General features: G+C 48.1%; 1 protein-coding gene across 1 annotated transcript; it reads right to left on the bottom strand.

Annotated features, from left to right (window-relative positions):
• Positions 1-7,704: 7,704 nt before the first annotated feature.
• Positions 7,705-224,810, bottom strand: Adam12 (ADAM metallopeptidase domain 12). The gene is made up of 22 exons (XM_077799132.1): positions 224,796-224,810; positions 224,367-224,440; positions 124,480-124,558; positions 109,870-109,946; positions 97,526-97,709; positions 91,028-91,093; positions 89,862-89,933; positions 85,238-85,407; positions 83,038-83,122; positions 79,388-79,536; positions 61,177-61,354; positions 56,721-56,810; positions 54,927-55,122; positions 44,515-44,623; positions 44,209-44,407; positions 42,221-42,298; positions 39,765-39,873; positions 36,784-36,919; positions 36,102-36,210; positions 34,094-34,267; positions 9,518-9,645; positions 7,705-7,765 (listed from the first exon to the last, which is right to left on the bottom strand). Exons 1-22 carry the CDS (start codon positions 224,808-224,810, stop codon positions 7,705-7,707), a joined length of 2,538 nt encoding a protein of 845 aa, XP_077655258.1.
• Between the last annotated feature and the right edge of the window lie 63,548 nt (positions 224,811-288,358).

A 288,358-nucleotide genomic window follows, 5' to 3' on the forward strand; every position in this document is an offset into this window, starting at 1 on the left:
TCTCTGTGCGTGTGTGTGTGTGCACACGCTGAAGCTCTGATAAGGAAAGCCCCAGCTGCCGGATCTGATGACTTTGCTGAAATGTAGAGCAGTGTACTGAATTTTGTCTTGAAAGCAGAAAGCTTTTGAAGCTGAGGGCGCAGTTTGTAGACAGTTGGGGTGACTGCAAAAGGACAAACTGGAGCTTAAGACAAACTCGGTGGAGCTTTCACTCGGCAAAGATGTTAGATGGCCTACCATATGCATTTCTCCTCCTCAGAGACAAACTAGTTAACTTGGCCTCTGAGTAGACCAGCTGCAAAGGTCTGCACAGGACTGAGATTTTTCTGGATGATGGAGAGACCAGTTAAAAGGTCATTAGAGCTCCAAAACTTTTTTAAAATTTATTTTTTATTAGCTACACAGGACAGTACAGTGATCTTGACAATTCATACACTTGAATCAAATTGGGGTATAATTTCTCATTTTTCTGATTGTGCAGGTTGCAGAATCACATTGGTCATACAGTCACCTATACACATACAGCAATAATAAGTGTATTTGATTCTGCCCTTCCAAAACTTTTGAGAAGGGGCATAGAGAAAACACATGATTAATTTTATTGATGCTAGCAATTTTCAGCTCTGTTCCATATAGTTTATGGAACATTCACCTTAAGTTGATTCATTGGCATTTTACCTTTTGTACAAATGCATCTCTCTCTATATTTGCTAGATTTGATTTTAAAACCTAAAAATTAGAGCATCTTCACACTTTATAAAGCCTTCCTCTCCCTTTTCCAGGGTCAGTGTCAACGTCCCCCTTGATTCCATGCTTTGGTCTGTTGTAGGTTGCGTTTGCTAACCAGGCATGCTCGGCACATTCCTTCTGGCTGACACCAAGCTTGGCAATGTCTTGTACCCTCTGGGCTAGATTTCGAACCATCCTCACACCAATGAGACTGTCTCGTTGGTTATGGAGAGCTGTTGGGTTCTATGAGCTTATGTGCTATGTCTATTTGCTCTTTTCTTTTTGCTTAATGATATTTGAAGGTGGTTAATAGCCTGTTTTAATTTTCCTTAGGAGCAACTCATGGTTTTATTCTTTTTCTATTTTATAAATTCATTTCTTCTGTTTTTTGTTTTGTTGTTATCAGGGATTAAATCCAGGGGCTCTTAACCACCGAGTCACATCCCTAGCCCTTTTTATATTTTATTTAGAGACAGGGCCTCATTGAGTTACTTAGGACCTCACTAAGTTGCTGAAGCTGGCTTTGAACTAGCGATCCTCCTGCCTCTGCTTTCCGAGTTGCTGGAATAACAGGTGTGTGCCATTGTGTCTGTTCATAACAAGCATTCTGCAGTTCTGGCATTTGTGATTTGTTACTGTGTTGGTGCTGGGGATGGGACCCAGGGCCTTGTGTGTGGTGGGCCAGCACTCTACCCCTGAGCTATATTTCCACCTTCTTCTGTTCCCTTCACCCCTAGGAGGCTTATTTTGTTGTCCCTTTTATAACTTTTTTGTTAGACATTAAGTTCATTCATTTTCATCTTTTTTTGCTTAGTAATACATATTTAAGGTCTATGAATTTTCCCCTAAGCACTGTTTGTTTTATTACTGTGAGAATTTTTTTTTTCTAAGCCTTCTTGATCCAAAGATTCAATTGTGAGTGTTTTAGTCGGCTTTTGTGAAGCTGTGACCAAAAGAAATCTGGAAAGAACCACTTTGAGGAGAAAAAGTTTATTTTGGCTCATGGCTTTAGAGGTTCAGCCTATGGCTGGCCAATTCTATAGCTCTGGGGCCTGAGGGGAGCAGAAAATGGTGGCAGAAGGGTGTGGCAGACAAAGCGGCTCAGGGAATGACAACCAGGAAGCAGGGAGAGCTCTGCTCTCCAGAGACAAAACAAACCCCAAAGTCACGCCCCCAGGGACCCTCCTCCTCCAGCCACACCCCACCTGCCTACAGTTGCCACCCAGTTAATCCCTATCAGTGGATTAATCCACCATTAGGTTATGGCTTTCATAATCTAATTATTTCACCTTAACATTCTTGCATTGTCTCACACATGTGCTTTTGGAAGACTCCGCATATCTAAACCATTAGAGAGTACTTACTAAATACAAGTTTCCTGGGTCCATCTTGGGCTCACTGGATTGGAATGTCCCAGGAAAGGGACAGTGAACAGGCACCATTCTCCTATGGGTAAGGGACCTTAACACGTATCACAGATGAGTTCTTATAGTGCAAGGATTTTTGAGAAACATACCCAGACCGTGTGCTATTTCAAATGTTCTAATTCGTTTTCTTCTAGATAATCTGTAATACACTTTTGACTAAACAATCATTACATTTCTAGAACACAGCATTATTTTTTTTTGAGGATTTCTTTCTCCCTTTCTCCCCCCGAGGCACTTGGAATAAAGTTCTATTCTGTGTGTTTGGAGTATCCCATCCCATAAACTTATTCCCTAGATTTAGGGTCATCCTTGTACTTATATTGTGTCTAGTTTGTCGTGAGTGGAGAGTGGTAAGAATAAAGACCTTTTGTTCTTGTTACCATTTTGAATGTGTTTTCTGCAGTTTTTCTTTATGAAGTTGGGTGCTATTTTTATAATTTGTAAGTATTTATCCATCACATTTAGATTTTCATTGCCTGTTTGGTATGTCTCTACTGCTACTTTTTGAATTTATCTCTTACCCGAATAAGGCAAGTTTTAAAATGTTCTTCGATGGGTTATGAATTAATGTTATTCAAATAATCAGTTCCCCCCCCCCCACTTATGAATGGTGTGGGTGAACAGGCACCATTCTCCTCATCTGCCCAGTCCCTGATGATTGGCAGATGCACCCCTTGCTTATCACCCATCCCACCTACTAGCTGTTCTTAATTTCTTGTGCATTGCTCCAAAATGTCTTTATGCACTTATAAACAAATGAGAATATAGATACATTTTTTTCTACTTGAGTTCTTCCCTCCATTTTCATAATATCCTCAATAACAAACAAGACACTCTTTATATTTACCTGTTTATCATTTATTGAATATAATATTCTTAACAATGACTTTTTATTGAAATAGCAAGTTGTGTTTACCTGTAGATCCCCAATATGAGAAACGTTTACAAAAACAACAGAATGTAACATAAAAAGGTATGTGAACAAATTAGCAAACCAAAGCATTATAAATGGTTGAAGCACTACAGAATGACTGTGCTGGTTGATGTAGCTGTAACTCTAATCTGTACTGTGCTAAACAGCCTGTGGTCAAGTTAAAGAATGGCCTTTCAGCTGCCACACGCCTTCAGACACAGGCTTCCTGACCTCCTGCCAATTTGACCCTATAGAAGGAGCTAAGGAGCCGCTAGTTCTGCTCCCACCTGTCCTGCCTTGGAACCTTAGGGGTCCTTGTCTTTCTAACTTGTTTTTCCTGTGGCTGCCCTATGAAGGGACCTGCTTATGACTGTGAACACACACAAGGGATTCTGCTTTTTTGAAAACTAAAATGATCACATGATATTTATTCTTTTGTTTGAATTTAAATATGCTAAATTGACTAAAAATTTTTCTTTGAGAGTTACAGAGAACATACAACATACTTCTTGAAGATGATGTGGAAAATCCGGGTGAGTTACAGGGCCTTCAGCCTGGGGAAACGGAAGCAGTGTGAGAAGTCCTTTGTTCAATCTTTTGGCTGTCACTCTCCATTACCAAGGATTTTAACAGGCTCTATGCAGTATTTCTTTTAGTTTTTCTCCTATGAAACAGGTTTATAATGACTGGATTTGAAGCTTCCAGTACCGTCCCAGAAGTAAAAGGGGGGTTTCCTCTACAAGAGGCAGGGAAGAGGCACATGCTCATGTGGGTAAATGGCTTGTGGAAATGATCTTCACTGTACAGAAATGGTTCTGAGCATGCGGCTCACAAATCTTAGTGTTATGTATTTCACTATTGGAATTTTCAGACAAGTTTAAAAGTAATACCTGTTGATGGGAACTTTGGAGTGACTCAGAGAATTTTGCATGCATAGCTAAATTGATTTTCTATGGCCAACTGCCCCTTCTCATTAGAACAAGGCATGGGGCGGGAGGTCACTGTGATTGATGTGCTTGCAGGAGGGACTCTGCAGGGGTCTTGGGTGCTGGCGGGGGTTGCTCTGAGCTGTGATTCTGGAGAATGTTGGGCTTTGGATGTCCAGTAGGTGGACCCCATGGGGCTGCCATACACTGCAACAGATGCCACTCAGGCTGATCTGAAGTAGTGACTTCACTGCTGGGATTGCAGGGCCCTTGACACTGAGTTTGGCCCAAGTTAGGCACTTGTCTGGTGACAAGGAAAGGCAAACCGATTTGAGCTTCTGGCTTACTGTGTCCAGGTGAGAGGATGCTGATGACACATGGGGAGTAACTGGCAGCATGGGTATGGAGGAGAGAAGATGATACCTGCAGTGTCCCCCAGAGTCAGTCACTGTGTGTGTGAGACTCCAGCCTAAGTGACTTCTGGGAGGGATGGTGGAACATTCATCTGGGTCACTTGCATGTGGCTAGAGCCATTGTGAGAGCAGTGAGGAGGGTTCTGCAGAGTAAGTCTGCTCTGGACTCTAGCAAAGCTTAAGAATGAAATGGGTCTCACTAGGAGAGTCTGCAAGAGATCAGGGTGTATTAGGACAGTCTGGCCCAGCTTCCCAAGCATCACGCCTTCCCCATCATTGGGGTCCCCTTGGCTGGAGGAGGCGCAGGCATGACAGTGGGGCTCAGTACCATGGGGGATCTCTAATCTCTGGTGCAGATCAGAGTCTTAGCAATTTTAGGGAATGTGCTGATTTGATAGAGAACAAAGCCTGTAGTTTTAGCCTGAGAATTCTGGATGAAGTTAAAAAGGCATAATAATGTCCCCTTGGAGACTAGTCAGGAATATTTATTCCCATATAGTTTAATTTGTTGCTTTGCGGTCTCTCTGGTGTCGTCTATATGTGTACACTGGGGAAGTCCCACCGGGACAAGGGACCTGCGTGTGAACATGGTGACAATGGACAGCACTAGGCGTTGTTTCTCTGGTTCAATGTGTTGGGAAAACGAGAACATTCTAGCAGATAAATGGAATGCCTGGAAGGTTGGCCATGCACCTCTCCGTGGAGTGGGGCCCTGTAACCTGCAGCTGTGGCTGGATCCAGGAAGAAAGGCGAGTGGCCTTGCAGCCTGCTCTTGAGTTTAGGCACTGAACTTTCTCAGTAATGGTTTATAAAACCCAAAACAACTGTGCCATTTGTCCCTATGAAGTAGTTTAAAGAATAGTCATATTGCCACTAAAATAGAAGTACTAATTTTTGTCCCCATTGTTTATAAAAAGTGAGAGAGAACCCCTTCCCACCAAGAAAAAACAACCCTAGTTATTGGTTCCTAAGTTACATTAAAATGGAAGTTATTGCTAAATATGCTTTATTTGATAAATATTGAATTTTGAAAGTATTCCTTTAATATTATCTGTGTATTATAAGGCATGATTAGGCTTAAATATATTCAGAAATAATTTGCATGGCTCTATAAAAGCAATTAGTATTTAGAGATAAAATTGTGTCATCAGCCATAACCACAAAGTGGCCATTGATGACATGGCAGATGATCACAGTTTTAACCTCCTTGAATACCAAACTCTTCCTGGTTCTCTGGAACAAAAGCACAGGAATTACAGTTCAGAAAGAACAAAAACGGAAAAGGCAGTTCCTACCCTCCCTGTTCCGTGCAGGAGGAGGAGGGTGAAAGTGCCGGACCTGAGGCGTGGGCGAGAAGGCGGCAACGTCCACACCAGGAAATTCTGTAAACGAAATTTTCAAGAGTGTGTGTTTTGGCCTTGACACAATTACTAAATGTAACATCAGTTAGTTACAATAATTCTGTATGTATCTCATCCACAGCAATATCATCTAACATGGCTTTACTTTTAAAAGAAAATAATTGCATCTGTTTATAAAAACATATGCATGCTGCAAGAGTTGGAATGTCTTTGAGTTGGGTTACCTTTTGTGTGTTTGTGACATAGATTTATTTATTCATAGTCATGAATAATACCACGTTGCCTAGATATATGGGGGGAACATTGGCAAAGTTAAATGTAGTTTCTTTTTCTGGAAGGCAAACCAAGATTCCTGGTATGTATTTTTCTTTCTGCTTCAAGGCATAGGAAAACCATTGAAATGACCCTAAAAGAAGTCTCATCATGAAACACTCAGTGAATTACGGAACTGCTGTCAATTGCCTTCTAATGTGAAAACTAGTCATTCATGATCTCACAGAAGACAGTGAGGGCCAGAATGGCATTTTGCCTTATCTGAGTATTTTTGTATTTTTCATGCTATTAGATCCAGGCATCTTAAACATCCTAGGAAATGAGACACTGGGAGAGTGAAATGTTTGGAGGGGCTGCTTGCCCCAGCTGGCCTTTGGTGAAAATACGGGGTTAGGAAATTGGTTTCCTGATCATACCTTGTGATGCTCAACAGGTAGGTGCCAATGTTTAAGATTCCAGCTGCCTAGCTGAGAAAATAGGGTGCCTCAGAGCGAACTGCATGGTCACTGGTGGTTCTTTGTCTGCTGTCCTTATTAATATGTAGTGGACAATCTGTGCCAATGAGCAAGGCATTCCATTTAGTAGTTGTTTCTGCTTAATTTTTAATAAGTTGAACCTTGCAGTAAAAGGAGATTTTTATCTAAAGAATTGATTGACTAGATCTGGTTACTAGTTCACATCTGAAAAGAATTATCGTCCCATGGAAAGCCTCATCTATCTGTCTGAACACAGGGTCATCATATTACAGTCGAGAAGACAAGGTGGTAATTTGCTTAGCTCCAAACAGCACAGGGAGATGGTGGTTTGCAGTGCTGGGGCGGTGGCTTTCTTGTAGAAACACCACCGATCCCAATCTAAATAATGTGCTGATGCCAGAACTGCATAAAGAGCAGCCAGAGAAAGAAGTTCTTGATGTTTCTATAAAGAAAACCTTGAGCAATCCTGCAGACTTCTTTCTTGTTTGTTTTCCAAAGGGGCCCATGGCAGCTCAGCTCAAGGTCAAGTTCCTGCCTGGCCTAGTGTTCCAGGCTCTGTCCTGGTGTGGCCACATCTCAAAATTCCTGTCTGCAACCCAGGTTCTCTCCAAAGCTTTCTGGCCCCAAACCAGGTCATTCACTGCTCCAAAGTCCAGCTGCTAGGGGCTTGTCAGCGTGTAGGCACCGAGGGCCTCACTGAAGGCCAAGTGCAGCCCTGGCCTGCGGGTTTCAGAACATCACTCGAGGTTCTACCAGGGGTCCCGAGTTGTGTCTGGTACCATTAACACAGTCGTGGGGAATTAGCAACTGCTTTCTAATAAAGCCTGATCAGAAAGTAAACATCTGGTCCAGAATCCCATCAAGCAGGATATTTCAAGTTCACTAAAATATTAAGAGCACAACAAGCCTTCCTTCCATGGAAAACTCAGTGATGGTAAAAATGCCTAGTACAGTGCACTGCACTGCAATAAACATTCTGCATAAATTAATAATTTACAAGTACCTGAGCGAATACACAGAGCACCATAGCACAGCACCGACGGCAGTAGCTCAAAGTTCTTGAAATAATGTTTTAAACATATTAAAAAAAAATTCTAAAAGTTGGTACAAAAAGTCTCTCCACATGGAGTTGAAAGATAGTGCAAACTTCTGTCTTCACTGTTGAACGAAGGTGTCAGCTTGCTCCTCACTGAGGATAGGCGCTGTGGGTGGGTCTGGGCACGTGGTGTGGATACTTAGGAGCAGGTCTGAATTAAAAGCAGTGAAGAGGAGAGAGCAAAGTTGTAGTTAGAGGTCTTGAACAGTTTCTGCAGACATGGAAATGTGGGGTGGGAGAAGTCTTTTCCTACACTCCTAGGCCAGATCCCATCTGGAGGTCTGGAGACACTCTTGCTTTGGGCAGGAGTGTCAGATCCCATCAGGGACTTTTCTAGAGCTTCAGAATTCCCAGTGGTTTACAACAGAAGCCACCAGAGGAGCCCTCTCCAATGATACCCCTCTCATGCTCCAGTTGATTCTGGAACAGCACCGTCCAACAGAAAAAAAAAAAAAGGGTGTGAGGTACTTAGGTAATGTTTTCTAGTAGCCACATGAAAAAAGCAAAGAAATAGATTAAACTAATTTTAATAATAAATTTCATTTAACTCATATGTAGAGTATCATTTCAAAACAGGTCATAAAGTTGAGAGAATTGGCATTTTAGAGGAACTAAGACTTCAACATTCAGCATGTGTTTACACTGACAGCAGAGTTTGACTTTTGACCAGTCACAAATGCCCAGTGGCTACTGGGTTGAACAGAGCAGCAGATAACCAGAGCAAAAGGAGGGCACATGGGATCCCTCCAAAATTAATGTGCAGGGTTGGGGTTGTGGCTCAGTGGAAGAGCGGTTGCCTGCATGTGAGAGGCACTGGGTTCAATTCTCAGCACCACATATAAATAAAAGAAAGGTCCATTGACAACTAAAAATTTTTTAAAAACGATGTGCAGGACAAGATTAAATAGGCTTGCCTTGCTCTCAGTGACAATAGAGGCAAGACAGTCCATTGCTTGAGGGCATTTAAATGAGGAGCCTTTCCTTCATCAAGTCCACGTAAAGTAGTATATTTTACTTTAAACAGAATAAGGAAAGTAACTTTAAGATCAACATATAAACCACAATGAAATAACTAGGATGCTATGCAATCTTCCCCTGTTTCTGCAGTTGGGAATTGTACTGACCCTTTGACCGGCTTTATCTCTGAGATTTATTAGGCAGCTATTTCTTCCACAGGCCAAAAATTCTTCCCAAGAGCTGTAATGAAATCACTAGTGTGTCCTCCCCTCTGGAGAGAGGAATTAACTGAGCACAGGGCCCGGCCAACAGTACCATTGGTTCTTTTGAGCTTGAAAAGCAAGCGTCCTGCCAAGGGGCACACAGAGGAGCCCTGGGCCTCTTTGTGCTGGTCAGCGTTGGACAACTTGCCAGGGGCTGGGGGAGCCACACTGCAGTGTTTGACCATTTCCTTGGTGTAAATGCGCCCACTGTGGCTGATTCCAAGCTACCATCATCTTGTCACCAAACATGGAAGAGCTACGAGGGACCACCATGTCGTCAGATGTCTGCAACCCCAGTGGCGCAATTAGAGCAAAGGCAGTAAAAAAAGAAGTGGAAGGGATGTTCTCAGAGTTCACTGCCTGTGCTTTCCCTTGAGTTTATGCAAACATTCAACAGTAAGTATATGTAATGCTGAACAGTGACCTGGTTTAACACCTACCTTGCAAAATTTCAGCACATTTAATAGCCGTCACCAACCAGCTTGAGCCAGCTCCAAGTGTTGAGGTCCCTGGCCCTCGCTGAAAGTGCCCAGGCGATGCCCGCTTTGGTGACTCATGCTGACTGCTGCCTACCATTCCCAGTTGGTTGGACGACAGGAAGCATGGCCTTGCCCACCACACTTGTCCTGCCTGAGTTGCTTTAGCTGCCTTCCCCCGTTTGAGGGAGGGAGAGAGACCCCCACCTGGTAGGTGCAGGGCGGAGCCCTGGCTCCTGCTGTCCTGGGTTTCTGGAGGCACTGGTGAGCCGAGTTGTCCTGCTCAGAGGATCAGCAGGCAGAGGCTTCTGAGGAGGGTTGGGCTTCCGAATGCCCTGCAATAAACGCAAAATGACATGGGGTCCCTCAGCTCCATGACCAGACATGGGCTTCAGGAAAGTGGGTTTTGAGAATGGCAAGTTGCTGTGTGGGGGTTTCATTTGTGGACTACAATCCTCTCACCTTTGCTGGTCTTCTCACCAGAATTTTCTCTAACATTTAAAAGATGACTCGTGTAGTTACAAACATTCAAACATGGGTCCTCTGCTCCCGTGGTACTCACAAGCCATGGGCATTAGTTGACGTTGGGGTTCTCTGCCAGTGCTCCCCAGGGGATGCACACTTGCCTGTGCCTTCAGGTGGCTCTTTGATTTATAAAAGCCCCAAAGGAGAAGCTGGTGGAAGTCTTTGAGGCATCTCACTGATCCCTTCATGGCTTCAGAATGGCATCATAGGACTGGCTCTGCTCTGGCTGGGCTGAGTGAGGATGACCCTCTTTGCCCCTCCACACAAGCTCAGTACTCCACGTCCCAGTCGGGACTGCGTGGTGCCATGGCCTGGAGTTCTTCCACCCACATACTTTTGGTGGTGGTCAGAAAACTGATGTAGTTTGAGGGACAAGTAAAGCTCTCTGAGGAAGCTGAGGGGAGGTAAGCCTTGACCAGGGGCTGGTGCCTTCAGCTAGAGGTGGCAGGCAGAGCATGAACGTGGGGGCTGTCTTACAGGGGGTTTTAGCTGAAGACCAGTGCATCTGGGATTTGTGCAAATCCCTCAACCTCTGAATCGGAATTTCTTCCTCTGGAAAATGGGAGGAAACAAGACCTATTGCAGAGCATAGTTGTGAGGACTGAATCATAATGCATAGGAAGTTCTCAACACAAGGACAGTACTGTCAGCATTCCCTCATGCCACAACTTTTAAACAGCTTAATGGAAATATGAGAAGAGCAATGGAAAAAGTATAACAGCAAAACCTCAAGTCGTGTCTTTTCATGGGGCTCCACCCTTGGCCACCCCCGGGAGGGGGTGGGTCAGTAAGTGCCATATGCAACTCCCCCCTGGGGTCCAGGGAACTGAGAGATATCAAGGTAGAGTCTGCTTTGGGCCACTCATGAATGCATAGAAGTTCTATAGGAAATGGTGCTGGGGCCTTCAGAGAGAGAGAGAGAACAGTCTAACAAAAAGATCTAGTGCTCTGGGAAGTTGGGGCTGGAGGATGGGTTGATCCCAGTCTGGGCAACGTGGAAGACACTGTCTCGAAAAACAAAATCCAAAATTATGGCATTTGCAGGTAAATGGATGGAGTTGAAGAATATCATGTTAAGTGAATTAAGTCAATCCCCTCAAACCAAAGGCTAAATGTTTTCTCTGATAAGTGGATGCTGATCCATAATGAAAGGGGGCATGGGAGGAATGGAGGAACTTTGAATTGAACAGAGGTCAGTGAGAGGAGGGGAAGGGACATGGGGGTAGGAAAGATGGTGGAATGAGATGGACATCATTACCCTAGGTATGTGTGCATGAATGGCATGTGCAACCAGAGAAAATGAAAGTTGTGGTCCATTTTTGCACAATGAATCGAAATGCATCTGCTGGCATATATAACTAGTTAGAACAATTTAAAAAACTAACCAAACAAAAAACCCACCCCAATCCAAATAACTATCACAGGACTCAGTATTTCATCATCTAGGAACTCTAAAATGACTTGGAAAGATGGCAAGATGATGACGGTTCAGAGGTACTCAGCTCTAACCTGCTGTCCCATGAGATCAAACCAAATCAACAGGTGTGCAGATGCGTATTGAGGTAGTGGTGGGGGGTTCATAGGAACCCTCTTTGCCCCTCCACACAAGCTCAGAACTCCACGTGCCAGTCTGGACTGCTCGGTGCCATGGCCTGGAGTTCTTCCACCCCCATACTTTTGGTAGAATATCTGTAGGTGATTCCCCAAATACTGGATTTTAGAAGAGAGTACACTGACACCGGGATGGGCCCTGTGCTGGGAGGAAGACACCCTTCAGCAGGATGAAGACAGGCCAGGACAACAGAGTTTGCCACCTGAGAGCTGCACCGTGGGCTGTTGCAGGAGAAGAGGTCCCCAGCGTTTCCACCAAGTTCATCTGGTGCTGTAACGGGGAGCCATCTTCAGAAGGTCTCATGGAATGGACTTAACTGCTTGGGAGGTAAGAAGTGCCTGTATTTTTTTTTTTACATATCTTGGACCTAACAGCCTCCTCTTTTCACTGGCTCTGTGGTTGCCAACACTGAGAGTCAGTTTAGGTCCAGGGAAGTGACTGTGATAAAAATCTTTGGAGAATTCTAGACAGTGGGAATTGTGGCCCATGAGGTACAGGGGAGCAGAAGGCATTTCCATTTAAAATTGGTGAGTTGGCCTCCGTGAAACCAGGTGTGTTAAGATTCACAAAGGGGTTGGGTCTGGGAGCACTGTGGCTAGGATTGACAGTCTTGGTTCCCACGACATCCCACCCTGGTGCAGATCCCACTGATTTGGTCACTTCTTCCATGCTCAGAAGCATTCGGAGGACACACTGCAATGGCTTGGACATTAGTTACGCCCTGAGCACACTGAGTCTTTGAGTCAAGGGTGTGCAAATCCCATCAGTCTACAGGCTTGGTGTGTGAGAGGGGCTAGCAGGAGGCTCCTACTGTCACCAAGCCCCCCATCCCTGGGTACGAAGACAAAAAAAGCCTTGAGAGTGGATTTAGCCCTTTTATGGATAACCTTACTTTAGCCCCGGGAAGGGCAAGAAGGGGGAGCTCACCTACAGACCCCCGACTGGTTTGGACAGTGTAGGCTGGAACTGAGAAGGAGCGTTCCCCACTGCGACAGCCTGACCCGCCTCCATACCTGGCGGATTCCAAATTGAGGTCCCAATTTGGAATCTACATTCCAAAGGGTCTACATTTTAAATACCTCAGCAAGGAAAAATATTTGACTTTCTTTTGTTTTCCTTTACTATTCTTTTCTTTCATACTTTAATTCTATATACTTTTAAAATTCTTTCTCTTCTGTCCTTCCCCCTTTTCAAAAAAAATATTTTCATTAATGCCTAACAGTTTAGTCTGTTCTACATTATTGCTGCCCTTCCCTCACTATGTTAGTGGTGGTATAGATGTTGTTTTTAAGAGGTTTTTATTGTTCATTTTAAGTTGTTGCTGCTGGTGGTTTTATCCTCTCAAAGTGGGGCTGAGGATTGAACCAAGTACTTTAAAAATGTTGGTAAGTGCTTGATGCTGAGCTATACCCCAGCCTAGTTGAAAGCAATTGAAACTCACTCTATCCAAGACCTTGTCGAATATCTCAACTTAAAAAAGGGGTGTGAGACTTCAGTTGCTGTCCCAACCCCAAAGTAGGGCAATCCTGAAGATCCACTACAGGACCATTCACCCCCTTAGAAATAACACAACTGTCATGCCACCTCACTCAGGACAGGCCCTCACCTAGGCTGCTCCCAGACCCTAGCAGACAGCACAGTGCTGACAAATCTGGAGGTGTAACTAAGAGTGTACCCACTAGACACCACTGTCTGTGTCATACCTGCGTGAACCAGCAGCGGGACCCCACTCACTGGAGTCCAGCAGAGAAAGGTGGTCCCTCAGGTTCTGACACAGTACCACAGTCAAAATTCACCTAAGCTTGCCTAAAAAGCCACAGGCAACCTACAAAAACCTACAATGCAAAGTCCCTTTGGAATTAAGCTCAACACTGCACAATAAGCCAACAGCCCAGGGCACATCAAGAAAAAGCTGCTGAGAGCCTCCCATAATAGTGACACTTCCATCCTACCAGACTTGCAAAACTCAGCAACGAAACACAAAAACCAGGAAAAAACAAGGCAACACGGCTCCTTTCAAATCCATAACTCCTTAGTAACTGAACATGGATATTGAGGTGGATGTAATGCCAAAGAATTAAAAAATTGTTAAAATGATCAATGAATTTAAAGAAGCTATGAATAAACAGCTGGAGGGAACTAAGGAAGACAATGGATATGAAGAGCAATTCAATAGATTCTGACAAAGAGCCAGACAGACATCTTGGAAATGAAAAGTCCAATAAGTAGAACAAAAAATTCAGTTGAAAGCTCACTGATAGTCTTTCTTCTGTTGACTAGTCTATCAGGACTTGAAGACAAGGTGGATGAGCAAGCACTTTGAGACAGTAATAAAGTATGAACAGAACACTCAAGATCTCTAGGACAGCATTAAAAGACTGAACTCAACCCATGAGTTTAGAGGAGAAAGTGGAACTACAGGGGAATGTCATCAAAACCTCAGTGAAATAATGACGAAACATTTCCCAGATCTTGGGAATGATATGGACATCCAGGTGCTGTGGTCATTCAGAACCACCAATAGACATGACCAGAAAAGCACCTCTCCGTGACATATAATAAGCTGCCAAAAATATAGAATGACAAAACAGAATATCAAAGACTACAAGAGTGAAGCTTCAATTCATGTATAAAAGCAGAACTATCAGAATAACACTTATCTCAGCAGAAACTCTAAAGGCCAGGAGGGCATGGAATGGTGTATTTCAAGATCTGGAATAAAACAACTGTCAACCTAGACTCCTATCTCTAGTAAAGTTACACTTCAAAAGGGAAGAAGAAATAGAGACCTTTCAACATGAGCATTTGACTGAGAGAACTGTGACCACTAAACCAGAATTGCAGAAGATACTCAAAAGAAGATAGACACACATAAGGGCGTGGAAAATTATAAATCTCACTAGAAGAATAATTAAGCAAGTGAGGAATAGGGAAGACAGGGCTGAGGTTGTGGCTTAGTGGTAGAGTGCTTACCTAGCACATGTGAGGCCCTGGGTTCAATGCTCAGCATCACATAATAAACAACACCCCCCCACTAAGACAAATAAGAGAAACAATTCTCAAAACAACAAAAATAAAAACAATGAAATGGCAGGATTTTGTAATTTCTTTAAGAACCCTGAATGTAATGGTCTCAATTCTCCAATTAAAAGATGCAGAACAGTTGGTTGGATGAAAAAAAAACCGATTAAGAAATTCATCTCACAGGCAAAAAGATGCATATTAAAAGTAAAAGGATAGAGAATCATATTCCAATCAAATGGAATCCAAGAGCAGGCAGGAGGAGCTATACTTGTATCCAACAAAATATACTTCAAGCCAAAATTGGTCAGAAGAGACAAAAATTGTCACTACATATTGATAAAGAGAATGATCCATCCAATAAGAGATACTTATTTTAAATATATATGCACTGAATGTGAGAGGATGCAATTTTTTTTCTTTTGGTACTGGGGATTGAACCCAGGAGTACTTAACCACTGAGCCACATACCCAGCCCATTTAAAATACATTCTTTTTGACACAGGGTCTTGCTGAGTTTCTAAGTGCCTCACTAATCTGCTGAGGTGGGCTTTGAACTTGCAATCCTCCTGCCTCAGCCTTCTGAGTTTCTTGGATCACAGGCATGTGCCACTGAGCCTGGTAGGAAGACCCAGTTTTATAAAACAGACCCCAATGAAATAAAAGTTGGGTGACTTTAATACTTGACTTTCACCAAAAGATTGATGTATTTTGTTGTTTGGAAAATCTGAGTTAGAGTTGGTCTCCTGGTAAAGAAAGTGAGTCACATACACCCGAGTCTCTCTCACTTTGTCGGCAGAGCAGAGCCGCCGCTCGCGCCCGGAAAAGGCCCAGCGGCCCACCGGCGTGGTAGACATATCACCCCAATTGGAGTAAGGGCAGAGCAGAGCCGCTGCCCGCGCCTGCAAGGTAGGCAGACCTGCAACCGACCGCCAGAACAGGCCCAGGGGTCTGTGGGCGTGGTAGACACGTCACACCAATTGGAGGAGGAGCAGAGCCACCGCCCGCGCCTGCAAGGTAGGCAGACCTGCGACTGACCAGCAGAACAGACCCAGCGGCCCGTCAGCGTGGTAGACAGATCACCCCAATTGGAGGAGGAGCACAGCCGCCGCCCGCCCCTGCAAGGGAGACTTTTCAACTATACAAGAGCAATATAAATATAGAGGGGGAAAATTTCAAAAACACAACAGTTTCACCAAACAGAAAGAAACTCGAGCAGTATGAAAGGACCACAAGCAATGCAGGTCAGCTCAACTTTAGAAGAGGTAATAGCTGCAGCAGATGGAATGTCAGATAAAGAATTCAGGATATACATGCTTCAGATGATCTGGAGTCTCAAGGAACACATGAGACAGCAAAATCAGACAATGAAAGATCACTTCGACAATGAATTACATAAACAAATCCAAGAAGCAAAAGATCAACTATACAAGGAGATACAGGTTATAAAAAAAAAAAAAAGAAATCCTAGAAATGCAGGAAGCAATAAACCAACTTAAAAACTCAATTGAGAATACTACCAGCAGAGTAGAACACTTAGAAGATAGAACATCAGACAATGAAGACAAAGTATTTCAACTTAAAAAGAACATAGACAGCTCAGCAAGACTGTTAAGAAACCATGAGCAGAACATCCAAGAAATATGGGATAACATAAAGAGACCAAACTTAAGAGTCATTGGGATATAGGAAGGTATAGAGGTCCAAACCAAAGGAATGAGCAATCTATTCAATGAAACAATACGAGAAAATTTCCCAGACTTGAAGAATGAGACAGAATCCCAAATCCTAGAAGCCTACAGGATGCCGAATGTGCAAAATCATAAGAGATCCACACCTAGACACATTATAATGAAGATGCCCAACATACAGAATAAGGAGAGAATTTTAAAAGCTACAAGAGAAAGGAAGCAGATTACATTTAGGGGTAAACCAATCAGGATAACAGCTGATCTTTCAACACAGACTTTGAAAGCTAGAAGATCCTGGAATAACATATTTCAAACACTGAAAGAAAATGGGTTCCAACCAAGAATTGTGTATCCAGCGAAATTAAGCTTCAGGATGGAAGATGAAATTAAAACCTTCCACGATAAACAAAAGTTAAAAGAATCTGCAGCTAGAAAACCATCTCTTCAAAACATCCTCGGCAAAACATTACAGGAAGAGGAAATGGAAAATAACAATGAAAACCAACAGTGGGAGGTAGGACAGTAAAGGGGGGGAAATAATCAAAGAGGAAAACAAACCATGTTTAGTAACATAAATAAACAACTATGGCTGGAAGAACAACCCATATCTCAATAATAACTCTAAATGTTAATGGCTTAAAATCACCAATTAAGAGACACAGGCTAGTAGAATGGATCACAAAACAAGACCCAACAATATGCTGCCTACAGGAGACACATCTGATAGGAAAAGACATACATAGACTGAAGGTGAAAGGTTGGGAAAAATCATATCACTCATATGGACTTCGGAAACAAGCAGGAGTGTCCATACTCATACCAAATAAAATAGATTTCAAGCCAAAGTTAATCAAAAGGGATAAAGAGGGACACTACATACTGCTCAAGGGAACCATACACCAACAAGACATAACAATCATAAATATATATGCCCCAAACAATGGTGCAGCTATGTTCATCAAGCAAACTCTTCTCAAGTTCAAGAGTCTAATAGACCACCATACAATAATCATGGGAGACTTCAACACACCTCTCTCATCCCTGGACAGATCTTCCAAACAAAAGTTGAATAAGGAAACTATAGAACTCAATAACACAATTAATAACCTAGACTTAATTGACATATATAGAATATACCACCCAGCATCAAGCAGTTACACTTTTTTCTCAGCAGCACATGGATCCTTCTCAAAAATAGATCATATATTATGTCACAGGGCAACTCTTAGAAAATATAAAGGAGTAGAGATAATACCATGCATCTTATCTGATCATAATGGAATGAAACTGAAAATCAATGATAAAAGGAGGAAGGAAAAATCATGCATCACTTGGAGAATGAACAATAGGTTACTGAATGATCAATGGGTTATAGAAGACATCAAGGAGGAAATTAAAAAATTCTTAGAGATAAATGGAAACACGGACACATTGAAAGCAGTTCTAAGAGGAAAATTCATTGCTTGGAGTTCATTCCTTAAAAAAAGAAAAAAACCAACAAATAAATGATCTCATACTTCATCTCAAAATCCTAGAAAAAGAAGAGCAAAACAACAGCAAAAGAAGCAGAAGGCAAGAAATAATTAAAATCAGAGCTGAAATTAATGAAATAGAAACAAAAGAAACAATTGACAAAACTAAAAGTTGGTTCTTTGAAAAAATAAATAAAATTGACAGACCCTTAGCCATGCTAACGAAGAGAAGGAGAGAGAGAACTCAAATTACTAGCATACGGGATGAAAAAGGCACTATCACAACAAACACTTCAGAAATACAGAAGATAATCAGAAATTATTTTGAATCCTTATACTCCAATAAAATAGAAGATAGTGAAGGCATTGATAAATTTCTTAAGTCATATAATCTGCCCAGATTGAGTCAAGAGGATATAGACAACCTAAACAGACCAATATCAATTGAGGAAATAGAAGAAACCATCAAAAGATTACCATCTAAGAAAAGCCCAGGACCGGACGGGTATACAGCAGAGTTTTACAAAACCTTTAAAGAGGAACTAATACTTTTCAAGCTATTTCAGGAAATAGAAAAAGAGGGAGAACTTCCAAATTCATTCTACGAGGCCAACATCACCCTGATTCCTAAACCAGACAAAGACACTTCAAAGAAAGAAAACTACAGACCAATATCTCTAATGAACCTAGATGCAAAAATCCTCAATAAAACTCTGGTGAATCGGATACAAAAACATATCAAAAAAATTGTGCACCATGATCAAGTAGGATTCATCCCTGGGATGCAAGGCTGGTTCAACATACAGAAATCAATAAATGTTATTCACCACATCAATAGACTTAAACAAGAACCATATGATCATCTTGATAGATGCGGACAAAGTATAGCATCCCTTTATGTTCAAAACTCTAGAAAAACTAGGGATAACAGGAACATACCTCAACATTGTAAAAGCTATCTATGCTAAGCCTCAAGGCTAGCATCATTCTGAATGGAGAAAAATTGAAGGCATTCCTTCTAAAATCTGGAACAAGACAGGGATGCCCTCTCTCACCACTTCTGTTCAATATAGTTCTCGAAACACTGGCCAGAGCAATTAGATGAAAGAAATTAAAGGCATAAAAATAGGAAAAGAAGAACTTAAATTATCACTATTTGCAGATGACATGATTCTATACCTAGCAGACCCAAAAGGGTCTACAAAGAAACTATTAGAGCTAATAAATGAATTCAGCAAAGTGGCAGGATATAAAATCAACATGCATAAATCAAAGGCATTCCTGTATATCAGCGACAAATCCTCTGAAATGGAAATGAGGACAACCACTCCATTCACAATATCCTCAAAAAAAATAAAATACTTGGGAATAAACCTAACAAAAGAGGTGAAAGACTTATACAATGAAAACTACAGAACCCTAAAGAGAGAAATAGAAGAAGACCTTAGAAGATGGAAAATTATACCCTGTTCATGGATAGGTAGAACTAACATCATCAAAATGGCGATATTACCAAAAGTTCTCTATAGGTTTAATGCAATGCCAATCAAAATCCCAACGGCATTTCTTGTAGAAATAGAGAAAGCAATCATGAAATTCATATAGAAAAATAAAAGACCCAGAATAGCAAAAACAATGCTAAGCAGGAAGTGTGAATCAGGCGGTATAGCGATACTAGACTTCAAACTATATTACAGACCAATAATAACAAAAACAGCATGGTACTGGTACCAAAACAGGCGGGTGGACCAATGGTACAGAATAGAGGACACAGAAACCAATCCACAAAACTACAACTATCTTATTTTTGATAAAGGGGCTAAAAGCATGCAATGGAGGAAGGATAGCATCTTCAACAAATGGTGCTGGGAAAACTGGAAATCCATATGCAACAAAATGAAACTGAATCCCTTTCTCTCGCCATGCACAAAAGTTAACTCAAAATGGATCAAGGAGCTTGATATCAAATCAGAGACACAGTGTCTGATAGAAGAAAAAGTTGGCTATGATCTACATACTGTGGGGTTGGGCTCCAAATTCCTCAATAGGACACCCATAGCACAAGAGTTAATAACTAGAACCAACAAATGGGACTTACTCAAACTAAAAAGTTTTTTCTCAGCAAAAGAAACAATAAGAGATGTAAATAGGGAGCCTACATCCTGGGAACAAATCTTTACTCCTCACACTTCAGATAGAGCCCTAATATCCAGAGTATACAAAGAACTCAAAAAATTAGACAATAAGATAACAAATAACCCAATCAACAAATGGGCCAAGGACCTGAACAGACACTTGTCAGAGGAAGACATACAATCAATCAACAAGTACATGAAAAAAATGCTCACCATGTCTAGCAGTCAGAGAAATGCAAATCAAAACCACCCTAAGATACCATCTCACTCCAGTAAGATTGGCAGCCATTCTGAAGTCAAACAACAACAAGTGCTGGCGAGGATGTGGGGAAAAGGGTACACTTGTACATTGCTGGTGGGACTGCAAATTGGTGCAGCCAATTTGGAAAGCAGTATGGAGATTTCTTGGAAAGCTGGGAATGGAACCACCATTTGACCCAGCTATTCCCCTTCTCGGTCTATTCCCTAAAGACCTAATAAGAGCATGCTACAGGGACACTGCTACATCGATGTTCATAGCAGCACAATTCACAATAGCAAGACTGTGGAACCAACCTAGATGCCCTTCAATAGATGAATAGATAAAAAAATGTGGCATTTATACACAATAGAGTATTACTCTGCATTAAAAAATGACAAAATCATAGAATTTGGAGGGAAATGGATGGCATTAGAGCAGATTATGCTAAGTGAAGCTAGCCAATCCCTAAAAAAACAAATGCCAAATGTCTCCTTTGATATAAGGAGAGTAACTAAGAACAGAGTAGGGACGAAGAGCATGAGAAGAAGATTAACATTAAACAGGGATGAGAGGTGGGAGGGAAAGGGAGAGAGAAGGGAAATTGCATGGAAATGGAAGGAGACCCTCAGGGTTATACAAAATTACATACAAGAGGAAGTGAGGGGAAAGGGAAAAATAATACAAGGGGGAGAAATGAATTACAGTAGAGGGGGTAGAGAAAGGGGAGGGGAGGGGAGGGGAGGGGGGATAGTAGAGGATAGGAAAGGCAGCAGAATACAACAGACACGAGTATGGCAATATGTAAATCAATGGAAGTGTAACTGATGTGATTCTGCCCTCTGTATACGGGGTAAAAATGGGAGTTCATAACCCACTTGAATCAAAGTGTGAAATATGATATATCAAGAACTATGTAATGTTTTGAACAACCCACAATAAAAAAATAGATTTTCTTTTTTTCATGATGAAATATTTTGAGTTAAATGACACTATAGATCAAAATGAACTTAACAGAGATCTACAGAATATTCCACATAACAACCCTGCTACATTCTCTCCATTAGCACATAGAACCTTATCCCAAATCGATTACATTTCAGGCCATAAGGGCAATATTAACAAATACAAATACATTGAAATAATTCCTTGCATCTCATCAGATTATAATGGAATGAAACTAGAAACCAGCCTCAAGAGAAACTGCAGGAAATGTGCAAACATACGGAGATTGAACACTCCTGTATGAGCAGTGGGTCACTGAAGAAATCGGGGGAAATTAAGAAATTCCTAGAATCAAATGAAAATGAAAACACAACCTACCAGAATCTATGGGACACAGCAAAGGCAGTTATAGGGGGAATACTTACAGCTGTAAGTGCCTACAGTAGAAAACAGACCTCAAAGAGCTAACTTAGTGGCCTAAAAAATAAGAACAAAGAAAATTCAAAAATCAACAGAAGGAAAAATACATACCAGAGTAGTAGTAAATGAAATAGAATAATAAAAGAATCAGTGGAAACAGAGTGGGTTTGCTTAAGAAATAGACAAAATTGATGACCCTTTCGCCAAACTAATCAAAAGAAAGACCCAAATTAATGAAGTTAGGGGTGAAAAGGGACACCATGGAAATCTAGAGGATCGTTAGGGGCTATGTTGAATAATTACGTGGCATTAAGTTGGAAGGAATGGGCACAATTTTAGCTACATATATCCTACCACTGATGAACCAGGAGCATGTAAAGGGTCTAATGGGACACAGCCCGGGGAGTGTGTAGCAGTAACAAAGAGCTCCCAGCAAAGCAAGGCTGGGATGGGCTGGAGTCACAGCTGAGCTTACCAGACTCTTAAAGAACTAACACCAATGCTCCTCAAACCACCGTACAAAGTAGAAGGGGAGGGAACTCCTCTAAAGTCTTTGTGGAGCTGATATTACTATGCTATCGATACATGCCAAGGACACATCAACTGTAGACCAATATTTTTATGTACAAAAACACAAAGAACACTTGTAAATTGAATTCAGTATCACATTCAAAAGTCTCATTCTAGGGAAGGAAGGTGGGTTCAATGTGTGCAAATACATCACATTTAGAACCAATAAAAATCACAAGATTATCTATATAGATGCAGAATGATTCTTCAATAAGATTCAACATCATGCTAAAAACCCTGAATAAGCTAGGTATAGAAGGATCACACCTCAACATAATAAAGGTTATGTATGTCAAAAGCATTTCCAGCATCATACTGAATAGGAAAACCTGAAAGCATTTCCTCTAAAATCAGGAATGAGATAAGGGTCTTTTCACTCTCACCACTTCTACTCAGTGTAGTATCAGAAACTTTATCCAGAGCTGTCAGGTAAGTAAAAGAACAGGTAAACAAAAAGGAAAGGGGAGAGTCCAAATGCCCCTGTGTGCAGATGGTAGGATTCTATATGAGAAAACCTTGGAGTCCACCAAAATTCAGCAAAGTAGCAGGATACAAAGTCAATATGCAAAATCATCAGCTTTCTTATACATCAACAATAACCTCAGAGAAAGGAAGCATCAAAACAATCCCCTGCACAATAGCCTCATATATATATATAACCTACAAAGACACCTAACCAAGGAGGTGAGACCTCTACAGTGAACATTATAAAACACTGAAGAAAGAATTGAAGACACCAGAAGATGGCAAGGCATCCCATGGAATGGAATGGGAGAATTAATATTGTAGCTCAATTGCGTTGATCTACAGATTCAATGCAATCCTATCAAAATACCAAAGTCATTCTGTATATAAAAACAGCAAAAACAATCTAAAAGAAATTCCTAAATCTCTATGGAAGCACGAGAGACCCTGAGTCTCCAAAGTCATCCTAAGCAAATGCTGGTGGCAACATAGTGCCCAATTTCAAATTATAGTGAGCCACTGTAGCAAAATCAGCATGGTATTAGCATAGAAATAGACATGTAGACCCATGGAATGGAATAAAGAACCCAGGAACACACCCACACATCTACAACTCCGGGATCCCCACAAAGAAGTCAAAAAGAGAAGAGAAGAGACAGCCCCTTCCGTGTCCACCTTAGAAGACTGAAACCAGATTCCTTTCACCCTGTAAGAAAACCAACTGGAAACAGTGATCAAAGACCTAAATTATTAGAGGAAAACATAGGAGAAACACTTCATGATACAGGCACAGGCAACAATGTCCTGAACAGGCTCTAATAGCTTAGGAAATAATAGCAGGAACGGACAAAGGAATTGAGTAAATTAAAAAGTGAACGGCAGTCAATAGAATGAGGGGACAACCCACAGAATGGGAGAAAATCTATGCCAGCTATTCATCTGACAGGATTAATATGCAGAATATATAACTGAACTCAAAAAATTCAACAACAAAACAGCAATCCAATTAACAAACAGGCAAAAGAGTTTAAAGAGACATTTTTCAAAACAGGTATAAACAACAATAAATATGTGAATAAAATGCTCCACATTTTCAGCCACAGGGAAATGCACATCTAGTTACGTTGAGATTCTATCTTACCCTAGTCAGAATAGCTATTATCAAGAACACAAAAAGATTAAAAATGCAGAAATAGGAATCCTATACACCATTGCGGGGAATACTAATCAGCACCGCCACTGTGGAAAATAGTATGGAGGTTCTTCACAAAACAAAAAGGAAACTGCCTTGCCACACAGCTACCCCGCTCCTGGTTACGTATCTGAAGGAACCAAACGCAGCACCACCACAAGGACACCTGCACTTCCGTGCTCACTGCAGCACTGTTCATGCCAGCCAGGTTCCGCAACTGGCCTAGATGCCCATTAGCAGATGAATGGAGAGAGAAAATACGGTGTATCCACACCACGGAGTATTGTTCAGCCGTAAGGAGAAGGACACCATGTCATTTGCAGGAAAATGTTAAACAAAATCAGTCAGACTCAGACAAGTAGCACATACTTTCTCTTATATGTGAAACGAAGGAAGGAAGGAATAAAAGGACCCCATGGAAGAAGAAGAGGGCTTATTAGGTGAGGACCAGGGGAGGAGGGAAGAGGAGAGGAGGGGAGATGGATCATACACATGTGTGAAACTGTCACAGGGAAACCCATCGTCTTGTGTAATTGATAAGCACTAATAATTATAATAAAATGACTTTAAAACAGTTGAGTTGAATATCCCATAATACTTATCACCACTAAAACGATCTTTCTCCAGCCCTAGAGCTCAATTGGAAAATACAACAATAGGGCACATCAGGCTAAGAAAGAGCCACTGCACAAGGGATAGATTTACAAGTAACATTTCTACATTAGACTTCATTAAAGGAAATACTAACAGGCTCGAGCATACAGAGCCAATGCCTTAGCTAGGGATGAAGCCCTGTATGGACTCCGAGCATGGGCTGCATATCTGTTCAACCAGGCTGCATTCACTAGTTCCAGAGGATGTGCAGTTCCCTTGTCAGCAGGGAGTAGTTGATGACTGTCCATTCTTCAGGTTGACCCAAGGACCGAGTTAGGAAGCTATCTGCCCATTTACTCTAAGGAGTAAGTGCCAGTTGCTTGGCTGCTCTGAAGCTGATGGATGGGTGGACTTACCTTCCAGAAGCACCATAAACTACTAACAAACCTTGGGTAATGAACTAAGGCTACAAATCCAGCTCCTTTCCTGTAGCAGAAAACTAGGAGCAGGATATCAGTGTTTATTACAAAAATGAATGTGCACACTCATAAAGTTAAAGGGCTTTAGGGATTAAATAACTCATTACTAGATGATACGAGTTTTGCTGCTAAGTATGACAAAGTATCTAGTCTTGGCAGTAAAGATAATGTCAGCTTTTCATTGCAGCTGGAGGAAAAGTGAGGTAATATTACATAATGTATCATAATATATTTGGATTTATCATAAAATGGAAGATAATTAGGTTGGCTATTCATTCAGGTTTGTTGGGACATCCTCAATTTATGCTGATGGGCCTTTTTAATTATTAATCATCGTCTTAGATGTATTCCTTGCTTTAGAGGAAAAAGGACACGGTCACCATAGCTACAAAAGCCCAAGCAGCTGGATGCTGATAGAAAGCTCTGACTCTGGATCTGGGGATGGCACAGGCTGCCATTTGCTCCTTCTCACCACGGCCAGGACATGGTCTAAAGAAGCAGAAAACAGGCTGTGTGCAAAGGTGGTGCCTGGGCAAGATGCTGGCTTCCTGCCAGTCCTCAAGGGACATGATGCCATGGAAGAGTAAGCAGTTGTGGTGGGAAAGGTGGCCCTTATTTTTCAGACGTCAGGCGTGGAGAAGAACCTGGGACAGGAAGCCCTGCTGCACATGCTGTGACCTGGTAGAAGGTCATGTCCCCTCTGGTGTCACTTTTCATGCTGCTTTCACAAAGCCTGAACCTGGGCTTTCCTGGGGGCAGCCCAGTCCAGCCCCCGGGCTTGTGGCAGGGAGCTGAGAAAGGGCTCCAGGCCACTCATGCTGATCAATATTTCTTTAGATGTGTTTTCATTTTAAACAAGGAAACCTCACTCCTCTGCCCTCTCAACTCGCAGACACCGAGAAAAGTCCAGGGACACTGTTAGATAGTTTGGTCCAACACTTTCTGTTCATGTTCAGGCAACAGCGACATTTCAGATGTTTTAGACATTTGCAAATGGACATTTTAAAATCCTTGACCATCATTCTAAGGAATTCTCAACTCCTGTCAGCCTCCATCTGGTAAGAACTAACACCACCTGTCACCAGAGATCTCTACAGGAAGACTGGATGTCATCACCAGAAAACACCACATAGGGCCTGCATGGTGTCAGCACATCTCACCGTATGTGTTCAGCTGTCTTTGGCTGAGAGAAAGAGAGAGATACAGACAGACAGACTGGAGGGGGTAAAGAAGAAAAAAACTGGGATTATGGGTAAAGAACAGAAGAATAGAAATGTTGTAAGCCATACCAGTGTAGGCATTATAGAACTAACCCAAGTTGAGTGGGGAGAGGGTCTTCCATATCCAGTAATATGGCAGGCTGGTTATTGTGACCCATCCTTTCTCTGAAAACCATGCAATTGTTGGATAAGATATACATTTTAATTTTTTAAAAGCATCAATAGCTACACGATGTCCAGAGCACACAGTGTTATCAGGTCAAAACCTAAGCAGAAGTGGCAGCCAGTGGAGGTAAGTGAACATGGAAGCTGGCGGCATCTGTCAAATTGGGAAACTGAGTTTTGGTTTTGATACCTTTTCACAATGAGGAATGTGGGAATCAAGGTCAGGACCTTTGAGCAGATACCAAGGGCCTGGTTTATGGACATCATTGTCTCCTGACCCTTCTCCAATAAAGCTAGGCTCTGCCAGGGGACCTCAGCTTAGGAGTTTCCTAGAAGTAAATGAATCCTACTGTGTATCCCAGGGACTGCAAGGAGAAGTCCCTTGGTGCCGGGCAGACTATGCGAGGAAAATGAACCTGTAATCCCATATCATCCTTGAGGTCTAGAAGCTGAAATTGCATCACGTGGACAGTTCAACAAGCACAGAGTCATTTAAGGTGCTGGCCTGGACAGCTGGCAGGGGCAAACCAACCCTCTATGTAGGGACACCTCACAGGTTATATCCTCCTCTCCCACCCCCACCCCAGGGAGCTCATGGTAAATACTGAGCAGCAGCAGATACCCCAGCAGCACCGTACCCCAAGACTTCAGATTCTGGAATTACTGGAACAAATTTCCTTACTGTGCTTAAAAAAAGACATGCCGGCATATTTCAATTGGGGACAAAGAGAATGAGAAAAAATAAAACTAGAACAAAGATGAGTATGAGCACAACCTGTATGAAGGTAAGGATAAGTTGACCACAAACACAAAATACTATATGTTGCTCACAAATACTTTATATAAAAATATACAAAGGCTCTATAAAACATCAAATTGGGGACACTGATTTTATCTGGAGAGGGGCTGACTATCTGTAATTTTTTTTTTAGGGAACATACACCAGATATAAATTTTATATATATTTTATACACACACAGGCCAATGGTTATTTTTGTAAATAAATTTACAAAAATTTTAGATCATTTTTCTTTTAAATATTATAAAAGCTAGCAAAAAAGAAAATAATTTCGATTTTTGGACTAAAGCAGAAAACAAAAGAGAAACTAAAAACTATTTTAAAAATATAAAATTCAGTACAAATTAGAACAAATAAGTACAGGTAAAACTGCGTAGAGGGAAATTATTAAATTCAAATGCTCAAATGTATTGAGATATAGCAAAGTATAAATAAAAATAGGATCTAATATAAATTAGAGAAACAAAATAAGGAAATAGCAAAGATAAAAGCATAAAATACTTAGAAAAATGGTTTCTTATCCAAAGTTTAGTATGCATGTTTTCTAACAACGTTGGATATTTTAAGGATCATGAAGTCACACGAGGCAGCTGCCCTCATCATCTGGACTCTGTAGAGGGGAGATCATGAATGTGTTGAGGATTTCCAGCTCATCTAGCAAAAATCGTTGGGTTCGTATTTTATTTGACACACTAATATCAACAGCAAATGGATCAAATATTTAAATGTGAAGATGATAATGAAACTAAGAAATTAATAATATATTTGTAATCTTGGAATGGTCAGGCTTTTCTAAACATGACAATAAACAAGGGCAAAGATAAAAAGGCAATTAATGAAAAAAGGAAAAAAATGGATCTTAAGTCTGTATAAAGATGCTCTACTTCACATATAGGAAGGAAAAAAATAGATGCCATCTTTTGAAATCTATTGGATTGTCAAAGACAAATCTCTGAACATACTGTTATTGGGTGAAGAGCTGGGGAAGGAAAATTGGTTTAAGAAGGGTTCTGCCCAATACATCAACGTTGTAAATGCACGTGGCCTTTGTACAGCAATCGAACCTTCAGGAATTTATCCTACAGTCATCTTGGGCAGAAATATGTCTGTTTGAAGTGGTAAATGCTGGGGGCAAATCTATATGGCCATCAGTCGGGGACAGGTTAAATAAGTCATGTTGCATCTCTGCAATGAAACACCTGGCAGCCAGCGGAAAGAATGAGCAACTGGAATAAGTATGTGATATGCTGTCCTGATTCAAACAAGGACATAAGGTGAAGCAAGAACAACGGGAAGGTGACGGTTGCTAAAGTTGGGCAGACAAAATTTCACTGTACTCTTCCCCATTTTAGGTGTTTGAAAATTTCCATAATTGAGAGTGAGAGCGAGAGAGAACGAACTTCCACTGTAGTGCAGACCTTTAAAGATAGTTGATGGGTTTGTCATGTGACATGAAACCAAGGAAAGTTCAGTTAAAGTTTCTCAAGTGCAGGACAGGCAATGGTAGAGGTTAGCAGAAGTCTAGGACCTTGGGAGACACATTTTAGATTTATAGAAGGATTAGACTCAAATTTTCATTAATCCATGACTCATTGAATCTGATGGGCCTATGGAGAATAGCCGATACTGCAAGAAGACCGAGTTTATTTTCACCAGGTAAAACTTACATCGGCATGTTTCCTACAGGTCTAATGTGTACCAGGGGCTGGACTTTGGTGAACCAGCCCTGCCAGGTCTCTGGACGGGGCAGAGCAGGGGGCCAGGTAGCTCAGCGTCAGAGGCAGGGGGCCTCCTGGGCTCTGGGAAACCTCCCTCCTTATACCAAAACAACACTCTAAACAGCAGACACGATGGAGGAGTAGAAATGAATCCTGCCATTGCTATTTTGCTGAAATTTCTGATGTAGACACATAGTACCAAAAATTGGGTCGGTAAATATTATCATGGGCCTATCAGACTTTTCAGGAAAAGATTTCAGTTCAATGAAATTCAGTCTGCAAAAGATGGATTCAGTTGACCTTTTAAATTTTTTTCTATTGTTCTATCAAGAAGCAGTGGCTATTCTGAGTGGAAAAAAAATCTTGGCGCTTAGTTCAGCTATGTATTCCACTGAGGAAAACCACTTCCTAACATTTTCCAGGGAACTGAGGGTTAAGAAAAAAAAAATTCCCAGAATGAGCATGACAGGCATCCACAGGGAGAGTTCAAGTGCATTCTTGTGGGGCCAGCATTCAGGACAGCGAGTGGGTAGTGCTTGGGAGTGCCTGGGTGTGGGCATGCTCCCCTCTAAGCTCCCTCCATCCCAGTGACTGCAGGAAGTTGTCTTGATCTGCTGTTTAGTTCAGCTTCTCTAGACACAATTTTCTTTGAGCTGAGAAATTTATTTCTTGGATGTGACATTGAGCATGTTTCATGTTTTTTTTCTTTTTGAGCATGTTTTTGATGAAATGGTAAATGAATCAATTAATCCAATGAACTGGAGTAAACTGTATAAGGGTCTTGGTTGGGCATGCCCCGGGAACCCCAACACGCCCTGCAGGTCTTTCCCCTGCCCCTTCCCTCTTCTGCACACTTGTGTCTGGCCGTTCGGAATATGTCCTGAGTGCCCTCATATTTTTAGCCTTTTGTGGGTCACATTTATTTTTCATTTGAAATTTAGCAATTTGAGTCCATCTCTTGTGGGATAGTGGGACACTTGGTCTGTGGCCAAGCTGTCCTGAGTGGCCTGTGTCCCTCTGCTGCCTGCCACCTCCCATCCTCCAGCCGCTCCCTCCTCTCCTAGCAGCTTCATGCTGACTCAGCAGGATGCTGTCCTCTCCCAGCACAGGGAACCTTCCCTTCCTCCCCCTGGCCGGCTCTGGCCTCACACTAGCAGTGTTTCCAGGGCTGCTTCCTTTTTGGCGTTCAGAGAATTCCCAGGTCCAAAAGCCTAGTCGGTGGAGTTCACACGGGTGTCTGAAATCACAGGGCTGATGCTCTCTCCCTGTCGTGCCTCAGTGAGTGCCCTGGTCCCCACCCTCCCAGGACAACCTTTTAGGATTCTGCTTAAGACATGTTCTTGGTACGCTCTTGTGTATTCTCCACTTCATAGAATTCTTTTTAAGAATTCTATAGTAAAATTGGCTTTTTCAGTCTTACGATGTAAGTCTCTCGTAAGCCCTCTCAGATCTGTCCTCAACTTCTCAGCCCCTCCTGCAACTTCTTATTTTAACGTCCTCTTCTTTCCTTTCTAGAGCCCAACATGAACTCTGCCCGGCCTCAGAAGGTGCAGGGAACCTCCCCCTTGCTTCCAAAGGGGCTTGACACATGCAAATGTGCACTGACTTGTCTTAGCCCCCACTCCAGGGCATGTTCCTGGGGAGCAGCAAACCTAACACACAAGTCAAGGCCAACTCAACAGGAGGCACAGAGATGTTCTGTCGTGCTCTCTGCCCCCTGCTTAGGGGGTCAGATGCCCCCCCCCACCTCTTATTCTTTTCCTTGTGGACCATTCTTTTCTGCAGCCTGCACTTGACCATTCATGCTTGGCTGGGGTTCTGGAGAAATTGTTAGCAGCCAGCCAAGCAGTGATAGGAATACACTGAATTTATTTTCCTCTAGAATAGCTGATGGGGATAAAAAATAAATTAAAGTCTGCCTCCTTTATCAAGACTGGGGAGGGTGGTGGTGGCTGGGATGAGAAGTTTTAATTCCAAGCACCGTTTTACCATGCAATAAATGGTACTTTGGAAAGGTACCTTCACAGACAAGAGAACGACTTGATTCAACTGTCCTTGAATTTTAAAGCCAAACAACATTTTAGAGAAGATGAAATGTTTTCTACTAAGAACTAGCTTACCTTTTAGATGTGAGCTTGATCAATATAGTGTTAGTAATGGTGTTCTCTTTCCTCTGGGAATGATTATGTGATGAGTTTGGACAAACCAAGCAGAATTAGTTGTGTGGCTGTAGGTCAGAGCACAGGGAATTCTAAAATGCAAAGCACCAGTGGATTCGGTCTGTGCTGCCAAACAAGACCACCTCCGCACACTCCCCACACCCACGTGGAGTTACTCCAGGTCTACGTGTGATGGGGAAGAGCCACGTCCTCTCTCTGTGTCACATGTCTTGGAAGTTTCCAGACAGACACCAACCTGGAGTGAACAGGTGGATTTTTCAGTGAGTAATGGCTGAAGGATCACCAAGGCAGGGCTTTTCCAAAGCCTGCTGGAAAGGGAGTCTTGAAGACTTCACTTCTGTGGGCATGCACAGCTGGTGGGAGAAAGACTTCCCTGGGGACTGCCACCCACAGGGAGTGTGATCAGGGACAAGTGGCTTCCCTGATCACACGACGTGGGTGGCGGTCCCTGTTTGGTACATGCACAGGTGGGCTACTTAAAGGCAGGAATAAAAAGCCCCAAATAAGGGAGTCCATGGGGCTCCGTGGACACCGGGAGAGCATGTTCGGAATGCTGATTGCTGCTATTGACTGCTTCATCGGGTCCTCAAATAAGTCCATGGGCCAGGAAGTGGAGGAGGGGCCACTGCCTTGCACCCACTTAACCCTGGCAGGTTAGCAAGACACATGGAAAAACAGAACCCTGGACAGCCAAGCAAGTCAGCAGGAGAGACTGCATGTGGGCCCTCCCCGCTCTGCAAGCATGGAAGGAATGGGAGGGTTCACAAGGAGCCATTAATACGTGGAATATTCAAAACTGGAGCTCTTCTGTGCCAAATGCAAAATAGAATTACAACAAATTACATGATCTATTAAGAAAGAAACTCATACATCAGGGAGCCAACTCGACCTCTCAATAGAAGCAAAAAAAAAAAAAAGTCACAGGATAGTAACAGATAATGCGTAGAGCAGATCCCTGAGAGTGGGTGTGGGAGATGGTCTAGCTTGTGACAGCGGATTCCCTGCTCCTGTGCAGTGATGTCACCTTAATAGCTTGTAATTGACTCTGCGGGGATGGGGGGGTGGTTATATGAAAGAGAAACCTGCTATATATCAGGATTTTTTTTTTTTTTTTTGGTACTGGGGATTGAACTCAGGGGTGCTTTACCATTGAGCTACATCCCCAGCCTTTTTATTTAATTTTTAATTTTGAGACAGGGTATTGCTAGGTTTTTGATGGTCTCACTAATTTGCTGAGGCTGGCCTTGAACTTGAGATCTTCCTGCCTCATCCTCCTGAGTCACTGGATTACAGATGTACACCACTGTGCCCAGCACTGCATTTTATTATTATTTTTTATTTTCTTAAGTGCCAGTTTACCAGCACACCATTGGCTACTAGACATACATGAAGTGGTTTGAATACCAGTAACCAAAGAAACACAAAAAGAATTGAGGTCTAGACAAGATGGAATAAGAAGAGTCCACCCTATTCTTCCTGTTAATTACAACAGAAAAGTCTGGACAGAATTCATAAGGCAGCTGACGGAAGACTCTGAAAGCTGAGAAAGAAAGTCGACTGGCCCGCGGCCCCAGGACTAAAGGAACCACCCCGTGGTGAGTCCCTGCGCGTGTGCCGGTGTCCTCCTCAGGATACGTAACAGGAAAAGACACATTAGCACACACGACCTGGAAATAACTAAGAAACACCAAGGAACAAAAATGAACCCCATAAACCTGCCCTCTGAAGTGAAAAGTGTGATGGATGGGAAAGACCTTCTCTGAGAACACTGAGGGTACATTAGTACCAGATAAAGGAGGTTCTAGAACAAACAACCAAAGAGGGACAATTCATAATGACAAAAGGGACCTTACAGTTCCCCAAGAAGACACAACAATCCTAATTATGTGTACGCATACCAGGAGAACGTCCACACACTTGAAGCAGACACTGATGGCCTGAAAGGAGACCCAATTATAGCCAGACCCGTCAACAATCGTTTCAGTCCCCGACTGGACGACTACACGGGAAGGAAACGGAGTGGTGTGTGTATCTATCAAACTGGAAAGGCTTTGAGAGGCTGATATTTGGTACTAGCATCCTGTTAGGAAGACAAAAATCAATGTGGGAACACAAACACAGTTCCGAAAAACATTGAACTATGAGGTTTTAAATGACCAGCCCTTTTCCCCAATATTTCACTTTTAAGACTCTCCTAAGGGAATAAAGAAGTCCAAAATTTTATCTACCTAGACTTTCATAACAGAGCTGCTCATAAGAGCAAAAACTAGAGATATCCAAATATGCCCACTAATGGCAAGTCCTTAAAAAACCTTATTTTGGGTTCTGGGGATGAACCCTGGGGTGCTCTAACAGTGAGCTATATCCTTTTTATTATTATTATTATTGTTTTTTTTTTTTTTTAAATTTGAGACAGGGTCTCACTAAGTTGCTGAGACTGGCCTTGAACTTATGATTCTCCTGCCTCAGCCTCCTGATTCACTGGGTTTACAGGTGTGTCCTACCACACCAGGCTTCAGAAACTATTCTATAGTCCAAAAGAATGCTACTGCTAAAATAACATTTTGTAGGATTAATAATGCCATGATAAATGGGAATGATTTAAAGGCAAAAATGCAGGAGATAAAGCTGGTATAGAGCATAGAACTTATTTTAAAAACAGTATATAAAAATTACTAGAAGAAAAATAACAAAAGCAATAAAAAATTACCAACGATCTCTGTTTTTCATTTGCTGTGTTTTCCCCTTCTCAAGTGTCCTATCATGAAGTGCCACATTCACACTCAAAACAAACCATTACTTTCAAAACCAGCAAAAAAATGAGAAGATAAGCACAAAATAGACAACCTACTTCTAGAAAAGAGAGACTCAATAGGTGATGAAATTCTTGTATTTAATTTTGAAGATTAAATACAAGAATTGTAAGAAAGTGTGACCTTTATTATTCTAAGAGTGACCATCTGCCTTGGATTGCTGTCTCTGTTTTATCGTCCAGGCTACTTAGTAGTAGTGCCCTCTGCCATTCTCAAATGTGTCATGGGTTAAAGGACAAGTTGCAGGAACACTTTTCCTATTCTGAATATTTTAAAACATTACTCCTAGTAAATTAAAATACATCGTACCCTGACTATCTTCTAGGCACTGTGTCAAACGCTTCATGCCCATCATCTCATTTAACCGCCTGAATCGCTGAATCATCTCCGTTTTATAGAGGTGACAAGAGGTCGAGCAGTTTGCCCAGGTTCCCACAGCGGCAAGCAGCAAAGTCTGGATTTGCACTGCGTCCCCACAGGAGCAGGGCTACCCACCGGAGCGGTGCTTACCCACAGGAGCGGGGCTTACCTGGGTCTGCCTGAGCACTGGGTCAGCCGGCAGGGGCCTGGCCGGGCCGCTGGGAGCCCGCGGGGCCTGCTGGAGGGGCGGAAGCACTCGCCGCGGTGACTGTGGCTGAGGGACAGCCAGGGCGTTGAGGGGCCTGCTGATGTCCACATTCTGCCCCTGTGGCCATCTCCTGTCCTGCCCGGTCAGAGCAAAGAGCCATGAGGCAGAGGGTTCAAGGATGTCAGTGATTCCCCAGGGGACGCAGCCGGCTCCTCTGCTGCAGCTGCAGGTGGGGGTCCAGGGCACCCCGAGAAGGACGGCCCACACCCGCCTGCCCATCTGCAGTGGAGGAATCCATGTTTTATTCAGATTCTTAAAACCTGTTTTGATGAGTCAGTGAGGGCAGGCCCCGGGGCAAGTGGGAGGGAGACCCTGGACCCTGCCTCAGCGGGAGAAGAGAAGGAGGCGGGAAGGGGGACAGCCTGACCAGGCTCAAGGCACCCCAGAAACAGAAAACTCACCCGGAGGGGGGCCGGCCCCGGGAAGCCGCGCTAGGGGCTGCTCTGGACCTTGGCCCAGGTTCCCCGACCAGGCCCAGCGCCTGGTACTGCAGGCCCCACCCTTCCCTGCCAATTCCTCGCCCCCTTCCTCTCTTTTAAAACCCAGCTTTCTTGAGGGCAGTGCTATGCGCTTGCTGCACACAGTTCACGTGCAGACTTGGTAGTTGCTGACCTACCTACACCCATGAAGCCGTCAGGACAGGCACAGTCGTGGACCAGTCACCCCAGGGGCATCCTTGTCATTCTCGCCTCCCCCACCTCCACCTCCTGCTCCCTGGCCACTGCTGATCTGTGCTCTGTCCCCCTGAGTCAGCCTGCATTTCCTAGAGTTACATATGCATATAAACGGGGTCTTTTGTTTGGTTCTTCACTCAGAATTATTGAGACTCATCCACAGTATTGTGGACGTCAGTGGTTGAGTCCTTCTAAATACCAAGCAGTGTTCTGCTCTGTAAATATATCACAGCTTGCTCATCATTTTCCCTGTTGATGGACATTTCCAAGTTTGGGGCTCTTTGAAGCAAAGCTGTGTTTTTGGCTGTCCTAGAGCAAGCCATGCTTGCTCACCACCCCAGGTTGGAAATGAACGAAGAATGAGGAACCCCAATGAAACCTCACTCTACTTTCTGGATCAAAGGAGAGGGAACTAAAACAGTTTATTTCCTGCTAAGGACAAGATGATGATTTTTTTAAAAATCATTTCTCATTTCTTGACCTCGGTCTTGTCCCTGTTATAATTTGAATTCTTTCATTGGATGAGTTCAACATTCAAGAATTCTTACAGATACATCAGAACCACTTGGTGGGAGGGCTGGGGCTGTGGCTCAGCGGTATAGCACTTGCCTCACATGTGTGAGGCACTGGGATCCATCCTCAGTGACATAAAAATAAATAAAGATACTGTGTTTGTCTACAACTAAAAAAGATTAAAAAAAAAAAACACTTGGTAGAAAAAAAAAAAACCAAGTATGAGAATGAACTCGAGTAATGATTCACGGGGGAGCAGGAGACGAAGCGACAGGAGGGACCAGGAGGGGCTCTGGCCTCAGGATCTCTCTTTGAAAGAATGGGGCAGACTGGCTTCCCCAGCTCTGGGCTTGAGCAGAAGGGGCACAGCTGGGGCTGAGTGAAGCTCACAGAATATTCCAGGAGTCACAGCAGCCACAGAAGCTCCCCCAAACCCAGCTGGTGGCCTCTGGAAACAGCAGGAAGGTCCCGGTGACAGGAGCCAGCTTGGGCCAGCCTGGGACTAGAGGGGTCAGGGCTTACGTCACATCTCCGCAGGGCCAGGGGGGCTTCCACGGAGGCACTGTGGGCCTCCTTCCAGGCCCCCCAGCCGGCCAGCCCTCATTGACCTGAGTGAGCCGGCCGTTTCCCGGAAGCAGCTAGGATCCCCTCCCGAATCCATCTTGTGTTGCAAGCTGCATGTCTATGAGCCCAGTGAGTCCCCGTGTTTGTCCAACCCTCACCTTCGGTATGTTGGAGTGCGGTGGCCTGCTTGATGGGCCTTTCCCAAGGTGGGCGCGATGAGCCTGCGCGGGCTGGGAGCGGCTGGGTGGCCGGGAGGGTCGCACACACCTGCAAGGCAATCCGACTTGCTAGCCACAGCCGTTTCTTTTCTCCTTGGTGTTTATAGTGACACTCAGAATATCACTCACTCATTTCAACTTACTGTGGCAAACTTGCAAAGGAAGAATTATCTAATGCTTTTATCAGATTAAAAAAAAATATTGACCTTCTTTCCCCCAGAGCCACCCTTCTGTCAAATTAGTTCTTGCTCCCCATAGACACAGCTGTGGGGTAGCCGGGGGCGGGGGTGTTTGGAAAGAAGCTGGAGCCAGAGCAATGATGGCTTTGAATGTGCTGGGACCCCAAGCCACCCCCCTCTGGGGAGAACACGCAGGGTCCCCAGGTGGGGCACAGCTTGCGAACACCAGGGTGGAGAAAACACCGCACCCTGCACGGGCACCCTGCACAGCCCCACAGCCAGCAGCCAGGTCAGAAGCTGCCCCCGGTCTTCCTGTGCAGAGAGCCTGGCCCTCTCTTTTCCAAGGACCCCCCGGGAGAAGCGGCTGGCCCTGTGTCCCTTCAACCATCACCTCGCCCCCAAGGACCCTGCTAGCCACAGCCACAGTGCGAGGCCCAGCCTACCTCAGCTTCTCGAAGGTGTTTTTTTTGTTGGTAAACAGCAGCCGTATCAAGGTCCTCCTTTTGAGATAAACCCCAAACCCAGCAGCGAGAAGACACAGCACGGTCACCAGGGTCCCTATGGTCACGCCTCGGTTATCTGAAACACAACACGTTGGGCTCCAGAGGGCGGCAGTCAGAGTGAAATGTGGGAGGTATCAAACGGTGACATTTACGGCAGAACGGACTTTGAAGGGACAAACGGAATGGAGGTGAGCAATCCCCGAGTGATGGACCAATAAATTAGCTTTACTCCAAAGGTCACAGTTGAGGTTCAACCCACGCAGCCGTCGTCCGTTTGTGATGCTTGCTGAATAGGGACATGGGGGATCCGTGGGACAGGGCAGTGGCACAGAGAAGGGTAGAACCACAGAAGGTAACGGGACCTGCCCCTCGAGTCCCAGCAGTCGGAAGTCCCAGGCTGCGATGGCTGTGGCCTGGTCACACAGCCGCCCTCCTGGGCTCCTCCTCCCGGGGCTCAGTGTTGCCGGCTGCTTTATCTTTTCTTATATTATTTTTAGAATGAGACTTATTTCTGAACATCTCAAATTAGTGAAAAGAGAAACAGAGAAATCATAGCTTAAATGAAACGCCCTGGGTTTTGTTTGGCCACGTTAGGGACTTAGAAATGCAGCTTTTTGTTGGAGACCCCCTTTCTCTGAGAAGGGGCTGTTTATTTTCTCTGTGGAGACATCACCTTGTGTAGGTAGGTCAAGGGCGGGAAGGGAGGGAGCGCTGAACCCAGGTTGGTCTTTGACGGCAGCTGGAGTCGGAAGCCTTCTGGGGACACCGAAAATGTGCAGATTTAGAGATTTACTCCCAGTTTTCCCTGGTCCGTGAATGGCTCGAGGGCAGGCATCACGATTCATTTGTGTGTGTTTACTACCAGCAAAGATCTGGGTGTGCTTCACATAGTAGGTGCACAACAAGCTGCTGGTGGTGACCAGGAAGGTGACTTCAGTCACCAGCCTTGCTGCCTTCCACACTCAGCTGACTGCGGGTCTGAGCACAGCAGCCCCCTCTGCCTGACATCCTGGCAGTGCTGCGACTCCATGCCCCCGTCTGTGCCCTGCCGTGCTGGCCTCCCCTCTCCCTCACTGCTGCCATTCTCACCCCTGCCCGCCCCAGCCAGACTCTAGGCCTCTGCACAGCCCCTTCTTCCTGCCCCCTGCAGATTTCTAAAGACACATGGCTCCCCCCTGTTCCTGAGCTCTGGGATTGCTTCCCTCTGATAATGCCCTTACCTTCCCGTTAGGCTGGCCTTGTGGCACCTGCCTGACCCTCCCTAGGACCTGCACAGTGGCTGGCAGGGGGCAGGACTTACTGAACAGTGACTGAGCCCAGGCCACTGAGCAGTGGGGACACAGTTGCTCAGACCTGCTCCCTTGGGAATGTGTTTGAGGTGAGGTGCTAAAAGTGCACCTTCTTTTACCAGATGACAGCAGAGGGGTGGATGGGGTGGGGTGAGCTCTGCAGGGATCTCACTTTTACACTCTAAACAGGGGCAAGGGAGAGTGGGAGTCTCGTGGGTTGGACTTTTTGGAAACCCTAAGACCTGAGTACACGGGTCACGCACGTTCACGCCCAGAGACAGAGTGTGCAGAGATGCACTGCCTTCTCCAGCTCCTCTGACCACCGCCAGTTTTACTCGATCAAAGACAGTATGGGTGGCAGCGTCCCTGATGGACTGCAAAATAAACCTTGCTATTTTTTTTTTAAATAAAAAATGCTTGCTGTCCTGCTAAGGTACTAAGTTGCAACAAGAGGCCAGTTGTCATCGAGGCCCAGAGGTCACCGAGGAAAGGGGATGCCAGGCTTGGCCCTGCTCACCCCCACTGCAATGGAGGCTCCATCGGGACCAGACCCTCTGGTCCTTTCTCTACTCGCTCAGGGCCTGAGGTGGACTGGAGCTCTCACAGGAGCAGTGCCGAGTCTTTAGGGGAAGGGGACCAGGCACTCTTCGCCCTTCCTCTGCTGCTTCTGCAGATGTGCCTGGGACACTGGCCTCCCCTCTGGGCCTGTGTGCTCTGCCTGGCCCTGCAGAGTCCTGTTGTGTCTGTTGCCAAGGAAACGATGGCAAAGCCACGGTTTCAATGCTGCCATTCACAGCAGGGTTTGGGGACACGTGACCTCCCCTCTGGCAGCATTGGTCACGGTCTAAGCATCATGGGGGGCTCAGGGTTGTGTCCAGAGGGCCAGGCAGCCTGTTCCGTCCATTCCACCTTTGGCTGCCCAGCTGCATGCTTTCTGACCTCTTTTTTCCCAGCTTCTTTCATTTTAAAAGGGACATCCTTCCGATTTGTCCCTAACTCGCTCCCAAAAACCCAGAGAAAACAGCACCGTACGAGGAGGAGACCATTTTGAAATTGCCCGAGGAGCCTCTATGGGGACGGACAGACTTGGATCTCAATCTTAGCTGGTTGATGTTGGGCAAGTTACTTCAACTCTCTGAGCCTCAGGTCCTGTATCTAATGGTAAGCTCTGCTTCAGAGTTGTGCGAGGAGCAGGTGACATCCAGCGTGTGAAGGGCTTGGCCCGGCACCTGGACGCCCCTACTCCCTGTGTGCAGCTGCTGCTGTTCCTGCTGGTGCCTCCATTAGGAGAGGGCTTCTGTCTGGTCAGGAGTTGAAAAGGCATAAACTTCACACCTTGTGCCCCAGGGCACAGAGGCTGGCCCTCTCGGGGCCTTCAGACCTGCAGATGAAGCTCACACCACTTGGCAGTTCACTGTGGACACTGCCTGAGCTGGGCAGAGTGTCACAGACCAGGGAACCTGCAAACCCAGCCACTCGTCAGAGCAGGGAGCTAGGAGCCTTGGACGGTCAGGTGAGAACACAGGTGCGCTGGGAACCGGGAGAGGCCTCAGGCTGTGCAGAGCCACTCCTGTACCCACACTGACTGCCCGTGGGCTGTCACTTCCCCCGGGACACAGGGACCTCACTGACCTGCTTGCCGGATGGGGCCGCTGTCAGTGCTTCCTCCAAAGCCAAACTTGTCGCAGAACGGAGGCGCCCAGTGGGCCTCGCAGTGGCAGTTCTTCCTGTTGTTGCACACCTTTGGAGGCAGGGGACAGCGTTAGGGTGCCCTCTCTAGCAGGGGGCCATGCTATATGCTTGAGCCCTAGTTGAGCACCACACAAAAACAAGGGGACCGTGGCCGGCCCCCACTGGCACCTGCCCAGCCAGACGCTAGCTGTCACTGTGAGATCCAGCCCCAAACAGCACAGGTGAGGCCAGCCCTGAGGCTGGGGGTGCTGCACCATCCGCCCATCATCTGCCACCCAGGGGGTGGTGGCGTGAGGAAGCCTTCCCCGCTCTCTCCCCCCTGCCTCTTCTTGCTCTCCCCGTCTTTCTTCAATTTGGGACACTGTCACTATGAGGCTGTGATGAGAAACCCTCCAGTAGTAAGGAGGGGCCTGGAACCAGACTGCTGGGGCCTCCGAGACCCAACAACCTCCTGGCATGGTCCTCCTCCTCCAGGCAGGAGGCGCGGGAGGCCAGGCGCTCTCTGGTCCCCTGAGGCTGGAGCGCTGAGGCAGCCCTGCAGCTGGGCCGCCTTTTCCTGATGAAGGCTCTTCTCACTCTGGTAGGACTCACCACTGCTGGTTATATAACTTAGTGAACTGGTGCATGAACCCATGGAATGTGACCCTGCAGGCCAGAGGACCTTGTTTCTAGGGTGATTTGGGAACACTGGAGAAAGGCCAGTCACTAAAAAGCACCCGACAACTTCGGAGTGCAAGGGACAATACAGTGTGGCCGGGGAAGCCGGGACAAGCAGCACTGAGCACTCAGGTGCCTGTGGAGTGTCCAAGTTTCCCTCCACTTAAGGAAACAGACTGTAATTGCAGGTGCTGAACTGCTGCGTGGTTTAGTCACAGAGGTGAAAGAGCAACCATCAGTAAACCATGAAGTCCCTGCATCAAAATATGGGATCCAAACACATACCAACTGATTTTAAGGCAAAATAAAACGTTTGGAGCGTGTGTCTCACGGGAGGGTCCCCTGCTTTAACTGACTTTGATGAATTCAACAGAGGTAGTCACTCTTTTGATGAAATCACCCCCAACTGCTTCAAATATGAAGCCTGACGGTCGAGATCGCCTGTGATGGTTTGGGAGACAGCTGTGAAGCTAGAAGCAGTTTTAACTCGCCAGTGGCGTGGCTCGTGCTGTCTTGACTATTCCTGGAAGGTGCAGCTGCTAAGGAACCACCAGAGATTCACGTGCTGCCCTGAAGTCCCCTGCTGCAGCATGCGGACCCCTCCCATCTTGCAGCTGGTGTCAGAGAAATCACAGCCCTGACACCCTGCTTGGTGGGGCTAGCAGTGAGCCTGGTCTCATCAGGGAGGGACTGTAGCCATGCCCTTGGCACTAAGTCATGGCCAACTGGTCCAGAAAATGTGGGCCTTTCCTCTCCAGAGTGTGGATGAGGTGCCAGGGACATCAGAAAGGGAGGCTTCAGTCCTCCCTGCTCGCTGCTGACCAGTCAGGTTACTGTGCACACGTCATTCCCCCCACGTACGTCTAGATCTGTCAGTAAAACGACGGGGCTGGACTAGCTCGCCTATTATGGCCAATCAAGAGAGATCTATTATCCAGGGAAGACACAGCCATCCTGAGTTAGGCTGTGCGTCAGCTAAATGCTGCAGCCACCAACCCAAGAGGTGCGGCAGGCGTGATCCATCATGGCTGTGACTCGGCCTGAGCTTAGGGAGACCCCCACGTGCCACATCGGAATCACTGGCAAGTGTCTGGAGATTTTAAAAACAGACGTCAGAACATGATCTCTGTAGAAAAGGTTTCAGGAAACCAAATGAACCACTGGCATGGCCAATCAAGATTAATATGATTCCACTGGAAATAGTTGAGCCCATCAGGAAAAATAAATCTCATTTTGGACTGTTCTCTTCTCCCTTAAAGCTTCTGTGAAGTAGAACACAGCCTGTTGAGTCAGGGACCTGTCGTGAGGGGCTTCTGAGCACATGGTCACGATGGTGGACCGTCTTGGCTTTAATCCCTTCCTGAAAAAGTTTGGTTCAGACACATATTTGGAATGATGGGGGCAAGACGGACAGCTCTGTTTGAAATGCTAATGTGAGGCACTTCACAAGCAAGGTGAGCTTTAAAATGACTTTGAAGATGACAAAATTCTCAAAATCACAGAATGCTGATTCAAAAGATAATGACCACTCAATCTGATTTTTCTCTGTGAAATGAAGATGACATTTCTTGTGCGATGTAAAGGTCAAAGAAAATTAACGTTGTTAGAAGAAAATATGGAGAAGACGCTGGCTGCTCTATTTTTTAAAAAAAAGCTGTGGGTTGCAAGAGCCTCGGCGAAGAGTGACTTCCTGCTTAGCTGGGTGGCTGGTCTCAGATAGGGCAGGGCAGCCTACTTACCCCCCGGCCATGGCATCGCATTGCACAGTCCTGAACACCGAAGACGCTGGTGTTCTGACACCGCCGGTTGAGGCAGATCTGCAGGAAGAAAACACAGCAAGCACCTCAGAACTTCTGCTGAGGAAGCTTGGAGAAGACTCCCCTTTTAGGTACCTGGGGGCAGTAATTGGTGCATTTGCCGCATGGACAGGCTCCTGCTGTCTAACTCCAACCTCAGCTCTTGGCAAGACCAAGTTCAATGACTTGAATTCAATACTCATGAATGTTCTTAGGCTTTATGGGGTTTAAAATGGCTTTGGTGCATCCTGAAACTGTATCTGATTTTCTCATGACTTTTGTGTAGAGATGACAATGAAACCTACATATTAGAGCACTTTTTCTCCATTGAACACCACAGGAGAGGGTGAGACGGGTCAGTCCTGACCCTGGGGTCTGTGAAGACTCCAAGAATCCAGGGTCCAAGCGTCTTCAAAGAGAGATGTCTAAACGGGGGAACATTTTCAGAATTCCAACTGACAAGGAGCATCATTGTGACACAAACCATCGACAGAAACGTCTGGCAGAGGGAACCAGGCTCCGCTGTGTTTATCAAGCATGGCAGAGGCAGGAATTTGCCAAATGACCCTGGATGGGTTGAGAGACACAGTGTCATCTAAGGTATGTGACCGGCTCCCGACTCCAGGGATCAGGTCCTTTCACCTCACAAGATGAACGGTGGTGTCAAAAGTGAAGGATCTAGTGTTTGGGATGCAGAAGCTTTTTAATTACATAGAACCTTCCTATGGGAAGAGTCCTATTTGACCCAACAGCTCAAGTAAGAGCAAGGGCCGAGCCATGCAGGACTGAGGGATGGGTGGACCCTGGCCAAGCAGACTGTCACATTCCAGCGATAAGAATATCATCCCAGGTGGCAGAGGACACAGGTGCTCCTGGTCAGAATCGCAGTGGTAGGTGCTGCTGGCCTCCTGACCCCAGGGGCAGGGCCAACGATGCCCCCAAGGTCAGCAGAGTCCTTGGACTTTTAGTGTCCTGGCACTCCTGCCTCTGGCTGCTAGACAGGTTTAAACTCTGGTGTTACTGTAACATCAAGGCCAACGTGGCTAAGGAGGCAGGCAGGACACACAGCTCGCCTCCTGTACCATCCGATCTCAAGGAAACAGCCTGTGGCCACGGGAGGGCGGGCTGCGGGGCCAGGCTGCAGGCCATTCCTGCCTTCCAGCTTCTCAAGGGAAGCAGTCCACATCTGTCCTTTCCTTCTGGCGACCTCCACACTAGTGAGAGATTCCAGATCGTGCTGAAAATGTGCCTAAAAAAAGCATTTGGGAGTTGATTCATCTTTTCCCTAAAACATCTGATTAACTTCCTATCATTTAGTCTGATGAGAAAAATTTGGTTAAAAAAAAAAATCAGTGGGCCAGAACATGAAAATCTCAATTTCTTTTTTCCACTAAAAAATTGATTTTATTTCTATACCTTAAAATACTTCTGGTTACCTCTCCCTGTGGTTTGCCAGGACCCCCTCTGGTTCTCAGCTGCCTCCCTCCTCCCCTCCTAGTCTTCTATGAGGACTCTGAACATACATCCGACTTCCCATCCTGTCCAGGTGAGAAAAGTCCCCCAGAATCCTGTGCCAAACACCAAACCACATTGCCCAGAACAATATGCTACCCCACCGCATTTCTTTCCAGAGTTATTTCTTGCCTCTAAACTCTCATGACATCCAGGGTGTAGAAATGACTTATTGACACTAACGGGTCAAAGAGATGAGCTGGATTTCCCCAAATCTGTACCTCAGTGGTCAGGTAGGGATCTTGGACTGACTGACTTTTTGTTGTAGGTGCAAAGAACGGGATTCCAGAGACCACATTCTGAGAAGTGGATTTAGGGAAACAGGCCAACTTCACACCCTGTTCTTAAATGGGCCGCCTTTCAATGGGCCCAGTCCCAGACGTCCATTCATGGGATGCAAGTGAGAATTTGGGTCTTACTTTTCCATCTGCACACTTTGTCCCTGCAAGCACAAGCCCTGGGTCTGGCATGTCGTCACCCAAGTACACGTGGGTCCCCCGGCACAGAATCCGGCCTCCTTCCTGCAGTGGGATATTTGTTTCTATGGAAACAGCATTGGTACCAATGACTGGTCGGCTGGCACCTCCTTGACACTGGATTTTTCCACATTTAGCATCTCTGGAAGAGTAAGAAGAGAAAGCCCCGAAGAGGAGCAGTTAGGGACCACCCCTAAGCCACGTGGGAAGGCCCAGCGATGACCTCATCAGGATGCATGGATTCCTTACCTCACGTCACATTTGGCGAAGGAGCTCTTGGAGTCCTTGCCACAGTTGCCGTAGGGATCACCTGCAGAGTTGACCCTCTCAAAGCAGATCCCGGGGGCGGGTTTAGCACCTGGAATAGAAGCACAATAGCACCTTCGTCTCCAGCAAGTGTTTGTGGGTTTCTTGGAACAGCCCTGGGCTTGGGGTGAAGGGGAGACAGGTTCTGTGTTCACAGGAATGGTGCCCAGCACCTTGGCTGACTCCTTGGGAGCTGGCTGGTGGCAGGCCAGAGGTCAACAGCGGGCACCCACTCGGCTCAGCTCCCCACAAAGCCCTGCTGTCCAGGGCCCAGGGCACGTGCAGCCTCTCAGGGGATGCGGCCTGGCTGTGCAGCCAGATTGGATCCAGAGCAGGAGGGAGTTGGGGGCTGGCTGCAGAGACGGGGAAGATTGCACTCTTTAGCAACATCCCACACAATTCCGGTGAGAAAATGCAATCTGGGGCAGGCTCCAAAGAGTCACAATGACTAACGCGGGGAGTGATGAGAGAAGGAGAACAAATGAGCAAAGCAGCAATTTTGTACAATACTTTCAGTCCCAGAAAGCTTCCTATAGGAGCAAGCACTGGCTCAATTAGTGCCTATTCTTTGCAAGGCAGAGAATGTTCTGGGAGGCCACAGAGTCATAAACCCTGGTAGTCATTGTGCACAGCATGACAGGGCCCCGCAGAGAGGGTCATGGCAGCCGGAGAGCTCAGGAAGTGGCCATTTTTAGCTCATCTTCCAGCCAGGGAAGGAGACAGCATGTAATTGGAGACTGCAGTGCCGACACTTTGGAGAGCTCTCGACTCCTGTGCACAGTGGCATGTGTTGAGGACTTCAAGGGATGCAGGAAAAGACAGCACATCTTCTCTCCCACACTGGCCTCCTCTTTGGGCACCTCCCCTCGCATCACTTCCAACTGCCAGGAAGCCAACTTCCCAGAGCCCACCTCTGGCCCTTGCCCTTCTCTGCTCCCAACTCCGGGATGTTCCACTGGCCTTCCAAGGTGACAGCAGAGTTTAGATTCTGGCTGGACGATGGGCAAGGCCTCCTCCCTAATCACACCCGTGGTTCTTTAATGTCTGCCTGTTTCCTCCTCCTTGGCTGCTGCCACACACAACTGTCCCACAAAACAAAATAGCTCAACACAACCGGCCCTTGCCCCAGAAGGGGTAGGCAGCATGCCCAGTCAGTCCTGGACCTTGGCTCTGAGCTCTCCAGTCCTCACCTCTTACTTTCCCATTCTTTAAATTTTAAAAGCCATTTTAGAGAGGCCTCCCCAAACTCTCTTTTTGTGGGGTGGGAGGCACTGGGGATTGAAGCCAGGGATACCCTACCACTGACCCCGTCCCCAGCCCCTTTTTATTTGAATATTTATCAGCACTTTCTGCCTTCCAGACACCAGGGCCACCGAGTGACCCAATTGCACAATACTGCCTGCTTAAAAATTGCAACAAGAAAGAGAAAACAGGGTAATGAATATGTTCCTCTGAAGTCGAGTGGCAGGTGCTATGAGGGGGAGTAAAGTGGGTGAGAGGGTCTGGTTTTTAAAGAAATATTGGTCAGGAAAAACCTCCTGAAGAGGAGGCTCTGAGCTGAATTCTAGTACATTCTAGAATTCTAGTCTCATTCTAGTACATGGACAAAAAGCCTGGGGCATGGGGGTAGAAAGTGCAGCCTGACTTCATGGGGCCGTCAGGGCAGGAGGCTGGGCCCTTCCCTCCAGGGACTGGTCATGGAGGCCTCCTCCTGTGGGCCCCACCCTGGGTCTCAGGGCTAGAGAGCAGAATAAACCCAGCCCCGTAGCCCAAGTGAAGCCAGATTCCATGATATGGGACACATGGTGCCATTGCCACCTGCCAAAGGGCCGATAAAATGGGATAGGGAATAGCCATTCGTCCTTTCCCACTTCATAAGACCCTGACCAGGAAGGCCAGGAGCTCCTGGTGGACACAGGGCTCCTGGGACCAGGGGCGAGTTGGTCCCACTCTGCCATCAACTCCACGCTGTCCTGATGTTCTTGTGGATCCTGTCCCTCTTACGATTTCTCGCCTGGGAATTATAAAAATATGGGGGCTCTCTTAAGATTGTGAGCAGACGCCTTGAGAAACAAGGGGGAAAGACTTCGGGGGAGTCCTGGAGTTGGGGCACATGCTCTGCACAGTGGCATCTGCTTGAAAACCCCGAGTCAGAGCTCAGGGACTTGCCTGCACCCATCTCTTCCTGGCTCCTAACTGTGAATGAGGCTCCTTGTGGCTCCCAAGGCCTGGTTCATGCCGGGAGCCCTCACAGCTTGGGCCTGCAGAACCTTGTCTTACCGAGTAGGCACCAGGAGACCCTCAGTAGACACCCGAGTAGATTGCTTTGTATTCCACTGGGAACAAAGGTCATCTTTCCCATGGTTATTCTCCTCATCTTAGCAAACATTTTAAGTGAATGCCACATCTCTGGTCATCAACCTGCCACTGGTGGGCACCCACTGGTAGTCATTGTGCTGGGAATGATATGTAGTATCCTTAGTCCTTGAAACCACTCTGTAAAGGTCCCCTTACCCTCATTTCACAGATTTTAACACCAACGCTCAGAGTTTAACTTGCTGAAGATCACTATAGATATGGCAAAGGTGGGCTTGACTCATGGATATACAGCCCAAAGCATGGTATTTCCGCCCAGCCACCGTCCTGTGCTCCTCTCTTAGAACCACTTGGTTATCAACAGACCCCTCTTGTTCCTTCCTCTACAGGATGCAAACATGCTCTGATATGCCACCGGATGCAAGACCAGGCTCCAGCTCCACCAAATCTTTTTCCAAAGAATGACTTGACAAGCTATGGTGCCAGCTGCTGTGTTTGCATATTGGGCGCAGAACTGAATTGGATAATGAATCCCTTGATTCTGAGCATGCTCAGTGGTGTTTCCTCCAAGAGAGGGGAATTAGAGATAGTTTATGCCTACTGATTTGAGAAAAGAAATAAATCCTGAATAGGATGACCAGGAAGCTTCTGGGAGAGAATCAGTTCCTAAAGTCACAAAGCTTGTTGGAGTTTGGCCAATAAAACTCATTCCATTCTGGGGCTGGTTTGTCCAGTGTCTGGAACGATGCAGGATTCAAAAGTTAACTTTCTGACACTCCCAGGAAAGCACTAATGGCCTCCTTCCAAGAGTTTTATTCCCTTGATCTGTCACCCAGAGCATGAGGGAGTAGAGATGCCATGTCATAGTTTACTGTGGATGTACGGCCAGGACATGTCATTGCCAGTGGGGCACTGCAGTGACACGGCTCTCCGACATGAGGATGCCTGTTCTCGTCCACTTAGCTTGTGGTTTCTGCCATGGGGTCTCTAGGTTGTGAAGAGAAATCCCCAGTTTGAAACAAAGATGTTTAAAGAGCAAGGGTTTAAAACAAATCAAACTTATAAGAACACAAGCACTTACGACTTGGTCCGGTTCACAGCCTGCCCTCGCTACCCCACCTCTGGTGTTAACTTATAGGATGGTGCCCTGAGAGGACAGTAGGTCCCAGCTAGAGCTCTCCAGCACGGCCTGCTTACAGGAGAGCCGTGCAGTGGGCTCCACTGCACCAGTGCACCAGAAAGACCTGAGCTGCAAAAGACATGGGATTGTTTGAGGGCTGTGAAAATGCCTCTTCCATGCCCCTTCTTCTAGGAGCAAGGACAGGGAATCCATTTTGCATGGTTCAGGCGGAGTTTGCTTTCCCACCCCATGTCAGGGGGTGAACTAAGATTCAAATTTGCCTAATCAGAGAGGTTCATCTCACAGGCTCTATGACTGGTCAATGCTGGGCACGTGGCCAAAGTAGGCAAGTCAGTGTCTTCCCTGGGTCATGGCTGCTGACAAGGGTCCAGGCTGCCTGCCGTGTCCTTCAAGGTCTTCCTCCCTGTGGAAGCTGGGCTCCACCTCCCCCTTCCTCCCTCCTGCAGACGTGACCTCTCCTGTGTTTACTGTGCTGGCTTTTGCCCCTTGGGGAGCTCTAAGCCTCACCGTGCATGGTTGTAAGTATCTTGGAGCAGGGACACTCGGGCCAGCATGGAGTACCTGAGTGAGGAAAGAGTGAGGGCAAGGCCCCTGGGGCCAGCCCGCCCTGCCCCAGCCCTCCCTCAGGGGGCCATGTGTGCCCACAGTGAAGAGCCTGAGCAGATGCCCAGGAGATGACCGTCCTGGGTGACCTTTTCCGAGACTCTGGATTTTCAGGTATTGAGAAATTGAATGAAGTGAGTTCATGAGAAGAGAGACAACACTTCACTTCCTTGGAAGAGAAATCATTTCCTCCAAGTTGAGGTACAGTAAGATTACTTATAAGCAGGGAACTCAAAGTGGGCTCTTGCTGTGGCTGGGAGCAGCTGCTGCTGGAGCTTCAGAAGAAAACGTTACAGGAAATGGATGCCAAGGTGCCACCCCCCAGCCAGCCCTCCTCGGGCGGAGCTCTCCTGACCCCAACCAGGTTACAGAGTAGAGGAGGGTCCCAAGAGTGACGCTGGTGGCTGCTGTGTGAGAGCTGTCGGCTGGCATCTGTCTTAGAGGCAGAATGATGGATAATTTGGGAGCGTGAATGGCTTCTGTCCACTTGTAAGACGTTACAAAGGCACGCACTTGGGTTCCCAGTTACTGCACTTAAAATGCCTGTCTTCAAGCCTCGACGGAGACTTCAGGAGATTTCAGGTCTATCTCTTGGAAAGAGTTTCCTCTCTCTCCTACATTACATCAATTTCATGTCTTTGAGTTCTTAATAATGGAACACTTAGATGTTTTGCCATTATCAAGAGATAAAATTTAGCCTTTCAGAGGGAATTTCGACAGCATGCCGTATTTTGTAATTATGTCAGAAGTGATAGATTTTAATTACCAGTTTTATCTTCAGAGTGATATGACTTATATTTGTAATTGTAATTTGGAAGTTCCCAATGTCATTATGTCTTTTGAAGGAGACATGATGGCAGCTCAAATGAAGCCCACAATTTACTCATTCTAATCTTTTACTTAAAATGATTCTATTATGCAAATATAGCTCTCCAGCTCAGTCAATCAGCTCTTCTTGCCTGCTGCTCGTAACCCCCGTCCCTAACATCCACAGACAAGGAGCTTCCACAGACAACTGGAGACTCTTCTTCCCGTCTCTCTTCTGCAGAGTGGCCTTGGTCTTCATCAGAAAATGAAGTCCAAGGGGACGCCTTTGATCATTTCCTTCTTATGCACTGGGATAAAAGGGAGATTTTCTCAATTCCTCTTGGCAAAAAATGTCTTTTCTTCCCATCTGTAGTCACCAGCATTGTAAATGATTAGTAGATACGTGGCCCCAGGTGGGTTTCCGCAATCCAAACTCATTTAAACCAGCCTTGCAGATAAACACTGAAAAGTTTACCAGCCCATAAAAATCGTCTGGCCGGCTCACACTGCATAAATCAAATGACACTAGGTTCTGGTGAGTGACAAAACAGATAACACTAACATATTTCAGGACTTCCCCAAGGCAAACTGTTTGTGGCTTTAGGCATGTAGTTATCACAGAATTATCTGTGAGATTAATCGTTGAGTCCCGTTTTCAGTCACCCTGCTGGGGCTTCTGTCAAACAAAGCACGAAAGTAAATTTGCTGCTTAAAGAAAAATATCCAGCCATATTTCAGCAGAGAGAAAGGTCATGTCACAACGACAGACGATCTTTGTGGATATTAAGACTAAGCTGGACAAAGAGAGCTAAACCAAGGGAGGCTGTTTGAACTGCAGATAACATTTATGTTTTGGACATCAACCTATGAAGTCTTGAGATGCAAGACTTGTGGGAGAGAAATTGATGAGAAAAAAAATTAAGCCCCCAGCCAACAGGAAAATTATCAACAGTATCAAAGAGAGCAATTGACAAATAAATTAGTAAATAAAAAATCCAAAAGGTATTCTAAAAGCATATCACTTTGCCAGTTAGGAATCGAGGCCTATGTTTTGAATTTTCTATCATTTCGTTTGCAGAATGATTTGGAAGCGGGATTATTGTACTGAAATATAATGCTGGATTGAGAAAAGCCCATTTCAAAAGGGAATGGTTAATTGGAAGGAAGGGCTGGTCCTGTCGGCCTTTAGGTAGCCAGCTCTGGAGTGTGAGTAACAGACCTCCTGGATGTGGCTGGAGAATTCTCGGTGACTCAACAAGTTGGCCAGGTCTCCAGGGTCCAAGTGACATGGCCATCAGGCAAGGACTCAATGGGCTCAGTTATTGTGCTTCCTAGGGGCCTCCAGTGGCCCCAGGGCAAATGTGTCCGGGTCTTGGGGCATTCTCCAACAGTGGGGAAACAGACTCTGAAAAATGCATCCTCCACAATAAGTCCCCTTTCTCAATCAGGGAAAGTGAACTCACACCCACCCCGGCAGCAGCGTATCTCAATGCTCTCAACCCGGGACATCTGGCTGGCCAGGGGCCCAGCTGAGGAAGTCACCTCTGCCCTCAGGACTGCATCTGCCCAGGATCAGAGCTTCCTGAGAGGACACTGGGATGGAGTCACATCCTGACTCCACTCCAGGGCTGAGCAGGAGCACACAGGGACTGTGGGAAGCCTGTCCCTCTGGCAGAATCGGGGCTGTTGAGTCAGCATCTTACACAGAGCAGGACGTCAGTGAATATTTCACAAGTGAGAGAACCTGGTGGCAGACGAGGATCTCTGCTCTCCAAGTCCCAGCTGGAGCTTCACACCAATGGAGCTACATGCACTTCCCTGGGTTGGTCCCACGGACCCCGTGCACTTCCAGCTGCCCCACTCTGGATGACGGAAACACCCTTCCTCTTCCACTCTGGCACGTGGCTACTTGCAGGCCACCTCACCAGCGATGTCTCCTAGGTGGCTGCTCTACCCAACGTATCCTGCCCAGGATCCTCTTACAACCCGTTTTACGAGCCCCAGGGACTTGAGCATCTTGCTCACCAGTCTGTGAGCAAAGTTCCAGAGCTCAGAGGCACTAGGTGCTGTGCATCAGGAATGATCCTACAACGTGTTACACAGAACTGACTCCGGGCCGTGTTAGAGGATAACAGTGTGCTCTCAGGGTAAGTAGGGCACTATCCCCATTTTACAGATGAGGCGCCACAAGGTTGAGCAATTAGCTGAAGGCGTCCTTGCTAGTAAGTCATGTGTTCAGTGCCAGTCCCTCCTCTAAATCAGGTCATCCCAGATGAGCGAAGGAGGGAGGGAAAAAGGAAGCATGTGGGAATGAAATGGAGTAAACCATGTTATGCGCACGTATGAACGTCACAATGAACTATCATGTGTTATTATCAATCACTAATAGCACAGAAAGGTCATCCTAATATGGAACTGGTGAACCTATCACCTTGCATGCCACAGAAGACCTGGAAAACAAGTTAAAAATCTTGAGAAGGGGAGAGAATCCTGGATGACCTGGGGGACCCAGTGTGATCCCAAGAGTCCTCATACAAGTGAGGTAGGAGGATCAGAGTCAGACAAAGAAATGAGACTACAGACGCAGAGGTCAGCGGACAGACAGTTACAGATGCTGCGTCAGGGCCCTGAAGATGGAAGGAGGGGCCATGGGCCAAGGAATGCAGGTGGCCTCTGCAGGCCGGAGGAGGCGGGAAACAGCTGTCCCTGGAGTTTCCAGGAGCAGCGCTGCGCTGCCCTCACCTTGATTTTAGGATTCCTAATCTCCAGAAATGTAAGGTGGTAGATCTGTGCTGTCCTAAGCCACTGGGGTTGTGGACATTCATTTACAGCAGTTACATTAGTTTACATGGTGCCCTTCACCTGGAGAACTGGGCAGCCCCGCCAACGTGTCAGGAGAGGGTCACACTGCACTTGCAAGGGAGTGTTAAAGGCCCATTCCAAGAAGCCCCTGGCACCGAAGGCCACAGCTGGTGGTGGTCCTCCATTTTCTTGGCTCTCCTGGGGAGGTTACTTGGTGATTTGTACAGAGGAGGGGCTGGAAGAGGGACCTTAAAACCAGGGAGTTCTGTGCCTGGGGCAGGTCTCCAAACCTGGTCCATGTGATGTGTTTGGTGCTTTGTGCACTGAACCACTCTTGGCAAACCCCACCGTGGCCAGGCAAAGGTCTGCCCAGCTACCAGCAGGAGGGTGGGCCGGAGCGAGCAGAGCTAAGCTGGAGGGGGCCGGAGGAAGCCCCCTGCCCAGGGAGCTGGTACAACTTCCAGGGCAGCCTCTGTCCTCAGCCTTGGCTGCCAGGATGATGACTTTAAGCAGTAACTTCTCATGGCTCTCACTTCAGCGAAGCCCATCTGTGGGTAAGGCTGTCTGTCGGCCTGTCTGACTGGCTCTTTCTCTCCATGGCCAGGCAGCTGGGGAAGGATTAGCCTGATGAGATAATAAATACCAGCCTTGGTCACCACGACCCAAGGGCACACGGCCAGCTGAGTCACACGATGCAGCGGTTCAGAGAGAGCCGCGGAGTCCCATCTGACCTCACTGTGGAAACAGGGCCAGGTGTTACGTCACGCAGGGCATGGAAGAGCATGCTCCACTCCAGAGCTCCGAGGGCTGCGTGTGCTCTGGCCACGGAATGCTCCTGGGAAGGGAGCACAGAACGGCCCTTGTAACTCAAGAAGGGAGATTACTGACTGCAGAGGGCTGGGGCAGATGGCCGTGGGTGATGCTGGAGGCCAGGAGGCTTGGGCCTGCAGTAGCCGCCACTGTCTCAAAGTGACCTTCCTCGCCAACAAGGTGTCTGGAGTCACTGAACCATTCAGAGCCCTATGGCCACGTGGCACGGTGTGGCGAGTGCCTCTCAGTGCTTGCCATGACAACGAGGGTGCCCACCCTTGTGTGGAGAACCTCAGGGCTGCCCATGAAGGGGCCAGCCGAAGGCAGCTCAGGGTCCCAGGATGAAGCACTGAGGCCAGAAACTGCAGGCCTCATTCCGCCTGCACGAGCAGGTCCATGAGTGAGGGTCGCCGTGTCCAGCCTGCTCTTTCTTCAGCCTCAGAAGTGCCAAGTGCAGAGGGGCGTATCGGCTGGCCGGGGCATCGGGCTCCATGGGGACCCAGCTCCGGCAGACCTCCGTGGCTGGTCACTGCTTCCACACATCACATTGAAAATCTTCTGTGCTTCGTCACCAGTTTCGGCTCCAGGTTACTTCCCTCATCACCCCTGAAACCAGAACCTCACAGAGGCGCCTGACAGAGATCTGGGTCAGTGTCCCTCCTGCTAGAGCTGCTGTCTGAGCATGCTTGGCTTGTGGCGTGAGCCTGGCTGACCACAGTAGCCTTGCCATCACTGGGGCCTCTGGCCAGGACTGAGGTCATCTCTGGCCAATGGGAAGAGGGAGCTGGCAAGGCGAGGGAGAATTACAAGATGCTGAGAAAACCTCCGCTTAGGATTCTCAGCTGGAATTCTGAGCTGGAGACAGGCAGTAAAACCGAAATGGCAGACCAGGGCCGAGGTGCCTGGGCCCTGCGGGGCCCTGGATCTGCACCCTGGGGTGGAGCAGTGTAGGGGACACAGGCAGGGTGCTGGCTCCACCGTGTCCATCCAGGCTCTGCTTCCTCTGAAGGCCTCAGTAGGACTGTGGACCAAGACCTCACCTGCTCCTTGGGGCAACTGTGCACCGTGGGAGTCACACCTGCACACCGGGTCACCACGGTGGGGCTCCAGTTCCAGTCACGTGTCCCTAGGAAGCCGGCTTCCCACCCCAGAGCTTGAGCCCTTTCTGAGGGCTTATTGGAGGGTCAGAAGGGACAGATAGGCTAGTGCCCAGCTGAGGATGCCACTCTAGGATCTGCTGGACAGGGCACTGTGGCAGCCGTGTCCTGGCCACATGGGTGCCTTTTCTAGAACACACATCAAGCCCATCAGGCTCCTTCACATCCAATGGCATCCCAGGCCCTCGCACTCCAGCCTCATGTCCCCCATTAGGGCCTGGTGCCCAGCCTCCCCACTGCTGGCACTTCCACATCACAGGCTCCCATCTGAGTGCTCCTGTACTTCCTGGTCATAGACCCTCTGGAGCACCAGGTCCCCCTGGGGGCCCTCCAGATGCAGTGGCTCTCCCCTTGGCACCCTCAGACCTGGGCTGGCAGCTTGTTAGGGCATGAAGCATCCCCACCATCTGAGTGGTGGTGAAAAGTTCTGTCTGTCCGTCTGTCCTACTCAGTACCTGTGGTGTCCTGGCTGACCCATCTCTGTCACCCCATGGAGCACACAGTAGGTGTTCATGCCTCTCTTGTTAGACTGCACTGAGCTTCTTGGGCGGTGGCCAGTTCGCCCACTTCATCTCAGCATGTTCCCAGCCCCTTCCCAGGGGGCAGCTGCTCCCAACAGGATGGAATGGTTGTTTTGAGGGCGGTTCCTCCAGGAACAAGGACTTAGGAGCAGACCACAATCCCCAACACCCAGTGTCAAGCTGGTGGCAGCCACCTACCTGGTCCCCAGAGTGTGACACACTGCTGCTCGTGGGTCTGGCAGATGCCATTGTAGCAGTAGCCATCCACCCCCTGACACGGGTGTCCATCGTGCAGGTACACGTTGGCCGGGCAGTGAGGACTGGCTCCTGTGCAGAACTCCGGGAGGTCACAGGAGTTGCCGGAGCCCCGGCACGCAGTCCCCGCAGGCTTCAGCTGAAAGGAGAGGGTGGCTCAGTGCATGTACACAGAGGGCAGAGGAGAGCAAGGCCGTCTGAATATAGCCTACATGAAGGGGCAAGGACCTAGAAAGAAGATGCTTTTATAGCAGAGAGCACTCAAAGCCCAGCCCTGGGCTCTGGGATTGACCTCTCTGCCATAAGGGGGTGGGGCAACCAAGAGCAATGCATTTTTAATTGCAGGCAAGTAATGAGCACACAAGCTGCTGGGTGGCACCTGTCACCTCAGGTCACTGGGCAGGTAGATTCTCCTCTGGTTGCCAGCACCTTCCCCAGGTTGAAGTTGACATTGGCATCCAAAGTGTTGGCATTTGTGGGCAAGTTGACATAAATGGTTCCAAGAGCATAATCTAAATGGCAATGTCACCTTGTCATGAAGTCATGGGGCTAGCAACCTCCCTTTAGCACTTACTGGGGAGGGCTGGAGAGGTAAAAAGAGGGCGTGGTAAAAGGCATCAGAATGCCTCTGACCAATACCTCATCTTTTTGCAGTTGGGAAAATTAAGGCTCCGAGTGCCTTTTCTGAGGCTGCGCAGCCAAGGAATCCCACGACCTGGGTGTGGTTTTCTGCCCACTCCTCAAAGGCAATGAGGCAAGACACCAGCCAACTTCTGGAAGGTCTAGGAATCTGAATGAACTTGTTCAAAGTTGTCAATGTGGACCACACTGGTAGTGCCACAAGACCCTCCCACCTCTTCCTCCCTGTGACCATCTTGATCCTCATCTGGTCGAGGCTCAGTCCCCTTCCCACCTTAGCAAGCCCCTTCTAGGCACCTCTCACCACCTGAAGCTGGGCCAGGGAGTGCCAGCTTCTCATAACATTCCCCACAGGCCAACGACCACCAGGAAGGGTATCTTAATGCTGAATGTAAAAGGTGTAATACTTCTAAATGCCCAGGCCCCAGCAGGGCAGCTCGGAGGGAGTTTCTGGTAAGTGGCCTGCCACGATCAACTGCTTCATTAACAAGACGTACAACTCTGCCCTTAGAATCAGCCTTCTATTCTGGGAGACATCAGCTGTGGGTAATGAGACAAGGGTCTGCCAAAGCAAATGCACTCAAGGGTCAAAGATGGCCAAGGCCCAAGGCTGCCACCCTGACTGTGCTGGACAGGGATGACATTAAGGTTGAGATATTGATGCAAAACCTCTGAAACAGCCCACATGGGTTCTGGCCCCACCTGCCAGATGTTCTTGGCATCAAACAGATGGACTTAGCATGAGTCTGGCGGGGGTATGAGTCTGATTCTCTGTGCACTGTTCTGTCATGGGGACAGGACCCCATGTGCCACCAACGACACAAATGTCGAGTGCAAGTGCTTTGGTCCTACTAGTTTTCAGCTGGTATGTGAATAATCTATCCCAGATGATTAACAATTAAAGTGTAACTTTCACCGGAAGCTTAGAAGATATTGAAAAATAAGAGGTGGCTAATATGCATTTACTTGAAAAGGAGTGAGTTCATACTGCACGAGTACTGAAATCGTCCTGCCCTATTGCTTGCCCTGCATTGGATCGGATTTGAACCACCATGCTCATCTGTGACCTTGGCGCCAACTGTCATTCTGCGGACTCACCTGACAGTCCTCGCAGCAGAGCCCATGTGCGCACACAGCGTCTGGCTTCAGGGTGCAGGTGGTGGCGTTGCAGCAGCGATTTGTACATTCCTGGGGGTGGGGAATGGGATCTGTTTGACAGGGCCACACAGAGCAAAATCTCACACCAATGTCACACCCTAAAGGACTGCGAAAGAACCTGCGGGTCTAGCTTCCAACCTGCAAACCTGCCCGAGGGTCAGTGTCATCTGAAGAAAGCAAAGTTTCTGTTCTGTGTGGAACGGACTGGGTCTGCGAGCCCCTGGCAAAGTCAGGAGCACTCGGGGCCTTCAGAAGAGGTAAAGCAGCTGGGATAGGAAGGCAGGGTGGCCAGGCAGACCAAGGCTGGGCAGCAGGGCCTTGGGCCTTCAGAGCGGTCTCCACGCAGGGCTCAGTGAAATGAGCAGCAACAGGACCCTGGAGGACGGGGAAATCACTTATTCAAACACAGACAGACAGCCTTGGCTCCTCCAAAGTGAACACTTTCGTGGGACTGGGGCTGTAGTTCAGTGGTAGAGAGCTTGCCTGGCATGTGTGAGGTCCAGCCACTGGCACCACAAAAACAAAACAGAGCAGAAACAGAACGCTTTCCTCTTGGGTGAAGTCAGATCTCGAGTTTGAGCCCCAGTTCCCTGCAGTCAAGACAGGTGGATGTGGATGAGCCCCTTCCGGCACAGGTAGGCTGTTGGCTGAAGGTGCTCTGGGAGCCAGAGCTGGACATCAGAATGGCTAAGAAGCCGGAAGGAGGGCTGGGGCCAAGCACACTGACTGTTGAGGGGTTTAAGCAGGTGGAATGCCAGGTGCCCTGCCCCCTCTGAAACAGAAACGAGAGAAGGGGCTCCTTTACTGCCCTGTGCTTCCCAAGTACCCATTTCCTTTCCAACAAAAGAAATATGAAGTTAACACCTTTAACGTAGTTCTCAAAAAGCCTGCATGCATTTAGCCAATTTATGAAGTCTGTGTACAGCCGAGCATTCCAATGACTGAAAGACTGTACGTTTTAGAAGAAATTATCCTAAGATGGATCGATTCATAGAATCCTCAATACTGTTTAATTTATCAATGTTCTTTTTGTCAATGTACAATATGCTCTGATGAATTTATGGACTATTGGCTAGGGTGAAGCTAACTGTATACAAGTTTAACAGTGTAATCGTTTACTCCTGAACACTGTCTTTTATGAAAAAATTATCATTGGTATCATCAATGCAATTAAAAAATTTTGTCAGTAATCAAGATTTATGGTGAGCCTGGGTACCTGAGCTATGTCCTGTGTGAAATTCTATCAATTATGCTCTCATTTGGTGTTTACCATTTGCCCCTATCATACATACTTCCCAAGTTGTTAAATTTTAAATGTTTGAGAACTTTATAAACATCCGGAATGTGTAATATATACAATAAGATAGAACTGCCAACCAGAAGTCATAGCTATAACTTTCATGCCAGCAAGGGTTTCCAGCTCGTGGACTTACAATTCTAAAAAAAAAGTTTAGCAACTTGCTTGATTTTTTCCAAAGAAGCTCATTAATTGCAATACCGATAGATGCCATCAAAGGGACAGCCACACTGTATTGCTTGTTACGGTCTAAGTGGCTCAACTGGTGATAGATCAACCAAATGAGAGAGGTCCTTAAAATTCTAAATGAAGCCAGCCATCCTAGATCTGGGTTCCGAAGTCCTTTAAGAACCCTGCCCCCTCCCCAAATCACCAAAAATATAAGCAGCCGCTCAAATGGAAATAATGGAAATGCAGCCAAGTAGAATGTCTGACTTCAAAGGGGATTGATAATGTGAGAAAGATAACTAAGTTTAAGAGAGATTCGCAAGCTCCCGGCATGCTAGCGACTCTAAACAAGGAGATAAGGTTGCCTTCCTGTCCTGCCGGCTGGAGGAGTGAGCAAGCCGTCAGGATTTCCTTCTGCGGATATGAATCCGACTCCCTGTACTGCAGGGCTGCGACAATCACTTGCCTTTTAACTACCCTGAATCCACTTCCTCTGCAGTACCATATTTCTCAGAAGAGACAGACTCTTCATGGGGTAATGCATTTTTATTTTAGTACTGCATAGAGATGCAGCAGAACCAATGAACACCAAGTCTCCAAAGAAGAAAGAATAATGGAGCCATTAGGAGGCCTCCCTCCGCACGGCCTAATTGTCATTCCACACAGAGGTGGCAGATGTGGATTCAGTCACAATGAACTGGGATACAACCGGAATGCATCTTCCTGAAATGAAACTGGGGGGGGGGTGCTGTTTCTGGGAGTGGGGGCTCAGAGGCAAGGTCCAGCCTATGCTGTGTTGCCTACCTACGTGGCAACACACTGAGCCTTTCTGTGGGCCAGAGGATCCAGGAATACCTGCAGGGCCCGAGCACTGGGGAGCAGGAGAGAGCTCAGGTAACAGGTCTGAAAGTCCAACAGACCGAGAGCTCTAATGAGACTCAAAGTCTCCGGGTGGGGCAGTTTGGAAACTGGAAATGGGCTGCCACACTGCTGGTTGCAGCTGGAGCTACAACCTGGAAAAGCAAATCATGCAAAATTTTAAAGAACAAACCAGCAAGTGAGGCAGAAGGCTCACTGTGACTTGGACAAATTTCTTGGAGGGGAGAACATTACAGGAAGGGAAGGAGAGATCTCTTTAAAACATCAAGAGCTCACTTTACAAAATAAGGATCCCTAACCACAGAAACCCAAAGGTGGAAGTTACAGGCCAGTAGAATGTGGCTTGCCATAGGAGGAGTTTACAACCAGCTGTGATCTGGAGGGAGGGTAGGCACCCTGCCAAAGCTGCGCCGCCCTTCATGGAGACAAAGCGGATAGGAAGAGAGCGGCCAGCAGGTGTCAGGTGACATGATGGTGGTGGTGACGGCAGCTACGGAGGTGGCAGTGGCTATAGGAGTTATTGGCGGGGTGCTGGTTAGTGGGGATGTTGGTCTGGTGATGGGGATGACTGTGGAGGTGGTGATGTTGGCCGTGGTGGTGGTAGATGGAACAAAGGACTGCTAATGGGGTCATTCCAAACCTGGGAGTTTATGGCTCCATGAAGAGCCGTCATTAATAAACAATTACAAGGAGTTCAAATCAAAAACAAACCACTGTAAGTCAACATGGCCTCTCCTGAGAAATATGGGTAACTTAAGCTAATTATGTTTCCTATTTAAGTCATTTTCAAGGCTCTTTCCCTGCGCCTGCCCCATCCCAAGCTGGTTGTACGTTTTCCTTTGCTCATCTGAAGGAGTGTCTGTAACATGGTAATTAGGACTTGTTCTGACACAACAATCACTCCCGGTGCATCCCGAGCACAATTAACCACCACTGTGAACAAGCCGTTATCCTTAAGTTCCGAGTTTGACAAGGGCATGAAGGATGGCGCAAAGCCACCTCCACATGGTTGTAGAAACTGTCAGACCAAGACCGGTCCTCCTGGTATGGAAAACCCCAGAGACGGGTCATGGTAAGCCTTCTTCTACCCACTGGTTGGGTGAGGGACACAGGGACATGCTGGATGCTTTGGAGTCTAAGCTCGGTTTTCCTTCCCTCCTGGTCCCCTTTCAGAGCAAACTTCTGAGGCACTCTAAACCCCTCTTAGCCCATCTGCAAATTTAGCTGAGCTGGCCTTGCACCTGATGAACACTTTGGCTTGTCTACGCTCTCACGGAGGGAGGGGACCCCACAGGCAGCTGCCTGCTACACAAACTCCTTGCTTTGATTGATTCTAAACATGACCTCCTCCATGCTTTATAGGGAGGTGCTACTGTGTCCCCCCTTTCCTTCTCAGGACTCTTCAGACATTAAAAAGTGGCTGCTGGACATTTTTTTTTTTAATGTTGATTATCTTGGGACCTAGAGAAACAAGAAAATGTCCCGAGATTGACTGGCGTTAAATGATCCCTGGGCTGGATGGAAACACTCCCGCCTTCACTCATTGCTTCTGAGAGCTAACAAGGGCCAGCGCCAGGGGCCCTGGGAGCCTCAGGCCCTGCACGCAGAGGCGGCTGCGGCAGGATTTCAACTCGAGAGCAAACTCTTGGCTAAAGAGCTCTGCTTATTCAAATTCCCCTCTAGCAGCCTGCCCTACAAAGAGGGAGAAATGGTGCTTAGTGGCTCTTTGAAGCTACAATTCCAAGGCTTTCTTCTGGGTCAAACTCAAAGCTAAAAGCTTTTTTATTGTTCTTATCCTCACCTCACTGAGGGATATGGCTCCCTTCAACAGGGAAGATTCTCTCTCTATTTAAGTCAAGTGATACAACTTATTTTGTGCAATAGTTTAAATTCAAGAAAGCCACCCTAGCGTGTGGGGCTCATTGAAGGTGGCTCTCCAGGACGTTTCCACCCCGAGCTTCCAGCACGTTCGCTCTGTTGCCCAGTCTCTCCAAGTTCTCACTTCTTTGCCCAGCGAGAACGAGGGGGAAGGTTCTGGAGACGCCCCCTTACCTCGGGCTCCCCGCAGTCACACTCCTCGCCTTCCTCCACGTATCCGTTCCCACACTTCTGTCCCCCAAAAGCCTGCTTGACCTCCGGCAGGTTGAAGAGGCACATCCCCATGCCCTTCTCCAGGCTGGCCTCCAGGTCCTTCCGGCTGCAGCTGCTGAACACCATGGGGAAGGGGAACCTGCGCGGGGGAGACCACAGTGAGCAGGGGCGCCACGCCCTTCCCGCCTTCTCCTGGGCTGCTCAGGGCGACACCACTCAGGTGTCTCGGTGAACAAAGGCTGAAGCATACAGGGTGAGAAGAGGACCTTCAGAGCATGCGACATCCGCCCCACCCCGTGCCCACGCCACCAACCAAGAAGTGCCCTGTCAAAACAGAAACGGTCCTTTGAAAGTTTTCAGTTTAGGCTGGAACCACGCAATGCAGAGCGAGTTCTCAGGATCTGGAGCTGAGAACTCCTTTGCATTTGGCAAATGCAAAGGACCGAAAGATACAAATGACTGTGCTTCTCAGGCCCATGGATCCAGGGACACATGGTCCCTCTGTAAATCATGGCCGGCTGAGATTGGCACTCAGGTCTCCAAAGGTCGAATGGTTGGCTCCCCTGGCACCTATGTAGGAGGGTGAATGCCGCCCATAGATGCAGGTCCTGCCTGTGCCTCAAGTTTTCAGGGCCATGAGTGAGTGTGGCAGAGTCAGCCGACTTCCCAGGAAAGCTATGCACCCTTGGTCTAGAGAGGCCGCCCAGGCCCCTGGCACTTGGGTGGGCGGCATGACCGATTCTTGGCAAGGGACATGAGAAGTGGTGTGGGTCACTTTGGGTCTGTGGTATTGAGGCAAGTGTGCCTTCCCTGCAGCCTCCTCTCTCCCTGCAGTTGAGATCAGGAGAGGCAGAGCCAGATCTGGCCCCAGGTCCTGGCTTACTGCAGGGAGGGCAGTGGCAGCCTGAGCCCCAGTGTCATTTGGAAAGGCACCTCTCACCTGCAAGCCACTCAGCATTAGGGCTTGTTCCTGCGGCAGCTGGTGTTGTGGATGGGGTTCATGGTGGCCCCTGGGGGTTTCTGTGCTCAAGCTTGGTCCCAGTGTGCCGATGTTGTGAGGTGGCCTCTAATGGCAATGGCCTGGTGGTAGGCAGTTAGGTCACCTGGAGGTGCTGCCCTCAGAAGGGATTCATATGGTTTCTGAGGGACCCTGGTTAGTTCCTCCAAAAGTGAGATGTTGGGAAGAGAGCAAGCTGGGCCCTGAATCCCACTTGCTTCCTCTTTTGCCATGTCATCTCTCCCTCTTGCACATATTTCTGTCATGGTGATGCCATCTACTGTGAGGCCCTCACCAGAGTGGAACACAAGATGGCACCATGCCCTTGAACCTCCAGAGCTGCCATCTAAATAAACCTCTTTTCTTTATAAAGTAACCAGCTTCACATGTTTTGTTTTGGCAACAGAACAGGCTAATTCAGTTACATGACACACAGCACCGTCAATGCTGCTCTTTTACAAATGCATTTGTCCTTGTCTTGAGGCAGTCAGGATGGAAAGGGGCAGGCATGCCAGAAACGCAGGTTTTACTACTTAGTGAGGGAGCAAGACCTGCTCTCCAGGAAGCCCAGCCTTCTCTCCCCATGGAGACATTTACAGGATGATGCTGTAATTGGATCTCAATCAATTGGCCAAACCAACACAAGTGCTCTGCTTCCCCGAGGATGGCAGACTAGCCACCAAGTGATGACGGGGCATGGCAACTTCTCGAGATCCCGATGATGCCCACAGCCGAACTGAGGACACTGCTCCAGCCCCATGTGCTTTCTATTTATCCCAGGCTTCAACCTGCAGAGTGTGATTCTAATCCACAGATAAATTAACGGGTGGAAGTCCTGCTCTGTCCAATGCAAAGGCAGTAAACCAGAATGGGCTCGTGCTGTAACGGAGTTAGCTCCCTTCGAAGGCTTTGCAACTTTCCTTGGCAGATAGATTGATGATTCCTGGTATCAAAATGATGATGAGCAGCTTCAACCAACTACAGAGTGCAGTATTTTCAATTTATAAAGTTTTGTGTTGAAGAGACCAATTACCCAGGGAACTGAGAGCAGTTCTTCCCTCTGCAAGGAAACAGGCCCAGATCAGACCTTTTCCCATATTGGAGTTTCCCCAGGACACACACACATCTCCAGGCCTGATCCGGGAGGGAGATGGAGCCTCACGCTCACTCAGTGTCATGGTGACCTGCTGTTCTGGAAGGGAAGTGATTTCCAGACAGGGTTAAAAGTCAGTTAGCAAAGACCCTGGGATAAGCCGTAAGGCCCAGGAAGAGTCTCAGTGAGGATGACAAAGGGAGGCAGGAAGCACCCCATTCCTCAGGGGGCCTAGGCAGTCCGAGCCCGGCTCAGGTGAGGCTCCGTCTCAGTGTCTTTCATGGGACACACACACGTCGATTTTGAGGGAAAGGGGTGGATATTAAAGAAATAGAAACAAATCGGATGCATGAGCTCAGTTTCAGTGCAGGGATTAAACTGCAGAGGTCCTGGGAGGACCTGAGCCACCAGCGGGAGCACCCTTGTCTGTGATGCTAAATTCCCGTTTCCTTGGCTTTTTCTGATTCTGTTGAAGGACAAACCCCAAGTGCTTACACAGTTCTCTGTCGTTTAGAATCACCGGTGAACACTACCTGCCCCGTGCACAGGGTTCTGGTTGTGCTCCGAGGAAGGACTTTCAGGTACCAGTTCCCTGAGGTGTTTTAACAAGGTGGCAGCACCCTCCTCTGATGCCGAGGAAGTTGAGAGGGCCCTGCCCTTGGGATCCTCGATCAGGGTTGCTCACCTGCAGCACAGAGCAGGCCCACACCAGAGGGTCCCTGGGCGTTCACAGACGCACAGTGGGCCCAAGATCAAGGCGATTCCTCCTCCCTCCAACCAGGAGCCTGGCTGACTCTCTCAAGGAGTCCTGCCCTCCCTGGCCTGGGCCCAGCAGGGCTCCATCACTGCACCTCCCCGAGGCAGGCAGAAGCCACGGCCAGCGTCTGAAGACCAGTGCTTTTCTTTCTCCTTTGGTGGTGCTGGGGACGGAACCTGGGGCTTTGTGCGTCCCACGCAAACCCCTCACTGAGCCTAACTGCAGCCCCCGAGTGCTCTTTGGAAGACAGATGGTGATCAGACCAAGGAGCACTTTCTGCCACAGATAACCTGCTGGCTCTGTCCTGTTGCGGTTCCTCCCCAGGGAGGGAGGCAGGCAGCCTTCTCTCATAGAACATCCCTCAACCTTCCTTGGACTTGGGGAAGTCAGGGTTTGGAGGAGGAAAAGCAGAGCACCTCCCGCTCATCCTCCCACGGTGGTGCGAGTGTGAATTCAACACACAGCCTACCAACCCCAGGTGTGGAGCGTGCACGTGCCCCGGGGGTGGGCGGGATGAGCAGGGTAAGGAAGAGGAGTCAGTGGGTCAGAGAGGGAAGGACTGAGGGGAAGAATACGACAGCAAGGAGGAGAGGATGTGCGCAGGAGGGTGGGTCCCACCACAGAACCCCCCTGGGAAACCTCCCTGGGGAGCACACACATCTGAGCCTCTCATGCCAAGGACAAGAGGAGGAAGCTGCTGACACACTGGGGAAGAGCCAGCACCAAGGGCCGTGCCGGGACGTGCCTGTCCTGGAGAGTTATCCAACAGCGGGAAGGAGGCTCTTCTTGCAAAACCACACTCAGAGAGGAGCCCGAGTGAGGTGGTGTCGTTGGAGGTTAGGAGCAAGGCCCAGCGGTGGCAGGACGGCACCTGGGTGTCATTAAACAGGGAGTCTTGCCTGGCCTGGGTAGGAGCAGACACTGCCACAAGTGAAGGTCGCTCTGAAGGGCTCCGAGCCCTTATTCCTGCTTCTTAGCCAGTATTTTTGAACTATGAGCCAAAGGCCTCGCCCTTCTGCTCCTCACCCTTCTGTGCCCTGAAGCATCCTTACTGGATTGACGCTCAGCACTGAGAAAGTCTCAAAAACTTACTGCTAGCCGGATGACCCCCCATGCATGGAATTTAATAATCTAAAGTAATTTCAGGTCTCAAGAGAAGAACTTAATAGCACCAAATATTAGCTTGTCCTCATTACAATCCTGTCCTGAGCTACACTGACCACAATATCCCTCACATCCCAAAAAGCCATTGGACCTACTGTGTGGGGCCCATAGGAGCCAAGGACTCAGGCTCAGGTGACCTTTGTCAGTGGGTTTGTGTGAATGACGGGCCAGCTGAACACGAGTCCCGTGGTCCCAAACACCCTATTGCTGTGACTGCCAATGATCACTGTCACTCCAGCTCGGCCACACCAGGGGGATCTCGGAGAAGACACTTGGCAAGCCAAGGGTAGTATCCTGCTTCCTAGTCGGCTGCCTTTGGCCTCTCTAGGACGGCAGGGTCAGCCGACTTGGGTGGTATGGTGGCATCTCTCTCCTTCCTCCCCTCACTCACTCATTCACTCACCAAGAAAGTGTTGTTCAGGGGTCCATAGTCCAAGCTCTGAGGAGCCGATATGGCCTGAGTGTGGCCCACTGTCCCTGCAGCAGGTCCGGGCCCAGCCCCTTCCCTGTCCATCCCACGCTCCAAGACCCTTAAGATCTCTCTCCTCCAGAATGGTCCTTGAGATGCCGAGTGCTCAGGCTCACTAGTCTTCAGGCCACATAAGTGGAGTCCGCTGGCTTCCCATGGCTTCTCGTTCTTTTCCCCGTCATAGTTTTCCTATCACAGTTGAGAGATTCCCAAGATCAGCAATTGAGCAAAAAATTACATTTTAGTGTAACTGTTGAGCCCTGCTCTGAAGCAGGCAGTAGGGTGGTGCTTTTCCATAGTCATACTTTTCTTCTTTATATTTTTTAAACTTTCAAAATAATCCAGTGAGACAGGCCTCCTTATCCCCACGTGTGTGTAAAGGGCTTTAAGAGTTCATGGTCAGGGGATGGTGGACACTAGATTGAATCAAGGATTTTGGCTCCAAATTCACTGATGAAAAACCATTCTCTTTATTCCGGATGTCAGGTCAGCACTGGATGGCCTTTCAGGAACTGCAGAACCGTGGAAGGAGATCAGCACCCTCTGGACTTAGGTGCGGATACAGGGAACACTCTGTCATGACCTAGCACATGCCCCGGCCAGGTTCCCACTGTGTCCCAGACCAGCAGCACCAGCGACTTCTACAGATAGAAATCCCCAGCCCAGAAGGACCGAGTTGGGAATCCTCAGGGAAGGGCCCTGAAACCTATTTTAACTAGTCCTCCAGCTGAGTTGCTTGACTTAAAAATGCAGAGAACGCAAGAGTCACCACTTAAGCCATTTAAAAATGTCCAATTCCCTGGTTCCTAGAACATTCACTGCCATGCAGCCTGGCCACTTTGATTTCAGAACCTCCTCCCTACCTACCAAACACAGCCCTGCCCATCAAACAGCGGCTCCACAGGCTCCCTCCTCCCGCCCCGACTATAAGGACTCCACAATTCTGTTTGCTCCACGGAAGTGGAATCGTATGGCATGTAGCCTCTGCGTCTGGTCCCTTTGCCTTAGCATAGGTTTTCCAAGGTAGCACGAGGGGGTACACGTTCCTGTGGCCGAGTAGCCTCCCACTGTAAGGCCACAGCAGCTCACCTGCTCAGCAGATGGCCCAAGAGAATTTGCTGTCCATTCAAGTTGGTGAACAACTTGCCTAGATTTAAAATACAAATGTTTTCAGGGTGCTCTGTGGACTAATGCCCTCCAGGCTCATCATAGATCACGCTCACATAGTTTGCTTAGACATAGTTCTGTGGGACGCCCTGGTTCCCATTTTTTTTCCAGATCTTTTTTAAAATTAATTTTTAAAAATTTATATAGGACAGAGGAATGCATTACAAATCTTATTACACATATGAAACATAATTTTTCATATCTTTGGTTGTATACAAAGTATATTCACACCAATTGGTGTCTTCATACATGTACTTTGGGTAATGATGTCTATCACATTCCTCCATCATTTCTAACCCCCTGCCCCCTCCCTTTCCCTCCCACCCCTCTGCCCTATCCAGAGTTCATCTATTCCTCCCATGCTCCCCCTCCCTACCTCACTATGAATCAGCCTCCTTATATCAGAGAAAACATTTGGCATTTGGTTTTTTGGGATTGGCTAACTTCACTTAGCATTATCTCCTCCAACTCCATCCATTTACCTGCAAATGCCATGATTTTATTCTCTTGTATTGTGAGTAACATTCCATTGTGTATAAATGTCACTTTTTAAAAATCCATTCATCTACTGAAGGGCATCTAGGTTGGTTCCACAGTCTGGCTATTGTGAATTGAGCTGCTATAACATTGATGTGGCTGTGTCCCTGTAGTGTGCTGTTTTTAAGTCCTTTGGGTATAGAACTAGGAGAGGGATAGCTGGGTCAAATGGTGGCCTGGTTCCCATTTCTAAGAGTCCAAAGTACAACATTTGGAAACCTTACCTGATTTTAGAAATCAGTAGAATTCCATGAGTATCTGTCTCTTCAAACCAGGAATGACTTGTCAAATGTCTTTAAGAATTATACTCAATGGGCTAATTCTCATCCTGCACACTAATGAAGGTGCCAGAAACTGTCTGGTTGTGCACAGATGGATATTTCCCTTCCATTTGCTTCAAAAAATCCAGTGTGGCAATTCTGCCTTCCCCTCACTCGTATTTTTCCTTTCTTATTTAGTAGCATATTTCCTGGAGCCTCCATGAAGGGAACCCTGACCTGGGCTATGGAGCTGTTGATAGCATCCAGGACTGGGCACAGGTCATGGTCTGTATTCAAGAGACAAGCCCCTGTCTCTTCCACGCTGTGGAAAGCTCATCACAGGGTACTTTTTAATATATCTAACGAATCATCCCAAATATGCCAGGACAGCAGCTAACTGAACTGACGTGCAGCAATGATAGACTGGGGCAGAGCCATAAAATTGGAGAATTACTCAGAAAAGGAGCCATCTCCAGTGCTTTCTCTTGGCACAAAAACGCTTTAAAATAATTACACCTGAGACACAGAAAAAAGTGCTGCTTTCCGCTCGCTCAGGGAAGAGAATTGCTCTCAGGTGCCATGGCAGGGTGTTGGCGGGCCCTGCTGGGGGGCACCTCTTTTGCTGGACACACACTCCTCTTTATGACTTAACTACTAGGGACACTCGGGACAAGTTTGCCAGGCCGAATGCAAGGTTAGGAATAAAAAGATGATGAAGTGGAAAGCTGGTGATTTTGGGGGCAAAAAACCCACCATTTTTAGAAAGAGGATTGCCACTTAGAGCTTCCCACCATGAATGCAGTCAGGGCTTAATATTCCAGCTGTCACAAAACTGCCAAGCGAAACATTGTTAGGGGTTACTTTTACTTTGACAAATCTGCAGTCAGAAAATTCTTTTCTTGTAGGAGCCTATTGTGCGTTTTACCGCTGCATTCTTTGGGGTGAGTCATACTAAGCCCATCCATCAACCCTGACAGTAGAAGTCGGGAGTTATCTCCTTGCAAAAGCTCTCTGGGGAGAGCTGGAGACAACTGCTTTTCTGTTGGAAGTTAGGCAGCCAAGGAAAGCATCTTGATTCAGGGTGGATTTGGAGGTCCTGCTCTTTCTGGTTAATAAACAGGCAGCAGTGTTGGTTCCCCGGCACTGAGCTCCGGGTCGCTGTCAGTCCAAAGGCTGACCACGGGGTCCTCCTGGGAGAGATGGTGGGAGAAGACCTGGAGAGCCAGGCAGCTGCGAGGACAACTCCGAGCTGTGGCAAAGCCAGCTTGCAGGACCCCGGGGACGGGAGACCGTCCAGGTAGCTCTCTTTAAATCAGCTGGGGGTGAAAAAGTCCAAAAGTCTCAGTGTCTGCAGCTGATAAATGACCAGCGGGTGAAGGCTAACTAGTTTGGGGAAATCGGTCCCTGAATTTCTGAGGCCACTTCTTTCTTTTTGCAGACCAAGATGGAGCTTCATTTTCTCACAGTGGAAGCCACAGATTGGCAGGCCCGAGGCCCTCCTCTACCGGGGCGTATGGCCCGGAAGGACAACCAGAAGACTGTGCACCCCATCTCAAGGGGGATCACCACCCCCACCCACACCAAGGAGGAGCGGAGATGAGCCTCAGCCAGAATGTGGAGGCCTCTGGTCAACCTTGCAGCACTGTGAAACGAAGCTGCCACAGCCCCTCAGAATGCCCAGTTCCTTCTCTCTTAAGAGTTGCCACTCTGCCTACTTCAAGTTACAGACTCGGGCTCAGAAACACTTCCGACGTGGTGCAGAGCACAGTGTAGCACAACCGCAGCCAGCGTGGAGCAGCCTCTAATCTGTTAAACCACAAGAACAAGGAAACTCGAGACCCAAAGACTCAGGAGGCGAAGGAAGCAGTGATCAGTGGTCACTCCACCCCTCAACCTGATACATCTCCGGTGTTCAAGAAGCCAAGAGACCCTGCTCCTGGCTGAAACGGCCGGGTTTTCTCTAATCAACAAGAACCAACCCGGGACCAAAACAGAACCATGCACTCAACACGCAAGCCCGTGGCTCGATGGCGGTTACCTGCCTGGGCTTTCATTTGTTTTCAGCTCCTGGAAGCTTCTTCCAAATGTTTTCCCAGTGCTCACCTCCCAGGAGCACACTCCTCCTGTTCTCTTGTCCTTCTGTCCACAGCCAAGGCCAGCCACAGAGCTCAGACTGCGCTGTGGCCACAAGTCCTGGGCCCCACGCTCCCAAGCACACGGGCTCCCACCACATCCAGGGCTATTTCAGGCCACTCGGCCACCCCCAGTGCAGAACTCTCTCGTCCTTCCTGGTTCCTACGCCCCACCTTAAAGCTGCCTCTCCCAGGTGAGAGCGAGGTCCTCCTAGAGCACGAGAGGTCACAGGTGGATGGACTTGGCTCTGATAGTTTTCAAATCAGAGATTCTTGGGCCATCTTCAGAAAAATCCTTAGGCCTTTCATGATTGTGACAGTGAATAAACATTTTAAATCCCGTACACAGAATTTATGTGCAGCCAAGTAGGCTGTGCTGTGGGCCTGGTGTGGGGTCTGCAGTCTGGGGCACAGTGGGAGAATGGTGCAGCTCAAGGAGGGCACCCCATTTGGGGGGCTTTTAATTTCTTCTCACCTTCATAAGAATAAATGCTGACAACAGGTTGTTTAGTGAACCCCTGTCATGGGACACTCTATTGTGCTGGCCCCTCCCCGTGAGTCAAATTATATTCTTCCCATTTCACAGATGAAGAGACTGGTGCTCAGAGAGGTCAGGTGTTTGAAGTTATGCATGTCAGCTAAGGGCTATGAGGATCCCAGGCAGGGGGACAGATGGCTGTACCAGGGGCTTTGGCAGGGGAAGAGGAGGCAGGAGGCTGCCTGTCCTGAGGTTCCTTCCTTCTCAGCCCACGTTGAGGTGCTTCCCTAAAGATCTGTGTGGTGGAAACAGGTCAGGTTTGGGGATTTATCCAGTATACCTACGGCCAAGCACCGGTCACCACGCACACATCTGAGGGCAGCTTGAGTCCATTCAGGCCCTAATGAGCTGCAGGCTGAGTCCTCATGGGGTGATGGGAGAGGGGCAGGGACCAAGTCCACCCACTCTGCCATGGGAGGGTGCCCACGCATGACACTGGGGACACTGGGCACAAGTGATGGAATGAAAGCCCTGCAGTTTATGGGCCAGACACCCTCACGTCCTCTCCAGAAACGGAAAGAATCAGAACTGGCTGCTGACCCAGCGGGCCTGCCAGATGGGCCCCAGAAGGCTAGGGAAACCACGGGACCAGGAGTGAGTGATCAGAACTGTCCTTGGTAGGACAGTTCGACTGTTAACAGCAAACACCTGGGACCCAGAACGGAGCCATCTGCAGCACATTATCATTCATGGTCTTAACTCGTGAACTTCGACCTCTTCTCCTCCTCCCTGGAAGCCAATTAAAGTGCAAATAAAATCTCCCAGAAATTTTAATAGAGAGAGACACCCACTGAGCTCTGCTTAGCTGAGAGTGGCAGGAGGCCTCTGGATGCTACCACCGTTGGTTTCTCACTCTGTGCCTTGAGGCTGTCTCCCCTGAACCAAGTCCTGCAAGGCATAGAACGTGAGGGCAGGGGACAGAGCCCAGAGTGAGGGCCTCTGGCCTCTCTCACCTGTTTTCTCATCTCTAAGAAGAGGTGGAGGCAGCTGCCCTCCCCCAGGACTGCGCTGACAACATGAGGAGGGAAATGTCGGAGTTCTCTGTGCAGTGGGGAGGGGTCCCTGGGCCCCGGGATTTTGTTCTTAACTGTGATGGCTAGCTTTAGATGCTATACTCTTGATCTGCCTCCTCCTGCATTGGCTAAGTCAAGCAATGGCCCTAAGAGAAGCCCTGGCTGGAAGGACAGTGGCTTCTGTCACCTTGCTCTCCATGGAGGCTGTACAGAAACCAACAGACTCAGCCTCCTGGTTACCTGGGTTCTCTTGGGTCTCATTTCCTGTTTTTTATTTCACTTGATTTCCTATTGACTGAATTGTGTCTTTTCTTGTAAGCTACTGAAAATCTATTGTAGAATGACGTCGGGTGTACACAAAAATGGAGTTGAGGATGCTCAAGTTCTCGACTTTATAAAAGACAGTGGCCTCGGACCTTCTCCCCAAGGTTCAGCCATTACCCAAGCTGTGAGGAGAGAGCCTCACTCTACCTACGTCTGAGAGTGCTGCAGTTACCACCCATCGAGTCACCTACCAACCCATCCCTCACGCCACCCATCTATCCATCCTTCCTTCCACCCATCCATCTTTCAGTTTATCTATCTATCCATCCACCCACCCACCCTTCATTCCACCCACCCATTAAACACTCTTCCACTGACCTATTTACTCATCATCCCTCCCACCCCCCACTCCTTCTTCTATTCATTCTCCATCCACCCACCAATCCATGTAACCTTCACCCCAAAGTATTTACTGAACTCTGCCTCATGCCAGGTACTTTTCTGGGTGCCGGGAATCCAGCAATGAACAGAACATGAATTCCTGACCTTGTGGAGCTTAACATAGATTCTTCTGGATACTGTGGTTGCAGAGAGGCCCAGAAACTACCTTTAACCTCACACTGCAGCCTCCATTCTGTACCCTGGGGAGAAGAGGAGGCCAGGGGGTGTGTGTGCAGGGAGGGGTGGGGGGATTGGCAGGGGTTCAGCTGTAAATCTTCACTCATGCTCCACCATAGATAAAATGCTGGGTTAGCGAGCCAGTGACAGGAAATGACTCTCTGCTGTTGTGATATAATTTGAAGGAGGTTTGCAGAACTAAATGATTTAAAAACAGGGCTGACTTCCGCCTTCTACAAGTTGTTCAGGGACACTGCTTTGTCCTGCGAAGGCCTTCGTTGTCTCAGGAAGCCCAGACAGACCTGTGGTCACTTCCCTGTGGCTAATGCACTAGGAGGCACGTCAGCTCGGGCCCTGGGGCTTCACGGGATAGTTTTGACAGTGCAGGCAGCTTGCGGAGCTTTCTGAGTTCTGTTCCTTTATCTGTAAGATGGGTACAGTCACACCTACCTCACTATCTCACTGATACACGGAACACAAGTGCACTCCTTCAGGGTTAACGTCAAGTGGGCCGTGTTCATTTTCCCTGAACTGGGAGTTCGGAGAGCAGTGCCCATGCAGAGCCAGCCCCCTTGATGGACTTCTGTTTTGTGTCCAGCTGGAGAGAGAAGGACAATTCTGCCATGCCCTGGGGCAGTGGTGGTTAGCATTCCAACTGCATTGACTGTGGACAAATTCCTTAATTTTCCAGTGAGCATGCTCTGTATTGATGTGTCCTTCCTCAAGGTTTTCCAGAATCCCTCCTGCTGGCCCTGATAACTCAGGACGCAGCTGGGCAGGCCCCTCTGGAGGACAGTGCATCGATGCTGAGCCCTGGAGCTCTCCCGCCCCCCCTGGAGTCCTCCCTTGGCAGCTCCTCTGTTCTCCTTCTTCTTAGATAGAAATTTCCCGTTTTTCTTCCCCTTGAATGACATTGTGATCCCAAACAGATCCTCAAAGTTCAAAGAGGAGTGGATTTCAGTGATTTTCAAGACAGTGAACCCTGCTGGTGTGGACTCTCCGGTTACCCTGCATTGTTATCAATCACGGCAACCTCCCAGGTCCTGGGACCTCTCGCAGGAAACCGCTGCTCACCTCACCCCTGGACTTGCATTCTCAGGCAGAGGTCTTCCCAAAGAGGAACCTGGTCTTAGCACAGGGTTTTCAGGGAGGGGCCTGCTTAACCCCCATTCAATTCTACAGAGATCCTTTCCAACTGGACTTCAGTCCTGCCCACAGCCCTTCCCACCTTGGCATCTTGTTCACCAGGAGTTATTGGTCATTTTTAAAAAAGATGTCAAATAGTATTATGGTCATGTTAAAATTTTTCTCATTACCTTTTAGAGGTGTAAATTGAAATCCTTACAGTTGAGATGCTATGGTGTCCAGAACCCTGCAAACAGATCAGGTAAGGTACCTTGAGGTCACACCCCTGGCACCCAATGTACCTTCTATCAGAATCCTGTGCCTCCCAGTGTGTCCTCCCCAGCTCTCCTGCCTGTCTGCCTACTACCGTGCTGGTCCTTTGGAGTGAAGGTGCTCCCTAGGATCTGGCTCGCAGAAGGTATCCAGTAAATGCTGGCTGAACAGATAAATGGTTTCACTCTGGTTTGTGGCCGTCGCTCTTGTGTCAACCCTGTTTCCTGCAGTGGGCTTGTCCTGAGTCTGAGGCATGGCTGAGGTCTTTTCAGCTGTCAGGAGGGAAGATTGAACTTGGATGGAGGTCACGCAGGTCCAGTGGCTCATCCAGATGCACTCCATGTCCAGAAGCTGTGGAGCAAATAGGTGCAGCATGCATGTGACCAGGATTGAGGTCAATGGAATCCAGTGAGCCAGGCACACAGGCTTCTGGGGAAGGAGAACGGCATTGCTTGTCCTTAAACAGGGGTATTTGATCTCTGTTATTGCTGAAGATGCAGCCTCGGTTTAGTGTGAGCTACTGTCATCCCTGGGGAATGTGGAGTAACCCTCATTGGCTTACCTTCTCTATCTACACTGGATGCTCAACACACTGTTCACCATGCCTGGACTGTAGCTGGGGACACATTCTTTGCTTAGGAGACATTTTCATGCCTGGACTAAACAGAACAGGATCAGGTCCAAACCCCTACCAGAGCCAGTGTGGAAATGTGGCAGCCATTCCTTTCAGATGCACACACAGGGATGTGGGATGTGAAGGTGCTCTTTTGTGGCTCTTTGGTGGGAACCTCAAAGGATGCCTAATGTAGGAGAGGGGAGGGGACTGGAGTCTTACAAGAGAATCCTGCCCCCAGGGCACGAGGGTGTGTATAAGCCACCCAAGGTACCAGGAGGAGGATGCAGGGTCTCTCCTCTTTCGTAGTTCCTGAATGCCTGTTAGTTGCACCAAAATAAAACTGGGATTTATGCACTAATACTTTTACAGAAAGTCCCTTAATTTGGCAGGCTACAGTAGCTCAGAAGCTATAACATCCTCTTAAAAATGAAACAATCTTAAGAGAGAACTCAGATCATGTTACTGTTTTACCTCCTGAAAACCCTCAATGATTTCCCACTACTCTGGAGAGAAAAACCTGAGCTCCTGCCTGGGGACCTGGCTCCTCCTCCTTCCCACCCAGCAGCAGCAGCAGCAGCAGCAGCAGCAGCAGCAGCAGCAGCAGCATTTCCTCCTGCCCCAGGCCCTGGCCTCTGACTGCAAGGCTCAAGCGGCGCATCCAGCCCCCTCTGCTGAGTTCACTTCATGCTCTCTAGCTGGTGTGGCACTCTCTGCAGTACTGGGGGGTTGGACCCGGGTAGAGCACTTAGCTTTACCACTGAGCTACACCACCAGGCATTTTTCTTCCTTTATTTATGTTCATTGAGACAGGGTCTTACTAAATTGCCAAAGCTGGCCTCAAACTCATGATCCTCCTGTCTCAGCCTCTTGAGTGGCTGGGATTGGGCATGCACTGCCACACCCAGCCTCTTCAATGGTGCATTCTCTCTCTCTCTCTCTCTCTCTCTCTCTCTCTCTCTCTCTCTCTCTCTCTCTCTCTCTCTCTCCTCTCTCCTCTCTCCCAACCCCTTTCACCCCTTCTATTCTTTTTGTTTGCTCCCTTCACAGCCTTCCTTCCAATCTGCAATGTTTTCTTAGGATGTTTTCCCCACTGTAAGTTCCACAGTGTGTCTTCCCTGTTCAAGGTGCGTCCCCAACACCATTAAGGAGCCCACTGGTGGTAGGAGCCCAGTTTACAGGTGCTGCAGCTTCCACCGCTTTCCCCCTCACAAGATGGCCCTAGCACCCTGACTCTCATTTTAACAGAAAGATCTATGCAAAATAGAGGAATCTGCGGGGTCGATTTCGGAATATAATGTTGCCTTCTCTCCCCTCCAGGAAACGGCCTTCACTATGATGCCAAATGTTCTTCACTAAAAGTGCTCACATCATTTCCATTTTCTTATTGCTACTCACGCAGCATCCTCAGCCTCAGCCCTGTACCAGCAAGTGCTGCAGGAAGGTCATTAATGGACAGACTCCAGTGAGTCAACTCCCACAGGAACCCCCAGATCCTGCATTTGCCAAGAAGTGATTTCCAAGACAGGTCTTAAATGTTAACTACCCAAGACACAAAACACACGCTCACACACACGCAGAGGCGCTCGGTAATTAATGATACGACCCATCAGGAAACTCCCTCTGACCACTGCTGCAATATGTAAAGGAAGTTACAACACCCGAGTCCACACAGGACCCCACTCTAAGCTACATGTACGTGCAGGCCCTGGGGTCCATTCATCTGAGGTGACAGTTGGCCGATGTTTTCAGAGCTAGGATTCTGCAATGCTCTGATAAAGGATAAACCTAGTATATCAGCAGACATATTTTCCCCTTTAAACCACTTATAATACTTGGTTCTTTTTGATTCAGGGACTTTAATATTAAGACAGTTGTGGGTTCATCTCTTTCTGAGTCCCTTTGAGGCTAAGACTTCAATCAGCACACTTTCTTAACCCTTGCCACCATGGTTGGATCAACGTGGGCAGGAAGAAGTCAGAGAGAAGGCTGGTATGTGGACGTGGTCAGTTTAACATGAGCCCTTCACACAGAAACTAGATGCATTGCTGAGGGACAGTACATGGCCTGGAATTCTGAAAAACCCCTCTAAGGCTTTGTTAGTTCCGACATCTCTGTGAACTATACAATAGGAATACTGCCTTGCATCTGTGGAGTGATTTACAATTTACAAAGACACATGAGCTCATTTAATCCACTCTCCCACTCTCCCGGGGACACTATGAGGTAAGGGAACCACCGCTTGGAGATAAGGCTGGAGCAGCCTGGGAAATTCCACTGCGGGTGATGGATGACTGGGGGCTGCCTGGCCTCCCCCTCACCGTGGGCTTTGTGATTAATTCACCCACTTGCTTAGGAAGTTGCTTTCCATCTGAGAAAATTAAAAACACCACTCTCTGGACAGGAATGTGGGATCATAAATGAGAACCAAATAGAAAAGATTTACGCAAAAGCACAAGCTCAGCAGAAGAGGAAACTTAGAAATTGCTAATAAGGTATAAATCAAATAAAGGCTATTAACAAACCCCTGGTAACAGAGGGGAAAAAAGCCTTTTAAATGTTTTGCTGAGCTCTTAACAATACCATTTCTACCTGAGGTGTTCAAATGCCCCTGGGGTGCCTTGGCTGGCTGTGGTCAGCTGAGAGTGAGCCTTCGGGACGGCACTTGGGGCTGCGGGGTCTTCTGCCTCTGTGCTCTCCTCCTCACAGTGCACAGGGGCAACACTGTTTAACATGAGAACCAACCAGGGGGTGGGTGGGCAGGAGGGAGGAGGGGAGGGTCGATGCGTGAACCAAGACTGCCATTCTTTTCCCTGACTGGGCATGTGAGGGCCAGAGGGGTGGCTTGTCAGCCTGGTAATAGCAAAGGAACTGGGCTGGACTGGGGACAGTCAGGTTTCTTCCAACGGTGTTCCCAAACTGGCTTCCCTCTCTTCCTCTTGTTTCTTTTATGGAGAATTTAAAAGCATTAGCAACATTGATGGACAACGAGATCTTGGCCACTGGGGACCAAATTCAGGAAGGCAGGAGGCCGATATATTTGTGCCCACTTGATAATTAGGGAAATTACGCACACAGAGCATTTGCTGTGGCCACTTGATGAGTTCATTAGGACAAGAAAGCAAAAAGACCACTTGGTTCCACATCAGCTTCCTGTCCACTGCCCTCACCGAGAGCCACACACCGCGAGCCGCCCAGGGAGACTGGCTCCATCTGGGCTCATGGCCTGTTGGAGTCAGAAGGCACCAACAGGCCCCTGGGGTAACCTCACACCCAAAGAAGGAACTCCGTGCCCTAAGTGTCCAGCCGTGATGCTGCCTCCGCTGGGACACCCTAAATGACAAGGGCACAGTTACGCTTCAGAGTGGCCGGCTGAAAGCTCCATTTTTTAGTATCTAGAGCTTTGGAATATTTCACTCCCTGTTGATGCTAGTCTAAAATATTTTGGGCGCAGTCCCTGTTTCTGTTGTCACAACGCAGAGAGCAACTTCCTCCACAAATTCTCCATGACTCCCTTGAACGATGCTTAACACCCAACTTGAGTGAAAAAGATGCCCCCAGGCTGGGATGGACATTTGGTGGTGGCCATGGACACGAGGGACACGAGGAAGCAGCACCTGCTGGAGAAGACACCTCACTGATGGCTCACGTGAAGTGACGGTGCCTGGCAGGCGCCGTGGTCTGCCTGGTCTTTGTTGCGGGGCAGTTTGGTGCCCTTCGAGCCATTTGGCAGGAGGCCCTTTGGCTGTGGCTTGCAAAGCACAACCACATGCTCAAAGTCCCTCTTCTGGGACTTTGAGACTCTTTTGCAGGTCTTTCCCCGGGGCCCCAAGGCCTCACAGAGCTCAAGTCTTCAGTCCACTCAGTCAACACTCACTCCTTGTCCCCAGTGTCTCCTTTCAGCAAACCCAGAGAGCAGGCTTGGAAAGTTCCACCACGGGAGGTGCGAAGCCTCAGAGTTGCTGAAGAAGATGGCATGGCCCTGGGGCGTGTTTTCCCTTGCTAAAGATAATCCTCCTGTGCTAGCAGGATGTGCCAGTCTGGGGTGGATGCTTAGAGGTTTGTTATAGTGGAGATATGCAGTGTCCCCCAAAAGCGCATGTGTGATGTGATGCAAGAATTTTCAGAGATGAAATAGATACATTTTGAGCAGCACGAATTAATCCACTGATAAGGATTAAGTGGATGGTAACTGTAAGCTGGAGGAAGTAGGTCCCTGGGGGTGTGTCCTTGGAGTTCACCTTGTCCTTGGTGCGAGGAGCTCTCTCTCTGCTTCCTGGGTGCCACCTACAGAGCTGCTTTCCCCTGCCATGCCCTTCGGCCATGATAGTCTCCCTCATCTCTGCCCCACACTATGGAGTTGGCTGACCATAGATTGGACCTTTGAAATCATGAGCCCGCCCACAACTTTTCCTCCTTTAAGTTATTGTTGTCGGGTCTTTTACATAGCAATGAAAAAGCTGAGGAAAACAAGGTACAGCAGATCTGAATCTCTAGTCACTCCAAGTTGCATTTGTTTCCATCTCTTTGGAGAGCTCCAATCATGGTGCTCTCTCCCTCTGCTTGAACCAAGACTAGAGATTCAGAAAGGCAGTAAATAAGGAGAAACAACCTAATTTACGGAAACAGAAAATGATTTGATTTAAACCTCTGCGATCTGGTAAGGTAATATGTCGTGCAAGGACACTACAACCCCCAAGCTACCAACACATGGGACATGCCCCGGGCCAACCCAGAGGGAGCAAATGCCTCATCTGCACACCCTAGGGCCAAGGGACCCACCCCACCTCGGCCCACTGAGTCTGCAAGGCCCTCTCATGGCTGGCTGTTCAGATTGCTAGGGAGCCTCTGTAGGCTCAAATCAAAACCACCCGCTGGCATTATAACATCATTTGCAATTTCTAAACAAACACAGCATCCAGCCCCACCCCTTCCAGGGAATGGGCCATGCCATGTGGCCCTGCACACTGGTTGCGTGTGACTCTGTGGAGCAGCACAGTTCACTCTTGCTACTTGGGCAAGGATTTCTTTTGGGAAGTTCCGGGGAAGACTGACCAGAAAACCAGGGGAGCATTTTGCTGAGCTCAGCTGTTACCCACACACACTCCAAGCTCTGCACCACTCTCGGAGCCCTGGGAGCCTTAGTACTTGCCCGGTGGAAGGGTTCATGATGCAGCCTCCTTTGTCGGCAGCCATTTTGCAGCTACAGCCTCTCTCCAGTGTGTCGTGGTTCATCCCGAAATTGTGGCCCAGCTCGTGTGCCAGGGTCACGGCCGCACCCAGGGGGCTGTCTGAATGGTCCTCAAAGAAAACACAAGAGCACAGACATATAGTTCACATCTCCTTGGGTTCCTTGGTCTGGTCCTCCCTCCCTGCTGGACAATTTCCTATCATGTGGTCATCAACTTCCCTCTAAAGGACCAACATAGACACCTGTTATTGACTTTGAACCTAGAAAAATTGACATACTTTATTAATCCAGTTTGGGGCCTCTTCTCCTGGGGACTGGATACCTCATGTACACACAGGATTTTCATATATATAGATATATATTTTGGTGCTTGGAGATTCGAACCCAGGGCCTCATGCATGCCAGGCAAGCACTTTTACCTCTGAGCCACGTCCCCAGCCCTTCATATCTTCATATGAAAGCATGACCACAGTGGTCTCCAGCCTGCACCCTTCAACCTCTCACCAAACATCCCACTGAATGAAGCAGAAGTTGCTCCATGGCGTGGAAGAGAAAGCCCACTCCTTCCTGGGAAGTGGAAGCAGGTCTCATGCCTGATTGAGAGGCTACCTGAAGGAAGGAGCACGTCGGGAAGGTGCTCTCTGACACGCAACCTACGGCCTGAGCAGCTGTGACGGCCCCGCCTCGCCTGTCGATTCGGTCAGTTGGATACTGGCAAAGTTCACGCTAACTCACAGGGAAGGCTGACCCCATGGAGTCGTCTGCTTGGAGACTGACCGAACCCCGGTTACAATCAGCTCCCACTCCCGCTGGCCCTTTGTGGGGTCAGGTTGCCTGTGGACGTCAACAGAGGCGCCTGATGCTCCGGGTGCTGCTGCTGGGGGTTCACTTTCGGCTTTGCCAAAAAGGAAAAGAGGAAGGTGGTTCCCCATTCGGCAAGCCCTGCCTGGCCACCCAGCTAGTGGTGTGCTTGGCGGGCTTGGCTAAGCAGACACTAGAAACCCACTAAAAAGCAAAGTTTCTTAAATGTTCGTTAATGAGTGTATGTGATTCACAGAAATCGTGCTCCTGGATGGTGGTTTTGAAAGGGCCTACTGGCCACAGAGTAAGAAGAGCATCTTTCTGGAATCTCCATTTGTGCTCCCCAGGGAAGAGAGACGAGGTTTTCCCAAAGGCATCCAGGAAGCAGTGTGGTTCTGCATGTGAGAGAAAACACTCTTCCTGATTCGCAGTCTTTGTGAGGACCTGGATAAAAGCAGTTCTCGTAAGATCTTGGCCAGTGGTGTTTACGGTGGTAGCTCTCACCCTGCTAGCCCTCAACTTCAGGAAAGAATGGCATGTCAAGGAAGAAAGTTATTAGAAAAGATGGAATTCCTAATAAATTATTTTTTTAAAAAAAATATTTTACAGTTTCCTGCTTTAGGAAGCTTTACAAATACGTGTTCAGGAAATCAATTCTTAGGATCCTACGCATTGGTGAAGAGAGTGTAGCCAGCCTAAGAACGCAAGGATTGACCTGAGCACGTGTTGGCACAAAGTTCTTTGACATCAAGGATTCTCTTGCATCACTGGAAATCACAGTTGGGGTTTTAATTGCAGTTACTTTATATTTTTTATGCATAAATGATTATAAACAGAATATCTCGAGGCCTTGGTAACAGTTTGAATTTGTAATAAGGAGAAAAACAACCTCTCTATTTCTGGTACAGTCCCGGAATCAAAACCTATTTGGGGCCAGTTAGATATAAGGTGACTATTTTAAGTTGCTGAAGTTAGTGATTGAAAATTGGAGAAATAATACCAGAAACCATATTCTACATTTTTTTTTTTGAAGATTTCTGCTTCCTGGCCACGTTATTTCATTCCTCTTAGATCTGAGAATCCTCAAGCAAGACATAGTCACATGTAATGCCCATGAATTTAGGGAAAGAAGAAGAGAAAATCAGCATAGAAGTTTTAGACCTGGTCAAAATGTTGCACTTGCTGGTTTCATGAATTTATAGAAATTAAAGGGCATTTCCACTCTGTCTGATGTTTCTCTTATGCGTTGTATAAAACAAGGAATTTGTTTAATTCGATGTGAATTGCTCTCAAATTGGTAAGACCTGTTTCTTGATAATTAACTTTGGTTTTGACTAGATTCTCTTGGCATCACACATAATTTGCTTCTATTTCTCACACCATACTTATACATCTTTTAAAAAATGAATTTCCCAGCATGCTTTTCAGGAAGAAATCTCGATAAAATGCTTCTGCAGAAACAGAACCAGGATGAGAGCTAAGGAAAGCCTTGCGCCTCTCTGAGGGGTCGTAGGATGGTTTCAGCCCCTACACAGTGACACTGCTTTGCTCATGGGGAATTTGGTTTCAGCTCTCAGAACTTATCTCTGCCAATTTTAAGTGACAAAGTCAGTAGCAACTAACCATGGAACCATGAAACAGAAAATGATTCCCTCTTTAAACTTTACAGGCTGCTCTGTAAAAATACAGTTGTGATCTGACTTGAAATTAACCTTGCATCAACCCCCCCCCCCCAAACTTTCTAATGACTTCCAGGTTCAAAGGAAACCAGAGAGTAGCTCCCTGGAGCCACCATCCAGTGAGCAGGCACAGTCCCTCCAAATAGGAGCACAGGAGCTACCAGGCCCTGCACCTGGAGAGGAGGACATGCTGAGCATACTCCCTGTGAAGACTAGAGTGGGCGAGACGCGGGGAGAAAGTCACAGTCAGCAGAACACAATTCCTTCTGCCCTTCTCACAACCCAGCACTCACAACGTTCTGCTTGGAAAACGTGGAGGAACTGTGGTTTCTTGGGAGGGCGAGGCTGTGCTTGGTAAGTGGAGATGGAGGAAGTGTCTGAGGGTACTCCCCGTCCAAGGGCTGCTGCCGTCCCAGCGCCCTTCAGTTCAGAGCCGGACGGCAGAGGGGGAAAACCTCTTCTGGAGCAGGCCCCCCTGTTGGGCAGCCATCAAAGCCCCCTCCCTCCTAAATCCGTAAGGAGGCCCAAATAGTCTTCCTGTTTTATTTCCTTCTACAAACATGCACAGCCTGTATGTGACAAAGTTCCCCTTGTAAAGCAATAAACTTAGGTCGCTGCCTTCCAAGAATAAGGTTATTATAGAGACAAATTGTGCACTGGCCAGAAGGTATGTAAAGCATTTGCAGTGGTACGCGGTTGAAAACCTCAGACTTCTGGCTGTTGGGCTTGGAGGCAGAACCATCAGGAAACCTTGAACGGTAACATTTGGAGGGACCACAGTCGATCCAAAGAGCTGAGTAGAGAGGGCAACCCCGATGCCCTGGCTCACCCCGGCACTAGAGGCATTTCTGGATTGGAAGGCGCTGACGGGAAGTCCCAGTTGGAAATGTTTCCCCTGACAGGGGGAGGCTGGCCTCCACTGAGATGATTGATTGTTTCTTTATTACATGCCCATCTTTACTGGGTGCAATTTCTGTTTTCTAAACAGTCCCTAAAATATTATGGGGATATAGAAGATCATAAACATGGCTAGAGTAAGAGCAGATTAAGTCTGAACAGCATGAAAGGAAGTCTGAAGAGAGCAGTGGTTTCCTGGGGACCATCACCCAGGGAAGCCAGCCCTCGGCTTACCATGACCACGCCTCCAGACTGCTCCGCAGTGCACATGCTCATGATGGGTGCCATGCCAATGGTGGTGCCTTGGAAATAGACCCCACTAGGAAACAAAAGGAAGGGATTTCTTTAATATTGTGTAGAGGGGACGCGTGTTCTAGTGTTTCGACCTTTGTTCCGCATGCCTGCAGGAGACCCAAACCCCTTCAAAGTGTCCTGCCAATACAGCCTGCAAAATTGGAATCCACAGAGAAATGGTGGTTCCCTGGGAGCTGGTGTAGCATCCATAAGCACCCATGAAATCAGCACCTTTGGTGGAAGATTCTAGAAGGGGACTCTGTGGCCTTCGTGTAGCTGCCTTTTATCTGGACTCTTAACCTGATCACGGATCCAATGGCCTGTTCACGTGAACCCTGTTAATTCCAACCTTATAAACTAAGTATTTAACGTTGTATGTGTTGAACCCTTTAAAGGGATTAAACCACTGACTTGTGCTGTGTTGGGCAAGTACACAAACAGACAATCCTATGTTGTTGGAAAAGCCAGCTATTTTAGTTGTGGTCTATTGGACAGAGGTGGTGAGTGAATGTCAACCTCATCTATCCATCCACCCTGCTACAGTCATCCCTGCATATCAACAAGGGATTGGTTAAGGCACCCCCAGGATGTCAAAATCCATGGATACTCACATCCCCCGTGTAAAACGGCATAGTATTGGCAGAGAACCTAAGCACATCCTCCGGTAGAATTCGAATCACCTCTAGATTATCTATAATGCCAAATGCAATGTAAAATCTATGTAGATAGTTCAGGGAATAATGACTAGGAAAGAAAGTCTGCTTATGTTCAGTGCAGAAGGAGTCCCCCCATCAGGTATTTTCAGCCCCAGTTTGGCCGAATCCACAGAGGTGGGATCCACAGAGGTGGAGAGTCGACCCGATGCTCATATTTGTAGAAGGAGGGGATTTAGCCCTTATATTAACACCCAGGTACACCACCTTCACAGATAAACAGACATGCATATAAATAATACGGCTTATTTCCAGATGTTCAAGTTGGATAGACTCCATTGGGGGAGGTGGGGGTGCACGGGGAATCGAAACAAAATACTCTGACTCAAAACCCATGAAGTGGCCTTTCAGTAGTTCAGGGCTAATCAATGCATAAAATGTGAGGCAACCACAAAGATCCAAGGGAGGGAACCCCTGTGAGAATGGCCAAAGTAAATGATGGGGAGTGCCAGCAGCCTTGGGCAGACCAGGCGCCTCCTGGAGCAGGGGTGGTGCGGGCTGGTTCTAAACTCCCCATGAGTTTTCAGCCAACTAGATCCGAGTGCCAAGGAGCGCTCTCTCCGTCCCTGCAGCCTCAGCGCAGGTGACGTAAGCTGCCTGAGAACAGGATAGCAGCACAAACTGCTTAACCACCCAGATGAACACGTACCACCTCTGGAAACACCTACGTGGTACCCATCGGACTGCTGTGAGGGTGCTCCTTGCTCGGGAGCCTGAAGGTGCTGTCATATCTCACGGTGTAGCACGCCAGGCCACAGCTAGCTGTCCCTCATCTTGCTAACTTCATGACCCTTGTCACCCTCGGGAGTTTTATATCTTGCTGTCTTCTCTCCAACGCCTCAGAGCAGGGAGATTTAGTGTGGGTCGCCACCGTGATCAGAGCCCCACAGCACCGCCTGGCTCTGACAGGTGCCACTGTATGCTGAGTAAAGAAGGAACACAAGGCCAGCAGGTGACCCTGCCAGCATGCTCTGACCTGGGAAGTCTGGGAGCAACAGCTCACAGGAGGAATGGAGTGGAGGTTTTCCCTCCCAAACCTGACAGTAATCACCCCAAAGTCCTGCCCTGAGGTCTTGTATAAACATGTTTTTCATCAATCAAGAAAACAAGTCAGCCTTTGGAAAAGGTAACCTACGCAGGTGGATTTTATATCAAGACCAGAAAAACTGGCAGAGAGGAACGTACTCCGATTGTGGAAGAAGGGACTGAGACCAGACTTCGGTAGAGGGACAGATTTCCCTGGTGTCCCAAGGGGCTTTCCTAACAGACCTGTGACTCCAGGTAGAGACGACACCTGCCCCACTGGTGTGGCTGAGAACCCCATGCAGGAGCCGGTGCGCTCTGCAGAGAGGGCCGGGATGCAGGTGCAGCCGAGGGGAGTGTGCGGAGGGCCGTGTTTCCCTAAGCCAGGGCGGCGGGCTACCCACCTGATGAGCTGCGCATTGTCATGGGATTTTCGAGGTAGAAGCTTCATTTTCCTCCAGTCCAAAAACTCGTGGAGGCTGGTAAACGGGTCCTGACTGATGGTGCACTTGTCGATGTCATTCCATACTTCCACGCCCACCAACACTATGCGAATGTTCAGTGGTCTATAAAACTGAGAGAAACAGGCACCTTGGAGGATCACATTTAAGAGAACTTAAGATGAAGAGCAAAACATATTTGCATTCCTTGGTATTCACTGACATGGGTGAGAGACACACCTCTGGGGGCCTTTGTCCCTGTGTTTTAGAATTTAAGAAATATTAGCTGTGCCTGATGCAAAGTGGTGTGCTACGTGGATTCGCAGATTTAGACTGATCAGGCGCTGAAGTCACCAGCCTTTTTGCTGGTCTAGAAACACACATTTCAAATGATTCACTGGTGATTTAAATGTGCAACTAGATGTATACTATAGCTAAAGACTGTCAGTTAATATGCAAGGAAAACAACAAGTGAATTAGGATCCTTTAGAAAATTTCTGCCAAGGGCAATAACATTCATTTCAGCAGAATGTTCTCCTACGAGGGACTGAAAATGAATCTGTATTAATTTTTCAGCAGAGTCTCAGTCTTGGCTGGCACTATTATATTCTGCCACCTATAATCAACCTAGGAGGTTTTAATTAAATAAACAAGTCAGTATCTTTCAGAATAACACAGACATAAACAGTCATTCTGCAGGACTTCAGTGGCCGTCCCCCTCCACCCCTGCCGGCAGTTGTTTGGCCCTTATACCACAGGATGATGCGCCAGAAGTCCCCTGTGCAGGGGCTTGTGAGGTGGAGCTTCAGGCATCCCACGCTTGGCTCTCCCCCCTGTCCTAGCCTTTAGGGGGCTGTGGCTCCAGCCACACCTGCATTCCACAGGAGACAGCCCTGGGCCAGGAGGGAAAGCCACTGTTCCCAGGACCCAAGGATGGTCTTGTCTCTCAGGGTCCGAGATGGGCAGGTGGGTGTCAGGGCAGAGACAGGAACTATTCATTGCCCCCACGGCCCCCATGTGCTTCACACAAACAGGGACAAGGCTCTGTGGTCACAGTTGATAGGGAGAGGACACGGGATCAGTGGTGGCCTGTAAAATCTTTCAGTGTCTATAATGTATGAGGCAGCATGCAATGACAAAGTCCCCCGCCCCCCCCCCTTCTGAGAACACTAATAATCAAGGAGAAAAATGTAGCTGGGATAGTAGCCACGGCCAAGCTCCAGATGTGGGCAGGACCCATCCTCAGTTGCTGTAAGCACCTGGCCAAAAGGAACAAAAATCCTAAGAAGCTCCAAATTTGAGAGCTAAGCACCATTCCAACATGGTGAGCTCAAGTTCAAGAAAATCCCCAAGGTTGAACCTCTGACCCCAGATCCTAACCCCGTCAGGCAGCGCCTCTTTTCCCTTGCTGGTCCCCACAGTCACGTGGTGAGCGTTGGCTCAAGCTGAGGAACAGACCTGGAGCACAAGTGGCGTCACAGGGCCTCTGACTGCAGAGGTCCAACTTGGTTTCAAACAGATAACAATGACAGCATCTCATTAATAAGCTAATGGGACAATTACACAACCAAAATACTGCCCAAGAGTGTGTTTCTCATCAAGAATTGCTTGACCTGCTGTCTCCTCGCAAGCTCCCAGCCCAGGCTTCTCAGGCAATCCAAGCCCCTGTCCTCCCTACTCTGCACACACGTGTTCTTCTGGCCTTGGCCTGGTTACATTTTAGCTGTGTCTTACACAGGGGTAACAGTGACCAGAAGGCGGAAATGCAGGAGATTCAATGCTGATGTTCACAGTAGCTTGCTAAGAGATGTCCTCAGGGCCAGAAACCTGGGTGGGCTTCAGCATTGCCCTCTGAGGAGGGAACTCCATTGGCCTCCCAGGCCTGTCGTAGGGAATCGGGAGCCAGGGTCTGCAAAGGACTGATCTGTCATCCTCCTTCAGTGCTACTTTGCTGCTTACTGATTAGGGAGCTTCTCAGAATAATGAAGGGGTTCACACTTCCACTGATAAACCCTCCCAAGCTGCCTCCCAGAACAGAGGTTGGATGTAGCAGAGTACAACACAGAACCCCTCTCGCAGGTGAGGGCCACTGACGAACCGCCCCGTGTACGGGGTCGCATCGAGCTGCCGTCACATCCTTCACTGCTGGTGGGAATGTTTGTGGCTGTGGGTTCCTTTGGGTTCTGCTGGTAACGACAGCCACAGCTCCTGTGCCGGGAGGTCGCCACCCTCCAGGCTAGGCGCTGAGGTGCTCTCTGAACCGTAGCTAGCTCCGTTCTCAGAAGGATTCTGAGTTATGAATTGCTATCATCCCCATTTATCATACAAGGCACTGAGGCTGGAAGAGGACAGGTTTGTGACTGCATGGCTGGGCTGGGGCACAGGAGGCCGACTGACCCCTTTGAACCACGTTGACCCACGAGTAACAGTGCCACCCTCATGCAGATGCCGAGGCTCCTGTGGGCCCAGGCCCAGGAGTATGACAGCTGCCTGGCTGGCCTAGAGATCCCAGAGCTAGGTGGACAGTTAGGGACCAGGCATTCTCCTGTTTACACGACAGCCACAATATTTGCTCAGCTCTTGCTGTGGGCTGGGCTTGGCCAGCAGAGAGAGAGCAAAGAGCAGGATGCCCTTACCCTTGCCATGGGACATCACCATTGTTCCAGTTAACTCTGATCTTGGCCTTCCAAGTGACCCCACCCCAGGGGGTCCAGTGCATGCTGTGCTGGAGGGGCCAAGGAAAGCTCTCTGGAAGGAACAGATCGGAAACCAGAGTGTGGCATTCCCTGGGGTTCAAGGAGTGCTTTTGTGTCCTCAGGCAATGGGCTTGGGGAGGAGGGTCAAGAAGCCAGTCACAGGAGAGAAAAGGCTCTCAGGAGTCAGAGCAGAGGCTGGGTCTTTCAGAAGGTGCCTGAGGCTGGCCTTAGAGGTGCACAGCTAGTGCTAACTTCTTGGGCGCAGCTGCTGGCATGAAGGGCTCAGGGGCGAAGGTGCTGCTGCTTCCCACACTGCATGCTTCCCCAGGATGGTGGGGGGCCTCACTGCTTGGCCTAGGAGTATCAGACAGGCGCCTGCCCCTCACAGGGGGATTTCCTGAATGTCACCCTTGTCATCCAGTTCCTTCCCTCTCTTCCAGCCTGGTATGTCCTTCTCCCCCTCCCAGCCAATGCAGCCAGGCAGTTATTAATGTAGAATGGCCAGCGGAGTCAGAGTGTCAGAAAATGAGGAAGTGGCCTCTGGGAAGGTCAATATTTTTGGGGCCAAGACTGTCCCTCGTGTCGAGTTGGGAGACTGAAATTTGGACTGCTCAACAGACCTGGGGGTCATCCGTCAGCAGATTTGGGTGTACAGAGCCTAAGGAGCCTGGGTATCCCCCCCCAGGGTCTCTGGGGGCTGTGTGCGTGGCCAACAGACTCTGCCAGAAGCACAAGAGCCCGATGGGCACACTGGCTGGAGCCTGCCAGGACTTCACCGAAGCACGTGGTTCTTTAACTAGCAGTGCAAGTTATTAGCAAACCCCCAATTGCTCATTTTTGTTTTGCAAACTAAAGCAAGATCTATCCTAGAATAATATGTAAAGACACAGAGGACCCAAACATATCACTTTCAAAAATGGGGTTTCAGCAATTTTGATTTTAATAGAGTCAAATGGCCTAAGAAGAACTCACGGTCACTCCCTTTTGTGCCACAGCCTGAGGCCTTTTGGGCAGTGGTCAGTCACCCTGTCCTGGGTGTGGCAGCCCGGGCTCATGGATCAGGGATTGTGCTCTCCTGCCTGGTAGTCATTCACCTTGGTCTTGCCCCACATTGGAATCCCTGGAGGGCCCTGGACAGCAGCTACCTGTGCCCTGCCCAGGCCCATCAGATCAGAGTCCCTGGACTGAGACTTGAGAATCGGTATCTTGCAGAGTGGACACCAGACAAGCAAACAAAACTGCCCAGGGATTCTAACCCCTGCTGGACGCATGTGACCCAGCTGTAACTCTTCATTGTCTTGCAGGGATCCGGATCCGATTGGTCTGGCTCGGGCTTGGACACAGACACTCTCCAATTGGCTTGGGGAGGAGGGTCCAAGGTCCTCTAGTGATACAACCTTCACCCTCCCTGTCAGAGGGGCTTACCTTTTATCAGGATTCTCCTGCATCTGCTTGACTGTGAGATCGAATTTAATGTTCAAAGAGTTACTACTGAAAATAAATCAGTAAGAATGAGTCTCCTGGGAGTTTGACTTGCCTTGAAGGACTGGTGGACAGGAGCAATATCATCCCGGGATATCCATGTCCATCTGCATTTTTCTGACTTTCCAAAAGTTCCAGCTGGCCATCGGCTCCCTGAGTGCTGAGCCCAGATCTCTGCCTCCTGAGTCCCCGGGACCCTCGCTCCTAATCCTTCCCTGGGCAACCCCTGAAGCTGCAAGTACCTGGGAGTCACCTGCTCAGAGAATGGGACCAGCTTGGGGACCCAGGGGTGGGGACCCAGGGGTAGAGCCAGTCTCCTTGATGCTGCAGACAATGCACTTAATTCTCTCGACCTCATTTCCAAACATTTACATGATTTGAAGGATTTAATTACCTGAGAATGAACTCACCTTGTCAACGTGATTAGCGATCTCAATTAATCGCTGCTTAACTTTTTCCAGATCTTTTCCTTGCCTCTGAAACTTAACAATTTTAAATGTCAGCATTAATAACAGCAAGAATATCAATCAAAAGTCATCTTCCCTGCTCCTGGAAATGCAAAAATCTCGGCTTTTATGACCCCCCTGCCTCCCGCATGGCCTCCAGTGAAGTGAGCTCCCGCCCTGCTGAATGCTTCCCTCGGCTGGGGACTCGTGAAACTCCCTGAAACGCACCCACGCCAAGTGCTCCGAAGACAGGGACTTCTGCAATTGTTCCAGGCTCATAAATGATGGAGGCAGTGACATGTTTTGGCAAAGGGAAAATGGACAACAAGAAAGCAGTCCAGAGCCATTTTTCATATCATCAACTTGATTTTAACTTGCCCAGAAACTTCCTTTATATTTGTTTTTAAAAATTAAACAGTAAAAGCAATAGGAGGTCATGGCACCATGTCCCAGTGCAGAAGGTGATGGATAAAAAGTTAATAAACTCCCCACTCTCTTCTCCCATCTGCACTTCCAGGACAGAAACAGTTCTGAGAAATTGTCAAGACCGTTTCATTTCCGTGTGTGGCATGAGTCTATGGGAAAATGTCACCTGATTCATCATATGTCAATGACACAATACATAAGCACAGAGAAGATAATCTAAGAAAAACCTAACTCAAAATTAACTGAAAGAAAAATCTAACATAGTACCAAGCCACAGCTCAGAGGTTAGGACTTTTCTGCTGTCTCTATAACCTTCCTTCGTCCATTCAGTCTGGTTTAGGACATAGCAGACATTTTAAAAGCTTAACTTTTCTCAAAAATGTTTTAGAACATGATCAAAAGCCATTCATCATCATTTACCCAATTAATTCTTGTTTGGAGAGCTTAGCTACAGAGAAACTTTTTTTTTTTCCCTTGCAGGCTTTGCTAGTATTTGATAACAGATACATTTTAGTACTCTGTATTTTATATAATTAGAAAATCACTTTGTATATGGGGTGTTTCTGATGCTTTTAAGTATGCACTAGCAATGAACTTAAATCCTAATTCCTTCAGCAAATAATATCTTGCTAAATAAACATTTCCATTTTTCTTTCTTTTTCTATCTTTACCAACTCTACTGAGAAGTTTCTAGAAGGTCTTACCTCTCTGTTGTCTGCTACGATAACCAGCTCTACGTACTTGGTCATCTTGAGGGTCTCTCTTTTATGCTGCCAAAAGTAAACATGAATTTAATTTCCTGTACCTCCTCCCCGAGGCTTCCAGAACATTGCCAATGTCTCCCATCTAACCACTTAAAGCCGAGAGTGGACCCCGACCAAACCTACCGGCCCGCCTCCTCCAGTCCAATACAGGTTGACCCCGCCTCTAGCCATTTTTGTAAAACCTTCTCCACATGAGTGAGTATTTTCTGTTTCCACTTGGGAAATCCTAAAAAGGAGTTACACCTTCCTGCTGAATCCTTGATTATAGGATCGGCACAGGTCAAGGTCACTACTAGCCAAATGAGGACACTAAAGAACAGGAAGTCTCTCCCTACAGGGGCAGCTGGCCAGAGGCCACCACTTCACACGTGTGGAGGTCCCAGAGGGAGAGGAGGGGTTCAGTGTGTCACGGGGGTTCCTTTCACCTGTAGGATCCAAAGGTACCTGTTCTGTGATTTGGGAAAGCTGGAGGAGAATACTTTTCAAAGAGCAACTGCATCTTCTTAGCATCCTCTGGGATGCTAAGAGATCCACCCCAGGAGTGGCCGATCATTTAAAACCTAGTTAGAAGAAATGGAAGAAGGAGACGGTCTGAAGGGAACAGCCAGGCTGATCAGACAGGCGAGAAGGAGGGGCCAGGAGGCACAGCACAAGAACAGGAACCGGAACCAACAAACTAACTAGAAAGGACTGGAATGTGCCCTTGAAGAACCAGGGCTTGGTTGGAGCAGAACAGTTGAGAAGAACTGGAATCAAGGTCTGCATCAAGGCACAGAGATGGAGACGAGGCGGGCCGAGCAGCCTGAACTCCATCCCAAACAAGGCGGCCTCTGGGCTGGGTCACCTCTGAACCAAGCTTCCTCAGAAAGCATTCACAACCTTCTGTGAATTACTGGGCAAATCCCAAAGGCATGTTTTTTTTTTTAAAGGAGAAATAAAGCAATTCATGGAGGGTGGTCTCAGAAAGCAAACATGAAAAACAACCCACAGCCCTCTGTTTCTGCAATAACGTGCTGCTGCAGGAAGTGGGAGCCGAACACTCTCTGGTCCTCCTGAATGAAATTGCTGGTTTGTGAGTTAAGTGCGCGCACCCCGCTTGGCAGAAGGCTTGCCTGTCCTAACCACTCCTTCAGACAAAGCCAAGGGACTCAGGAATGCTTTGAATCAGATTTCCAGTCACATAATCCTGAGGGAAACATCTTTTATAAAACGAATCCCCATCCGTCTGGGATCTTCCAAACAGATTTTTACAAGAAAAATGTTTGTCTTTAAGCTGTGTTCCTGCTTGCCACCCAGCTGTGCTGATTCATGAAGTTAGGTGTCCCGAAAGAAATCTGGACGGCCTCGGGGAGGAATGAGAACCAGGCTCTGGGAAGGTACCTTTTCCTATGCTTTCACGGTCTTGCCAGGAAGACGCCAGTTCTGTAACCCTGTGCCCACGCGGGCTTTGTGGTGATCATGGGCACTGATAAAGGAAAACACCCCCACACAAAACCCAGCCCCGCGGTGCCCATGTGCGCTCAAAATGAGACCCTTTCTGAAATAAAGGTCCTGCCCCTTTTCCTAGCCAAAGGGTCCCAGAAGCAGAAATCTCTCTTTTGCCCCCAAATTTCCTGATTGACCCATGAACAAATTTAGCTAATTATGCAGAAGAAAATACAAGTCTGAAAATGAAAGATTAATCTCTCACTGAAAAACTTGTTGAAAGGGCCCTGGCTTTTCAGACTGGCGGGTGAAATCAACGACCAGGGGATATTTCCAACTGGCCCCGGATCATCATTTAGAAAATACACAATTCCAGATAATGAAAACAAACACATGAACACAATTTCCCTGTCTCTGCAGTTTTCAGAGAAGTCCAGATTTTCTCACGAATTCAGAGAACTGCCAGCTCAGAGAGAAGCTTAACCACATCATGATATAAAGCCACCAGGGAACGGGCAGCCATGGAGGGTTGCTCTCACCGACAGAGAGCCTTAGATCACCTCCCCAGTTTCCACCTACCCAGGAGGTCCAGGGAAAGAAAACCACAGTTTGAACTGGTGATAGGCAGAGCAGCCCCAGGAACTGGTGGCCCGTCTCAATTTCCTTTCGGGGGGGCTGGGAACAAAAGCCTATCCCCAAAGAGTAACCTAAGTGTCTGGGGATGGCCCAACCATCTCTGCGCCAAGATGGAGACAGAGGATTCTTTGAGTCTTGATCAGGGGCACACCAGTTCCTGGGCCTTTCAAGGTCATCACAGCCAAGTTCCCAGAGACAGACTATCCCCCAAACAGGCTGCGACCAACTCTGGCCCTGAGAGCTGGACCTGATTCTAGCTAGAAAAGCAAGCTGAGATCAGGGATTCGGTAGTTGCCTGGCGATCTGTGGTTCACGTGGGGCAGAGCATTGCAGAGGGCGCATCTTCCCACAAGGCCTATGGGGAGCTGGCTGTGTGCAGGTGCTGTGCTGGGTGCTAGGGATACCGGGAAGGGCAAGGCCAAGGTGACTGCCCACACGAAGCTCACATTCCAGTGGGGTTGGGAGGAGGGGTAATAGTGGAGAATTAACACAAATAAAACTCTGTGAAGAGGGCAACCGGAGGAATACATAGGGGTCAGCCATAAGGATGGTGAGGAGCAAGGCCTGAGTTGGCCTGAAGGATGGGGAGAGGGCACGTGGGGCAGGCATTGTGGGAACAGTGTGCCAGGTAGGTGGAACAGCAACAGCAGGAGGACAGAGGTGGGGAAGAGCCTGGGGACCTGTAGCCACAGGCAGGGTGGGCGAGGTGAGGGCTGAAGTCAGCCCAGGGCACGGCCGTGTGAGGGAGCTGATGAGGATCTAATAACTGAAAAGCAGTGGAGCACTCGAGTGTCTCTCTGGCTGCTGGGAGGATCACCTGTGAGTGCACCTGTGCAGCCACCCAGGTGGGCACTGGTGGAGGTGAGAGGGGGCCAAACACAATTAGGCAACAGAATACCGTGGCAATGGCCCAGGCCCAGGGGCTCCAGCTCTGGCGAGATGGGCAAGTCAGCTGAACCGGAAGCTTGGCTTAGCTTCCTGAGCCAGGGGCCACCAGCAGCAGCTCAGCCCCAGGCCAGGCTCCAGGGTGGCTTTGTGCATATTCACCGTGAGGCCCTGGTCTCGGCTCTGAAAGGCCACCTCCACCCCTTGACAATGACGTGAGTGGGGACCGTGCACACCAACCACATCCATGCAGGATGCAGCCCGAGGCCTGGCTGGTGTGCGAGCTGGCAGGAGACAGGTCACCAGGAGCGGCTGGACCTGACCAACTCCAGGCTGACAGGGACAAAAGCGAGTTGTAAAGTTGAGTCCCCAAACCCCAGAGGCACGAGGGAGAGGTGTTATTCATTCAGAGTTTGAGTGAATTTGAGACTCACAGGGACCCACACCTGGACATGGGGAGCCTCTGCCGCCCCCTCCCACGTGAAGAGCAGCCACGGCCGTGGGCTACGTGCCCAGGCTCCCTCGGGGTGTGGAGCGAGGGTGGTCAGGAGGGAAAGGGAACTTTCAAACAGCCCTGGTGCTTCCCGAGGCCCAGCCACGTCAGGAGCTGCGTTGGGAGGTGTTTGCATTACAGCCAACACCGCCACAGCCCCGGGGCTCCTGGGAACTCCTGGTGGGCGGCTGGAAACAGACGTGGTGCCCAGTCCACCTGAGGATGCACCGCAGCCCCTCCCAGCCCTGCTCTCCTACGTGCTCAGGGGCCCAAGCCAAGGCTTCGTCCCAGAGAAGGCAGCCACTTCGACATTTGACTCCGACCAATGGTGGGGAGTGATGGTAGAGACAATTCCCAAGGAAAGGATGGTTCAAAGATAATTTCCCTTTGGATCTATTATGGGATTTTCTCCAATAGCAGGTTTATCCTTTGCCTCCTTCAGGGCTTCATGAAGGGTGTGTTAGAAGTTTCCATTCTTGAGTGCAGAGCCGTGGAGAGGGAGGGCGGGGCAGGGGGACGGAGCGGTCAGGGAGCTCTGGGCAGGAGGAGAGCGGACAGTGCCACTCCTGTCTCTCTGTGCCCCTCCAGAAGCCGCGTGGACTCTCATTGGAGTCTAATGTAGAGCCTTGTAAAAATGACAAACAGTAGCTCACATCTGTATCGTGGCTGGTGTGACTCCGAGTGTGGATTGATTTCTGATGCTTGGGGAACAAAAACCCCAACATCTGCAGAAAATTCACATCCGTAACTGCGACAGTTAGCACTGAGTGGGGCAGGAAACCTGCCACCCACAACGCTGTGCTGCCTAACGGAGATTGGTTAGTGGCAGTTATATAGTGGCAGTTATTATTTTTTTTTTTGGTGTAAAATAAAGGCAACGATAAGTTAGGCATCTAACATATTGGTGAGTGGCATCTAACTGTAAAATGTGCCTGTCATATTTATCAGGTATTATCCAAAACTAACTCTGGGTGATTCTAATTTCCAAGTATTCCACTTATTTGAAAATGATTTTTTTTTTTTTTACCATTTTCATTATATAAACACAGTTGAGGTCAAGGACACTTCTCTTGCATAAAAACAATTACAACTATTTCTAGAGCAATACGGAGAACCAAGCTGAACAGCACCGATGGCGCTCCCTTTTCAATTTAAAGGTTCATTTACACTCCAATATGCATTATTAACAAAACAGCATCGTTATCAACTTCTTCCCATTTTGCTAACAGTCAAAGTGACTGGACATTGTAGTGCCAATCATAGTCCTGGAGAACTGTGCTTTAAGAATTGAAATACAGTGGGAAAGTACAGATCAGGTCTGTTCTAAATGAAATGGCCCACATATTCAAGTGCCATTTAAACTGTTGAGTAATAAATCACAGAATGTGGACAACAGTCATTCAACCAGGTCCTCAAAGCCAGGAGCCTGGGAAACAATATGCAGATGTCCCTCTTGTTCCTGATTTGTCAAGCTGTGGCTTAATCGCATCTCATCCAAGGTCTGCAACCAAAGGCAAGCCCGCCCCAGGGGTGAAACTCACAAGCTGAGACCGAAGAGGCCCATCCCGGTGATTCCAGCTCTTAGATCTGACCCTCAAGAGGGGCAGGGCAGAGGCACCGGGTGGACCTTCCTTAGGGGCTGCTGCTGTTTCCAGACCCGCTTCCTGGTTTTCAGACACAGCCTCCCCCACCACCCAGCCAGTGAGCCACCGCACCTGAGGGACAGCTCTCCCCTCCTGTGCTGGTGACAGAGATTTCAAGAGGGAGCTTTCAAGCACCCACCATGGAAAACCTGGGAGCCCGATAATAGAAAAGGTCAGGGTCAAACGGGCAGGAAACCTGTGCCGAGTGTCCTGGACTGGTGCAGTTAAGAGCAGGTGAGGGCCCAGACACTCCACAGGTATGAAGGGAAGGTTAGGACTGAGGGAATCATGTAGGATGTCCCTTACTGTTGGAATCTAGAAAAGGGATCGATTTAGAATGAACCAAGAATAATACTCCTGAAACATGGACTGTGAAGCAGCGGTCGACTTCAAGTTAGAGAAGATAGAACGTGTCGAGAGGGACAAGGAGCGCACCCCGATAGTCAAATGTGAGCATGACATCTCATCTTTGATGTTTTTTGACTTCCTGTCCATTGAGGAGTAGGAGATCTACACATAAAAAGACCAGGAAAGTGTGGACGATGTCCTCTCTGGTTGTGCTCACTTAAATTCAGAGCCTCCGACCTCATGAGGGAGGGACCCCCTTCCGTTCTCCCCGAGTGCTCCTGTGGCTTGAGTAGCCCCCATCCCGTGGACGGCAGGGCGGCTGCCGTCTGGGGCAGAGGTTTTACCACATCACACGGGAAGGGTCAGGGAGGGGACTCGGCTAGCAGCCCCTCTTCCCAGTGCTGTGGCAGGAGGAGGACCTTCTAAGAGCAGAGCCAGAGAAGGTGCCCAGAATATCTGGACTGCTGCACAGTCCCAGGAGGCCGGGGACAGGTGCTGGGGCATGGTCTGTGGGCCAGCAGGACGGCTTAGCAAGCAGCACAGACAAGGACCGGGACAGCTCTGCTGGGCAGGTCAGCCAGCACTGAGCATTTTCTGTGCCCTCTTGTGGGGACCTAACTGGAAAGCAGACCGAATGAAGAAACCTCACACCGCCACCCTTCCCTCATAGCAGGAGGAGAGCAGCCACAGAGTGCCGGGGCCATTTTGGTCTAGTTTGCCCTTTGGTGGCCCAACCTTGAGACATGACAAATGGCAGCATTGTCATCCTGACCCCGAGGACGCCATGTTACCAGTGTATTTTAGCATGTCTGAGACTGACATTTGCCACACAGCAATGGAGACTTTGGGCCCTGATCGTGCTCTGCAATGCCACGTCCTCCCCCTCCCGACAAATGGGGATGTCCATTCCTTGTCCTCAGCGTCCTGAGGCAAAATGTCCCCAGAGCTCCCGACACCCCTCGCTTGAGCTCTGCTTCCCAGAAGCACGAGACTGGGTTTCCCACGTACCCTCCTCCACGGCGTCTGGGTGGCGGGGTGGACCACGTCCGCAGGGTGGCCAGAGGTGTTGTGCTGGGAGCCACACCAGCCCCAGCTTCTCCTCAGGTCCTTGGCTGGGAAGAGTTTGTACCTATCGGTGGCATTTGCCATTGGCTCCAAGATGTAGGTTTTATTTTCAAACATAATAAGTCCCCTGTTGAAAAAGAAGTAAGAAAAAAAGTTGTGAAGGACAGCTCCTGGTTCATGGCCATCGCACAGCTCTCCATGGGGAGAGAGAAGAGGGAGAAACACCCGCTTGACTCAGAAGGACATTTTTGTGTCATGTGTTCACACTCATTCATTTTGCAAACCTTCTGAAAAACAAGTCTGAGGATTTTTTTCATTTGAAATATTTTATGGCAAAGAACAGATTATATTTTGCCTTTATGTGTGTGTGTGTGTGTGTGTGTGTGTGTGTGTGTGTGTGTGTATTTCAAAGATATATTTGCAAGGAAGAAGTGTCCAGAGAAACGATGCCTCCTCTGCCAATGACCATGTCCAAATTAGCAGACACGAGTCAGAGGGGAAATCTTTCCTTTCTTATTTTAAAGGACAAGCATAAATAATCTATCCTGAGCAGCCATATTTCCTATACATTGAAGAGATTCAGACGAGTACAAATTTATATATTTTTTATTTATATAATTTGTGAGAGATGTGCAAATAAAGAAACCAATATGTTACCAAAGTGTTCTAACTGCTCCTTGGAGGCCATGTCTGGCCTATCGATCCTGCGGTCAGCTCTTTATAGAACCCAGGGACACCGTGCAGAGATGCCCCAGCCCCACATCTGAGAAGGTGGCCTCTGGGGTCCAGCTCGGCCGCTTTCCAGCTGTGAGACCTACCCAGGCTCTTTCGTCTCACTGAGCCTTGATTTTTTTCACCTGGAAGAATAGCAAATAGCAGCTACCTGTCAGGTGGCTGTGCCATTGTGGGAGAAGTTTGAGCCGGCGGAGGGGCCAGTGAGTGCTTGATAAGGTCAGACCTGCGGGGGAGGGTGCTGTGCGTGGGTTATTCCAAACACTGGCAGTTTCGGAATGTGTTTGGAATGTCAATGTCTGCCCATAGCAATGCTGGCCATCTGTGACTCCCCAACACAGAGTTCAACTCTCACAAGGCAAACTTACTTCTGGGAATAACAGTAACTAAGAAAAGAGCTGTTTTGGGGGCCAACATCTAGGTTTGGGAATAAAAGTATAGATTGTTTTTTAAAATGGCCTAATTTGCCAAACCTTCTAATTTGCAGCGGCAGAGGTAGTGTTTAGCCGTGGTCCATGACACTTGTCTGCCCTCTGGGGCGCAGAGCCTTGTCCCTGGACCACACTTGCTTAAGGACATCCGCTTCCTTCAGGCTGTAGGGGACATTGGCTGGGCTGCTGCTCTCAATTCTCTCTTTTCCAATGTGGGACAGCTGAGTACTTTAATTTAAAAGGTGCCCCTTGATGCCAAAGGAAAGGTTTTCCTGGAGAGGTGGCAGTTTGGTCACAGTTAAACTGGCAGCTCTGTGAATTCCACACTTCCAGTTCCTTCCACTACTTAGCAAGGGGACCACAATCTTGGCTTCAGAAACACACAGTACTTCCATGCAAATTCACCTGAGTGTAAAGGGACATTCCCAGCACACCTGAGTGTAAAGGGACACTCCAACACTGTGACTCAACCTTTTTTGAGACATGAACCTCCACAGACTCAATGGCATAATTCACACGCATTCTGTATCAACCACGGGATTTTTCACGTCACGTTAACAGATTCGGGCCTGAGGGGATGGTCCATGCACTGCAGTTCAGGGCATTAGTTCTAGTATGTAATTTTTGCTGCATCCACCCAAGGGTGTGAGGCCACCTTTATCCTTCAGAAAGAGCTGGTGAATTGCATTCGCTGTCAGTGTCTCAGATGACTAGGCTCGTCCCGGGGGGGCACCTTGTGAGGGCTCCCCTGTCAGTCATACTTGCTCACTGGTTTGTTCAGCCCACCACTCATCCTCTGCTTCCTGATGGTGCCTGGTGGGTGGCTATTTTTCCATTCTTAAGTTTTGATAGGATGCCAGAATTTCCAATACTTAAATGGAAGGGAGTGGGCGAAATTGGCCAGCATCTATTTCTTTTCTTTTCTATTTTTTTGGTACGGGGGATTGAACTCAGGGACTCATAACCACTAATCCACATCCCCAGCCCTTTTTTGTATTTCATTTAGAGACACCAGGATCTCACTGAGTTGCTTAGGGCTTTGCTAAGTTGCTGGGGCTGGCTTTGAGTTTGCCACCCTCCTGCCTCAACCTCCGAGCCACTGGGATTAGAGGTGTACACCACCAGGCCCAGCCAGCATCTGTTTGGAACAAGGCTGGTGAACAAATGCACACTAATGGATTCATAGGATTCAATGGGTTCATTCACCAAAGCTTTTTGGTGAGGTGTCATGGGCAGTAGGAAAAAGAGGAAGACCAGGTCTGGGCTGCTTGTACCCTAACTGAGAAGCAGCACCAAGGCCAGAGGCCGTTAGAAACCTGGAAGGGCTAGGCTGTGCAATACTGTGTCTAAGCATATGAGTAATTGGGGGCTATTTCAAATCCCAGAGTCATCATGCGTGGACCCTGACCCCCAAGCTAGCATCTGCAAGTATCACCAAGTCAATCACTTGGGCCTAACTTTGGTCATCACCTCTCTAGGGCAGCTGGTGTCTCTTTCCTTGAGCTCTTCTTTATAAAAAGACATTTCTAAGTTTAGAATGGGTAATGGGTTCTTCTATTTATCAATGTTGATTTTTGGAGGCCTAAAGAAAGAGAACTTTAAAAAGCAAGCAAAGGGAAAGTGGAAATGAACCCAGTTGGAGAGGAATTATAGATATGCTACAATAGGACTCTCCTTCCCTGAGCAAAACGTGGCACCCGTGTTTTGTTTGGAGTGCATCGATCTATTTCTATTTTGCATTGATCTAAATAAGCTGAAGACTTACAGTAAAATATGTCAGCATGTTCTAATCACGAGGAGCAAATTATTGCAAAAGTTCTCTACTTAGTGGAAAATTTCTAGAAATTGTTACTTGGTCATAAAAATGTTCACATATCTCCTTTTATCTTTTAAGTCATCCAAAGGCCAGATGTTGAGAAACGCGGGTGAAGGCCTGCCCTGTGCTCCACACCATTGGCAGCCTGGAATACAGCATAATTAAATAAGTGCTTTGGACTATCTGGGGTATAATTAATCACTTCACTGTAACGATTGTTGGAAACAACAGTGGATACAAAACTGAAGCACTCAGGGGTTCTGAGATGCAAAATTCTGATGTTCTCACAGTCTTCTCTGGCCCCAAGTTAGATAAGGCGATGTAATTTGTTTTAAGTTGAATGTCATAGACATTTAGTTTTAAACTTGGAAGAATCTCAGAATATGGATTTAATTCCAGCAAGCCGTCTTTGAACTTTCAAGGGGAAAGGGCTTCTTTTCCCTGGATGGATATAGGGGGGGAAAGATCGGAAGGGAGGCTCCCGTGTTTGGGAAGGATGGAGAGTGTTTGGGCAACTGCTTTAAAGAGACAGCAGAAAGGCATGCCGACTAGGAACAGAGGAACGTGGCTGAGGTCACGTCTGGGGACACTGGGGGTGAGGAGGGCTACCCTGTACGGTGCCCTCCTGGAGTCTGGGTGCCGGCTGGTCTCCTGCCACCTGATCCTCATACAGCAGTGCCTGGGCCATCGTCCCCTGGCCAAGGTGCCTGGTGCAAAAGGTGAGCTGGATCTGAGCCAGGCCTGTGTGTCTGAGGCTTGAGCTTCTCAACCCTCACTCTCCTCCCTCCCCAGCACTGTTTAGAGAGGGACAAGGTGCCCAGAGCAGGGACAAGAGCCACGGCACAGAAATAGAAGACAGGGCCCAGAGAAATGAGCTTCTCCTGTGAGAATCCACAGCCTTCCTTCAAAATTTAAAATCCTGTTGTTTTCTCCTTGAATGGCAAAGAAGCAGAATTTATTAAAACTTTAGTTGGCTTTGTCAGTTTTCCAAGTGAAAACTTGGGAGACTACATTCCCTAAAGATAAGTTTTGGTCCTCTGAAACTCAGTTTTAATCCCAGAAGCAATGGTGCATTGGGCAATCACACAGCTTAATGCTTTTGTTCTAATTATGGTTTTCTTACTCCTTCCCAGGTGAAAGGGGCGCGTGGATTCTGACTACCTGCAATAAGACAGAGATTAGAGAATGCAAATTATCCTGGTTAGTTCAGTGTTTAACCACTAATTGAATTTCCTGGAAGAAGACTTTTGGTCTCAATATCACACTGGCAATCATAAGTGAGAAATGCAGTTGGCATGAAATGAAATTTCATTTTAGTCCTTCTTTTGGAGGAGCTCGTGGGTGAAAGTAATATCCTATTCTACCTCAGATGTGTTTGGTAAGTAGTACATCAGTGAGCACGTCCACATGTGAGGCTCTTTCTCAATGTCACGTCTGTGTGAACTACCCACGTGCAAGCAGAACAAATGCTCATCACCCCAGCAAATGCACGTGTATGTGAGGCTCAAAGTCCCCTTGCCTGTGGCTCCTGTTTCAAGTGTAACTCACAAACAGGGCGGCCATGTGAGAAAAAAGTGGAAGTCTGAACACTCAGAGACGATTTTAAGAATAGCGTCTATGGGTTGAACACCCTCATCCAGGATTCAGAATTCTAAATGCATGCAATCTGAAGCACTTCTGGTCCCAGGGATCTTGGATAAGGGATACTCAACCTGTCCTGGCACATCCTCAGTAACAATAGGAACTATGAAGAGACTGTCCCGAGAGAGAGCCCCTTTTTTAAAAATAACAGCTTAGCTGAGTGTTAACTTGTATACCTTTGGTTTACCCTTTAAAGTGTGTGATTTAGTGGCTTTTGGAATACTGAGTGGTGCAAACATTGCCCCCAATTTCAGAACACTTTAATCAACCCCAGAGAAATTTTGTTGTTAAATATTAAATGTTTGTTATTAGCAGCCCCTGCCCACCCACCCCACCCCATGAGCCAGACTCTTGAATGTATTATTTTTCTCTAATTCTTGCAGAAATCCTATAAAGCCTTGAGCCCATTTTGCTAATGAGAAAACAATGAAGAGAGCCCAAGGTCACTGCAGCCAAGGTCACCACCCCACCACAAAAGTTATACTTCAGTGCTAATCCCTGGTACCTATGTGAATGGAACCTCACGTGGACACAGGTTCTTTGGAGTTGAAATTAAATTCAGTTTCTTAAAACAAGACCATTCTGGATGAGGGTGAGCCCCCAAACCAATGACATGTGACATGTTCAAATCAAGGAACACAGGTATTGGCAGAAGCCACCAGCAGCTGGGAGAGAGGCACAGGAGGGACTCTCACCTGGAGCCTCCATGGACACCTGGACCTTGGACTGCTGGCATCCAGAATGGAGAGAGAGAAGTTTTGCGGGCCAGCTACTCAGTGTATGGTAGTCGGTGATGCTGGCCCTATGACATTAACTGAGCCACCCATGGTCAGTGGCAGAGCTGAGGTTCCCCAGAGGACCTGCCTCCTGAGCCTGCTCACTGCCCTTAGCCACACTAGCTGTCGGCCTTCTGCTGGGCCATGCAGCACTTGGGAGGGCACCACTGACTTGAATACCAACTGCAGAGCTGTTCAGTGCTGCCCACAGCTGGGTGGCAGGGAACAGGGGTCTTGAATGGCAGAAAGGACCGAGGTGGGGAGCATGGTGTCTAGGTGAGTGGCCATGAGTAAGAATACAGGAATAAGGAAGGTGGGGGTATGCCCAGAGAGGGAGACTAGTCAAAGTGGGGAACACCTGCAGATGGACAGTGGGAGCCACAAAGGAGAGTGGGGCTGCTGGACCACGGAGGCCAGGCTCTCTGGGCTGCGTTCACCAGCACTAGGCCTCCCTTGGCCACCAGGCCTCAGACGGCTCATCATTGCACATGCCCTTCATGCAGACTGAGATCCCGCCTGTCACTCACACTCCACATTCCCAGCTTCTAGGACTCTGCTCCTGTTGCACCCCTTCCCTAAATCTTCCTCCACACCTGTCCCAGGAGCCTGTAAGTCCACCTGCCCCTTGGATTGTGACTGTTGATGGCCACACCACTGGCCTCACTGGATGCAAGCTACTTCAGGGCCAGATGTCCCCACCCCAAGGCCTCAGACCATTCCCGGGGTAGGCGTCTGCTGGAACAACCTTCCAGAGGTGAGGGAGCAGAGTCGGGAAGGCAAAGGTTAAGGTCAAACTGGTTTTACTTCCTTCCACTCTGTGCAAATTTCTTCCTTGATATGATCTACTGCATGTTAGAGAGGACTGGCTGGGATGAGGGTTCCTGGCACTTGGTTGTGTGGGTGGAGCACATTATCCCACTGACACTCCCGAGGGTCAGTACACGGCAGAGCAGGCCCTGCTTCCTGCCTTCTCAGAACTTGCAGCCGGCAGACAGGAAGGTGGCGGCAAGGCCACCGCCATGAGCCTGACTTTCTAGGGCTGTAGACCTCTCGGCAACAGGCCACGTAGGCTGCACTATGAATCTCGGAAAGCCGAGAACTTCAGACTCGAGCTGCGAGGGGCTGGAGGGGACAGTGGTCACACGGCACCCTGGGCGGTGGCCTGGCCCCGCAGAAAGGCTATGCTCATTCCCAGCCCTCTTCCCCTCCCTCTTGTTTTCCTCCTAAGAGTCTTTTCTCCCTTTAGTTTCTCAGCTGAGACTTCTGTTTGGATTTCTTAAATGTGCCAATTTGTTAATTATACACAATAATGCTGTGTCCATGCTGTACTTATGTTACAATGACTGTGTTTGTCCTGATTGTTAAGTTGCCAATTATTATTTTCATGATAGCAGTAGTTTCATTGTAGCAGTTTCAAGGAACCCCAGATTCCATGGGCCGTAACACTGATCAATTCTACACCTTGAAAAATAGGTTGATAGTGTGGGGCAAGGAAATTTCCTGCCTGGTGTGTCATATTGTTGTTTACTGTATAAAAGTTGGTGTAGTACACATTGTATGACACAGTTAAAATGGATGCAAAACTTTCAGGAGCACAATAATGTGTGTTCAGGTACAAAGAGACCCCCATCTGGACATGTTTATTTAATTGACTTTCTAAAAGCATTTTGTGCTGTTTTTACTATCTAAGACCCCAGGTTGTCCCAGCGTACAGCCAGGGGCCTCGAGGAGAGTGTCAGAAATATTCTCCGGCCTGAAGCCTATCACTACAGAGTAGGTGGAGGCAGATCAAGGAATCGCAACCAGCTGGCGTGGGGAGAGGGCCAGGGCACAGAGGACAGGTTGTGTACAGGTATTCACGAAGCGCCAACTGTGAATAAAGTCCGTTCACGGTAATTCAAGGTCGTACCGCGCAGTGGGGAGGCGGGGGAGGTCGGGGAAGCTTCATGGAGAAGGGGTCGTTTGATCTGGGCCTTGATGGAAGACAGGACCCTCCAAAGCCAAATGGGAGTTGGGGAGAGAGGCTGTCCCAGAGCAGAAGGGTGGGGTCAGAGTCAGCAGGACACATGTGCAGGGCATGCTCTGCACACAGCTGGCAGGAGCAGGTGGCTTGCTCGGGCAGGGGGTGGTGGGATTGAAAAGCCATGCTGCATCCCAATTGTGCAACGGGAACAAATATGGACCAGGAGTCGGCAGACATGGGGTAAGGCTGGGCTTTGCCTAGGATCCCTGCGGGCTGTGAGGAAGACGTGTGCCCAGTCTGCTTCTCCCTGTAAACCAAGGAGCCTCGCACCTGCTCATGGCTTCCGTAGCAGGCCACAGTGACCTCTTCCTCCCCCTTGAGGTGGCAGTGGGAGAGCGGGGGGGGGGGGAGAGAACTGGTGGACACCTGCTGCATCTAGGGATGGGACTCCAGGTGATTTCAAGCTGTGTGACAAGCATGTTGGGGTGTTTGAAGGGTCACAAGAAGGAGCACCAGGCTTACCAGCTCCAGGCTGCAGCAGATACCAGGCCCTGAGGGTGCTGAGCCCCTGGCAGCTCTGTACAACAGCAGCCTTGATGCCTGCCCCTGCCCTCCTGGGAGCAGAGACCGGAACGGGGATGAAAAGTAGAGTCTGACATATGCCAGACATCATCACCCAGGTAGTAAGTGCAGGCGTGAGATGCACATGAATGTGCATGTGTGGGGGAATGCGTCTGTGTGTCTGTGTACATGCACACCTGGTGTTCAGGAGTCAGTGACCCTATATCCATAATGCCTGGGCAACGCGCTCTGATGCTCCGGGAGGATCAGCTGGGGCTGGACGTCTGTCCCAGGTCCTCCAATCTGGGAGCTGGATTCTCTCCCCATCACCGTGACAGGTGGCTCACGTGCAATGGGTGTGGTGGAGCATCCTGTGCATCAAATGCCCGGGCGCTTACTCGCTAGGTATGGGGGACAGGAGTAGCGGGAGCCCCTGAGAGGCCAGGCGGGAAAGGGAGAGGAGAACCAAGAATGCGGCACCAAAACCATAATGCCCTGGTGGAGCATCGTGGGGAGACTCGGGACACAGGGCCAAGTCACTCACAGCGGAGCTTCGCTTGGGGTCATTTCAAAGTAAGAGTGAGCCCATGGCTGGCCTTGTTTCTGTGACTTCCTTCCGTGTCCCATTTCTCCCCTCCTCTAAAAGGGTCCTCTTCAACCCCTCTTTCCACTGGGCTGTTCATGTCTCCCCTGGCCCCACCTTTTATCTTTTTCCCTGTAAGCCTCAAGTGATGAAGGGTGACCTGCTGGTCTCTTCCCCTGGGTCCATTCCAGGACAGTTCGCCTCGCCCTCCCATCACCCAGCACCCGGCTAGCAGTGTGGGCGGCTCCCTCCCTGCTTTGACTCGGGAGCACCTGGACCCTGTGGGGTTCCTGCTACTGCGTCCCCTGGGGCCCCCGCTTCACTCCACCTCCCTGGGCCTCGGCGGGCTTTCAGAGCTCACCATATTTGACATCATTTTTATTCCTATGTTCTTTCCTAATGTCTACCAGCCTGGTGCCACTGTAGATAAAGACATTCTCCCTTCCCTCCCAGCCCCAATTGATTCCTCCGTCAGGGAGCTGTTGATGGAATACAGCTTCCCCAGGTCTGATTTTCAACTAGCCAGACTGTAAAGCTTCACTGTGCGGCTGCAGAATTTCTCTGTTGATGTATGGTCTGCAGCTTCTGTAACAGCGGCACAAAGATCTGGGTACTGGAATCCTCAGGGGCACAAGCGAGGTGCTCCTTAGGCCCACAGGGTGCTCCCCAACCCTGTCACAGTCTCTTTTGGTGGCTGACACCAGAGAACCAGCACTTACTCTTATGAGTTCCTGAAGTTCCCATCCTGAGACTCTCACAAGGCTTTACCAAATTTGGAGACACACCAGGGAGAGAGCCTCCTCCAGGTGCTGGGGGCAGAAGTGGATGCTGACACTCAGACCCTCCAGGTTGGCCCAAAGAAGGCGACCCTACTATGTGGGAGGAACTGGGGACCCTCAGTTTTCTGTGCTTTTGTGGGGGACTGGAGAGCTTTGTCAGCAGGCCTGGGACAGAGGGACTGTGGGGCAGCCTGGGGGTGGAGCTGTAACTGAATGGCATGACAGGTGCTAAGGGCAGCTTTGTCCCATATGGACCTTACTCTGGGGCCACACAACCCAGCTGTTCATCTAACTAGCCAATGACCTGGTCCATGACGAGTTTTATGGAGTATAAGAAGGAGCTATCAGGAATCCCTTGGAAAATCCCTTTTTTTCTTTACCCAACAAGGATCTGATTTCCTGTGGAAAGCACCTGTTGAAGATCAGACCATCAGGATGCCCCACAGGTCACTGGTCCCAGGGTTGATGGCGTGCGTTGCTGGAGGGGTCCTGTTGCTCCTGAGTGTCCCTGGGTCCCATTTGTCCATCTCCTGGCAAAATCTCGCTGCTTTTCTTTGGTGCCTTTGCCCTCTCCCTGCTCCCTGTCTGTGGGGCTGGGCTGGTGCAGACTCCCTGCAACCTGGCCCCACCCCATTCCCTGTTCACTAACCCTTTCTACTGTGCTCTGAGGGCTCATCCACCCTCCAATCCTCTCCACCCAAACTTCCTTGTCCCCTCCTTCCCCAGCCCAAACCTGGCTGGACCTCACATTCCTGCGGCCTCTCAGCACCGAACCTCGTTTCAATTTCTTCCCTCGTGGGCCGTGGCTCCTGGAGGATGGCCTGTTGTCCTCCGCTCCCCTGTCACTTCCAGACTCTCCTCCTCTGGGCCAGTACTTGTGTTGGCTGCTCACAGATTACCCATGTTTTCCTCCAACTGCCCTAGTAGCAGGACCTTGGTGCCTTTGTATATTTGCACCCATGCTGCCTTGGGGACATGTTTCTGACACTAGCAAAGCTGGAGGCGTGAAGGGCTGACACTCCAACCTGCTGCTAGCCGCTCACAGCGTCGGTGGTTGCCACCTCTGTCCAGGCCCCACCTTCACCGTGACCTCTGCAAAGGGGCCCGGCTGGGTTCTGCCCTCCCCAGCCGACTTCACTTCTAGCTCCTGGTGGAAACCTTACGTCAGGGCATGTCACCTCTGCTCCATGCTCCTGAGGTCCCCATCGTGGTCAGGGGCTGGATTCCAAAAGTAAATACTTAAAAGATGAATCTGATATCAAACACTGGGGAGGAAGTGAGGAAATGAAGCTCCCCAGCCTCTGGGCTGGAGTGGGCTGGGGGCCGAGTGTCAGAACATCCATCCGAGCAGAGAGCCCCGTGGGAGGACAGGTGTCACCCACGTTTCTTACTGGAAGGTGACAGTGGGCAGTGGGCAGACAAGAAGCTTGCTCGCTGCTGCAGGGGCCAGGGGTCAGTGGGAGCACCGGCTCCTTCAGTGGGCCAGCACCCCCTAGGAAAGGGGCTCTCCCGCCAGGGCCATCAGGGACACCCGCCATTTGCTGCCTGGGCCAGGCTCCCCTGCTGGCCCCTCTTTCCCTTCTCCTCCTCTTTCATTCAAGTCTCAAGTGCACAGGAAGAGGCCACCCCTTAGTTGTGCCCCCTCAGTACCCAGGCTTTTCCTCTGTACCTTCAAACACTAAGTGGATCCCATGCCCCCCAACCCTCTGCAGCCCGCACAGGCTGGGAGCACCGTTTCCTCACTTCCTCCCCAGTCAGCCACGACCATCATCCGTCACTCAAGAGTGCGCGTGCCTGCTACGTGTCAGGACTGACATGCAGGTTTCTGTGGGGCCCAACCCCTGCCAGCCTCATGGGGGCTTCTGTCTTTGTTGGAAGCCGTGACAACCGCCACTGCAGTCACTGCCATGCTCACATTTGCAGAAGTTCACCGACGTGTGCATGTATGTGTGTGTGGTACCGTGTGTGTGGTACCGTGTGTGACATGCTCTATGTTGTGCCACATTATATTATTTGTGGTAAATGTATGTGTGTTGTTATACACGTGTGTGCACTCCCTCATCGGTGTTGTGTTGTTATTGTGTGTGTGCACTCTCTCCTTGGTGTGTGTGAGGCCAGCTGTGTGGCTATGTCACCTATGTGCTGAGCGGTGTCCCCTGCTCTGAGCCCGCAGGGAACTCACAGACGTCGGGGTGGCTGCTCATGTGCAGGCACAGTCCTGCTTTCTGACTCTGGCTGGCCCCTTCCTGCAGCCCCTGCCTCCCCTCTTGCACAACCACACTCTGCTGCCAGTGCCCAAACCACCCTGGGATCTGAGGATACAGGCTGTTACTTCACAAACTCAATAAATAAGCCCAGTAAGAAGGCTGAGGCGGCTGGATATTTGTCAGACAAATGGTTTTCCCGGGGAGCATAAGAGCCAGCTGATGGCTCACTACTGTGATTTGCCAGGACCGGAGCTGTGAGTCATGCCCAGGGTTGGCCTTCCAGCTGCAGAAGGTAATTATTTCTTGCACTGTGCCCACAGCCCAGCAGCAGCCCCTACCCATGTGCCTGTATGCAACTCACCCAGGTCACTGTTAAATTAGTTCTTTTATTTTGTTTCCTAATGAGAAAAGGCCCTTTACAATTTTTATGAAGTCAGCAGCTTCAACATTAATACCTAATGTCCAATCTCTCACAGCGGGAATGTTGAAGCGTCAGAGCCAGGAATGGGAAAGATAACTTACCCGATGCTCTGGTGCGGAAACTCACTGGTTGAGTGGCCCTCAGCCCACCAGGCCTGAGGACAGCACTCAAAAGGAGCAAGTCACGAGAAGCTAAGACCCCAGTGCCCTGTGCTGCTATGAACAGACCAGGGCCCCTCCCTGTTGTCTGGGTGGGGGAGTGCCTGGCCTGTGAGGCCCTGTCACTCACTCTCAGTGCTTTAGAGGGAATGGCAAGAGACAGGGGTGGTCTGTGGTGGGGGTACTTAAGACGAGAGCCGCCGGGGTCATGGCACTTACCTGAGTCCAGAACAGGCACTGATGCTGGCCAAGGAATCGTCGTGTCCTTGCACATGTCCATGGTAGTAACAGTGACCCTGAAAGGGACAGGGGAGAAGGCTGGATCACTCAGAATGCTTTTTGCCCACTTTCAAGCCAATGGCCTCTAATCCTCCACTTGTTTTGAGCTGTAGAATGTCTTTGTTCTGACACAGTCAATGCTAAGCCCAATGTGACCTAGCCAGGAGCACTCGATTTACTTAGAGATTAACAATCGGGCTTTAAGATTCATCAGTTCCATTCTTGCCCCTCTGATGTCCAACAGGGAAGCCCCCCGATGCAGACTGTTTTACAGAGTCCAGAGCAGAACAAGTCACGTTGACATTGTCATCTGACCCTCATATCAATTGTCTTTTGTAATGAGATGAAGAACTGTAACAGGGTATTTCAGCACCTGTGAAGCAAAGTAGATGGAGGCCTAAATCTATGGATCGTGAAAACAAGAAAGCACAGGCGAGGAGGGGGGAGGAAAGAAAAGGAAGAGGGGCCGCACCGAATACCTGAGTGAGAGCTGAAAGTCATCAGGAAAGCAAAATAGGAAGCTCCTCTAAGACAAAAGCGCCCTGGGACGTGCCTCATGTCCGCTTGCAGAGAGCCACAGCGTGGTGCCTGCTTAGTGAAGACAGACGTCCATCCAGAATCCAGCTCACTTTCACTGCTGGACACGGGTCATGCTGTAGCGCCCATTAAGGGACCACTGAGCACATCCAGTGCTCCTCCCCAGGTTCTCCGGCAGCCGGCTACCCGCCAGGTCCCGAGGGTTTCAGTCTGTTTCCATCTCAGCAAAAGGCTCTCTCACTCTCGAGGACACAACCTAGTGGCCAGTTGTCCTGCCCAGCACAGACTACCTTGGCTTTGCTAAGAATAAAGGCCCAGTTTGAGTGATGGAAGAAACCAGATGACACCTTAAGAAGGGGCTGAAGATGATTGTCACAAAGTGGAGGACAAGATTTGGGGACCATCTGAGAGGTGATGGAAGGAGGGTGCTGTGGGGAGATTTGTTATTTTGACTTTTTCTTATGGATTCAGAAGTTCTTTATAATCCAGAATATTAATACTGTACCTGTTATTATGCGGGAAGTATCTTTTATCTTTTGTTGCTCATGACATTTTCTCGTTTTGAGAGTTACTGATTTTTGTAAATTCAAGGCTATCCATCTTTCTTTCTGAATTTTGTGTCTTGGTAAAGATGGCTTCCTGAAGGTCACAGAGACTTCCTTGTTTATTTTCTTGTTTTTATAGTCTTGATAATTAGCTCTTTAATCTTTCTGGAGTTTATTCAATACCTGGAAGTGTGAGGTTGGAATCCTACTTTCCCCTACGTAACAAGCACCAGCTGTTCCCATTGCCACTTGTCCTTCCTGATTTAGGGTGCTACCTTGGCACACGCTGAATACCCACAATAAGTCTGCGGCTCCACTTTGGGGCCCAGGAGTCTACTGAGGCAAACCCCCATTGGTTTGTTCCTGTGCCAGTACTCCAGTGTTTCAATTACGATTGTTCTATATTACACTCTGATATCAGACAGAACGAGTTCTCCTTTAAATTTAAGATGAATGCCCACCTCGGATCTCCCCGTGTCCACGTGGAACCCTCCAGCAGCCCCTCCCCTCTCCCTCCCCAGCCTGGCTCCTGTCATTTCATAGCCATAGAAGCACACAATACCTGGCCTCCTTTCTGGGTTCTTTCATTGGTAAGAACCTGAGTTTGCACAATAGAGATCTGTCCTGTTCCTGTACGGGGTGAGCCTCTCCTTCTAACTGGGTCCTTTTTATGACCTTTGGTTAAGAACATTTTTTACATGCGGCAATTAGAAAGTTTTTAAGTTTATGCATAGGTACTGTATAGCTTTGTCAATATTATTATAAGATCTTTTTTCCTATTATGCTTTATAGATGGTTTTTAATGTAAAGGGAAGTGTTGGGTTTTGTAAGGTGATCTTATATCGGGCACCTTGCTGGACCATCTGATCAGTTGGACGGTTTGGGTTTTCTCTTGTTGATCATATCAATTGCCAACAGCACAAGTGTTCTGGGCTCCTCTTTGGGTCTTCCCTAGCATACTGGGGAGTGTGATGGCCGATGTCCAGGGGCCAAGGCCGGCAAGGGAAGGAGGGGGCAGGACAGGACATAGCCAGCAGAGGGAAAGCACATTTCAAGGCAGTGGGCGACGGGTCGGGGCAAGGGGTTGGCAGATCAGGGATAGGCTGAGTTCATCCTGGCTGAGGATGCAGGGGCAGGGGTGTGGTACTCACAGTGTCCTTACCACCCCCCGCCCCAGTGAGTCTGGCCTCTTTTGTGAGCATGTGGCTTGGGCATGGGATACTGGGAGGGTGGCAGCCACATCAGCCATCCCCCACGCCAGGAGGGAGGGAAGCCCTTGGAGACACCTGTGCGAGATGCTTTGGGATGCTCCTGTGTCTCCCCTCTCTAGACAACTCTTGGTCACCTACCTATGGGAGGCACAGTGGTGATTCTCCAAACAATTTCATAACTGGATTGCAACACCTCAGGGCACCAGAGAGGTCTCACGGCTCCCAGGCTCTGCACCACAGGCAGATTCAGCCCCGTGGATTTCAGGAGGGGATTTCAGCCCTAGGGACACTATAGACACATGAAGACTGAGGACAATTCCAAGTCATCTGGAGCTGGAGTTCAGGTGCCAGGGCTGCCCTCCCTCCCAGAATCACTGCCTGGGGTTTGACTGTGGCTGACTTTTGGGGTCCAATGTAGAAGTTCCCCCATCTTAGAAAAATATGACATGGCAGAATTGGCAGCTAGATAGATACTGCTTAAAAATTAAAAATCAAATTATGACAATAATCTTTAGTGGGTTTTTTTTGCATTCAGTGACAATAATCTTAATTACTGACCTCTGAAATCTCAAACTCATCTATTCTCAGTCTCAATTTATTTTTAATAGATTATTTATCAAATGTACTTTCAAATTAAATACCCAGAAATATAAGCTCATTAAAGCAGAAGCCAAGAACAAATTGGTATCAAATTAATTTCCAATTCAACACCTTGGCTGAATGGCTGCTTGTGAAAGAAGAGGGAGTGGGTTGCAGCTTTCACAAATTGTTCCTTAAAGGAAACCCTCCCTCCTCTCCCACCCTTGACCCGAGTCAGCCATCGTTTCTCAGCTGGTCCCACTTTGGTACCTTCGGACATGGGCTGACACGCCCATTGTCACTCCATCGGGGATTCACTGCTAAGATGACTAAGCACGATTACCATGGCTCTAATGGAAGAGTCTCTGGGATCACTCCAACTTCCGGAAATGTAGTTCTTTTCACCAGGACTCACCAAATGGGAACAGATGTGATTTGGTTTGTATCACGCAGTGAGTGGATCATGGCATAGCTCTCAACAATGTGCTTGCCATACCAGGGAAATCTGTGGGAGTGAAGGAGACACTTTCTGTCCCTGTAAGGGGTCATGACCTCCAGGGAAGGGGCAGAGGCAGACAGGGCCACGAGGGCAGGACCCCGCCCAGTGTGCACCGGTATCTGAGGCCAGGTCGTCTCCACACACTGAGGCTGAGGCGGGAGCCAAGCGGGTCTCCTGAACTCATGGACACTTGGCCTCTTGGGTCTGGAGGTGCCACACCAGTGGGTGACATGGCAGGCAGCATCGTGCCAGAGGAGGTCTGTCCCTCAGGGCCTGCTGATCATCACTGCCCTTGCTGGCGAACCGTGGCTTCTGCTCTCCACACTTCCTGGCCCGAATCCTTCCTCTCTCTGATGCCCCCAAAGACAACAAGCCCTGTGGTCTTTTTGTTCTGCTCATCTCTCTAAAGCCATCGCTGGACAAAACACTGTCCCATGAGGACAGCCTACTTGGCTTTATTCTGCTGATGCACTGCATTCTATCTCTACCAACAAAACCCAGCGTGGAGAGGAGCGCCAAGCACGCATAACCACAAAATTACACCTTTCCCTTTGCAAAGCCTCTAACCATGTATTTTATATACTTATTATTTAACCTAATGCGTTTCCCCACTCCAGTAAAATACATTTTCCTTCTGTTTAATACTATCAATCAAATATAATGCTGGGTAAGAAGAAGATGGAACAAGAACTCTTGAACTTGAAAATTGGTAGCCCTCAACTGTAGGCCCTGTGGGAAGTCAGAACAAGCTCCTGTTACTCAACTCTCAGTGGACCAGAAAGAAGGGAATTTTATGTGCTAAAGTGGTCACAAAAATGGCCCAACCTTGTGATTACAAAGGACCGTGACCAGACAAGTCTCTGAGAGACTCTGCTGAGAGAACATATTTTCAGTGCTGTTTTCCTGGGGGCTCAGAGGGCTCCTCACCCCTGCCACAAGCCACATGGCAAACTACCTGAATTCAGCGCTTGGATCATAAGATGCTTTAGCCAGAAGGAAACTTTGGGCCATCTGAGGCCAACTTTGCTCTTCCAGCCAGATGCTACCCTGAACAGACAGATGTGGAGACTGAGGCCCAGTTGGCTAAACAGTCACCAAAGGTCACAGAGGCAATGGATGGCAGGACGGGACCTCAATCCAGCCTCTGACTCCAGGCCAGACAGCATCCCTCCAACCCTCCTTGCTGGGAACACAAGCTCCCACGAGCATCTCTTCTTTTGACAAGAAAAGCCTTCATATAAAATGCAAGGTCCACTGCACCTCCTCATGATATCCCTCCAGGGACGGCAGGACAGTGAAGTCATCTGCACACTCAGAGCAGACAGGGGGGTAGATGGCATGTGGCCTGCAAACCGCTGGCCCGCCTTTCAGCACGACTGTGGTCAAGCCTTTGTCCCCTTGTGCGGGACACCAAGCCTCCACAGACCACATATTTGCTTGGGACTCAAACATGGTGACAGGCACTCAAGCAGCCCAAGTGCCTGCAGAGCTGTCACCCGGTACTTGGCCCTGTGCCTGCGCAGGACAGGATGGTTAAGGAGCAGTCACCACACCCATGCTTCCCAGCCATCTCTGCTCCGCAGCTCTAACAAGAACCAGGCCTAGTTGAAGACTGTACAGAACAAACCTCGGGCCGTTTGAGTTGTATTGCTGCGCTGGAATTCTGCACCAGGGAACACATGCTTGAGAAATCCTACTGGCGTTCTCGAGACCTCCCTGCAAGTAGACCATCCCTGGAAGCAGGATGCTGACCGCTGAGACACCACGAGACCCACCCAGAGGTGGGGCCTTGGGTTGAGGCTCACATGGAATAGGTGCTTACTTTCCCAGGGTTTTGTGGCTTGAATAAACAAAACTCAGGGAAACACAGTGACGTGTAAAGTATTGCTACCAACGTGGAAGGCCCATTAACCCAGGATGCTGTGGGGCCTATTTTCCACCCACTGTTTTCCTCCTATGAACCTTTGCTCAGTGTGGCCTTGCTGGATGAATGGGTGGACGGAGAGAGAAATGGACGCCCTGGACGAGGGGTCTACTGGCTCTGCTCTCTCTCTCTCTCTCTCTCTCTCTCTCTCTGGTTCCGCACTCCCAGCTCCCCATGTTCTTGGGTGCTGTGTAGATTGTCTGAAGATCCTCGAGGGGGCAAGGGTGGGTTGGGGTGGTGGGCAGGGGCAGAAGACCTAAGGGGCCAGCCGCTGTTCAATCAAGACACGCAGCCTCGAGAGCCTGGTGCTCAGCTTACTTGTGGGCCTTCCTGGCCGCAGCTCATGTTCTCATCTGTCATCATGACCTGTGAGGGATTTCGGAAGGAACTGGGTAGGAAAGGCAAGTACTGTGCCCTTGATCTCCCACGGGCAGTGGCTTCGGCTGGCCTGTCTCCCAGTCTCTCCTGCACATCTCACAGCTGGGTAAGTGCTTGTGCAGGGATGTGGCGACACAGTCACGTCCTTGCCGTGCTCCTGACACCCACGGCTGCTGCCCCAGGTCTGGCTCAGGACAGTCACCACATCCTGCAGGTCCTCTGGAGCCTGCTGGGCTCTGACGTTGCCTGGCCCCCACCGCATTCTGGTCACAGCGCACTCTGCCATCTGTTGTTGGCCTGTGAGTTCCCTGAGGAAGTGGCATGTCCTCCTCCCACCCTCCTACAGCACCACAGAGGCCCTGGGACCTTGCCCATCTGAGCCCAGGGGCCCTGCAGCAATGACGACATACTTGTGAATTCCCGGGGGGCTGCTCTGGCCTCTCCTCTCCTCCTGTTCCAGGACTTGTTCAGTCAGACACCCTCTGCTCTCCCCTGGACGCTCCCCGGGGACTCCCTGGGTCAGTGAACTCCATGTGCCCGGAGTCCTCACCACTGCCTTGACAGACTTGCTACAGCAAGCACCAGGGACAGACACACAGCACAGCTCCCTGCTCTGTCCAGGCCAGTAGAGGTAGCGTGTCCCAGCGCCCAGGAGCTCAGATCCTAGAGTCAGACCACAGGGCTGGAACCCTCATTAGCTGTGGGCGTGGCCTGCTTACTTGACTCTCCACGTCTCGGTTTCCTCGTCGGGGTATAAAATAGCAAGGGCTGACCTCGGGTGAGGATGGACAAGTCGACCTCCGAGGGGGCTGCGAGCAGGACCTGCGCTCGTGCTCCTCGACATCAGCTGTCACACCGACACACCGTCAACCCCATCAGGCCCCTGGGTGGGTGACTGAAGGCCAGCATGGAAAGGTGGGTGTGTCACCGCTGTCAACGGGGAGTCTAGAAATGTGGACTTGATCAAGAAGGCATGGCGGGGAACCTTTGGTGATTCAGGAGGATCAAGGTAAAAACGTACGAGTGATGACATGCGTGATTTAGAAGGGTCATTGGGCAGGAGGGGTCTGGACTGAGACTAGGTGAGGTGGGAATGGGTGGAGCGGGCGCCAGGCATCTCCATGTGAAGCCTGAGGTGCAGGGTGAGCGGGGGAGGCGGAAGTCCTGTGGATGTGGGAAGCTGGGGAGAGGAGTTAGCATGGAGGTCTGTGGTCAGAGAGGGGGCAACGGGAAGAGCTGGGGAGGGGGCGTGGAGCTCGGTGACGGGCAACCCACGCATCTCAGACCGTCTTTGGAATGTGATGATGAGCTGGCTCACGCCTGGTGTGCTCCTGAGACTTGCTGCTCTCTGGCTTCCCTGTCACTTCCAGCACCACCCCTCTTCTCCTCAGAGGCTCTCTAGCTGCAATGGACAAATGTCCATTCATCTCACATGTGGAGTCCACGCCGATTGCCCAAGGTACTGCTGCTTCCCAGGAAGCAGTTGCCATGGAAACGCCCAGGCTGTCACCCATCAACAATTTCCATCAAAATCCTGAACCCACCCTCCCGGATGGCTCAGCCTTGGTTAACTCTGGCCCCTTTTGACATCTCTCCTGGCAAATGCTGTCACTACTTTCTCCCAAGCAGAAGCACAGGGGACACCTGGGACACGGAAGGCCTTGGGTGCTGTCACACGCACAGGGGGCGTTCTCCCTCCTCCACATCTCTGCGCACCTGGCCCCGGGCAGCTCCCCTCACCAGGGATTCTGGCGTCCCCACAGGCCTGCCTGATCCCACACTCTGTTCCTCACACTGCACCCACAGGTGTCCTTTCAGAGCCCCATGTGGTTGCTACACCCCCTTGAGGACACCCTTTAATGGCTGCCCATGTTTTCTTTATCAAGACCAAGTCTGTCCCGTGGTCTCCAAGACCTGTACACCCAGGCCTCTGTCAGCACCCACACCCAGCCTCCCTGCCCCGGGATAACCATGCTCGGGTCTAGAAGGTTCTCTTTCTCCTGGTTCATGTCTCCTCAACCCTCAGACTCGGCTGGGGGGTCCTCTCTGCCACTCAGCCTTCGTGATCCGTAGGTCCGGAATCGCCCCCCTCGGCCTTTCTTTCTGGGTCTTCAGCGGGGATTCCGCTGTGGCCATTGGGTGATGTCGGTCTCCTCCCGGCCCCAGTGAGTCTCCTAGTCTGGTTCTAATCCCTGCTGCTCTCAGCGGCAGGCGCGGGCCTGGCACAGGCCTGTGGTTCCGTTAACTGCATACAGCAGACAAGCGTCTCCACCAGGGCTGGGGGCATCTGGGGGCCACCCTGGATGAGGACTCCAGCTTCCCCAGAGCTGTTTGGGGGATTTAAATAGCACAAATGTCATGTGTATTCTCTCCCATTGGCATTATTAGAAGTGACAATATAAAACATAATCCTCCCTTACATGTGGCCAGTGAAGGACAAAGTCACAAATACTTTATCCTGTCAGGGTGACAGAGAGAAGGGACAAGAGATCAATTCCAAAATTAAAATCAGCCCCTACTCTGAGTCAACAGCTTACACTGCTGTTTAAAATATTAAAAACAACAACAGCTAACGCGCTCTAGCCAAAGTGGTTCTTATTTTACATATAACTTTTGGGAGAACGCAGTAGGGGCTGACTGTGGAGGATGGATGAGTGAGTCAGCAAATTTCTTTTTGTTTTCCAGCCTGATTCAATAAGAACAAAAGCCCAGGCTGCCTCTGTCTCTTGTGCACCAATAGCAAGGCCAGGCCTTGGCCGGGGCTGAAGGACCAGCTGTTCAGGCCGGGGGCTCTGCAGAGTGAACACTCTTGTTCACGCCTCATCTTTCCAGTAACCTGGCTGGTGGCTTGGGGTGGCACTCAAGGCATGGGAGGAGGTAGCTGCTGGGTGGAAAGAAGAATCACTGTTTTTATGTTTGCAAGGGCTTGGTGATGTCAATCCATCATTCTCCAGTTGCTTCACCTACTGAGGATATAGTCAAGGAGCCCATTGAAGAGCAGAATACGGCTTTGGCTTAACTGCCTTTGCAAAGGGGCTTGGGGCATATTCTGTAGAGGATACCAGCTTGGGCCTGGGCAGAAGGGACGCTCCTGGCAATTTCTGGTACCCTTTCCACCTCCTCTTGTTAGATCATGCCTTGGGACCCTTCCTGGGGAAGGAGGCTTTCACAGTCTCACAGAGAAATAAGGAGAAGGAGACACCCCTGTCCCTGTACATGCATCAATCACAGAAAAGTACAGAGCTCCCCTTATGAAGATGGTGGCTACTAAGATTCTGGAACCTTCTATCCTGGCTGTATTCTAAGACACCTTGAGCTTTGCAATCCACATCCAAAATAGACCCGCCGTTTTTGGACCCTCATTTACCAAGCCCTGTATTTCTGCTGCTTCTTTACTCCCATTGCATTTTTCCTTTCAAATGAGCAATGAAGCAGTGGGGGGGGGGCTGGTGCTTAAGAAGAAAATAAGGCAGATTAAAGCAGAAAACAGAAGACTGCAGAAATAACTTTAGCAGCACATCTTACATGTTCTACATCTGTCACGCTCGGTGAGCACTCTTCCCTGCCCTAGTGCGTATTTGGAGGACCTGAACCTGTCGGCAGACAGGTGCTTCCTCTAGGAGCTCCCTTTTCTGTTAATTTTTGGAATAACAATTTGCTTTGTGGAGGTAGCCTCGGTGCCAAGTCTAAAAATATATTTTAAATAAGATCTTAGAAAAAAAATAGAAAGTCAAGTGTGAACCTGTGGCACTGTCGATTATGTACGAGTTGAGTCCTCAGATCCAAGGTTGGCCTCCGTCTTTCTCCTGTGGTGACCTGCCTGCCAACACCTGTGCCTGGTTGTCCCTGCCGTTCTGACACAGACACACCAGGGCTCATGTCCTCTCTGCCTTCCAGCCAGTAGCTGCTTCTCAATGGCACTAGTGAGGACCACATTGCCTGTCTCCTGGCCTAGATGGAGGCAGTACCCTCCTGCTGACATTCCCCTCGCCCACCACCACCAGGCCTGACCTCTCACCCTCCTCTAAGCATCTGGACCGTTATGTCTACACCAGGCTGCGTCTATGGGCGGGCTCTTCATCGACCACAGCAGGCCCCTGACAAATCCTGTCTTCTATCTCTGATGTTCCTCCCAGTCTTGTTGTCCTGCTCGGAGTCCCGGAAGCACAGAACTGAACACGTCATTCTGCTGTGTGAGCCCTCTCCCTGGTTCCCAGATTTACAGTAAGAGAAAGTCCAAACTCCTTAGGATTGAGGATTTCATGCCAAACTCGCTCTTCTTTACTCACTTTTATAGAGCCAGATAAATGTCCCTTCCTCAGTGAGCCGACTCCCGGGAGTTAAAACGGTTCCTTTGCACACATTCTTATCATAGCAGGTGCATCAAAACATACTTGATTTTATGTCTTTCAAATGCCATGCCTTTCCAGTAGAATTTTTTCCTTGATTAATATGCTGAGGATATATTTTATTCCATGTCCATGAGCCCTGGGTGAATGAATGGGTACATGGGTACGTGAACGAATTCTGGATGGCATCACCTCAGATGCTGAAATGGCCAGGTAAATCATTTTTTGAAAACCTCTTATATGCAAGATGCTCTGTGAGGCTCTATGGGGCAGAGAGGAGACACCAGAAACATCCCCACCCACACAAGCTACTAGAATCTATATAGGAAAGAGTATAATTGCTAATAATATTATAGTAGAAGAAATAGCACTAAGCACAATAACACCACTCATCTGAAGCTATTAATGTACTGAATGACATTTTAAGATAGCTCAATGCTACAGATCCTTGCTTTCTTCTTAAAGGATTTTTAACATATATGCTGGAGAGGGTTTATACTTCTTGTAATTTTTGCAACTATGTTCATACTTCAAAAGATTCATTTTTTATTTATTCTTTCTCTAATTTTGCTAGTTCCTCTTCTACTTTAAAAACTTTGTTTCTTTTTTCAGGAGCTATTTACTTCTTATAGATTTGGTAAAATTCACCTGGTATTATTTTTATGGGTAGAATTTTAAAATACTCAATTTAATTTCTTTATATAGTAAGATTAAAATTTTTCTTTTTTCCTTGTGAACCAATTTTAACAATTTACATTTTTAAGAAAATAATATGATGATAAAGACTCACGATTTTAAGGATCTCTATTTAGCAATAGCTATATCCTTCTTAGCATCCCTAAAATTGTTTGAGAATTTTTTCCTTGATTAATTTCATAAATGTTTTGTTAACAGTTTTATTAACATACTCAGATGAACAGTTTTTGGTTTAACTAATGCTTTCTCATAATTCTTTTGTCTTCCTCTCGTAATTTATGCTCATTTTTAAAATCTCCATTTCCGAGAGAGATATATTTAAGTCTCCTGTTTTGTTGTGAGAGTGTCAATGTATTTTTAGTGTCTTGCATTATGAATAAGTTATATCAACTGTATATTTAGAGAATTTTTCTCTTGAAATTGCTAAGTTCAAGAGTTCCATTGATATAGGAGTTTTCTCTTTTTTCTTTAAGTGAACATAACTAAGAAGGAATCAGATTCAGCCCATAACATTTTTAATGGGGTCATTAGATTTTATAAAAACCTTTAATTAACCTAGATTAATTATTTTAAAACATATTTGGAGACTCTTCTGCTGGTACCTATAGTTTCCTGGTCTTTCTGGCCCTTTTGAGTGATTTCTGTTATCAGGACATTGTGATCCCTTGGTCCCTAGTGGTGACACGGTTGCCTCAAGATTGAGCTTGTCTGACGTCCCAGACCAAGGCAACTTTCCTGGGCTGAGATTCATCAGTCCTTTCTTGTTCCCATTCCTTTCCTGACACAAGCATTTTGTTTTGGGGGTGGGGTGTGAGTCTTATAAAAATTACGCAGCTGGATTTTATTTTAAGTTCTAAGGAGATACTTTATTTTAATGAACAATAATGAGATGAATATGCTGTCTCATTTTTATCTTGTTTTTTTGTTTTCTTTACTCTGCTCTTTTTCTTCTTTCTTTCCTGCTCTCTACTGATGGATGCACTATTTTTATTCATTCTTATTCGGAATTCTATACTCTGCCTTTCTGTTCTTTAAAGGGTTATGCTTAAAGTTGCCAAAGACTTACTTTAATTATTGAAATCTAATTAGTACGTCTATTATCCTCCAGAACAATAGAAATTCTTAAACTTTTAAATCTATTTTTTTTATCATGTTTCAGAACACACAAATTCAGCCATTACTGTTTTAATTATTATTTTAAATGGATTGTTTGGACTTATTCACATGCAATTATTTTGCTTATGATTGCTTCTGACATCCTACCCCAGCTCCCCGCTTCTTACTAAGAATTCTTTGTTAGCTATTTTTGGGGTAGATATTCTTTGTTAGGCTAGAAGAGAAGTAAATCTTATTCTTTTTACGTGAAAATGTCTATTTCGCTCTTATTTTTGTAAATTCATTTGAGTATAAAATTGAGGGTGACAATAATTCATCCTTGGCTCCCTGAAGCTCCGTTCCATGGCCGTGGCTGGGAATCTACTGTTGCTACAACAGAAAATATCTGCACGAGCGTCTCCTTTGTCCCACGTGGTTTCGGGGCTCCCTTCCTGATGCTCTGCCGTCTCTCTGTGACCCACCCTGGAAGGGGGGGTTCATCTTTGTTCCTGCCTGGGATTTGGTGCATTTTCTTCAAGATTCATGTCTTTCTTCAGTTCAGGGACATTTTCAGGATATTCTGCCTAGACCTTGTTTCTTTCCTGTTTTTAAAACGTGTTTTAATCGTGGCATTTCTATCAGACCTGCTCTGTCTTCTTAACCGTTTCCCCTGGTTTTTCTATCATCTCGGGTTCCTGGAAGCACCGATGCTCTGGTTTCTTTTTCCACAGATGCCTGCTGACAGGGGCTGTGTTCCTTGTTTGGTTTGTGATTTGGACTCGGGGCTGATCCTTACTATTTTTATGGCGCTTTTTATTATCTCCTTGCCGGGGCATCTCGTGTCGTCTGGGCCATGAAAACCTCCCCCTGGAGCGCTTTGGGGCTGGCTTCAGCGTGGGCCGTGGGGTTCACTGATCTGAGACCCGCTTTGAGGTCAGGATCTTGACTGGGAATTCCATTCTTATGATGGTATTAAAATTCTGGACCGGGGCCCAGCCCATTCCCAACATGCGCACAAGCTAGATGGGGTTCAGTTTCCCATTTTTTGTTTGGAAATCTTTTTTCAATTCAGAATACCTGGCAGACAGTTCTTTTGTGCCCCTCTGTGGTTGGAGGGTTCTTCCTGTCTGCCTCTCCCTCTCTTCCTTTTTTTTTTTTAACACAGACTGGGGGCCACAATCTGCGAGACTCACAGCCGCACACACCCACTTCTCTTGTCCCTGTCCCACGTACCGGGTTCTCTCTCTGGTTCCTGAATAGCCCTTTGGGGTCCCCTGGCCCCACTCAATGCCAGTGCTCTGAGCTCATTTCCCCTCTTGGTTCCTCTCTGGAGGATTCCCATGAGAATTCCAGTCTTCTAAGTCTGACCAGGCAATGACACAACTCCTATATGCTCATGTTCCATGCGGGATTTCTATGGGCCTCATCTGGGCTGTGTTGATTGGATCTGGAAGGTCCTCCAAAGCTCATATAGTTAGGGCTTGGTCGCTGGTGCTGCCGTGTTCAGAGACAGGACCTTTGGGAGGTGACAGGGTGGTGAGGATCTATCCTCATCAATATACTCACCAACTGGCGGAATCTTAAGGGAACGGGCTGTTGGGAGGTGGAAACTTCAGGAGGACGCAGGTCCCTGGGGTGTGCCCTGAAGGGTGTATTTTGTCCCAGGCCCCGTTTTGCTCTCTCTGCTTCCCAGCTTCACCTCAGCCTGCATTCCCTGCCACGCCCTTCCACCTCACCACAGGCCCAAAGCTGCAGGGCCAGGCGACCATGGACTGAAACCTTTGAAACCAGGAGCCAAAATTCATCCTCCTCTTTTTAAGATGATTTTCTCAGGGATTTTGTCACAGCAACGGAAAGCTGAACAATACAGGCTGGGAGGTCTGCAGCAGCGTATCCCACTGTGTTCCCGGGAGGGGGAAGTGCCAGTTCATAAGTGCTGGGTGCCAAACACTTAAAGAAAGGTATTGACAACATGCAGAGAAGAGAGGCCTTGGAGACAATGAGGGTGACCTGCCAGCACTTCCACGGCAGACGGAAAGCCTGAATCTACCACATACTTCCAAAACAAACCCCCACAGCTTTTAGAGCAAGGGAACTTCCTATCCTCTGAGGACAATGACTTTGTCTTTTCCTCTCTGAGTCTCCGTTTTCACACACGGGGCCATATGCACACACAGACGATGTACGATAATCGCTAAAGGAACAAATAAAATGAGCATTTTCTCATTACATGTAAAAGTTCAAATATCAGAAAGGCGGATCAGGCGGTGATGAATGCCATATCCAGTAAAACTCTTGACATAGAATCCCATCCACATTGTGGGTGCATTTACAGTAAGTTAAGCAGAGTCAGTCAGTTTTCTCTTAAATTTCTTTAAGGAACTTTAAAGTTTAATGCACCAAAATTCAGCCCAGGTAGGACTGCTTTGCAGGTGATCTCTGACTTTGGCTGGGTTTTCTAAAAAGGACTCACTCAAATGAACACCCCAAGGCCTCGAGGAGGTTCCAGGGTTGTCCCTGCCATAAACCCTCCACAGCTGTTCTGACATGTACGTGGACAAAACCAAATTTTTCTGGAGTGACAAAGGAATGGCTAAACATTAAGGGATGTACAAACTCTTCTTGGGACCTAAGTGAAAAGTCTGGGCTTCTGATTCTGCTCACAATAAAATGGCTCCAAAGTTTAAGCACAGATTCAACAGCACAGAGTTACGCTGGTCTAAAGTGAAGGAATTACCGTGTAATTTCGAGTGAGGGAGACATCAGTACCGTCTTGCAGATAATGGGTCTCCGTGAAACCACTGGCAATGAGGCCCCTGTGGAGACAAAAACAACATACAAGATGAACGTCAAATTGCAATGATACGTGCGTGTGAGCTTCTAGGCTGTGCTCAGGCAGGGGCTGACCTCCTCATTTTGCAGATAATCTGGTGAGGCTCCCAAAGGCCTCCACAGGGGCGGGTGGTCAGGGAGAACTCGGAGGAGACCCTGGGGGCTGATTCAGAAATGTGGGCTTTGAACACTCCCCTGTCCTGCCACCTCATCCTCCAGTGCACACACGAGCTCACTGGCACCTGTGCCCAGGCACACGAGCACTCTTCCACGAATAGCACAGACTGGGTCCCGAGCTGGGAAACACCAGGCGCCAGGAAGTCATGAGGGTCGGGGACTGTGATTGATGTCTCAGCCACCTGCTGGAAAAAGAAGTGCCCCCGCTGCGTGTCCCCTCAGGAGAGAGGACAGGTGTCGGTGTGGAAATCCCACAGAAGAGATTAGAAGAGCAGTCAGCAGTGTGTGGGAGGACGGGGAGGAAAACCACCCAGACACAGGGAAACGTTGACTTGCTAAGAAAAATCGGACGAGGGGGGCCCTGGTTATCCTAAACAGCATGCAGTTCATCAGGCCTTTGTCAAGGACGGCAAAGCCCAAGCCGTTTAGGTTCTAAATGATTTTTCAACTTCTTCAATTACGAGTGCAATTTTATCCTGTTCAACACAAACACCGAAGTGTTCCCTTGGGCACCCACTATGTGTCCCTTCTCATGGCCGGAATTCCAAGACAATAAGACCAGCCCCTGCTCTCGAGGACACTGCAAAGTGGTGAGGGGACAGAGACACCTCAGTGGGGAGGGCTGTCCCAGGGTGCAAACTGCCTTCCTTGGGGACTGGCTGCCGGGTGGGAGGGCATCAGCCGGGAGGCTCCGCAGGGGCTGCCCACTCTGCTGGCCTAGACAGCCGGAGTCGGAGGTGGTCAGCACAGAGGCGGGTGGGAGGAGGAGGGACCTCCAGACAGGGTGGCAGGGTCAGGACACCTGAAGGATCTGGAATTTGGGGAACCAGGGTGGTGCAAGATAAGAAGGGGCTTTAAACAAAAGCTGTACTTTATCTGTCTGGGCAAGGAGGAGTTGAGGCTGGTTTAGATTCGGGGCTTTGCAGGAGGTACACGTGGAGGGTGATGGTGCTGTGTGCCCGGCCCTGACTTCAGAGAATGCTCTTTACAACACTGGGTTCTGCTGGGGGTCACTCCACTCCCAGGCCAGGGAAGAACACGTGACCCAAGCTGAGCCAGTCACAGAGCTCCGCCGCATCACGCTGTGAGCTGGGGCTTCTGGGAAAGAGGTCTTTTCTCTTATTCTCAAGGATTGGGATGCGGTCACAGAGCTCCTTCTTCCTGGTCCCTGCTTCCAGGGGACACGGGTAAGGGACACAAAGCTGTCATCCTATGGTGAGAAAGGAAAGGAGGAGGAAGACTGTCCAGGTGTCCCCTGGGGTCCGCAGACGCCCTGGTTCAGGAAGTCCCTCTCTTTGGGCTCAGTGGGCTCAAGGTCTTGCAGCCAGCATCTGATAGATATGGCCGGGAAGGGACAGAGTGGGTACGCTGCCCACAAATGGAGGAGGAATACTTTCCCCCAAAGTCAGATTTCCCAGCCTCTCTCCCACCAAGTTCAGAACTGGGTGTAATCGTATGGATTTCAACGTAGTTGGGACAGGCCTGGTTGAAGTCAGACCCTCACAGGGGGTCGGAGCTGCTCTACACTTCACAGTGAATATCGGAGAAGATTGTGCTAAAAATACAAGACACCACCCCTCACACTCCCCGACCAAGGCTCCTCGCCCCTCGTTTCTCACCCAGCCCAGGAGTTCAGGAATCACGTGAAGATGAGCCTCCCTGGCTGCGTCTGGACCCTAAAACCTCATCTTCTACGTTCCCCTCCTCCCTGAGTGTCCAGACCCCCAGGGGAGGCCCATCTCCAGCCCTACCTGAGGGTCAGGGGCAGAGCGAGCGGGACAGGGTGGCTGGGCAGAGGCCTCCTGGAAGGTGGAGGAGGCCGGTGCCCTTGAAGGGGAGGGCGTGGGAAGGGCAGGGAGACGGACTGGATCTACTCAGAGGTGGTGTCCAGGGGAAGCAGATGTAGGAAGTGAAGTAGGAGGACGGGGAGGAAAACTACCCAGACACAGGGAAATGTTGACTTGCTAAGAACAATCGGATGAGGGGGCCCCCGGGACTTGATCAGGGGGACAGGCAGAAAGGGGTGGGCTGGGAAGGTGGGGACAGGGAGGGGACGTGGGAGCGAACCTGCAGGGGAACACGTGGGAGGCACAGAGAGGCAGAGACCATTGCCCCACGGGGGCAGGACTTATGGGCTCCAGTGGCCTCAGAACACTTGGCCAGACTCAAGACCACAGCAGAAGAAGAAGAATCCAGAACAGTTTAAAATACATGGTTACTTACGGCATTACTGACTATTAATTTACACTTTGACTTATCTCGTGCGTTATTAATAACCTCGTCGTTGGGGTCTTAGCAGTGCTGGACCCTTGCTTCGCCCTCACAAGACTCGTGAATCGCGGCATGAGGGACTCCCTGTGTAGGACAGAGCCGTCCACCGGGGGCCTCTGACCAGGCCCGCTGGTACCCTACCTCTCGTGTCCAAGGGAAGGGGAGGCAGGAGCCACAGCCTGCTAGCAGAACCCACCCCAGGAAGTTCCCATGTGCCCCGACGCCTGCTCTGACCCCCTCGGTGCCAGCTGGTCTCCATGGGTCCCACGGGGTGGGGCTCAGAGCACGTTACAGCCCCGTGCTGGCCTCCCAGTGCATGCGGATGAAGACCAGCCTCCAAAGGTCTCCCCTGCCACCCTCAGCTCTGGGGCAAACTTCTCTCTGGTTTACATTTGTCCCAGCCAACACTGGCCTCTGGCTGGTTCTAGAACATTCCGGACCCTCTCCCACAGACAGCCTTTGTGTTTGTCATGCCCTGTGTCTGCAACGTTCCTCCTGGATTTTCATGTGGCTTTTCCTGACCAGGTTCCTCTTCCTCTCCGGTGCCTGGGGTGAGTGCTCTCTTGCTAGAGGGCCTCCTGATGTCTTATCTGAGGAATCCCCACCACCCCACATCACAGAGTCCCCTTGGTCTTCCAAACAGCATTCCTATGTGAGTTGTTCATCTGTTTATTTGTAACAAGAATATAAACCCTGGGGTGGTGCTCTCTGTTCACGGCTGCGTCCCCCAGCCCTGACAGAGGCTGCTGCGGTCCTCCCTGCCATGCCAGCTAGGACTTGCTGAGCACTGACTCTGGGCAGGACATTGCTAAGCCTGTTATATCTCATTCCATCCTCAATCCCTCTATCTTTATGGGTTAGATACTACTTTTAACCCTGGTTTAAAGGAGGAAGAGGATACAGGGAGGTCAAGTGACCTGCCCGTGGTCACTCTGCAGGTGGCAGTGCCAGGCGGCACTGGCTTTAGAACTTGTGCCCTTAACCACAGTGTGGAACTACAAGCTGCTCAAGGGGTCTCTTCTGACCTCTGCTGCAGGCACTGAGTCTGGGTAAACTCAATAGAGTGAATAATGGATGAATGCAGGAGGGAATCCGAGGGGACTGTGACAGATGCTGCCCCTCTAAGCCCAGGACTGTCCCCTCCTCCTGAGTGACATGTGTCCCATGTCCTTCTCCAGTGCCATGGATGAAGCCCAGAAGGTGCTTAGAAGGCATTCTAAGAGGTATGTCTAATTTTAAAATGTTGGGAAGTCAGAGGCCCCTGGAGAACACTGAGAAGGGCAGATGGCCGGGGCCTATGTGAAACAGGACAGCAGTGATCCCGAGATGTCCCCACAGAGCAAGTCAGTTAGGTGGACTCTCCCGTGTCGGCAAATGGAAACAGGAGGTGAAGGCTCAGTGTTATGAGACCCTCCTATTCTAGGCTCATTAGATGGGCTGGTCTAACCAGGCCTTCTGCCTCCTGACACCAGGAAGTAAAACACACTCGAATGGTTGACTCTGTTGTTTTCCATTTGTTTTGCTGTTACAAATGATCACCCAAACAGTCTCATTTCACCAGGGCTTATTGTACTGGACACCGGGAAGAAGATGCCCAAGGACTCCCCAAATGGGAAGGACAGGTCAGAGTGCTCAGTGCTCACCACAGAGACGCCCCAAACTCACGGGTAGTCAAGGGAGGGCGTCCAAGGCTGAGGCCAGCCCCGGGAACATGAGTCCTGACCCAGGGTCGGGAAGGACAAGTCACGCTGCACAGGTGAAGGTGGGGGCGAGGAGAGCTGTGCAGGTAGAGGTGGCAGCAACAGAAAGGCACAGAGGAGCAGGCTCAGCAGGCTAGTGGGCTGGGAAGGTGGGGTCAGCTCCCTCAGATGGCATTGGCTTGATGCTGTGCCATAGGGAGCCCTCATGCACAGTGACCTGGACACACAGCAGCTTTAGAGCTAAAGCCACTGTGACCCCATGTGGATAAGACTTTGGAGGATAAAGAGGGAAGACAGACAGCGGAAGGTGAGTGAGGAGACTGGTGTGAGAGACCAGGACACGGCTCTCAGGAAGCGGAACTCTGTGGGGCACAGCACTGGAACACATGGGACAGCAGGGCCTAGGGATGTCGCCAGGGACAGGAGCGGAGATCATGAGCTCAGACATGTCCATCAGCAGCTGCTGCTCTAAGTGTGAGGTCTGGAGAGCTGCTTGGAGTGAGGACAGAGGCAGGGACACTGGGCAGCCCTTCCTTTATGAGGTAGAGGTGCACATGGCTGAGAACCATCATTTAGAATTTGGGTTATGACGTCATGATGCAGGTAAAGTTCTTCTATTTTTTTTTCCATTTCTGAAAAGATTTGAGTATTGACCTCCCCCCCCCAATGACCTCCAAGTTGGTTTTTAGAACAATGTTGAAATGATCCTTCTCTACATTTACCATTATATAATTTAGTCATATAGTTTGAATGAGATGAATTTCATGAAAGTGACAACATTTTATTCCCCACTGCACAGGACAGCAGAAAGGAGCCCTCGGGGGCCTTTCTCTATCCCCCACTCTTCTCCTGTGGCCCACCAGGCTCTGCAGCAGGACTTTCTTTCTTCTACATTATTTCTTGTTTGCTTGTCTTTTCCCCACACAGCTGAGCCAAAGGACAGGAGCGCTATCCCCCACCTAGCACAGTGGTGACTCAGTGATGGCTTAACGCACAACTAGAACAAACAGATTCATTGTTGTAGAAGGCGACTCAATCTGGATAGAGTGCGCCCAAACTAATTGGATCAATTAAACATAAAGGAAACCTAGTTCCAATGGCCTCCACTGATCCTCCGGTGGGAGGGGCTGGGCGGGGACCCTCTCAGCACTACCTCATTATTTCAAGAATCCCAATGCTCTCAGGTCATCCAGATCAACCCCGACACCTTGTTATCTATGTTGGAACTCTTTAAATGAGCAAAGCAGAGAAAGAAAAGGCAGAGATTGGCATCAATTACTTAGACGATAAAAGAATTCATTGATGGCTTGTCAACATTTTTCTATTATTTCTGTGAAGACCATACATATGGTTTGTGGGTTTAATTATTCTGAGCAATATGTTCATACGAAAGTGTCACAAGACAGTCCTGGTTTGTCAATTAACACCAGCAAGCACCGCGGATCCTCTTTTCAATTAAATCATATGTGACACGCAGGCTTTGGTGGCCTCTCCCTCTGAGTTGACCCATTTGGTATTCAGAGCATCCAACCTGGTTCTCTGCTGAAGATTCACTTTATCACCCGTTATTATTCTGCAAATTACAAAATCATTCATATATAAATTTAGGTAATGGTTTTCTCCTACTAGAATGCGGGTATTAGCTACTGATGCTCTCCTTTGGGGGCTAAACTGCTCAGAGCTTTAACAAGGCATGGCACGCACCCAAAATCAGAATTAAAAACCATGATCAGTATTTTCCTAGTCACTAAAGTGAATCTTCTATTGAATATTATCTATTTCTGAATCTGAGCTAAATAAATTTAGAGAAAAAAAAATCAGGAGGTGAGCCCGTGTGCACCCTGCTCAGGCCTCATTCTCTGAGGACCTCTCTCTGGTTTTCAGCAAAAACCCTCGACAGGTTGGAATCACAGCCTCTTCCTGCTGTCGTCCTTGGATCACCTGGACTATTTTGCAGAGGGTTCAGACAGTGCACTACAAACCAGTGCATTGAGGCAGGAAATGGAGGGGGAAAAGAGAGTCAAGAAAAAGAAATTAGAGCTGGTTCTTGGCTTGTTTCAGCTTTGTCTCAGCTTCTTTGGGAACTTGGTCTTTGCAAATATGTATACTTATTTTTCTGTTGTCGTTGTTGTTTTTGGTACTGGGGATTAAACCTAGGGGTGCTTAACTACTGAGCTACATCCCCAGCCCCTTTTTTATATTTTATTTAGAGACAGGGTCTCACTGAGTTGTTGAGGCTGGCTTTGAAGTCATGATCCTCCTGCCTCAGCCTCCTGCCGGGATCCCAGGTTTGGACATTGAGCCCAGCACATACGCACTTCTTGTTCTCCTTTTGGAGGATATTAGCATCTCCTGGCAAATAGCTTACGTTCTGGGCTCATGATTTGGGGAGGCAAAGCAAAGCATCACCACTGTCACCTCCGCAGCTTGTCACTGTCATTGGTACTGCCATGGCCCTCCTCCCTGTCTGTCATTGTGCAGAGTGTTAGCCCCTATACTACTAGTCCCCTGTGTTTTTATATGCACTGGAGGGATGACGGTCGGCATTGGACTGATAGGAAGAGGGAGCACTCAGAGGGGGTGAGCCACGTGTGCAAAGCCACACAGAGCAGCCCAGTGGGACTGAATGTGCCTGTCAGGCTCTGAAGCCCACCCCTTCCTAGCCGCTGGCCAGCACTGCCTTCCCAAAGAAGAGGCGGCCCGTGGTTCTGAAGGCCTGAGAAGGAAGCAGCTGCGAGTCATGTTCTGTATTTTTCTGCAATCAGTGTTTCCACAATGCTGGAACAACGGTCGAAAATGGGCTTCTGCTGTTTCTCTTTGCATTCAATTCAATTTACTCACAAAATTCAGATTATTTTTGGTTATAATTTCAGCATTTTGGGATCCTAACTATTTAGAACTGCACATCTGTGAGAACAATGGAGCATTCACATTCCATTTCTTTTGTTATTCTCCATTTACTAAAATACTCAAAATGATCAAAACATTTTTTTGTTGTTGTTGTTTTCCTTTGGGATAAAAGAAGCAGCAGCAGCTCCCTTTGCCCAGCTCTTTTTCATTTAGTTTCAAAAACTATAATAAATAAAACTGTTGATACAGCATTTTGGAAACTGTAGGGGACAATTAAGTTTCCTCCAAAATAATTCCTTAAAACACTGCTTGCATCACAAGTCACAAAGACACAGGGGTTTGGATTAAGTCATGGCCATCTAGGCTGAGATAAGCTGTCATTACTGTCATTTGGGACTGCCCAGATGACTTTATTTATTCACCCATGCCACCTCTGACACAGAGGATGCACTTCTGGAGTTCATCTGTCGACTTTGTTCTCCGGCTGTGACATAAAATCAGGTGAAGGTGATGGGCTCCTGCCTCGGCAGCCCCAGGTGCTGCACCACGTGGCCCCCAAGACCTCTGGTGACTTCTCCCCTTTTGCAGGACCGTGGCTTCATACTGATGGGCTATGACTCTCTCCAAAGTATGAGATTTATCAGGTGGAAGTAACACCATTTTAAGAAAAAAACAGGGCTGTAGACACAGAGGAAAAGTCAAAACCCCAATAACCACTGTTCCCACAGGTAAATAAGATCCCTGCCCACTTCTCCCAGGATGCACGGCTGCGTAGTGTTAGCAGTTCAGCAGGTCAGCGCACGATGCCCCCTGCCACATTTCTGCCAGTACAGGAAATGCAGGGTTTTCTCTGGGGCTTCAGAAATTTCCTTTAAAGAAATAACCATTGGCTCTTACAGGGCAGCAGGAGCTAAAAAACGGTTTGAGCTCTTACTAAGCCAAGCTTTAGATTCAACTTTTACAACCACCGGGTAGTGCTCCTTTTGAGATGAGAAACAGAGGCGAGGAGAGGGTAAGCCACCTGCCCAGGGCCACACTGCTGGCACTGTGTTCGACCTCAGAGCTCAACCTTTTGTGCTAAGCCTGCACAACCCCCACGTCCACTTAGTCCAGCTTGGCCTTTCCTGCCTGCTGCTTTTTTTCCCCCCATGGGTGACATCATCTTTTTTATTTAATTTTTTAATTTGTTATGCATGAGAGTAGAATGCATTTATGTACTTTGATATATTGTACATAGATGGGGTATAATTTCTCATTTTTCTGATTGTACATGTTGCAGAATCACATCAGTCATGTGGTCATATATATACATAAGGTAATAATGTCTGTCTCACTCTACTCTCCTTCCTATCCCCACTCCCCTCCCCTCCCCTCCCTTTACTCCCTTCTACCTAATCTAAGGTAACTCTATTCTTCCCTAATGCCCCCCCTCCATTTTGAATTAGCATCCACATATGAGTCTTCCTTTAATTTTGGGGGATTAGCTTATTTTGCCCCAGTCAGAATGGCAATCATCAAGAATTTAAGCAACAATAAATGTTAGTAAAGATGTGGGGGAAAAGGCACACTCATACATTGCTGGCAGGACTGCAAATTGGTGCAACCACTATGGGAAGCAGTATGGAGATTCCTTAGAAACCACCATTTGACCCAGCTATCCATTCCTCTGTCTAAATCCAAAGGACTCGAAATCAGCACACTATAGTGATGCAGCCACATCAATGTTTATAGCAGCTCAATTCACAATAGCTAAACTATGGAACCAATCTAGGTGTCCTTCAGTTGATGAATGGATAAAGAAAATGTAGTATAAATATTCAATAGAATATTACTCAGCTTTAAGGAAGAAGGAAATTATGGCATTTGCTGGTAAAGGATGGAGTTGGAGAATATCAATATAAGTGAAATAAGCCACTCCTGCACACTTGTTTTAAGTGAACAATTATACATGACTTAGCAATCTCTGTCTTTGTAGGCAGAAATTAAGAATTTCTAGTTGGGTACGTAGGTCTATTTCCCACTTATAGCCAGAGGTCAAAATGGAAAGAAGCAATAAGGAACGTATGAATCAGGGTTCATTTGATTTCATTCTATTTACCTCCAATCTGGAGAATGTGTGCCACACATGGTCATTTTATGAGTATTAGGACAGGAAAAGTTGACACTATACCACACATGAAGGCGTATGATAAACTAAATCATGCAAGTGAAGAACCACACCCATTTGTATTTATACTATTTCATAATCTATAACTACTAGATAATCTAAATATCTCTGAAAATAAGCAAGTAGGTTTGAGCCTATAGGCAAAGTGAACCTTTCATCCATGGTCCAATAATAGTCCATCTCGCATTGAACTGGGAGTGATGTTTATGAGCTGCTGTTCACTGAGTACCCACACGATCTATGATGGGCTGGGACCTGTTACAACAGCTCTTCTTGAAACCTTTATACAAACACTGTGCAGTAGGTAACGGCCATTTGATGGACATAGCAACGGAGGTCCAGAGGTGTTGTGTTCAAGGTCGCACAGCTCTTAAGAGGCAGTGGACAGTGGTTGCTAGATGCCGAGACATCACATCTTCCACCCAGCCTCTGCCCACGTGCCCTTGTGAGAGGAAAGCATGCCTTCTACCCTCAGTCGACACAGTTTTGCTTGATCATTAGGGAACACAGTTTGCCTGGCTGAATACTGGGTCTGGTGCCCAGAGGAATTGGCGCTGAGGGATGGGCTGCTCAGCTGGGCTCAGTGCTGTCCTCGTGGGTTGGGGTCTTCCTCATTCACTTCTGGGACCAGTTCTGGCTCCCAAAGGCTTTCAGTTAATAACTTCAGAATGTTGGGCAGAGAGAGTTCCAAGTAATACAATCTGGACAAGACGACAAGTCCGCCGTCAACCCCCTCTTTGACAGCCACGCAGCCCTGCGGCTGAGAGCAGCCCTGGGCCGCCGTTTTCTTCTTCTGCGACTTGGGGCATAGGATGTGACTCATGCTGGAGCTTCCTCGGCGACAGAGTAAATGCAGGCACCTGCCTGTCAGCGCTTGTCAAGGGAACGGATGCTGACCGCTTGAACGCGCCTGCCCCAGGACCGAGCAGCGGCCACCGTTGGTAAGCCTGCCGCTTCCTTCTGCAGCCCCCTGCCTCTGGTCCAGGTCGCCATTGCCCTCCCGAGGAAGAGCCCAACCAGACCCTGTGCTCACTCTCGCAGTTTTCCTGTCCTCTGTCATACCACAGCCAGAGCAGTTTTTAAAGCAAAAAACTCAAGTCATGCTGGTCTTCCACCTAAAACCCTGCACTGCTTCTCACAGAAACTGGAGTCAGGCTCAGCCTGCCCGTGGGCACAGCCCTCGCCCCTCCTTCCCAACTCGGCTCCCCCGGGCTGCCTGAGGCTCCCAAGGCCTCCCACTTTCTCATCTGGGTCCCGAAGTCCTTCCCTCTTCCTAGGCTGGGCCAGTGCTGTGACCCTTCTCCCACAGGCCCACTGCTCTCTGGCTCGCCACGTCTGCCTCTCCTCCAGGACCCTGCCCATCCTGGGAGCACTTATTGCCATGGGCCTTCCTTCTCTGCCTGCTGTGCGGGTTGTTTGAGGTTCACGTCCCCATTAAGGCCATTTAGTGGCCCGTCTGCATCCCCAGTCTTTGTGCCAGTGCTGGGACTTCACAGTAGTCAACGAACATCTGTGGGGTGGATGTGATAATGAGAAGACTACATCACAGGGACGCACGGACGGTAGTATCATTGTTGGTTTGCTGTTACTTTAGGGTATGAGAAGGTTTTTTTCCCCCCTACTCTAAAAATTAATCACCATCTACAACAAAACCCCCAAAACTCTGATGGGTGGAAGATTCTTTGATGCTTAAAAGTTCCATATACTTCAAACATAGCTGGCCGTTAGCTCAGACTTTAGAATAAAAACATACATACTTAATATATGTTTTCAAAGGGCATTTTCTTAATTATTAGCATTATAACAACACTTAAGCGTATTATCAGGAACCATCAAACAAAACACCTTTTAGTGTTTAGTTCCAGGCTTGGATCCTAGAGCTTCCCCTCGCGCCAGCAAGGCTTGGGAGGCCTCGTGGCCAGGGCTGGGAGGCCGGGAGGCCTCAGATCTGGGGCCTGGTAAGTGCTTCCACAGAGGGCTGGCAGCGTGTCAGCTGCATGTTCCTCACCCACGCTAGTCCATGAAGGACTTTTATTAATTGGTGTTCTGAGGCCAGAGGGGATTTTCTTGGCCTCGGAAGCCATCCAGCCGGCTCCCAGGCCGACTTGCAGACTGGCCAGCTGGGCGCTCTTAAAAACTGACCTACATCGAACCAAACTTGTAGAATGTGTATTAGATCAAATCTGTTCCTTTTCACTCAAAGTCAGTTATGCTCTGCAAATTTCCATGCCATCCCTGCCAGAGACAGATACCAGGGGTGTTTTCCTGCAGGGAAAAGGACCATCACTTTCTAGAGTTTTCTAAATTGGCTGATGGAATGACTCAGATCCTCTTGCTGAGGCTACCAAGCTATGTGCTTGGGTTTCAGAATAGATGACTTCCTCCTTTTGAAAAATGAGGCCCCCAATGCAAACCCAGGCACAGAGAGCCACCAGTGACAGCACCTCTTGTTTTCTTGGAGGCCTTTGCCTGCTCAGAGATATCCAAAAAAAGCCACCCACTTCTGCCAGCACTAAGTGGGTACCACCACCTTCAAGATAGCTGTTGGAAAAGAAAAGAACGTGTCTTTGAGACAACGCATGTTTGTAAAACATAAAAGTGTAAAATGAAATCATAAATACCATCTGAATTCCAGTTGCTGGGTTCTTTATGGAGAGTGTTCTTCTGTTTTCCTTGTTTTAAAGAAACCACTGAGAAAAGAACTCACAATACCCAAGCTGAAAGTCCGCTTCCCAGAGCTGTGCTCAGAGTTGAAGCTGATTTAGGGCCTCATCAGCAACTGGGCTGGTTTTTGTTTTTTAAAATAAGTCTGGAAGGGTTTTTGCATTTAGAGCAAATGCTGCTGAAAATCATGGAGAAGAACTAGTAAAGGACAGGCCGGTGACAGTGGCCATTGATGGATTTCTATGACAGCCACCCACCCCCAATCAATATTCCCACTGCTGGGCCTTTGAACGAGCTCCCTCCTGCATATGGGCTCTCCCAGGGTGAATGAGCACTTTTCACAGTGCCTTAATTTCTTATTCAATTCCAGCCCTGTAGGTTACAAAAGGGGTCAACTAATTCTAACAGCTAATTTTCTACAAGCACTTAAGTGCTTTGGTCAGAACAGTGGTCGGGAATATTTTATGCTACTTTCACTATTTTTAAGCTACAGTGATATGAATTACCTTGTGAGTTTAGTTAGTGAGGCAATACAGGACAAAATATTACCCTGGGTCATGGAAAAAAAAAGAGACTTTTAATAAGCATCATGGTCTCAAATTGTAAAATTAGTTAAAAACCACGACAGGGTGATTAGCTGGTTCATATTTGATTGAAGCGGTAAACTATTACATTTATGAAAACTTCAGAGTTCACAGCTGTGCAGCCACTCCAAAGCATTACCTCCTTGGAGCACATTTTAAAAGCTGCTGGCAGCCGGGCAATAGCAAATCCACAGCACCATTTCTCTTCTCATGGTGGCTTCTCCAGTGCTGTGTCTTACTATGTCCTGGGCACAGGGCAAAAGCAGATGCCTGCTTCACACACTGACCCCAAACAAAGCTTCACTTCTCCCATGGACTTGGGTCAGACCTGCTTCCAATCTCTGGCTTTCCAACTACGGATCTGCTCCTCAGATGACAATGCTATGGTTTCTTTTAAAAAAGGAAAATCGAAGAATACTTCCTATAAAGAACCCAGCAACTAGAATTCAGATGGGATTTATGGTTTCATTTTCACACGACCATCTTGCACGCAAAGCTGGGAATTGGGATTACATCATGTGTGCTACTAAACTCACATTCTAAAAGCATGCTCCAGAAAGAAGTTCTTCATTAAAAGCTGAAACCTTTCCATGTGTCTGGGGGAAAAAAAATAGCTAACTATGTTGAAGAGGAGGGAGGCACAATTTTAATGACTGAAAAATGTAATTTACAATGATCTGCCTCAGTAATCCCTCCTAATAGCTTCATGGAGAGAACGCTACAATCACCTGCTGCAGGCTTACTGAATTAATCAACGCTTCTCGAGGTCAGAAAATAATTAAGTATTAAGTGCACTTGTGTCCATTCAAAGACCAAGGGAGTGGATCCATCCAGAAAAGGGATAAAATGTTGCATTAGTGATCTTTACTTTTCATAAGGGTGAATATGGCCAACGTTAAACGATCACATTCCAACTGTCTGCAGGTCAGAGCATTATTTGAATCTGGACCAGTCACTGGGTGACCGTGAGGAACTGTGATTGATTTGGCTGGGTGTGACAATGGCACTGGAGTTCCATAAGAAGTTGCCCGTGTTATTTCAGAAGGGCATGTTGAAGTGTGAAGGGGTAAAATGACATGATGGCCCGTGTCTTTACAATGACCTCAGGGAGGGAGCATGGAAAGCAAGTGTGGCGAAGTCTTGGGGCCTGAGTCTGGGGACGGGCCTGCGCTCCAGCTTCCCTGCCTTGCACTCTCAATACTGGCTCCGGATGGTTCTTTGCCTGTACAATGTGGCTGTCAGCAGCAGCCTGGGCCTTCGCCCCCTAGACTCAGTGACAACCCCCTCCTGTGGCAATTGTATCCCAAAGTTGTCAACTGTCCCTGGGGGGTAGCATCACCTCCAGCTGAGAAACTTGGCTACCTGGGAGGGACTAATATATCATTTTTTAAAATTTTCTTGAACGTATTTAAAAGGTTTGTAAATTAAGTTTTAAAGTCAATGGAGGAGCAAAAATGTGCAAAGCTGGCATGCTCCGTCAAGACTCCTGAGGAGGGAGGGGGCGGCATAAGCCTGGGCATAGAGACCAGAGGCCCCAGGTGGCTGGGACCTCGGCATCAGAGCACAGTGGGAGTTGGAGTCCCTCAGGTCCAGGCAGTCAGCTCAGGGACCTGGGGTTCAGGAATGTGCGTTATATGAAAAGAGCATTAATATTTCTTAGAAAATAATTTCAAATGTACAGAACAACCTTCAGAAATAAAAATCATACAAAGATACATATGTGCCTCTAATATCCAGATTCATCCACAGTTGCATTTTATTCTGCTTTACCCTTTGCTTTTTACCTCCCTTGGTCTGTCTACACACAGGCACACACACGCATGCGCACACTCACATGTATACACACACACTTTTTTTTTCTAAATTTCTTATGGATAAGTTATACACATCATGGAACTTTACCCTCGGATCCTTCCCTGGGCATCTCCTGTGAACAGAGATGCCCTCCTGGTAACCACAGCACAGTCAGCAAAGGTCAGCAGGTGTCGCTGGGTGGGATGCCTCCCAGCATCCCCAGCTTACCCGGCACAGCTTACCACCTCCTCTTCCCCCGCCACACAGTGCTGTCCGGGGTCTGGCCTTGCATGAGGTCATCAGGGCCCTTTGCGTTTTCTTAAAACCACTTACAGCGCAGTGTTCCTCAGCAGTTTCACAGACCCCTGTCCTCGTCACCACATGACGGTCTCGGAATGTTTTGTTGCCCCTTTGTCCTTCACCCTGTACTCATTATCCTTCATCTCTGTGAGCTTGGAACTTCTGCACTGCTTTTCCGTCTTTGCTGATAATGACATTCTAGAAGAGCACAGTTCCTCTTTTTTTAAGTTAAAAAGTTTGGGTTTGTCTGATATTCCTTGAGGCTCAATTGAGGCCATGTTTTCTCACCCCAAACACTTCCCAGTGATGTGTGTACCCTGACGGTGTCCTCCTTGGAGAGGCTTCATGTCCCTCTGTTCCTTGCTGACATTAACTGTGGTCACTTGGGCAGGGTGGGGGCTGATTTCCTCACTGCACCTTTACATCAAGGGGTGCTAGTCTGGGGAAATTCCATGAGGAATAAGGCCCTGCATGATCATCCAAGGTCTCCTTACAGACTGCTGGCCACTTGGAAGGAGAGGGACAAGGACATCTTGCGGTGCCACCTGCTGCTCTCTTCTCTGGACGCACCTGGCACGCACCTGCTTTTCCGGCCCTGATGCCCATTTGTAGCCTTCCACTCTGAGGCCACCAGAATCTGGGCTGCTGTTGTGCACGATTCCGTCTCCCACAGACCCCCTCCAGGACACAAGGGGAGAAAAATGGCATACTTCTAGAATGACAAAGGCCATCGTAACGTACCCACGGCACCTTGTCCCCCTGAATGAGCCACCCAGCCCAACCTTCATTCGACTCGGGTGGCTTCACGAATGGGTCCCCTGAAATGCTCAGCTCTCTGTGAGGGTCCCGCAGGTCCCCAAGGCCTCTTTCTTCTGCTCTCCTTCAGGCATTTTGTCACCTCCCTAAAATCTCCAGAGCAGAATGCCAGGGAGGGCAGACTGCCCCTGCCCTCTCCCTGCAGCAGGAGGCAGAGGAGGTGAGGCTGGAGGACGTCCCAGGGAGCACAGGGCTGGGGGTTGGGCAGCGGGGAGGGCGACAGATGGCTCCTGTGGATGGCTTTCCCCCAGGCTGCAGCTGACCGGGGCCTCAGGACTTGCTGCCCTCACACAGCTGAGAGCCAGAGCAGTGGGGGTCAGCGGGGCGGACCCCCACGAGCTGAGGATTCCTGTTTGAGGGATGTGGGGGCCGGGGAGGAGCAGGCCAGACCACCTCAGAGCCAGCGTCCTGTGAGCTCGGACCCACAGCCAAAGGAAGCAGAGCGGCACACATGGGAGGCGAGGCGGGGTGTTCACAAACAGGGAGGGACACACCCAGAGCGGGACTCCGCGGGAGAGCACGGCGGGCCACACAGCCAGGTGCCCAGAGCCTCGGCTCGCCCCGGCTCTGGCCTCCCTGCTCCCAGGGCAACTCCACAAAATATTATTATTATTTAATCATAACAATAACAATGGCTCAGAAAATAAAAACCGAAACAGGCAAACTATTGGAATACCAAGAAGAGATTTCTAAAGGTTTTTATTTTAAACATATGTTTCTGAAAGTCAGGGAGAATTGCCAAAAACTCAGCATCCAATCTATTTTCCTTTTTCTGTGTACAGGATTTGCTTTGGAAACTGCCTGTAAATGCCCTAAAAGGTTTTCTCTCATCGAGAACAGCCCGGGACAGTACAAGGAGTTCTGCAGCCTAAGCTGGTTAGCTCACTGGCGGGGGTGAGGGTGAAGCCTCAGATTCTCAGGCCAGGCCAGGGTCAGGGTGGGGGGTCTTGCTGCCCTGCAGGCCGAGCCTGGCTGGGGAGGAAGGCCTCCATTCCCGTCCTGGAATTCCAAGGGGCCACGGCCTCCTGCCAGGCAGTCCAACGGGTGTGTGAACCCCAAAGACTGGCAGGACACCTTCTTCCCCCTTTTGGCAACACGGGCCGTGGAAGGTGCCTGGAGAGAGCCATAAGTGGGCATCGACACTCGGTGTGTGCAGAGTCAGCGTCAGGAAACAGCTGTCCTCCCTTCCCTTGCCAGCAGAAAGAACGCCACCATAGCCCAGGGAAGAGGACTGGGCAGCTCCTAAAAGACCACAGTGAAGTCACTGAGCACGCACGACACCCGGGGAAGGATCCCAGGTGCAGAATGCTGGGGACTCCACTGGAAGAGCGTTGTGAATCAGCACGCGTTCAACGCCCTCCCAGGACAGCCGCCCTCTGCTTCCAAGGACTCACAACACAAGGGAGAGGGACAAACGTTGCTTTCTGCCCAAAACCATGATTCAGGATTCTGGCTGTGTCATTCTTCAGGGTGGGATTTATTATCAACAGGCCTCTTAGGGGATTCACTTGTATGCGATATTAAATAGAGTTTACTGTCATTTTAAATGGAGACACTGGGTGAAATTCAAGTCAGATGGAGGTTGGAGGGGATGTAAAAGGAGAAAAAGCAGGATGTTGCAATTCCAAGGAGGACTCCGAGTCCTCCGTCCAGGCGCACAGTTCATCTTGCTTCAGAATAAGCTGAATTAAGTGCATGGTGTGTAATTTATGGTTCATGGAGTGGTGCAATCCTTTTGTTTGGATCACATAGGAAGCAACAGTGTAACGAAAATATGATCATCTTCTTGTAGCTTAAAAGTAATGACCTTATAAAAGTAAAAGGGAATAAAGATTTCATCAGGCCTTGGGATAAAATCTCTCACGGTCTCCCACCAGATGGAGACTCGCGGGGTTAATTGTCAGGTGGCTCTTCACTGTGATGTCAACGGGCTGTTGGGACTTTCCTGGAAGAGCTGACTGCAGAACCCCAGGGAGAAGAACATGCAGAGAGAAACCCACAGCTGTGACTTTTACTCTTTCCTTCATTTAAAGAAGAGCCACCCCTGTGTGGAGAGTCACCAGGGACCTGTCCTTGCAACCTGTTTTCTAAGCGGGGGTGTGACAAAGCAGAGTAGGAGGGCGTCCTGGTTGTCAGGAGCTCACACTGGGCTTCACTCAGGGCTGAACCTCGCTGCAGTTGTGCTGTGGGAGATGTTGATGAGGACATTCACGAAAGGGGAGGCCAGGCAGTCCAAAAATACCAGGGAGAAACACAGAACAGCTTTATCTAGGAGGATAGACAGGCAGCAGCCGACTGCAAATGCAAAAATAAAATAAAGTAAGGAATCCGAGGCCGGGAGGTTTGATGCTGGTGAGGTGCAGAGCAGTGGTAGTGACCGAGACAGAAGGACAGTAGCCACTGCTCCTTGAGCCCCTATTTTGGTTCATGAAGGGTGCTAATAATTCATAGGCACATGCTCATTTAATACTAACCAGACTCCTTGGGGCCATGAATCTGACTATTTTAAAAAAGAGACAACCAAGGCACAAAGATCACCTCCCTTATTTTAGATCATGCGGCTATAAATAAACAGAAGATGCAGGACTGGACTGGATCTAAATGAGTCTGGTTCCAGAACCTGTTTCCAGGTTTCCTGCTGAAGACTGGAGACCCTGGCAGGAATAGGCATTATTTTCCTTCTCCCGATTGTTTATTTAAAAAATAAAAGTGAATGATACTTTAAGAATGCGGAAAGAGAATTCGTTGGAGAACCAAGATAGCAATTTGCAAATGAGCAAACAAAAAAATAAACATATGAATTCAGAAGAAAACTTAAATAATGAAGTCAAGAGTTACCCCTGCTTGACTGTATGGCCAAAAAAGCATGGGGATTCAGCTGCTATGGAAGTCCTTCATCACCAGGCTTGTGGCCAAAAAGAAAGCAAGGGCATTAAAATGCACTCTACTGTCATATATAAAAAATTAGAATAAATTAAAAAACAGAAAATGTAAAAAAAAATAATGAAATAAGAAAGGAAGGGCTTGCCCTTGAATGTGGTACTGGAGTGGCTAGGTGCCATCCAGTCTTTAGCAGCTCAATTCAGCTTCATTAATTAAGAGTCCTCTGGTGTTTACTTAACTTAATTTATTAACCTCACTTTGAATAAAATTTTAGTCTAATTTAATTTTGGATTTAAAAAGCTGACTCTCACGGTGCAAGCCTCTGTGTGCTATTTATGGCTGTGATTGGCACGACAGTGGCAGAGTTAGCTTCTCAGCGTCTACATCAGACGAGGCCACACATCAGTCATTTCAGAATCTTTTCCATATGAATGTGATCTTATGCTTATTTTCTTGCATAGAAAATAAATGTGGTCTGTAAGAGTCAAGAAAAAAATGTAGTCATAAAGCTCTGTATCACAGGAATTTGGTTTATGATACCATCGTTATGCTGACAATTGATTTTTTTTTTTTTTTTTGGTACCAGGGATGGAACTCAGGGGTACTTAACCACTGAGCCATACCCTAGCCCTTTTTTATATTTTATTTAAAGACAGGGTCTCACTGAATTGCTTAGGGCCTCATAAAGTTGCTGAGGCTGGCTTTAAACTCGCAATCCTCCTGCCTCAGCCTCCTGAGCTGCTGGGATTACAGGCATGCACCTCCACGCTTGGCGTCAGTTGATATTTTTATACAATTAAAGGAATTTTATATCTTAAATTCAAATCAGTCAAATGTGTTAGAAAAATTAAAAATACTTATCTTTTCCTTTTGTTTTACTCTAGTCCTCATGGGAGGGTATTATTATTGTTGTTCTTATTGATAAACATCTTTAAGGTAGGTCTGCAACTGGTCATCAAAGACTGTGACAAGTTGGCAGTCTCTTTCATGTTTCCTTACATGGCTAAGAGAAGAATGATTTATTTCTCACCCTTTCTTTTGTGATATTGAAGTATAAGAACATAATGAAATCAGGCTGCAGACAGAAAAACGAATCGAAGAAAGACAACAATGGAAGCAGACTGCCTCCCAAGGTGCCTCACAGGAGACCGAGGGAAGGCGTCTCCATGCAGATGAGCTGGACACGGGGCGCTCAGATGTCCAGCCCCAAGCAACTCCAGGAGACAGGGCTGTGTGGTGTATCTCACCAGCTAAGCGGAGCCAGTGGGCGCTTCCCCCCTTCTTGCCAAAGCTGGTCCAGCAGTGACAACACCCCCTCCTCTCCCCCTTCCCTCCTGTACTCTCACAAGGCCCACAGTAAACGACGGCACCTTCAGTGTCACCTTCTCCTCTGCTCCACTCCAGCTTCTGATTTATGCATCAAGTCATTCTACAGGATGAATGTCATTGGCACCGCTTTTTTCTTTTTTAAACACAATGGACTCAAAATGAGCTGGTTTGACTGGTCAATCAACGGGAATTTCTAACTCTTCCATCGAGAGTGGTCAGTTTTGTTGTGATTACTGATAAACATCGTTAAGATAGATCTGTAACCAGTAATGAAACCCATCAGACCAACTCTAGCCTAAACAAAAGGGCCAGTCCTAGAGAGAGAGCTGAAGCCGTTTAGAAACGTTTTGACTTTGAGGGGAAGAAATGGGTTTTGCATCTTTTATGGAGGTTGGTACCAGGGATTGAACTCAGGGGCACTCAACCACTGAGCCACATCCCAGCCCTATTTAGTATTTTATTTAGAGACAGGGTCTCTCTGAGCTGCTGAGCACCTTGCTGTTGCTGAGGTTGGCTTTGAACTCCTAATCCTCCTGCCTCACACCCTCTCCCCCAGCCGGGATTATAGGTGTGTGTCACCTTGCCCAGCATGGATTGCACCTTTTGAATGCAAAAATGTGCTACAGGTCACAGAAACTCTGTCTTTTGACAGTGTTCAACATTATGTAGGGGATAAGAATCAGTTTGTTAATTAATTCAATAAATATCATGTGCCTATGCATGCTAGGCTGGGAACTGGGAAACGGGAGAATTAGACCACGTTCCATATACTCAAAGATCCTTCTTGGCCAAGATGTAAACAAGGGTCACTAAGACATTGCAGATGCTGGGTTATCAGTCTGTGCATGGTACATGAGCATGACAGAGGAAGGGTCAAGCATCACTAGGTGGACAGGCTGAGGATGGGGTGAGAGCCTTCGAAAGGCTCGCTGGACAGGATGGCTACATACAGGTACTCCTCTATTTGCTTCCAAAGAAGTTCTTCAATTTTTGAAACTTATGCAAAAAAGATAGGCATTCTTCAAAGAGAAATATTCCTTGGGTCTTGAGGTCTACAGCATCCATCTAAGTAATACTGATACAGATGATAATATCAAAAATAACAGAAGCTATTTGGATGACTGTCATGTCCCAGGCAGACATTGAAACTTTTAAATTCATCCAACAACCTCAGGCACTACTGTTCTCCTAATTTACACATGAAGACTGATGCTTGGAAAGATCAAGCATGGACCAAGGGTCACCCATCCAATGAGCAGCTGAACCGAGGTTTGAATCTGAGCTCTCTGACTGCAGGGCTAGAGATCCGAGCCAGCCAGGCTTTTGGTAAGGAAAACCTTTCCAAGTGTTCAGTGTTCTGCATGCAAGAACCAGGCTCTATGATTCTGCAGCGACACATGCACACTGACCTCAGGAACCACCACCTGGCTTGGTACCTGTAAGTGTGTGCATGTGTGAATGTCTGTATGTGGGTGGCATGTAGCTCTCATCACCATATTCAGGAAAAAGCAAACATGAAACACTGAAGTGTCAAACAGAGTAAATATGGGAAATCTGAAGGTGAATGTTACATGTGGTTATTCCTATAATATGCATCATTTTTTCCAAGGAAAGAGAAGTCCTGGTGTGTGTCCAGCACTTGCTCCAAAAGGATTTAAGACCGAACAGCACAAGTGCCTCATTTTCCTCCCATAAATATTTATGAAGTTTTAATTTGCATTTGCATTTGAAGTTACTGGTCCATTGCCTTACTCAATTATAAAACCTTATAATGTGCGAAGAAGCTCCTTAGAACGAAAGTTAACGAAGGGTGAACTTGCCTCGTGCTGGTCGTCAATTTCCTTCATGGTGCTGCACCTCTGCAGAGGGGTGCTATTATTGCAACTAAACTAAACACATTTGCCCTATTTAACAACCAGCCAGCCACATGCTGGAAAAAGAGGTACTACTAGAGTTTGGATGAAGAAATGTTAAGGATTACTTTTAGTCTGATAATTTAGGTATTGAACAAAGTTATGCTAGCTTAGTAAGATAAAAACTATAAAAATATCTAGTAAATATCAATACAGATTGTGCTGCACAGGTATTTTGCTCATGATTTTATTAATTCCTCAAAATAATTCCAATAATTATATTCATATATGTTACATGGTGTCCATATCCTACTCAATACATTATGATTACTATTATTTCCTCAGTAAGTATTTGTGAATATATCAGTTCATCCACCCACCCATCCATCTACCCAACCACCCACCCTCCCACCTACTCACCCATCCATGTATCTAGCTATCTATGTTTCTTAGGCGGCCACCCATCCATCCATCCACCCTCTGTCCTTCCACCCTTCATCCCACCCAGCCACCCACTCTCCATCCATCAACCCTTCATCTCACCCACCCAGCCACCCACGGAGCCACCCACCTCTCCATCCATCCATCCATCACCCCAGTACCCCAGCCTCTGGCCGTTCAAGGACTGTTACTGGTGTGTGTGCTAAGTGTCAGGCACTCCTTAAGGCAGTGAAAGACAAATGAATCAAGTGAATCAAAGAAGATTACCCGGGGGAGAGGAGAGCCAGGAGAGGCACACTGTGGGATTTCATCTCCATTTCTTAGTTGGTTAAAATTGCAGCTTTGGGTTTGCCTTAACCGGCACTGCTTCACCTGGGTCTGAGCCTGCTTGTGACCACCAGATCAGGCCCCCAAGGGCGGTTCTTCTGGGCAGGTGAACGATTGCAGGAATGTCTCCTGAATTGGAAGGAGCTGAGAACCACATGGTTTTCTCTGATTTAATTGCACGGCCTGGTCGGTACTGTCAGTCTGCTGCCCGCACAGTGCCTATCTCTCTCTCTCAGGTGGTGGCAGAGTCTACACAGTCCTTGCGGAGACATTTGAAACACATGACTAGGGAAACTTAACCTCGCACCCTGCTGGCAATGCAGCTTACGCTCAGGGAGGGACCACTGGAGGGATGGCAGGCACGGGAAGTGGTGGCCCTGCGAGGACGTATTCATCTGCCAGGTGGCCGGAAAGCTTCCTCTCCCATGGCTTGTCAGGAACACTTTTATTTCAAAAACAAAAATGTGGAGGGAGCTGGGCATGGTGGCACAGGCTTGTAACTCCAGTGCTTCCAAGAGGCTGAGGCAGGAGGACTGTAAGTTTGAGGTCAGCCTCAGCAACTCAGTGAGGCCCTGAGCAACTTAGTGAGACCCTGTTTCAAAATAAAAAAATAAAACCAAGGACTGGGATAGGGCTCAGTGGTAAAGTGCCTCTGGGCAGAAGAGCAGGAAGGGGCACGGCCATTAATACCACCTAGTCTCTGTGCAGGTCCACTGCCAGCGGCGAGGAAGAGTCAGGTTGAGCCCCAGCTGAGTGCCGGCTCGTGGTCCTCTGTCTCCTTGTCTGTGTGAATCCCCACCTGAAGAAAGAGCTCCCAGGAAGGGCAGAGCGTGTGCAGCCAACTTGCCCTGATCCCCGACAAACAGCTATTTCCACCTGCTCTTTTCCAAGCAGGGCAACGTTGTGAAGGTCACTGTAACGGAGGCCAAGAGGCCAGGGCGAGGGAGGGGCTGCGCTCAGGTGAGCCTGCGCCGGAGCAATAAGTGACCCACAGTCGTTTGGTAGAGCAAGAAAGGCAGGCGCTGCTGTGGCCCATGAGAGAGAGTAGTGGAGCTCATGCACGGGCCATGCTGCTGCCTTGAACCCAAGAGGGTCGGGTGGACACTGCACACACCTGTCGTAAACACAGGCCTGGAGAATACAGCTCCAGAGTGGAAAGAAAAAGAAAGGAAATTCCTGAATCAGAAGAAGAAACTGGGGAAGTAGAAGGAAGTGAAGGCGAAGGGGAAGAGGCTGCTCTTGATGGTCTCAGTGGGCCACAGCATCCCAGCCGACCAACACTAAAGGGGAACAGGCATGGAAACCCAGAGCTGGGTTCTCAGCACCAGACTGCTCAAGATGGCCAGGGAAAGAGGAAAATACTGTCCCTCGGGGAGGAGGAACAACTTAGTGATTCAAATTTATTTATTATGTAAATAGCATTAAAATAAAACAAATCTTGGAGTATAAAGTTCATTGGGGATTAAAGATTCCTTTTAGTGTGTCTAAGAACACTTAATATCAAATAGTTTTTTTTTTTTAAAAAACTACGAAATAGTTCATGGAATGTTTAAAAATAATTTTAAAGCATTGTGTTTCTGTCTTGAACTCCAAAGTCCAAAATAATTAAAAATCCTCCCAAATCCCAAACTCTGAGCACCAACATGCCTCCTGAGGTGGAGAATCCCATACAACTTTTTCCACCTATGTTATTAGAAATATTATATAAGCCATGTGTGGTGGCACACACCTCTAATCCCACTGACTTGGGAGACAGAAGCAGAAGGATCACAAAATCTAGACCAGCTCAGCAACTAGAAAAACCCTCTTTCCAGATAAAGAATAAAATAAAAAATGGTTGGCAATGTAGCTCCACTGGGTTCAAACCCCAGTACTGTGAAAAAGACCTTTTTTAAAATAAAAACATAAATTTATCTTCATGTTATGTGCAAAAGACACATGAAGCAAAAATGAATTTCATGCTTAAATTGAGCTCTCATCTCTAATATATCTCATTATTTTTTGTAAAGAGAAAGAGAGAGAATTTTTTAATATTTATTTTTTCGTTCTTGGTGGACACAACATCTTTGTTTGTATGTGGTGCTGAGGATCGAACCCGGGCCGCACGCATGCCAGGCGAGCGTGCTACCGCTTGAGCCACATCCCCAGCCCTGTATCTCATTATTTATGTATAAATATTCCAAACTCCAAAATACTTCTGAGCTTAAGCATTTTTTTTATAAGGGATACTCAACCTGTATAAAAAATCAGGATTTGTTAGTGATACACTTGTAAAGAACTAATTGTAATAAAAATAAGAAAACCATTGTAGTAACATTATTGTTATCCCATGGAAAAAGGTAGATATTAAAATGACTTATTTCAAAACTTCATAGTAAAACTTTTTCAGGTCCAGTTGGATTATATGAGGAGTTTTCAAATAAGTTTAATCTCTAAAACAAAATTTCATAAAGACTGTGAAGTTGAATGGTTTATTAGTAATGATATTAATAAACTTTTCAAGAGAGGTTTCCCTCTAAGTATGGGTGCTTTATTACCTCTTTTCTTTTAGCTTGATTTGAATCTGATGTTATAAATACCCATAAACCATAAAGTAGCTCTAAAAATCTTACACCGAAACTATTTGACTGCTCTTCCTAGCACCAGATTCTGTTCCCTATAAGCAACTACTTTTAACTTTATTAACCATTTCTTTTCATGTTTATGTACATATTACTAAGTGAAATGTGTATATTCCTCTCATTTTTTTCACTGAGGGATAAGGGAGAATTTTTTTCAAGCTCTTATATCTCCCTCTTCAGTTCCCCAGTATGGCTAAGTTAAATGGTTTGTTAAACCATATTTACTGTTTTGTTTTTTTATGATCATGTGAAAAGTTTTTATTTCATGTATTTATTACATTTCTTTCTAACTATGACCCCATCTTTCCATACCTCCCAGAGTTGGTCACATGGGAATGGGATTTTGGAGCCTTTAACTTTCAACTTTGTTTCTATACGTTTGAATGCTCTGTAAGAACACCACATATTACCTTTTTAATTACTAAAAACAATGAAAATATTTCTCCTCTAGAAGAAGCGGGTACTAAGGCTCAGATTCTGTGGCATTAGGGAGCTCTTGCTTATCCACCGTGTTGAACACATTACAGATGTCTAATAAAAAATGTCAAAGAGACCAAAAACACGTTCATTTGGTCTCACACAGATGGACCTTCCTTTACAAGAAACCTACATTTATTCAGAAAACAAAAAGTGTCCACTCTGAGTTATTCTCCTCCATGCACTCACTCAGTGAAGACTGATCAGATCCTTGGTCTCTCAATACCACCCTCTGCATGATGCGGGGAGGACATAAAAGACGTAAGAAAGACCAAAACACTGCGTCGGCCTCTGGGAAGTTTAACAGGTCACCAGGGCTGGAAGACTAACCACACGTGCAAAATCGAGAGGGAGACCGAGCGGGGGTGTGAAGAGCCAGGGTGGGCCAGCTGTTGATCAGGGCGGAGCAGGCGCAGACAGCCTCGGGGGAGCTAGATGGGCGTCATGGGGTGGGGGGCTCGCTCACATGGTTTGTCAGTCAACTCTTGTTTGTGACCAAAAGAGCCGACCACAACATACCGCAGGAAACTTTGATTTGGGCTCAGGGTTTCAGAGGTTCAGTCCATGGTCTGCCCTGTTCCATTCCATTCCACCTCTGAGCCTGAGGTGAGGTAAAGAACATCATGGGGAAGGGCATGGGGGTGGGGGAAAGCCGCTCAGGACACGGCAGCCAGGAAGCAGAGGCAAGAGAAAGCTGGGCTTGCCGGGGCCCAAAATAACCCCCCAAACACCCGCTGCAGCGACCTACTTCCTCTAGGCACACCCCACCTGCCTACAGTTACAGTCCAGGTAACCCCTCTCTGTGGACTAATCCATGGATTATTACAGCTTCCATGATCTGATCTTTTCACCTGTGAACATTCTTGTGTTGTCTCCATATATGAGCTTTTGGGGGACACCTCGTATCTAAACCACAGGAATCAGGAAGGGCCCGTCTACCCCATGATGGACCTCCTAGCAGAAGAGCAGCCATCTATGAGGACCCACTGCTAGGCAGGCAGAGATCTACATTTTAAAATACCCTGGTCCAGTCCCTGGCACCTACTCTGGCCAGGTGGGCTTCACTTCCTGCCTTGCCATTTACAAACTCTTCTAAGGTTAATCAGGCATTTGCAGGCAAGCAGGAAGCAGGAGGCAGGAGCTTTCTGAAGTTGTACCTAGCTAACAAGAGATAGGCTTTCCATTTAGATGTTTAGCCCAGACCTCCACTTTAAAAAAAAAAAAAAAATCTATTTCTCTTACTTCCCTCGGACATTTCTTGGACGTCTCTTTTTCCCACGCACTATCCCAAGTGTTGAGAGTGTGACAAAGATAGAAAATGAGGGGTTCACCGCCACCCCCATGGCGGCAGGCATCCCACAGCAGCTGTTCTCCCAGAGCCACACAACAGGCACCAGCAAAAGTCTCATGAATGGATGGACTGCTGGAAAAATGAATAAATGAGAAGATGTTTTGAAATCCAAACAGAGAGATGTTGGGGCAGTTTCCATGTAACCACAGAAGAATCTATTACTGAGTTCTGTGACTAACACTCAGAAACTTGGCATCCCAGATGTTTCCTAAATCCACACTTAATAAATGATTATATAACACAATGAAATATCTAATATTCTTTCCTTATTTTATTACTATCCTTATATTTGCTTGGTTTTCTTGAGAAAGAGCATGAAATCTGTATTACCGCCATGACTCATAAGCCAAGGAGTCTGGACCCCATCCCCACCTCTGTACCAGAACCAGGGCTGTGTCCTACTGCAAGGACACATCTCAGCTCCTTGCAAGCACGGTCCCAGCTGCCCGGCTCCCTGGTCCTCAGGTCTTTCAGGTTTAATCCAGAGCGCATCTAAATAGAACTACCAGAAAACAATGAGACTGCAAAAGTCCATTTCAGTGGCATTAAGTGTGGTTTTGTGACATCAGCAACTCTTAAACAAGACTAACACTTGAACCTGCCACCGGCTTTATTATTTTCTCTAAGCAATGAGGGATTCTCTACAGAGAGCCTATGGCCCTTAAGTGCTACACTGAAGTGACCTCAAATTTTTAATATGGCACACTGCTTATTAATCCTGCTCAGATTTCATGCTGAAGCATTTGTTATTAAATTACTGTTGCAAATATGATTTATTTAGACCTAAGTATTCCAACGATTATGATGAAATGGCAGATTCTGTATCACATTTCACAAATTGAAAATGGTACTTTCCAGTCTGGAACCGAGGCATTCAGCTCTAGAGCTCAACCTTGCAGCCCATGGTCTTGTGGAAAGCTTTGCACTGGGGTCCCTTCGAAACTCAATGGCCTTCTGAGGCCTCCCCTGACCAGCACTGCCTCTTGTTGCTGGGTCTTGTCTGTGGACAAGGAAAAACAAACCGAGCCCAGAGCAGCAGAAAGTACAGAGGGTCCAGGTGGGAAGACCAGAGTTCAGGGGCCAACTTGCCACCTACCTTCCCACTGCTCAAATCCAATGGGATAAAAGGACAACAGCCAAGCCTGCCCCTCCTGGCCATGTGAAGACACAAAAGCTAAACCTCTGTGACCGACAAGGTCCTACCTGGGGGGAGCTGGGCATTGCAAGGGGAGCCTCCTGCAGGATTTAGACCACAGCAGCACTGCGGCCGACTCTGCTCTTCTGGACTCTCATGCTCTATCTCCTTGGGCCTTAGCTCTGGCCACACTTGCCTTTCACAAAGGTGGGGTTTTACAATACCCAACAGAGCCATAGCTCACATCCGGGGTAAGGAGTGACCTTGGGTTGTTGCTTATCTGTCCTCTAAGTCATGGACTATTCTTTTATTCTGACATCCTTGAAGAAAGAAAGGTGTTGCTACAGGTTGCGTCTCCCTGATCTGAAAATCTGAAATGCTCCAAAATCTGAAAATTTTTTAGCATCAACAGGTGCAAGATCCCACCCCTGACTTTACGTGACAGGTCACAGTCAAGAGCAGGACACTAAAGATATTGTATAAAATTAATGTCAGGCTACAGTTTTAAGGTGTATGAGAGTCATGAATGAATTTCATGTTTGCTTGAGCTTGGGTCCCATCCCCAAGGCATTGCATCACATATGTGCAAATATTCTAAAATCTGAAAAGAATTGGCAGTCTGAAATACTTCCGGTCCCAAGGACTTTGGATAAGGAACACTCCAGCTCTGCTGCATGGCATTTCTCTAAGGTCTTTTTATTACTTAGCAATGGTGCACCAAGCCCTGGAGCCTGAGTTAAGTGATTTGGTGGCCCGACAGAAGCCGGGACAGTGTTCTTTTCCCAATGCGGCACTCCCCCTTTGCAGGGGTCGAGGGTCGCTGGAATATCTAGATTTCTGTTAACATCTGTGTTTTAGAAGAGGGGGAAGTAATTCCTAGAAAATATGCTGAGGGCCAGCTGCGTCTGTTATGTGCTCATGTGGCTCTTCAAGGGGAGAACACAGCAAAAGGCCTCTAGGAGACAGAATGTGGCCATCAGGAGGCCACTCAGGTGGCGGAGACAAAGGGAGAAGCCGAGGGCATGGCTGGAGGGTGAGGAGGGGCAGTGGCGAGGCTGTGGAGGCTGATCCTGTGACAACTCAGTATTGTCCCTGTCTCTATTGTGGGCAAGGCTCTTGGCTTTGGTTATGAATGAGACATTGAGGAGCAAACTAGGAGCAAACTAGGTGACTATCCATGTCCCTTGTAATCCTTATGTGTGATGACATTTTGTTTAAATGTGCCACCCAGACTCACTGTGTCTTGGGGATGTCTACCTGGAGTGTTGCCCACTGCCCGGCCCACGCAGGGCTGAAGAGCTGACAGAAGGCACTGCTTCTCTCTGCATTCCCAGGGGTCGGGCAGGAAAGATCACCAGCAGGCGCCAGTCTGCACAAGGGAGCCCGTCTCTGCAGCTTTCTGTCCTCCAACTGGACGGCGTGTGATGGTCGGCCGCCAGGCTCTCCCGGCGGCCATCCCAGTGGGACGGTGAGATCCTATTAACAGCGCTACCTTTGGGGGTATCATTTACAGTAAGGAAGAACAAACAAGAGCCTGTGCCTGCAGAGCAGCCACTCGGAGCTTGCCGATGAAGACTTGGAGTGCCACGTCTGGTGGGGCCGTTCCCCGAGTGGAGGAGAGTTCACTGCTGTCGGAACCAGTGCTGTGGTCTGCACACGGGGAGGGCAGCCTGAACCTTGGGGAAGAGTTCGGCCCCCATCCTGGGTTCACTAACAAAGTGCATTTCTTCATTTTTTTTTTTAAATTTGTAGTTGTTGATGGACTTTTATTCTATTCAGTTATTTATATGTGGTGCTGAGAATTGAACCCAGTGCCTCACATATGCTAGGTGAGCGCTCTAACCACTGAGCCCCAGCCCCAGCCCCAAGTGCATTTATTCTGCACTCAGTTCTGTGTCCACAGTGGGGAGATGAGTTGAGTGGGAGTCTGTGGTAGGGACTGTAATGTCTGGGATCAATGGACACCAGGGATGGCCGGGTCCAGGGTTTGCCAGGCAGGAGTCAGGTGGTCAAGGGAGGAGTGGACCAATAACAGAGACGGGGGATCAGGGGGTGGGACGCACAGGGAGGGTGGACGATGAAATAAGCTGACCTGGCCACAGACTCGCTAGCTGTCACTCTTTCCACTTATCCTCAAACAGCCCTGGGAAGCAGGCGAGGACTCTCTCTCCCAGATGGCAAGCCCAGACACAGTGAGTGAGTGGACTACCCCGGGCCACAGCGGGGAGGTCTGAGCACATCCACCTGCCTCACTCTATCGACCTGCTGCACAGTCTCCTCGGGGTACCGCGGCTTTGCCTGCCTGGCGGCTCCTCTGCACCATTTAAAAGTGAATTCTGTGATGGATGCGGTGATGTAGTAAGGAATTCCTTCCCTCCGCCTACTGCTCAGGTGCTGTAGAACGATCTTACGTGGTGGAAATGACTGCATAGCTCGACTTTTTATGCCTCTTCCTAAATGCAGACACCTTAAAGGACAGGCGTCCCCTGAGAAATTGTCCACCTGGGGGGGATTAGTCTCCAGGAGATTTTTATGGCTCTCATTCTCTCCCTTTTTAAAATTCTCCCCAACTGTGAAGGAAAGGAAATAAAAAATAAATGTCATGCTGCAAATGAAATATCAAGTGCCTTCTTTCTGCTGGGGGCATTTTGGCAAATGATTTCAACCTTCCTTCTAGCTCCTTGGGAAAGCTAAGACCAAAGTGCCGACTCGCAGGTGCTGGGGCACCCTAGCATAACTCTGTGGTCTGCGTGCCAGAGCTGGGGACCTGTGCAGCCGCCACCACCACCTGAGGAGGGGGAGGAGAGAGCTGGGTCCATGCGGCAGGATGCCCTGGCTGTGAGACCCCACGCCTGAGGCAGCGCTGCTGTCTGCCCTGAGGGTGGTGTCGAAGCTCCTACCCTTGGCCACTTTGAATGACCTCAAAGTCAGGAAGGGGCAGGCTGAGGGATGGGCACCCGGGGGGGCGTGTTCCAGCACCCCCTGGTGCACAGGAGCTCTGGCCCAGTTCTCGGGTGAGCTCAGTTCAGAGCCCCTTGAAGAGCTCTCGCCTCATGTTCTGTGGGGTCCAGGGTAGACAGCACATGGCAGTCATGCTCTGCCCTGGGTCCTGATAACATCCCAGCCTTGTCATTCCTGCTCATGACAGGGGCACCTGGTGTGGGACAGGCAGCTGAGGAGAAAGTCCACCTGGTTTAGCTCAGAGAGTGCTCAGCGCCAATCAGACACATGAGGGACCTGCAGAGAGCAGGTGTTGGTTCCCAGGTGACCTCATCTGGAAGGCCCTGTGAAGGGCCCCACCCATGACAAGAGCCGGTGGCACTCTGATGGGTTCTTGCTCTTCGTTGTCCTCTTCCTCCTCTCAACAGTCCCCTGTCACTCACCACCCAGTTTCTTTCCTCTGATTCGTCTGGCTCATAAGGAAAAGATCTGTTGGGAGCGGATGCTGAGGCTCAAGGTGACTCGTGTGCGGTCGATAAGCCAAAGCGAAGCCCCTAAGTTCCCAGGGACCTCTGTTGGGCTAGGCATGTACCCCTGAGTGTGTACAGTTGTGATGTCTTGGTGACATCACAACTGAAAGGCCCTTGGGGACTGAGTGTGGCCTCCTGCAGTTACCCAGACACAAGGTGTGCACTGGCCCACTTCTCTCCCCACTCCACAGCAGGCCTCGCAGACGGTCCCTCTGCCTGTCATCCATGGTCCTTTAAACCAGTCTGTGCCAGGCACTCTGCTGGGTGCTGAAGGAAAAGCAACGACCCGGCCAGCGTGGGGACTTGTGACTTGATGTCAAGAACACTCCGAGCTCCCAAATTCTAAATTCAGGGAACTTTATCAATCACAGGTCTCTTCTGTAATGGAATTATTTTTGTTTTGTTTGACCTTATGACATGTCTTTGTATACCTTTTGATTCTTTCCTCTTATCTTTGGAATTCTTTTTTTTTCAACCTGCATTTTAATTTTTCTGTTACAATTTTATCATTCATCATTTATCCTTCCCTCATCTGTCTCTGCATCCATCCTCCCTATCCCTCCATCATGTCACCTATCCATCTGTTATCCATCCATCCATCCACCCATCATCCATCATCCGTCTGCCGTCTCTCCATCTATGATCCACACCCCAGTCATGAACCTGATCTTGGCACTGGGGCAGTATGAGCTCTGCTGCACAAAGACCCCTGCTGCCAAGGAGCTCAGCCTAGAGAGCGGGAGACGCGAGGATGTGATGAGAGTTGAGGTGCTCTGAGGAGGGAGCCCTGGATTTACTCAAGGAATTAAGGGAGGCCCTGCACCCCAAGTGGCACAGAGAAGGATCACAAGGAGAGGGGTCCCAGGCAAGGGAAGGCAGTGGGTGTAGAGATGGCAGGGACAGTGCATGGAAGGCACTAACGCAGGAAGGAGCAGGGGCAGCCATGGAACAGAAGGAGGGGCAGCAGGCGCTGCATGGTGGGGGTGGCAATGGGGTGGGAAGGACAAGTTGTCATAAGAGTGTTCAGGCCTCCAAGGCCAGCGTCCCTCCAGCGCCTGCCTGGCTTCTTCTCCGTCCTCTCCTGGTCTCATCACAGCAATGGCAGCCGCTCTGGCTCCTGCACTGGCTGAGACTAAGGGTCGTGGCTAATTTTCAAGTTGACCGTGTGCCAGGCACCTGCTGCGTGTGCACGGCCTTGTCCCCTCCTTCCAGTAGCCATGAGTAGATGCTCTTATTTTTCTCCCTTCAGATGACAAAGTGGGACGGGCAGCCAACGCTGCTGCCTGAGTCGGCCCCGGGAAGGTGCACTGTGGAGTGCACGCTTTCAACCCCACACTCGTGCTCCACTCGAGCTCCAATCTCTGCATGGCCTTCCAGACGTCCAGCTGCTCTCCCACGTTAGGCTGACCCTCCTGCAGAAGCTTCCAGAAGATGGCCCTGCAGGGATCCCCAGTGCTCTGACTGCCCTGGCCATCTAGGGGTTGGTTCACTCTGTGCTCAGGCACGGCTCCCACGCAGTCCTTAGGCCCCTGTAGGTCTTTGCCACTCTACGTGAGGTGGACTCTGATGACACAGCATCCCAAAGGTGACTGTGAGCCCACTCTTCCAAGTGGCTGCTCTAGCACCTCTGGCTGCCAGATGGGCACTGAGGGCCCATTCTTGCTTCTCCCATGGCTGAGCCATGTCCTCAGGGCAAACGCTCTGCTGCCACTCCAGCCTCCTGGGGTTGGGGCAGAAGGGACTGGCAGATGGCAGGGGGAGGGGCCACGATGTGACACCAGGTCAGCAGGCCCAAACCTCAGGGTGAAGAGTCTGGTCTTGGCAGCAGCAGGAGCCTGTAAAGGCCTTGAGAAGAGCCTTCACCTGGCTTATCTTCCACTGTCCAGCTGTTGAGTGGGATCTGATGGGTGGCACAAGGGAAGCCTGGGGGTCAGGAGGCCACTCTGCAAGTCCAGATGGAACATGGTGCTGGCTTAGCCTGGATGAGGGCAGGGACCCAGAGGATGGAGGGAGATGGACAGATAGGAGACGGACACAGGTACAGGCCTCAGGAAGGACTCAAGCATTCTGGTCGAGCCACATTGTGACGCTCTGTCCTTCTGTGGTGGGGCAGAGGGGCCAGCAGTAGGACAAAATGCAAGGGTCCCCGGGTGAGATGTCGAAGAAGTTCCCACGATGCAGAATGCAGTGAATACCAGCGGGACCTCGGGTTTGAGAGGCCGGAACTCGGGAACTGGCGAGCTCAGGGTTGAATCTTGGCTCTGCATCTTTTAAAGTTCTGAACAATTTGATGACTTGTTTTTTCCATTTTAAAAAATGGTGATAGCTTCTTTTTGTGGATATTATGAGAATTATATGAGTTAACACATATATAAGGTATTCAAATTGCGTCTGGTCCATAGTTTAAAAAAAAGGCACCAAAAGATGGTAACTATTGTTATTATCCACAGACGCACACTGAACTCCCTCATGACAAATGATCCCTGTCCTGGGAGCCAGGGGACATAGGTGGCAGGCTAACGTTCTGTTGGAAGAACACACTCTTGTTTAGAAGATCACCCTTCCGCTACTCCTGCTACAGCGGATGACCCTGTAACCACAGGTAGAGACTGTCAGGACGCCCAGAGGAACATGCCCTAGGAATCTGTCTAGAGCCACCAATGCCACTTACAAAATCTCTATTTTGTATTCCAATGATATGATTCTCTCTGGGAGACTGCCCTCCATCCCGGGTTGATCACACAAGTTCTGAAGTGCTAATGGAATCTTTGAAAAGACCCAATTTAAGCAAGGAGGCAGTGGCATTTTATAAAATGGGCCCAAATCTCATTTGCACATGGAACTGGTTCTCCACAGTGGCCGCATCTTGACTGGTCTTCAGCTGTGGCTTCTCCCATGCAAATTAGAGAGAGGCAGAGACACTCAGCCAAACGCAGGATAGGCACAGTTGGCCAAAGGAATACTGTGGTGGGTTATTTAACTTAAAACAAATAAATAAAAGACCAAGCATATGCAATGAGCATGACTAAGCAGATGATTCCAGGAGACCACGAACTCAGGTGACCCGTGTGACCAAGGGCCCTGGTTAATGTGCAAAGTCCGCAGTCTGGTGGCAACAAAGGAGAGACTCAATCTGATTCTGGTCACAAGTTAGATGCACTGGAGCACACAAGAAGACTGGGGGCTTGAATGTGAGGCAGCCCAGGGAATCTTCCCCAATCAAAGCAACAAAAACAGCATTAACACCACCTTTAAAATACACGGGAAAGGCCAGACGGGGAACCAACCTCGAGGGATGGATTTGGGAATGGGGTGGGGACGATGCTGACGTGTGCCCCCGGAGTACTTGAGATGAGTGTACCTCTTCCTGGGAAATTCACACTTGTGAACTAGGGAGATGGCCATTTCACAAACACTCCAGGTCCTCATCAGAAGATAGCGGAAAACAATCAAAACGAGAAACTCCGTGAACATCGTGCCTGACGTGAGGCAATGTTCAATCCACCCTTGGAGTGTCCCAGTTTTAAATGGCGAAATGTCTCCTGCCCACACCTGACAAGAGCCCCACCTGTGTGAGGGACGGAGCTCTCTGGAGCTGTTAGCCCTCTGTATGAAGACAGAGCGGAAGGCTTGAGGCTTCCCAGACCATCCAAGGCGAAGGGGGAAGGGGAGGCTGGATGGGGTTTTTGTGGAACCAGTGGCGGATCCAGCAGGTGGTTTAAGCAGTGTTTCTCAGACTCCCCCAGTGTGGACTTGAATTATTTCTAATATCATTTAAATGTGTGCAAGTGTAAAACAGGCCTAAACAGATGCTCCTAGCACTTACGTCCATCAAATTTACAAATTAAATACAAAGTCAGCTACAACCCTCACCCTCACCCCCAAACTCAATTGAACAACATTAGTTTATCCTAATGATGATGCAGTTTTGTTGAAACAAAAGTTCTCACATTAAACTTCAGAGAAAAAAACATGCAGCCCTGTCCCTGGTTCTACATTGAATGCTTCTGTGTTTGATTTTAATGAAACACTGTGCCGGTCTGTTTGCACACTTATATAACAGAATGGTATGAAAGTTCTTAGAACAGGACAATCAGCTTCCTATGGCCCCCAAATTCTGCTAGTAAGCAGTCTTTGAATGACTGTGGCAATGAGGTAGCATTGATAACTGTCATTTGATGCTAAGACAGCATGTTCATAGTGTTAAAAATCTGCACAGGTTATGTATCACCTTAAATACTGTTCTCACTTACATGAGGAATCTGAAAAAGTCAAATTCATAGGAACAGAAAGTAGAATGGTGGTCACCAACGGTTCGGGGAGGAGGGTTGGGGACATGTTGATCCAAGGACATCACATTTCAGTTAGATAAGAGGGACGAGGTCAAGAGATCTGTTTGTACAACTTGGTGACTACAGTTAACCACAGTGCATCGTGTTCTTGGCAGCTGCTGAGAGAGATTTTAAGTGTCTTCCGAACAAACAAACAAAACAAAAAATTAAATGTGTGAAGCTAATTAGCTTGCCATGGCCATTCTGTGCCATTCTGTTTCAAAACAACAAGAACATGGCAAATATATACAATTTTCATTTATCAATTAAAATAAATTGATAAATGTTTTAAAATCTGCATTAATGATGTCTCAATCTTAAATATTGTTGATCTCCTGGAAAAAATGTTTTTTAACTTTTTTTTCCCCTTCTATTTATGAGATAGACTCTTGGGAACTGATACCTAACAGATAGCGGTCATGAAACTGTTAAGAATAAATGATCTAAAGCTTGGAGATAAGGCAAGAAGTTGACTATGAACACTGGTAAAGCCCCCAGAGCACCATCCAGCCTGCATTGCAGCCACCTGGGTGAGGACAGCAGGGTCAGCGAGCTGCCACTGGAGACCTGACTCTTGAAAATAAAGCTTTCTAGGACACAACCACTTATGAATTACTCAGGCCACTTTTGTGCTTCGGCGGTAGAGATGAGTCATGGGACAGAGACTCTGGAGCCTGCAAAGACCAAGACATGTAATACTTTCCCTTTTGCAGAAAAGGCTTGCAGACCCTTGTGCTAGATGCCGAATGGGCTGACTTACCATTTGCTACTGATTACAGACCAGATTCTGTAAAGTTAGAGGCTAACTTGTTAGAAGACTGATAAGCTGCCCGTGATTTCTGACAAAGTTATGGTTTTACTGTTTCCCTGTTTCACCTCCCAGTCAGCCCACAGCTTGTCCTTCCCTGTTCCCCTCTGAGCTGGCCTCGTCCTCCTGCTGGGGACCTGGCCCATGAGCTGGATAAACCTCTGACATACTCTGGCTACATCTTTGTATGAATCATGATTTTTAATACTCTGGAATTTCCACCTAAATACATAATGTATTTGCTTACATTTGATCAATGAGGACACATTTACTGAGCAACTTTGATTGGCTCTCTGGCCTGCAGAGCCCTTTCTGTAGAGAAGCATTAGGTTAGATGTTATATGGAACTTGAGAGCGAATGGGGGTGGGCAGGACCCTGTAAAACAGAACCTGTCCGCTCAAGCCTCGCTAACGCACTGGGCTTGGGAGCTCGGGATGCATTTGCATGGTGAATGCCAGCCAACAGGAACAGGCTGGTTGTTGCAGTTAACTGGTTGGTGAAATGGTGAGCAAGTCAAGTTTTCTTCCTTTACTTTCTACATTTTCTATGAAGTTTCTGTTTGTTACTTCTTGTAAGATGATGAAGAAGAGTGATGGCTAATTTCACAAAAATTAGGTCCAGGCCGAGAAGGCCCTTGCTCACTGTGTGGGTGTTTATGCATCATTGGTATCCCCAATTAATCAATGAACTTGGACATTTGCTCATTCATTTAAAAAATACGTGCTGACTATCTGCTGTCCTAGACATGGTCCCGAGCACAGGAATAGAGTCGTGGACCACAACTCAGGGGTCTTTCACTGTGTAGTTTCACTGTGTTCTCAGGGGCAGACAAACACAGTGAACTGAGCCTGTCAAAACTTAGAGGAGAAGGTACTGTAAGGCCACCAGGGAGCACAGGCCGGGCTGAGAGGGTCACCCTTCTACGTGGTAGGATCAGAGACACTCAAACGTCTGATTGGAGACCCAAGGAATGAGCTGGGAGGCTATCGAGGGCAAGACGGGTTTGCCCTGAGCAAGGTGGGAAGACCTTGGAGGGTTGGGAGCGCAGGCCAGAGAGAGCTGATTGGTGTCTTACAGGGACACGTGGCTGCTGTGCTGGGCCCAGCCAGGAGGTCCAGCCAGGGAGGATGGTGACTTCCATCAGTGAGGATGTGGTGCCAGGGGGACAGGTGTAGGTCCTGATGCTTGTAAGGTCGGCCTGATGGGTGTCATGGTTGGGCTGTCTTTCCTGGTAAAAGGAACAGCAATAACAGAAAACCAGGGATAATCCCAACTGTCGGCCTTGGTGGCTAAGTGACCTGGAATGCTTCTTACTGAGATGGAGGAGCTCACAGGTGGAGCAGTGCGGAGAAGTCAAGAATCGTATTTGGATGGAAGTTAGGGCGGCCTTCCCTTAGGGAGGGCTCTCTTGAACTGAGTGAGTGGACAGCCCCGAGTGGACAGCCTCCCGAGAGGGAGAAGGGAAGGGGCGGGCTGGGTACTAGAGAGGGAAGAGAGCCTGCCGGCCGCAGGGCACAAGGTAGGAAGGAAGCCAGGCAGGCACAAGCCGAGGAGCAGCAGGAAAGCTCTCCGGGCCTGCGTACCTGGAGGAGGGCCTGCATCTGGTGGGCTCAGCCTGCCAGAGGTCACAGTGCCTTCCAAGGCTGCCGGAAGGGGTGGAGAAGGGCTGGGGTTCATCCCTCTCCCATGACGTCACTTGATCGGAACGCACATCACTGATCTGTGAGAGCGTGAAGATGCAAACCAGGGCCCCCTCGCACATCCGGCCAGCTCTGAATCAAGCACCGCAGCCGTGATGAGGACCAGACCTCCTCAGGTGGCCCTGCGGCCCTCCCTGGCCAGCTCCCACCCCAGAATCTGCGAGCGTGGGAGGGAGCCGGCTGAGTCACTGCTGGCAGATGCCCGTGATCTCTAGCACCCGCAGACACATTTCACAGATTTAACTTCAGCCCTGCCAGGGCAGAGGAGCAGTCACACTACCTGGAGAGGGGTCTGATGAAGTGTCAGATGACAGAACTGATATGCCAGGAGAAGGGGTGGGAGCGCCAAGGCGAGTTCCCTCTCTCAATGCCAGAGCGGTTCCCAGCCCTGAAAGGGAGCCATCAGGCGGGGGCCAGATGTTCCGCGTCGCGCTGGCTCTCGCAGTGAAATATCTGCCATCTGGTTTGCGGAGGCAAGATGTGCGGCCCGGGCCAGTGCAGCCTCTATCTGCATGTTAATCCTGCTGCTCCTGTTTCTGTGCTGGAGACGGGTCTCCCATCTCCCACCCCAGCCTGTGGGTGCGGGTATTTCTGCCTACACCTCTACCTTAGGGCCCAGGGCCTGGCATCTGTCCCTGCAAAGCAAATGAATGACCCATGAGAAACAAACTCAGTTTTGTCTCAAGGTACGTCTGGGCTTAACCCTGACAATATGCTCTTTCAATTCTATTTTTCTTCAAACCCCACCAAATTTCATGTGTATTTATGAATATACGATTACTGCCAAATTCCTGGCGATTTATTCATATTCTAAACTCCCAGCTGTGGTGAGAAAAGAGGAGAACGTTTTTCAGGAGGGGAAGAAATGACTTTTCCCAGTATATCAGAAATGCATGACCACATATCTGGTATCAAAGAGGAAGGAAGCAGGTCTGTAGAAGGCAGAGCTTTCCTTCCGGGGAACTGGAGCTTTTGTACCTCTGGGCTCCAGGAAGAGGGATGTTATGGAGTGCGTCCTCAGTCTCACTTTTAAAAATCCCTCAAAAGTGTGGGTTTGAACTCCCAAATACTCCACTATACTCACGCTAACTGAACGAAGGCTTGGTGTAGGGCAACCATCTGGATAACTCAGTAAAGCATAAGAGAAGGTGATTTCAAGGACCCAGACCTGTGGCGATGTGAGGCATCACGGGTAAATCCCCACCTGACCCCCAGCAAGGGAGGCAGGACTAGTGTCCTGGCTGAAATGGCCGTGTCTGCGTCACACCCACGTCATGGCTACTTGCTGTGTGTGGGCAGACAGCCAGTCTCCCTGGGAACTTCTCGGGACTCCAGTGGTGCCATTAAGGGCCTCCTGGCTTCCAGGAGACGTGCTGGTACTCCACCATGGTGCCCACAGTGCCCACTGGATGCCAGGGGGGTGCAGCTATGTCCTGCCACAAGCCTGTTCCCCACCAGCTACAGAGGCTGCCCTGCCACCACCCACACCGCTGCTTTCCAGGCTTCTACCTGCCATGGGTGGCTGGGCATGGTGGGAAGCCACCACCATGTGCTGTGGGGTGTTTCCTGACCCAGGTCTCAAGGAGCTGAAACCAGGTTTTCACTGGTGGACTTCAGTGAGTCAGTTTTCCACTAAATCACCGAAAAACAAAGACGTTTAAGGTTGTAAGTAAAATACTAAAAAATAAATAAACAGGACGTTTCCTCACATGTCAACAGCATTCTCTAATAATGGGGCAATGAGGACGCTTTTGTTTAAGATAAGCGTGCCCCTGGATCTCTGAGGTCATGCACGATCTGGGAACAAGAGTCAGTGTTTGTTCTACAAACAAATGTAGGTAGTAATTATTTGATCAAAGCAACAATCTTTGTTCAAATAACTGGCTAATAAAAACAAGATGTCCACTGGCTACACTCAATAGAGCGTTCCCCAGGCCATATGTGGTTCATGAACGGGGCCTTCAACAGGCATTGTGATCTGTAGAATCTACTCGAAGTGGAAGGACGGTGACCTACATGGTTGTTAGCAGACCACTGTCCCCTAGAAGCTGTGCCTCGACATTCATTGCTCTGGTGGTTAGAATGTTCCACTGGTCGGCGTTTCCTTGCAGGGCCCCACCTGAGCCACGGTGACATGCAGCAGGTGAAAGCTGTTGATCTTGGAGAGAAGAGCAGTCACCCAGGGCACCAAGAGAGGGGGCAGCAGGAGAGGCAGGAAGGGTCCTCAGCTACCCCGAAGCTCATGTCTGTGAGGGCTGATGGGCACCAGCCTGGTCACCATGTGGCTGACTCTCACAGGATCAGACGCCTGAAGATTCACCAGAGATTCCAGGGAGAGTGTCAACACTCCAGAAGTTCCTGTTCTAACTACGAAAATGAAACCCAATAGGAACCAACACCAGTGGAAGTGGGGGTGTGGAGGGTTAAGAACCAGAATTCTGGAGTCAGAAAAATCAGTGTGACTCCCAGCTCTGTCTCTCACCAGTTTGTGAGATCTTGGATGAGGCATTTACCTCTCTTAGCTGCACAGCCCGACCTACGATGCCAGGACCCCACAGTGCCCACATCGCGGTGCTGCCATGGGACTTGACAGGTTGACGTGTGCCCAGCGCTCAGTTACAGAGCTGTGTGCTTTCTCCATGGATGTCAGCTATGCACGGCCCAGGGACGTCAGCATGGAAGGAGCACCAGACGGTAGCACCATGTGGTACAGAAATCAGAGGAGAGAAAGGTCCCAGCAGGCTGAGGCCCAGGGTGTGGCTTGAGGTGTGGCTTGGAGAGCTGCTAGTACTTAGATTTGAGTGGTGGGGGTCAGGGAAGTGGCAGTTAATTTACGATAACCAGGACACTGTGAGCAAAGACACAGATATGGAGAATGCCCGTAGAATGTTCTAGAACAGTGTGTGGCTCAGGCTGGGCGGGGCACAGGGCTCTCTGGTGGGGCTGAGCGTGCAGCTCTGGAAAGACAGGCCTGGCTAGGCTGTGGGCATCGAGATGAAGGAGCCAAGTTTCTAAGCACGGGTGGACAGGAAAAGCCACACTGGAGAAGGGACAACACGGTGGAATTCTGTGGTCCAAAGAGGAACCGTCAACTTCCAGCCTCAGTACCCGTGAACGTGACCTTGTTTCAAAGGACATCTTTGCAGATAAAGTCAAGCTAAGACAACGTCAGACTGGAGTAGGCAGACCCTGGAAGGAGAAGACCATCTGGACACAGACACCCAGGAAGAGGACACCATGTAAAGGCCCAGAAGAGACCAGGGACAAAGGCCATGGGACAGTGGAGGCAGAGGAGGCGGGAGAGATGCAGTTGCAGGCCCAGGAGCCCAGGGAATGCTGGACGCCACGCCAGCGGGAGGAGCAAGGCAGGACCCCTCCCTGGCACCTTCAGAGGCAACGTGGCCCCGCGGGAAAGAAGAGCAGTCCGTGGAAAGCAGGAGCCGTGGTTTTGTGCTTCCGGCTCCCAGAACGGAAGGGAATAAGCTTCTGGTGTCTAAGCGGCTCAGGACGTGGTGCCAGCCCTGGGAGAGGAATAACCATGGAGCTGCCCCAAGGCCCAGCAGGACGGAGCCTCGGACGCCCTGGCCAGATGAGATGGCGGCCATGAGGGGGAGCTGAGAAACCCTCCCGGAACAGCCTTGGAGGCTCAGTGGCCATGCTGAGAAAGAGAACGGGAAACGGTCAGGTGCCCGGGACGAGGGGGCTCCTGCTGAGCCACAGACAGCCCACAGAAGAAGGCTGTGGGTGAGACCTTGTCACCTTGGTGAAGGACATCCCTGCCCCAAATGGGTGCCTGCCATGTCGTTCAGGTCAGAACTCGCTCAGTGGCAAAGCTCTGGGCTCCGATTCAGAGCACAGGCCAGGGGCCAGGCGCCCGCCCCACCGTCACCTCCATTCTGGAAAAGCCCGGGATTGGAAAACCACAGGCTGTGAGCGCCGTGGCCAGCCTTGCCCCTGGAGGCTGGAGACCCACCCGCGTGGGTGAAGGAATTCTCCACCACACGACTCACGGGTTTGGAGCTATTAGTACCTGCGGAGAGTCGTTTGCTTTGTCTCCAGATCTTTAGAAAAGTAAACAAGTCATGCCACCATTGTGGGTTAATTTGTTTCCAGTTAATTCATTCCAGATTTTAGCCTTTCCCATCACGGCCACTCTCAACCTCTTTGGGTGCACCCTGAAGTTCACCGAACTGTCATTTTGCATAAATGGAAGGGCTCCCCAACAACACGACGAACCTGACAAGGCGCCTTGTTCATCTTGAGGGGTCCCACCCTTAACCCAAGGGTTTGAAAAACCCCAAACTGCTCTTGTCCTTTTTCATCCTTCTCTCTCTCTCTTTTATTTTTTAACCAGAAGAAAATAAAGGTTACTCTCCAGTCGGAATAATTGCTACAGTGGAGAGAAGATATTTTTAAAAACTTTCTCTCAAAATTATAGATTCAAGATAACGATGAAAGTAAAATTGCAGTTCAACCCCCCAAGCAAAACCTTCAACTAAAAATACAAGCCACTCACAACGTGCCATTTTGTCAGGGCCGAGAGAGGAGGAGCACTTTGCCGTAACAGAATCCTTATCATCCTCAGTGTCTACAGAACCCAGGAAGCTTCCTCTAGTCATTCCAGGTCCCCAAATCACCACAGGTTCGCGTCTCCAAAACGCTGCCCTGACTTCTCTCCAGAGGTGAAATTGAGACTCGATTCTCGCCCACTGAAAAGAAAAACATGTCTCTTTTCAAAACTTCCCTTTCATTTCACGCGGTTGCTGCTGGGAGCACACAGCGGGTTACAGACCGACTTTCCCTCTGGCTCTTACGGCGGCGTCTTTCGTGAGGTTCCTGTGTCCACAGCCCCTGGTTGGAGGCAGAAGGTTGTCGAGGCGGCAGAGTCTAAGCAGGTCATTTCTAAATTGGAAGGTTTTGAATACCTTGATACCTAACGACAGTACGAATTTTAGTTAATTGATGGGAATCCCAGCTGTGACTTCCCATAAGTGGAAAGCTGTCTTTATTGAACATGCGTATTCACATGCTCTAGGCCATCCCTCCCTCTATTCCTAAGAACTACAGTTTGAGGGGGAAAAATACCTTGGTTCAACTGTAACAAAACTCATATTTAAGGTAAATACTGCAACAGACGTTTTAACTTTATTTTATAAAAACAAGTATAGTGGAATTCCTATGGAATGTAGGTGCTTTAGCCAAGAAAAATTATGTTTTACCGATTTCAGACATTCGTTTTGAGCAAATATAGAAACATAAACACGCGGAAACACAGAAGTCAGTGAGGAAAGTGATTTAGGCAGATGCTCCATCAAAGGCTCAAATGCCGTTTAACTGAAGAGCCATTCACTTTTCAGATCAGAAGTCATGTTTCACAAACACAGCCCGAACGCCCTTTACGAATCTGACAGGGTCTGGCTGAGTAGCTCTCAAGGTACACTTTTCCCTCCCACTCCCACAAATTCCTCAGAAACTGCTCAGTGGCACTCTTGCTTAAGTTTCCTAATCCTGGGCAGCAGGAGGGTGGGCCGCAGAGACTGCACGGGGCCCAGTGCTGGGTCCAGCTCCAGGCAGGGACCTCACTTTCTGTGGTAGACGTGTTGGAAAAATGGAGGAGACCAGGTCGCGGGTGTGTGGGGGGCCCAGTGGGTTCTCAGAGCCCTCGGGAGTGCACCCAGGAGCTGCCGGAAGGCTGCTGTGAATTCTCTGCAGTAGCAACAACCAGCACGAGACGGCCGGGGAGGACAGGGGGCCAGGAGCCCCCAGCTGCCCGTCCCTGCCCTTATTCCACAGGAAGGTGCCCCTTCTCCCCATGGAGGCTGAGCATGGGGGACAGTGCCCAGGGGCAGGAGAGTGTGGGGCACTCTCCTGAAAAGGTTTCCTTCCCAGAGAAGAAAGCAATGCATGGGAGAAAATGTGGTCCCCTTGGCATTTAAAGACCCGATGTTGCTGGGTGACAGGGTCATGCATGGCCCCACAGCCGTGCCCTGTGACTAGAAGGAAAGTCTCAGAGAAGCTGCCCTGGAGGGCAGGGGTGCCAGCTCCTAAGTTAACCAGTCCCCACCGTGCCACGGTAGATGGGGGGGTTGCACGGGGGACCCCTCACCACCTGTCTCCATAGGTGAGGGTCCTCTGGGAATTCCTCTCACCCTCAAGGCCTAGTCCATAGTGAACTTGGGGAGTCTCATCTGACGCCACCTGGGAGGAGGCTTGTCACCCTTCCAGGGCACCCGTGAACCATGGAGTGACTGCTGGGACACAGCCACCTGGGACAGAAGTGATTTTTGCACCCCTGGCTTCTTCTAGGCCCCTGAGAAAAAGCCCCTGTGTTGTAGATTTTAAATGTGTTCACTGGTCTTCTTTGAAGAAGGTCTTTGAAGCTCTGAAGAAGCTTCTGTTTTGATACTTCCACCACTGCCGCTCTGGTCACCGCTTTCTTTCTATCTTTACTCCTTCTTCCTGTGGATTAGGAGGTCTGACCCCACCCACAGTCACAGGAATGGGCACGAGAGCCACAGCTGGCCAGGACAAGCCCGGGTTCCTGACTGTGGTGCTTGGTGCCGGGAAGGCCTGGCCACTTGTACGCCCTCTTGACTTTTTCCCACGGGCTCTTGGAAAGACAGCTCTTTCTCCTGGGGTTCCAGCAGCCAGTGTGTGAGCATCACAGTGGGCAGTCCGAGCCATGAGACAGCCCGGGGACAGGGCCCAACGGCATCTGAGCCCTTTAACTGGCCACAGCTGAAGCAGCTTGTACCTTGCTTCCCAGGTAGATGCACAACGTCTTTACCTTTTGTTCAAGAAGTTTAAGTTAGATTCCTGTCATTGTCCCCCCCCCAAATTCTGACTATAAGGGGAAAAAACCCCGTGTACTTTTTGGCCAATTTCAATTACCTTAAATTCAATTTGTTTAATCACAACAAGCCACTTTACGTAGGATGGAGGAAGACTTGATGTTTGCTGAAGACGTAAAACCGAGACGAAGGATCACACAGACCCACTGGCTTGTTCCCACTTCTTAAAGCCCAGCTCAGGCCACACCCAGGTGGCCTCAGTGCACAGGTCAGACAAGACTTGTTCTTCATGTGGAACATTCTTCTGGAGTGGGTGGGCTCCTGCCATACTTTGGCTCTGGAAGGCCTCCCAAAGGCTCAAGGCCTGGTCCCCAGGGTGGCAATATTCAAAGGTGAGACTTTGGGCAGTGATTGCACCGTGAGGACTCCAATCTAAATAGTCCATCAACAGAGTCATACTTAATGGCATTATTGGGAGGGGTGTAAACTTTAGGAGGTGGGGCCTAGTTGGAGGAAGGGGGTCTTGGGGCTGTTCCCACCCTGACCCCTGCTTCCCTGCTGCCCTGAGGTGAGCCGCTCTGCCCCACGCCTTCTCTGCCACATTGCTCGGCCTCACATAGGCCACAGCAATGGAACCATCCACACATGGACTGGAACCCTGGAAACCACTTGCCAAGATAAATCTTTCCTGCTTTTAGTTGATTTTCTCAGGTATTTTGTCACAGTGACAAAAAACTGACGGACACAGCTTCTTTAGCCCCAGCATCAGGTAAGTGAAGTGCATACTCCAGAAGGGAAGCCAGGACCCAGGCTAAGACATGTTGCCTCAGATTCTGCAAAACTTCTCTTCTCTCTGCCCCTCCAACCTTCCTGGCTTTATTTGGCAGCCTGAGAATAGGCATCAAGCTGTTGTTTAGGAAAAGCTGACCAGTATCAGTGGCAACCCTCCTTTTTGTTGTTTATGAGCTGATATCTTTTTAAATTTGAGAGGGTCTGGCCACCAGATGAGCAGATTTATAGACAAAACATTGCTGGTATCTGAGCACATTCTAGCAATGCATGCTCGCACACATGCTCACCCACATTAAACACACCCACATCATAGTCTAAAAATCTTGGTGGAAAGACTGAAACATAGCCCTTCCAGCAAGACTTCATGGGTCTGGATGAATGTCTATTTTTTTTTCCAACAGCATCTAAACAAATTAGCAAAGCTGGATCTAAACTGAACTCAAATAACTGGCCCACAGAAATCTCTGATGCTGTGTGGTAGTTAAAATTTCACTATTGAGAGGAAAGAGATGGTAAGGAAGCATCGTCATCTTGTAAGATAAAACCACTGGTCCATAGAACTAGTGCCTGGATATGAACTCCTCTCTTCACTTTTAAGAAAGTGCTTGCCACCCACACCCCGAGAGACCTCAAGATGCTAAATCAACAAGCAGTGGCAGACCATGAAGTTCTACTGAGTGGGGACACTCTCTTGCCTAGAGACACGAATCCAATTTTGATAGCATTTTCAAACACAAGCATTAAAGTAAAAGTTGAGTTCCCAGTACTCAGCCTGGGAGTCAAGCAAACCATAACATCATACAAATAAAGATAAATGGTCTTCTCTTTCCAGAGCAGGTGTATTCACATGAGTATGGAAAAGCACAGCACCAGACCTCCATCAAGATCACGTCCTGGCCTGTCTCAGGATGTATCACTTGCGTCTGCTGAGAACAACGCCGGTAACTATAAGATTATCTGGGGGACGTGAACATTCAAAGAAAGAAACACGGGAGGGTCATGCTCTAGGTCGACGGGTGCCTCAGTAGACGGCTTTTCTTTTTCAGGAGGACTTGACGATTCCCTGGAGACAGGCGGGAAATCGAGGGTGAAGAACACAGTGAAAGTCACTCGGATGGACATTTTTTGATCTGGGCTTAGGGAGAATAGGCATGAGAAAGGGAAGGGGGGCAGTATGCATCTTGGTTGAGAAAATGAAGTGCTTTTGATGTTATAAAAAATAAAGGTGCATTAGACTCTTTTCATGTAGCCTTAGCTGTGTTGGAGCACACATCAGGCAAATCACTATAGCAATTGATATCTTCTGTGAAACTACATTAAAATGATGATTTAGGAAAAAATTCTCAAAGAAATGCTCAGCATCCATCTGTGAACTTCAGATGTTATTTCCTCAGTTTGACACGGCTCTGGTTTGGAGGCCTCAGCCCAGGCTTGGTCTATTGACAATAAGCTCAACATTAAATAGGACTGTTTCCACTCCAACTATATTGACTCGTATAGCAACGGGTTCCTGGCACATAATTGCTCTTGTGGTTAACATTTTTGTAAAAGTTTATATTATCCTAGATTATTTACTGATATTAAGAAGATTACAGTTGCTGCTATTTATTTAAATGGTTGCACAAACACCAGATTCTTGTTCCACTTATCTCCTTATCATCGTCCCTTAGGAATTAGAGATTAAATTCCACAATTAATTGCTGATAAGAGTACAAGAATATACAAAAACTTACATGTTTTAAAATGAATAATACTAAAAGGAAAAACAGTGGACAGTGAGCCTTCCAAGTAAGGAACATAACCTCTTCTGATAACGCGTGGTTTAACCAAGGAGAGTTATTCGTCTCGGTTGCGTTTTAGCATCACGCAAGTCTGCAAGTCCTGGGTTTCTTACCAAAGGTCTCAGGCTGGTCTGATGAAATTTATGCTTCTATCAAGTGACTGAGGGAAGAGAAGGAAATCCCCAGCAGATTTAAAAATGCTGCCAAAATAGTTCCTTATTTTAAAGGAGTGTTTCTCCAATGCAGTTGAATTTGGACCCCTAGGGAATATCGGCATTGTCTGGAGACATATTTGGTTATTGCAGCCTGGGGTGTGGGCTGTGGTAGAGGCCAGGGATGTGACTTCACATCTTGCCATGCACAGAGCAGCCCCACAAGAACTCTGCCTGTTGACCGTGCCGAGGCCGAGGAACCTGTAGGATGTCAGCAGGCGCTCTGTCTGGCCTGGGTGAGTGGCTTCCAGAGCTCTTGAAAACCCACATGCAGCTGTGCACAAGAACAAGTAAATGTGGAGGCCCCAGAGAGGCCCAGCACAGAGTTCTTCATGAAGTTCAGGTGACGGGAAATAGCACTGGGGTTCTTTATGCCTTTCAATGGTAGGTGATTGGCCTTTTGGCTAATCAGATATATTTGTTAGGGGGTCAAACCAACACCCCAAAATGCATATAGAAGGGAACAGAGCCCACAACCGGGGAAGCTGGAGAAGAGCAATAGAGCAACCTAGTTAAGGGGATCATTTGGATGTTGATGTTGCAGGAAAACGCTCTGTAGCCCGAGGTGGTGGCCTCTTCCAAATCATGTCCATCAGAAACCCCTGCCCGGCAGATAAGAAGGGAGGTGAAGAAATGTGGAGGTATTTTCTTTCCTGTTATCTCTCACATCTTTCTTGGTAATTTCCTCCCCTGTCCTACACAAATAGAGCTTTTTCTCAATTATATGCCAACTTCTTGTCACAGAACATTCTCTGAGAATGGCAGGACATTCTTTTCAAGAATTAATGAAACTTTTCTATGACTCATTATACTGCTGTCAAAATTGAGACCAGCGAGAGAGCAATGAAAGCCAGAATTCTAAAGGCAGGAATACTGTCAAGTCACAGTTGGGAATTTTGGCAGTGAACCAAAATCCCATCAACATGGGAGGTACATTTTTCTTCCTTTAATTGCTTCTCATGGCTACTTCTAGAAAATATAAACCGTTCACACCTTGACAAAGGAGGGTAAAAAGATAATGTGGATTTTGAAATCTTTATTACGGCAGAAAGCCTGGGTATAAATTTTCTAGACACCTCAATAAAATTCGGTTGGACATGTGAATTGTTTCAGACTGATAAAAATGCATACAAATTATGTGATCCTCGGCGCTGTTCCTTTCTTGTCTTGAAAGACAAGACAGTCTCAAGTGGCGACTCTCTTTTAGAATGCATAAGGATTATTGATGGTGGAAAAAGAAATCCTGGGAGTTTTATTGTCACACAGAAAGTATTAGGATTTATCCCCATAACCATGATGTGATGATTTGTCATGGCTTTGATTGTGACGTACACAGGTCAGATTTTTCCAGCTTGGTGGAGCTTGAGGCAATGGTCATATGTTATCAAAACAGTCCAGACATTTCAGCTGCATTTGTCAACAGCTATTCAAGGTTTCAGTGAGGATGGCAAAATAGGGACTCCATGCTACACTGGGCACAGGCCTTAAGCCACAGAGGATCAAGAAAAAGATCATAGCAAACAAGAAGCCCTTCCCTGTTCTGTTCTGTTCTGTTACTGTGACTCTCAGTCCTGTGAGTGTTGAGCTCAATAGCAGAAGCCCTGTTTGAACAGAGTTGGGGTTGGGCCATGTGACGTGCAGACTATAGCTGGATATCCCAGCTAGATAGGGAGCACAGCACCTCACGGGAAAGTCCGTCCTGGGAACGTCCTGGAGGGGAGCCCTTCAGGAGCAGGGCATTCTCCCCGGTGCTCTTACTGACGCACAAGCACGTGACCACACCTTGGGATCGATTCTCCTGCCACCGTGTTAATTCCCAGGCTCGACTCTGGGTCTTTTGAGTGCAGCTGTTAATTTGACCACAGAATCCCCTGTCCTCCCTGACCTGCCAGGGCCCCCCAGCACGCTGGCTTCCTCCCCGGCTGACCCTGTGTGGTGCAGGTCCTTCCTTCATCTCTGCCTGGTGAACTATTTCGCTCTTCCAAATAGAGCACCTGGCGAAGTGGACGGCAGCAGCTCCTGCTGATTGACACTCTGTTCTGTGCCTGGTGCTGAGCCTGAGAGAGGGAGCCACTGCTACAGCAGCTCCTTCCTCTCCCCCCTGGGTGCCAGCCCCACGTGAGTCACCTCGCGCCTGGCCCCAGCACCTCCTGTTTGGTGGGCGGGGCCGACTACAGTGCACCATGCACTAGATGGGGACAATAAAATGTGACCCAGTGCAGTGGGGGCAGTGCCCAGGAGAAGGTGGAGGAAAGTGTTCCGGGACAGGAAGTGTGTGTCTCTCCTGGTTGAAGGAGCCAATGAGGAAGGCGGAGGACGGGTGAATCGCACTTTGGAAGACAGTGGGGGGGTGGAGGGTGGGTGGATCCAGAACTGGGACCTCTAGGGGAGCCCTTCGGCTGGAGTTTGAGCTGTCCGTGGGTCCACAACCCTGAATCTGTTGAATCACGGGTTCTGCTAAATTCTATTGGCTTCGTCTTGAATCCAGGATTAAAAGGCATATCCTCAATACACGTGTGTCCTGCCCATTAGTTTTATGAAAAATTGAGTATATTTGATTAAACATTAGTTTGTCTTTGGTAATTATCTCCAAAAGCAAACAAAAATTAATGGAGTGTTAAGTGACAGCTCTTCTATTTCTTTTCTTTCTTTCTTTTTTTTTTTTTTGTGTGTGGACCAGTGGTTCTATTCCTGTAAATGTGAAGGAAATGTTGCTGGTGCAGCTTCACGGGTCTCCATGGATGTCTTGCTTTGCTGTCTAACTTCAGCTTTCCAGTGACTGATGGAGGAGTCTCTTCAACATGCACATTTGGGTCCCTCTGAGCTTAATTGAGTGGCTTTGATTACAGAAAGAGTGGTTCTTTTCGACTTCGCTGATATAGTGGGCAAAGGATTTTCCCTCCTTGTCATGACTACATACAAACAAGAATTCAGAATCAACAGTTGCAGGAGGAAGGCAGCCATAATTTTAGAGGGGGGCCAAGATCAGAGATCTACTAAATCTGGAAATGTTTGCATCCTGGCAAAGATATTATAAGTTAGAACTTTATAAATAATAAGAGGTTATAAGTTTTGGTGTGCTATATGTAGGTTCTATCTTATTAAAAAAATGAATACATTTACTTTTCTCCTAATTTCAGTCTAGAACATTTCAAAAATCTGATACTCAGATTATGTGCCAGTGGGAGTTTGTTGAATATCACCAATTCGTCAGCATCTCCACCAGACAGGAAGAAAACAGACTGGTAATTGATAAAATATTTGCTTCAAAGGGTATTGTGAGGCAACGTGCTAGAATTTCTCAACTCATTGAAATAAATAAGCCACCCACTGAATACATTCAGACTTTTCTCTAGGGGGTAGCAGAATAATTGCTGGGTATAAAAATATGCACAGGCTAAATTACCCATAAAACTGGATATTTATTCTTATCCTGAAAACTCCGTGTGACTAAAACTAATAATTATTGTGATTAATAATCCATATTCTAAAAAATTCCCAGGATACCGAAAGCATTCAGACGGAAGCAGGGCCCCAAGCAGGTTCTCGGGCTGTTCTTGGGCTTCCGAGCCAAAGCCCTAGAGAGCACTCTCACCTGGTTCACCCCTGGACACGGGCACTGCCTGCTGCCTTGGCCCTCCCTGGACACATGAGCAGCAAATTAAAGCAGCTTCTTTTCAAACCCAGCTTTCGGGCCTCAGACGAGTTCCAGCCTTAGTGACACCAGCTTTACAAAGCTCTTGTCACCACTCTTAAGAAAGTGACCTAGTGATAACCACAGCCCAGGTTTATGATGGGACCCAGTAAATCCCTTCGAGACAAGGCTAAAATCAGAAGACTGGAAACAACCTAAACGTCCACCACTAAGAGGCTGGTTAGCTGGACTCACACCGGCCAGTGGCGTTCTGTGCCACCACTACAACTGGTCTGGGTGTGGCTGGCGAAGAGGGACAGCTGTGGGGCTACGGGCAGAACCCTGATGCAGAGGGACAAGCGTCACACGGTCACATCCCAGCTCTGCCCTTTGTGAGCTACGTATGTGTCTTAAGCAGGTCGCATGCCTCCTCTTCTTTTCCTCGAGTACAACAGGGGCAGGGTAGGAGCTGCCCCCGTAGGGTGGTCACGCATCGCGTTTCTGTGGGGTCAGGTGTGTGGAGCCCTTGGAAGGCCACTGGGCATGATGAAGCCGACCCGAGCATTTGCTACTCTTCTTGCCGCCATCACCATCATTATCACCAGAGCAGAACACAGACACGTTCATCTGGGCCTAGAAATGTGTGGAGGGAAGTGGGAACCGTGGTTGCCCCTCTGAGAAGGTTCTGGAAGCTCTGGGACAAGGTGGTCAGAGGAAGACTCCCCTACTCACAAAATCCCTTTGAAATCATTGAGTTTCTAGGTGCATTTGTTAGTTTAAACAAAGTGAGTTTTTGAAACATGGAAAACTAGGGCCGCTGGCCAGAACAAGTGTGTTTGAGTCGAGTGTCTGCGAGGCTCACAGTGACTCAGCCTGGACTCTGAGTTAGACGCCAAGTTCCACCTCAAACCTGAAGGCAGGGGGCCATGCACAGGCAATGTCCAGCCCTGGAACAGCCAACACTCTGGAAGGGGACCCTTGGCTCAGCCAAGGACCATTACATATTGGCATGATGGATGCCCTGATTAGGGCCCTTCTCTCCTGCCGGCCTTCCTGTCTCTGCTCATCCTTCTACCTCATCTTGCTAGCTCTCATCTACCTGTGAAACTCAGCCTGAGACCCTCACTGGGCAGTTTTCCTGCCCAAAAGCATTCTCTCTTTCTCCTGGCACCTGGTGAAGACTCTTGGGCCTGGCTTTCAAAGTCTTCCAGCTCATCTGTCCACACACTGTCTGCCTGAGCCAGCCTTACCTGCAGTCTGCTCTTTCTACCTATGCCTTCTTCCAGGGGGCGTGTGGCACTGAACTATGGGTCCAAATCAACTCTGTCACTGACTGTTGTTTCTGTAGAACCCAAGAGGTGCCATTCCTTTCTGTCCTCAGCCTCCCCAGGGTGCACAGGGATGATAACCAGCCACTGGCAACACAGGCAAGAGGGGGAAGGAGGGATGTCATGGGCTTGGGGACAATCCCATGCCCTCCCTCCCCTGGCTCCACTACATCAACTTGGGGTTTTGGCGGGGGAGATGGAACTGAAGTCAGGGTACCTGATGGGGTCATGGAGGGGCGTGGATTCTGGAGGGTTCGTGGGAATGTGGGTGGGTGGGTTGCCCAGGGACCAGGCCATGGGACTAACTGGACGGTCCAGGAGAAGAGAGAAGGGACTTTGTGGGAGGGCAGGAGGCGACCAAAGAGGACTCAGCCCCAGTGCAAAACTTGAGCCCTTGATGAGAACCAGGCCATTTTTCAAAAGCAGATCGTGCACTAGTGACAGTGAAGGTCCACCAATCACCCCCGAACCACAGCAGCTTTGTATACGGTACAAACAGGACCACCTGGGTGCCCCCCGTGGACACTGACAAGTGAGAGCTCGTGAGCCGTCCCCATTCTCTGGCCAACGTCCTCATGCTCATGACCCCAGAGGACACCTGTGTTGTCGTCTTCGACACTACCCATCCAAAGGGGCAGCTGCCACCGCACGCCCACGTCATCTCACGCTGGACTCTGGTCTGCCCTCTTGTGTGCTCGCATTGGCACTCGGTGTTTAAAAGTATTTGCTTACAACTTGCTTCTTTTAAAGTTGTTGGAGAGACCGGAAGATGGCGAAACTCCCAAGTCACCCACTGCCCCAAGTACAGAGTGTTGTCACTGTTCCTGAGGAGGCTCCGCCCACTCGGGCCCACTTGGTGCGGAACACTGTCATGGAACTGGGGAGATAAAGCTGGGCTGTGGGCAGCGAGGACAAGCCACATCCTTCCCTGGGACAGGAAAGCCGCCTCCAAAGTCAAAAGAATTCCCATAAAGATGAAAAACAAACCCCAGGCGCACACCAGTCAGCCTGCAGGGGTGTGGCCACTGGTTCCCCACGGTTCCCAGCTCCAGGACTCTCAATTTCACCTCTAACAAGATGTATTCTGTCGGCACTTTCTCCATAAATCATGGCTTGTGAGCGGCCTTTTGTTCCAGTCTCAAGAAACTGTTGGGTCTGAGTAACTCCAGGAAAAGCGCTGATGGTCCAGGATCATAAATCTTCTCCGCCTGGTGTGCTGCGAACCACCTCGCATCCCTTCAAATGTGGCTGCGGACCTGTCCTTTATTAGCGATGCCTTTGGCTTTGACCATTTCGAATGCTGATGGCATATCCAACCACCCGGAGGGCCAGGTAGGTCAGAGAGGAGGACCCCGCCCTGCCTGGAGCTCCGCCAGGTCTCTGGGGTGACCCTGGGTGAAGGCCAGAGGACATGGCCTTGGAGCCAGATAGCCAATTCCAGATTTTGAGAGATGAGGAGTCTTGAGATGTCCCCAGCCCCCCGGGATGCTCCAGGTTCAACCTTATATATACCCCAAATCCCCAGAGCTTGGTCCCTCCTCCCTCGACTCTGCCTCAAGTCCCACATGACCAAGGAGAAGGCTTTTCTGCTTCTCCTGTTTCTGGTGTTCAACTTTCTGACTCTCAGTGCTCCATAGTCAGGGATGGTACCAAATAACTTCTGCTGCATAGAGGGGCTTAGTTAATGGGCTGAGGACAAATAGTCAAAACATCTTTTACGATGAAGACAGATGCACTTTTATAACAATAACCATGAAAGGCTACACTTTAGTCCCTGATAAATGTCCTAAATATATATGATGTTTGAAATGACAAACTAAAGTTTACCTAGAAAAGAGTAAAGGTAACTGAGAAAGAGATGATCAATCCCATAGGTTTTTACAAAAGGAGAAAAATAAACCCTCAATCTATGAAGCTATCTTAGGAAAATAGGAGAAGCTTGTGTATGCCGCACATTTTTGCCATACAAAGGGTGATATTTTCTAATAAGAAAAATGAGAGAGTTTTAATTGCATGGAAGTACAATATAAAAGAAGATTTTTAAACAATTTTGGCGTATCTACTTCAGTCTCATTGAACGTCCAGGCATAGTAGTGACATTGTGATTATGATAATTAATCCTTACCAACAATAAAAGCAAAGGCAATATTTGTTGACAGTGACATCATCCAAACTGCAAAGGGATGCTGTTAATAAGTACCTCCTGACGGTGGCCTGACTGGGCCAGGTAGAACTGGACAGTTCTCCTGCATGCCTGGTAGGTATTCTTACCCCCATCTCACACAGGAGGAAGCAGAGGCTTGCTCCGTGTCACAGAGCTACCCATAGAAGAGCTGGGTTAGTTGGAACTGGTTGCAAAGCGTTTGCCTCCTGGGCAGACTCCCAGCCAGAGACACATGGTAGGCATCTGGGAAAAGGACCAGGGCAGGTCAGGCAAGAAAACTCCCACTCTGCCAAAGAGTCTGGACAGGGGCTGCAGGAAGAGGAGCAGAAAGGCCCCTGGCAATGGGGCTGTCTGGCCGGTGCCCTTGACCTGGTGCAGGATTTATGTGTGGTTTCTTCAGTCTCTAGCAAAGGAGACTTGCTTGTCCACTGTTTGATTGAACACCAAGGGAACCCCAGAAACACACCCTTCAAGGGAAAAGTGCATTGCTCTTCCCCATTCCTCACAGGCGGTAGGATGAGAAGGACACCTGGCAATTAGGAGGGTAGAGGTGCCAGGGGTGAGCGAGGCCTGGGAGATGCCTGCAGGAAGTCCTGCCTTCAGGGCTCCCGTCAGCTCTACTGCTCCGAGCCTGGCCTTGCGTCCATGCTTTACAGACCCCACCCCACGGGTGAGGAGGAGGAGATGCAGAGATCACAGGTGAGGAACAGGCCGGAACTTGGTAGCGGGAATGGAGAACTCTGTACCCACGCCCTGCGCTCTCTGGCGGTACAAACCACAAGGTCCAGGCTACCTGGGGGCTGCACCTGATTGAGAAAGAATAACAACGAAAGGAAACCCACTGCTGCCAGCCCCAGCAGATTCATCACCCCTGAGTAATGGGAGGCTGCAGGACTTTGAGACGGAGCCTGCTACAGTGGCCTCCATGCTGCACAGCCCTCCTGATGGCTGCCTGGAGCTTCCACTCAGCCCGACGGCTCCGGCAGCAGCCAGGTCACGCTGGGGCCTCTGCTCCCCAGGCAGGCGTGTTCGCTGGCTGATCTGGACACACATTTATCTCTTTAGCTCTGTGCAGCATGTATACCAACGGCCTTTTCCTTTTTCTTTTTTTTTGATGGTAGAGCTATAAAATGCCGACATTTTATGGAGAAAGAGAATGTCCATAAATCCAATTGTAAGCATTACAATATTATATTTTAACAACTCAAAAGAGTCTGGTGAAAATCCTTATGGTTGAACCACCTCGGGGCAATACGGCAGCTTGCCGTTGCTCAGAATTTACCTTCTCTGACGATCCCAGCGAAGTCGTTGATGTTATAGGTGCATTGATTGATTTTGCCTATTTAAAAAAAGTTGATCGACTCTCTTTCCTATTGTTAATATCAGATAACTCTGGGCAAATGAAAAATGACTGTCAGTTTGTAGGGGTTTTTCATCAACTTGGACAACCAGCGGGAATGGACCTGGATCTCGTGTGTCTAATCTAGGCCACTGGGAATTGGAAATAAGGGGAATGAATGGAAATAGGAGCTGGGTAACCCTGAAATGTGTCATGGAAATGAAACAGCGTCTCGCCATAGCAAGTAGGGCGACGCCCTCTGCAGACTCCACCTGGGCAGAAGCACACTCACAGTCCCCCCCAGGACCCCACATGCCCACACGTCTGTCAACCATGAGGGACTTCATTCTTCAGAGGGAAACAGAGTCACCTCCATGTGGCTACATAAAGCAGGACTAGCGTTTCATTCACTCTAATAACTGAGGTGCCCTTTGTATGACAGTCAGGGTGCTCGTGAGGACTTGCTGAGTTCCCGCCAGGTGCCACGCCCCTCACAGCACCTCTAAGTGCAGTCAGCTCTCCAGGTCTGCGAGTTCCACCTTGGCAGATCCGACCACCCAGGGATGGCAACTCTTTTAAAAATGGCATTTGTACTGAGCACGTACCCACCTTTTCCTGTCATCACACCACGGACATCACAGTGTAGCGACCACTTACACAGGGTTTACCTGGCCTTAGGTATGGTGAGTAACCCAGAGATGATGACTCTGCCCAGGGGGACATACACAGGCTGAGTTCCTGCCACTGAATCCAAGGCAGCTGAGCATGTGCAGGTGCTGCCATCCCCCAGGCTTCTGGGACCAGCACCCCGGGATACGGAGGGTTGACCTTTGTGAGGTGAAGGAAGAGAGGTCAGGAGTGTGAATCAGCAGCCCAAGGTCTCTCAGCCTTCACCGCACACTTAACAAGGGCACGGCCACACTTGTTGTGCTTGGAGAGCCACAGATGCTGGGTGAAACACAGGAGGCCGGGCGACATTTGAATTTCACATCAACAATGAATACCATTTTTCATACTAGTTGGGGCATACTTATAGAAAACTCCTCTATACTCAGGTTCAAGTGGGGATCCTTTACTGGTGTCTGCTGTGTTTGGCTGCCCTGGGCATCTTCCTTTCTGTGATGCTGACAATCGGCTGCAATGCTATCAGTGCTCTGCTCATAAAATGCCTTTGAAAACCTGACCCGAGCAGCCTGTGCCGGGGAGCTGCTCCCCCCAGATGCGAGCCTGGCATCCTTGCCCTGATGGCAACACGAGGCCCTTCTTCTGAGGTACCAGCTGCCCAGGGCAAAGGAAGTTTGCCTCTTCAGCAGGCCACAGAAGCCCAGGGACAAACATATTTTGGTACCTGAACTCTAAGGGTTGAAAAGAACCCTGTCTCCTCTTGGAGACACTCATACAACCTCTTGGAAAGGAATTGGCAAAACACCCAGAACTATGAATGTGCCCCAGCCCTGACAAGTTCCTGTGACCCTGTCTTGGGGAGCAGTCACAGTACTGTAGGACCTGGCTGCCAAGATGCTCATCCCAGTCTAGTTTATGATATTCTAAACTCAAGACTCATCTAGTTGCCCAGCAATAGGGGAATGGCTCCAACAGAGGGCCAGGGCACTTGGGGGACTAGTTCTCAGGCTTTAAGGACCGTAATGTTGAAGATTATGCAGCAGCATTTGAAATGCACATGGTATATTATGTAGAGAGAAGGATGCAAAGTCATGTTGACATTAGGGTGTAACACACATTAAAAAGATCTGAGTGGGACATATAAATTAACAATGATGCTCAGGTTATTGGATTATGGGTGATTTTAATATGTACCAGTTTCTACTCATTTTATAATGTTATAACATGTGGACAAGGTTAAAATGCTTAAAATAAACTCTTCACCATCTGTCTTTTCTTTCTCACTTAAGGAAAAGGAATTTGGCCAGCAAGTTGCTGTTCATTGTTGAGATCCGACAAAGAGGGGAGAGAAGTGTTGAAATCTGTCTCGGGGAACAGGAGGCAGGACTGAAATTCAAAAGAGCTGGAATCCCCTTGTTCCAGGAGGTTAGACCCTCCTCCTCCCCTACAGAGCCATGGGTCTGGGCCAGGTGCTGTGAAACCCTACTGGGTTGAAGAGACACAAGTCCCCAAGGCTGTCACAAAGCACATGGAGGAAAAATGGTGGCGTCTCTGTCTTTCTTAAGTCCAATGTTTATCTCTAAGTGACACATTTGTCACAGACGGCCAGATGTTCCAAGGTCATCTTGTCCTGTATCACCTGGAGGGCAGTCTCACTGTCTCACTCCTCCTTACTCCCGAGGTCCTCGGCAGTGGGGTTCAGCCCCCTTTGAACTGTGATGTTGTCACAAGTCACACAAACTCAGAGTTACGTGGAACTGGGGCACTTCCTCTCCCTAGTGAAGCCAGGAGGCAGGCAATTCCCCCTGCTCACAGGCTGCTGGCCCTGGGTGTACTCGGGGCATGTTCCGCTTCTGCACAGAGTTCTCGTCTGCAGAGAGGATGCCGGGATTCAACATCTGTGCAGCATGGCGCGCTCCCCCATCAAAAGCATCCCATTCAGGGAATTGGCCTTTGGGGCCCTCTATGAAACGAATCCGCAGGTTCATAAGGTGGCCCCACACCTGGCTGTGATTCCAGGGGCGAATCTCTTAGCCTCTGGGAGTCAGTTCCTTTATCTGAGAAATGGGGACCAGGCCAGGGCTTACTGCATCAGGTGGTGGAGGAAGGGCCTCTGGCGTGGCCACCTATGGGCCAAGTGGGCGCAGGGAGCGTGTCTCTTCCTGTCACCAGGGCTCCTGGCTTCGCAGCAACCACTGAGCTCTGATCACAGCTGCTGGGCGACACTCACTGGGCTCCCCTGGTGGATCTGATGGTGCTGCTGACCCAGGCAGTTGCCGTAGGCTTCCGTGTGGGGCTGGAATCCTGCGTTGGGTTGTTCCCCACCACGAGGAAGATGGGCATCCAGGGGTGACATCCTCCCTTGGGAGTGGCCGGGATAGAGTGGGTGCTGCAGACCTGCAATGTCACCCTCTCCTGGTGTCCGAGGCAGTGGATAAGAAGCAGAGAGACTCTGTCTTTGCGCAGCCTCCCGTCACCAGTTACTGTCCGCCTGTCCCGGGAGACCTCCGCCTTTATTCAATGCATATTCCAATTTCCTGGGAAATCAGACTTGCGATAGGAAATTTTCCATCGCCTCACTCAGGAAAAGCCTTTGTCAGCTGATTCATCACACCAGCTAATTGTTCCTCGTCCCCTGGAGACTCAGACAGCACTGCTCTGCCAAAGCCACTGCAAAATGCTTTATTCAGACAAAAAATATTCTTCATTTTGCCTCGTGTCATTTTTCCTATCAATTTATGGTTGAAAGTTTCTACGAGTTCTTCCCCTCAGCATGCCATCCAGGGGCGGGGGGTCGACAGCTTAGAATGAGCACAATTCTAAACAGCTGTGTGCCATCTACTCTAGTGGTTCCTCCTTCCTTAATAAGTCCAAAGAATAATGTCTCACAGACACAAATGGGATTCCCTCCTGGTGTGGCTCCTCCGTGTCACGTCCTTCCCTTCCTCACTCAGTCAAGCCAAGTGCCAGCAGCAGGATCACTGATCGGGGAGGGGTGTTGCTCCTCTATGGAAATTCTTTTGTGGCCAGTCTTTGCCATAGTACCACGTGCAATAAAATGAAGAATCACCTCCATTTTAAATGCCCTTGAACAAGGGAGCTGAGAACCTATTAGATGACTGCATCTGATTTTTAAAAGGCCACAACTCACACTTGAGGAAGCGCAGTGAAGGCCGGTAATGCTGGGGAATCTCTTCAGCACACGCAGAGTGCACCTGCAGGCCTGGGAAGAGGTCGTGCGGCCCTGCTTGGGCACCTCGCAGTGCAGGAGCAGGCCGAGGCCAGGCCAGGCTGGACAAACTTGGAGCAGAAGCCCCCTGGACTAGAGGGACTTTCCCAGGGCCTTCGGACCCTACCTGCTGGGCAGGGCAACGTGGCACGAGGCACAGCTGCTCTTGGGTGTGATTATAATAATTGGGGCACCTGGGCGTGTGCTTTCTATGAAGCCACGGCTGACATTTCCACTCTGGTACTTCACCCATGACTGCTGACCTAGTATCCCTTGGGGACAGTGCTCAGGATGAGGAAACTGACTTCAGAGAGGTTGGCTGAGGGTCCAGGATGGTGCAGCCCTGGAGAGGCCGGGTCTGGATTTGAACCCAGCACTGCGCCCTCACAGCGACTCATGGCCCCACCTGACTATGGCTGTGGGGCTCCGAACATCTGGACTGCTGCCAGGGGGAGGGGAGAGTGCCGGGGAGAGGGTGGAAGGGCATTTTAGGGCAGGTCATTGATGTCCAAGGGTGGCCTCATCCAGGTCTCTGCCACACAGAGGGCTCAGACGTGGGGCTGGCTCCCCTCAGGGCAGCCTGGAGAGGCTGCCTGGTGGGCCCCCGCCTCCCCTCCCCCACCCCAGGTTGGAGCCCCACGTTCAGCTCCTCCGTCGAGTCTTGAGACCGCAGCCTGCGGCTTCCAGTGGGCTGTGCTGACGAGGGAGGGAGAAAGGTCCGCGGGCCCCGTCCCAGGCCAGGTATCACCTATGTCAGGCCCTGTCCCCCTCCTGGAGCTGGAGCCACTCTGGACGGATCCCTCTTGGGTGGGGCGTCCCCAGGCGGGAGAGGCGGGGACAGACCCGCAAGCAGGGACAGTGGCTGTCGGGAAGCCTCCAGGACACGGGAGGTCAGGTGCCCTCCCACAGCACCTCGGCTCTCAGCCCATCCGGGTCCCACCACCTGCAGGGCCTCTGCTCCTGCCTTCCCTGCTCACCTCGGCCCTGACGGCCACAGTGCCAGTGAGTGTCACATGGCCACGTCGACCTGGTCAGTCACAGACACGGCTCTGGCCGCCTGTGAGCAGGTTTGGGATGAGAGAAAGGAAGCGGCGCAGGAAAGGGCAGGAGTGGGGCACTGCCCTGGGCACTGCTCTGGGGAGAGGCTGCCCTGGAGGTGGCCGTGGGAGTGCCTCTCCCAGGGAGGACGATGACACTTGTCCAGCCCTGGGGAGGGGACAGTGATGACCCCGATGACACGGCGTCAAGCTCATAACTGTATGGGCAACAGCAGGTGGCATTGGTTAAAGCCTTATGTCTATATTCTAGGCCACATCCTAAGACTGCAAAGCAAGGGGGTGAAACGGAAATGAGGACAAAGAAATTATTTCAAATTATGTCACACACTCAGGGACTGTGGTCTGGCAGTCTCAGAGTTTCAAAGCTGAATGATCTCTACGTGGTGTTCTAGTTAAGTGACTTCATTTTACAGGTGAGGAAACAAGCTCAGAGAGGTGAAGAAATCTGAACAAGGTCACACAGCAGACCAGTGTGAGGTCAGGAGAAGAACTTCTGTGATTCTTTTATTATCTCACCTAATCACTTGGAAAATCAGTCTGGCTTGACTTTTCTGCTGGGAGCCAGCCTCCCCTGCAGAATTGGAGACACACACTTCTGTTTATCACATGGGATTGGAAAGCAAGCATACACGGAGGTCGCACAATTAGGATGGGGGAGCTCGGAGCCCCTTGCACAAAGCGGGCTGGTCTTGTCGGACAGTCTGATAACCAGCTGGGATCTCAGCACATTCCACGGTCAGCCTTAGTGATGGAAAAAGAGACCTATGAACCGCAGCTCACAGGTGTGTGGCTAAGAGCACTGCTCCGCTCTGACCTCCCCGGAATCGCAGTTGGGAATTCCCGGGTCACAAAGCCACTGTTCTAGTGCTGTTCTCAGGGTGGGAGAGCCCGTTGGTGGCCATCCCAGTCTACTTCCCCAGTGGAACCAAGTGGACGCCTTTCGTAACTGGAACTGAAACAGGGATGTGCAGTGAAGTCCAGCTGAGACCCCTTAGGGACAGCCAGCGTGGGCATCGTGCTGGGGACAGCTGCAGTAGGGGACAGCTGGCCCAGGCAGCCCACGCAAGCTGGGATGGTGTTAGGACGATGGTGCCACAGGAACACGGCAGCCCATGTCACTCCCAGGGCCAGTGCTTTACTTCAGCTGCTGGGCGTCTGCCTGCGCAGGCTCAGGACCACGTGGGCAGGATGCACGAGTTCCTGGGTGGGAGTGGGAGTGACGGAGGACAAGGGTGAGCGTGCATGTGGCGGTGAGCACGTGGCCCCTGGTCCAGAGCTGCCCTCTGAAGGGGAGGAGGTGACTGCTGTCCCCTGGTCCAGAGCTGCCCTGAAGCAGGGTGAGGCTCTCACCCACAAAGTGACAGCATGGCTCCAGAACCTTCCATCCAAGCAGCAGGACCAGGAGGGCACAGGGCTAGGGTTCAGGAACTGGGAGGTGGGGCCTGAGTTTGACCTTTGGCTCCGCCCCCACCAGCTAAGTGACTTTGGGGGAGACTTAGTAAGTACAGCCCTGCCCTAGCTGTAAGGCTGAGTCAGAAAGGTGTCTGCGGTGCTTGGCATAGAGTGCGGCTCAGGGATAAAGTGACAGCAGACGCTTGCTGAGGGGTCGGTACAGTCCAGGGGCCTTCCAGGGGCCCAGGACACAGGGACAAAGAAGACAGACTGATCCATGGAACTGCTTTATGAGCCAAAGAAGGACAGCTGATTTTCAAACCACTAAGTTTGAAAGTTTTAAAAATATGAACACAGCCTATACTTAGTTTCACTTTATTCCCATTTTACTTTTTGTTGCTCATCCTCTGAAAATAATCCCTTACCTTACAGCAGTTTCAACAATGACATTCCTATAAAGATAGATATCATCAACATTTTGACATCACCACTACCACCATCACCATCAACACCATCATCACCACCATCACCACCATCACCACCACCATCACTATCATCCCAACCATCCCCATCATTATCACCATCATCATTATTGTAGCCATCATTACCATCATCATCACCATCATCATCATAACTATCACCATCACCATCATCATCACCACCATCATCATAATCACCATCATCACCACCATCATCATCATACCCATCACCACCATCATCATAATCACCATCATCACCACCATCATCATCATACCCATCACGATCATCATCATTATCATGTCCATCACCACATCATCATCATCATCACCATCATCATCATTATCACCATCACCATCATCACCACCATCATCATCATTATCACCACCACCACCATCACCACCACCATCATCATTATCACCATCATTACCACCACCATCATCATTATCATGTCCACCACCACCATAATCACCATTATCACCACCAGCACCACCATCACTTCCATCACCACCGTTATCACCATTGCTACCACATGTTCACCATCAATCCCATCACCATTATCTTCCTCAATATTGAGCACAGTATTAAGTACTTTCTATATACCAGGCCCCTTACTCAAACCCCCATGGATTAGTCATTGACTTTCATGTAAAGTGACCTTTACATTAAAGAGGAGGTTGCATGCCCCTGCCCACTGAGGAACCCCAGCACCCTAGCACTTCCCAGGTTCTCCAGTGAAAACCAACTCTTGTCGGCAAAAGCAAACCAATGCATTCTGAAAGCTCACAAAGCCCAAGAATGCCTCTGCATGCCAGCAAGTAATTGGTATTAACAAAAGCTCAACACTCGTCACGTGAGGGCTTTCCACCCACGAACGTCACCCTAAGATTTTTTTCCATTCAACTTCTATTAAATGTATGAGTCCAAGAGATCATCCCATACAAGACCAGGAACTGGCAGCTAACAAAAACAGAAGCAAAACAGATTTTTTAAAAAGTAACTTCAAATGTACAATGCTCAGCTCAGAGAGAAGGATTTAGTTTTTATAAAACCCTGAGAAGGTTTAGTCATATTTTTTAAACATATGTTTTTGAAATACTTAAATGGAAAACATCCTACTCAGAAGTATATTTCATACCAGAGTGAAACCAGATAATTAGAAATCCTTTCTAGTGGGGTATTTTACACTCAATAAATGCAGGGAAATTCTCTACTAAATGACATGGTCACACATATCTGTCCTTACTTCTGGCACTTTCGAGTTCTAAGAAGGAAGGGGTGAACTTTATGCTCATCCTTCTGTCCTACAGCCGACACGGCCGAGCCTCCCACCCGCACAGCCGAACATCCTGCCAGCCCACGACGACTTCTCTTTCTTTCAACGAGGCCGTCTCCCTCACAAGCACACGATGAGCAAACGTGAGTCCAGGGATCACTAGAGTGAGATTCAATAGACAATGTTGAACATCAAAGGACTTGTCAGTAATGCCCACTAGGGGACCCAGGCGACGCCGAGTCCACAGGGGCAGAGGGGAGGGAAATCCAGGGCCCTCCTGGGATTCCACTTTTTGCCCAGGAAAAAAAAATCGGAGAAGCCCACATTGATGAAGCCTAGAGATTCCCTTACTCCAGTGAGCACAGGGGGGGCCCACAGCCAAAGAGCACTGGACAGAGCCACAGTGGGGAGGGGGAGCACAGACCCCAGAGAGGGGAGGAGGCGCTGTGCAAGGGAGGGGTGGGAAGGAGAGCAGGCCAAGAGGCACTGCAGGGGCAGGAGCTTGGGCCTGTTGGGGGACAGGAGGCCCATTTCTAAGGCAGGTTTCAAGGCACATTCTTATGGCCATATGGAGCTGGGAAGGAGGAAGGGGCTGGAGACGCAGGAGAGAGACCCGTTACACAAGAAATGGAACCCGGAGGCCTGGCCCTCCCAGAGCCTCAACAATCCAGCGGGAGGGTCAGCACGCGACGATCACCCAACACTTGTGAGCCAAGCGCTCCTCCCCCGATCACTGGGCTGCTTTGGGGAGCCCCCCACCCATGTTGCTTCTCATGCCGCAGTGAAGCAGCTTTTGATTTACGATAGCAGATAAAGAGGTAAGTGACAACCGTATTTATGCGTCACTCTTGATATCATGAGGCTTCATCGTCATAATTCTGTATCCCAGAAAGCTCCATAAAGGAAACAAGAAGAGATTTAGGGAAGAGCTTGGGGAGACGGCTGTTCGCAGGTGTAGGACAGGAGCGTCAACGTCTACCTAGGTGGCTGAGAAGGAAGCTGCAGCTGTCCCTCCTGCGAAAAGGAATGAAGATGTGGAAACACCCGTCAGCTGGATCCGGAATCCCCGGGCCAGTCGGCACGCACACTGGTCCCACACGGAGGAAACCACTAGCCCTGGGCTCAGCACGTCATAGAAAAAAGGTGGGAAAGAAGTGTGCCAAATAGGGCAGGACGGTGTCACTTCCATTCTGCTTTTGCTCACCTGTGTTTTCTCTGTTTTCTATGACCATCACGAATTACATTCATAATAGAAAACTAATAAAAGCAGTTAAAACATACATTGCCTAAACTCCAGATGGCTCTTTAAGCACACATAAGACAGCTCAGTGGTTTTTAATTGCTTCAGAGCGAGTCAGATTGCTGTTGCCCCCTCTCACATATACAAATACATACAACACTCTGTGATGCTATAACCCTGAGAGGTCTTCCAACGGAAGCCACATAACCCAACATCCAAGTTCAGGCTGAGGAAGTAGTCTGGTCACCCTGTCCATAGTCCAACAACACAATTCCTTTATTACTTCTTGAATGCCTAGTTTGTGTGAAATATCGAGTTGGTGAGTGGAGAAAATAAAGATAAGCACAGTCTCGTATCAAAGCTCAAAACTTGCCTGGTTGTGGGGAACGGAGGAACCTCATACTCCTGTTGCTCTTGGCCCATCTGGATGCTCAGACCTCTAGAGCATGGACTTGTGTCCCTACCCTCATCGGGATAGGTAAGGGAAAGGGATTTGCTGGGACAGCAGCAGGTTGGTTAATCTGAAAAACAGGAATCACTTCAAAAAGTGGGAGGGTTGACCATGACGTGGGTCACACCAGGCCATAGCCAAGTCTAACCAGAGAGAATGAGAGGATGGCTCAGGGGCCCAGAGCAGGTCCCCAACTCAGGGAAGAAGGCTGGGGGCAGTGACAGACAGCAATGAGGCATTAGTAGGGCATCATGCTGTGGGTGCCGACCTGAGACAGGGCATCCTGTGTCCAGAAGCCAGTGGGAGCTGAGGCTGGGCTGGGGAGAGTCAGAGACAAGAGGAGGACACATGTCCATGTTGTACACAAGCCAGATGCTCACAGGGTCACTGAGTCCACACCGGGCACCCTGAGAGCCAGGGTGCCTCCTGCTCTGTGGCCTTGGTCAGGGAAAGACCTGTCCTGACCAGGGCTGAGGCCCTGAGGGTGTGGGGCTCCATGGTGGGCTGGGCCTCAGGCCTGCCTGGTCTGCGGAGGCTCTGTCCCCTTCAGGAGCAACACAACGCAGGCTCAAAGGTGGCTTCCCAGAGGCAGGAGAAAACCTGTCTGGAGGAGAGGGGAGAAGGCTGGCGAACCGAGAAAGCTCCTGCGGAGGGCTGGAGGGACTCCGCTTGGGGGTGACAAACAAGTCCTGGCTCTGCCTCCTGCCTCTGAGGTCCCCACGTGACTTAGACTTTCCGTGTGAGTGTGTCTTTATCCGTGGGATAGGGACTTACCTGTCTGATGGGGCTCTGAACAGGCCAGCTCGGCGTGTGCTCACTAAACACTACAAAGACTCAATTCCTTCCGGAGCCTCAGCATCCATTACTGCTGTCCGCCCACGTAATGCTCTGGGTTGTGTGGAAGAAACAGCTCTAGTGGTAAAAAAATGTTTGGAAAGCATTGGTTGATGAGAAAAATGATGGCAGTGTTCCAATAGGTGGTGGCAACAGCAACAAGAGGCTCAAGTCACGGGCCGGGTCTCCTGTTGGACGAGAGGAGGCAGAACCCAGGGGATGCAGAGATTCAGAGGGAGGGGCTGCTCGGGAGCAGGTGATGGCTGGATGCATCCGATGAGGCCGAACCAAGGGACAGGGGAAGAGTACACCAGGGAGGGCAGCCAGAGGGGCTTGCGTCCAGGCTGGCGAGTGTGGGGCGCGGTGCCATGCTGGGGAGGAGGGGGCATCCTCCAGGAGAAACACTTGTGATTCAGAAGGGACCCCTCGCTCCAGGGCTGAGCACCAACAGAGCCTGAAGCCTGTCCCTATTCTCCCAGAGGAGATGTCTGAGCCTGGGGTGACCAGACAAGGACAGAAAGGGAACCAGAGGCTGGGTACAGTGGGCCTGGTGCATGTTGGGTGGCTGATGCCAGGGCCTGTACCCAGCACCCCAGGGTGGAAGGTCAGGCTTGCATTTGCTGAATCTCAGGTGCCTGTGGGACAACTGAGCTGGTCCCTGGAAATCAGACTCGTTTGCAACTCCAGAGAAGCTGGGCTGGGGACTGAGATCTGTGGGTCACATGGCAGAGAGTGGAGGAAAGGAAGGATGGAGAGAGGTGGACAGAGAGCACCAAGGGAAGGGGCCTGGCACCTCAGGGTGCAGCATGGGAGCTGGGGGAGGGGGCACCTTCACATGGCACTGGAGCACCCCTCCCTGGCCAGGAGGTCAGAGGGTATCTCCTAAGAGGCTCTCACCCTGACCAGAGTCAGCCTGCTTTCCACTCTCACTGAGTGTTGGCAATCCTCAGCACCGTCAGCCTTCCCACATTCCTCCTGCCAGGCCAGTCTTCCCACCGCCCCATATGCCTCTGCCTTTATTAGCGTGACTCCCAGCACTCTTTAAATAAACACCCTCGACATAGCATTTAATGTGGGGACTTTAAAAAATCCGCCATACTTCCTTTCTGTACTGAGACCTAATCCAATATTGCATTCTTTGCCTCGGCTATTGGAATACTACGGGAATTTCAGCTTGCTCCTCTTTGCCAGCCTGACCACTTACAATTTAGAAGTTTTTTTTGGAGACTTTAAATCACATATACAAACAGAGAGCCCCCCCATCACCCCCTCTCCCCCATCAGCCCCATAGACTCATCAGCCAGAGTCAACCATCCGCAGGTCATGGCCAACCTGAACCCGCTACATGCAGCTTGTCCCCTTCCTCTCACTGGACTCATAGGAAGCAAATCCCAGAAGTCTTTCCCGAAAACACTCAGCCGAGTTTCCAAACAGGCGTTCTCTCTAGCTCCTTAGTGTGTCCTGTCTCCTCCTTCCCTTTCCCTGGCTTTCAATGTCATGCCAGGCTGTGATGCTCGTGAGTTTGCCTCTGCCACTCAAATATCATTCAGCGATAGGTAGGGACCCCCAAAATAGCACTCAGGACCAAACTCCCCTAATGGTGATGATACTCAGCCCACGGCATGTGGAGGCCTGGCTCAGGTCCTGCACCCTGTCAGCAGTGGCCATTCAAAGAACACAATGTAAACCCCTGTCCCCAAGCCTACAGTGATGACAGGTGGTGGCCTGGGACGACCCATGAAGATGAAAAAAAATCAAGGCGTATCACGTGGTGCTCTCTCGTGGTACCTGGCCTGCACTTAGGAGTGGCTCAGCGATGACTGAAGTTAGGAACAAAGGGCCAGGGAATGGATGAGTTCAGTGCCCTCACAATGGTATAGAAAAAACAAAGCTGGATGATTCTTAACTCCAGAAAGGATTTATCCAAGCCTTCCTTTAAGAGAAAGAAATCATTCTGAAAAATTCAACTTTAATTCCACTTTAGAAATGCATAGACCATTTTAAAATGAGGTCCTTCAAAATTCTTGCTTCCATGGAATGTAAACTTAAATCAGGAGTTTAAGCTATGGGTCTGTATTGTCACCATTTTACCGCCTGCCCATACCCTCTAACATTGCACGGTACACCTTCAATACGCACGATAAAAACTTTTTTAAAAAAGTTGTGAGTCCAAAAAACATACAGCACACTTTAGAAATTAACCCAAGAGCATGCAATGTAATATCCAGAACAGGAAGCTGCCTGGCCTTATGCTTAAACGTCTCTGTCGTTCCTTCTTCCAGGCAAGAGCTCGGGAAATAAATCCGAAATCATCTACAGCTTCAGAGTCACCATAACCAGAGTCTGAGCTCGTGTCTGAGGCAAACCTGAGACGTCACCAGCACTCACTCTGCTCTGCAATCCTCCCTCCTCTTCTTTCTTTCTTTTCCTTTCCTTTTTTTTCATAAGAAGGGTTTTCTTCCGAGGCTAGGCACACACATGAATTATTCATACGCCAAGAGATAAAGGGGAGAAAGTTTCAGGGACTAGCAGAGGCCTCGGGTTCTGGGGGTGGGAGCACATTGACTGAGTGGGCACCTTGGGGCTGAAACAAACCAAACAGGCAAAAACTGTGTCAACAATTTTTTTCAGTAGAGAGAAGGGTGCAACCGTGTGTAGGACTAACTTTCAAGGCTGAACAAATTTCAAGTGTGTGAATTTAAGTACACTATACACATACAGGACAGCACATTTTCCAATGCAGGTAGGACAGAAAGCGCAGAAAGAGAATTACATGGAAAACAGTCTCATGGCCTCCTCGAAGCCCTGGGAACCAACGTGCTGCTGGACAAGATGGCAGCGTGGGGCATGGCGGAGGTGGGAAGCCCGAGGTCCTGAGAGTCGCCTTGGGAAGCGTGGAGGCTGCAGCCCTCCTCCCGCTGTGCCTGGGAATCCTGTTCCTGGATTTGCACACATCGACTTTCTGCCTTTATTAGGGGAGCATCCCTAATCTGAAAATCTGACATGAGAAATTCTGTAAGAGCTGACACTTTTAGAGCATTGGGAAACTTTGGGAAAGTTTCAAATAGCAGAACACTTTGTATTTTGGATTTGTTTTGGATTAGGGATGCTTAGACTATAATAATTTTCTGAGGGGAATTCAGATTTGGTTCCCTTCTAAAGAAAGGCCAGCACCTGGTCCCATGATGGGCAGGTGGGATCTGCACAGTGCTCTGGTTTGGGTGGCTTCCAAGCCAGGAATGTACGCTAATTGCTGGGTGTCCACACAGTACCTGGTGGCCTCCACCTCCGCCCTCCTCGATCCTTCTGTGCCTAGCTCAGGTGGCATGCCTCCAGGACACATGCCCAGGCCCTGTCTGAGTTGGCCCAGACCCTCTTGCCAGGCTCCCTCTGGCACATCCACGCTGCCTGCCGGTGCGGGAGGTGTTCAGAAGCAAGGCGCACCATCTACCCTGTAGCGGCTGGCCCAAGGACAGCAACCTGACTGAGCACAGTCTTTGCCCGAAGCCTGGATTATGCATTGCTAAGCATCATTGCTAGCTGAAGAAAAGGCATACAGCCAAGTCACACACACCCTTTAAAATATTTCATTCATCTGCTCTGGGCACCATGGGTGCAGGCAATTCTCAGAGGGAACATCAGCCCCAAGAGGACGACAGAAACCACTCCGTAAATAAGAGCCATCAGGGATACTTTAGGATATCTGTGATTTCAAGAGAGAGATCAATGTCTGGAAATCCTCAGGGTGAGAACTGGTACCAGGGAGGTTCTATCTCCTAATGTGACACGGTGACATCCCACACCCTGTATCCAGGCTAGAAGAGTCCAGGTCCTCCTTTCCTTTGCCTCCCCAGATTTATCCAGGAATAATTGACAACTGCATATATTTATGGTGAGCAGCACCATGTCTTGATGTGAGTGTGCACTGTGAAGTGGTTCCCACCATCAAGCTAGGTGACCCGTGTCATCTCTTGGTGGTGAGAACATCTCATCTCAGCAAATTCCAAGTGTACAGACCATCCATTTACCATGCTGCAGACAGGTCTCCAGGACTTATTCTTCCTCCTTTACCAACATCTCCTCATCCTCCCCCTCCCAGACCTCGGCAACCACTTCTCCACCCTCAGCTTCTGTGAATTCCACCTCTTTAGATTCCACACAGAAGCAATCGTTCAGCTCTCGTCTTTCTGTGTCTGGCTTATTTTACTTAGCACAGTGTCCCCAGGTTCATCCATGTGGTTGTAACGGACAAGATCTCCTTTTTTCTAAGACTGAATAGTAGTACATTGTGTGTGTCTGTGTGTGCATGTTTCTTAATCCATTTTTCAGTTTATAGACAGGCAGGCTGATTCCATACCCTGAGTGTTGTGAATACTGCTGCAGAGAACATGGGCGTCTAGGTATCATCTCTTTGAAATCTTATACTTCGTTTCCTTTGGACATACACCAGAGGTAGGATTTCCAGATCACACAGCAGCTCTTTTTTCTCATACTGAAGAAAGAGCCATGCAATATGTAGGAGGCCTGGGTGCTGCTTACACCTTCAATGGGAGACTTGGGAACCTCTCCTGACCTCTGTGAGTCATTCTGGGGACCAAGGGTTCAACCTGGAGAGGGAGTTCTGACATTAGGGTAGTAAGAAGAGTGGACCTGGGAGTGTTTCCTTGGCAAGTGCTTTTCAAATGCTAACCACCACCAGAATCCCCTGAAGGGCTGGCCTCATCCCCAGAGTTCCCCGGGGAGGCCAAGGACCGGCATGGCTAATGAGCTCCCAGGTGATGCTCTTGGAGCTGATCTGGCTCCTGGACCACTGTCTTGGCTGCAAGGCATCCCAGCTTGGCCAGGAGCATCAAGGTAGCCCTCCGATATGGACTGACCCCACAGGTGCTGACTCAGCTACTCTGGGAGAGAGAAAGGGTCCCCATCAGTAGTGACTATGGGTCACGGAGGAGGCCAACATACAAAGAGAAAACCCATGATACGATACAACAGTAGATTCTGAAGATGCACCAGGAGAGAGTAAGCAGTGGGCAGGCCTCATTCAGATGGTGGTCAGTTGTGCTCTTTCAACATTTAGACAGAATCAAAGGCCAAGAGCGCAGCCAGCAGTGGGAGGCAGAGCTGTCCGGGCAGAGAACAGATCATGGGAGACTCTGCAGGGTCGACAGTGTGTCTGAGGAACAGAGAAGTGCAGCAGGAGCTCCTGATGAGGGGCCCAGCCGAGGCTGAAAGGAGGCTGAGGGCTGGACAGGCAGCCTGCAGAGTCATGGTCAGGGGTTTCCAGGGGGCAGTGGTTCATTGAATCGTCAACTTGATTGGATTAAGAGATGCTGATGATTCAGAGGCTTTGGGGTGTGTTTTAATGAGGGCGTGTCTAGGAACGATTGGCGTGTGGGATAGCGAACTGAAGTGGAGACCCGCCCTCAGTGTGGGCAGGACCATCCAATAGGACGGTGGTTTGGATGAAATAAAATTTGGCAGAGCAAGGGAGCAGCGGCAGCAGAAGCAAGCTCGAATCTACTTGAATGGGTTCTTGATGGCGGCTGCGATGGCCTGAGGACAGCAGACTCTTGCTCCTTCACTCTTCCAAAGTGGACCCTACGTGAGTCTCCAGGGAGTTTCCAGAAGCTTTCCGTCTCAGACTGGGTAGCACCATTGATCCCTCCTGTTCTGGGGCCTCAGCCTCTTGGACTGTGCAGCTACTGGTTCCTCCAGCTCTCCAGCCTGCAGATGGCCACTGTGGACTGTCCAGCTTCTGGTCGTGTAAGCCAATCTAATAAATCCCCTTTTTATAATCATACCTCCTGTTGATTCTGTTCCTTTAGAGAACCCTGACTGATACACATGGTGTTCCCAAAGCAACAGGAAACCACTAGAGAGCTTCAACTGCTGGGCCAGTGCTGCTGGATGAATACATGGCCTCTATTTTGAAGTGACATGCCTCACTTTTCTGATTTTCTAGAGCTTATGCCAAACTCCTTGAAATAAAATTGAGGGAAGCCTCCACATGTCATTCTGCGACTGGCAAATAAATAAACAGACAAAACATACCCATACGATGGAATACTATTCAACTATAAAAAGGAGTTCTGGCACATGCTACAATGTGGATGACCTTGTAAACATTCTTGTCAGTAAAAGAGGACAGACAGGAATGGACAGATATTGTATGATTCCATTTATAAAACATGTCTAAAAGGCGAAGACACAGAGACCAAAGGATGAGCACTCAGCAGCGCCTTGGGGAGGCGGAAAACGAGCAATACGAAGTGAATTTCCCAGGCCTGGGTTTCTTTGGGGGATGATGGGAATGTTCTGGGATTAGACAGCGGGGAGAGTCGTACCTTGAGAACGTACCAAAACTCACCGAAACCATGCCCTTTAAATGGGAAGGTTTATGTTTTATGAATCATACATTAGAAAAATCAGTAACCAGTCCGACTTCTAGAAAAAAAGTCATCCAGTAAATTGTCTCCTCCATCTTTCAGAGACCACGACTTCTACTTGAATGGGCAGAACCTCTGTCTTGGGTTAAATCTCTTCCCCACACAAGTGGAATGCACGCACTAAGCCTCTCAGTCCACTGCTCCAAAGACGTGCTGAGGCCATGGCAGGAAGTGGCCTATCCCTGCCCACGGCTTAGCTGGAGGCCTTGGGAGGTCCTGGACATGCAGGTGTGGTTAAGGCTAGTGTGGACGGAGCCCGGATCATGACTCTGTCTCTCAAGAGCTATGCAACCTGGGGCAAGCTTCGTGAATGTTCTGAGCAGTGTCCTCATCTGTAAAATCAGGACAAGAGTACTTGCAAGATCATTACTGTAATTTTAGAGATGACTTCATGGAATAAAAACAAGCAGCAGATATTTGCTTCGTGGTATTATTATATGGATGTAGTGTACAGGGTTGTGGCAGTTTGGGGATTTCATAAATACTCTTTGGAATCCTTCACGGCAGAGAAAGAGTTACTGGAGTAAAACAAAGCTTTGAGTGTTTTTTCTTTTTCCCGAATCCAATAATCATCTCCCGACATACACGTTTGGAACCTTGGACTGATTTCCGCCCCACTGTATGAGTCAGTCCGCTTGTTTCAATTTACACTCACAAAGCTGTGTTTCTAAAAAGTTGCATGCAAATCAGATTTTTACAATTCTGATAATATTTTCCCACTGTTCCACATTATATGCTCAGGGGTGATTTATCTTCATTTGTGAATCATTTCCAATTGGCAGCAGCTCCCAACACTTTAGTTTTAAGCCTCTTTTCTCCCCAGACTTTGTCAACTTGTAAAAACATACTTTGCCATGCCCTTGACATTTGCAGGAGCCCCCACTTACCTACTTTGTGCCATCAGACTTTGACTTCTAAGGCTTCTCCTCACGCAGCGGTTGGAGTTGCATTTCTGGGTCAGTCATGAGCGGGCTTGCTCATTTTCCATGGAAATTCCCCAAGGACTTTCAAAATCAAGGCAAAATGATGCAGAATTAAGCACAGTGTGAGCAGCGCTGGCCCAGCACAGCGGGGGTGGGGGGACAGTGCCAGCTCAGCAGTTTGTAAAGCTCAGGCTGCTCGTCCCACCAGACGGTCCCGGGCAAAGCCTTCAACACCAGCTGTGGGAACCTAGTGAAGATCATTTGCTTTATGTGGGATAGGTACGGAGTGCTCTCCCTGAGATTTCCACACAAATAACAAACAAAGCTGTCACCGGGGTTCCAGGCTCCTCAGGATATCAAGATGTCCATGTTTGGGTAGAAAGAGGTGGACCCCAATCCGCCTCCAGTTCTGGGCTCAGACATGGTGAGAAATATCGCCCACTGGAATGCCTGGTTTTAAGGTCACAAATTGTGGTGGACTTTTGTGATCTCATGCAAGAGAATGTGTCTCTTGTCTCCATGTTAAAGATGACCCCTGAAAGCAATGTGACCCAGCCATGGCTGTGATGCAGAGACATACATGCACAGGCAAGCCCGGAGCAGCTACCCGCCACCCGCTGTGCGACTATGAATGAATCTGTCCTTTTTCTCCCCCATGGACACGTCCTCCTGTCTGCAGGCCAAGCAGCTGCAGCAAGGCCCTTGCAGTGCCACTCGGCGCAGCATCAAGTCTTCCCCTGCCGCAGGGGACTCCTGCGTGAGGCTCCTGCCCCACATTGCTCATGGTGCTGACCTTCAAGACCCACCAGAAGTCTGGTGCCAAACTCTTGGATGTTTAAGCAGCACAAAAATAAAATTGATGATATTTAGAGATAGCAACTTTGAGTATAATCATAACCAGAACCTTGGTTTGGCTTCTTACTGTGCACTAAGCTGCTCTGGGGCATCATCTCCCTTCTCTGGGTGCTCTGGAAGGCAGGGACTAACACTGTCCTCAGTGCCACCTGGGGGGGAGCCACTGCCCGTGAGTCCCAAGACTCATTTAGCCAGGTCAAAGTGTTTAGGCAATGCCTGGCTCACTTTCAGGGTGAATAGATCTCTACCAACCTCTTTTTAGGGGTGATTCAAGTCATATTCTTATAGATATCAACTTAAGAAATAGGAGAATACCAATGGGAAACATGTTCTGGGTTTCAGAGACACGCAAACACCTGGAGGTTTTGGAGGGGGAGCCCAGTGGAAGGCACTGCTTCTCTCTTTGTCCTGTGGCGGGGCCTTGGCTGCTTTTCAGGGGTAGAAGGGCCTTGGATTGTTCTGGGACGGCACAGACACTGACACTGGGAAGCGTCAGGCTCAACACCAGCGACTGACCTCTATGAGCTTCTAGAGTAAGTGGTTGAAAGAAGATTTTCAGTGCTATTAAAATCCGCTGGAGGGCACAGTACCAACTGGATCAGGAGGATTAGAAGATTTCTGTTGCTCAGATTCTAGTCATTTCTAGACTGCCTACTCATGCTTTGGCAGCCCCATGATTAGGACACAAGGGTTCAGCCATAAAACTGTGGGTTTGACTGTCTTGACTACTTGGAAATGAAGCAGGAGTTATCTAAACAACTCAGCAGGTTTTGATTTGCTGCTCGGTGCCTGCCACAAGTCCAGCGCTGGTGGCGGTCAAGGCAAGCGCACAGCACAGCCTCTGCCTTCACGAGGCTCAGAGCCGCGGAGACAAGACAAAGAGCACGAGACAGCTGGAGAGCAGACGCACAGGCTGGCCGTCAGGACACCGCCTGCGTTGATGTAGCACAGACTGCGTGGACGAGAAAGGAGGTACAGACGGTGAGACAGACGACTCCGGGGAGGCTAAGAGAAGAGAGGGTGCAGGAACAAAGGCAGGACTGTCTGCAGGCATCTTGTGGAAAACTGTATGCTGGAGAAGCTGGTGAACACGGTGGAGCGTTTGTCCCTTAAGGGTTGATTCCATCAGCCATCACGGACATCTGTTAAGGTGCCAGTGTGGTGTTGGCGCTACAGGGACATCCTAGGCGTCACATCCCAATCCATTAGTGTACACAAACCTACTAACAGATCTAACGAAAGGCCTTGCTGTGGTAACCGAGGAACAGAGGTGAGTGGGCCCAGGGAGAAAGCAGGGCCCCACTCCAGCGGGGACGGAGTGGGGAGTCAGGTGCAGCAGAGAAGCTCCAGAAGAGGACCTCGGGTGGCACCTAGACAACGGGCAGGTGGGGTGTCCCCGCAAAGGTGAGGACGGCGGTCCAGCAGGAGAGCTGTGAGAGGAGAGGGGACAGCCAGGCCTGCGGGGAGGTAAGGAATGGCCTCATGGAGGTGAAGACGGGCACAGGCCGGGGATGTTGTACTGAGAAGAGGAAAGATGGAGGCAGCAGGTGGCAGGAGCAGGAGGCAGGACAGGAGGAGCCTCCTGGAGGTGCAGACGTCCCCTCCCCAGCCTCAGGGGACCCCAGGGCGAGTGGGCATCACAGTCATGTGCTCCATTCCGTGCCATGGGAAGGACACTCAGCTGGCAGGGGACAGGAATGTGAGAAGTCTGGGGATCTAGTCTGGCATCTCTGTAAGAAAAATTAGTGGCAGGGAATTTCTGGAAGGTTATAGAGAAGATTGTTGGAAGAACCCAAGTGTGTACTGATGGGGACCCACTGGGGGACAGGAGGGGAGGGCCAGGCACTTGGACTGATCTATAAGTGAAGGAGGTTCCTTCGGGCCCACAGCAGGAATCACACCAACCACAGAGGCATGGGAGAGACCAGGAGCTCATGTTTGGAGGGGCTGGCCTTGGATGATAAGGGGCCATCTCTGAAGGACTGGACAGGGGGCAGCAGGGCAGGAATCCCTTTGGAACCGATTGCAGTGGGAGATAGGTCTATGAGGAAGCCTCCAGAACTCAGACCTAAGGGCAGGGGACCCAGTGTCCTGGCACCCACCCACGGGCAGCGGAGGGAGGAGGAGAAAACAGAAGGGCTGGACAAGCTGGGGGCTCCAAGAAAGAGACCCTTATGGAAGTCAGCACAGGAGAGTCCTCAGGAGGATGACGGGCACCCGTCAGGAGCAGGAGGCAGTGGGCTGGGGAGAAGGTTGGGTCTGGCAGAAAGGGCTCTTCATCGGGGGACCTCTGAACAAAAAGGAGAGAAGGGAGCCAGAGTGAGAGGGGAAGGAGCAGCCACAGTTTGGCTACAAGATGACAGAGATAGATGGGTGGATGGATGGACAGACAGGCAGACAGGTAGGAGGCAAATGGAATTTTTTTCCTAAAACAAACAATGGTGATACCAGCAGTATTTAGCCGTGGGAAGGAAAGAGTGGATGGTGACAGCTCTGGAAAGACAGTGAAGACTGAGAAAATACCTAGGAGCCAATCTCTGGTGCTCTGCTGGAGAGAGGCAGAAATAAATAGGACCTAAGACAGTGCAAAATGGCCCTAGGGACAGAAAGATCATGTTATTTCTCATAAACTGGAGAAGGATGACAAGGTAACTATGGGGATGCTGGTCTGTGGGTGTGAAGTTACAGGTAATTGCTTCCTTCCCCTCTTTATTATGAACCCGTTATAAAGTGCCCCAGATTTCATAGTTTTATACTCAAGAAAACGGCCCCAGACAGCCCCAGGTAGATTCTGCAGACACCCAGCTATCTGTGCAGGTACAAATTTATACTTCTATTTTTTCTATAGCAACGAAGAAATGTCACTGGATATTTAAATGAAAATGGTTTCAGAATTGTATAAAATCACATCTTGTTGGAAAAATAGCTACAATTATCATTTAAAAGATCTAAAAGTGGTCCCTACGTCAACCTTAATGTGTCCATCACAAATCAACTTTGCTAATACACTAAGATGGAAAACGTAAGGAGAATCGGGTGTAAGCTGTATTTAGCACGACTACTTCTGGAGAGAGCTTGAACATATTACTGTATAAAACACGTGTGCCTGATATTAACTCTTCTAGCCCTGTCCCCCGACAGAAGGAAGAGAAAGATTTCACAGCACAGATCCACTGACCAAATTTCACTCAAATATCGCACAGTAATAGCAGGAACTTGGAGACCCCAGTTCACTCAACAGTCATCGCTAGATACCTAGGAGAGAGCCTGCCTCTGTCACATGGGGTTTTCCCAATGCCCCCTCAGTCCTGAGAATCTCCTGTGCTTTCTGGCCCATGTCCTGAGGAGCTGCTGGCGTTCCACAGCCTGAGAAGAAAGCAAATGATTTACGACGGGGCTCGGCACCAACCTTGAGAATATGTCACCCACCAGGAATTCCTTGCTGTTATCTCACTTTCAGTACTAGTAAAAATGTCAACCATGAGTAATGAACATGTGACTCTAAAAATACCTCTCAAATCAGTACAGTGGCAACAGCAGATTACATGCTGCTCGGTAGCTGTACCTCGCTCCCTTTTCTGTCCCATAGTTTGCAGAAACTCCAAGAATGAAAACGGAGCCCGCTTCCTGTGACCCCGTGACTCAGTGAGCCCATGACTCAGCCGCTCCTCACTGAAGTTCAAGATTTCTGAAGTTCAGATTGAAAGCTGGGTGTCTGCAAGCCATGAGGGCAGCCTGCGGCCCAGGAGGAGGAGTGCAGGAGAGCGTTGGTGTGCTGCAGGCTGACCCTGCACTGCAGGCTGCAGTGCTCAGGGCTTTGTGCACCTGGGCCACGCACCTCACCCTAAGCTTCTTTATGTGCAGCTGCAACACGAGGGAGGCGGCCTAGCTCCAGGCCTACCTCCTGCACATCCCTGGCCTGTGGGCAGAGATGAAGGCCATGATTTACCTGTGCCTTCCTGGAAAGTGCCTGCTCTCTGTGCCAGGTGCTGGTCCAAACACTGGGACTGAACAAATGAGCTCAGAGATGAACAAACCCAGCAAAATACCTCCTTCCCCCACCCACCACCCTGGGAGAGCACTGAGCAAGGACCCAGCACATGGCTGAAAATCCTCAGCATCTGGACTCTCAACCAGGACTCACATGCACCACTGGCCACTGGTGCGGTGCTACGGGTCCACAGGGTCATGGGTGGCCCTCCCAGAAGCAGGCCTCGATCCTCGTAGGCAGCTCAACTCTCTTGGGCAGAGCTGGGATTACTGCCCTCCATTCCTCTACTGCCACTCACTGGCCCATTTCCACCCTCAGTGGCCAATCGGAAGACGTCTCTGCCCTCCGTCAGGCTCATCAACATGCAAAGACAGTATTTTTGACAGTGATTGCATATGTGCCTCAAGCAAGTTTCACAAGTAGTTACCTATTTCAACCACCTCTGGACTATCATTACTACCCTTACTTTGCAGTTGGAGAAAACTGAGGCAGAAAGAAGTGTAAAAATCTGAGACCAGGCAGCTTGGGTTTCTCCTAAGTCTCCTCTTCTAGGCCAAAATGTCCCTATTTTCCCCTTCCACTCAGCTCTAGAAGATTTTTCTCTCCTATAATCCATTGGCCCTCCAAAATCTAGCTACACTGACTGGCCAATAGCATCAAATGCAAGCAGTCCTCAAGACCACAGCGAGGGCTGTGAGTGGGAGGTAGTGGCCATGGTGGTGGCAGAGAGAGCATTTGAGTCTATGAGGGGAAACAGAGGGCTTATGTTTTGCAGAAATGCCTTAGCAAGCCAATACCAGCATGCCACCCTGGCCTTCAGCAAGGAATCCTAAATGCAGCTCAGGGCTAAATTGGGTAATGCACCAGACATACAGACCTCATACCTCGATGGGTCATCCCTGGATTACAAGGCATGGTCCACTGTTAGACTGCAAGTATCTCTAGGGTAGATACTTGGGTCTTGGTAACCAACTGCCTGGCTACTAGTTAACAGTAGCTAGAAGAAATAGGAAGGGGGAAAAGAAACGAGTGAGGATCTGGTGTGTGTCCTGCAGATGCGTTCCACCAGGACAGGGCTCCAAGCAGGCTGACCACAGGTCTCTTCAAAGTCTTTAGATGAGGTTCTTCCCAGCCTAATCCCAGAATGTATAAACAGGGACTCAGGACTCCATAAGCCTAACAAATCCCTTGGGAGGTGACACTCCTTGGGGCCCACCTTCACATAAATAAACGAACTAAAGTTGGAGAGATAAGAGGAAACAAGCAGCTCTCCCTAAAATAAACCACCGGGGACCAAGCAGGCTGGCGGTTAGTGCACACGCTTCCTGCAAGGCCAGGAGCCTGTGTGTGGGAGAGGGTGTGGTCAAGCTCACCAAACGTCCCATGATAAGCATTTTTATCAAGGGAATATTCTGAGCTGGCCTTGCTCTTTTATCGTACTGAAGTTTTTCTCGATGTTTAAAAAGAATTTTTAATCCATCAAGACCTTTACACTTAAAAAAATCATCAGAAAAATGCTGTTTAAGTATGGAAAATTAAAAACGATCAATTCCAACAGGGAGAAAAGACCTGCTGGGATTTTGAAGTCATAATTATTAGCTTTTTGGTACTAAGTGAAATCTCTGTTGAGACCATTGTAGATTCACAGGCGGACGTCAAGAAATAGTTCAGACAATCTCTGTACCCTTTATCCAGTTCCCCCAGTGGAAAGGTTTCCCAAACCCCCACTATAACAGAACAACCAAGAGGTTGACCTGGATGCAATCCAAGAATCTTATTCAGATTTCTCACTTAAATTGAAATTGTGTGTAGACATTGTTAGCTTTTATTCAGAAAGTTTATATTATTGATACTAATCATCCCAGTTTATAACCGTCAATACACAACTGCTCAGTGTTCAGTTCTTGCGATGTGCTAGCCTTAGTGCTAAGAACCTGACCTGCGGGATGCTGATCAGTCCCCACGACAATCACGCAGTAAGTGTTTACTGCGGCTCTTAATGGAAACCCCGTTTCCCCTCTAGCCAAAGTCAAGGTGGTTGGCTCTCTGATCAGGTGGTTTGGATGTGACCAGAGGCACCTATCTGCTACTCTCTCTGGACTTGACCCTGACAAGATGACACAAGGGTGGGCCTTACCAGACCCTGACAAGCCTGTCCATTGAGTCTTCTTCCAAGACGCCCAGGTGGTAGGTTCCTGCCCTTCCTGAGACCGCCTGCTCTGTGCCTCCCCTTGTTCTGGGAGCTGCTCCACATCCTTCCTTTCATCTCTCTGCTTAAGTCAGCCAAGTCTGTTTCTATCGTCTGCTGCGATGGAAGAAACCTGTCCACAGAGTGGGTCCTGGGTTTCATTCTCTCCAGATGAGAAAGCGGTCTTCCAGGAGCTAAGGAAATTGCTCCGCCCACGGTTGGAGGGCTCAGCACCTGGGGGCCACTGGGCCAAGTCCTAGAATCTCAAGGCCAGAGAACCCCGGGTTCTGATGTCTGAGGACAGGAGAAGCCGGGACTCCCATCTTCAGAAGAGGGACAGCAAGTCCACACTTCCTTTCTGTCCTCCCCAGGTCTCCTCTGATTGGAGGACTCCAACCACACCGTTGAGGACAGGCCTTCCTTCTTCTGTCCACTGACTCAATGCCACCCTCACAGGCACACCCAAAAGAATGCTTCGTCGGCTCACTGGGCGTCCCATCAAATTGATGCCTAGGATCACCCACTGCAGTCACAGGACTGGGAAGGGGAAGAGCAAGGACCCCGAGCTGGTTGCCCATGCAGACCCGATGCCAGTCCTGGGCGTCCTGCCTGGTGCTTGTGAGAACGAAGGAGGGTAGCACTTGCACATGCACACCTTCTTTGGACACCTCTGACGGTAAGTCCGTCCAAGCTCCAACCCACACTCTGGAGCCTTGGAAGTGAGGTGCTATCCCGGCTGCTCTCCTGTGGCAGGACTTCCCTGTAGAGGACTGCAGCCCACGTTTCTGATGCCACTCCAGACTTGCTGTGCAGAACTATCTTTAGAGCTTCCCCCCAGGCTCCAGGACAGGGAAGGCTGTTTTGCCGCTCTTGACATTTACTGGGAAACAATATTTTTAATAGAGAGAGAAAGGGGGAGATGCGCATGTGACGCCTTGAGTCAGGGCGCTGCGCTTCTGCAGCACGGGCTTGTGCCTTGACAACTGGTCTCCGCCAAGGCCTTTCATCTGCCCACCAACGTGTCGTCTGTCCTGACGAGTCACCATGGGGCCTCATTCCTTTCAGCATGATTTATACCAGCTTATCATTTCCTCATTCTCGTGGGGTGGGGGGGTGGGGGGAGCTGCTCTACTGAGTGCGCTCAGCCACGCAGGAGTACCCCCGACCAGCCGTCTCTTCCTATTAAGAAAACCAGCTAACAGCCCTGCCCAGGAATGAACCAGCTGCAGACTGGACCCAGACATCTGCTTATACAGGAGGGAGGGAAGGACAGAACGCCGGCCCCAGAGGAAGCTGGTCCTGATAGCTCTTGGACCGTCTTAGTTAAGGACATCGCTGGGGGTGGGGCGCCAGGCTCTCCTCCTCACACCCACCCCTCCTGCTGTAGGGGCTCCTGGGGGACAGGACATTGTAGAGAGGAGCCAAGGGCTGGGATAGAAGGTGAGTAAGGCGTGGTTCCTGTCCAGCCTGAGCGCAGATAGGCTGGGCGAGAGAAGCCTCAGGTACAAGTGAGGCAGGTCCTAAGCCTCCCATCCCTCTTCTCTGGCAGCCTGGTCCTGCCCCTGGGATAATAGCAGCATGAACCTCGCGGGGTTTGTGTAAGGGAAAAAATAAGGTAACGAGGATAAAAACACTCACACACATCACGCACTCCAGCCAAGCCCGCCTTTCCACGATCCCTGGCTCCAGGGCAGCCTGCAGTCCAGCAAGCCCTCTCAGGGTGGGTGGGGGGACTCTTCCTGCCCCCGCCCTCACCCGCAAGCATCAGCCCCAGACTCAGCCCACACCCAAGATGCCATCCTCCCTCCCCGGCTACAACCATTCCTTCCCTGGGGTCTCCGTGGCTGCTGGGCAGTCATGGTCCCAGGCCCCCTCCGAGCTGCACGAGGCACTGAGAGCCCCGCTGCTGTCTAGGGGCTTCCTCGCAAGTTCAGGAAACGTTTCCCCACAGCAGGCCTCCTCCCGACATCCACCCCCTGAAGGTGCAGTCGCTTTCTGGTGGGACTCACCCTGGTCACCGGACCCTGGTGGCTTTCGGAGAGGCAGCCACACTCTGAACACAGTCTCCTGCAGCACAAGTCCGGGGATCGTGGCCTGCCTTGGGCGTGGCTTCCCTGAGCCCGCAGGCTAGCTTGCCCCACAAGGGTCTACCCGGTGGGTTCCCAACTGCCTCCAAGTGGCCTCGCTGGCCCAATGGCACTCGGGCCAAAAGGGGCAGCACTGAGGCAGGTTTCACTCCCGCAGCTCTCCACCAGAGCTAGTGAGCCCGACAACTGAACAGAACAGCCTCGGACTCACTTGGGAAGTCAGCTGTGGCTCCTTGTTATCCCAACAAGTAACCCCAAATTTGCAAGAGCCCCAGATGATGTCCTGAGTCCAGTTCACATTGGCTTTCGGTCCCAGCCCACTCCTGGCCGCCATGGGGAACCCTTCAAAGCACAGCCCCCTGTGGTAGGGAGGGCTGGGGAGGCCCAGTGAGGCTCTTCAGTTGATGATAAGACATGGGGGGCAAGACATTAACTTTTTGCCAATGGCAAAGCCTTCCAGGCACATAGAGTCTTAAATCCCAGCATTAACAGAACAGCCGGTGCCACCTTACTGTGTACTAACCAGCATCAACCATGGCTCCCTTGCACCAAAGCCCCACCCTCAGGTCTTCACCTTGCTTTTGTCTGGATCCCCAGCAAAGCACCTGGCCCCATGAGGCTGTCTCCAGGACAATGAGTGGCAGTCTGAGATGAGATGATGAGGCAAACTGGACTGGTCCAAGAGACCGCTGCACCAAGACCCAGGATGGGGCGCATGAGCCCGAGAATGACCGCGCCCTGCCTGGAGTGAAGCCTGATGAGCTCGGCTGCTGAGGGCCTTCTCATGAGGAGCAGAGCAGGGAGGAGGTGGGCACCCAGCCACTGGCCAGGAGCATCCCAGCCTGTCACCTCCCCCACCTGGAGCCCGTGCTGCTGATTGGTCCAGTCCCCTACCACCGTCCTCACTCCTGCTGCCTCTTGAGATCAACTGGGATGCTCAAGGAAAATACTGACATCTAGGTACAAGTACATCGACCAGCCTCCCTACCTGGGGACTTTGTTTTTTAAAACTGTCCAGGTAACTCTGAGTCCAGGACTTTACAGCAGTGAATACCAAATCCAATGCATTAGGACACAGCAACTCCGGGCTTACAATCTGGAGCTCAGGGCTTAATTTCAACCTCCACCACCAACTGTGTGAACTTGGCAAGTGCCTGGCCCTCCAGTCCACTAAGTTATCTCTACAAGGGTAACATGGACACCATGATCTCCGATGTCCCTGCACTTGAGCACCCAACACTCTGAGCACCACTGCATGCCAGGCTCTATCCTGGGTTCTGGGCATGCAGCCAGGGGCCAGCCAGGCACCTGTCTTCCATGAGCTTATGCTCCCGTCAGCCCGCTCACCTCCACCTAATTCTCCTTTGGAAACTGCAAATCACGGGGTCTGCTTCACTTACCTGGACAATAGCCCAGTTCAGAGAAACAGTATACTAACCAAAATGTTGAGCAAATAGAGGAGAATTTTCTGTAGGTCACTCTAGAGGACCTTAAAATGATGGAGATGAGGTTAGGTAGATAAGGTCAGTAGTCACTGGGGATAGGGAGATAATGGATTTTTCCAGAAATCTTTCCTGTTAACACCAACACTGCAAAGACTGTATCTTTATGTCCCATTCAAACATATTCATTCCTAACAAGTACTGTTGCTACAGCTTTGAGGAGGGACTAACCACAATAATAATGATAATAAAGGGATTTCCTTTATTATTTCCTCACAGCAGGTGCTCATCCACTCTAGCAGCTACCCATGCATTGGGAGCCACCGGGAGCTCCCCAGCCCACCTCTGCATCCTGCCCAAGGCCACAACTCCCACTCCGACACTTTCTCCCCAAACATTTACAACTCCTGATCTGGGCTACCAACTGGCATTCACTCCCACTGGACAGCAGCCACCTAACCCTAAACGTGCTCTGCAGAATTTGCTCTCCAAAGGCAGGACTGGGAAGGAATGATGTCACCCTAATGCCACAACACCATTATGTCCACTCCAACCTTCCCCCCAAACACACTTAAACAAAGGTCCTGGAGCACTGACATCACCTCTAGCTCAAACCCAAATGCTCCATTTGTATTCAGGTGATCTCTTGAATTAGAGAAAGCAGGGGCTGAGCTTATTTTAGGAAAAAAAAACATTTCTGACCCAAATAATCTTAGAACAAAGATTTCAAGCACGAGAGAATCTATTATTTTCCCTAACTTTCTCAGGTGTTCAGAAGTGGTATTTTGATATTGTACTAAAAACTTGCATGCAATATTTTATTGACTCTTTAAATAAAAATTCAATCCATAAAAATAAAAGAAAAATGGGAAAATGTGACCTGTCTTAGCAATCACCTAAGAATTACATTGCATGTAAAATACTACGGTAGCTTCATGAAATAACTTTCATCCATCAACCATGGAGATGGGCAAGGAAATATAACTGTCCTCATTTTATAGAGGTAATAACAAAGATAAAGATAGAAATATAGAAATATAGAAATATAGAATTTTTTTAAAAATGAACCAGTCCTTGACTCAGGAGAGACTTGGCAGAGCAAATAATGGCAGGCATTTAGCAGCGGGTGAGTTTTCAACTAGAGGTTGTGGATTTCTGCACAATGTGGGGTGTCCTTCTGAGTATCATGCTTGGGGACAGCTAGAAAGAACCGCATCCACTGTGCTTGCCAAGAATAAGGGCACTGTCACTGTTAGTCAGCTTTTCACTGCTGTGACCAAAATACCTGATGGGAACAACTGAAAGGAGGAAAGATTTATTTTAGCTCAAATTTCAGAGGTTTTAGTCTGTAGTTGGCCAGCTCACTGCCTGGGGTCTGAGGCAAGGTACAACTTCATGGTGGAGGAAAGCTGCTCAGCTCATGGCAGCCAAGCAGCAGGCAGGGGAAGGTATAAGTCCTCAAGGTCATAGCCCTGGTGACCTGCTCCTACAACCCCCACCTGCCTACAGATTCCACCACCTCCCAGTTGTCCATTCGGCCTCAATGGATTAATCCACTATTGAGTCAGAGCCCCCATGATCCAGTCTCTTCCAGGGAGCCCTACCCCCAAACACTGCTGCTCGGGGGACCAAGCCTTAGACACACGAGCTTCTGGGGGGCGTTCAGATGCAAGCCATGACAGTCAGGTAGAAGATGGTCTTCTGATCCTCACAAAGAGAAGAAGCTGAAAGCATCTCTAACCACCATGCCTCCTTCTGCCGTCAGGATTGGTCCTTGGGCTTCACCAGGTCGCCGTTCTTAAGATGTCCCTGTGGTCCTGTTGCTGCCTCCCTGACCACTGCAGGGCTGCCCAGGGCGCAGTGTGGGCTGAAACCTGCCCAAGGCTCAGTGTGCCTGGTCTTTGCTGCCCTTTCACTCTCACCCAGGTTGTGCCCAGCCTGGAGCCCACCCTCTGCCAGGATGCCTGTGCCACAGGCTTTGCCTCCTGTCTCTCCAGCTGTCTGAACTCCTGCCCCATGAGCACATCTGCTGTCCCATGACGGTGCCATCGGCACTGCAGGACTGTCTGCCTGGCACCTCCCTGGTCCGCCAGCCTGTGGACTGGCATCGAGGACAGTTGTTCCTCTGCTCCCCACTGTACCCCAGCATGTTGTACAAGTCTTGGTATACAGTAGGAGCTCAGAAACACTGGCCGAGTTAATAACAGCAGCACCAGCTAACATTTGTGGGGCCTTGACTGTGCCGGCGATCAGGCGCTAAGTACCTGGAATGCCAGGTAAAAGCGTTGCTGGTGATGGGGAAATAATGGACACCCTCATGAGGGGCCTCCAGGAGGAGCAGAGGGAATGGCCTTTCCTCTGCAAGTCAAGCTGGACAAAGCCACACAAAACGAACCCCTCTCCCCCAACAAAGAGCTGCCTCCAGGGTCTGAATGCAGGGTGGGCTGCAGGCTTGTCCACCTCAGGGGCCAGCAGGGGCCTGGCAGGCATGAATGCTGCTGCCAGAGGGGACTTGGGAATAGAAGGGGCTTCTCTGACTGAGACAGGAAGCGCATGGTCCCCCATATGGAAAAGCAGGACTGCAGGGTTTATACGGGCAAACGCTCTAGGACATCGTGGACTTTCACCCAGCTCCACTTTATGGAGGAGGAAACTGAGGAGAGTTTAGTGGCTGACCAGGTCACCAGGAGAGAGTGAGGAGGGACCTCTGGGGTGGCTCTTTCACTCCAGGGCTTGCAGGTCACCCACCACCGGACTGTCACCACATCCTCTGAATGGGAGTCCTTTGTTCTGGCCCTGATCATGGACATGGCTGCCCGGGGCATCTGAGAGCACTTGCAGGTTCAGGTGTCCATCAGGGTGAGTCTGGGCCCTGTAAGTCACAAAACTTGAGTCTGTCAAGCATCATTTCTGGACTTCGGAGGCAGAGATGGCATTGCAGAGATAACAGCCCTGCCTGTGATGTCAGCCACCCCCTCAAGTGACAACTGGATCCCATCTGCCTACAGCCTCGGCATTTCTGCCACATGCACTAACTATCCATGGAGGGAGGCTGAAGAGGCACCACCTGGTTTTCCAGATCTGTCCTGGGATGACGGGGCCAATGACCAGGAGCCAGGCCTCCAGGCTGCAGGCTGAATTATCTGTGCTCACAGGTCACTGGGAATATATGTTTGCATTTTAAAGATTCATCTCTGTTTCTGCCTGGGGTTGCCATGAGGGTTTCAACAGAGTCCAAAGAGAGAGCTGATGGGCCAGTTCCAGACACTTAAAAATTCTATATGGGCACCAAGAAGACTTCCTCTAAGTTCATCAGGCTGGAAAAATGGAAGAGGCTGATACCTGTGGTCGTGCCCGTTGCCAGGCAGCGAGGACAACACAGGGAAGCTGCTGGAGCACGGGGTGATAGCTCCACACCAGAAGGTCTGCTGTTCAGATGGTCAGATCTCAAGACCATCAGCCTTAGGAGAAAGTGGGTCACTATGGCACTGCCAGGGATGATGTCATCTCTACCATGTCCCCAAAGGTTCTGTGCAGAACAGACCACACCAAGACTGCAACCACACAGCAGGTGAGGTACATTTAGCTAAATGTGTCTGTACACGCACTCACAGGTGCAGACACACATGTATGACAAGTGCAAAGCAATTAAGAATGTACTTAGAAAAAGGCCAAAAGAATTATTCAATTCTTTGGAGAAAAAGGCAGTCAAAAATTATTGGGAGAGGAAGACTCACATATTGTTTATCTAATTTTCCCATAACATTAATCAGAAATCTTAATTTAGTTCTGCACCATGGTATTTGATTAGTCAACCCCACAAGCCAGTCCTTTGCTGTTCTCTGCAGTAGAGATGGATTTAAGCTTTGAGAAGAGCAGGAGCCCTGCCAACTGATGAATGAATACCAGCAAATGAACGGAGTGTGTAGTATAGCGTCAAGAACTTTAATGTCAAATGCAAAAATAAAATGTAAAAACACACCCCAGGTTAAAATCCATTTTTCTGTCAGTAAGCAAGGATATCATATTTTCAACGCTCAGCATTTAAACGTTGGAGGCAATCAATGTTCAAGTCTTTGCTTCTAAAAAGCCCTAATATCTGTTTCTAAATAGAGAGCTATAGATTATTTTTAGGGAATAAATCAAATTTGCATTACTGTAGAATTTTTTGAAAAGTCACTTAAGGTATAGCCTGAACTAGCAGATTTTTTAAAACATAACATTTTATCTTCTGGCTCAACCTAATAAAATGAAACATTGCCTCTTAAGCACAAAATGCACATTTATGTAACTGTGTATAGTAGACACAGAATGTGAGTGTATTTATGTATGTTCATGTAAGTATTGAAACTTAATTACAAATTCATTTGAAAAGTCCCACTCTCTAATATTTGTGTGTGCTTTCTCTATTTCCACTTATAAAATTTCCATACCAATGATTATACAAAAAAAGATGCCAACTCATGGAAATACTCAGCCAAGTCTTGTCTTTGGCAACCAAACGTGGTTGCTTTCCTTAAACTTGTTCCAATGACAGCATCCTCTACACATCCCTCTGGATTCCTACCCAACAAGGTCAGAGGGGAGAAGAAAACAAGTGCCCCCAGGGAGCAGAACAATCGCTCTTTGTGGACAGCAAACTGTGTCAGGCTTGGCCATCAAGAAACAGCGGTGTTTATTTTTGTGACCTACTGTGTACCTATAGGAGAATGTAGAAAAGGAACCCGGACATGAATGGCCCACACCCTCATAATCTGCTAAGGAAATGGCTTGCAGCCAGCATCCTGGGGTACCCCCCCCCCAGTTCTCCCATTGCCCCCACTGTACTTTAAATGATATCAAGGGCTCTAAGGAGGTCAAGGTTGCCATCATGTATCAGAGTGTCACAAAGACCCTCCAATGGTCACCAAATGCCATCTATGGCTCAGGACAAGGGGCTTTGTCTTCCCTTGGGCAATTACCATCCTGCCTCCCTCCCATCTTGGTGTCAGCCAAGAGCATCCTGCAGCAGAGACCTCCCTCCTGTGGGTGCTCTGCACCATTCTTAGGTCTCCAGGGAACAGCACCACGTGGAAGGGGCCACCGAGCAGGGTTTGCTGGTCCACTAGAATACAACTAAATAAGAAAGCCTGGGAGGTCTCCATGGCTAAACACAGCTGGTACCACAGGGTCCTCATGGAGGTCCTGAGTTCAGTATCTGCCAGTGTGACAGAGGCGAGTGCAGATCCAAGGCAGAAAGTTCCTGAGGCTGTCAACCTCAGCGAGGCCCGGTGAGCCTGACTTGTATCTGGTCCAGGGCTGGAACTTCAGATTATAGATGGGAGCACTCAGGACCAGAGAGGCCAATTCCAACCCCTCTGGTCCTGTAAGTCACATAATTTACCAGTGTTAGAGACTGCATGAGTCTTTCCCCTGGCCCAAGGCTTCTCCCTTACACCACATGAATCTCCTTTCTCTTAAAAAAAAAAAAAATGTAAAGCTACTACGAGCATACAGTGTATTTCCTCAAATGATCATCTTCAGAATTTCTACCAACTGCTTTGAAAACAGAGCAAAATGCAAGAGAGCTACTTTGTCAGTGAGGACATGCTACATATGTGGAGGAAATTAATTTATGTGTATTTTAGCAACTTTGGATTTTTTCTATAATGTGATCAGGAATAAGTCAGCTGATTAACTGATTTAATAACACATTGTCCTCTATGTCAATGATCACAGATTCCTACATGCAAAATTATTGGAAAAAAGTTGAAGTCTTGAATAACTAATTTTTCTAAATATAAAGTAGTTTGTATAACATCTGTACAGGTGATTTATAGTCCAGTGTGAAAATACAAGGCTCCTGGGTGAAGTGTTCATAGACTAGAAGGAGTGGTGGAATCCAATCACAATCGTTACCTTACTTGTAAGACAATAAATTTGGCCCCAAATTTTAAACATATTAACTAAATTAAGGGGGATAATATAGGAAAATCTTAATGACATTTTTCATTTATTTAACCTACCTGACTTTATTCATTTTGTTGATGTGAATGCACAAAACCATCAAGAATTTACTGAAAACATGAATAATTTTTTTTTAATTGTGTGGAAACCTCACATAAAACCCTCGTCCCACCCTGGCGCCTACTTGTCCCATGGGTGCTGCTGGGCGACCAATACTGCACAGAGGCCATCTCCACCAGAGCCTGTCAGAGCTTCAAAGACAATCATGAGACGGGCCAGCCATATCCGCCAGGCTGCTTGGAACAGAAGGGGTGGCCTTAGAAGGGCTGTGGAAATAGTTCTATGTAAATACATTATCTCCTGAAATAACCCTCCTGCTGCGGGGGGGGGGGGGTGGGTGGGGGTCTCCTATGGTCCTCTATCTGCCCACATGGTTTTCATAAGGAAGAAAATCATCAAACAATAAAGAGGCTCTTGTTCTGCACTCATACCCCAGCTCATCCCACAGTGCACTGTCCCTGTGCTGAGACGACGTGGGCATGCGATGGCACGGTGGAGGGAACCCTGCTTCCTCTTCTCACGGTACCTGGGTAAGTGTAGTCACCACCGCGTCTTCCCAGGAATTGGCTTTTTGGTACCTGGGATTGATCAGCCCCATCCCCAGCCCCTTTTTGTATTTTGGAGACAGGGTCTCACTGAGTTGCTCAGCACCTCGCCATTGCTGAAGCTGGCTTTGAACTTGGCATCCTCCTGCCTCAGCCGCTGGGATAAGCATGCGTCACCGTGCCTAGCTGCCACTGTTTTTTTGAGAAATCGAATCCCATTTTCCTTCTCCCTGAATGAAACAGTTTCTTCACTTTGCCATCGCTGTGTGCGTGGACAGTGCCTCCCAGGACAGGCTACATCTAGGCTCCACTTCAGAGCCCTAGTTTTCCTGCCAGCAATTCCTGGTCCTGCTCCGATCCTGCGGCCTCTGTGTCTAGCTATGCAGAACGCAGGGATGCTTTTGCCCCTAAAAGCACAAGAGAATGAGGGCCCTGCAGAGCAGTTAGTCTGTGTCTAATGTGCTGACAGCTGCTCAGGGAAGGCGGCTCATCTGTGTTGCTCCATGTGCCAAAGCTTCCTCTATCCCTTTTTGAGGCTGAATAATATTTCATTGAATGCACAACCATGATTTGTTTATCTGTTCCTCTGTTAAAGTACATTTGGGTTGCTTCACTTTTTGGCTCTTGTAAATAATGCTGCTATGAACACTGGTGTCTGAATATCTGTTCAAGTGCCCAACAGAGTCCAGCCTAATAACGAAGGCTATTTACAACCAGAAATAAAGGAACACCACACACAGTCCATGTGTAATGAATGATGATTGGTAAATAACATCATATTATAGCTCGTTATCATCACTAATTAAGCATGAACATTCAGTATAAATAAGAAACAAGTAAGAAGGAATCCAAAAAAACAGAGACCTAATTGCCAAGTTTGAGTTTTTCCAAGCACATTATGAAGCATGGCCAACAACAGACAAGGGCTCCAATTCCATTCAGGGTAATGAGTTTGAAATAAACATTTCAGAAAAAAAGTCATCCAAAGTGTTGGTTTCCTGTGGCGTTATATCACAAGAATCCTGCAGAATCCGCGTCTATAAACTTTGTAAGATCGTGTTGGCATTTCAAGCTCAATGGAGAGCAAGTGTGACTGTCTTGAGGGATCGCGAAAGTCTCGAGTGTCACACGGTCAGAGGTAACAACCAGGAAAGGTTACAGAGAGGCCGCCATTAACACGGTGGCCTGCAGGTCCTCTGTGCAGGGTTGGGGAGAGGGATCCTCAGGCCACGGGAGACTCTCTCCAGAAGAGATTCTCAAGGGTCCACTCAGCAACCCATGGCCACGGGAGGGACGGTAGGAGGGGAAATCCACTTCCGTGTCCGTGACCCTTCCAGGCCCTGCTGACTTGAAGGGTCCACTCGCAAGCCCTACTCTCAAATTGGAACAGGGGAACACTGTTCTGAAAAGGTCAATCTCAGCCAGCTCAGGCACCTTCAAGGTTATGTCAGGCTGGGGAACAAATCCTCTAAAAATGGTGCTCTGCCCTTTTCCAAGGTCTGCACCGTCTGAGGCGAGGGGAGGAGCTCGGGGAATTCAGCTCTATTCAGGAAACAAAATCTAGCTCAACTAAAAAAGCATCTTAAATGTTAAGGCTGAGAGGCTGTAACTTAAATCTGAAGGAGTCTTGTCCAGTTAGGCGATGGCTGAAGTCCGTGGGGCTGGCCTCAGTTTCACTGTGGACAGTTCCGCTCACAGCACTCACTCCTGGGCCTTCCTCTACTTATCAAAGTGCAGAGGTGGTCCCAGGGCAGAGGTCAGGGCTTATCACTGCCACAGCCATTGGGAAGCCTTGGGAGGCATGGTCACTCCCTGTAGCAAGGACATTCCCACAGCTGATGCATCTGCTGAGACAGGACCCCACACTAGAAGGATCCATGGGCTGGTATTACCCAACCAGTCCCAGCGCTGCCCAAAATACTTCCCGAGATGATGGAAGGGTCCCTCGGTGGTTGCCAAGTACTTGCATTGTGGCTAGAGCACTCCAGGAACTGAAGTTTTAATTTTATTTTAAATTAACTTGAATTTAAATTGCCACATGTAGCTAGGGCCCTCCAAGAAAAATGAGAATCTATTTCTTTGGAAATTAAAAAAAAATACAGATCCCCAGGCTTTACAGCTGGGGGTTTGGGGTCAACAGTGGTCCCCATGCTGGTGCTGGTGGTCCAGGAGCAGGGCTCTAGACTTCCAGGACCTCGGGAGCCTCTAAATGACACACAGAATGAACTCAGACTCCAGGAAAGACTTGAAAGAGGGGATGGGGGGCTGTCAGGGAGCTGGAGGCCGGAGGCTCAGCCCTGGCTGAGGCCCCGGCTTAGAAATTAAATCAATCCACTGCCCTGGGTTGTGACAGCTCTGTAGCTACCTCAGGGCCATTGTTCATGCTCCTCCTGGTCCACCTACTGCAGACTGCTGCTCTCCAGCTCACAGTCACTAGCCACTGCTAAACTTAGGTCAGCTGCAGACAACCCAGACCCCACAAGGATGCCACTTTGATAGTTGCACATGACAGCCCTCTACCAACCCCCTCCACAAGGGATTCTCTTTGGCCCCAATTTTTACCCTGCTACAAGATGCACAGCTCATTGTTGGGTTAATGTACTGCATGCAGGTTGGGCTGCTTCTGCAGGATGAGGCACAGAAAGGAATGGCACTACCCACTCCAACAAAGGTGTTAAAATCAGCTTCCTGATGTCAAGTCTGTAAAATGAAGATCCTCAGACACCATGAACCCAGAAGATGAACCTGGCCAATTCTGAAGGTCTTGTCAGCACTGAGACATTCAGCTATCTCCAAGACCTACAGGTAAAAAGTGGGCGTAGCCTGGTCATTATTTCAGAAGGTGTGAAGTTACTGGTGGGACTGCAAATTACATTATTGGTGGGACTGCAAATTGGTGCAACCACTCTGGAAAGCAGTATGGAGATTTCTTAGAAAACTTGGAATGGAACCACCAATGGACCCAGCTATCCCAGTCCTCAGTCTATACTCAAAGGACTTAAAATCAGCATACTGCAGTAATGCAGCTATATCAATGTTTATAGCAGCTCTATTCACAATAGCTAAACTGTGGAACCAACCTAGATGCCCTTCAATAGATCAATGGATAAAGAAACTGTGATATATATACACAATGGAATATTACTCAGCATTAAAAGAGAATAAAATTACAGCATTTGCAGGTGAATGGATGGAGTTGGATAATATCATGCTAAGCAAAGTAAGCCAATCCTAAAAAACCAAAGGCCGAATGTGGGGTGAGGGTGTATGGGAAAAATAGAGTTACTTTGGGCAAAGGGGAGAGGACAGGAAAGATGGTGGAATGAGATGGACATCATGACCCTAGGTACATGTATGACTGCACATGTGGTGCAATGCTACATCATGTACAGCCAGAAAAATGAAAAGCTTTGCTACAATTGTGTACAATGATTCAAAATGCATTCTGCTATCATAGATACCTAATTAAAATAATAAATAAATAAAATTAAAAAAATATATATCCTACCCCTAAGCCAGACATAGTGGTGTATGCCTATCAGCCCAAAATAAAATTAGAAAGGGCCGGGGATGTGGCTCAGTGGTTAAGTTCCCCTGGGTTCAATTTGTGTTACAAAATAAAATAAAATAAAAAGACCCTGACTCTGACCCCAGGGAGGTCCCTGTTTGATGGGAAAGGAAAGGAATGTCCAGGGGTGGCAATGAGAACACAGTCGGCGGCGGTCCTCAGCTCTGGTGCACAAAGAGCAGGATCTGGCCAGGTCATCACACGACGGAGGATGTTGTCTCCAATCTATCGATGTTGTCTCACCTATCTCAGCAGCCACATTGTCTCCAGGGCTCTTGCTGAGCTCGCAGGTCTCCTTCAAGAAATCACTAGCAGATATTTTCAGAACGTGAAACATACATTTATGTATGTATGTAGTATGTATGTTAACCCAAGCACAGGACTGCTTTATATCTATCCCACTAAATCTCATCTTGTTAGCTTTGGCCTATTGATCCAAACTGCTGAAATCTCCAGGATCCAGCTGGTGTCGCATGGAGCAGAGTGATCCCCTAGCTTTGTGTTGCCAGGAAATGTTCAGGACACCTTTTTACATCCTCATAGAGCAGCTGACGAAACTGGGGGCCAGAGGAGGCCATGCACACAGCCCTGTACCAGCAGCATTAGCAGCAGCAGCCCAGCTGCCCGACACAGGTCCAGTCATGGTGAGTGATTGGCTAATATCCTCTGGACAGTCACTTAGCCAGCTCCTAATCCATCCAATGCCATCTCCATACTGGCCACGTCTCCCCATGCAGCACATGGTCATCTGAGATGATCTAAAACACATGCCCTACCACACATTTATGTCCAACGTTTGTCAATTTTTAAATGTCCTTTCTACTATTGTTGTAGAATGTCGAGTAATTAAAGTTGCCCCTGAAGAGATGCCTGGTGTCATCATTCCAGACAGAACACAAGTCAGTGCTGAAGTTCTTCCAGCCCAGAGACACCCCGGAATATAAATCCAGGGGGCCGTGGCCTCCCCATGGCAACCGCCATCCACAGCGCCGGGAACCAGGCTGGAAGACCCAGTGCCCCCGGCCTGAGAGACGCAGGCAGTGTGATGTACGGCCCTCACGTTTAATTACCCTCAACTGGAAAGCGCTGGCTGAGCTGGCCTGCCTGTCCAATAAAGCACCTGTGTGAGCCAGGGCCTGGGCGTCCACAGGGATGGGGTGAGTTATGGAAGCGATAAACCAGCCTCCCTCCCTGGGCAGACGGCAGGAAGAAAAACGCTTCCCAGTGGGGGCGCGGGGAAGCTGTGTGTTCCTTTAAACATTCAATTACGCTCTACAAACAGATTGTAAGTAAACAGCCGATCAGCACAAATTAGGGATGCTAGAAGGCAAATAAAACAGATTCCCTGAAACAACTATTATTAAAACTCGGCCCTGCTCCGTGGACGGCTTCACCATGGAAGAGATTCCGGGCACGGATAATTAGGTGACTCTCTTTCAGCATTAGCTTCAGAGTACAGCTCCTATGACTTAAGGGACTCGGGCCACTTTTATTTAGGTTTTCATTTCTAAGTAGATTTTACATTAAAACAGATTCCTAGATATTCAAAGACAATCTTCAATGAGTAGGCCTATTTTGCCCTTTGGAAGTTTCTGGAAGTTTTTAAAGGCCTTGCAAAGTAGCCTTTCCCCTGTTTTCTCTTATGAACTGTGAATACTTCAACCTTCTTTTCAAGAATTTTCAAGCTTTTAATTTTCAAGTTTTTTCCCCTTCATAACAAAATGATTTTTTTCTAATCTTAAAGTAATATTTTCTTCTTATGAAACATTAAGACAATAAAAAAAAACTCTCACAATCGTACTACTCAGAGATCCATGTCATGTGTATGATTTTAAAATAAAAACTGACTACCATGTAAACTATTTTCTAACATGATATTTATGTGGATTGCACTATAAATTTCTTTGCAGTGATTTAATTCTTCATCATTTTTAATTATTGAATAGTATTCTGCTCCAAAGCTGAGCCGTAATTTATTCAATTGAATTCCTATCAATGTACATCTAAGTAAAACATTCTGTAAAGAATATCCTTGAACCCAGGGCTGATTGCTGGCCCCAGGCACTGAAGCAGCACGTCAACCAGATTGGTCCATTGGATGACCTTCAGATTGGTCAGGGGCCGTTCAATTGGTCAGGCCTTTTTACTATACTGGTTGTTAAATATTTAAATAACCTCTGCTTATATTTTTTATCATTGGGTTCTTATAGCTTTATTTGAATAAGCTCTCTGAGTTGGTCCTATTGCACCAAAGGCTATGCAAATTAAAAATTATACTATAAACAAGTGATTTATACCTTTTATGTCTGATAGCATTAAAAGCTAGTAGCATAAAAGCATTCCATTTCACTTATAAAACTGCAGATTTTTTTGGTATTCATTGCCTCAAAGGAATTTTCCATTTGTAATAACACGTAGACTCTTTCAAAAACAATAGTCATACAGAAGTATTTTGGGAAATGCATTATTAAAATAGTAATATTGGCATGCTCTGACTATGAAAATATTACTTTTAACAGAACGCAATTCTTGAAATTGGTACAATACTATTACTAAATAAAGCTATAGGACATCATAGGAACATATTTAAACATGCTCCATGTGTGTGTGTTTTTTAAATGTCTGCTGACAAAGCAGTTGGGAAGAGAGAAATAAATTGAGAAGAGATGATTTATGTTTTCAACTTTCCTAATGTCAAGATTATCTTAAATGAAAGGCCCAGGATTAGAAGGAAGCACACTAACACACCTTTTAAAATAACATTTTATACTAATTAGTCCTTGTTCAATTGTCCACGTATATTTTACTATCTGCAGCTAACGGAAGGTAAATCATTTTCTGAGGGAAGCATGAATGAGGCTATTAAGCCACTTTCCACACTCAGAGGACCCGAGGGGCTCTGAGAAATCATTTCTACCTGGAACAGCATGTCCTTCACGTAGCTAAATGAAGACGTAGGATACAAAATCACACAAAGTCTACAATCTCAGAAAGACAAAAGCAGCAGAGACTTATTTTTGAGAAAATCATCTGCATTAGCATGCGCCATGTCAACCAGGGTCATGCTCAGTCGAAGGAATATCTATTTTTTTAATTCTTTGTTCCTTTTTTTCCCCTTATGGTGTTCAATTTTTGGCTGGTGTTCCTTTGATAGTAAAAACAAATAACTTCAGGATTTTATTAAAGGCTATTTCCTCTCCTCTACCTGCAATACCACCTACAAAGTTTAGGATCAGCCTCCCCCATGCTGGGCACCGTGTCCCTGCCTAACAATAGGGTCGGTCACAATACAGCTGCCAATCATGGCAGTGCCTCTGGGGGCATGCAGCGCAGAGGGAAGCCCTCTCTCTGCTCTTTCAAGGAATACCTAGCTTCCTCCATGGAGATATTTTCAGAAACACGAAAGAACAGTGATTTAAATTAGATAAAGAGGAATGAAGGGAAGGGACAGAGGATGGGAATAGGAAAGGCAGCAGAATGAATAGGATACGACTTTTCTGTGTTCTTATATGGATACACAACCAATGTAACTCCACATCATGCACAACCACAAGAACGGGATCCTAGGTCACAACACACATATGTAGAATATTTCAGAATACACTCTACCCTCATGCTTATTTAAAAAGAACAAATAAAAATAAGAAAATAGAAGCAACATTTATAAAAATTTAAATGCCCCATAATATTCTTACATGAAAGCCAAAAAAAGAAAGACCATGAAAGTATTGATTTTCCTGAGAGAGCCATCAGAAGCAGCACACAGTTCACATGTTCAGTATGTGTGCTGGAATCTCTATTTGAAGATCATTGGCACCAGAAACGCTAAAGCACATTACTTATTTATTATTTACAAAGCTTTAGATACATCTAATGGTGAGGGGTGCACATGGAAGATAAAATATAAAGAGGCATTTTTGCTCTATTTTCAAGTTCTGAATAAAGTTTAGTAAATATTGTCTCTACCACACAAATAAACAGTATCATTCTTCAAAAACATATACAATGAGAGAGAGGCAGGTTGTGGATCCCGAGGAGGAGGGTACATGATTTTATGGGACTCTAAGTACCCATGGCAAGAGATGCCAAATGCTAGGGTGGCCTTTGGTGGTCTCTTTCCTCTGACTTGCTCAGTACTCGCAAATCACAGTTCTGATGTCAATAAGTTGGTCTGACTTTTTACATAAAGATGCTAATTTGAGTTTGCATGATTTTCTCTCTCTCTCTCTCTCCCTCCCTCTCTCCCTCCCTCCCTCCCTCCCTCCCCCCCCCCTCTGGAATGCCTTCCAGAGGATTCCCATCCACACTGCCATTTCAGCAAAAATGGGTGAGAAGAAACCCACACACTGAAAGGGTGAATGGCCATTTGGCATCAAGCACTGGGAAGCTGACCGACACCTCCACCTGCAGATGCTGGCCAGAAGGCCTTCCTACCTGGGAGCTGGTCAAAGGGAACGTGAAGGGCCCCTCAGAGCTGAGGAATTTGTGGGGACAGCCAGAGCATAAGAACTGACACCAACAGCTTCTCTGGGAGGCCATGCCAAATATGAAGTGGTACCCATGTGCTCCGGAATAAAACAAAAGACCATTTTCTGGAAATTTATATAATTTTTCCAGGAAAGAGTCAAATTTGTAAGTAAATAAATAAAGTTAATACCTGAGGAGACAAGCTTTGAAAGATAAAATAAATTCTTGGTATTTCCTAGGGACGAAAGAGTTTCTACCTGTTTGAAGCTGTCACACAACTTGGAAACTGACCTATGGACACTCTGAATGAGCAGGGGATGCTTAAATTCTTCCCTTGAAAAATCAGACTGAACCAAAGAAACATCTGAACAATGAGAAAACCTGCTGAGTTACCAAGTTCTTTTTTAGAGTGATAAAATTCTTTATTTTTCCTCTGGGTAACTGTTTAAAGTTAACTTCATCCTCAAATCTGAATCTGGATTACAGACCCGTGCACAGAGTCCTGCTTCTCTAAACACCAACATAAATTACACAGCACTTCCCAGTCCACGCTGTCTTAACTTTGTCCTGTCATGCCATAAACAAGGATTAGCTTGACTTACTCATTTCTTTCCAGATTTATGACCAGTTCTCTGCTTTCCAATTGCATTCGAACATTCAACACTTCTGGATGATCCTGAAAGATAAACAAGAGGGGTTGGTGGAAAAACATTTGGCTCTGACTTACCGATGTCAGGCTATGCTCCTCTGGCAGTCAGCAGAGGGAGAAAAATCCACGTTCCCCTTTGGAACATTTGGAGACTTCAAGAACAGAAGAGCAGAGGAGCAGCTGGAAATGTGCCACCAGGCCCTGACATGGCCTCTCCACCCTTTCCTTCCATCACATACCCTAGGGCCCCTTCTCCATCGCACACGGCCCATGGCTTCCTTCCTGGATCCTCCTTGTCTCTATGAAGGGCACCTTCCTTTCCCCAGCTGCTCATATGAGAAACTAGAAGGTAAACTTTTTCATTACCTTGTGGCCCCCTCACCCTCACCAACTCCATCTAATCCAAGAGGAAGTCCTGTTGGGCAGCTCCTGAAGTTCCAGTCCTAGTGACCAGCTCAACCACCATCGTCTCTCACCCTGGATTCCTGCAAAGCCTTCCAATTTCCTCCACGTCCACCTATGCTCTCTTCCTCTTCATTCCCCATAACAGTGGAGGGATACCTCTAAAATCACCACCTCATCAATCCACCCCTGCTTAAAACAAACCACACTGATAAGACACCCATGCTTTAGCACGGTCTGGAGCTCACCTGCCTCCACATCCACCTACACGGCCTTCTCCTCGCTCACCTGGTGCTAGCCCAGGCCTTGCGAGGTCCTCTCCCAAGAATCGAGGTGCAGTCCGTTCCTAAGGATGAGGTCCACCTAAGAAAAGCCAAATGCCATCGCAGCCCTGTGCACAAATTAATGTTTCTTAGCCGTTTAGGAAAAGTGTGGGGGAGGCACCCCGGGACAGGCACCACTGCCTTGTGGGCCTCTGGGTCTGATCATCAGCCCAGTATGAGCACCACAGGTGACCACTGCCTGGCGGAACACGGCCACCCTCCTTAAGTCAGAGCTGACTTCAGTGGCATTGGCTCTGTCTGCCTCCGCTTTGTGAATTCTTTGGGTTCTCTGCTTTTATGAGAGCTATGAGAATAAAACATTTATATGTAGTTTTCTAATATTCTGTATTTGAAAGGCAGTATCACTACAAGAGTCCAAGGGACATTTTAAAAATACCATGTTTCAACTAGATGACGAATTAACCACCCATATGTGACACTTAAGACAAAAGGAACTGCAAATTACAAATAGCCAACATTAAAAAAATTAGTTAAAAATGAAACAAAATGTGAAAAAACCCACAAGTGAAGATCCCATGAGTTTTGGAGAAATGACAAAGCCTACATTAACTAGTGCACATCACTAGTGTGGCATTATAAAGCCCCCATTGTTAGCTTGGCCCTCTGACATCTTCTTGTGGCCTTACTGTGTCTAATATGGTAGCCACCAGCCACATATGGCCATTTAAATTTAAACAAAATAACATTCAGTTCATTGGTGGCACCAGATGCATTTTAGAACTCAGTAGCTGCACGTGGTGAGCAGACAGCACAGATGTGGAACCCTTGCACCTGCACAGAAAGGTCTTTTATTATTTATATATGACAGCAGAATGCTTTACAATTCTCATTACACATGTAGAGCACAATTTTTCATATCTCTGATGGTATACAAAGTATATTCACACCAATTCGTGTCAGACAGCCGGAATGAGGGAAAAGACCCTCACCTGCAGGGTCCATTTGCTTCCCGAGTGGGGGTTTTCAGGGAGCATCAGCAGGTGCAAACCCAAGGTTAGGGTTTCATGAGCCTGGAGGTGGCTCTCCTACTTAACTATCGTCATCCATATAAATTATTATCTTCCACATCATATGGATCTACACATTGTAATGATTTAAAATAATATGCTTTTAGTTGATGGATGATATTATTTTAAATAATGACTTGAACTAGAGAGTTAAACAGGTGAATTCACATATATATGAAATATTTGTGCACTTTTCTGGGTTTTAGATAGGATTTTTAAAATGGATTTTTAATTTTTTTTTTTTTTACACAAACACAGTTCTTAGTTTTTGTATTTTTACACTGTCTGGTGTTTATAAGAACTGCATGGATTTCTGGTGTTTGCTGAACTTTTAAAAATTAATATTACTATTCAATCCCATGTAACGTTAAACACACACCACATCCTTGTAACAGTTTGTAGAAATGTTTTTTGTTTTGTGTCAGGGGTTTTTCCCTATATACTCACTGACCCTCAGATTTAATCACCAACACTTACACCATGCTTACCAACACCTCATGAGTAATACAAACTCATTAATCATATCTTAGAAAAACAAGATTATTAATTAGTTTATAATAAAATATTAAAACAAAAATGTCTCAACATTCTGTCAAGAGGTGCCCAGACACCATATGTATGCATCTTCATCACTGTTTTGCATGTGTGTATATATAAATATTACTTTAGTTACAAATGGCATTTGCCTAAGATATTGACATGCAAAGCACTGTCTTAAAGAGAAATCCTGACAATTGTATTTGTAAATAAAAATAAAGTGCTGGGGATATAACTCAGGGATAGAGCAAGTGTTTAGCATATATAAAGGTCTGAATTTGATCCCCAACACCGCCAATCAATAATTTGCAGCACCCTTTAACCTGAAATAAGTGAGCTATTTAAATATCAATATTTGTGCTAATTCTACATAAAGTACCTACATCAACGCCATGCCAATGTCAACATGTTTCAAAAAAATATATTCCCCCCAGAAAGATGAGAAAATGTCTCTGTGTATATCTGAGTGGATGTATGGAGAGTAGAGGAGAAATCCAGTGGAGACAGGGAACAGAGAGCTACTTTATTTCAAAACCACTAATTGCATTAGACCTCTTAGCTTAAAAGCATGCATTCATTCCATTTTCTCTTGATTGTTAGCCACTGGAGATAATGAACTGGTGCTGGTGAAATACACCATTTCTATTTTTTAAAATGATATATTGATTATCCTAATGGAACCGTGTCTTGTGCTGAATGCCTAAAGAACTGCATTTGCTGAATAAATCCATTAAGTGCTAATCAATAGACTAGAGGCGTTTGGGCAATAATTATAATTCTATCTTTTTAAGTTTGGAAAAATAAATCTGAAGGAGTATATAAACTGTGTGTGGCTTTAGAAAACAACAATAAAATAATTGCCAGGGTACTTCCCACCCAGCTGAAAGCAAAATATGTCCAAAATTTCAGAAGCCCTCTGGGTGTGTCCGGGTGGGCCCTCTGGGGTGGGGTGTGCTTATCTTTGCCTTATTACTGGATAAATGTTCCATCACTCCATATCCTTCTGAATGTCTGGCAGAACGTTAACGTCCGTCAAGACCAATCTGCCCAGCGTGATCCTGTGCCCACGGGTTTCAGCGTCTGCGTCCCTGGTTAGTAACGTCTTGCCTTCCTGGGAGCCCTGGCTCTCCTCTTTGGGAAAGGCCAGCTCATGCTTTGACCCTGGCCCTTCCTCCAGTCTCTGTCCATTGTCTTGTCCTGTTAACTTGTATCTTCTGGATGCTACTCCCCCGTCTGTTACGTGGGTCACAGATCCTCCTGGTGTGTCGTGTCCTTTCACCCCCTTTCCTGTGTGAAAGAGTGACGTCATTTTAATGAGCCCCTTCACGATTTCAACATTTGTGCCTCATTGGAGAAACTCTTCCCTGCTCCGAGGTCAAAGAGCGGCCATGCTGCCCGCCTGCCTCCTTCCCGTCACCCAGCTCTGCCTTGGCCACTGCGCCCCCCGCCCCCCGGGCTGGGCGGAGAGCAGGACTCCACTTTCCAAACCGGTCGCCCCAGCACCACGTGGGAAAGCATCTGTCCGCCTCTCCCACCCCTCATGGCCTGTGTCCCCAGCTCTACCACGAGTCCTGGCATTTGGGAGGGTGGATCTTCTTGCTGTCCCCCGCAGCACCCAGCCCTGGCCTCCAGTCTTCCAGCTGCCCTTCTGGTGTGGAGAAGACGGCCTCGGGCTGCTCGGCCAGCCGGTCTCTTCTCGACAACTGCTTTCACCACCTTCCTTCTCGTCCATGTCCGTGTTCCAGGTCACCACAGGAAGTGTAAGCGCGGGCTTCTTTCATTTCTTCTCTTCTGCCTGTCCTCCTTGGGAGAAGGGAATCCCTCGCTCTCTCTTCCTCTTCCCCTGTGCACACCGTCTTTCTCAGCAGTGCTCCGCCAAAGGCAGGTGGACACGGCCGGCAGGGAGCGGCTCAGGACCAGGGACACACCGACAAGACGGCTCAAGGCCAGGGCTGAGAGCAGGGCACCATCAAGAGCAGTCAGTGGGCCAGCAGGTGCTCCCCAAAAAGGGCCCACAGAGAGCTGGGACAGGGATCAGTGGGGTGGACATCCCAGAGAACAGGTCCAGCTCCCACGGGATGCTGGGCAGCAGTGATGGAGAGAGCTGTGCAGAGAGAACCACTGGGCCTTGGGGCAAGTTCTCTTCAACACCAACGAGAAAAGTCACAGCAACACCAACAGCTTCCTCCAGAGGCTTAAGGAAGATGGTCCTTAAATTGTAAAGGGATGAGGGAATCTGGGTAGTTTCCCTATTGTACTCTCTTCAGCGCATGCATGAATGCACTGTACATGTGTGTGTCGTGTGTGTCGTGTGTACACAGGTCATAATGCAGGCCTCTTCGACATCCCGATTTCTTTTTTATTTTAAAAAATACATATATATATATATATATATATATATATATTAGTTGTAGATAAACACACAGCATATTTATTTTTATGTGGTGCTGAGGATCAAACTCAGTGCCTCACGCATGCGAGTAAGCGCTTTACCATTGAGCTACAGCCTCAGTCCCCCCTGCTCCCGCCCCAATTTCTTACACAGTATTTCAAGAGCTCTCACTGTTTTCACTTTCGCTGCACTCCCAATTCTGCCCTGGACTCAGCTCCAAGTCCCTTCTTGGAGCATGTGGGCAGGGAGACAAAGCTCAGGCTGACACAGCATTTTCCCAGGGTCTTCCTTTCCTCCCAGGACAAAAGCTTTGTCCCTGGGCCACACTTATCAGACACTCCACCTTGAAGGTCTGATCTGCCGAGGCCAGGGGCTCCCCCCCTGGCCCTCAGCTGCCTGGCTGCAGAGGTGCCCCACAGTGCACTGGGCCAGAGCGGCCAACCGACTGCAATATTTACAGATGGGTAAAAAGTGATTTATTGATCAGCCATAGTTTCTTCTTCCTCTTGGCATCTTGCATGTTGTCCTGCCCTTTAATTAGTGTAATTGGGAAATCACCCAAACTTGAGTTTCAATTGTGTCACCCATAATGGTTGTAAATATTTCTGGAGTCCATAAGTCTAGATCTACATAGATGCAGGGGTGCAGATCCTCCTTATTTCTGTCTGATGGACAGAATGATGCAAAGCACCATCTCCTTGGTCTTTGTCCTTAGAGCATATCCAATTTTCAATGACTTAGAAAAATCTGCCTCTGATCATGAAGTTGAAATCATGGGCACTAGAATGGCAGCAAGATTTGTGGGCAGGAGGGAATCACCACTCAGTGACCATGTCCACTCCAGTAGGTCATCCTTTCAAAGACTGTGGCCCATCCTGAGCCAAAGCCATTCATCTTAACTGTCGATACTGGAAGCTCAGAGGGCTTTAATTTTTCAGGCAGAACAACGATATTAAAATATTGCATCCAAGGGAACTCTGAAATAACCAGGTCCCTCTCTAGCACTAAATAAATGCTTCCAACGGCAGCCCTGGCATTCACGGGGCACAGGGGAGTCATTTATTGCTATGAATATTTAGAGGAAATCTTGATCACCACTTGAATATTAGTGCACTAGTTCCAGAGCCAGGAAGACAGGCACATGGTGGAGTTTAGAGAAGACACAGTTGAACTAACTGTGGCATAACCTGAGAAGGAGCCAGGGCCCTGCAGCATTGTCAAGGGATGTCCCTGGCTGGGCCCATTAGTTATCAACATAAGTGATGATGATTTTTATCTGTGAGTTGTTATTTTTTTTCAATGGAAAATTGACATTAGCAAACAACTTGTCAAAATGAGCAGTATCACCCATTCTTAGGTAGAAACTGCTTTTGAAAAATATGTAATGCAGCTTCAGGGCATCTGTGGGTTGTGGCTGGACATTTGTAGCATGGACGCTTCTCAGTCCTCTGCAGCATAACCACTCCACTGCACCAGCCGCTTCCCTCTTCCCACCAGGGAAAGACTCGCCACAGCCTCCTTGGGCCCAGGCACTGTTCCCAGCCCAGTTCCTGATCCTGCTGCCTCAGGTGTGATCCTTAAATCTGCAGCAAATGCTTTCAATTTTCCTTCAGATCTGTGTAGCTGTGGTTTGAGTATCTTAAGGCCTTGCACCGCCATCTGCCTGTTTCATCTTACGTCTCCCCCTGCCTCTGAGAGCTACAGGATGACCGTCCACTGAGACATCCCGTGCATCTGGGAACCACAGCAATTCTGTCGGCCCTGCACTTTCTTCTAGGAGTTGCAAAGTCTCTGGTGTAATTCCAAGGTCTCTGATCCATTTTGAGTTGATTTTTGTGCAGGGTGAGAGATAAAGATCTAGTTTCATTCTTCTACATATAAATAACCAGTTGTCCCAGCACCGTTTGTTAAAAAGGCTGTATTTTTCTCCAGTGTATGTTTTGCCACCTTTGTCAAGGACCAGGTGACTGTGTCTGTGTGGGACGGTTTGTCTTCTATTCTGTATCATTGGTTGGGGGCCTGTTTTTATGCTAGGGCCATGCATTTTCTGTTACTATGCCTCTGTAATATAGTTTGAAATCAGGTATTGAGATGCCTCTGGCAGTGCTTTTTGACTTAGAATTGCCTTGGCTATTCTTTGGGTCTTCTATTCTTCCAAATGAACTTCAGGCCTCTCTTTTCTAGTTTTGTGAAGAATGTCATTGGTATATTAATGGGGATTGCATTGAGCTATAGATTGCTTTTGGCAGTATGGCCATTTTAACACTTAGTTTTGCCTGTTCATGAACATGTTCTAGTGTATTCTTCAATTTCTTCTGTAGTTTTTATTGTAGAGGTCTTTTCACTTCGTTGATTAGATTTATTTCTAGTTTTTCTTTTTTTAGGCTGTTGGGAATGGGATTATTTTCCTAGTTTCTTTCTCAGCAGATTCATTATTGGTGTATACTACAGCTATTGTTAATTTTGTAACCAGATACTTTGCTGAATTTGTTTATTTGCTCTAACTCTCTTCTGGTTAAGTGTTTCGGATCTTCTGAGTATAGGATCATATCATCTACAAACAGTGATAAATTTGACTTCTTCCTTTCTTATTTTATCAGTTTTATTTCCTTCTCCTGCCTAATTGTTTTGGCTAAAATTTCTAGTACTATGTTAAATAGAAGTAGTGAGAGTGGACATCTTTGTCTTTTTCCAAATTTAAAGGAAACAATTTCAGTTTTTCTCTATTCACTATGATGTCTGTTTGGGGTTTGGCATATAGAACCTTTATAATGTTGAGCTAGGTTCTTTCTATCCTTAGTTTTTTGTTTTTTTTTTTATCATGAATAGGTACTGAATTTTGTTACAGGCTTTTTCTGCATCTATTGAGATGACCAAATGACTTCTGTCATTAATTCTATTTATGTGATGAATTACATTTATTTATATGCATATTTTAAACCATCTTGGTCATGATGTATAACCATCATAATATGCTGTTGAATATAATTTGCTAATGTTTTATTAAGGATTTTTGCATCTAACTTTATTGGGGATATTGGTCTGCAGTTTTCTTTCCTTGATGTGTCATGATTTAGTTTTCCTATGAGTGTGATACTGGCTTCATAGAATTTGAATTTGGACATGTTCCATTCCTTTATAGTTCATGGAATAATTTGAGAAGCATTAGTTCTCCTTTAAAGGTCTGATAGAATTCAGCTGAGAATCCATCTGTTCTGGGCTTTTCTTTGTTTGAAGATATTTTATTACTGCTTCTATCTCATTCCTTGTTATTGATCTTTTAAGGTTTTCTCTGTCCTTTTGCTTCAATTTTGGCAGGTCATGTGTGTCTAGAAATGTATCCATTTCTTCTAGGTTTTCCAATTTATTGGAGTATACATTTTCAAAAAAGTCCCTAATGATTCTCAGGATTTCTGTGATGTCTGTGGTGATTTCTCCTTTTTTCTCTCTAATTTTATTAATTTGGGTCTTCTCTCTTTTTATTTTGGTTAGTTTAGAGATTATCAATCTTGTTTTTCTTTTCAAAGAACCAACTCATTTCATTGATCCTTTGTATTTTTTTTATTCTCTATTTCATTGATCTTGACTCTGATCATAATTATTTCCTTCCTTCTGCTGGCTTTGGAATTGGTGTGTTCTTTTCCCAAGGGCCTTGAAATGCATAATTAGGCTGTTTATCTGGGGCGGGGGGAGGTTCTGATATTCGAACGTAGGCAGAGTTAGAAACTTTCCTCTGGGAGCTGCCTTTCACAGTGTCCCCAAATTCTGGTATGTTGTGTCACTATGCTTGTTTGAGGCTAAGAATTTTTAAATTTCTCCCCTGATTTTTTTCTGCCACTCATGTGTCATTCAAAAATGTATCATTCAATTTCCACATGTTGATATAGTTTCTGTAGGTTTTTCCCCCCTTTGATGTTGATTTCTAATTTCATTCCATTCTGATCAAGTAAGATGCAAGGAAGTATATTGATCTTTAAAAATTTATTTAGTTGCTTTGTGAAACATGGTCTATCACACACTGATTCTGAAGCCAGCATCGGGAATCTGTTTCCTTCTTGAGTTCACAAGCTGGAAGGGGAAAGTGACGGTGTGACTTAACAAGGCAGTCTGGAAAGCAGGGGGATGCAGATGCCTCAACCTCACCTGGAATTCAGCTTCTATCTGACCACTCCCTCCCTATCCATCACAAAGAGGGGGACTGGGAGAGATCCACCGGTGGTCTCCACCAGAATTCCCCAGCTTAGTGATGCTCTTTCTTAAGGCCAGTTGATGCTCTTAGTGATGCTCTTTCTTAAGGCCAGTTTGTACTTTTCTAGGCCATGGGCCTGGCACCCCCGGGGCCTCTTGCTCAGCAGGAGCCCATTCCTAGCTTGCTCACTGTAGGACAGGCCAAGCCCAGGTCTCCAGTCCTGCTGATCCTCCACTGAAGTGCCCTGTTGGGGTGCTTTGTGTGGCCTCCACCAGCTGTGGACCTGGACCTACTGCCTCTGACAGGCCCTGACATCTAGTGGGGCTGTTTGCTCCTGCCCACCAGTTCTGCCTCTTCCTGGAGTATCTCATCATCTGCAGTAATTTTTCAGTTTTTATTTCACTAGTTCATGGTGTATTTTCGCCTGGAAAATAGAATCTTGCACAGTGGAACATTATTGTTCTTGTCCACAAGTGCTTTGAAGTCCAGAGCAGGCTGCCCTGGGGACAGCTGTGGGTAAAGGATACAGGTGGGAACCCAGGCCTTTGAAAACAGCCTTAAGTTCTGTTCCGAGGAGAGGAGGCAGGGCTCCTTCCCTCGTCCCCTCGCCCTTGCTGGGGACAGAACACAGCACATGCCACATGAGCATACTACTCTCCCCCAGAGCTATATCCCCATTCCTGAGACTGAAAGAAAAATGACCAATGCGCTCATTCCTAGCTTGGTCCCCAGCATCACTAGCGCTCTAGAGAATTCTGGGTCATCCTGCTCATCTTTAGACCGTAATAATGAAGAATCCAGAACAGGACACAGAGAGAGAGAGATAAAGGCAGCAGAAGAACAAAAGGACTTTTGATAAAATGTGAATAATGTAAAATACAAGGCAAAGGGTGGAGGGGTGGAGCCAGAGAGGTCATCAGGGCTGTGAGGATGGGGTGGTGTGAAGGAGGCAGGGTAGGGAGAGTGCAGCTCTGCCTCCAGGGCTGACCCCCAGAGCCAGGAAATAGGTTATCTTATTGGAAAAAGGGATGCGAAGGTGTCATTAAGTTCAAGGACCTTGGGACAGGGACATTGTCCTGAAATATTTGGTAAACCCTATATAATCACAAAGGTCCTTAGAAGCAGCCAAACTTTCATTGCTGGGGTCAGAAACATAGAATGAGAGAAGGAGCTGACCAGGCTGCCCACTTTGGAGATGTAGCAAGGTCATCAGAGCCTGGGAAGAGCGCCCCACCCCAGCCTACAGGAGACAGAGATCTGTCTGTCAGCCTCAAAGAGCGGAATTCTGCCAACAGCTCAAGTGGGCAGGAAAGGGAGGGATCCTCCCTCCGGCCTCTGCCAAAGAAGACATCCTGCCTTCTTTCAACCCAGTGAGATTGGAAGCAGCAGCTCCACCCCGCCAGACTGGACTTCTGACCCAGAGAACTGGGAGATAATGAATGAGTATTGTTTTAAGTCAGCTAAGTCCTGGCCATTTGTTACAGCAGCACTCAAATACCAAACATATCATCCAAATATAATTGGGATGATCAGTGTGATTCAAATGATAAATGTCTGCAAACTCTCATGCATGATAAGATGACAGCACATTCTTATTACAGAACCACAGTTCCAAAGAGACTGCCGCCTCAGCCTGACAGTGACGAGGCGCCATTCCTCTGGTTATTTATTGCTATGTACCTGGATTGCACCCCTCTTATAAAAGCTTTTTGTATTCAGATCTAAATGGGCATAATAAATTAGTTTTTAAGGTTTTCTGGAAGGCATGTTTATGAATTGAAGGTCTATTTGTAAGCCAGGTACTGAGCACTTGATGATGGGAAGCAAATTGGCTTTTCCCTCCTTCCACAGGAGAAGATGATCTTATGTAATGTGTGTATATATACATATTTACATCTTTATCTATATCTCTATATCTACATCCAGTGTCATAGAAGGAGATAGAAGCTTCTAAAACCCCTGTGCAGATACAGAGCAAATATGTGGATATGCTTCATGTCGATGTGAAATGTTTTATAGGCAATAACTCCTAAGCTTGCTTACTGATATAATCAGGATATTAAAATCTTATAAACCAGCATTGCTTTTTGGAATGGCTTGCCTACCCTTACAAGACAGCCAGCCGTGAAATAGCACACGCTGTGTTTATTAACCAGAAAGCTTGGTTTCCAATTCAAAGTTCATTTATCTAACTAATTTGATGTCTGGAAACATTCATGTGCCATTTTTTTTCCCCTACAAACATTTCAAAACTGTCAGTCAGGGGAAGTTAATAGCTTAAGTTTCTGGTTTGTTTGCATGGCAGCTCCAGAGAATACCCCATTCACATGTTGACTAAGCGCCATTTACAAAGCATCATTGTGATCTCTTTCAAATAAACATTAGCAGAATATAATAAGCCCTTTAAAGCGTAATCCTGCTATTGATCACAGCAGCACTGCCAAGTGGCTGTGGACTAAGTGAAGCCAAGTGCAAACAAGTTTTTCTATTATAAACAGGGTCACAGCTAATTGCTAACTTTTTGTAAACCCCTTCTAATTGCACCATGAAGATTCAGGCTCCAGGCCTCACAGAGACCTTGCAAAGAAAATTCACATTTCGCAACATTCAAACTCTGAAGCAGGAGGATCACCTTGGCTTGCCTGTCCTCTATTTCTTGGGGTGCTGGAGCCTCAGAATCTGGAGAGAGAGGAGCAGGAAGAAGAGGTGAGGGCTGCAGGTGGGGCTGGTGAAGGAACCCCATGGAGTTGGGAGAACAGAGCACGAAAGAGCAGGGTCAGGGGGGTGGTCCAAGCAGCCTGGTCCCAGTCTTAAGGACTCTAAGACAAGAAGAGCAAGGCAAGGACTCTGCTCCTTTTAAGTCACCTGGCTGTTTGTGTGGCCTCTGGGAGCCACCACGTGGACCCTCATGTCACTGGAGTATCACGAGGACACTGCACTCCTTGAGGATGTGGTTTTCCATCTCTAGCCCAGGCCTGTCTGGGACAGTGTGTGAACACTGGGATTCAGATCATTTCCTGTTAAAATGGTTCAGTCATGAAGTCCACTGACACTTACGGCAGCCTGGTCCTCTAGGTAGAAAACCTCTCCAGCCTCTCTCTGGAGCTCAGCACGTGTGCCACCAAAGCCCTGCAAGATGTGTCCAACAGGTTCTCAGCAGCAACTCAAAATCTGCTGTGTTGAAACTCACCAGCATGTCCTGCACCTACCCCAACATTCCCAAGCGATTCCTCGTCTTTGACCCTCTTCTTTTCCCATTGTCATCCTTACCCTTTGGGACCCCTCTGGGACCATCTTCTGAAGCAGTGGACCTCTGTGCCTCCTCCTCTAGACTCTGCAGTTCCGCCCTGCTGTATGGTCCTCATTCCACCTCTCTTCCTAACTGTGCTGTCAACCAGTCCCAGGCAGAGGCTCCTCATTGCGGGATGGAGTTAAGTCCCAATCAATGCACAGTAATTTGAAAGTACATTTACTAATCCTGACCTACTGAGGCTTACACCTCAGTGCAGCACATCCAAGAGCACTGTTGATCCCCCCATGTTGTCAAGGGGGACTGGAAGCCATGGTTCGCCATTGCTGCTTAGAGCCGATAATGTGCATGATGTAAGCCCAGGAAAGGAGCAAGATTCAAAATCCAAAGTCTGGTTTTCACTGAATGCACTATCATAAAGTTGAGAAACTAAGTCTTATGCTCATAGGTTGGGACCCTCTGTTCCCCAACATGCTTAATTTGGGGCTCAATACTCACTGCCCCCTTCATCTTGGTTTCCTGAGCATCCCATACACCTCAGTCTGAAATCCCTTTGATTTATATGGTATAAAGACAACGGCTAGAAGAGAGGATCTGGAATGTCCTCATCTCTAGGAAATGATCAACGCTTGAAATGATGGATCATCTAATATCTCTAGTGGATCCTTACACAGTGGGTACTGGTACTAAAACATCGCACTATACCTTATGAAGACATTCAATTACCTGTCAACCTTAACAAGTCAAAGAGCACCTAGACGATGGCATGGAGTACAGACACGCGTGGCATGAACGAGCACCCTGTTCCTTCCTTCACCCCCCCCCCACTTCCTGAATACCCCCCAACCTTAGGCATCCCCAGATGCCGCTGGCCCCGGTGTATCCCTGATGGCTCAGGTGGAGCTCCCCCTTCAGTCTCTGCGGCTGCGCCCACCTTGGGCTACCGGCTCCTCAAGGCCCTGGGGGACTCTGGGAATCCATCAAGCTGCCATGGGCACTGCTATCTTGTACACAGAAACACAGCATCAGCGCTTTTTATTGACCCTGTGGGTGCACTATGAAATGCTGTTCACTCTTCCTCCATTGAATTTTTAACATAGCAGTCCTGATGGTGTGCTAAATACAGCCTGCCTTCCTTGGTAACCAGTCTCGGTCTCTACTAGAAAGTTTAGTCATCATCTTCCTGTGCTGAACAAATGACTATACCCGCTACTTGGTTGTTGATGTTGTGTTGACAGCTGAGGTACTTAGATGTGCCCTGAACACCGACAATTTTCAGATCAAAGTGGACAATCCAGTCCTCACGGAGGTGGGGTGCGGAATGACCACATGTACGTGGCTACCAAATCCTTGGCCCATTTTGGGCCTTACTGGATCCACCCACTTGAAAAGAAACCCGAGTGGAAATGTGGCAGCATTTGAGAGGTCACTGTGAAAACGGCAGGACCTCTACCAGGATAATACTGACAGGCTCAAGGGGGACGTGATGACGGAGATGACAGTAATGGCTGTGCCCTCGCTTCATTTGCTTTGGGGAAGATCGGGAGGGCTACGGAGGGCTGCCCAAGGCTCCTTCCTAGTCCTTCAGGGAAGAGCAGAGATCTGTTCCCTTCCCAAGCGTGACCTTTTAAAAGTAATGCAAAATCAGGCAGATCACCAACTGAACTGGAAGACAAAACCAAATAATGTTGAGTCAACCCAGGGAAAAACAGAGGAAGAGACGGGACAGCTCTCAGATGCAGCCGATGGGCGTGAGCAGCAGGTACCTGACCTCGACTTCCAAACAGTGAAAACCAGAGTTCCCTTATTCTCTGGAGATAGAATGTCATACAGGGATTCTTGAAAATATCTTCTCTGCTGAAAAATCTTTTATTTACGATGATTTCAAACAGAATAGTTGAGAATACCTTTCTGGTGAATCGCTAGCTAGAAGACAGGATTGCCCATGTGCGTTCCCCTTGTTGGGGGCAGGAGGCTCTTGACCCAGGTGCCCTGGAACAGGACAGAACTGCTGCCTGGCCCTGGTTGGAGGGAAAGGCTTCCCTGCTGAAGCCTTATCAATAGAAAACCCAGGTTTAGTGGAGGAGGAAAGTGGTCCATAAAACCCACCAGCAGTTTCACGTGAGATTAGAACTCATCTTTCCATGACCTCCTCTCCTTCCCCGCAAATGATTTAGGATCACACAGACCTCGGGGCGAATCTGAGCTCCACCACGTACTCAGTGAAACCCCGTCATGGTTAGCCTCTCTGAGCTCCAGTTTCCTCATCTGTAAATCATAATATACACAGTTGATACCACTCTGTGGACAAGGCTGCACATAGGGAGCCCTTCACGTGGTTGACAGAAAGGTTATACCACTCTTCCGTTTGTACTGGTCAGACCCTGGCTGTCTTTGTGAACACTTCTTTGTCTGCCAATCCAGCACCACACACCTGTTCTTCCACTTGAGTTTTCGTTTTGCTGCAAGATATCATGCATACACAAACTTATTTCTGTTCTCCTCTCAGAACTGGGGAAAAGAACCACTCGTAGGAACCTCATCCAACCTGCCAATCACAGCTATCTGAACTGGAAAGCTTACGACCTCCCTTTTCAGTAGAAGGCTTTATCCCTTCACCACAAAACACACACACACACACACTCTTCGGCCCCCTTCCACCTGTACATTTTTTGACTTATCCCGCAAGAATGTTGTTCATAAAGAAAACCAAAATGAACTAAACCAAACCATGGGACATGGAGTAGCCAGAAGACCAGCCCATCTTTCTTCTCAAAGCTAAAAGTGGACTGCTATGTAGTATGGAACAACAGAGAAACGCACAGCCCAGAGGGAATCCTGCAGCTCCACCTCCTCTGCTACAACCCCGTCCAAGTCCTGGCAGGCGGGGGGCATGAGAGGCAGGGACTGGAGACAACAGCAGGCCCACAACCAACTCCAGCCCTTTGGGGGACTAACGGGAGCGAGGTGCCAAAACATTTTTCAAAATACAATATTTGGTTGGCAGCTTTCTAGTTCTTATTTTTAAATATTTCTAAATGCAGTTAAGAAGAAAAGTCATGCAAAATCACCATGCTCTCCTCCAGGTGCAGCTTTGGTGGGGACTTACCACTCCTATTCCTTCCAGTGTTTTCCCCAGAGTAAACTGACTGACCAGTCATCATTCTGTACCTGCGAGAACTGCACATCAGGTCCTTAAAATGTAGCCATACTTAGAATAGTTCAGCTATGAGCCCCCTGGATCACGGTTCACTGAGCCCCCTTGGATCTGAACCTTCACGGTGTGTGAATTCAGCCCAGAAGTGCATTATCTCACCTTTGTGCTCCCAAGTTTTTGCATGTGAACTTCTATTATCCAGACTTTTTCAAGCTAGACATGCTAGGCTGGCTTTTTACTGGACCTCAGGCCTTGTCGTCTTACCTGTTGATTTACTCTATGAGATTTGACCTATAGGTCCAAAGTATTGAGAACTTTTAAAGCCATGATTATTGTAGCCAGCCTGGTAGCTGCCCAAGGCCATGCCAGGTTTACTGAAGTATGAAATGCTAGTGTTGGTGTGGGGCCAAGAAATGGGCACTTTCCCGCACAGCTGGTAAAAGTGTAAGTTGGTACCACCTTCCAGGAGGCAGTCTGGAAATGGTTATCATACGCCTCAAAAATGTGCAGAGCTTTGATTCAACAATTTTACTCCCAAGAATTCATCCAAAGGAAATAACCAGAAAAGTATGCACAGATATGAGTAGCAAGACGTTCATCGTGGTTCACAGTGAAAACCAGAAAACTCCTACACGCCCTTCCCAGGGTCAGGGTTGGAAAATGACACAAGGCCATAGGATGTGACAGGCACTGTGATTAAGCTGACGGTGCAAGAATGGAGGAGCTTGGCTTCTCCTAAAGGTAGCCTACGTCATCTGCACCCACACCCCCACAGAAAGCAGCCAGAGAAGCTGGGGAAGTATTTAGAAATGATATTTGAAAGCAGTGAAGACTTGTGGGACATCACCCAGGTAGACAGGGAAAACCAAAGTGTCATCCCAGAATTGAGGCATAGCTGTCCCACTTAGGGCTGCTGATGGGCCAGGAAACTTCAGCAGAACCTTCACAGGGCAAGGGTACAAGATGGGAGAGCCTGTTAAGAGGTGGCACTATAACCCACACTCTGGGCTTGGGAGCTCAAAATGCTGAGCCCTGGGAGAGAGGCAAGGAGAAGTCAACCAGCCCTTATAGAGACTGAAGGCAGCTCAGTCCTCTTCACAAGGGCCCGAGCTTAGACACTGCACTGTACCATCAGCCAGTGCCTCCAGTTATCTTGAAGTTTGTCCTATGCCATGTCTGCCTCCCAAAAACTAGTCAGGTATATGTGGAAACTAAGATCAGACCAATCAGCAGGGGGAAAAAATAGGTCATAGAAATTGACATATAGAAGATCCATTCAAAGAAACCCAGACATAGAATTTAAAAAGCTTTGCTTAGTATGCTCAAGGAAGCTAAAAAACAGAAATTCCAGCAGAGAACTAGACCATGTGGAAATTCTAAAGCTAAGAAATGTAACTCAACTGTGAATGGTTTCAACAGTATTTAGACATCACCGAAGAGAGAAACCATGCCATGGAATACAAGCATGAAGGAAAGAGGCCCAGAGGTTAGAAAAGCACTTCTGAGACACATGAGGCATGGTGGAAAGTAAACGTAATCAGAGGTCCAGAGCAGGAGGCAAGAGGAAGCACACTAGGAGGATACTGGAGGAGAAGATAAGAATTCTCTAAAATTGGCAAAAAAAAAAAAAAGCCACACATTTAAAAAAAAAACACCTTAAATACAAAGTATCATAAAGAAAAAGAAAAGCCATACCTCAAGCAATCATAGCAAAATTGCTGAAAAACAGAGACAAAGACGTGATATCTTAATAGGAATGAAAATACATGACAAGATGTCAATATGGCATACTACAAGGCTTAAAGAAAATAACTGCCAGCTAGCATCCTGTGGAATAGTCTTCAAAACTAGGTGGGATCAAGATACCTAGACAAGGAATGTTGAATTTGGCAGCAGCGGGTCACAGCACAGGAGCTCTGAGGGCCTCGTCCAGGCTGGGGAAGGTCACGTGCTCGACGGGAATCTCTAAATGACATGGAAGCCAGGACCCAACAGGGAAAAAGGTGGAAGTCAACGGAGGCCAGTGAGCCCCGCAGAGCAGGCCAAGCAGCCAGGGTGGCTTCCAGTGCCCCATTCTGGGCCACACTTTTCAGCTGGGGGAAGGCTCCAGTCCCCAGGCTTTGGCTGTCCTGCCTGGCGCTTCAGGTGCTGGAGCTGCGGCCCAGGTCAGCTCCAGCTCTGCCGCTCGACCCCATGTTCAACCAGCCTGTGGGGCGCCTGCTGGGCACCAGCTCTGTGCCGCAGGTGGGGACCCCAGGAGTTACCTAACTTGCCCGTGGTCACCTGGTGTCCCTGTGGCAGAGCCCAAGGCAGAATCTGTTTCCTTGCCATGGATTTTTCACTCAGCAACTGATGCCACTTACAAACAGCACGTGCACGGATGCTCGGCCCGCCTGTCCCCTTACTAACCTCCTGGGTCACTGCATCACCTCTCAGCTCTCCCTCTCCCCGCTCTGCATCACCAGCACCAGATCATTCCCTGTAACCCTCTCTCCTACTCTTATGCCTCTTCCAGATGACAATGTCCTGAATCCACACTGAAACGCGAACCTTCCCTTCGTGAGAGGCCAGCCCACAGCCTTCTGTGGCCGGGAGATCCCAGCTGGATTTAGTGATGAGGCTCAAGGCAAGCTCTGTCCTCTCGCTCTGGCCAAGAGGTGGGGTCAGGGTCAAAGCCGAGGCTCCAAAGTGGCCCGGGAAAGAAGGAAGGAGGCTGCTGCTTCCCCCACGTGCCAGAGCCCTCCCCCTGCCAGGGCGGGGTGCTGTGGCCCCAGCAGTAGGTGGGGAGAAGCCCAAGCCGACGCTATCCGTGGGGCCCCTTCATCCGGGCCACCCTCCTTCCTTCACCCTCCGCCATTCCAGTCCCTCCAGATCCAAGCCCTGGCTCTGGCTTCTGCAGATGCGTCTGTTACAATTTAACCCCCTGGAGGGGAAAATATTTCTGCTGAGCAACAATCCTTCTCGTGTCTGTGCATAATGTATGGTCAGGGTCCATTTTTAAAACACCAAAATACTTGTTTCAACATTTCTGCTCTTAGCATGAAAGAGCAATTGTATTTACTGCAGAATGTAAAAACGTGGGCCTCGGGGGCTTTTGTAGACAGAAAACACAAAAACCTGACTCTTCTGGAGATTAAAAGTCTACATGGAAAATTAAAATAAGCTTCCAAGGCCTGATAGGGAAGTCCACGTTTCCCCTTCCCACACGTCCACAGGTGAGTGCTGTGTGTATACACGGCCACCAGAGCACCCCGAGACTGCCCAGCCCCGTCACCATGAGAAGGCCTGACACCCAGGGGCCCAAACACTCCTGCCTACAGGCCTTCTCAGTTGGGTCTACTAAATCGAAGAAAGTGCTTAAAACACGCAGCCATTTCAATTGGTACATTACAATCAGCGGTTTCCATCTGGGGTGACTTTGTCCCCCAGGTGTGGCATGTTGGGACGTTTTTTGAGTTGTCACAACAGGGTGAAGCTGCCACTGGCGTCTAGTGGGTAGAGCCTGGGGATGTGCTGGTGGACACCCTACAGGGCAGAGGACAGCACTCTCCAGAACGTCGACCGCGCCCTGGTGGAGCAGCCTTGGCTTGAGTTTTCCTGCCTGAGTCGCTTGTAACCAGATGGTCTGTAACTCAGGAGGACTCTCAACCCGCTGGCTCCACAGCTCCCAAGCCTGTTATTATTCTTACATGCTAACAGATGTCTTTTGTACTTTTGAATGAGAGAACACTGTCCAAAATGTAACGATACTTGACCCAAGTCGGTGAGAGCCCAGGTCCATTCAGCCCCAGCCGGGAGCACTCGCTGAGAAACAGGTGGACATGCATTTACCTGGGGAGGCTTTCTGAAAAGGCTTTCTCCTGCAGAGGGAGAAGAGAGGGCAGCTCCAGGTTCCAGGTCGAATGTGCAAAACCTGGGGCCAAAATGAACATGGGGGGCAGGAGTGTGGTGGTCAGGGTGGCTGCATCTGTGGGTTCTTAAAGGGAAGGGGTGTCATCATGTGAGCTCAAGGCTTGCAGGGTGCAACTAGCTGGCAAGAAGCTTTGGAGATTATCGCTAAAGGTTGTGTTTAGTCCTGAGCCACGAAAAGGCAGAGACGAGTATGAGTCCCCTGAGAAATACTCAGAAAGCATGCCGGTCCACTCTCCTCCCGTCCAACCTGCAGGTGCCACCCTCTGCAAACACACGGGTGTCTTCCCTCATTTGAAGGCACAGTTAATACTCCTTAAATCATATTTATACTCTGTGACTGGGGTCCAACTACAAATCTTTTTCAAATTTTAAGGAACATACATGGGTAGTATTATCACGACCCTGGAACAGCTTGTGCCACTTAAGAAAGATTTTGAGTCCAAATAAGAGCACAAAAACATCCTGGTCTTATCTAAAACATTTTCTGGAGAAGCAACGACCTATAGTGTGCTCTCCAGAGGGATCCTGGGGTCATCCAGTGCTGAAGCTTAAATCAAACAATTCCTGGGCTCAGTTTCCTGATTGTTGCTCAGATTCTGCCCCCCGCAGGGCTCCACCCCCATGCTCCATCCTGCTCCACGAATGGAACTTCTTTGCCAAACTCTGCAAGTTCAACCTCTGGCCTCCACACCATCCTTCTGGGAGACAGGAGCACAGATGAAGTCTTCGCTGGCTTGCTCTGTGACCACAGACGCGCCTCTGGATCTTGGGCCTCTTTTGCATAATCTCAAAGAGTTTGGGCCGAATGGGGAAAGTTAGCAATTTTTGGAAAGTAATTGGTCTTTTATGATATTTTGAACATGATAAACGAGTTTCAGCAAAACCAGAAATTAACAAGAGAAGAAAGAACACAGAGATGGAAAGAACTGACCCCTCGCATAAGGACACTGAGATAATTGAATAAGGGTCCAAGTACAGATGGGTGAAAGGGAAAGGGGAATTAAGAGTTAGAAATGATCTCCGTCGACTTAAAAGCACAGTTGTCTCCTGTCTAATGTCAGCTTGGACTCCGTTGTTAAATAGGAAAACCACCAGTGGTGGGACACTGCACTCTGCTCCATTATAAATCACTATGGGGAGTGACACTCAGGAAGGAAAAGGTGTGGAAAATGGGCCGTACGGGCCATTACCTAAGAATGTGTCTCTGCAGAATGAGCCACCCCCGAGAGTGGGTGCTTCTGAGTCTTAACACAGTGAAATCTCATTCCTTTCAATTTCCCCTCCTTGAACACAATGGCGCGGACAGTAGAGGAGAAGGGAGTTCCCTGGCAGAGGAGGAGCTGGCATGGCTTTGCAAGGGCTGGACAGTAGGGTGGAGGGGCACAGTTCAGGAGAGGACGTGGGGCAGCCGGGTATCTGCGGGCCCAGGGAGGGGGGATGAGAGAGGCCGAGTCGTCACTGTTTACATTTGATGTGTAAACATTTTTACAAATGTGAGATGTGGCCCATGGCTGCCTTGGGAAGCAGGGACAGCTGTCCTCACACGTAGGTTGGTGAACCCCACCCCTGACAGCAGGCCGCCCATCCTCCTGGCATGTCCAGCTGCTCTTGCTGACCTGCGTTGGTCACTAACGCTAACGTCGAAACAGCTGTTTCACTGCTGCTGAGATGGTGCTGGGAAATATGGATGTGCTGTGTGGCTTCTCTAGGCAGAGTTGTCTCTTTCCCTTTTGTAGGTCTTTTGTGATTAGTGGGGAGAGTTCAATAGCTGAGGAAATCCAGTGAGAAGGAGGAATGTAACCGTGGCATGGTGGCCCCAGGATATTTGCCTAAATGGGTCATTAAACCACGTATTTTTAAGAAGAGAAGATCCACATGGATGCTTCTTCCCGGGTGCTTCTTCCCTGAGGTACTTAGTTGGAAGTTGCCTTGCCTGACTCCTGGCTCTTGGGCCTATTTGGTGGGGGGTACCTGGGATTGAACTCAGGGGCACTCGAACACTGAGCCACATGCCCATGCCTGTTGTGTATTTCATTTAGAAACAGAGTCTCACTGAGTTGCTTAGTGCCTCGCCGTTGCTGAGGCTGGCTTTGAACTTGCAATCCTCCTGTCTCAGCCTCCCCAAGCAACTGAGATTACAGTTGTGCACCACTTCACCTGGCTCTTGAAGGAGAGGCATTATGCTTTAGGTGGGAAAAACAGGGAAAATGGTAACAAGGCATCCAGCCCTTAGAAGACAGCAGAGCAGGGAGAAGCAATATGCTCGAACCTGGCCTGACCGTGAGCCAGCTCTAAGGCAGATTCACCTCCTAGTTTACCCACGAGGGCTCCAGCACCCTTCATTCTTAGCAACATGATGCCCACCCGCGTCTCCTCACAGTGCAGCACCATCATGCTATGCACCCTACTGACTGGGTTACAAAAGGGAGAAGACCCCAGGATAAAGATGTTTTAAGATTCTCCACCATGGTGTACTATTATTGGACAGTAGACTGAGGAACCTATTTTAAATCCCAAATCCTCTCTCCATCAGACCTCCCATGTGAGTACAGCATCATGCCTTAAAGCACCCATTGCACTTCATGAACTAACTTCTCTCCCATGCATGGAGATGGATGGTAGGTATGTATAATCCTTGGGAGAAATGAGAAGATACTCAAATAATTTTTTTTGTGTGGTTCAGATGAGAAAATCAGGAAGATGCTATGGTTTATGCCTTTCACAAACACCAAAAGTGAACTAATTAGGATTAATAATAAATATAATGAAGACCAGTAACTAAGAAACCAACAGTATAGAAAAATTAAATGCTTAAAAATAAATCCAAACAAATGAATCCAAAACAAAGTAAAAAGAAGCAAAAAATCAGTGGAAAAAGTGTTAAATAAATAACAATAACTTCAACTACAAAGTCAATGATATCAATAATTGTATTAAATATAAATGGTCTAAATACTTGGGACAAAAGGTAGAGATGGGCAGACAGTGAAAAAGCAAGCCTTAATTCTATGCATTCAGCATAAAACTCACCTTATTTATAAAGATGCAGAAAGATTAATAGTGATAGGATAGAAAGTGATACATAATAGAAAGTGAAATATCATTTAGACTTTAAATTTTAATAATCTTGCTTATCAAAAGAAAACATTTATATATAATTGAGTCTTCCACACATAAACAGAGTGGGAGAAAATATTTGTGATTCAAGGAGATGGTATACAGAATGTATAAATAACCATTAATGCTCAAGAAGAAGAGTATAAACAACTCACTTAAAAATGGGTTAAAAAATTGGCCAGGCGTGGTGGTGCATGCCTGTAATTCCAGTGTGACTGAGACAGGAGGATTGTGGGTTCAAAGCCAGGCTCAGCAAAAAAGGTGAGGTGCTAAGCAACTCAGTGAGACCCTGGCCCTGAATAAAATACAAAACAGGGGTGGGGATGTAGCTCAGTAATCGACTACTACTGAGTTTAATCGGAAGTACCTCCTCCACAAAATGGGAAAAAATTGAATAAATATTTACAAAAACAAAAAGATACCAGAATGGCCAATGAATGTGTATAAACACAGTTCCCCCCATTAGATATCAAGCAAATATGAACTCAAACTACAAAGAGATACTAATATTCATTTATTAGAATGACGAGGAAAAAGACTAAAGTATCAAGTGCTGATGAGGGTAGGAGCAACTTCCCAGGAGAAGACACTGGGAAGCAATTTGCAGTTTCTTAGAAACTCAATAGTTGCTTAGCCTTTGAAACAACAGCACTGCTCCTGGGTATCTTCCCAAGAGAAATAAAAACGTATATTCACAAAACCACCAACACCGGGTTAATCACAACAGCTTCCATTCTAACAGCTCAACTCTTGACTTAAAAGTTCATCAACAGGCGAATGTATGAACTGTGGAATATCTAACAAGGGTCACTACTCAGCATTAGAAGGGACTAGACTGATTACCACAAGCACAAATGAATGTCAAAAGCATTATGCTAATCAAGAGGCCAGGCACAAAAGAGTGTAGGTCATGTGATTCCATGTACATAAATATCTAAAAGAATAATTCCATGATCCTCAAAGATTTCTTTGTAGTCTCACAGTTTCTTTGTAGTATTCTTTGCAGTCAGTCCCTCCAATCACCCTGACCCCAGGTGACCACCAATCTGGTGTTTGTTTTTATCACTATAGATTAATTGAATATCTTTTCAGATATTGCTTCTGCTCCACTCTTCCTTATAGAAATCCAATTGCAGGGACCTGAGACCCCTCCCTGTCCCATGTCTTCTTTGCTCTGTTCTGTTCCTTTCTTTCTATTCATTTTCTCTCTGCATTTCATTTTTGTCTGTTGTCTATCTAGTTCACCATCCCTAACTTCTTCATCCACTCCAATGATTACTTAACTTTAGACATTGCATTTCTCAGTTACAGAATGTCCATCTGATCCATTACTGTGGCTTCTAAGCTACTATTGAAATTCTGCATAATTTTCTCCAGTTCAAACTTTTTTTAACCATATGAATCCTAATTGTTTCTTTCTCTCTCTCTCTCTCTCTCTCTCTCTCTCTCTCTCTCTCTCTCTCTCTGGTGGTGCTGGGGATTGAACCCAGGGCTTTGTGCATGCAAGGCAAGCAATCTACCAATTGAGCTATATGCCCAGCCCAGTAATCCTAATTATTTGTAGATCCTTTGCAACTACTTCCAACAGCTATGGCATCTACTAGTCTGCTTCAATTTTTCTCTTGTCAATTAATTCCCCACCTTTTAAAGAAATGTGTTTAGTACTTTTTATTTCGTGGCAGACATTGTGCATGAACAGTCCACAAGGCTGCAGATGATACTTCCCCCCAGAGGCAGTCCAGTCTCTCAGCCATACACGGATTAGACAGATGTGGTCCGTTTCTCACTTTTCAGGAATTGAGTCTGGCTGGAGCAGGGTTGCCCTTTTATAAGGTTGAGTCCACTCCTAGTTAATGCCTAGTCCTTGAGGGTGACCTTCCTAGGTTTTGACTGACAGCCTGGAGGACGTTTGTCTTCCAGTCCCAAAAGATTACAGGAAAGGTTCTATTCCTGGAAGCTAGAATCTTAACTCTTTTGCTCCTTGACCATGCAACTTTAAAACAGGGTGTGAGCAGAGCACCCATCCTGTGTCCTGCATTGCATCTCCCCAACACCAGGAGGTTGTGGTGGAAAATCCCACGCCCTCCTCCCCTAGCACTCCAGCCTTCCAAATTCTGCCAGAACTCATGTGCACAAACTACGGATTCAAGGAAACTTGAATTCAACAAGTCTTTTATTACTTTAAACATCACCACAGAAATCTTGCTTTTGCTGTTAATATTTTTTGATAGTATAAGAGAAAAATTCTACAGTCACTGTTTAAAATTAGCTCAATTTTTGAGTAAGTAGTGCTTTGACTATTTTTTTATCTTGAGTTTTCTCAAACTATACCTAGAAGTTTGAAAATATTCATTTGCAGATTGTTTGGTGCCTTTACGTGTTTGTAGAAGAGGACATTTGAGCACTTCATCTTGGATGAGGAGCATTACTAACTCACAGTTAGCAGCCACAAACAGCAGCTGTACGAAGTAAAGGTCCCTTCAGCTCTTTATCCTTTACAGAAGGTCAGATCTTATCACTTACTAGTCCAAGGATGATGACCCTGCCAGCTGTCACGGGGTCTCTGGGAAGACTGAGAGATGTGTTTATACAACATAACAGAAGCGGGCTCTCCTGCCTGCTCACATGCTGCACTGGAACACCAGTCTCCTCTATAGAGTCGCCTGGGAGGCGACATGGCAGGGCAGAGCCAAGTCATGAAAGCTACTCAGCAAAACCGCGGTACAAAGCAGACACCAGGAGCCCTCGACCGCCTCTGAGATGCCTGGTGGCCAGGGCGGGCAGCAGGGTGGACAGGAGAGGAGGCAGCAGCATGGAAACTGGGTGTCCACCCAAACACACGTGCCCCATCGGACTTAGATTGCACATCACCATTCCATTATCAAGGAAGGTGAAAATCCTGGCAATTAAAGGAGTGAGCCTATAATGCAGAGTAGCACTGCCCAGGAAAACCCCTGACACCACTCACATATTCAGGGAGAAAGGACAAAATACAAAAGTGCGCACCAGGGTGGGAGGGATCCATCTGTACAACCATCTGCGAATAAGTGGACAGGACAGGCCCTCAGGTGGGAGACACGGACCTTGCATTTAGGGGAGACCAGTCTTCTCTCAGATTCAGTGTAAGGCTTGCTAAGCCTTCAGGCCTAGCATTTCCTTCTCTGTAATTTTCATAACATTCTATTACTTATGTGTATAAATTAATTTGAAGAGAAGGCTCTTCAAATGAAAACGACATCTGAGCTGCTTTGCTTGTAACTTCTGTGGGGCTGCAATCTGAAGCCGCCTGGCTGAGAGGTTCTAGCTTGTGAGCCTCTCATGAAATGTAGGCAGATGCTGGGGGCTGTGCTGGGGTTGGAGGATCCACTGTAAGTTGCAGCACTCACCTGTGGGCAGGTGGGGCTGGCTGTTGGCTGGAGGCCTCAGCTCTCCACAGGGCCCTCCCCACCCAGCGGTTGAAGTAGTGGCCTGGCTTGGCAGCCGACGTCCCCACCCTAGAAGCCCAGCTGAAAATGGTTGTTTGTCAGGCTTAAACTCAAGGTCACAAGCTGCTGCTTTATGCTCTTAGAACACAAGAAAAGGGAAACCCAAGAAGAGGCCAACCCTGGTTCAATGGAGGAGGAGACTTCAGAAGGACAAGATTCATTTTGGAAGCTGGTATCATAAAGGTCCTTGATTCGGTTTTGGAAATTCAAGGTATGCTAACTGGGGGCAACATTTCCCACATAGAAAACAGAAGGACGTGTGAAGACTTTATGAGGAATAACCAAGGTAAAAAGAGACCAGATAAGAGGGAGGCAGAGAACACAGAAGCTACCCCAGCAATGTCTCCATCAACTGACACATCCATCCACCCTCTGACCATGGGTATTTATCATATAAGCTTCGACGGGGACTCTGGGGGACTCTGGTGAGCAAAAGAGGTGTTTTCCTCTCTTAGAGTGAAAAGCTCAGTTGAAAGAAGGAGACATTAAGTCAGAAAACAAGCAGATAAAGAAAATGGTGAGGCAGAGTGTAAATCACTGTAACCACCAAGTGAACGGGCACCAGCTTCAACTGGATATAGAGGGAAGGCAGGTCTCCCTAAGGAGCAAGTTTACGGGCAAAAGTGAGAAGAGGCCCATCCATCAGTGGCCACATGGGATGGCAATGGATGCCAGTGTGCCCAGATACAACCCACTGACCTGAGACCTGTGCACTCCAGAGAGGGCAGCAGCCCCCCGATGTCCACCACAGGCATCCAGTGCCACATCAGATAGACTACAATACCTCTACCTCAGACCCCCACACCCCCCACACACTGGAACCTACACAGGGAGCCCAAACTGAAACTGACAGTGCTGGACACACACCGCTTTTCTTCAGTAGGGTACACAAGACTACCCCTCCTGACCGGGAATAACTGTGTTGCTTAGTCACAGACAATTATGGACCAACTCCAAACCAGAAAGCTAGCGGGTACCTAGGCACACCAAAGATGGGAGGGGGCCCTAGAATTGTATCAGAGGTGAGCTGGTGTGAACACTACCTCCACACTCAGGGAAACAGAGTTAAAGCTGAAGAATGTTGCACATCTCCCAAAGGGTTCCAAATTCCAATGGCATCCAACTAGAAATCTCTTCACACTGGCATGGATTATTATAAATAGGTCAAATGTCAGCTTTTATCTCATTCCTATCACTCTTCATTTTAAACTGACAGGTTTATCCATGCTCCTCTCAGTCCCCCTTTTCTCTCTTGCATTACTTGTTACTGCCTCAAAACCCACCCATTCATCTTTTTCTTCTTTTTACCTTAATTTGTGTTATTCTTTTCTATATTATCTTTTCTCTTTTTTTCCTTTGCCAATTTTTCAATTTTCCTCTTTTCAGCTCCTAAATCATGTAATAGAAATTTTACTACCTTTAATAACTAATTTTGCAACCTCAAGTTACTCCAGAACATTAATACAATTTTATACCCAGTTTAAAGGAACTATGGAGAATATTGTCAAAAATTTTTTTCCTCTAAGATTCATTAGGACATAGATTTGCTCTGAATTGGTTGTAGTTAGCAGGGTTCAAAATCTCCCCTCAAGGTGGTGCTGGTACTGGGAAGAGGAGAGGATTCATGTTGAGTGGAAATATCAATACCTGGATATTGACTTGACTTGGGGCGCGTAAGAGAAAGAAACTCACTAAATAGTCCCTTGCATGAAAGTTAAAGTGATAATCATCCCAGAAGATGGGTAATTAAACAAACAAAGTGAAAAAATCAAGGGAACAAAACACTCCAAACAGCCTATAACACTTCAACAACTGGTCCCATTGACACCACAGTGGAGGAAGTGTCACAGAAAGGATTGAGATAGCTCCTAGTTAAAATGTTCAACAAGCTGAAAGGAGATGAGAAGAATGGATTTAGAAAATACAAAAAGTGAAAGATCATTTCAATAAAGAGATGGGGATTCTGAAAAACAATGAAACTGAAATCCTGGAAATGAAATAAGTTTTGTCACATTAAAAATTCAGTTGAAAGCATCAAAATAAACTAGACCACTTTGAAGATGTATAACAGTCCTTGAAGACAAAATATATAATCTTGAAAATAAAATAAATGATAAGGAAAAGATGTTAAGATATCATGACCACAATATTCAAGAAATCTGGGATAACATTACAAGACCAAATCTAAGAGTCATTGGCATAGACAAAGGCATCAAAATACAAAGTAAAGGAATGCACATAGTCTTCAATGAAATAATACCAGAATTTTTTCCACACTTTAGGAACAAGATGGATATCCAAATATCAGAGGCATTTAGAACCTGGAATAGGCAAGATTAAAAAAAGATTTTCTCCAAGACACATTATACTTAAAGTGCCCAATATACAGAATAAGAATAGAATTTTGAGAACCACAAGAGAAAAATGGCAGATCACCTTTAGAAGTAAGTCAATTAGGATTTCAACTGGTTTGTTAGCCTAGATCCTAAATGAAAGGAGGGCTTGGATAATGTCTACTGAGTCCTGAAAGAAAACAAGTGTCAACCAAAATTGTGATGTCAAGAAAAACTATCCTTCAGAATTGAATATGAAATAAAAATATTCCATGATGAACAGAAAATAGAAGAATTCATAACCACTAAGTCTGCACTGCAAAACATACTTGATGAAATATCATGCAGAAGAAATAAAAAATAATGATGAGAGCAGTATAGGAATGACTCTCACTAGAACAATAATTAAAGGACAAATGAGTCTGAATTAAGCATTAGAAATAAATTAAAATGGCAAGAAGTAAAAATCATCTCTCTTTTAACACTGAATGTAAACGGTCTACTCTCCAGTCAAAGACACAGTTTGGCAGAATGGATTTAAAAAACAAGACCCAACCACATGTTGTTTAAAAGAGATTCATCTTATAAGCAAATAATTCCGCAGACTGAAGGTAAAAGGGTGAAAACAGATATACCTTGCAGATGGAGACCAAAAACAAGTAGGAGCAGCAACCATCACATCTGACCATGTAGACTTCAAGCCAAAGTTGGTGAGAAGAGACAGAGAAGTTCACTTTATGCTGGTTAAGGGAATCATCCAACAATAACATATGATAATTGCAATTATTTATGCCCGAAATGACAATGCACTTATGTACATAAATACACTCTTCTCCACATAAAGTATCAAAATACCACAATAAAACTGGGCAATTTCAACAAATCTCTCTCACCATTAGACAGCTCATCCCAGCATAAAAATGTTAAGACCATTCAGAACTAAAATGTACTATTAATCAAATGGACCTAACAGACATCTACAGAATATTTCATCCACTGACAACTAAATTCACTTTTTTCTTAGCCGCATGTGGCATTTTATCTAAAGTAGATCATATTTTAAAGCATAAACAAATCTTAGCAAATTAATAAAAGCAGATAATTCCTTTCATCCTATCAGATCATAATGGAATAAAATTAGAAATAAACAACAAGATGAAAACAGAAAGCATTTTAATACCTAGTCATTGAATAATATACTTTTGAATGAGGAATGGATCATAGAAGAAATCAAGGGAGAAACAAAAATTCTTACAAACAAATGAGAACAGAGATATAACATCAAAATCTCTAGGACAATATGAAGAGAATTCTAAGAAAAAAAGTTTATAACACTCAGTTCCTACATTTAAAAAAAATAGAAAGATCACAAATAAATAATGTTACACCTCATGTTCCTAAAAAAACTAATTTCAAAATCAGTAGAAGACAGGAAATAATTAAAATCAGAGACAAAATTAATAAAATTGAGGATAAAATAACAATACAAAGAATCAATGCAAAAAAGAGTTGGTTCTTTGAACAAATAAGAATGATAAACTCTTAGCCAAACTAATCAAAAGAAAGAGAGAAGACCCAAATCACAAAATTAGAGATGAAAAAGAAAAAAATCACCACAGACACTTCTGAAATCCAAGAGATCATTAGAAATCATTGTGAAAATTATACTCCAATAAACTGGAAAATCTAGAAGATACACACAAATTTCTAGCCACATATCATCTATCCAAATTGAACCATAAGGTTATAGAAACTTAAATAGACCAACATCAAGCAATGAGATTATTGAAGCTATAAAAAGCCTTTCAATTATGGAAATGTATGTTGAAAAAAACAAGCCTTTCAACAAAAAAAAAGTATAGGACCAGATATATTCTCAGTCAAGTTCTATCTGAATTTTAGGGAACAAATGCCAATCCTCCCCAAATTATTCCATGAAGTAGAAACAGAGGGAACATTGCCAAATTCATTCTATGAAGGCAATATCACTCTGATACTACAACCAGCTAAAAACACATCAAAGAAAAAAAAGCTTCAGACCGGTATCCCTGATGAACACGAATGTGAAATCCTTAATAAAATATTGGCAAAAACAAGCCTTTCAAACCACATTCAAAAACACATGAAGAAGATTATACACTATGATCAAGTGGATTTCATCCCTGGGATGAAAATTTGGTTCAACAACACAAATCAATAAATGCGATTTAACAGAACTAAGAACAAGATCATGTGATCACCTCAATAGATGAAGAAAAAGCATTAAAAAAATCCAGCACTGCTTCATGTTAAAAATGCAAGAAAAACTAGATAGAAGGAATTTACTTCCACATTATACAGGCTGTACACAACAAAACCAAGACAAGCATTATACAAAACAAAGAAAACTACAAGCATTTACTCTAAAATCAGGAACAAAACAACGATGTCCTCTCTTGCCACTCTGATTCAACATAGTTCTTGAAACTCTAGCCAGAACATAAGGCAAGAAGTAAAAATTAAGAGGATATGAATAGGGAAAGAAGAAGTCAGATTGCTGCTGCTTGCTGTTGACATGATCCTGTATCTAGAAGACCCAAAAATCTCCACCAGAAGATTTCTAGAGCTGATACACAAATTCAGCAAAATAGCAGGATACAAGAAAAATATCCACAAGCCTATCATTTTCCTTTACCCCAATAATGAATCTGCTGAGAAAAAAATCAGGGAAACTATCCCATTTACAATAACCTAAAAACAAACAAACAAAACAATCGTGGAAATAAATGTAACCAAGGAAGTAAGATTTCTACAGTGAAAACTATAGAACCCTGAAGAAATAAATTGAAGACGACCTGGGAAGATGGAAAGACCTCCCACATTCTTCAAGAGGCAAAATTAATATTGGCAGAACGGCCATACTACCCAAAGTATTGTACAGATTCAGTGCAATCCTCATCAAAATACCAATAACATTCTTCAGAGAACCAGAAAAAGCAGTCCTACAATTTATTTGGAAAAATAGAAAACCCAGAATACCCAAAGCAATCCTGATCAAGAAGAGCAAATCTGGAAGCATCAAAATACTAGATCTCAAATTATACTACAGAGCTATAGTAACCCAAACAGCACGGTACTGGCATCAAACAGACAGGAAGCCCCATGGAATGGTATAGAGGGCACAGAGACAAATTCATATAGATTCAGTCATTTGATGTTTGACAAAAATGCTCCCCCAAAAAATATGTTGAAGAAAAGAAAGGCTTTTTAACAAATGGGATGGGAAAAATTGGATGTAAATATGGAGAAGAACGAAGCTAGATCCCTATCTTTTATCCTGCATAAAAGTCAATTCAAAATAAGTGAAAGAACTAAAAATTATACCAGCAACTCTGCAACTTCTAGAAGAATACATAGGGTCAACACTGCAGCACATTGGTGCAGGTACCCAACTTCCTTAACAAGAATCCTAAAGATGCCATGAGATTACAAAGCTTCTGCAAAGCACAGGAGACAATTAAGAGCATGAAAAGGAAGCAAATGGGAGATGATCTTTACCAGCTATTCCTCTGAAAAGGGAGTTGATATCCAGAATATATAAAGAACTAAAACTACTCAACACCAGGAAAAATTAACAAACAGGCAAAAGAACTAAGCAGAATACAAATGGCCAACAAATGGATAAAAAAAAAAAAGTTCTACAACCCTAGAAATCAGGGAAATGCAAATCAAAACAACCCCTAGATTTCATTTCACTCCAATTAGAATGGTAATCACCAAGAATATAAATAATAAAATATGCTGGTGAAGATGTGAGAGAAAGGTACACTCATTCACTGTTGGTTGGACTCCAAATTGCTGTACCCACTCTGGAAAGTAGCATTGGAGATTCCTTCAAAGTTTAGGAATTGAACCTCCATATGACCAAGCTAGCCCACTCCTCAGTATTCATCTAAAAGAACCAAAATCAAAATACTGTAGTGATGCAGTCACATTAATGTTTATAACAACCCAATTCACAATAGCCAAGTTATAGAACCAGCCCACATATCTGTAAATAGATAAATGGATAAAGAAAATGTGGTATATATACACAATGGAGTGTCATTCATTCATAAAAAAATAAAATCATGGCATTTACTGGTAAATGCATGGAAATGGAGAACATTGTGCTGAGTGAAACAAGCAGGTCTCAGAAAGTCAAGGCCACATGGTTCCTCTCCTATGAGAAGCTAGACCAAAATACGGTTAAAACAGGGTGGGAACCATGATAATAGAAGGGAGATCAGGGCGTAGAGGAAGGGTTCTGAGGGGGAGGGAGGAGGGACGGGAAGAGCAGAACAGTGGAATGAACTGGTCAAAGTGTACTATGTACATATATGAATACACCACAGTGATTTTCACCTTTATGCATATCTATAAAGCACTAATTAAAAAAAAAAAACTTTAAATAAATATAAGGAAGACCAGACCAGGTAGAGTACAGGAAGAGAACAGGGGTGGGGGGAGGGAGGGAGAGAGGGAAAGGGGAAGCGCTGGGGACTGTGAAAGGATAAAAGAAATTGAAGTTAAAATGTAAAGGACCGGGTATTGTAACGTTTCTAAGCTGCAAAGCCTGAGTTAAAATGTAAAGGACCAGGTATTGTTAAGTTTCTATGCTACACTCAAAGCCTGAAATTCCTGTAGCTATTAGGACAATTCCCGGGACTGCCCATTAAATAATGCCCCCTGACCACTTAGTTGTTTAACAACCTGGACCCTGTGCAGCTCAGCACGTAGGCACCTCAGGATCCAAACCAATCAGTTTGAATGTATCCCCCTCCTTAGGACTGACCTATCACTCCCGCCCGACCTGTTCCCGCCAATGAATGTGCCAATCATGTTTGAGAGTTGTTGTTCTATTTTCCCTCGCCTCATGATGATTTGCTCTGATGTATGCAAAGCCCCCGCCCTCCCCAAAAAGTGTACTTAAGCACTGCTCAACCCCTGCTCGGGGCTCTTGGCCGCTCTCCCTTCTTGAGTGAGCACGGAGCCCCAGCTCAATAAACCCCCTTTTGCTGTTGCATGAGTCGGTCTCTTGGTGGTCTCTTCCTCCGTCGTTCGCCAGACTCTTACAACTGAAGTGGAGCAGATGACATTCCATGCATGTATGATGATGTCAAACGCACCCCGATATTATGTATAGCCTAATGCACTCATAAAACCTGACCCCCCTGAAAAGGATGGGGTGGTGGAGGGACTCGGGCACCAGAGCAGGAGTGGGAACTCCTGGGAGGCTTTCCAGGGATCCTCTGGACAAACTGCGGGAGAAGAGCGCAGTCAGGAGGGAGGTGAGAAGCGGGCGTGGGAGGTGAGGGCCCAGAGGAGGCCCTGGAGCAGCCTTAGGCTGTGAGTGCGGCTGTGTGTGGGAGGGAACCAAGCTGGGGAGAGGGATGGGGACAGCAGTCTCAAGATGTGGAGAAAGGAGTCCCTTTGGTTGCAAAACTGAGAGGAGGCCAGATGTCACAGGTGAGGTCAGCAGACGGCAGCCAAGGGCCTGGGCAGGTCCCAAGGGAGGGGGTCTAAAGGGAGTCTCAACACAGCAGTGGAGCAGAGTGAGCTTCAGGGTGACCTCTCTCTGCTTGATGGGGCACACAAAGATTCCTGATTCTCACTGGGGACAGATTATGGGAGCACTGTCCACCCCCCAACTGGGACAGGCTTGAATCAATCAAGAGGCAAGACCCGGACGTTTTCAAAGAAAAACACTTTATCTAAGGGCCCAGGGTTCATAATAACATTGGCATAATAAATAAAATTTATTTTTAAAGACCTCCTCTAAGACTACAGTCCCCAAATGTCCCTTGACTACTCAAAAACCTTCAGCATCTCCCAACTGCCTTCAGAATGGAATTCTGACTCCTCTGTGTGTCATCAAAGGCCCTGCTTAATCTGAAACTCCTTGCCCCATACCAAAATCTTAAAGGTATCTCATGGAATAGGAACTTCCGTCATTTGTAAAAATAAACAGAGAACTACAACTGGTCACTCAGAGCGCAGGCTGCTGTGATCCTTTCTATGTGAGGAGGAGAATGGGGTCCCAGTGGGCTGCTTCAGTCTACACAGGAGCTAAGACTTGTAAATGAACCCATGTCCTGCCCATGGGAGCCAAAAATACAGAACAAGGAAAGATTAAGAGTGGCTACTCCCATCTTAGCTGCTTCAAATAAAGGAGTGAAATTAATTTGCTGTTGTGGCCATAGGAATTTCTTGCAAAGACTTGCCTCCGAGCTTAATGAGCATGATAGGCTACTGCTGTGCATGCTGAAATTCTTGGGATTTAAAAAATTTGGGCAGTTGTTGCTGGTAAGATTTCACTGAACAATGCACAGTGTTGTCTCCGGGCATAGTTACTCATCTGGAGCCTATAAGTTGCCACAGCTTTCTATCATTTATTTTATAAGAAAAGATCTTTAAAATTCCTGCAGCTCATTTTCCTACTGGCCAGCTCCTTCCTCCTAAGGCCTTCTGGGAGCGAAGATGCGTCTCCACTTGATGTTCCATGTGTGACTTAGAATACCTCTCCTCCTTCCCAGCGGACACTCCTCCTGTCGCTGTCGGGGCACTGGACAGATGTGCTATGAAAGAGAGCATGCGTTTAGCCCTGGGAACCCAGAGAATGAGCAGTCTGTGTGTCCACTGCAGGCATTTCCACAGCGGCTGCGTTCCAGAAATTTCCAGCCTGCCCCAGACGAGGCTCAGCACCTGCCCATGAAACAGCAGGGTGAAAAGCCAGCTCCAGGTCTCCAAGACCGTCCTGGAGAAGGACCTTGAAAAGCTCCCTCCTCAGGCTGGACGAGTGGCTCAGAGGTACAGCCCTGGCCTAGCATGCCCCACGCCCTGGGTTCCACGCCAGCCCACGGGGGTGGGGGACAGCTCCTGTTTTCCTGAAGTCCACGAAGCAAGGCGGGCTCCGGAACTAGATTCTTGACTTCCAAAGCAGCCCCAGACTATGAAAATGGCACAACAGCAGCAATCCCAGCATGGCGCTCCCCGCATGGCACTCCCCGTACACGGGGACAAGGACAGGCTGGGCTCCTGTTGCTGCAGCGCCCACACCTGGTGCGTTCTCACTCAGAAATTTGCCGGTGTCAAAGAACACTCAAACAGCAACCACTCCTGGTGATGCAAACACATCCCTCCCATCTGAGCAGCTGGGACCACAGAGTGGACGCCCCGGTGGTCTTGTTTGGAACTGTAAAAGAAGGGGCTGTGTTTCCAAGGAGCCAAGACAGAATCCTCACCCCAGGGTGGAGGGGGGGGCCTTACCTCCTCCTGTGTTGGCATCCTCCCAGGAGGAGCTGAGAATTCCAAGGGCTCTGTTTGAGCAAGTGCAAAGGCCTTCTGAGGCGCAATTGCCTATTTTTATGCACCTTTCAAAAGCACAAACTTCCTTCAGCACCTAGCAGAGGCTTGGCACATGCTAGATTCTCAATAAAAATTTGTTGATTAAATGAACATACAAAATGAACTCAATAGAGTTGAGATAATCTCCAATTAGTGATTATTCCTCTCAAAAGTTATTAAAACTCTTGGGTAAAATTCCATTGCATGGCACCCTGGTCCTAGATAGGACACCCCCCTCAGCAACAGAGCTGGTCCTATGCCACTCGACTTGGGATAAAACACCCTGCCAGTCCCTGATTCATTCAGGGCTCTGTTTGCTTGGTGGTATGTGGGCACCCTGATGAGATATTCAATAAACATCTATTGCCAAGTAGACAAATACAACCTAAGAGAAATACAGCTCACTTTATTTTAATCATTTATGTTCATTTTATGTGTTTAAGAAAACTATTATGTTTTAGAAGCTGCTTCTATACTTAGGTTAAGACCATGCCATTGGGTGACTGAAGTTTGGGAAACAGATATAAAATATGTCACTTACATAGGAAGATATAACCTTGCTAATCCATCATGAGAAATACTGCATGAACAATGCTTCCAAATTTGGGTCAATCCAACCACACATATTCAAAGGTGTCCCCTGTGAGATATCTGTTTGGGAAGGACAAGGAGCTGAGCTGTGCCAACGGCTTCCCTGGGGATAAGGAAGGCCATCAGAGACAAAATCCACCCTGGTCCTGGGGATAAGGAATGCCAACAGAGACAGAATCCACCCTGGTGCTGTTAGCTATGGGCTCTCACCAAGTCTGTTTGGGTTCATGACCAGGTCTTTAAATTATATGCTCAGAAAATTAGTAGGTTCAAACAAAAAGAAGACCCTGAGTGCCTCTGCTGAGTGAAGATTGCATGAGAAAGAGGTTATGCCAGCTGAATACCATCTTTCTGTGTGCCACTTTAAGAAAAGGTCAAATTAATTTCAAGTCATTAGCAGAAAGGCAGCCTGGAGGCACAGATCAGCTCAGGGAATACAAATGCCAGAGTTAGGTCAGATGCAGCAGAGTCGGGAGCTGATTTTTAAGAGGAGAGAACTTCATGATTAAGTTTCTTAAGAATTGATGACTGAAAAGAGCCCTTCTTATTTTGACCTCCATAGGTATAGGCTCAAGAAGCCAGATTTCTGGTATATTTTCTTTTATGCCATTTCTATGATTCATTATGTGAAAGGATAGAGTGTGCCTCAGCCATGACCCAGCATGTGAAATTGGGTTCTTTAAAATCTACTGAGCGTACGCAAATGCACACGCACATGTGCGCACACACATGTCCTATGTTCTGACAGTGAACATGTCTAAGGCTACATCTTGGTTTCTAATACCATTCTCCAGTGAATCGGAACCCCTTGGAGAAATGGCTAATTTTAGGACACAAACAGGAAATATATGAACCTGGTATATTTCAGGAAGAAAATGACACATACACGGTCACACACCAACTAATGAGCGGATGTCAAAGGTACAGGGGAGTCTATTAAAAGAACTCCCAACCACCAAAGCAGGAGAAGTTTGATCAAAATACATTTTAAAAAGAGTATTGGATTGCAACCTAAGTATAAAATCAATACCCACAGCACCTGACTGATATGAATAAATTATTAAATACATACATAAATAGGAAGAGTTGACAAATATCACATGCCCAAGAATTCAGAGTCACTTATGCAGCTACTTGCTCCTCAAGGAGGGAAGCATCACTTCCCCCTCCTTAATGGGGGCTGTGCACTGACTAGCATTTAAAGAACACCTCCTGAAAACCATCAGTCACCCCAAACAAGGGAAGCCTAGAAACTGTCACAAGCAAGAGGAACCTAAGGGGATGTGAGACTCAGTGGAGTGCAGAGTACTAGAAGGACTCCGAGGACAGAAGAAAGACATCCGGAGAGAGCTTCGGAAATCTGATAAGCCTGGGTTTTAGGTAACAGCAATGCCTCAATATAGTTCATGAATTATAACGAACATAGTCATCATGTCAGATGTTAATACAAGGGAACTATCCACGGGAACTCTGCCCTATCTTTGCAAATTTTTTTTTGAAAACTTAAAATTTCTCCTCTATAAAAACTGCTCTTACATAAAAGCTTATTTCTATCAGTCTAGCAAGAGGAGTCTCTGGGTGGGGTGAGAGGTGGAATCAACTTTTATTCTATTTGCCCCAGATCTCCAGTGGGGGGGGGGGGTTCCAAAGAGGTAGTCTTTTACCCATTTATAGGGAGTGTGCACCGTGCATCTCAGTGGACTGGATATTGTCCCCCAAAGGGGTAAAACTTGGCACTCAGGAAGTGGGTGGGACTTCTCGGTATCCCAGTCACTGTGTCCCTCCAACACTCAACAGGAGTCAAGGAAGCCTTATTCCTTAGGGTTCAATTCTCTTGTTAGGGAGAAATTAAATTTTAATTTTCAATAACGTAATTTCTCTTTAGGCAGGCAACTGTGACAAATAGTTGTAAGACACTTGTTCCACCACCAGGACACATGCCCGATGCGTGCAGCACAAGACGCAGGAGCGCCAGGAGCACAGCCGACCACACAAAAGGAGAACCTCCCCACGCACCCCTGCCCTGGGTAAGTCACGTCTGCTGATGGCCCTGTACACGGCTGCTCTCTTTAACACCATGTTGCACACTTGGCTGCTCTCGTGAGAGGTCTGAAAATATTGTCTTATCTCTAAAGGAAAGAACTGGGGGACTTTAAAAAATATCTTGAAATTTTGGTTGAGAAAAACATCATCATCACAGGCCACTGAGCAGGTGTGGGAGAACAGGGCCGGCTGATTACACTGCAACTTCGTGGCTTCATTGGCCTTCATGTGACATGAAGCTATGAAACACACAGTGACACATGTTAAGTCTCTTTGGGGAAGATGAGCTCTGTAGTTGAAAGTCAAATTTTGGAATCAAAATCCTTTCTAGAAGTTCTATTTTCTTTGAAATGACCTCAATTCCCTAAATCTCTCTCCCCTACTAAAAGATGTCAGGCTGAAAAGGAAAATTTATATTCTAAAATCAAATGTAATCTATATATCCTTGTGTGTGCGCCCGTGTGTAAAAAATCTGTTACAAACGTTGTGCAAATGTAAATGTGAATGGCATGGGAAAGGGGGGGGTTACGTGACAATGTTCTGCACATTCTCTGTAACTTTTCAGAAAATCTGAATCTGTTCTAAAATAAGTGGCTCATGTTTTAAGATCACGTATCTCTCGGTGCTCACGGAAGTGCACTACAATCTGTGAGCTTCTCAAGCGTGAGACTAGGGCTCGCCCACCCCCGGGTCATGGGAACTTGACTCAGGCTCTGGGACAGAGCAGCGTCCATGTGTCCTTGGACAAGGGAAATACAGAAAACAGGCTTCACCCTGGTTCTTTTCTCCTGCCATCAAGAAACCATTCCCTACACGTCAGTCAAACGTGCAAAGTGTTTCCCAAGGATGATTAAAAATAAATAAATAAAACTGTAATCTCCAAACAATGCAGGCTACTATATCACCTAATGTTGTCCAAATATGTTCAGGCATTTTAAAAAAAGACACAGTTTTGTTACGATATCAGAGGTTTGTGCAGGAGTAGAAAAAGATGGAGCTGATTCAATAAAGAATATTCTTTAAAAATGGAAACACCCCCCCAGCCCCCACAGGAAGACATGGAGAGCCTCCTGCCGTAGACCCCACTGTGACCAGCACAATTCCTTGGCCTGCTTCCCCCTCTCTGTGGGTTGGACAGAAAGGAAGAGGGAACAGGGCAGACCCTGGCAGGGAGCTGGGCTGGAGCAGTCAGGTCTTGAGGAAAGCCAGACCTTCCAGCTGGGGGGGGTCGGGCAGGGAGCGCCCAGAGGAGAGCTCACAGTCTGTCCTCTGACCCCTGACCTCGCCGTCTGGAGTCAAAAGCTACGTGCTGGTCCTGGCACCATGCACAGGGAAAGAGAGCTAAGGGCTTGGGAGGCAGCAGAGCCACATGGGAAGAACAGGAGACTGTGGGGTCTGACGAGCAGGGTGCTCACACAGCATCCCCTCCACACACTTCAGGGTCCTCATCTGCAGGTGTGGCCACGGTGTCCACCTCCAGGGTGGCAGGGTGGATCCAGAGAGAGGGAGGGCTGGGGTGTGGCTCAGTGGGGGAGGCTTGCCTACATGCATGAATGGGGCCAGGGTTCCATCCTCAGCACCAAGACAAAAAAAAGGGGGGGGGAGGGAGAAATGAGGGCACAGAGGTCCGGCCACTGCCCTGGGAGCACACCTCCTGGTGGGGGAGCAGAAATAGAAGCCAATAAGGACAGCATTGAGCTGGGGGATCCTGCTAGAGTGCTGAGTCCCCAGCAGCCTGGGGGGCTAAGGCTGCAGCAAAGGAAACTGATCTTCAAAATACCTGCCGTTGGCACCTTTCCTCCAAGTCCAACACGGCCATTGCTTTTCTCCTGAGCAGGGGAGCATGTGTGCTGGGTCGAGCCGAGTCGAGCCTCTTTTTGAGGCTGTGCTATATCATGATACCCAACAGGAAGAGCCAGCGTTGCTCTGAGGAGTGGGCAGCTCCTCTCACGCAGGCAGGAGGACCCGCAGAGGCTGCTCTCCCCGGCACACTCTGGTCCCGAGCTCCGGGGAGATGCCAGAGGTCGAGCTCACTTGTACCATTTACATGGTCTCTCTGAGGCATCTATGTCCACACGTCTACAGGCTGAATGTGCGAGAGGTGAATGTGCACGTAGTAGGACTGTACGTCACAGAGATGGGTCTGACTTGCTAAAGCAGGTACAGGGAGGACGGCCGGGCCACAAGGTCAGGAGGCAGGACGGAGTTCCCAAGACCAAGTGCTGTGTAAGCTGGGACTTCAGGAGTGAGTAAGACCTGGGGTTCAGAGGAACACAGGGGCACGGTGTGTCTGGGCAGCATGGTGCCATTCACACGTGGCATGGCAGAGAGCTGGGAGGTGCTTGAGACCCAGGACCGCCAGGCCTGCGAAGCACCGTGTCATCGTGCTAAAGAACTGGCTGTGAGGGCAGACATTATGGTGGCTTCTGCAGGTCTCGGAAGCAGGCGCGGGACCTGCCTCAGCAGTGTTCTAGACGATCCCCACCTCCACCTATGGAATGGCGTGGGCAGCACGGAGCCTGGAGTGCATAGGCCCGTTAGCCGAGCCAGGCCAGGGTCAGTTGCTGCCTCCAGCTGTGTGACTCCAGGACAGACTCAGGAAATGAGAGAGAACGGGGTCTCCACTGGGGTGGTCCCACCAGCCATCACACTTTGACACGTCTTCCTGGTTCTAGGCTTGAGGATTTTCAAGATTGGAGGATGGTCCCTAAAGACTTTAAACTTCCACTATCACTTCACAGTCGGGTGGTAAGGTTCCACTCCCAGCGTGATTTTGAAGCCTTTGTTTCTTCTTGTTCTGACAATGACCCTTGGAAGAGGGCAGGCAGATAAGCTTATCACCAGGCTACAGGCCACAGCCGGTGCAGACAGGAGGCGGGGGCCTTCCTGTGGGCACAGGCCACGTCCCTTCCCTTCCCTCCACTCTTTCAACTAAGTTCCCCGTGGCAGTGACGGCTTGAGACCTAGTCTGGAAGGGACACACTGATATCCCACCCAGATCTGTTTCAATCACAGACTTGAGAGGGGGCGGTGGCAGGGACAGCACAGAGTGGGAGGCCCAACAGCACCTTTGTCTAAATCCCTCGGTCAAGGGGGCCAGCTCTCCAGGGCCAGAGGCAGGCTCACCTCCCCCAGTGCTTCTGGACCTGGTGTGCTCATTAAAAACACCTGGGGGGCTGGGGTTGGGGCTCAGTGGCAGAGTGCCTGCCTTGCACGTGTGAGACCCTGGGCTCAATCCTCAGCACCACATAAAACAAACAAAATAAAGATATTGTGCCCATGTATAACTAAAAAAAATTAAGAAAAAAAAAACCACCTGGGGCATTTTTTTAAGGGAAGATACCTGGGTCCTCTCCAAAACTGATGAAATGAACTCTCACAGAACGGACACTGAACACTGATATTTATCAACATTTCCAGGTGATTCTAATGTGCAGCCAGATTGAGAGCCAGTGTGCATGGCAGATTAACAGTGTAGTGAGAACCAAATGAAACTAAGGGTTCTTTCCCTCTGAGGATATCTATGACAGCAGTCCCTCCCTCCCAGGTAGCCAGGGCCAAAACCCAGGGTTTGTCTTCAATGTCGCTACCACACTGGCAAATCTCATTGACCCTTCCTCCTAAATACATCCCCAGTCTGACTGATGACCACCCTCCTTATTTCCATCTAGGGACCCACGTGTGAGTCTTTGTGTACAGTCAGAGTCGGGACAAAGCCCCTTTGGACAAATGGCCAAAGTTCACAGACTATAAGGATGGCTCCTAGGAGGATGGAAAGTCCGTGGTAAGGGATGCAGACCCGAACCTGGGTTGGTGGGCAGGTGGGGCAGTGGTTAGACCATGAAGTGAAGTCCCTTTACGCCAAGACTCGAGTTTGCTTCCTGCAAAGTTCCCCTCTGAAGGGGAAGCAGAGGGTGATGAGTTAGATCCTTGTAGGAAACTGTTCTGGCCGTTTATCTGGAGGGAGCCCCAGCTGGAATCTGAATCTCCTTCTCTAGTGACCCAGCTCTAGTGGCCTTCCCAGGAGGCACCTGCTCTCTGCCCTGAATGCCGGATGGCCATGAGGACAGAAGAGATGCTAAGAGTCAGACGTGTCTACCCGGAGGCTGGGGCAGGATGGTCACAAGTTTGAAGCCAGTCTCTGCAACTCAGCAAGTCCCCGTCTCAAAATTAAAAAAAAAAATATATATATATATAAAGGGCTGGGGATGGAGCTTGGTGATAGGGCATTCCTGGGTTCCCTCCCCAGTACTAGAGAGAGAGAGAGAGAGAGAGAGAGAGAGAGAGAGAGAGAGAGAGAATGAACAGAAACTCCTCTTACTGTTATGAATTCTCCATGTGTCCACTCCAAGGAAGAATAATTACAAAAAAAATTAACGTCAAGGTTTGGTAAGTCCCATCAAATCATGATGCAAATATTTACCTGCCAGAGAAAGAGGGCTACGGTTTGTCACCTTCTCAGGACAAGTGTGTGTTGTCCAGGCAAGGTCACTGTAGAGCCCTGTAGGGCACAGCCCCGTGCTGTTCCTGCTTCTTCCCAGGTCTGTCTGCCTGTGGGCATGACGTTCACGTTGCCGACGGGCTCAGCTCCCCCAGCTCCTTGCACACCAGCCACTGACACACCACCCCTCTCAGGCAGCTCTCAATCTCCTGAAAAAAGTGAACACCTCACCATCGTCTTTCCTGGTGTCCTCCCCTACTGGCTCCTAGACTAACCGCTGCGTCTTTCTTAACCCTTACCACCACCTGGAAGTGAGGTGCAGGGGGCGGAGGTGTTCCGCCTCCCTAACTGACTGCACGCCCAGCCCCTGGCACATCAGAGGCCCTCTGTTAAATGTGGCTAGATAGCAAGAAGCAGGGGAGCAAGAGGCAGATCCAAAGTCTGTTTACCATAGTTCGGCAGTTGTGCCGCAAAAATACTCATCAATATGAGTACACTTTGTCTCTATAAAGATACTCGGCGTTGATACAGTTGAAAACTGAAATCTTGACTGTTTGACAATAAGGACAGATGCATACACATACACCACTCGCCAGATCCTTAATCCCCCACTCACAGGCATCCTCTCCATGGAGAATCCTGGCAAACACACACGCACACGCTAACAGGCCACTTACACACACCCCGACTCATGCAGGGTTTGGGCAGTTGTCCACCAAGTGTGAGTACACACAGTGATCACAGAGCCAGCACAGATGTCACAAACTGCCTGTTGAGCTGAGCCCGGTGGTATCACAACAAAACGCTATTCCCGACTCTTCTAGGTCCCCTTCTCTTAAATAATGCCAGCACCCTGGACCTGTTCCAGTGCCTTTCTTTTACGACCTGCGTGGTTCTAATTCTGGAGGAGAAGCCCAGAGGAGCTGGGGCATCTACCCAACAATAATGGCTTTCCGACTTTTCTACAAGATGGTGCTCCTGACCTGTGTTCATCAGCTAGGAAGGAAGCATGGCCGGCAGAGGATGTACCAACCCTCCTTCTGCTGCCGGGTGGGCGGGTCAGAAACCAGAGCAAAGCAGAACTGGCCCATGCCAGTGGCAACCCACAGTCCTCAGCAACTCATTCCCTGATGCCCCTGAGACAGGGTTGCCAGATAAAAGACACGACACCCAGTGCAGTCCGCATTTCAGATGGACAATGCTGGGCAAAATACTTCAACATAAGTATGTCCCAAGTGTTACAGAGAATAGACTTATGCTAAAAAATTCACTGTTTATCTGAAATCCAAATTTATCCGGCATTCTGTGCTTTTATTCACAAAATCTAGCAACTCTACCCAGGGAAAGTCTCTGTGACGGCTTCTGCCACCCAAGAAACTTTAGACCGTTCTTTATTTTCCTATTATTAGTACCTACAAATATTTCAAGTAGACATATGTTCTCTATCAAACGGGATACTCATCTTCTCTCTCTATCTATCACATTGTTTCTAATTTTGCTAACAATAAGATGTTACTATCTTCACTATCTTGAGCTTTTCTCCCAGGAAACCAAGACTACCATGATGGACTTGTCCTTTGCATATTCAGTTTGCAACAATCTCCATGAAACAGAAATATTTAAAGAAAGTGCAGATTCGGCATTGGGATTCTTTAGTCAAACCACCCACCTTTCTTAAGATCATTTCTAATACAAGATCTCCAGAAAGTGAATGAATGATTTAAATCATCCTATCTTAACTCAAGAGAGTGCTGGGCCTGCAACCACTCCAGAAAGCTACCTAGGATTTTCACACTCCTGACTGCTCTTTTAAAAAATCTGTTTTCTATCATGAAAAATGATCTAAAAATAGTTCCAATAACACGAGGATAAAGCCATCTGTCTGATCTCTCCAAAAAGCTCATATTTCTATAGATTTTATCACTTTCCAACTGTTCCTACAAGTTCTGAAATGTAAGAAAGTCATGCCAATTTGGCAGATAATGTTCACTGAAATACTGAATTTAATCACTAATATTCCAATTATTTCATATTATTCTTTTGTATTATAGAAGGTGCAAATCAAACATGTCAAAATAAAAGAAAATGTAGACTCCATTAAAACTCATTACACATCTTGTAAGTTGCATGAAAACATTTGTACCAATAATCAATTGAAAAAGTGAGAAGCTGATTAAATAGACATGAATCTTAAAACACTTGTCAAGTAAACTAAACGTGGAAGTTGTAATATCTAGTAATGTAATCCTTGATGTTTGCTTGAAAAATAAATTTTAGTAGATGTTGGGTCACTCATTGGAACCGTCACATCAAAATTGGGTTCCATTTTATCTTTTTGGAGACTCAAGCTTTCATTCTATACAGTGAGGATTGAAACGGGGAAAGGCAAACTTGAATCAAAGAACATCAGTGCAGTCAATGTGATCTGAAAACTTCCGCAGTCTCAAAGACTGGGAAAAACCAAAGCAAAAGCAGCTGACCTTCACACTGTCGCTCTTGACCGGGATCCCAAGGTCTCCGTTCAGAAGAAAGGCACTGGCGACTTCGTAGGCTCCTTCCTGGTCCCACAGGCTCACCCCTGAATCAAAAGAAAAGCAGCCCATGTTTTATTCTCCCAGGAGCAGGCTGGCATCCCAGACTCATTTCATAAAACACACAGTGGAAAAATCTGGAAGTTGAGTAAGTCCAGGGAGACACCGTAATCCATTAAATCATGGTAGGTGTTAGAACTGATGAATTCTCTGTCCATCTAACCAAGAAAATACCATACCTTTAAAAAAACAAATTTCATGTTGTCCTTCCAGACCTACAACACGTGCTGGGCTGTTATTGCGGTCCAGTTTAGGTCAGTCCTTCAACAGACAACAAAACCGCGCGAGCAGTGACTTCTTAAGATGATGAATTCACGTCTTACCTAAGAGCAGCTCTCCATTAAAAGTCTCAGGCTTTAGCTGTATTAAGGCTAAATCCATTTACTTAAGTCCCAGTGAATCTGTTAAACTCCATGCCAAAGCTCCTTTCCGTCCTTACGAAGTCTAATTTTATAAGCTTCACTAAGTGACTCTATAGACAAAATTAATTTGCCAGTTCAGACTGACTAGACTGGTTTATGTTTAAAAAAAAAATCAAGTCTTTCGATAAACTCTTAGGTGCTCTTTTTCTTGGGGTCCTGTCTGTCACACCAGTTAATAGACCGACACAGGTTCAATTCAACCCCATTTCCATAAACAATCCTAATGGAAAGTGTAACGTTTTTCTCTTCTGGAGAGTATATCGCTTTCCTAACAAGTGCCGTCACTTCTCGGCCTGCTCCCCTATGAGGTCATGCTCCTGCTATGCAGCGCAGCCGCGGTATGGCCCCCAAGGTAAAGGATGGGACCAGAGCCCCTCACATGGTATTCCCATTTCTTCATCCAGGACTCATAATTTTCAGACCTGAGTCATAATAGCACAGTTTTAAGTTACTAAAGAGTTCACATTTATTGGGCACAAATGGTATTGAAATTTTAATCCTAGACATTTTACAATTCCCCCAATACTTTTAAATCCACACCATGTTATCATTCTCGAAGTGGAAGTCTGCAGCTATAGTCAGGTTACAAAAGGATCGCCACCACAGTATTCACTGTCTGATGCAGCCTTTCCAGAAAATTCTTAAGCTGCTTGGTCCGAAGGCATTTCTAAACTCCTTGTCTTTGAGGGCAGAGGGAACAGGGATGAACTGAAAGTCAGGCACACAGCGGAGGCAGAGGAATGAGCTGGTCTCTCAGCTACATGGGGAGGCTGGGGAGAGAGGACCACGGGTCACGGGTGGATACGGAGGCTGGTGAACGGTGCTCAGGGCTGGGACAGTGGATCCTCAGGGATAACTGTGTGCAAGAGACGAGGATCTAAAGTGCCACCAGACGGGGCTGGCTCCAGCAGGTGTCACCTGTAGACATCATGGAGTGCTGCCTGGAGGAGGAGGAGTGGGCCCTCTGGGTGGAAGACATCAGAAACCCCTCCTCTCAGGAGACCTGGAATCAAGGCAGCTCCTCCCAGGCCTGAGCTGGAGCCTCAAAGCCCCACAGGTAGTGGGGCGGGGCTTTGCCTCCATCACTCCTGGCCCCTGTTTGCTCACTCACCCACTCACCAGGCAGGGATGGCCGGCCTCAGGACCGCAGGCTCTGCGGAGGCTTCCCTCAGAACACCCGTTATCGCTGCTTCGAACCAGCGCCTCCCCCGCTACCCGGCCAGCCTCTTCTGTCTGCTTAACCCACGGTGGCCCTCATCTCCTAGCCACCCCTTCACCCCTGGATACTCAGCTCTCTCAGGCCTGTGCATCCAAGACAGGGACACAGACAAGCTGTCCCCGTGACTGACATCCTTGTATCGGGTCAGAGACAACTCAATAAGCCCAAATGGAGCCTCCCTATACCAAAAATATGAAATCCAAAATGATCCAAAATATGACACTTTTTGAGCCTGAAATGACACAGGTGGAAAATTCCACACCTGAACTCATGTGACAGCTCATGGTCAAAATATAGGTGCACTAAAAATGTTTGTAAGGTAAGTTGTTGATACTAGGCCACCAACATAAAGTGTACATGAAGTATGAATTAATTCTGTGTTTAGGCTTCATTCCTATCCCCAAGATACTTCATTATGCAGATGCAAATAGCCCCACATCCACAAAACTTCTAAAAAATCCAAAACCCAAATGCTTTCTTGTCCCAGGGGACCAGAAAAAGGACACTCAACCTGCAAGACATTTCAGAGCAGCAGGGCTATGGAAGGGCAGGATGGAGCGAGAGGCTCCCGACTTGAGACTCTCCGGCAAATCTACATCATCTTAAGATAAAAAGATGGAGGGTGATGGAGAAACCAGGAAGACCCTTGCTTTTGGTTGAGGATGGGGAGCACGTGAACTAAGACCTCAGGAGAACCACCCGGCCCCCTGGAGCCATGGGAAGGGCAGTCAGCTGAAGGAGGTGGAGTTTTGCCTTCTCCTGCAACGAGGCAGAGTGTGTGTGGCAAGCCCTGGAGATGGCCCAGGAGATGTGCACACAGAGTACAGATCAGGCCCAAGGGCATTGCTCTCAAGGCTTTGCCAGCACCTGGTCTCTTGCTTAGGACCCCGTGGGATTCACGTGTGAGAGTGGTTCGGATGGGTTGTGCAGCTGCTGAAGAGTCACACCACAGAGTGCAAAGTGCAACTAGCTGCACTTATCAGAAAGCTCCATGGAATTCAAACTGGGTTAAAGCTGCTTTGAAATAGCAGCAACCACAGAGTGAGTGGTGCAGATCCATCGGGACTCCCATCAACCACTGAGAACCACACCCTGCACCCAGAGCGGCCATAGCATCTCACAAAGAAACCAGCTGAGTGACAAGCTACTCCTGGCAGTTCCGGGCTTGCAGCGGGAGTAAGTTGTTAGTTAACTGCTAATCCAGTGTCCAAGGATTTGTCAAATTGGGTGGAGGAAGAGATCTAAATGCAGCCAGGGTAGGACAGCAGGTTTCCAAGGACGCCCCAGCCACTACACTGAAGGGTGACAGATGTCACCCCAGGACTCATTCTTAGAGGAAAGGTCTTTGCATCCTCCAGAACTCCCCTGGAAAGCTGCCGCAGGAGGAAGGACATGGAGCACGAACCCGGGGCGCCCGGGCAAGCCCCTGGTCTGCACCCTTGCTGTGAAGGAAATGGAGGCAGCAACCCCACAGCTTGACTTTGGGGACACTAGGGAAACTCGGTGGAGCTTGATTTGTCAGGCTGAGGCTGCACAAACCCTATGTTAAGAACATTCTGAATCCTCAGGACCCATTCCTTCAAGGCAAAATACTGCAACCCCTGAGTATTTCCCTGTTCACCTACATATTCCAGCCTCTGAATCCCAAAGAAGCCCCTCTGGGCTCAAATGTGTTCCTCAAAGAGGCTTTATGTCTAAGTATTCCTAGGAGAATCTGAAGGCAGACTGGGCCAGCCCTTGTGGGACACTGTGCAACCCTTTTAAGAAATTGAGAAACTGCGCTATTTGCTGAGCACAGTACTTATTATCTATGAACATGGATAATGAAGCCATCTCTCAGCTTTTTAATTGGTTGCGCAACATCCCCCCAGCAGTGTCTGTAGTCAGAGACTGTATCTTAAGCGTTTTGTTTATGTATTTATACACTGGTATTTCTTTTAGATGATGCAAATAAAATTTTTATTTGTGCTGCATGGATAGACAGAATAAATTCTGCACAGCTGTGAGATATCAGAAAGTAGTTTATGGAGTGATCTTGTTGACAAACCATAAAAGCAGGTCTTGAATGACGTGCACATTCAAAAATACGACCTTATAAAATACTCAGTTTGCATACATTTTGTTTTTTATCATATGTATTTAGGCACCAGTGAAACTCACGGTTATCTAAATAAGAAATGGGGACAGCTTATCCTGGGGAGGAACCTGCCCCTCTTGCTGCCGGGTTACCCGGGACTGCTCTCTGTGTTGATAAGGTGGCCAGTCTGTACTAGCCTCGCAGGGGGAAGAGCATAGGAGATATTTGGATTTTAAACACGAGTATCTTCTGTGACCACCAGCTCCACTGTCCCACTGGGTGCTTTGCTCAACTCTTCATCTGAGCTTGTCGTCAGACTTCAGGCTGATGGAGAGAGAGTTACAGTCATAGTTGCTCAGGGCAGCAGCTTTTGGTGATGGCTCTGATGTTTATGGAAAATCTGACAAAGACTCTCCCGCCCAAAGGAAGCCCCTCCAAGAGTCACTCAGAACCCGGATGCCCAATGGGTTCCCAGCTCCAGCCACTCGGCTCCAGCTAGATCATGAAGGGAAGCCTGGCAGGGAGGGGGGACAAGTCCACAGCACCCCGATGCCCACCTAAGGACTGCAGTTCACCAGAGATGGAGACTGGCAGCGCGCTTCTAAGATATACATGGTGAACCAGGAACATCTTGGAGCCGTGAGACCCGGCCCTGGTCCCGACTCCTTCACTCATTGCCTTCCACCAATGTTTGATGGGAGGTTGGAAACTTTGGGGTTCCATTCTCTCTCCCCTTATGATTCTCGTTGAGTTAAACACACCCACACAAAGCCAGCACGCAAAGGGCCTTCCAAAGGCAGAGTACATGAAATCAGCCCAGGGTATCAGAATCCAGCCAAGCTCCTGCACTTGGAGGCAATGTGTGTGGGACTATGGTTGGGAAAACCAGGAATTCCTGGGTTTAGATGCAACCCCGTGGGCCATCAAGAAGACAAACTCCTGATGAGAATATTGTTGTGCTGTCAGGGGAAATCATTCCCAGCACCAACATAAACCTTAGAGAGAGAATTCATCAAAGATGCCAAAAGTGGACCGAGATGAACTTTTTTTTTAATCTAATGGAAAAAAGTTTTGATGCAGCCATTATGACCTGCAAAAGAAGCCAGGGTCCAGGCCTCAGAAACTCATTTACCTAAACGAAACCACATAGAACTGACGGAACCACTCCGGTTTCAGGGTGACCCACCCTGAAACCAGTGGCGATGCACCCATAGAGGCAAAAATGTGCCTGGTTCCAAGTCACATCATCCGTTTCAACCTGTAGTGAGTGACATTCTCCCTTCTTACCTACACATCCCCTAAGTGGAAATTAGTGAAGCAATTTGGAAATAGCACAGCTCAGGAATTCCCCAAAAGAATCAAAGGCAAAAGTTAACCTGAAAAGAGTAATTGCACCCTGGAGAAACCTGGGCAGCCCGGCTTCAGCCAGGCGGTGACGAAGCTCAAGGAGGGCATATGCTATTGACGTGTGTGGTGAGAACGATACTTTAAGCCTCTGCTCTTCCTCCTTAGGACCTGTAACCCAGTCTAACCATGAGATAAGCCCCCCAAGGGATGCACCCCACAACACCTCCCGCCGGTCCTCTTCAAAACTGTCATTGTCATCAAAAACCTGGACAGTCTGAGATGCTGTCACAGCTGAGAGGAGCCAAAGGAGACGTGACAGCTAAATACAGTGTGGAACCCTGGATGGGACGGAGGAGCAGAAAAAGCACATTAGTTAAAACCAAGGAAACACGAATGGATTGTGACCCTGGCCGTGAGCTAGGAGGCCACATTTGTTCATTAGCTGTAACAAATGTAAAGTGTGGAGAGGAGGGAAATGGGATATGGGGTATCTAGATAGCTCAGTGTCTCTGTAAATCAAAAACTGTTCTAAAAATATAGTCCATTAATTTTCCAAATCGAACAACCACGTCACTCAGGAGCAGTTTGGTGGCGACAGGCTTAGAGATGGCAGGTGGTCCCTGGGCTCCGAGTGTCCGCACGCCATGAGCTCCTCACCCCACCTCCACATTGCTGGGTTCAGTGGCCGCCGCCAGGCTCAGAGGCTCCACGACAGGTTTCCCAGTGGGTGGAAGGACAGAGGTGTAAGCACTGGAAGACCCTTCCCTGCACTCCAGTGCCCACTAGAGAACAGAGAAGCCACAAGCTGAGAGAGACAAGATCCAGGGCTCTGGGGCGGTAGAGAAGTGAACAGGAGAACTGCCACTTGGCTTGGGGAGGTGACACCAAGTGATTTGTCACAGAACTATATTGGTAAAACTGTGTTGAAATAGAGCCCAGAATCTCCCAGAGCTAAGGCTGAAGCTTCTGCACAGGGCACCATCATGATGCAGCTCGGGGGAGGAGAAATGGCGGTAAACTTCTGAGTCAAAGGCTACGTCCTGCACCCAGCGCACACTGAATGGTATGTGCCCTGGGGCAGGTGACTTGCATTTCTGAATGCTTTGATACTTTGAATCAAGAGATTCTATGGACCACCACAGAGTGCCGGGCAAGAGGACCAAGTTAGACCATAGATGCAAATGTGTACCTGTCATTTAGTTCAGCTTTATGCTTTGTTTTTTTAAGACCCCAGTCTGAAAAACCAACCAACAAACAAACCAAAATGCTATTGTTGGTTTTCTTTGAGCGTTGGGGCCGTGAATTCATTGTTTTTCTTCTCCATGTTTGTGTTTTTCTGATTTTTCTATAATCAGCACTTATTACTTTTATTATGGAAAAAATAAATTTTAAAAAATCATTCCTCTGGACTCATGACTACAAACCAGCATTTCAGCCACATAGCCATGGGCATGCCAAGGACAGAGCCCATTTGGAAATAAAAAGCAATCAAGTACCGTAGAACAATGACAATTTTGAAAAGATGTTTTATATGTCATTTGGAAATTCAAAGAAAGCTAGTTATAGCTTCCCATAAATGTTTCAAATGGATTCATAGCCCAAGCAAAAGTCGTCTCTAGCACACATAAACATCACTTTCCCTGCCTGTGGTGTCTCCCTGTGTGGGAGTGAGACCATTTACAACATTCGCTTACATTAACACACAATTGACTCCCCCTTTGCTGTGGGTGGAAGCAAATGCAAATCCAATTTTTCAAACCGTAAGACTAAAATATAGAGTTGTACGAGTTTTTCTCAAAGTTGCTGATGATACAGGTCAGAATTGATGGCAAAACCTGAAACCTTTGCATTTCCAAAGGCACTATGGCTTTGTCCTTTGGAGGAACAGTTTGTTCATTTGTACCACTTTGGGGGTGTGGAGCCGGGGATATCAGAATTCTTCAAGGCTTACCTTGCAGGAAACGATGTAAAGAGAAAAACTGAACGGCTAAAATTTGTGCTCTATGAACAATTTGGGAATGAGAACAGCAAAAGAACAAGAATGAGACCTAGTTTATCCCATTCTAGCTTATATCCATACTTAGTGCATTAACAAAACTAAGTAACAACGAGAAAGATGTCACTCTGCCTCTAAGCCCTGGCTCCACCTAAGAGCGTTGACATCCTTGCTGGGTCGTGGGACATCTTTGACCATATTTACCAAAGCCCACGCCTGCTTCAGCAGCACTCCGCCATTCTGGTTTTCTTTGATTCTCTGGCCAGATTTTACCTTCTCCACTTGAACATCCCCAGCCACAGCTCCCGGTCCTCTTCCCCTCTGTCCTCATAGTTCCCCAGGGAACTCATTAATCCTTGAGCTGATGTACTGTGAATCAGTATTTTTCCATCTGGCCCTCACCCCTGGCATGGTCTGAACTCTGGTCTCTACTGGACTGTTAATTTCAGGGTCTGCTCACCGTCACCGCCTCCAGTCAACATGTTCCAAGATCAGAGCTTCTCCTCTCCATCCTCCAGCCCCAATGCTGTCCACCCCACATCTCGTCAGTGCCACCACAGGCCAGTATCCCTTGTAAGCCCCCTGGCTGGGTGACTTCTCTGACAGTCTCGGTTTCACTGTTTCAAGTCCAAAACACTTGAATCGGGTGACCAGTGCTTTATTTTGCTCTTTTGTTTTCTAAAAACTCTCCCACTTCTTAAGTGAGCCCTTTTAGAGAGTCTCAACACCTGCCACTTCTCCCATGTGCAATCTTGGAGGAGGGGACAGTGTGAAGGGAATAAGGTCTGTGGCAGGGTCCTCAATCTGGAGAGCAGGCGCAGGAAGCACAGAGAATTCCAGAAGCAGAAAGGAGGCCCATGTGACCAACACGGGGCCAGCGAGAGGCTGGGTGCAGAGAGGCTGGTGCAGAAGCACAGAGACACAGGCCCAGGTGGCTGCAGGCCCCCCAAGGCAGGGTTGGGATTTTGAGTGCCGTGAAGCCCTCCTAAGGATGTGAGCAGGGTAACTCTGACTCATACTGGAAACATTCTCTGCTCAGAAGGAGCACATGAAGCTTGGAGAAGAACAGAGGGAACTGCTCATGGCTCAGAAATCCAGTGCTGAGCAGATTGCAGAACCAATACTCATCAATTACAACGGTGAACGCTGAGGAAGCAATGGCCAAGCCGTAGGCCCCATTCTGATCCTTTATAAGTTCAGCTCGTCTAAGCCTGACAATAATGCTATCATACTTGCCCTCCTCCGATAGATGGCAAAACTGAGGACCAAAGCAGTCAAGCTCCTTGCCTAGGGGCACACAGGCATGGCCAGGCCAGAGGCCAACCCACACAGCCAAGTTCTAGACCTGAGTTCCTAGTCATGCTACTGCTCGCCCCAGCCAGGAGACACTGGGAATAAAACTCAGACTTCTCCCTGAGTCCTGTAAGTTCTGGAAACTTAGCTCCTGACAGTGCTCACTCTGCTGTGCTCACTGACCAACCTCCTGACCCCTCGATGTGCCCAGCTATAACCAACCTTCGGTCCTTCGTATTTGCTCTTCCCTCTGACCAGAAGACTCCATGCTCAAACCTTCCAGTGAGCTCCCCTGCCCTGTAGCCCCTCTCTGGCCCAAGCTGCCACCCGCCCATCACCCTATTCTGTTCCTCCACACCTCTTCTCACCATCTGAGGTTTTCTTGTTTATCCCTGTCTGTCCCCACCACCTTCCAATCAAGACGGGCAATATCAAGGGGCAGGAGCCTGGACCCGTGACCCAGGTACAGACAGGTACTTGTCCACTGAAACACTGTCCAACAAATTTCGTGATGATATAGACGGAAGCCCAGGACTCGCTCCTCATCTTTGAAGTTCTGACGGGGGACTTTCAGCCCAGCCAGCAATGTCTGGTCTCTTGCAGGTTATCCTGCAGAACCGCATCCACGTGAACCTTATTTACAATCCCGAATTCCAACAGACTTATTTCTAATGAGAACGAATTGCCATGTCAACCGGAGCCCTCCTCTAAAACATTTTGCTCATTATCTACCCAGCAGGAAAGCTTCCTTGAGAAACCAAATTAGGATCAGAACAGGAAACTGAGCGACCATAACAGAAACTGCATCATGGTGGCCAGAGAGCTCCTTCTGTGCCCAAGAGTGGTCACCTGCCTCACTGGCCAGGGGAGAGCCAAACCCAGCAAGCAGGCCAGAAGTCGAGAGCAGGGGCGGATTATTTGAATTTTAAACTCACACTCAGCGAGTTCCTGAAGGCTAGCTTGCAATTTTTTAATTATTATTATTGTTTTGTCACTCAAACCAGCCTTGAAGTCAAGATCTTCCTGCCTCAGCCTCCCGTTAAAATGCTCATTAACTCATGATGTAGGATTCTCATGCCATCACTTGGAACCTTTCATTTTCTTTATGAGAAAAATGCACTTAGACCTCTAACTCGGGTAATAGTTTTCTGGACATGGTCTTCTGGGGAAGTCAACCTAGAATTCCAAGAGACAGAGCAGGTGTGGGTCCTCCTGTGATCCAGCTACAGGCACCTTCCCATCCTGCTTTCCATCTGATGAACTCTCAGTAGGGATGCTGTGGCTTGGCTGGGATGGGTGGGGACCTGGATGAGGTGGAGAGTAAGGTGAGACTGGACGCAGAGAGAGCAGGACGTGCCTGTCCCAGCAACCAGGCAGCGAGGCTCTCTGGAGGTAGATGCTGACGTGACTTTAACCTTTAGTTTTCTAGTTGTTGACTTTGGTCATTGAATTTGGGAAACCCAAATGGGAAATCCTCATTTATATAACCAAATAGGATAGCCCCAACTATTACGGTATACAGTTAGAGTCCTGAGTTTAGAGAAGTTTTAATCCTGTTCCATTTGGCAGGCATTCATCAGGCATACAGATTGATTTCTCAGCAGTTGTAAGAGTTTTTATTAGAGATTCTCACACCCTCAGGTTTTGTGACTAAACAGTGCGCTTCAAATCCTGCTTCATCTTACATGGGGAAAGCCAAAAAGAGGAAAAAATAATGGTTCCATTTAGGGACTTTTAACAACTCCTCCCAAGGATACCCAGCTTTGTTGGGACCCACTCTCACAATCAGGGGACTCGGCCATCCTGTGGGATCAAGAGGATTTGCGGGCTGGAAGTCACTGCCTGGGTTAAACTGCACACTAATGGATGCGTTAATTGTTCTAAATGGGTTTTCAACTCTCTGTAAAATTAGCACTGATGTGTCAGCCAAGTGTCACGGGCTGTGAGTGGGGTGTTGGCAGTGCTGGGGACAGGCTCCGTTTTTTTCTTCCCTCGGCCTCTGATGGCGCAGTGCAGCCCAGTTAAGCCCACAGGAGGAGTTACGGTTCTCCGTGGCCTCCCTTAAACGCTGCAGGGGTGGCAGGAGGCTCCATCCTCCTCTGTGGGATCTGAGGCGTGGCTGGACACAGGTAGGCTGACAGCTTAGGAGCCAACTGTGACGTAGAGAGAGCCCACATTTGAACGTTATAGGGGAAACCCCCTGTTTGTATGAATGAGCAGTTATTGATCTCTCAAGTGGAGCTATTTCATACTTTATCACAACAGTCATTTCTTATTTCTTAATTTGGGGATTACCTGCTCATATCTATTTATTATTTTCTTTTCTTTGGTGCTGGGCAATTGGTTTGCTCCTGAGCCAACTCCCCAGCACTTATTGACTTTTTTAAATTGGGCTATTTTTTCTGATTTTATATGAAACTCTATGTGACAAGGATGTCCAACAGGCTATCTCCGAAACAAAAACACTTGCTGGATCACCCTGAGCCCTCCCCTGAGCCTCCCTTGCCTGCCAGCTCCTCGCCTGCTGGCTGCTGGGTGGACAGAATCAGCTTCAGGGAACAGAGTGTCTAGTGGGTAGAAGGGGTGGAGGGCACCCTGCTGGCTCCATGCAGCCAGGGTTGTCCTGGAGGCTGCACAAAAGCTTGGGTCGCACCTGACTTTGAGCTGGTACTGTTCACATGCATGGGGGCAGGGAGGGAGAGAAGGCTGCTGAACGGGGGGTCACCTAAGGACATCCCCCCAGTCACCCATCCTGTCCACTCACTGCCTACCCAAGGCGGAAACATGACCAGAGGGGGAACATGAGAAAATGGATGTGCACAGAGAGAAGGGAAGTACCCAAGAGCAATCAACCAACCAGCACAGTGGAGGTGGCCCTGTTTGAGGCTGCCCCTGGTTCCTGGTTCCACGAGAGGCCCACGGAGGCTTCCTCTGCCTGCACACCCCAGGGCCCTCCAAACTCGCCTAGGCCATCATGAGGGATTTTGTGTGGCAGGCACTGTTCAGGCTGTGGTGCACAAGCTGGGATCCAGCAGAAGTCACCTGCTTTAGAAAATAAGATCACAGAGCTGCCAGTGAAGTCTGAATTTCAGATTGACACTGAACAATTCTTTGGTATAAATCTATCCCATGTGATATCCGTTGTTTATCCCAAGTTCAGATTAAACTGGGAGTCCTCTGTTTTCTTGGGCAACCCTAGACTCCGGCTGCCTGGAAGAGTTCATGGGCCCAGGAAGCCAAAGAAAAGTCTCAATAATTCCTCAGAAAAATGTTCTAGTTTCCCATCTTCTAGTTAGCCCAGGGATGCCTTACGCTTGATTATTCTCTGTCAATTCAGAGGACACGACAATTTCTAATACACAGAATTTGGAACCCAATAAACTGGTAATATTTGAAGGGGGAGGAAAAGGGATTCGCGCACAGTGATGAACACACCTCCCTGCAACCGGATCCGCTTAGTCTCCCAGCTTCTCCAGCCCAACGGCTGGAAGACAAGTCACACACAAAAGTGTTTCATTCAAGGCTCACATGACGCCATCCATCACCAAAGCACATGTCTGGCACGCACTGAAAGCCAAAAGCAGTCTAACAAATATTTCAAAACTGAATTTATATCTTTCTAACACATGGTTTATATACGGATGTAATACCTAGAGAGCTTTGCAGTTCTCAAATAATATCCTGGCTAAACTACAGATGATGTCTGCAGCAGACCACAACACCAAAATTATTTGCTTTTAAAACATGTTAAAGAAAGCTAAATTTCTGAGGGGCTGCTGCCAGAGATGCCTGCTTGAGGATGCAATTGTTATAAAACAAGGGACAAGAGTCCAAACAGACCCACTGGAAGCCAAATATTTGCATGATCCCCTATACAGAGAGGAAGCTGCCCTTTAAAGATCCAGCTGTGGAGGCGTGGAGGCGTCAGGAGCGGCAACTGGCGTCGACCAACTTTAGAGGCCCCTCGCAGCGCCCGCAGCTCTGAGTACCTCTTCCATCCGGAGAACCACACAGCCGTCTAACAGTGCAGACGACACCATGTCCATCGCTGCTGCTCCAGAGTAGGAAGAGTCCCCACCATGGCTGCTGGGTGTGCAGGCACTCGTGGGCCAGCCAGAAAGTCTCCCAAGTCCTTCCCCCTGTCAGACGCGTTGCTAGATGAAAACTGAAAACACTGTAACACGGGTACTTTGTCTTCAGGGTCAAACAGCCACCACTGTACACTTCTTCTCACTTTTCCTCCAACTGAGACAGTGCGCGGGCAGCTCCAGCCGGTGCACCAGGGGCAGGCCCTGCGCCGCTAGATGGCCAGCGATGTTCGTGTGAATATTTTGGTACCCGCCCTCTTCCCAGGGAGAAAGTGGGAAAGTTGAAAGGACTAAGGGAAAGCAGGGCCCATGTGCTGGCACCGACGCGATTCCACTAACTCCTCCAGCGTGTCCTGGAAATCAGGCTTCACGAGAAGGGCGGGGTGGGGAGCAACAAACTGTCTGCTGATTTCTGTGGAAATCATGCCATCGATATTTTTCAACTTGACGATATCGGTGTAAATCAGACCCACATGGAGGGAAACTCCCATCTAAGAACACCCCTACACGCAGCAGGACCCGCCAAGCCCAGCCGTGTGGAGGTATGTTCTAGAAGGCCGCCCTTGAGGGAAGGAAGGAGAACTAGAGGAAGAGAGAGCCCCTGGGTGCCTCGCTGCCAGGGGGCTCCCTTTGCCCCGCTGTGGTCATGTGGTCATGGCTGTGCCCAGAAGTTCCTGCACACGGGCCAAGGCTCCTGCTGGAGGACTCTGAGGTCACTGTGAGTGGGTGGCCTGCGTTGTCGATGGCAACCGTGTGCTGATGCTGCCGAGGCACTTCTCAGTTGGCAGAGCCCCTGCCACAGCACACAGGGGCACAGAGACGCCACTGGAGGGTTCCCCAGCCTGTTCTCCACAGGGCAGGTGGTTGTGAGCAGCAAAACTCAGGAGGCCAGGTGCGTCTCCCTTGCCAGAGCCCACTCTCGGGCAGCGAGCATACATCCAGGGTGTCCGCTCACTTGCCCCCATCACCTCTGATCTGGAGTGGCTGTGGTCCCTAAAGTTGGCTGGTCCCCGCAGCCCCGCCCTCATGTCCTACCTCTGTCAGGATGGAACACCCCCACCACAGCCTTCCAGGCTCATCCTCCACCATGGTTGAGACTAGACCAAGCAGGACTTGGAGGAAGGCAAAGGTCAGACTTCAAGGGGAACTGGGCCGTGGTAGATGGTGCTGCGAACAGCAGCCCAGAGGTTCCCCTCCCCCACCTGGTGGCAGGGAATGTGGCTTCTGACCCCTTGCTCTGCCCTGGGCTTGCCTTCAGCTTCAGTTTTCCTGCTGCAGTCTCACCCTCCTCAGATGTGCCTGGTCCTGACTGGATCCTGCCGGCTCTGTCCTCTCCTGCCCTCCCCCAAATAAATAGGGTCCCCATTTTCACAGACAGGATGGTTCCTGGCCACTCTGGAAGTTACTCTGCATTCTTAAAATACAACAGACCCCCGTCCACGCCCTTCTCAGGAGCAATTCTGTCCTGCCTGGCCCTCTGAGCACTGGAGTCCCTTCCTGGTAGAGCTGGTGCCACTTGGCCACAGGGAAGCTGGCTCTTTGAGAGAGGGACCATGGATCCTCTCCTCTGAGCCTATCACAGCACCGTGGACTGATCACACCGTGTGACAGAGAGGATGAGGTGGCCAAGTTGTTGGGCATCGTGCATGGAAATGGGCCCTGGCTGATTGACAGGTCCAGGGGTCAAGAAAAAAGCACCCCTCCTAACTTGCCAACACACCCACTGTGCGCTGCCTCCCCAGGCCTTTCCCAGCAAGGGGAAGGCACCCCCACAGGCTTGGTTTGGTTCCAGGTGCTCTGCACATGCCCAGAGCACTGAGAAAGCACACTGAGGAGTGGACATGACATCCCTCACCCTGGGTCCACCCGTCCACCTCAAGGAAAAGCTCCTGAGTCATTCTGCCTGGGTCATTCACTGAAGAGACTCAGACCCGCACTAGTGGGTACCTCGCAAAAGGCCAGGCCCTTCCAGCCACTGGACGCTGGGTGCTCTCAGGTAGAACTGAAAACATAGGGTTGAGGGACACAGGTCATCCCTCTTCAGTTCCTCTAAGAAGAACAAAGTCCACTTTGTCATACACACCAGAACCTCCCCAGCTGTGGGCCATCGCCCTCTCTCCCGAAGGAAGCAGGCCCTGACCCAGGGCCATCAGCAGACAGGACCGTCTTCCTGGAATTTAGTAACATGGTTTTTCTTTCCTTCGATTTATTTTTGTGGTACTTATGTCAAGTGATACTGACCTGCTATTTATAATATGGAAGTACAATTTCCCTCTTAAATAAATTGAAATAAAATGTATAAGTTGACAAAGGAGAGTTTATGATAAAGTAAGAGAGATTATTTAATGATAGCCCAGGTGTTGTATGTTATATGAAAATGCATGAAGGTGGTTCTCAGGGGACACCAGGGCGTGAGGTGCTGAGAGGACTGCTGAGCAGGACCACACTGGACCTGCTGCTGTCATTACCTCAGGAGCTGGAGGAACTTGTCAAGTCCGCCACATGGTGGAGATGCCGTCCTGACCCAGGATGGGGTTCAAGAACGTGCTTTATAGCAAGCTGCCGGGGCATGGTTTCCATGCAGGCCATGAGGAAGACCAGTGGTCTCAGAGATCTGGTCTTTGAGCCAAAGTCTGACCACTACCCCAAAATCAAAGCATAAAGGCTGCTCTAGCTGGGGACATGTCCCCCCTCCCCGGGTCCCCACTGCGATGACAGCAGGCTTCTCGGCACTGCTCCGGAGCCTTCATTATTCCATCTATGGGGCATTGAGCATCTTTCACACACCAAACACAGCACATCAACTTGAGGGGAACTACCACGCATTCCTTAACCCCAAAGGAACGCAGTGTCCTGTGCGTGGAGATGTGGGGGCAGGAACTTGATGTCCATGAGCTCTGTCAGGGCATCACAGAACATGCCAGCTTCCACCGAGCACCTGCTGTGTGACGGCAGATCCCGGCTGTTGACAATCAGAAGTCACATGCGCAGCTCTGAGGGATTTAAGACAGCGGAGCACCTAGGGACAAGGCCTTCTGCAACCTGGAGAAAGGAACAAGGACAGAGGTGGAGGGCAGAGGGCAGAAGGGTCCTGGGGATGGTGGTAGCAGGCACCAAGGGGGACCGCAAGAAGGCAGTCAGGGCAAGGAAGCAACGCGCACACAGAGGCGCTGGATGATAAAACGAGGCAGATGCTGCGTTTACATCAGCTTGACGTCGTTCCCATTTTATTTGCCAAGTCCCTTGACCTGTTTATGGAAGACCTGAATTATATGAGGCTGCTGGTAGCAAAAGAAAAAAAAAAAAAGATTTATGACTCCTCTAATGCTCATGCTAATGGTAAGCACTGTCTGTGAATAGACAGACCTCATGGGATCCAGTCCTGCCGACTCCTGCTCAGATACCTGTGGGAGACGCGGTAGGGCACGTCCCAGTCCTGAACCGACGGGCACCCCTGCAGCCCACGGAGCGCCCTGGAAACGGTCCGCGGGGGCTTCCGCTGCCCTGATGGGGGAGGACACTCCCTTTCACTGGTCTGCGAGATCACGTTCTGACCAGCCAGAAGAGACACAGCACGTTCCACGTCTCCAGGGTCATGCCAAACAACGTCAGTGTCCATCTGAGAGGACAGGTTTAAAGTGCACTTCTCCTGTAAACAGTTTCGTGTTCACGTTAGCTTCCTGACTGATGTCTCCATTGCCGGGTCCCCTCTGTCCTTGGGAGGCCTGCTCTTTCACTAGTCTCCTACCTGCCTTTGCCCAGTCACATGCCCTTTCCGGCCTGGCCTTCTTCACCTCAAAGACAACAGGTTCATGGGTCGTCACGGGGCTTCTCGGGATTCCAAGAACACCACAGCCCGGTCCCAGGAGTCCTCTTTCTCACAGGACAAGTCCTGGGATGTGCTCTAGGGTGAGGCCATTGAAGGCACTGGCTCCTGCCCTACACCAAGCCTCCCTCCCAGGTCACTGGATGCTGCGCTCTGACGAAGGCCACCGGAGGCCTCAGCAGTGAGCACACCTGGTCTCTGCCACGCAGGTGCTCAGTGAGCCTCTGTGAGGGGACCAGGGGTGGCTGGGGACCACAAGACTCAAGGAGGGTGGGGGGGGGTGGTGTTGTAGTTTCTGCTGTATTTCTAAAACTCTATCATTCCTGAGAGCTTACTGGTAATTAAATGTGCAGGTGATATTTGAAAATTCTAACTAAAATATTAACCATTCCTTTTTTAAAAAGTAGAGTTTTAATGGGAAAAAAAATTGATTCCAAGAGCATTCTGACGATCTCTTCTTCAACAAGCAGCTCTGTGGGAGCAGACTTTAGGGAGGAAGAAGTATCAGTGAAAGTCCAAGTCTTCTAGAGAATGCCATGGAACTTCTAGAGTTTAGGTAACTACTAAACATTTCTGAAAAATGAGCACTCACAAAAGATATTCAATAAAGGAAACTCTAAACTGAGACTCATTTCATTTGAAGGAGTGGCAAAAGAGGGAGAGAGAAGTTTTTCACATTTATATTGGTCGTGAGATGTGCAGTAGTTCACAGAAAAATCTGTCCCATAAGAGCTCTTATGTCAATTTTTAAACAGCTATTCATCACAGAAGCAAAAATTTTAAAGGTGGAAATCTTTTAAAATTCTGTTTAAGGAATTTACACATCAATATCCCTGGAATGGAACCAAAAATTTACTAACAGAAAAGTGTACAGTTTAGAATGCTTTTATTATCAAGAAGTATGAACATTGATGAGCTAAGCGTCAACTAGAAAATCAAACAATGAAAATCAAGATGAAAGAGTCAATAAAAGCAGAAATTACTAAATCAGAATCCATAGAGGCAAGCAATAGATTTGATTAGTAAATTCCAGATTTAATTCTCTAGCAGAGCAAATCCATAACTAAATCTCTGACAAGTCTAAAGAAATAGATAAATTATACAGAGAAATGGGCAAAGAAGGCAGAAGGGGTTCCCAAGTTTTACTACCCCACAATAAAAAGTTCAACTACAACTATCCACAGACATGAATATTTTGAAGAAAACCTCAAAGCTCAGAATAGGTTTGAATATCTGTATGATCACAGAGGTGGGTAAATACTGCATTGAAAGGGTAGAAAAACAGACTCACTTTGTCTCAGCACCTCTCCCCCTCCCCCAAGTCATCATGGCATTACACAGAGAGGATTCCCCAGGGTTCATGGTTCCTGTAGTTAAAGGGAGAACATCTCTTGCATTTCAAGATGCTTCCCAGAAGCCCACCTCAAGAGGAAGATGGGTGGGGGTGTCAGCAGGGATAGACCACCTGAGGTCAGGCAGAAACAAAGAAAGAAGACAAAGCCCATAGCAACCAGCACACAGATCTTGGCAATAGCCATGCACCTGTAACTGGCAATGCCTATCAGAGGTACCAGCTAACAGCATAACCTACCCACAATGCCAAGCTGCTCGCTTCCAGAAGTGGCAGGAAATTCTACCTGGCATGGCTCCCTAGATGGATAACTTCCAGGTCTAGCCCCAAACCCTAAACCAAGAGCACATTGACTGTCTATTCAACAAGCCACCTCACATTTCAGAAAAGAACAGGAGTTAGTTCTGCCACACCCAGGAATTTAAACACTATTCAATGCATCTTGAAGCTTTCCCCAGGCCCCACCTAGGAATGGAGGCGAATCTCAGCCACACATTTATAGTGGGAATAGCAGCTGGTCCTGTCCATCCCAAGTAGCAACTCCACCTAACCTTAGCAACCGTACTGCAACCCTATATAACCACAGAGCTCAAATAGCAGTATTCCTGGCTAAGATATGCACCCTGGGCTCTGGCCCACTCAGAGACAACTGCAGAAAACCCAGCATCTTTGCTAAATCGCAGAGCCCAAAAAGTGGTCTTGCCAGATGTCGGAGCACAGTCAGCTGCCCCATCTGAATTCAGAGCCAAGACAAAAGCCAAGCCATCTAAACAACCTAAAAGAATGTTCTGCCTGCCCATTCCCATTTGGCCCATCCAGAGTCACAGGCTAGACTAAATAGTGAAGGTCTATCCCTGCCAAAGAATATCTGAAGAGGCCAGAAGAGGTGGTTGCCTCTTCAAGTGTGCAAACACTAAAACATGAACATAGGAATACAAAGACTTGGGAAATCATGACATGTACAAAACAAACTAGCAAAATTCTACCAATGGACCATAAAAAAAACATAGGTCTCTGAGGTGACAATGAATTTATAATAATCCCCTTAAAAAGCTTCAGTGAATGAAAAGAATATATGGGTAAAAAAATAAATGTAATTTGGAAAATAACACATGAACAAAAAGTTGGACTAAGAAATAGAAACATTTAAAACATAGAAATCCTAGAGGT

Source organism: Urocitellus parryii, chromosome 5, assembly GCF_045843805.1.
Source record: "Urocitellus parryii isolate mUroPar1 chromosome 5, mUroPar1.hap1, whole genome shotgun sequence".
In the NCBI taxonomy this organism is placed as follows: domain Eukaryota; kingdom Metazoa; phylum Chordata; class Mammalia; order Rodentia; family Sciuridae; genus Urocitellus; species Urocitellus parryii.

Bases quoted from the DNA above. Each gene is read 5' to 3' on its own strand.
- Adam12 (XM_077799132.1), bottom strand. The intron at 44,624-54,926 runs GTAGGTGGCTGC...CTTCTATTCCAG, and splicing joins TGTCACACTCTGGGGACCAG to GTGCTAAACCCGCCCCCGGG. The intron at 34,268-36,101 runs GTGAGGGTTGGA...CTGACCGGGCAG, and splicing joins CGCACTCCAACATACCGAAG to GACAGGAGATGGCCACAGGG.